The sequence below is a fragment of the Lagenorhynchus albirostris genome, chromosome 15, assembly GCF_949774975.1.
Source record: "Lagenorhynchus albirostris chromosome 15, mLagAlb1.1, whole genome shotgun sequence".
NCBI classification, from domain to species: Eukaryota; Metazoa; Chordata; class Mammalia; order Artiodactyla; family Delphinidae; genus Lagenorhynchus; species Lagenorhynchus albirostris.
In genome coordinates this window covers 43,371,897-43,608,460 of record NC_083109.1, presented here as the reverse complement: position 1 = coordinate 43,608,460, position 236,564 = coordinate 43,371,897, and the positions used below count along the sequence as shown (strand labels likewise).

Here is a 236,564-nt window from a genome sequence, read left to right as displayed (position 1 = left end):
ACCTGACAGCTGACAAGGGCGGCAGCTACCAGCCCCACGATCCCTTATGCTTCCTTATCTTCAGACGGTCAGACACCTGTAAAAACACTAACAGCTTGTATTTTTACTTTATAGCCTACCTTATTCCCCCCCGCCCAAAAAATCTGAGGCAACTTACATAGACAAAATTTTAAGAAAAACAAGATGCAGACTTGAGCCCAGGCAGAGCAGGCCGGGTCTAGACGGCCTCATTGGTCAAGACGAGCTGGGGATGTGGCTCTGAGCTGCAGGGCCTCCAGGAGCCTCAGTGACTGAGAAAAGCACGAAGGGGCTGCCCTGGCCAGGCGGGCACTTCGTGCTTTAGTTACATGAAGACGGTGTCAGGTGGGGATGGGTGTCCCAGCTCTGACGGAAATCCAAGGAGACATGAAGCTGGGGGACGGGGTGGGGCCCTGCAGGCTGTGCTCACACCTGAATTAGATACCAGGAGTGCAGAGCAAACCCGTCCAGTAGAAGATAACTGACAAACTGACCTCAGGAAGGTCTGTTCCGTTTCAAACCTGGTTTAAGAAAGACATGGGTTTTCCAGATACAAGAATCACGTTGGGCAGCTCTAAGGTGCTTCAGAAAGAGGGTGTGACCTGCTTCTGGGCTTCCAGCCAGGGCATAGCTGCTAACAGGCTACAAGGGGGGCAGGTAAACAAGCCCCTCCCCACCTTGGGGAATCTCTGCGCTGCTGAGACTGGGAAGTGCCAGAGCCTGACGATCTGGGGGAGGAAGGCCTGCCATCAGGAGAGACCCGGGTGGGCTGAAGTCCTCCGACCTGGGACAAACCCTGCGCTGCACAGCTCGAAGCCCCCTTATTAAGCCACACACCCTCTCCTGGGAGAGAGCGCACTTAGCGGGGAGGTGAGAAGTGGACAGCTGGCAGGCGCTGGCTGGGAGCGGCGCACGTGCAGGGGAGGCTGGTTTCGCAAAAAGCCAAACAACAGAAGCGCCACCACCAGTGAGTGAACAGGGCAATGCTCGCGGGCCAGAAGAGTCCCTGGACTCCGGGAGCCTAAACCCCACCACCTGTCCATCAACACGGCAACATTCAACGAGCTTGTTAACTATAAGGCTGGAAAGGTCACCTGCGTAGGCCTGGTTTTTAGAAAAATGCCATCTGCTCCGCCTGGAAAAGCCATCTCCACCTCCCCACCGTGAACGTTCCTTTCCCCAGAGGTAACGCCCCTCCGTGCTGGGCCCCAGTGTCTGGAAGGAAGCGGGAAAGAAGGGCCCATGATCCTTGGCCAATACCACCTCCCATATGGTCGGGTCCTGAGAGTGGCCTGGGACTGTGGGTAGGGCCTGGGCTGGAGGCGTCACTGAGAAATCAGACAGACCACCACCACGATTTTATTCTTAAATAAATGCTCCGTCTAAGGCCAGGTTAGGTAGACAGGTGGGTGGAAATCGGATGAAGGCAGACCACGGGCACCTCCCCCGCTGGGAGCAGTGGGGCCGCCCAGGGAGGCAGGGACACCAAGGAAGGCAAGCGGGGTGCACAGGGCAGGAGGGGCTGATGGAACCACTAGAGTCCGTTCTGGGAAGGGACAGAAAGAACCCAAGTTTCCCCACATTCTTGAGGGTGGTGCCAGAAAGCTCAACGTGGTCCCAAGACCCCACGCCTCCTGCCCCAGGCTCCTGGTGCCCAGCTCAGGAAGTGTGGGATCAACTAGCCGATGGCCAGAAAGTTCTGTCACTGTCTTCCCAACAAGACCTCAGGTTGAGTGGCAGCAAGAGGGAGAGAGGGCCACATGCCCGCCCCCGACGCTGTCCACAGAAACCTGTGCTCCCAGCCACCCGGGGCGGGCGCCTCAGGTCTGCCAGGGCCTCCTCTGCCTGGCCCGCTGGCATCCGAGTTCTCTCTCCAGGCACATCTCCAGGGTGCCGGGCTGGCCGGAGGAAGGGGGGGACAAGGGCAGACATCTTCATGCTCCTTCAGGTGGCGAGTAACACTCAGTGCTGGCGCCCTGGTTCCGACTTCCCCAGGAATTCCCTGGACCAGAGGAGGAAACCTGTCGGCCAAACCTCTTGAGACCAAACCTGAGACCCCACCTCCTGTGGTCCTCCTACAGCCCACCTGGGGAGGCCGCAAAGGAGCCTGGAGGACCACACTTCCGCTCAGAAAACCCCGTGAGTTAAACAAGCAGGGCGCCAAAGGCAGTGCCCAAGTTAAGTCCTGACACACAGGAGCAAGGATGGGGTCACTAACTGCACCCCGATGTTGGAGCCATTCTCTGGTCTACATTTTATGTAATGTATTCCTTTTATGGGGAAAAACCATAGTCCCAGAGCAAACCCATACTCATTACTGTCCCCTCGCAGCAGCCCACATCCGGGAGGCAAGAAACTGCAAAGGAACGCCCCTGGAACCTCAAGGGCAAAGTGTAACCACTCGGCACACACCTCACCGAGGGCCGATTCCAGCACCCCGGGCTCAGCAGAGGCCCCCCAGCCGGGACGTGCAGGCTGCCTGCACCCTCCAGCGGGAGGCAGGGAGTGCCTGGTCCATCCAAACCCTTTGCTTTGCCACCAGTGCACCCCTCATCCTCAGGCTCTGCGCCCAAGCTCGAGATGGGTGCCCGGGGTGGCAGCCCACGTCCTGGCCCAGGATTTCAGCCAGCGCAGTGCAGCCAGGGGCACAGCCTCCCTTCCAGAAGCAGCTGGGGCTTTTGAGGAGCTGGCCCAGACCTGCACCCCCTGTGCCCCACGCACAGGAGCAGCAACCTGACGGGCCTGTGGGAAGGGATGGAGGCCTGACCCAAAGCAGCTGTGGTGTCTGCGCTGCACGACCTGCATCACAGGGAGATCACAGCCCTACTGACGGTGGGGACGGCCCAGGAGGGAGGGGTGACACTCTTGACCCCTCACTGTGACTCGGCCCCGAAATGGCTTTTGCAGCTGCGGCCGCACACGCCTGAGCCATCGCCACGCAGGACGGCATCGCAGGTGAGAGGAGAGCGCCTCACCTCAGGATCCGTGGAAGCTCAGGGCTCTTGTAGATGTACTTGTGCCTGTAGCCAAGGTCCGAGTGGAAGGGGATGAATTGAACCTTGAAGTCTCGGAAGCTGCGTGACGGTGCAGCAATGTTGTAGAGCTGGGGGAGGGAGAGGCGGGTCAGCGCCCAGGGCCTGGGGGTGACCTGCCTACTGGCCTCCCCCTGCAACAGAGAGCAGCCCATGGCCACTGTCTCCAAAGAGCAGCCCAAGGCCCCCATGCACAGCACCCTGCAGCCTGCCTCGCCCACAGCAGGGACCCTCGGGGCCACCACTCAAGACGCTCTCCATCCTCACGCCTGTCTTGCAGACCGCCCTTCCTCAGGGGCCTGCAGCACCACAGAGAGCCACCTGCTACGGGATGCGGTGGTGGCCTGAGTGCCAGGAGCAGCCCCGAAGGCTCAGTCCCTGGGGCTGGGTGGGCTGTGTGCCTCAAACTTTGCCGTGTGCCTGGGTCAAGGCCCGCCAACAAGGTGGCTCAGGACCTATGCCACCTCAGCCCCCTCCTCACGTGCCCGAACCAGCTGGAGGGAAGGACCTGGCCCTCACACACCTGCCTCAGGCCTGGTCTGATGTGGCCTGGGCGTCGCGCCCTCTAGCAGGCCAGCGCCATGGCCAGACAGTGCTCTCTCCCACCCTACCCCCACCTACAAATTTAATCAGGCTTCCTGGCAGCAAAGGCAAAGCAAATACAGCAAAAGCAGACACAGAGGCAACGTGGCACCCTCTGTCGTCAGTCCCATCCCAGAGGCAAGAGAACAGGTGAGCGTTCTGTACCAATTCCAGCCACTGGGGGAGCCTCGTCATCAAGGGTGCTTTCCCTCCAGCCAGTAACTGGCAAGCCCTCCTGACTGCGTCTCCTGTACGGGGGACCCAGGAGATTTTCATTTGCTTATTTTCACGTTTCCTTCTGGGGCGGCATCAGCTGTCCAGCCCTGCCCCGACCCTGCTGCCAACCTCCTCTGCCCTCTCCCTCACAAGGGGCCCTGCCAGCAGCAGGACCCTCCACACCCGCCTGGCCTAGCCTGGACCGAACATGAGTTTGCCCGACGCCCGCTAGACACCCACCTTTCTGCCAAGCTGGAAGGGCACGACAGGGTCATCCTCGGCGTGCAGGATGAGCAGGGAGCAGGAGATATGCTTCACGCTGCAGGGAGGGAGAAAGGTGCTGGACCGGCCCCCAGGAGGAGCTGGGGTCTCCTGGGCTCCCAGCCCTGCCCACAGCAGGGACCTGACTTAGAGAGCACTTCACCGTGGTGTGGAACGCCTCAAACTGGGCATTTTAATAGAGAACTAGCAGTTGATTTCTTAGATGTTTCCAACAATATCTATTCTAGGTGACAGGTGTCAGTCAAATCTAGAGATCAATTCATTCACCAAATCGGGTCCCTGAATATTTCCTGGAAATTAAAAATTATTTTTTTTGCTAGTAGACTATTCTTAAAAAGTTACAAAACAACATTTACAAACGAAGTAATTTAGGTGGGCCAGGAAACTCACTCAGATGAACTTTACTGGACATCTGTTGGCAAAAGAGCCACCCTCTAATTCATCCTTCGTGTAAATGACATTTAAGGTCACTCCTGAGAGTTTCGAGTAAATGAACATTCTCAACAGGTTCACAGGATCCTGTTCTTCAGCAAACCACCTAACAGAAGGACTGGATGGGCCTGGGGTCTCCTAGGCGCCCCTCATTGAGGTCTCATGGGGAGCTGCTGGACGCAGCAGACACCTGTTGTTGGAGATCCCATGCTGATCTGGGGACTTCACGAGGGCAGCCCCGGGCAAGCCTGGCACCTGGCAGGACCAGGCCTGGGGGCGCACCGCCCCTCAGAGGCCCAACTCTGGCAGTCTGCAACTGCTGCTAGCGGCTCGCGCTAGTGGCTCGCAAGTTCACCCGCCCACCACGTTCCACTCCCAGGGTGGAGGGCTGCTGGTGTGCGAGTCACGCTTTGACGGGTGACATCTTTTCTGGACTTCCACCCACAAAGCTGCTTCGTAGCTTCTCTGACTCTGGAGGCCCCCCTCACATGCTGTCACCTTACCAAATATTTGGGAACAGACCTGCCCACCAAGCTGGGGCTCCTGACTTCCAGTGGGTGAGGGCCGGCCGGCCCACCAGCACTCACACAGGCTCAGTGGGGGGGCAGCCAAAGGTGGCTTTTCTCATCGTTGTCATTTTTAGAGGGAACCCAGTCTACTCAGATAACTCTTCTTTGAAAAATGTAGATTTTTAAATGTTAACTGCATATTCAGATAAGGATTTTTCCTTTTTCTTTTTTTTGAAGAAATTAAACCCCATGAAATTAAGATATCACAAAGATAATGTCAGCAGAATCTGAACATTGTTCAAAGAAACAGTCCTTAAATAGAACATGTAACTGCTGGTTTACCTCAGAGAAATACTTTTAATATTAAACTTCGTAACATCTTTCCATAACCAAACACAAAACCAGTGGCTGAGGCAAAGTCATTTTTTGAATAACAGTTACTATTACTGCTTTAATACCTGTTTAGGAGTTCTGGTTTTGACATAATTTTCAAATAAAACAGCTTTATGGACCAAAAATATGTTTTCTTCCTACTCTTTAATCTAATCCTACAGTCTTTCCACATTCCTGGTTCTCCTTCTCTGACATTCCCTTTACAGAGATGTGTTGCTTAGAAAAGATCCCTATGTATTCAGAGTCCTATCCTACTTGGTTAACGTGACTCAAGACACTTATTCTGGGGGTTCTTGGGGTTTTTCTAAATTCTCTTCCATGGTACTCACTTTTCATCATTTGCAAACTGAATTCCACTGCTTGTGATGGGATCAAGGAAGAACCAGTCAAACCCAGGGAAGTATCGATAGATCTGGAGGCAACATGTAGACAACAAGCAGAGGATCAATTAAAACACCCCCCGCAGGGCTGAGGGTCCAGACAGAGGTGCCGTGTGCCCGGGGGTCACTCCTGCTTCTGAGCAGGCTGACCTGTGGGCCCCCTGGAGCTGGGGGGGGGCGCCCCTGCCCTTTCTGACCCCCGCCCTCAGACTCCCTGCTCAAGAGGCCCCCAGACCAGCTGCAGGGGGGCTGCCCGCAAACAGGGCTCCCACACCTCAGACTAGGAGACCAGGCTTCCCACACACAACAGGCTGCCACCCCCAAGGAATGGGGTCCGTGCGACTCGGGAGAAGAGCAACATCAAAGGAGACCCAACAAAGGACTCTTCTGTCTGCAACGGAGCAGCATGAGGTCGGGTGGGGCCAACATGGCTCCCCTGGACACACGGAAGCAGTGGGAGGAGGAAGAGGAAGCAACAAGGTACAGAGGACCCTCCTCTGGGCCCGGCCTGTAAATGGAGGGTCCAAGGCCTCGAATCCGGCCAGTGACGGCCCAACAGCATGTAATCCCCACCAGGGCTTCCCTGGGGTGCCCACCAGCTCCACTCCTGGGGAGGCAGCCAGGACAGCGCCCTCAGCCTGCACTGAGCCCCATGGGCAAGCAATGCCAGGGAGGCAAACTGTGCCAGGGGGCAAGGCCTCCTATGGGTACAGCCACCCTCAGGCAACCTGGCTGTGACCCCATCCTTCTACCTGGCACGAAGTTATAAGCATCCTGAGCGGCTCTGTAGTCAGGCCAGTGACCAGAACTAAATGAGAATTAACTTTTAATAAAGTCTGTATTCATTAGACTATTTAAATAATTTTATGATATTTAAATTTATTTATTATATCTATTTACTTAGTCATTTTTATATTTTATAGCAATTATTTTCATTATAAAAATAAGTCCATTTTTAATAAGATCTGTACTTGCCACTGAGAATGGATGGCTCTTAGCTTCTTCGCGGATGTTAGTAAATGGAGATTCCAATATGAGGGCATCTGGAGGTGTCTCTAGATAAACAAACGGGGAACTGGGAGGTGAGCAAGAAACCCCAGTGAGACACAGTCCTCCACTCCCCATTCATGCACCCTCCACAGGACAGCGGAGCCCGGCCCCTGGTGAGGCCCCGCCAGCCGCTGGCGGATCGGGGGAATGGGGGTGGGCCCTCAAGGGTCTGCTCAGGCCCCCACCTCAGCGCCTTGCTCTCATCTCACTGCACGGCACGTCCACCACCACCCACTTCACGAGAAGCCCCAGGGCCTGGAGCACAGCCGGCTCCCCAACGCTCCACCCGCCCATGGGAGCCGGGCCATCCCCACGACATGTGACCCCACACGAGCCCCTACCTCGCTCACAGAGGCGCCGCACCAGGTTTGTGGCCACTCTGGAAAGAAAAAAAAAGTTCAGCTGAATTATGACAAAAATTGTTTCAGATGAGATCCTCCTAATACTCAAAGGTGACCGAGGAAGCCGGGATCTGCGAAGTGACCAGTGGGGTTTTGGGCCGGGGGAGCACAGATGCCCCAGCCGTCAGCCAGCCCCTCCGACAGGGCACCTCCATGTCCCCGAGGCATGCACCTCACCTGGAGCAGCCCCTTCAGGCCACACAGCGGCGCCCCAGTTCACACCCGGTCCGTATGGGTGCCGCCGGGACACGGAGGAGGACAGTAGGGCCCAGGGCCACCCCGCCATCAGGGAGAAGGCTGCAGTCTGCCTGCACAGCTCCTGGGGGCGGCAGCACTTGCAGTCTGCCAGGCCTGGGGGCCTCCTGCCTTCCCGGGACCAACCTGGGCGGGTCCCATGCAGACACCCAGGGCAGGATGGCCTGCTCTCCTGTCCAGGGTTCAGTCCCCCTGCGAGGGCAGGGCAGGAGGCCCTGTCCCGGGCACTGCCCAGCCTGCGGCCCCAACCCGCCTGCAGCCCCAACCCGCCTGCAGCCACCGCGTCCAAAGGAAAGGCAGCAGAAAAACAGCAGGTGCTGGTCTTGGGCTCCTTTAGAAACACTGGCCCCTATGCCCGTGGAAGCGATGCAGGCGGCTCACGTGGAACATCGAAGTGCTTCCTGTCTTGGCAGATGGAGGAAGGGAACCACCACTGCTGCCTGCCCAAGTTCTCCGGTGACGACGCCAAGCGTGGGCTAAGGGGCCCACTGTTTGCAAAGAGAATCAAGGCCCCGGCTCCTGGGCTTGCTGGGCAGCACATATGTCCTCAGCCAGGCCAAGGGAAGCCCGAGTGCCCTGTCCCGCTCTGCTCGGACCCACCTCCTCAGGGCACAGTCCCACCGAGGCGCGTCTGCATCCTCCCTGCGGAGGAGACGGCACCTCCACGACTGCTGTTGTGCCTCCCGTCACTTCCTGGGTTGAGGAGCTGAAGTATCTCAAGCCCCTCGTGGTCTCTATGGTGCTTCATCCCCTGCCCCCATCACAGCACTAATGGTGCTACAGGGTCCAGAGGACACCGGGGCCCCTAGGAGAGCCTGGGCTGGACAGTCGCCCGTGAAGACCTGCTCCTGCAAAGGCCACATGGGGAATTCTTACCCGGTGCCGAGGGAATGGCCCCAAATATACACAGGGTTGTCTCCACTTCGCGCTTTGATCCAGTCAAAAACATGGAGTGCGTCGTACGTCATGCCCCGCTCCGACGGCGTTCCCACTGAGTCACCCCAACCTGGGGAAGCAGCAGCAAGAGGAGGACATCACACGCAGCCCAGGGGACCTCGAGGGGCAAGCCCGCCCCCCCCGCTTCTCAGCAGGAGGCCCAGAACGTCTGGGGCCTCAAGGTCTCGGCCAAGCCAGCTCTTCTTCTCCCACCTCCTCAGCTGTCACAACCTCTGAACCCAAACGGCCATCCACCCGCCCTCATCTGAGTCTCGATGAGCAGATGGGGTGGTCAGACACGCAGACCCCTGCCGGCCCCAACATCTGGGGCTTGGCACCAGGATGAGGCACTGACAGGCTCAGCCAGTGAGAGTCCAGTCCACCCTGGGGCCCCTGAGCCCAGCCCTGACTCCATGGCCCAGCTGTGGCCCAGCTGTGGACAGGCGTGGAGAGGCCCCCAGACAGGCAGATTCCAGGCTCAGGGCAACTCTGACCCAGAAAGGAAGGGGCTTTTAGCATCCTGTTTGCTTAACAGAGGAAAGCCAACTGTCTCGGCCCCTAAACCTTGACCTCCCAAGGGACCTTCCCTCTAGATTCTCAGAAAAGTCAAGTTGTGACTGTCATTTCCAGCAGCTCAGCAGTGAGTCATCATCAAATGATCTGAAAGCACCACAAGGCTCAGAAAGAGCAAGTCCTGCTACACAAGCAAAACCCAGAGGCAGGGGCACCACAGGCCACCTCCCCGGGGCATCCCAGACCCAGATTAGGGAAGGAGCCAATGTCAGGGACAAGGCCAGTGTGAGGGCTTGGGGCACTGGTGGGGGCAGGGACAAAGAGACAGGGAGAGACACAGAGAGACAGAGACAGGGACAAACTCTCGTACGGCTTAGAAAGGCAGAGACTCAATGGGAAATGAAAAGAGGAAGTGATAGATGGGATCTTATTTCTGTTGCAAGAACCAGGAGGCGAACAAGGAAGAGGCCACCCCTCTCACTACCCTGAGGTTCCAGCAGCAGGAGCAGGAGGAAAGGATGGGCCTCATTTCAGAGTTTCTCCAACCCAACACCCTCCTCCTGATGGAACACTCTTCCACAAAAGAACCATCCCTCACCCTATGGTCGGCAGAATAATGGCCCCCAAAGATGTTCATGTCCAACCCCGAAACCTGTGCCTCTGGTACCTTACACGGCAAGGGGAATGAAGGGTGCAGAAGGAAAGAGGCTGCGAATCAGGAGACCCTGGGATGGGAGATTATCCTGATCAGCGTGAGCCCCAAGTAATCACAGGGTCTTTATGATCAGAAGAGAGACAGAAGTCAGAGCCAGAGTGATGCAGACTCAGGCCACAGGCAAGGAGTGAGGGCGGCCTGGAGAAGCTGGAAGAGGCCAGGAACCTGACTCTCCTCTGGAGCTTCCAGCCGTGCCCACACCTTGACTTATCCCAGTGGCTAAAGATTTTGAACTCCTGACCTCCAGAACTTCAAGATAATAAGTCTGTGCTGTTTCGAGACATTTACGTTTGTGGTAACCTGTTGCAGCAGCAAGAGGAAACTCTTCCAAAGTTCACATCCAGGGGATGTCAACCGGCTCCTGAGTCTGCGGATGTGGACCCCACCCCCTTACCCCCAATCAGGGTGAGCTGGACAAGAGGCCTTTAAGCCCTTTGACCTCTCCCGCCAAGGACTGTCCAAGGCACACACTTGCCACACAGCTGCTCCCTGACAACACAAAGCATTTTCCTCACGCATCAAACTGTGGGAGGCTAGAAAGAAGAAATACTGAGGGGCGAGAAGATGAGTCTCTCTCTTCCCTGTCTCCATAACATCAACAAAACCAGCTGTGCTGAGCATGAAACGTGTCCCAGCTATGGGGAAAGTCTGAGTCCAATAAAGAGAAGACAGTACTTTCTACTTATAAAATGTGGCTGACAGAGGGTGTGTGCTGGGGTTCCAGGCACCCTACAGGGGCGGATGCACGCAGGACACACCTCCGAAGACCCTGACCCTCCACCACCTCCACGTGCTCACAATTGCCACAGGTCACGGCAGAGCTGCCAACCGCACAGGAGCCTCTCAGAGCAACACCTGCATATCCCACACCGACCTGGAGGAAGCGGGGCAAGTACGGAGCCCTCACCTCTGTAGTCAAAGGTAACCACGTGGTAGCCAAGGGAACTCAGCACCTGGAAGTGAAAAACAAACACCTGGGCAACATGGCTCTGACTAAACCCACTAAACCCAAGAAATTCCAAGTGACTTTATGTAATTTGCCAATTTCTGGCATATGAGCTACAAAGTCCATTCATCCCGATCTTGGAAACTATCCCCAGAGGCAGCAAAATGGGAAGCATTCCATGGGGAGACGTCCATAACAGGCAGTGTTAAAAAGTCAACAATGAGTATTAACTCAAAATTATTAGGGGGACCCCCTTCTGTTCACGCGTCCTGGAAAGAACAGCCAGAAGCAGGAGGCAAGCAACGCTCCATCTGTCACAGACCGTGTGGGTCACACCCCATGGGCACTGCTCCATACAGCTGTCCACCGTGTGGCCCCTTCTGTCTGTCATAAGCTAAGGGCACCGCTCTGTCCATCATAAACTGTGTGCCGTCCTCACCTACCTTGTAAAGCTCCACCCGGTGGTCGCCTCCTCTAGATCATCAGGGAAAGGAAACAAGCATGGCTGTTAGTGCATCTTCTCAGAAAGGGGGCCCAGGATCAACACGGTAGCATCTGGGCCCTTAGTGCCTGGTCCCCAAATCTACACGGGAGGGTGATGGACAGGTCACCTCCTCCTCAGGGCACCTACATGGCTCCCAGCTTGCCTCCACAGTATGGTGCCAAACGAGGGACAGTCTGAGCATTTGGGGGATATTTCTTAACTATTACCTCACCTTTGGTTTGAGTAGGCCATACAAGCCTTCAGTGCAAACCCCAGAAGACACAAAGGGCCCCTCAGCTCCCCAGTGTCCAGGACCACCCATGAACACCACGGGGACAGGCCACAGGCACCTCCTGCCCCAGCCTTTTCACCTACAGAGCCACAGCCAACTCTCAGAACTCTCCTCCTCGGCCATTCACGCCCTCCCCTTGTGGTCACTTTGGTTCTTTCCCACCTGCTGCTAACTGAGGTTCTGCTGCTGCGGCCACCCCCTAACGTCCTTCCACACACGTGTGTCCGAGGGGGGATGCTGGGTCGAAGGTGCCATCGTGACCTGACAGCCACTGTGAGCCTCCTCGCCCCTCACCAGCAGGCTGCAGCTTCAGTGGCTCGGCCGCAGGCGCCACTGCTGACACCACCTCACGCCCGCACCTCTCTCCAAGGACTGTCCACCTCCTTCTCCCTTTCTGCCCAGATGCTGGCTGGCTGTTACTGTGCACAGACACCCAAGCGGGGATAGAGCTGCCTCGGGAGAGGGAAACACATCAGCAGGCGGGCTCACCCTCACCAGACTTCTCAGCTCTCTCCCTTCTTTATGAGGAGTATTTGGCCAATTTCCGGGGTGTGTGTTCACGGAGCGAGCGTCCTCAGGGGAGGCGAGAACACAACGAAGGAGAAAGCCAATATAACCCAGAAACAAACATTCAAAGGACTTCGCTTCAAGACCAAAAAGAAATACTGCAGCGTCTTCAGTTATCTTTGCAACCATTTGTCGTGGCTCTTTTCTAAACGTTCCCAATACCCTACCTTGAGCAAGAAGGGGGATTTAGAGCGTGATGGGGCTGGGGGCATCCTGGGGGTCCGAGTCTCAGGGAACCACGGCTGCTGCTGTCCTGCCCGGCCGGGTGGCCGCCAAGATCTGCAGCCTGAGTAGTCCTTGGGGATGGGGGGTGGGGGGTGGCAGCAAACCTTCAAAGTCACAAGATTCCTTCCATCCTGAAGTTACAGATAGACTTTGTCTTTACCATGTGATTGGCACTGCTCACAAAGAACTCCAAACTTCCCTCATTTATAGAAAGAGGCTACAGGAGCTGTTTGTATTCACTTGCTCTTTGAAAAGCGGAAGAGAAACCCGCTGTAGCTTGTCCCAGACGAAGGGAAAGCAGACTGCCAAGTGCGTGCTGAGTCAGTAGCTCAGCGCTCCGCTCTCCCGGCTCAGAGTGTCCTTGTGGGGCCCACTTCCTGGACATCCTGCTACATCCTCTGTGTAGCCCCTCTGCCCAGACGCCCACTGTGGCCTGCTTTGTCCTCCTCGCCGGTTCTGCCTGTGAAATGACTGACCCCAGCCCGGCCCCGCGGTGCCCGGCCTCCTGCTGCTTCTTGCTGGCTCTCTCTCACGAGACCCAAGAACAGGGACCCTCCCAGGGGTTTCAGGCAATGCTTGTTCAGAAAACGCCCCTCTTCCTCTCACCCCACCAGCTCTCCTGCAGACTCTTCTCAACAAGGCTGACCATGTGGGCTGGAAGGAGCCCTCTTTGAACAACGGCTCCAGTCCCCGCTTGTCTGAAAGACATCCATTAAACCTACTCTCGAACAGCACCTGGGCGAGGGCTTTATCTGCACAGACGCAGATGCTTCCTTGATGGCCCAGTGGGATGCGCTAGCACTGCCGGCTCAGGGCTGCGAGTACCCTGGCCTGAGAGCGTGGCATGGCAGCCCCCGAGGACAAGCTTGTCCCTGCATGCTCAGCTGGGTCTCTTCATGGGACTCCCCCACCTTCAACGTCACCCTCGCCCCCCCCCCCCGGAAGCATGCCTCCCCCTCCAGCAGGGCACATCTGCCAGCGAGAAAGTGTCCTCAGACCAGACAGCAGATGCTGGGTGAGCAGGGGCGACTTCCTGGGCACACAGTGGCTCTGCAGGGTCTCAACAAACCTCGGCTGAGGGACCACGCCTCCTGCCCACTGAGAAGCCTTGTTCCCTAACCCAGAAAGAAGGACACCCCTCCGGCTGAGGCTCTGGGCCGCTCTGACAGACGCAGCAACCTCCATCCCACCCCAGGCACGAGCTTCAGACCAGGGATTTATGGACACAGCTGCCCACATCTGCTCAGCCGGTGGCTTCCAAGCAAACAGGCCCGGTCCACCTTGCACACAGCCCTGCTCTGCTCTGGGCCTGTGGGAACACGACTTCATGCAAGCTTCTCCCAAACCCCAGACAAACCCTGCCTCTTCCTGTGTTCTCAGGATGCCCATGTCCCAGGTGCACCCACGCTCTCACTGAGATGGGCCCCTCCTCACCTGGTGCCCGCGTTCCCGTGCAGGTACAGGATGATCGGGTGGCTAGAAGCCAAGGCATCCTCATACCACATCTGGTCCTTCCCTTGGGCATTCTTCCACCAGACAGCGGGGACAGTGTGCCTGGAAGCAGAAGCAGAGGGGAGCGGCAGGTGACGCGCCTGCAGACGGGATGCCCACGGCTCAAGTCACAACTGAGCGGACAGCAGGAGGCCGGGTGCGCTGACTCCAAGCTGCGAGGGCAGCTTCTGGCAGCTGAGGCAGGTCGTTTCCTGACTCGCGGATGGGCCCTCTCTGGACCCCAGAAGCTTGCCCCGGCAGCAGTTACCAGGGGTGGGGTGACAGCCGCTCCTCCTGTATAACGGGGAAGCTATGCGAGCTCAGACCCCTTCCAGCTGGGTTCCAGCACAGAACGGGCACTGAATGGACACTGAGCAACGCCACGTCCCCTCAAACTCATCCATGTCTTTAAGTACGTGACTTAACTCACGATGCAAGACATATCATGCTGTTATATGTACTAATTCAGCAACGCGGGTCTACGGGCTGGACTGGAAGCCTGGCCATCCTTAATGCACCATTTCTAACACAGAGCCTGTCCACAAGCCATCTTGGCACAGACGCACCTCTGCAGGAGACGTCACAGGCCCACGTGAGCAGTCCTTCCATGCCCGGCCAGGCAGGTGGACACTTGTCTATGTGGCCAAACCCTCCTTTAGAGAGGTGCTCTGGTTCATCTTAACTCAGGACACATCAAAGTCACTGTTCATCACTGGGGAGGGTCTGATTTAACACCTTTTTTCTGTAAAACTTATTCAAATTCATTCTTGGGAAGTTTTAAAAACATTACATGGCCGATTTCTTCTTTTCTAAGTGTTAGCATCTCATTTCTAACGTAGTCTCTCTGACCCATTTCAGAGGATTGCATTTTGGGTGGTTCTGACCGCTGCAATTATCACTCTCCCACAATTACAAACCTATGAGAGGGAAAGGTACATTTGGAAGGTGCTGGGAGCTGATATGCCTCCAGTAGCCAGCCTACCCAAACTCGGAGCTCCTGACAAAGGCCCAGGCAAGCTCTCCATCCCTGGGCTCCTCCCCCTGCCTGGCAGAGGGGAGCTGCCCTCCCACCACCACCCGCCTCCAGCTCCTCTGCAGCAGGACATGGCGAGGTGCCAGTGAGGGCAGGTGGTGAACGGAGCTGCTGCCACCCAAAGGCCCGCACTGTGATCAAGACAGCGCAGGGTGCAGACCTGGGCGGGCAGTGGTGCCCACCAGCACACAGCGGCTGTCGCTTCCCAGAGACTCATGTGGTCATCACCAACACAACCTTCACAGGTAACTGTCCACAAATACCTGTCCTGTAACACGGCTGTTCTGCTCGAGGAAGAAGCCTGGCTGAGCCCACATCTTCAAAGCACAGACCCTCTTAACCATCAGGAGAGCCGCCAATTCCCCCAAACACCTCTGAGCAAAACATGTCAGGCTTCTGACTGAAAACGAAAAGGCACAGCGGCCTGCATGCACACACTGGTCGTAAATGCTCCGTTAAAACAAGCCAGAAATGACCAAAGACAGCCCCAGCCTCAGCCACTACGAACCAGAATCTCCCTCTCACTCTCTGGTCTTTACGCAGGAGCCCCTGCCCTCCGCACAGCACAGGGAAGCGATTCAGAGCACTTCACTCAGAAGCTTCTCACGTCCACAGCAGTTCTACTGAGACAAAGGCAGCAATTCAGAGCTGTTTCTGAGAGAAAGAGAAGACGCCACAGGAAAGCCGGTCCGCTCTGGTTCTGTTGTTTGTAAACACCAACTAGTCCACAGAAAAAGCATTAAATCATATTCCAAAGAAATGCCAAGAAGTCACAGAACTTAGGCCCAACCTAAATTTATGGCTAAAAAAGTAAACGCTAAGAAAAGAGCAAACGCCACCACTATCAAGAGCTGAGAGTGCTGTGTGTGAAAGAAATGCAGCTGTTTTCAACAGCTGGGTGGGCCCTTCTCTGAAGACAGGTGTGGCTCAAGCCTGCGCTCACGATTCTGTGACATACTCTGTTTCTGGCGTTCTTCTCTCCTGGAAACGAGGCTTTCTGCAAAAACCAATCTGGTTTGAAAACCTCAGAACAGAGCTGGTGCTGCCATCCCGTGCCCCATTATTCAAGGAATTTAGCTGAGATCTTTCCTTTGGAAACAGCAGGCAAAAGATAAAAATGGACAAGCAAGAGTTTCAGAGACCGCTCCGCTATCAAGAGGCGGTGCCCGGCCCTGCAGCCCTGAGGCTGCTCACTCACCAGACTCCAAGGGTCACGTCTTCCTCTGGCTGGAGGTAGTAATTACAGGTGTGATTCAAACCTTGATCCTGTGGTTTTTTCAAATCAATGAAATAGGGAACGCGCACTGTGGGGGACAAAGAGATGGAAACCAGGATTAGTGAGGGTGGACGGACACACGTACACAGCAGAGGTGAAGCTCTCAAAAAGTGCCAAGTACTTTCCCAACGCCATACTGCCTGGGGCACAGGGCCCTCCAGCCTCAGGCGGGGCTGGAGGTAGGTGTATCTACAGATCCTTCAGCAAGGACGAGGTCCAAGGAGAGACCCACTGAAGGCTGTTCAAGGTGTGAGAAGATGCAAGGAGGGAAGGAAAGATCCTTGGGAGACGGAGGGTCGGCCTGGCCATGAGAGAGGCTGGAGACAAGGAGGCTACGACTGAAGGCTGGAGCCAGGGTGCTGGGGGAGGGACTGTGGGAAAGGCGACAGATGGATGTGTGTTCTGGACCTGGGGCCACGGGCTTGATGACCACCTGAATGTGGGTGCGGGCCAGGTAAGTGGGATTCTGAGGTTCCTAGTGCTGTCATTTAACAGAGAGTGAGGCCGAAGATGAGGAGTGGGTGCCAGAGGTGGAGGAATACACAGAACCCACAAGCCACACAGAGTCGAGGGAAGGCATGGGAACATGACAGCAGCTACTCATTCAGCCCTGAATTTAACAGGTGACCTGTCGACAGGGCAACGGCTGATAAACTGCAGTGCACCCAACGATGGGAAGCCCTGGGCCTTCAGACAGAGGCAGCCGATATCGACAGACCTGGAGGAACCTCTGTGAATTACAGGCAGGTGAGAAGAGCAGGGAAGGAGGGTAAGATCACTGTGCTGCGGCTACGAAATCCCATGTCGCCACTGTACAAGCAAGCAACACCAATGCCAATACCAACACCAACACAGTGTGGCTTGGAAAGAAAGACAGAGAGACACACCAGGCTGTGAACATGGGTTTAAAGTGTGTGGGGGGTGGAGGCGAGTGTGCAATTTTCCCCTTGTATACCAGTGCACTTTTATTGCTTGAGATGAACACAATTTTTGAAGTTATATTTAGTTGAAAAATGAAAAACAAAAAACCAAACCCTGAGATGGGATTTACTCACATTATAAAATGGCAATTCCCAGAGTGGGTGGGGACAAAGTACAGTGTAGCCCTGACTTCCAGCCAGTCTTCAACAAGGAAGTCACGCAACTCTGGTTTTCTTTGGTGAAGAGAGTAGTTTCATTGTGTAACTCACACGGCCTCTCGGCACCAGAGCCCTGCATGCCCACTTCACGCCCCAGGGCCTTTGCACCTGCTGCGCCCCCAATACTCTGCGCCCACATACCTACATTCCAGCTCTTACTTCGTCAAATGTCCCCACAGCTCACTAAATGTTCACTGAAGAAATGAAACAGTCAACTCACGAGGACATAGAGATATGCACATGCTCCTTCCCCCCCAGGAATTCCCTGAGCATTTTAAACCACGGGGAAGACAAATCCTCCCACCAGGGCTGCTTTTGAACCTCCAGCTTCTTAATCCATCTCTTTTCCAAGCAGCAGGCTACATTTTAAAAACTTTAATTATTTTCTCTCAAAAGAAAACCGGCACTCAAAGGAGGTGGCATCCTATTTACTGGTGCACCTTCCCGGTACTCTGACCACCGTCCCTGAAACAGGCTGGTACGACTGTGACCACAGCACTTGCTCAACCATGGGTCACATGTGATGATGCTGGGATTTGCACCCAGGCAGCCCGACTCCATAGCCCACACTCTTGACTAATCGGATAGGAAGTGAAGAAGGTAAACTGGCTCTGATCCTGGTGGGCCCTGAATGTTCTTGAATTGGGTCCCCCCAAAAGATATATTGAAGTCCTAACCCCCAGCACATCAGAAGGTGACCTCATTTGGAAACAGGGTCTTTACAGAGATAATCAAGCTTAAGTAAGGTCATTTGGTGGACCTGATCTAATACGACTGGTGTCCTTATCAAAAGGGAATTTGGATACAGACAGACAGAAGGAAGCCAACATGAAGTCACAGGAGAAGGCAGCCGTGTGATGGAGGCAGGGGCAGCAGCTGTGCAGCTACAAGCCAAGGAACACCAGCCACCACCAGAGGCTGGGAAGAGGCAAGGAAGAGGGAGCCCAGGCCTGCCCACACAGGGATTTCGAAGCTCCAGAGCTGGGAGAGAATACATTTCTGTAGTTTTAAGCCACACCGTCTGTGGTGTCTGTTATGCTGTGGAGTCAGAGTTCACTCTGACAACATTCTCAGGGAGGGCTCCTGACCAGCAGGCCTAGAAAGGTCTCCCCTGGACGCGTCTCTTCCAGATGGAAGTGCCCACTCCTGCCATCCCTGGTGACAGCTCCGTGCTGGGGAAGCCGAGGCTGCAGCGTCAGGTGGCAGTTCATCATCTGACCACTGAGGGGAAACGACTTTGTCAGTAAAACTCTGAATATGTCCAACAAGTGCTGATTCAATCAACTCTGCTCCTGAGGCCAGAGTGCCCGTGCTAAAGGGAAGGTGGGCACCATCGAGGGCTGAGGGCACTGCTGTCAGGCCTCACGGGCTCTCTCCCAGAAAAGGCAGCCATGCAGCTTACACGCTGCCCCAGAGTTCCGAGAAGGCCCCTGCCAGTGAAAAGCATCTTCCGAAGATTAGCAGTTAATCTTAAAAGCTTCCAAGCCCGAGAAATCTAGAACCAAGAAACTCAATTCTGCTCTAGGACAGCTTGGCTCCCACCAAGTCCATCCTCCGGTTCACTTTCATTTCTGTTTTAGAAACCGTGGAAAAGGATGCAGTTAATGCACCAAGTGCAGCAGGTGCTGCCTGTGTGCCTCCCCTCCAGCTAGCGAGAGGTGCCTGGTCAGTCCCGGGGGCTGAGACAGCCCCAGAGGAACCACCTGGCCACTACTGGTAAAAGCAAGCAGAACTTCTGCAAGACAAAGGAACGGAGTCAAGGGGTGCAGGGCCCCAGGCTGGCCTGAGGAGGGTCCAGGATCTGCCTGGACCAGAACACGGCTCACTCCTGCTGGCCTTCGTGTGGCCACAGCCCTTGGCCCGTGACTCTGGGATGCAGGCTGGAGCCCACCCTCCTGGCCCCTGCTTCCACCGCAGGGCTGAAGCAAGGAGAGAGCACCCAGCCCGCCAGCAGTCCCCTGAGGTGGCAGGGGCAGGAGTCGGGAGCTCCTCATCGCTATCAATTACAAGCTCCGCCTCACACAGAAGTTGAGTGCACAGCCCAGGGACCCAGCACACAGGCCCATGCAGCTGTCAGGACCAGGCCTCTGGTTTCTCCTGCTTCCCCAGCTGTGTATCATCCACCCTCTGACCTCGTTGTCATTTATCAGCAACCACAAACATCATCGGGAGCGATTTAGAAAGGACCCTCAAGAGATGGTGCTCGGTAAGCAGTGAGTAAACACATGAATGAACAGAAAACTGAGTCTGCCATCCTTTCCTCAGCCAATCTAGAAGATACTGGTGGGGTGAGAGGCCAGAACTCCTGGGCTGCAGAGAACACGTCTGACTGCCTGAGAACTTTGAACATCGGGGCTATGCCCCATCCCAGGCACTGAGTAAAGACCACCCTGATATACGGGAAGAGGTGGGGCACCAACAAGGGAAGGGCCGGGAAGGCCCTCTGGGTTTTCTCAAACGCCAGTTCCCCGAAGGGCTCTGGGCTTCCACAAGAAGAAAGGGATAAGGAAAGAAAGCTATCAGGGATCACAGGGACTGCTAAGGGGAAGGAAAAAGAGGAGGCTGAAGGACTGCCATCCCGTGGAAGCTGTAGTGGACAGGCTGGCCTTCTGCTTGAACAACAAATGAGCAATTCATATATTAACCCTAATCTCCAAAAAAGGCCCAAGGCAGTGTGCAGACAAGAGCAGTTTTATACCAGCCTCTGAACTGAAACATTCCTTCCCACCAGGAGATGGTTCTAAATCCCAGGGCAAAGACTGTGACAAGGCGCTGCTATCAACACAACATCGCCGGGCTGGGGGCGGGGGTACCGACTTTTGAATGTGAGTATCGAAAAGCACATATATTTATGCTTACACGTACAGACACACACAAAAAGACCAGCAGGAAATCATAGATGCTATCCTTCATCTAATGCTTATTTATCTGAGTTATACATTTAGTTTCAGATAGAGTTGCTATGAACTTAAGACTATCTTAATCATGTTTTGGGGCCCAAAAGATTGTTACACTTCCTGCAATATCCAAATGGAAATCCACAGCTCACAATTCACATCTTGAGGAGACAAGAAGGAAGGTGCCCCCCGAACATGCAGGTCCTCCAGAAGCGTGAGATGAAACTGCCAAGTCACACCGCAAGACAGCCTGGAGATCCCCATCTCCTCCACGGGGAGGGGCACACACAACCATCCCACTTCCACACAGCAGGCATATGGAAACAAGGAGTTGGGGACGGGTGTCTCTCTGGGGGGTGCAGGGCGGCCCCACGGCCCAGCCTGGCCCTCCTCTTCTGTGCCATGGAGCCCAACCCAGAGAACCCAGGAACATCCTGCCATTTCATTAGGAAATCAACAGTGCAAAATTTGTGGGCTGTGTCTAAAGTTACCCCAATGATTGACCTAAAGAAAATCAACTCTATTCAAATATTTGCTGGGACCCCGCGGTGTGGCAGCCCAGAGGGCAGCAGGCCACCTGCTGCCAAGACACCTGCCCAAGGGGCCTGGAGTTGTCCGGAGGCCTGCCTTGTGGGAAAGCTGTGCAGGGCTGACTCTAAGGTCTGCTATTGGGAAATCTGCAGCCTGTGGCTTCGTGTTTGCGTGTAACTCAAACTCTCTTCTGTGCTAGACTGACTGTGGACATTTAAGGGACATTACAGTCAGAAAAAAACAAAACTTTCTTGATTTTAATAGGTTGTGAGTTCCTTCTAAGTTTGTGCTTCTCACAAGCGGTGAAAACTCAGGGATGATAAATTCCTGGAAGTTTAGCCACGTTTATGTTAGAAAAATCAAATGCTTCTTAGTGTACCTACATGTGTTTTACATTTACTTTACGACACCCAAATACAAAACGCATTTTAGGTTTATGAAGTATTAAATATCCACCTCACTATTTCTGTTCCTCCTCCTCCTGCGCCTCTTTAGAGCAGACATTCCCTTTCAGCGACATCCACTTTTCTGTGATCAAGTCTACTGCAGACTTAACACCCCAAACTCATGTGCCCCAATGCACACAGGCCTCTGCAGAGTCTGCAGCACTGGTGTTACTCCAGACGAGGGGCCACCCACCCCCTGCCTTGCAACACCTCCTGTCTGTCCTCTCCTCCCACCTCCTCTTCACCAGCTCCCCTGCTGCCTCCATAGCACCAGCCCAGCTTCCCAAGCCTCCAGCTCCGACACACACAAGTTCAAACCCACTCCTTGCAAACCAGCACAGCCAAGAGCGTGCAGAGCCTGCCTCACCTGCCCTGAGTGCTCCCCACACCTGACTGCAAGGCCATCTCTCATGAGGCACTTGCTGTGTGCCAAGCACCACGTTCTATCCGCCGACCTCGAAGGCCCGCAGGCGCAGTCCCTTCCCGCCTGGCCTCATCTTGAAGGTGTAAAAGGATGCTCCATAAAAGGATTATTCCTGGCAACCGTATACCTTCCACTTCATAAACCTGATACTTCTACCCTTTTTCCTCCCACTTGCCCAAAAGTAAACATATAGCATGAAAAAAAAAAAACTTTGGAACACACCAGGTCCAAGTTAACTGAAGGAGACTATAACACCTCGAAAGCCAGCATATAATTCCACAGAAACCAAAGTATGTCAGGTTTTTTGTTTTGTTTTTTATTTTAACATCTTTATTGGGGTATAATTGCTTTACAATGGTGTGTTAGTTTCTGCTTTATAACAAAGTGAATCAGTTATACATATACACATGTTCCCATATCTCTTCCCTCTTGCATCTCCCACCCTCCCTATCCCACCCCTCCAGGATGTCACAAAGCACCAAGCTGATCTCCCTGTGCTATGCGGCTGCTTCCCACTAGCTATCTACCTTACTTACGTTTGGTAGTGTATATACGTCCATGCCTCTCTCTCACTTTGTCACAGCTCACCCTTCCCCCTCCCCATATCCTCAAGTTGTCAGGGTTTTTTAAGGGGGAAAAAAAAAGATTTTTTTTTTTAATTTAAAGAAAAAAGGCCTAATTATTTTTAAGGCACTATTTTCAGTGGTCACCTTTTCCAAGGACAGTTAACCTCCTAGACTGCACAAAGGACAGAGCATCCCCAACATGACAGCTTCAGAAGACTCTCCATGTTATCAACATTTCTACCCACCTCAGCTGAAGAAAGAGCCCCCCAACATGCAGTAGTCACCTGTGCACACAAATGCCAACCCTGAAGAGCAATGCCCTTGTTACAAACATCTTTTAACTGGGAGGGGGCAAAGGGAACCTTCTGGACAATAAAAGGCTCTATTTCCTGATCTCAGTAGTGAATATATAAATACATAAATCACCATGAAAATGAACTCCTACTAAAATGAAAGGAAACATGGACACACAGCACTTACCGAAATTCAAGAAAATCAGTTTGGCCTGTATCCCAGGACACAGTTTGATGAGAAATGGAATGGCCACGTACAACCCCACGACACAGAGGAGTATCTTCCTCAGTCGGAAGCACAGGCCCTTTCGCCTGAAAGAGAAAAGCAGTGAGCAGGTCAAAGGCAGGAGTGAGTCTGCTGTGGTTTACTAACAGCATCACTGACCACGATCCACACCTATTGTTTCCAACAAGAGTATCACCAATGATAAGAGGAGCCTCCCACCTGCTTTTGCCTTTTAATTTGCACTTAGAACTCTACCAGAAGGGTAAAATTTGTTTCCCCGAAAGCCAAAGAAACAGTCCTGCTGATTTCCTTTGTATGCCCTGGAATCAGAACCCAGCACAGCCATCAGATCCTCAGAAAGTGCCCAACTTCATGTCAGACAGTAGCTGCAACTTCACCTCAGGAGAGTGGCTGCCTCTGAGCCTCTGACTGCCCTCCTGCAAGCAAGCGTGGGCTACCCATCAGAGGAAGCACGTATGCGACAGAACCTGCCACACCAGGTCCCGGGAGGCAGCTGGCCGGAAGGCTCTGGCCATCACTGCATGTTCTCATATTTCTGCCCGCATACCCTCCAGAGGCCCCTTTTCCGGGCACCTCGGGCCAGGTCATCACCCCAGGTCTCAAGACTCTTCTAATCCACAACCAGCTCCAAGACTTCCTCATCCTGTTCCTGATCCCCTGTTAAAAAATGTCCCTAGCCCAGAGAGTCTCAAACTTCTTGGACTAAGGGCCTCTCTACAGCTGAAAAATTGAGGGCCCAAAAGAGCTTCTGTTCATATGATTTGTGTGTATTACTCTTTGTTTTATGAGAAATTAAAGAAAAATTTTAAATATCTATTAAGTCATCTAATAACAATAAACAACAATAAATATAATTAACATGTTATAAAAAATGATTATATTTTCCAAAACGAAAAATTTTAGTGAGGAGATTTTTACAAATTTCTTTAAGTCAGACAGCTTAACAGAAGACAGATGGGTTCTCGTATCTGCTTCTGCATTCAATCTGCTGCAATCCCACACGTCACGCAGCATCTGGAAAGCTCCCGAAACCCCATGAGAGAATGAAAGTGAAAATGGCAAACAGCATCTCAGTGTTACCATGAAATCTCTCTGACCTCACGGACATGCTGAAGGGTTCTGGGGACCCCATGAGCCCCAAGCACACATGGAAACTGCTGCTTATCTGAGCATATCAAGTCTCAACCTCAATGGGTTTAGTTACTTATTTCTGGACTATTTCGAAAAAAAGTAAGGTGGTTTAAAAAAATATACCTTGAACTGCTGACACATGCAACAATACAACAGAAGGATCTAAATGCATTAGGCTAGGGGCTTCCTTGGTGGCACAGTGGTTTAGAATCCTCCTGCCAATGCAGGAGACACGGGTTCGAGCACTGGTCGGGGAAGATCTCACGTGCCACAGAGCAATTAAGCCCAGGCACCACAACTACTGAGCCTGCGCTCTAGAGCCCATGTGCCACAACTACTGAAGCCCGTGCACCTAGCCTGTGCTCCGCAACAAGAGAAGCCACCGCAATGAGAAGCCCACGTGCCGCAACTAGAGAAAGCCCGCGTACAGCAATGAAGAGCAAATGCAGCCAAAAATAAATAAATAAATTTATAAAAATAAATAAAATTTTTTAAAAAAAGCATTAGGCTAAGTTAAATAAGACAGACACAAAAGACTACATACTGTATAATCCCATTTGTCTGAAATTCCAGAAAAAGCAAAACTACAGAGACAGAAATGCAGAACAGTGACCTCAGAGGCTGGGAGTAGAGGAAAGAGATTGCAAGGGGCACGAGGCAACTTTTGCAGTGATAGAAATGTTCTTTATCTGGACTGTGGTTGTGGACACATGAATGTATATGTTGGTAAATTTTATCGCATGTAAATAATACTTCAACAAAGCTGATGTAAATAATACCTCAATAAAGCTGATGACAAATATGCATATCTGACGATGTAATCCTTTCACTCATTCACCTGGCTCAGCCACCAGTCGTTACTGAGCACTGGGCACTCCTGGGGCAGTGGACAATAAGGGCAGCAGAGGATGCTATCTGCGTCTCTGCTGTGCTCTCAGCTCAGCGGGGCGGACAAAGGGCTGTGAGAGAGGCATCTGGTGCAGGGTGACCTGACCTAGTCTGGGCTTCCAGGGAAAGGGCCACTGGTGGAAACATTAAGTCAGGAATACAGGAGTTAACTAGATGATGCAGGAGAAGTTTAAAAGGGCATCTTAAATTCCATGTACAGTCTACCCATTCACTGAGGAAAGGCATACGATGTAGTGGTTAAGGTGCCGGCTCTGAAGTCAAATGATCTGGTCCAGCATCCAAACTACCACTTACTAGCTGTCATATTCCTCTTGAACAAAAAATATATATATAAATAGAAATGAAAAAAATGTATCTACCTGTAGCAATAAGGATCTTCTACATTAAAATCATTTTCTTCCGGATTGAGTTATTATAATTATTATCATACACATTAATCAAAATGACAAATATGTTATATTTTCGGTAAATTATTATTAAGCATGAAAAGTAAACTTTTTTTTTTTTTTTTTTTTTAGCGGTACGCGGGCCTCTCACTGCTGTGGCCTCTCCTGTTGCGGAGCACAGGCTCCGGACACGCAGGCTCAGCGGCCCAGCCGCTCCGCGGCACGCGGGATCCTCCCGGACCGGGGCACGAACCCGCGTCCCCTGCATTAGCAGGCAGACCCTCAACCACTGCGCCACCAGGGAAGCCCCGAAAAGTAAACTTTTATTGAAAATACATCTTTAAATGAGATGGATTCCACTACTTTCCCAAATGCATCATGTCTCTCTCTATATATTACTTATTGATAGAAAAAAGTGGGGGGGTTAGCATTAATTCTATTTCTGTTTTTGGTTTTTAAACATATAAGTATTGAGAACTTGTTCACATCAGTAAAAGGGAGTGGAAGTTTACTAGTATCACCACTTCTTCAGGGTTACATGCTCAAAATCACACAGTAAAAAAACTCAAATAAGCCCTTTTTCATTTTTGTTGACAGCTAAGAATTTGACACCACCTGACTTGTAAAATTTTGATGCAGTCATTAGACATTCACTTTCTCAGCTTTTACCAAGAACTGAGCCCTGTTGCCTTGACCTTGACCTGCCTTTAGCAAGAATCCTGCTAAGCCATCCCCCACCTTGATATCTGATCAAGTCCCTCATCCCCCCACCTTTGATATCTAAACCCTTGACCTGCCTTTAGCAAGAGTCCCTCCACCCTTGATATCTCCTCAGTAATTTTTCATCCCCTGATCCCCTAACTCTACTTTCTGTCTGGAAATCCCAAGCCGTCTCCTCAGAAGGCATCCCAGAGAGGGCTGTACGCGTGCCTGACCTTTCTACCGGCTCCTTCTGTCCACCCTGCCAGGCCTTTTCCTTCCCACCCCAGCCCCACCTCCCTACAGCCACTAGAGCTTTAGGCCCCTGCCTACATGGGGGGCTGTTAAGGGACTCAGGGACTCCACACAGCCTCTACCTGAGGATGAAAAGGAAAAATGACATATTGGAAATAGGTCAGGTGTTTTACCCACGCAGCTGGGCTGTGGAAACACCCAGACTGCTGCTTGGTATTCTCAAAAAGTCCCTCACCTGAAATTCAGTCCATTGCCTCCACAGGATTATATATCATGGGAAATGAAAATCTTAAAAGTCAAATATAGTAAAAAAGCATTAGTCCTCATCTTAAGCAGGTACCTTAAATTGTTCCATTTCCCCAAAACTAAATTCAGATAAAAAGATAAATAAAGCAGGGCAAAGACGAGAACCAACTCTTACGTTACATAAGCTGCTGAGTTTTGTGTGACTGTGATTATGCTGACTGGTGGCTCAGCTGTCAGGACGAGTGCAGTAAGATCTCTCTTTGTATCTGACTGTTTACATATGTATGGACATATGTTTGTGTATGTATGTACATATGTAAGCTACAGCTGACCCTTGAACAGCGAAGGGGTTAGGGGTGCCAACCCTCCATGCAATTGAAAATCTGAGTATAACTTAAAGTTGGCCCTCCATTTTTGCAGTTCTGCTTCTGTGGATTCAACCAACCATGGATCATGTGGTACTGTGGTACGTCTTTGGTGAAAAAAAATCTGTTTATGAGTGGACCTGCCTGCATAGTTCAAACCCGTGTTGTTCAAGGGTCCACTGTATTTGTGATGTTTTCCTAGCCCTGGATGGTATTACCAAATTAATTTATAAAACCCCCTTAAGGAGCTCTGTTCCAATTGGCTTAAAGAGAAATAAGTGACAAGTTAAATATTCCTAAAACTCCCAGAAGTATAAGAACCCAAATATTTTTCAAGCTCATGTATAAATAAAACCAGTTTAGTGGTGTCAGTTTAATAAAAGAGTTGTCCTCTTGAAACAGGAGGGAAGGGGGCAGGGCACAACCTTTAAAAGAGTGACACAGCCAAAGAACAAGACAAAAACTGGTTAGAACCAACTAGATCCAAGATGGTGGAAGATTCGACTTCCAGTAGACCTCGAGCCTCATTATATGCTAATTGTAATGCATTCGCTAAATGACGTACCCACCAGTGCCATGACAGTTCTGAGGCCAACCAAAAAAGGCCAAAAGCAAGCGGTGGCCCAATTCCTAGAAATCCCTGCCCCTTCCCCCGAAATAGCTGGAATAATCCTGCTCATTAGCCTATGAAATTTACCCAGCCCATAAAAACTAACCACACCATATTTTGGGGACTCTCACCTTCTGAGATGGTCCACACTCTGTGGAGTGTGTTTCTCTCTAAATAAATCCACTTCTACCTATCACTGTGTCTCTCAGTCGACAAGACATAAAGAACCTGAGCTTCATGAGTCCTGAGACCAGCTGTGTGACCTCAATTAAAAGACAGTGGGGGGCTTCCCTGGTGGTGCAGTGGTTGAGAATCTGCCTGCTAATGCAGGGGACACGGTTCGAGCCCTGGTCTGGGAGGATCCCATATGCCACGGAGCAACTAGGCCCGTGAGCCACAACTACTGAGCCTGCGCGTCTGGAGCCTGTGCTCCGCAACAGGAGAGGCCGCGATAGTCAGAGGCCCGCGCACCGCGATGAAGAGTGGTCCCCGCTTGCCACAACTAGAGAAAGCCCTCGCACAGAAACGAAGACCTAACACAGCAAAAATAAATAAATAAATTATTAAACTCCTACCCCCAACATAAAAAAAAAAAAAAAAAAGACAGTGGGTTTTGACCAGGTTCAACTCCCAGCATGTGGGTTCAAGTCCCACCTGAAGTGCATGGTTTCACTCTGAGTTATCAGCGTTAAGTATAATATGAGCACACATTATTTGACTAATAAACCCAGGTAGAATAACAACCTAATATAATCTACTAGATTATTAAGATTATAAAAATTACAATCTCAACCTAAGAATAAAAGTACAAGTAGATATGCAGTAAAATTGCTTGAAATCCATTATTTCATGTATATCAAGTGCAGCAATAAAACAAAACCCACGTATTTAACTAAGGTTTTTATTCTGTGATTTTTTTTGAAACTTGCCTAACACACGTGTTATAAAAATAATAAACAGGGAAATAACTTGATGATGGCTAGCTTACAGCATTCATGAAACAATCCCAGTATAACTGTTAAGAACCAGTGTATCGGACTTCCCTGGTGGCGAAGTGGTTAAGAATCTGCCTGCTAGTGCAGGGGACATGGGTTCAATCCCTGGTCCAGGAAGATCCCACATGCCGCGGACCAACTAAGCCTGTGGGCCACAACTACTAAGCCTATGCTCTAGAGCCCGCAAGCAACAACTACTGAAGCCCGCGCGCCTAGAGCCCGTGCTCCACAGCAAGAGAAGCCATCGCAATGAGAAGCTCGTGCACCACAACGAAGAGTAGTCCCCACTCGCTGCAACCAGAGAAAGCCCACGAGCAAAAACGAAGACCCAACGTGGCAATCAATCAATCAGTCAATAAATAAATAAATATAAAAGAACCAGTGTATCAGGCTGACGTGATATAAAAGTTTTATGAATGGATTTTTCAACAATAGCTGAAACCAAGCAGGACTCTGTGGGACCCTCCTGGGCACAAAAGCCCTTCTGCAACCCCTGTTTCTAGGAGATAGGCTTCACTCAGCCTCCTTGACCTTCCCTGATCTCCAAAAGGCAGATTCAAACAGTTGCTAATTGGGGAAGGGAGGCAATGAGAAACAAGGGAGGGGCAGTCAAGAACAACAGTGCACACTTGGGGCAGGGTCCTGGTTCCTCCTCAAGGGATATACAAAACAATATCTTTGAGTGTCTTCTGCAGGAACTAAGGTCTCCATCCAGGCGGAGGATGGTAATTTCAGGCTGAGCACAAGATTCCCGTAGCACCATCGTAATACCTCACCACCAACCAATCAGAAGAAAGTTACACACCCTGCAGCCCTCACCCCAAATTTTGCCTATAAAAACTTTTCCACCAAAGCCATCAGGGGTCTTTGAGCATGAGCCACCGGTTCTCCTTGCGTGGCCCTGCAATAAACCTTTCTCTGCTCCAAACTCTGATGTGCTGGTTTGTTTGGCCTCACTGTGCATTGGGCACACTAACTTCGGTAACAAACATTTATCTTTTTCCCCCTGCCTGATCCCTCCAGAATTCAGAGACTCTGACTATTCTTATTTTCATGGCAATGTAGTTACTTGCATAACTTCAGCAAGAATCCGTCTTCCTTGTGCAGAACACAATTGGAAACACTGATTATATAACCAAGGCTTTGACTGGAATGGCATATTTTAAAATGGTTCATAGAATTGTATACGACCAGACAGCTTTAAGGAACTAAGGCTGACTTTATGGAACCAATGTTTACAAACACCTCTTAGAAAAATAGGCCTGGTACCTAATTTACATAGCTCCCAGCCTTACTTACAGGTCACTTCCTGGCAGGCCCCAAAACTGTAGGATATTTTAAGGACTTCAGGAAGATAGGAATTCATCCAAATCTGTAGGTACTGCAGTTCTTGACTTGGCTTCCTAGCTTCGAAAGACTTTTAAAAGTCTGAGATTCTTATAAAATGTTCCAGCAAAGCAAACTTTTAAGAGGCCTGTGTGGTCAACTGGCATGCTTGCTGCACTTATGTAAATGATTAGGCCAAATCTTTTTTTTTTAATAAAGAAAAATAATCTTACTTTGAGTATCTCTGATCAAAGAAGGACACGACTGTGGAGAGAAATTTTATGTTTCAACAGAAAACTGTAACACACCCTTGTGGGTTATTCAGATTTCTAGTCCTGTTCATTATCTTTGAGGTTTTATTATCTATCTGTAAACTGGTCTAGATCCTGCCCTCTTGTACATTTTATCAGTCTTCACCAAATTCTCAATTCTTTGGGTTTCCTTCAATGCCTGGTTACAACCCTCCAAGTTAACATTTCTAATTTTCTTCACACCCTCTGACTGCCCAGTTCCTCAATGGGACTCCAGGCTGTTGTGCAGTTTCCCCTTCCCTGAGGATCAGAAAAGTCCTTCCAGATGAAGCTGGTCAACTTGATGTAAACCTTTTCGAGGCTTCACCACAGCAGATCACGTGTGGGATGCCATTACCAAAGACATTCAAACTGCAAACCAGGAAATCCATCTTATTGCCATCCTCCCTCCACAACCTAAAAATGCTTCAAACTCAACGTTTAAATATCTTCTCAACTGACTGCCCTCTGGACTCAGAAAATGGGTTTAGAATCTGCTCCAACCATTAATCTTTGTTTTTCTTTTTGTTTGCTTGTTCTAACCCAAGGTCTTCTTTCCTACTGCAGATTGCCTACTTCTCACCTTCTCAGCTGAGTCTTCTCTCTGCAGCAATCAACCAGCTCCTTGCTTGTGAAACTTCTTGGGAAGTTTCAACTGGGGGAATGTGGGGACTGACAACCCAAAAGAAATGGTCAAAATTACTTCAAAATGAAAACATCTGATTTCTAATAGATGCAGAAAGAAATCTCATTGGAAATTCCCTCCTCTGCCTAAGGCAGAGCTCTAGAAGAGTAGCTGCCACAAACTGCCCTTGGGGAGGTCTCCAGTCAGGGAGGTGACTGACCTTGGGCACAGGACACCCAAAAACACTATATCAACAAGCCTCAGTCCTGCCCCTCCCCTTTATGAAACTGGCAATATAAACCCTTTCCCTCTGGCTGTTTGGGTAGCTGCTCTCCTTACAGAGCACTCCCACATGCCTAATAAACTTTTTTCCTGTTAATCTGTCTACTGTCAATTACTTCAGATGTAAATTTATGCTGGAAAAGTTTTTCTCTCAGCAGCACAATCATCGGGTCTGGCCATCTTTCTCCAACAGATGAAGTCCTTCCAGCAGGGACCCCGTCTTTCACCTTTGTCTCTGTGGTAGCTAAGTCAATGCCACGCCTACAGTTTGTGCTCAGTGAATGTTTGATCAAAGAATTACTGCCCCATGATCATTAATGCAGAAAATTATCAGAACCACCACCAATTTCTCTGGGCTCCAACTACACTTGAGTTCCACAGTTTTTTTCTATTTCATAGTTTGTGTCTTCAACCAAGCATCTACACTGAAAGTTACTCTGGTTGACAGTCACTTGGTTGTGTATTAGAATCTTTGGAGAAATTTACAAAATATCAATGCCTGGAACTTGCTTCAGAAATTCTAGTTTTGGAAATTCCCTGGCGGTCCACTGCAGGAGGCATGGGTTTGCTCCCTGGTCAGGAAACTAAGGTCCTGAATGCCGTGCAGCGTGGCCAAAAAAAGAAAAAGAAAAAATAATAATAAAACTAAAGAAAGAAAAAAAAGAAATTCTAGTTTTATTGGTCTGAAGTATGACTTGAGGAGACCACAGCTGCCTGCCCACCCAGCAGCCCCTGAGCACCTCAGCACTTGCTGAGACAGGAAGGGGGCAGGGCATAACCTTTAAAAGAATGACAGCCATCAAGGACACAACATAAACTGGTTAGAACCAACCAGCTCCAAGATGGTGGACGAGTTGACTTCCACTAGACCTTGAGCCTCAGTATAGGCTCACTGTAATACAACATGCTAAATAACACATCCACAGGCGCCATGACAGTTCCAAGGCCAACCATAAAGGTCACAAAGTGGACAGTGGCCCAATTCCTGGAAATTCCCATCCTTTCCCCAAAATAGTTGTAATACTCCTCCCACTCATTAGCCTATGAAATTACCCACCCCTATAAAAACTGACAACCCCGTACCCTGGTGCCTCTCACCTTCTGAGATGGCTTACACTCTGTCTATGGAGTGTGTATCTCCCTGAATAAACTTCCTTTTTTAAAAAATTAATTAATTTATTTATTTTTGGCTACATTGGATCTTCGTTGCTGCGCACGGATTTTTCTCTAGTTGCGGCGAGCAGGGGCTACTCTTTGTTGCGGTACATAGGCTTCTCATTGCGGTGGCTTCTCTTGTTGCGGAGCACAGGCTCTAGGTGCACGGGCTTCAGTAGTTGTGGCATGTGGGCTCAGTAGTTGTGGCCTGTGGGCTCTAGAGTGCAGGCTTAGTAGTTATGGCACACGGGCTTAGTTGCTCCGCGGCACGTGGGATCTTCCCAGACCAGGGCTCAAACCCATGTCCCCTGCATTGGCAGGCAGATTCTTAACCACTGCGCCACCAGGGAAGTCCCCGAATAAACTTTCTTATTACTTTACTATGGCTCACTCTTGAATTCTTTCCTGCGCAAAGCCAAGAACTCACACTCAGTGGCCATCCCCCGTCCCAGGAACTCACCTGAGACCTGGGACATGACCATCCTCTCTGGCCCCACTTTCTTTCCTGCGACACTGCCACTTACTTCACCTTCATGGCCTTTCCCTCTGTCCCTGCCGAGCCAGACTCAAAGCCCATGATCATTAAGGTGCCACCACCCGCACTTCAGAGTTTAGTATGGCATCTCCCTTCCCCTGGGGTTGGAACAGGCCAGTAAGGGTGCTGAGCACGCCTGAATCCTTCCTGAGAGTCTCTGCAGAAACCTAGGAGGGGGCTTCCCTAGTAGCGCAGTGGTTGAGAGTCCACCTGCCGATGCGGGGGACACGGGTTCGTGCCCCGGTCCGGGAAGATCCCACCTGCCGCGGAGTGGCTGGGCCCGTGAGCCATGGCCGCTGAGCTTGCGCGTCCGGAGCCTGTGCTCCGCAACAGGAGAGGCCACAACAGTGAGAGGTCCGCGTACCGCAAAAAAAAAAAACAAAAGAAAACAAACTAGGAGGGTCAGAGAACTGGGGACAAAGGAAGCCACCCTGGAGTGGCCAAAGGAGCCCTTCAGTCTCTCAGGACAAGACCTGAAGGTTCTAATTTTAAGACTTAAACCACTTTCATAAGCAAACAAACAAAAAGGAGTTTTTGGCCTCGACAGATCAAATAAGCTCAATGAAGCAGGAAACTATCTGGCAGTAAGCAAAAAACCAATAACCAGAATTTGGCCCTAAGGACTGCTCCTACCTGCAGTGCCAGTTCACCACTGTGGGAGGTGGAAGCCAGACACAGGGGTGCATGCTGTCCCAGAAGCAGGATGGGAGGCAGGAACGGCAGTGAAGGAGACACCTACTGGCTCCCACAGTGGGAGGACTCTCCTGCAACTGACCTCAGCTCTGGTGCCAAAACAGGTCCTTCCACAGAAGTTCATTCACACTTATGGCTGACTTCTTGGCATCAACTGCCAGGCCTCATGCCTTCTGGGCTAAAATGTTGTATGTAAGTCCCAGGTTCCAGATGAGAAACTGAGGCTCGTGTATGAGCACACGGTCCATGTGGAACTGAACGCAGGCCATCTTTCCTGATGTCCAAGACAAAGACGTTCTTGGGTCAGACCATTCACAGAGACACACAGGATCCCAAGCGACCTGGGGAACATGACGACACCAAACCAAATCCAGCAAGCCAAACTACTGAGTCCGCAAAATCCTATGCAAGACAGGACTGTACTGTCAGAAAAAATTAATAAAGGTTACACTAGAAGAAAAATGAACTTGTCTGGTCTGCTCAGCTCTTGGCCATCCATCCCATCTTCTCAGAACGACAGTCTTCACACCCCCTCCAGCAGTTCAGACCAAGAAACTGGCCCCATCGCTTCTCTGTCTGCTCGCTTATCTGACCTGGGCTTTCCCTTTCCTACCTCTCTTTTTCTTCTCCTTCCGTGCCTTCTAAAGAGATACTCAAACATAATTAAACTGCTTTGAACAATGGAAGCATTATTTCTTTGCAAGAGGTTTGAGCTGTCAAAGTCTCTCTTTGGAACAGGAAATGGGAAAAATAACAGGACCATCATTCCCAAAGGCCCCCACCTCATACAAACACTACCGTGTCCTCTGCGGGGCTAGAGCTGGAAATTCTGTATTATATGGAACCAGCAGGTGTTAAGAAGTGAACCCTGTCAATACTCTGTCAATCCGCAGCTGGAAAACAGTTCATGCAGGACATCAAGACTAACAGGGGTTCACTCTCGTTCTCTGCTAACAAAGGAAAACAGGCAGATAACAAATGAAGATTTTAAACAACAAAGCCCTGTCCCCATTTTAAGGTCAAGACAGAAAATAAGAATGAGGCTGCACTCATCATGTTTAATGAGAAAGGCTGTGTCTCTGAGCTCAGCCTAAGAAAACTTCCTGTGGATGGAGCTGTCATTAAAAAAAAATTTTTTTTAACCATTTCCTGCCAAAAGAGCAAAACCCTTTCTTTGAGCAAACTGAAAAGGTATATATTTTTAAAGATCTTTCATTGCATGCCACCAAATGAAAGTTGTCATTTATACTTTAAGGAGGCTGTCTTCTTTTTCCCCACTTTGAGCTGTGAAACTAGGGCAATAATATGAAGCACTGATGGGTAGATAAAGAGAGGCCTTTCTTGGGACTTCCCTGGTGGTGCAGTGGTTAATACTCTGCACTCCCAAAGCAGGGAGGTGGGTTCAATCCCTGGTCAGGGAACTAGATCCCACATGCACGCCGCAACCAAGAGTTTGCATGCCACAAACATGGAGCTGGCAAGTCACAACTAAGGAGCCCGCCTGCTGCAACTAAGACCCAGTGCAACCAAATAAATAAAATTAAATTTAAAAAAGAGAGAGAGAGAGAGAGACCTTTCTTGAAAGAACAGAAGCCAAATCTAGGAACCAAGGAAGCCCAAAAGATGTTCTTTACTGAGGAAAACTTCAGTGAATGAGCTTGTTTATATCAATGTAGTTCCTGCACTATGGAGATGAAAAACAAAAGTATACCTTAGTGTGTTCCAGTCAAACAGCACCTGCCAAACTGAACAGGAGAAATGATACCTAAGGCCAGGCCCCCACAGTAACTCCTGCTGGTCTGCCTGCTCCCAGCACCTGACGCTGTGGAGGCTTCATTCCCCACAGGCCCTCTGCAGGGCAGCTGGCACAAGCCCTCAGACTTCCCTTAGGCAATAAATGCTCAGTGCTTGCAAGATTCTCTATGCAACTAAGCCTATCAGCTTCCAAACAGCCATTTCCCATGAGCTGCTCCGACACCCAATGGTTTAAAACTGTTGGGAACTGGCCACCCTCTCTTTCCTGGACATGTGACCTCAGCCAGCATACCCACTGCTGCTGTGGACGTGTCCACCTCTCTAGCATCAGGACTGGAGCCCTTCAGGGACCAACCTGGGGACCGACTCCACCTCCACGAGCCCCGGTGAGCAACCCTCAGATGCGCCCAGACAGGCAGAAGGGCTGCAGTTCTGGGAAAATGTGTGAGAAGGCAGGTGCAGGAATGGCACCTGCTTCCCCTCCGATTTCCAAATTGATAGTGATTTGCTTTTCACCTTACTGTTCCCGAGTTAGAAGTTTCAATAACCTGCCTGATTCCTCTACCAGGGGAGGGAACAGAGTGCTGGGTGAAGACTCAGAGCAAGGCCCCCATCCAGTAAAACAGCCCCTCAGGCAGCTGGGGCCCTTGTGGTGTTTCCCTCCAGCGAGAGCACCTGTAAAGTGCGAGGCACCGTGCTCCCAAACCTGGGCTCTGCATAGCAGTGGAGACAGAGATGGCCTGTCACTCCTCACAGCCCAACTCTCTGAGCCTCGGTTCCCCCACTCTAATGGAATCTACCTGAAAGGTCCGTTGTGCAGAGTAAACGAACAAGGACATGAAATGCTCAGCATGGTCATGGTCTCGGTCTCGCACATGGAGAAGGAACACTGAGCTGAACTGAAAGAGCTTCTGTCCTGGGCTGGCTTTGTCCAGCCCTGCTTGGCCGAACCACCCAGCTGAGCTCTAATTTCCTGCTCTGGTATCCTAAATTACAATTACTCTTTAACCATGTTAGTGCTTAAAAGCAGTAGTTTCGTGCTTCAGAAATGACGCCAGTAACGTGGCATGCAACATCAGAAGGGAAGCTAAGCGGGAAGTGGGTGCAGGGCTGTGGTGGGGCTGCCAGCCTCCTCTGGGGTGGACCCCACCCGGCTCTGGCAGCTCACAGGCAGACCCACCTCACTTCTGTGGCCCTCGGTCCCCAGGACACTTGCGTTTTCTAGCAGAGTCACAGGACCTTCCTGTTCAGCTTGAGTGGTGTTCTGCCCTAGGCCCCCAGGACATGCCCTAAGGCAGCGAAGAGGGGAGCACAGTGCTCTGTGCTGTGGGCCCAGTGCTACTCAACTGTCATCTGCTAAAAATAGCCGAGCCCATCAGCTCTTGCACAGAATACATGGCAGTCGCCAGGGCCGCTCACCGTTCTCTCTGGCTCTGTGCCTCCCTGGGCCCAGGGCAGGATGGCACACCCCCCTTCCCCTTTAGAGTTAGGGGCGGCCAAGTGACTTGCTTTGGCTAAGGAAATGTGAGCAGAGAGACCATGTCCCTTCCGCCTCAGGAGCAGCAACGGCCCACAAGGTGGAGGGAGGGTGTGTGGAGCTGGAGGCCCTGCTGGCCTGGATCCTCAGTGACCACAACAAGCAGAGGCCACACCAGACACACAGTGGGGTAAGAAATACACCAGTGACCCAGGGGTTCTGCTGCATGACCTGGTCTGCCCTGACCAACACTCAGGTCAGATCAACAACGTGCAGGCCTCAAAGGACTGAGCTCCAGGTACAGCGCTGTATACCCAGCTATCTTCAGTGTCTCCATGTGGAGTCCCACAGGCAAATCAAAACTACCATGTCCAAAACCAAATGCTTGATCTTCCACCCTCTCCCCCTCTGCTTCCATCTGCTTCCCCTCCAGTTCTCCATCTCAGCAAATACCTGTGCCCGTGGAAGACCCCCAGCAGTCATTCCTGATACCCCTTCTTGCCCCACCTCCACTTCCAATGCACACCAAGACTCCAAAACATTTCAAACCCATACACCTCTAGTCACCTCGTTTGCTGCCTCTCTGCTCCAGGCCAGCCACATATCTTGCCTAGACCAGCAGCCCTAAACTTTCTTGATTACACATTCAATCAGTAACATTTTTGGAACATGCCCTCAATAAATACATTCGTTTTAAATTAAACACATGTATAACTGGGTGGTTAATATCTGAATATGAATATAATTAGAAGTCCCAATATTTCCTTCCCAGACCTTAATGACTGTGTCTCACCCACCTCCTGGGTGAACCCATCCCATTTTGGAGATCAATACCTTGGTCTTCTGAAGAGACTTCTTAAATGGAACCCCCAACCCCCGCCTGCCTGCTATACAGCCAGAGAGACCCTTTTCAAAGGCAAACTTGGTCATATCACTGTCTCACTTAAACCTTTACATGCAAGAGCATCTGAAACAGGTCCCAGGGAGACTGCCCACCTCTGACCCTCGAGCTATCAGTTACCTGCACGGGCCTAATGCTTCCCCACCTCTGAGACCAGTTCCTGTCCCCAGCCCTGTGCTTCCTCCAGGTTTCAGCATCAAGGCTGCTTGCTCCAAAGTCTCCCTGGCTGTTCAATCTAATTGTGCTCTCCTCTTACAATTACTTATATATTAAGGATATTGTCCCTCTGTCTGACATTTTATATATTTCTAAAATATTTCCCTCTGTCATTTGTCTTTTTATTTGGTAAAATTTGTAATTATAAGAGAATATTAAATTTTTTTCTGTTCTTATTGTATTAGTCTTTTTCTTTATGCCTTCTTCCTCTAAGGGTATACATTCTTCTCTGACCTTGACACTGAATAAGTATTCTTAAAAAAAAAGCGAAAAGATAACCTATGGAATGGGAGAAAATATTTGCAAATGATGCGACAGACAAGGGCTTAATCTCCAAAATATACAAACAGCTCATACAACTCAACAACAAAAAAACAAACAACCCAATCGAAAATGGGCAGAAGACCTTAAAAGATATTTCTCCAAAGAAGACATACAGATGGCCAGTAGGCACATGAAAAGATGCTCGACATCACTATGAGACAAATGCAAATCAAAACTACAATGAGGTAGCACCTCACACTGGTCACAATAACCATCATTAAAATATCTACAAATAACAAATGCTGGAGAGGGTGCGGAGAAAAGGGAACCCTCCTCCCACCTGTTGGTGGGAATGTAAGTTGGTACAGCCACTATAGAAAACCGTATGGAGGTTCCTAAGAAAAATAAAAATAGAATTACCATATGATCCAGCAATCCCACTCCTGGGAACATACCTGGACAAATCTATAATTCAAAAAGATACATGCAGGACTCCCCTGGTGGCACAGTGGTTAAGAATCCGCCTGCCAATGCGGGGGACACGGGTTCAAGCCCTGGTCTGGGAAGATCCCACATACTGTGGAGCAACTAAGCCCACGTGCCACAACTACTGAACCTGTGCTCTAGAGCCCGCGAGCCACAACTATTGAGCCCACATGCCACAACTACTGAAGCCCGTATACCTAGAGCCCGTGCTCCACAGCAAGAGAAGCCACTGCAATGAGAAGCCCACGCACCACAACGAAGAGTAGCCCCTGCTCACCGCAACTAGAGAAAGCCCGCGTGCAGCAACGAAGACCCAAGGCAGCCAAAAATAAAATAAATTTATTTTTTTAAAAAAAGATACATGCACACCTGTGTTCATAGCAGCACTATTCACAATAGCCAAAACATGGAAACAACCTAAATGTCCATTGACAGATGAATGGATAAAGATGTGGTACATATATACAATGGACTGCTACTCAACCACAAAAAAGAATGAAATAATGCCATTTGCAGCAACATGGATGAAACTAGAGATTATCATACTAAGTGAAGTCAGAAAGAGAAACACAAATACCATATGATATCACTTATATGTGGAATCTAAAATAGGGCACAAATGTACCTATCTAAAAAACGGAAACAGACTCATAGACATAGAGAACAGACTTGTGGTTGCCAGCGGTGGGGGGGGAGGGAGAGGGATGGACTGGGAGGCTGGGGTTAGTAGATGCAAACTATCACATTTAGAATGGATCAACAACGAAGTCCTAATATATAGCACAGGGAACTATATTCAATATCCTGTGATAAAACCATGATAGAAAAGATTATAAAAAAAAGAATGTCCGTACGTGTAAAGCTGAGTCACTTTGCTGCACAGCAGAGACTGGCACAACACTGCAAATCAACTATAGTTCAATTTAAAAAAAATCAAAAAAATTTCTTATTTTTCTTTTACAGCTTTACATTTTACATTTAATCCTGGAATATATTTTGGAATATGGTGGGAAGAAGGGTTGAGTTTATATATTCCTAAATAGTTACCCAAAAGGTTTTCTCCATCTGCAATGCTGCCTTGAAGAGACATTAAAATTTTATATACAAGGCTAAAGATGGTAGATTTAACTGTTCTTTCTCAAAACCCCACAAAAATGACAGTGATTTTTTTTTAAGCATAAAACCCTAGGGGCAAAGAATGAGAGGAGAGACACCCAAACTTTAGAAGCTGGAAAGCTTCCAAATTTAGTTGACACCCCCAGGAGAGTCCTAATCCAGCATGCAAAGAGATAAGGCACGTGACAGGTGGCTCCAGTGCCTGTGGAAGGGGCTCAGGCTGGGACCCAAATCAGGAGGACAATGTGAAAAATCCCTCCAGATCCTACTTCACTGATGGGGCCACTACCCCACCCCACCAAAAGACTGAAGGTTTATTCTCTACAAAAGGTAAACAGAAGGTTTCTGGACTACAGAGGGCCAGATACTCTAAAAAACAGAAGAAATACATGAAAGTTTAGAATGCAGAGAATCCCAGTCTTCTTCCTCAGTTTCCAGAGAGGTGGTGAGTTCAGGAGCAAAAAATACAGGGCAGCCTCCACACTCTGACTACCCTTCTGCTGACCTCCCAGTCCCTGGTCCCTGGCTTCCTGTTTGCAACCGTGGGAGACGTGTGTTGCTCAGAACTACTCATGACCTTGCGTCCTGCCTTCCCTAAAGGAAAACTGAGGCAGACTGATCCCAGGCAGAATTGCATTAAATCTATTTGGGAAAGAAACACCCACCATCTTTTCAATATAATGGATTCTCATCTAAAAACAAATGTATCTCTCCACTTAAACAAGTATTATTTTATGTTCTCAGTAAAGCTAAATAATTTTCTTCATAGAGATGCTATGTATTTCTTATATATTTATTCTTAGATATTATACAGTTCTTGTCTTTAATGTGAAATAGAGCTTATCCTGTTACATTTTTCTAGCTGGCTAGTTACTGGTATATAAGGAAGCTATTAATTGCTGTATATTTATTTTGCATTTGAAAATCTAACTGAGCTCCAATAGTTCTGAGAATTTTTTGGTTGATTTTTATTGGAGTTTTCCAGTTAAAAATTCATCATCTGCAAGCAAGCAATGAAACTTTTTGCTCCTCTTTATAGGTTTATCTTTTAACATTTTCTTAACTTCCCATAATATCTAGAGTATTCAGAATAATATTTTACAGTAGCAGTGAGTACAGATGAAAAGTCTTGCTTCTTCAATTGAATTTCCATTCATCTGACAAATATTTATCAGGCATCTACTATGTGCCAGGCAGTAAATAAAATGTTTGACATTTTACTTTTTATTACAATGTTGGTTGATGAGATAGATGTCTTTGATCAATATTTAATGTTAAGTGTAATAAATAGTAGACTTGTCAGTGAAACAGTAGAATATGAAGGTACAAAAGGCAGCTTTAGAAAAAACAAACGTAAGCATCTGCATTTCCATCCACTTGAGAATCTCTAAGCCTGGGGTTTCTTGTGCCGCGAATGGAGTAGAAAAGCCTCCTGCTGCACCACAGCAGGAAACAGGGTGACCAAATGCCCCAGGACCATGCCATCCTGCCCTCTGGGTCAAGGCCATTCTGAGACTCTACTGAAGTAGCTCTTGAATTCATTCTCCTTCCATTTTCATTTGACCAAAACAAAGACTCACAATGAGACAATACTGTGAGAATTTATCTTCAGTGCAAAGGGCTACAGAGCTACAGTATTTTGTGACATTTTCTGTTATTGAAACACGTAGCACATGTAGAAACACATATTAAACAATGAAGTTCCATCTTCACCTATGTTTTGGCAAAGAATAAGAATACTGACAGGGGGGACTTCCCCGGTGGCGCAGTGGTTAAGAACCGGCCTGCCAATGCAGGGGACATGGGTTCAATCCCTGGTCCGGGAAGATCCCACAATACCTCAGAGCAACTAAGCCCACGCACCACAACTACTGAGCCCGCATGTCACAACTACTGAAGCCTGCGCGCCTACAGCCCATGCTCCGCAACAAGAGCTCGCGCACCTCATCAGAGCAGTCCCCGCTTGCTGCAACTAGAGAAAGCCCGCGCGCGGCAACAAAGACCCAACGCAGCCGAAGATAAAAATAAATAAATTTATATGTATAAAAAAATACTGACAGGGAATTCCCTGGTGGTCCAGTGGTTAGGGCTCCTTGCTTCCACTGCAGGGGACACGGGTTTGATCCCTGGTCCAGGAAGTAAGACCCATCAAGCTGTGCAGTGGCAAAAAAAAGAATACTGACTATACCAAAACAGTAAGTATGAGCAAACACCCTGCCCACTGCCAGAGGGCCCTGCTCTCTGACCAAGCAATTCCATCCACTCTTAAGGACTGACCACAAAGGAGGAGAGCATCGTAGCATGTCAGGAAGGCTCTGCACAGATGTCCTCTCTGTAACACAGTCTGTGAGAGGAAAATGGAATATGCTCGCAATATGCAACAGGGATTACTTTTTCATAGCTTTATGCCCTCTCTGATAACAGATAAATGTAGAAAACTTGCAAACTGCATAAAAGCATTGAAAAGAGAATAAAAATAGCCCCAAATCATATGATCTTATAGGAGCCTCTGTTAATATACTAGCATAGTATATTCTTATAAACTTGATGCCATATAAAGTTAGGATCTGTGGTGGAGATGGCCAGCAGATCTCCAGAAGTCTGTACTCACCCTTCCCTAGGGCAGAGGTGATGATGGGAAATGTCTACATTTCCAGTCAGACTACATTTCCAGCCCACCTGGGGAGCAGGCGAAGCTGAGTGAGCAGGCTCACCAGAGCAATGTGATTCTGGCAGTGTGCGTGTAGTTGTCGGTACTAATTTGGTAAAGTAGCTGGTATCAATGCTGACATGAGCTTATATTCTACATGCTTATTTTTGTTTTTCGTTTACCAATAATTCTGTTAAAGGTCACATGTTTACATATTTCAAAAAGTAAAATATAGTCTCACTGACAACTCGCCTCCATGCATTCGGATAACCACTTTTATTACATACTTATTTATCCTCCCAGCATTTCCTTATGCAAATACATGTACATGTTCTCATCCTTCTCTTTCTCATACAAAAGGGGGACACTACACACTGTAAGCTGTTTCACACCTTGATTTTTCTCTATCAACAATATACCCGGGCAGTCCCTCCCTGTCAATTCACACCTATGTTGCAGCCCCACAATATTTCACTGGGTTGATACATCCTAGGGCATTAAACCAGTCTCCTACCACTGGACACTGAGGCTGTTTCCAGCAGTCAGTGCACCATGAATCATCTGTACAAGTGCAATTTTGTATGTGCAAGTGCACACTGGATAGTCCCAGAATGGAAACTGTTGGATCAAAGAGTAAATGCATCTGTGATTAAGAGATTACTCTCAAATTCCTGCTTCCCTCAAAGCCTCACTAGCAAAATCGTTGTCTAAGATGCATGTGTGCCAATCTGATAGGTGAGAAATGGCATCTTGGTGTAGTTTTGATCTGATTTCTCTAATTATGAATAAGTATGGTTGAGCACCCTTTCACATACTGAAGGGATATGGTATTTCTTTTTCTATTAATTATGCATGCCCTTTGCATATTTTCCATTGGGTTTTGATCTTTTTCTTTTCAATTCCCAGAAGCTCTTTATCTATTAAAGCAATTAGCCCCTTATCTAAATGAGTTGCAAATATTTTGTTCTTTTTTCATTAGTGATATCACGCAGATGTTCTTTGTATTCATGTTTCTGGAATTTCCGTCCTGTCTCAATGGCTTGTTACTCGGAGTTGCTGCCATCCTGCAGAACCTGAACACGGCAGCATGGTCCAGTCTCTACTCACACTCCCCTCCACAGGGCTCCTGGCACTCCTGTATGTTGTTTGTTCAGAATCAGCTCGTGTGGAACCCGAGAGAACCAGGTTGGCATTTTTACTTGGAATTTTGTTAAATGAATAATCAAACTTCGGGAGATTAGGCAGTTTATGATGCGAGCTTTCCAACTCAAGAACAAATAGGTCCTTACGTTTGTTCAAGTCTACTTCTGTGTCCTCCAAGAATGTCTGAAGTTTTCCTCTTACAGATTTTGTGTACTTCTTTCCAAGGCATTATTCCTTATAGGCATTTTTTGTTATTGACTTTATTTGGTCTTCTCTTCCATTATATCTCACAACCAATTTTTGTTGCTCTGCCTCCAGTGGCTGTGTGACCCTAGGCAAGCTACCTGTCTGTGCCTTGATTTCCTCATCTGTGAAATGGGGACTACAGTACCTTGTGAGGTAGTTGTAAACATTTAAAAGTTAATACAGGGGGGCTTCCCTAGTGGTGCGGTGGTTGAGAGTCCGCCTGCCGATGCAGGGGACGTGGGTTCGTGCCCTGGTCCAGGAGGATCCCACATGCCGCGGAGCGGCTGGGCCCGTGGGCCATAGCCGCTGAGCCTGCGCGTCCGGAGCCTGTGCTCCGCAACGGGAGAGGCCACAACAGTGAGAGGCCTGTGTACCGCAAAAAAGAAGAAAAAGTTAATACAGGGAATTCCCTGGTGGTCCAGTGGTTAGGACTAGTGCTTTCACTGTGGTGGCCCAGGTTTAATCCCTGGTCAGGGAATTAAGATCCTGAAAACCGCATGGTACAGCCAAAAATAATAATAAAAAATAAAAAATAATTTTTATTTTTTAAAAATTTGTTTATTTATTTTTGCCTGCGTTGGGTCTTCATTGATGCACATGGGCTTTTTCTAGTTGCGGCGAGTGGGGGCTGCTCTTCATTGCGGTGTACGGGCTTCTCGTTGTGGAGCACAGGCTCTAGGCATGCGGCCTTCAGTAGTTGTGGCATGCAGGCTCAGTAGTTGTGGCTCACGGGCTCTAGAGCGCACGTTCAGTAGTTGTGGCGCACAGGCTTAGTTGCTCCATGGCATGTGGGAGCTTCCCAGACCGTGTCCCCTGCATTGGCAGGTGGATCCTTAACCACTGCGCCACCAGGGAAGCCCCAAAATAAATTTTAAATAGATAAAAATAAAAGTTAAAACATGTAAAGTGCTTAAGAAAATGGTATCTGGTAAAAAGCACTCAATGTTATTTTTATTAACTCTTTCTGTGACTATCTTTATTGATTCTTTCCTTTTCTTTCTCTTCATTTCTTTTTGATTGTTCTGTCTCTACCACTCTCCTTCACTTTCCTTACCCCCATCTTCAGCAAACACCAACTTGCTTGATGCTATTTTTGAAAGACAGTGGGGCATCCAGGATACAAGACTACTGCTTTAAAAGTTCAGCAAACACAGCCTTCTTGCTCTTGAGGGACTGCAGACCAAGACCTTGAGTGTAGCCTTGGCTCTTAACAAAGGCCTCCTCAGCAACACAGACATTTAAACACAGTGAACGTGCTTAATGCTACTGAACTATACACTTAAAGGTTAAAGTGGTCAATTTTGCTTTGTATATTTTACCACAATAAATTTTTTAAAAGGCTGTCTCATTTGGGAAATTATTATAACTCCCTTTTCACTCAAGAAGCATTGTTTGCCTAGCACTAGAATTGTCAGTAAGAGACAATACAAGTCTCTAAGCAAAGTAGTAAGCACCCTACCAACTAGAAACTACTTACTCTCCAGTGTTATTTTCATAGCAAAAAAGTATCTGAGAAAGTTCTGAAACCTGTAGCAATACAAAGCAAAAAAATGACTTAACAATACAGGTAATTTAATTATCTCCAAAACAAAAGTATAAAAACAAGGAAAACAAATTCACATGTAAAACAGGTGTCTCTTGCGAACTTCTTTTAAATTAACAGAGAAAGTAGATGGGGTAAGTGGACAGGGAAACAGAAACATTATACCACTCACTTTATACTTGTATAATACTGATAAACCTTGTTGAGATATTACTACAACTCCATGAAGCAGGTAAAATAGGTAACACTCCCATTTTAGAGATATGAAAACTAAGCTCACAGTTATTAATTCACTTGCTCAAGGTAAGGCCTAAGCTGAGGATGAGCTTGTGTCCTGGGCCTCTCAGTCTGGCCCACCCTTTCCATTCCACCAAATCCTCATTGGGAATGAATTAAACATTGCTAGAAATCCCAAAAGTAACTTGACCCTCAGCTCACATGGGTTTCTCCTTGGTGTTTCAGCTCACCTGACAATGCCCATAATTTCAGAGGCTGGTGGCAATAAAACCAAAAGAAGTTCTACACTGAGCAGGTGGTGACAACAACGTGGACAAGAATGAAAGCTGGGGGAAAACTTTTTTCAAAATGCTCATGTAAAAGCTCAATAATATTTATTTTGTTTTCTAAACACATTTATTGAGGTATAATTGACATAAACTGCACATATTTAGTGTATAATATGATAAGTTTTAACCTATTAAACACTTGTGAAACCATCACCACATTCAAGATAATGAACATACCTATCACCCCAGAAGTTTCCTCTTGCCCCTTTTTATTCCTCCCTCCTGCCCCTCTCTGGTCCCCATTCCCCACCCCCAAGCAACCACAGACTTTCTATCACTACAGGTTAGTTTGAATTTGCTTGTTTTACCTAAATGAAATGGATTCTTTCACTCAGCACAATTATTTTGAGATTCATTTGTTCACTTACTCCTGTCTGTATCAATAGTTCACTCCTTTAAAAAAACTTTTTTAGAGCAGTTTTAGCTTTACAGCAGTACTGAACAGAAGGTGCATACAACACCTCCCCACTGCCAACCTCACCCACTTTTTTTTTTTTTTGGCCACACCATGTAGCATGCGGGATCTTAGTTCCCTGACAAAGGATCGAACCCATGCCCCTTGCATTGGGAGCATGGAGTCTTAACCACTGGGCCACCAGGGAAGTCCCGTCACCCACTATTACATCCCCCACCAGTGATACATTTATTACAACTGATGAACCTCCACTGGCACATCGTCACCCACAGTCCATAGCTTCCTTTAGGATTCACTCACAGTATACATTCTAAGAGTATGGACAAATGTATAATGATACGTATCCACCACTGTAGTACCATGCAGAGTAGTTTCATTGCCCAATATATCCTCTATGTCCCAAGTTCATTCCTTTTGATTGCTGAGTAATATTCCATTGTAGGGATATATATATATATAATTTGTTTTTACATTCACTTGTTGGACATTTGGGTTGTTTCCAGTACTTGCTTGTTATACATTAAACCTGCTATAAACATTGTTTTTCTGTTTTCTATTTTTCTGATTTGTTTGGTATTTATCATACGCTTCTTTCTGGTTTGGGTTTAATTTGCTCTTTTTTTCTAGTATCTTAAAACAAGCTAAAGTCATTGACTACAGACCTTTCTTCTTTTCTACTGTAAGTATTTATGTTATAAACTCCCCAAGGATGCTTTAGGGGCATACATGTTTATTTTCATTCAGTTCCAACTATTGTCTAATTTCCCCTTTGATTTCTTCCTTGACTGGTGGCTTATTCAAAAGTGTGTTATTCAGTACTCAAATGTTTGGGGATTTTTCCAGACATCTTTCTATTATTGATTTCTAATTTAAATCTTTGTGGTCAGAAAACAGACTTTGCATGACATAAATTCTCTTAAATTACTGAGACTTGTTTTATGGCCTAGAATGTGGTCTATCTGGTAAATGTTCCATGTGTACTTGAAGAGAATGTGTACCTGCTATTGTTGGGGGAACTGTCAACCAAGTTAAACTGGTGAACAATGTTGGTCAAGTGTACTATATCCTTACTGATTTTCTGCTTCCTGCTTCTATCAGTTATTGAAATCTCTGATTATAATTGTGGATGTGTCTATTTTCCTTGCAGTTCTATTTCTGCTTCATGTATTCTGAAGCCCTGTCAATTATGTATTTAAATGTTTAGGACTGTTATGTCCCCTTGATTATTTTATCCCTTTGTCATTATGAAATGATCTTCTTTATCTGGTAATATTCTTTGCTCTGAAGTCTACTTCATCTGATATTAATATAGACACCCCAGCTACCTTCTAACTAGTGTTACCATGGTATGTATATATTTTCATTCATATAATTTTAACCTTTTTGTTTTATATTTAAAATGCCTTTCTTTGGTAGGCATCACATAGTTGGATATTGCTTTTTTTAACCAATCTGAATCATCTCTGCCTTATAATTGGGTGTTTGGCCCATCTTGCTTTTTGTTTTCTATTTGTTCCATCTATCTTTGTTCCCCTTTTCCTCTTTTTCTGCCTTCCTTTGAATTAACCAAGCATTTTTTTTATGATTTCATTTTATTTCCTTTGTTGGGTTCCTATTAACTCTTAGTTTTGTTACTTTAGTGACTGCCTTAAGGTTTACAGTATCCATCATTATCATATTGACATCCAAGTGAGATTATACCATTTCACATATAACATAAAGATCTTATAATAGTTTACTTCCATTTCTTCTCTCCTGGGCTATATCCATTTGTTGTCATGAATTTTACTTTATAGATGTTATAAACTTCACAAAGCATTGTTACTACTTTTATATAAGCAATTTTAATATAAAGATATTTAAATAATAAAAAATATAGCTTACATATTTTCTCACATAATCATTTCCAGTGTTCTTCATTCATTTGTGTAGATTCAGGTTTTCATCTGGTATAATTTTTCTTCTGCCTGAAGGACATCCTTAAACGTTTCTTAGAGTGTGGGTCTGCTGGTGATTAATTCTTTCAGCTTTCATGTGTCTGAAAACTTCTTTGTTTTTGGAAGATGTGTTCACCTGGTAAAGAATTCTAGGTGAAGTGTGGCCAAGATGGTGGAGCAGGAGAACCCTGAGCTCACCTTTTCCCACAGGCACACCAAAATCACAACTATTTACAGAACACCTGTCTGTGAGAAGAACATAAAGACTAGCAGAAAAGACTTTCCAGAATTAACTGTATGAAGAAGGAACCACAATGAGACAGGTAGGAGAGGCAGACCCACACCCCAAGTAGGCAACACACTGACAGAAGGATAATCACAATTGCACATGTTTTCCCCAAGGAGTGAGGGGTCTGAGCCCCACATCAGGCACCCGAGTCCAGGGGTCCTGCACCGGGAAGATCAGCCCCCAGAACATCTCACTTTGAAGGCTAGTGGGGCTTCTATAAAGGAGAGCTAGAGAGCTACAGGAAACAGAGAGTGTGCTGTTAAAGGGTGCACACAAAATCTCACATGCTCCAAGTCCCAGCAGAGAGACAGTAATTTGAAAGTAGCCTGGGTCACACCAACTTACTAATCTTGGAGAGCATCCTGAAGAGGCAGGAGGCAACTGGGACTCCCCTTGGGGACACAGATACTGGTAGCAGCCATTTTGGGGAGCTCATTCTACCACAAGAACAGTGGCACTGGCAAGCACCATTCTGGAGTCTTCTCTCTAGCCTATTAGGGTCAGGGGCTTATCCGCCCACTAGCAGGCTGGCAACAACCCCAGGACACCGCAGGGCATGCAGCTAGATGTACCAGGACTTGGCCCCAACAACCAATGGGCCAACAGCCACTGCACGAGGCAGGACCTGGCAGTCAACCTGGCCTGGGTCCAGGCCCACCTCTCAGCATGCCCACAGTAGTAGACCCTGCCACAAAAGAAGGGCCCATGCAGCCAACATAGGGGGCACCCCTAGAGCATATAGCTCTGGTGGCCAGAGGGGAGTAGACTGCTAAGCCACACAGGACATCTCCTACATAGGGCCACTTTTCCAAGACCAGGAGACGTAACCAACCAACCTACCAAATACAGGGAAATAAACACAGAGAATTAGACAAAATGAAACAACAAAGGAATCTGTTTCAAATAAAGGAACAAGACAAAACCCTAGAAGAAGAACTGAGCAAGACGGATATAAGCAAACTACCCAACAAAGAGTTCAAGGTAATATTCATAAAGATACTTAAAGAACTTGGGGGAAGAATGGATGAACGCAGTGAGAATTTCAACAAGTTAGAGAATATAAAGAAGAATCAAACAGAGCTGACGAACATAATAGCTGAAATAAAACTACACTGGAAGGAATGAACAGTGAATGAGAACAAATCAGCAAACTGGAAGACAGAGTAGTGGAACCATCCAGCCTTAACAGAAAAAAGAATTTTTAAAAATGAGCATAGTTTAATAAGAGACATCTAGGACCACATCAAGCATACTAACATTCACATTATAGGTGTCCCAAAAGGAGAAGAGAGAAAGAGGCAGAGAACTTATTCAAACAAATAATAGCTGAAAACTTCCCTAACCTGGAAAAGGAAACAGACATCCAAGTCCAGGATGCACTAAGTCCCAAACAAGGTGAATCCAAAGAGATCTACACCAAGACAAATTATAATTAAAGTGGCAAAATTAAAGATAAAGAATCTTAAAAGTAGCAAAAAAAAAAAGGCAATTAGTTATGTGCAGGGGAACTCCCTAAGACTATCAGCTGACTTTTCAGCAGAAACTTCACAGGCCAGAAGGAAGTGGCATGATATATTCAAAGTAATGAAAGGAAAAAACTCTATATAGTAAGTCCCCTACATACAAACGAGTTCCATTGCAAGAGTCCATTCATTAAGTCCAATTTGTTCCTAAGTCCAACAAAGTTAGCCTAGGTACCCAAACACGATTGGCTATATAGTACTGTACTGCAATAGGTTTATAATAATTTTCACACAAGTAATACATAAAAAACAAACACAAAAAATAAAGAAAACACTTTTAATCTTACAGTACAGTACCTAGAAAAGTCCAGCTACATCATCACTGCTTTTATACTTCCTTCCAGATATCCTGGGCTTGAAATAAAGACACTGTACTACTGTACTCTATACACTACTGTAAAGTACACAAAAGGACAACCACTTGTAGAGGATGCATGCACGTGACAATGTATGCCAGACACATGAACTAACTTACATGACTGGACATGTGAGCACATGTTTCCATTTTTGAAAGTTCACAACTTCAAGGTTCATATATAGGGGACTTACTGCAACCAAAAATACTCTACCCAGCAGGGCTATCATTCATATTTGAAGAAGAAAGAAAATGTTCTACATATAAACAATAACTAAAAGAATTCAGCACCACTGCATTGGCATTATGAGAAATGTTAAAGGGACTTCTCTAAGCAGGATTTAAAAAAAAAAAAAGGAAAAAACCACACAACTAGAAATATGAAAATTATGAAAGGAAAAAATCTCATTGGTAAAGGCAAACATACAGTAAATGTAGTGCATCAACCACTTATAAAGCTAGTAGGAAGGGTAAAAGACAAAAGTGGTAAAATCATCTATATCCACGATAAGTAGTTAAGGTATACACAAAACAAAAAGATGTAAAACATGATGTCAAAAAAATTAAACATGGTGGGAGAATAAAAATGCAGGGTTGTTAGACTGAATTTCAACTTAAAAGATCATCAACTTAAAATAACACAAGTTATTACTAACATATATTACATATGTGTCTGTAATTGTTTTATATGAACATCATGGTAACCACAAACCAAAATCTTACAACTCTCTCTCTCACACACACACACACACAAAGAGAAAGCAACCCAAATATAACACTAAAGATATCATCAAATCACAAAAGAGCAAAAGAAGAAGGAACAAATGAGAACTATAAAAACAATCAGAAAACATTTAACAAAATGGAAATAAGTAGGGACTTCCCTGGTGGTACAGCGGTTAAGAATCCGCCTGCCAATGCAAGGGACACGGGTTTGAGCCTGGTCCAGGAAGATCCCACATGCCGTGGAGCAACTAAGCCCATGCACCACAACTACTGAGCCTGCGCTCTAGAGCCCGCGAGCCACAACTACTGAGCCTGCATGCCATGACTACTGAAGCCCATGTGCCTAGAGCCCATGCTCCACAACAAGAGAAGCCACCACAATGAGAAGCCCACACCAACGCAACAAAGAGTAGCCCCTGCTTGCCACCACTAGAGAAAGCCTGTGCACAGCAATGAGGACCCATCGCAACCAAAAATAAATAAATAAATTTATTTTAAAAAAATGGCAATAAGTACATACCTATCAATAATTACTTTAAAAGTAAATGGACTAAATGCTCCAATCAAAAGGCACAGAACGGCTTAACAGACTAAAAAAAAACATGACCCATCTATATGCTGACTACTATGCTGAAGAGACTCATTTCAGATCTAAAAACACAGAGACTGAAAGTGAGGTAATGGAAAACGGTATTCCAAGCAAATGGAAACAAAAAGAGAGCAGGGGCAGCAATACGTATATCAGACAAAATAGATTTTTGAACAGACTGTAACAAGAGACAAAGGACATTAAATAATGATCAAGGGATCAATCCAACAGGAAGATATAACAAATGTAAACACATATGCACCCAACATAGGAGCAACTAAATACATATAGCAAATATTAACAAACATGAAGGGAAAAACTGACAGTAACACAATAATAGTAGGGGACTTTAACACCCCACTTACATCAATGGACAGATCATCCAGAGAGGAAATCAATAAGGAAACACTGGCCTTAAGTGACACACTAGACCAGATGAACTTAAAAGATATATCAAGTCTCAATAAAGTTAAGATGGAAAGCATAGCAAGCATCCTTTCCAACCACAGTGGTATGAGAGTAGAAATCTACTACATGGAAAAAACGGCAAAAAACACAAACACACATGTGGAGGCTAAACAATATGCTTCTCAACAAACAATGGGTCACTGCAGAAATCAAAGAGGAAATTAAAAAATACCTGAAGACAAATGAAAATGGAAATACAATGATCCAAAACCTATGGGACACAGCAAGAGCAATTCTAAGAAAGAAGTTTATAGTAATACAAGCCTACCTCAGGAAACAAGAAAAATCTAAGGAACTAGAAATAGAAGAACAAACAAAACTCATAGTTAGTAGAAGGAAAGAAAAATAAAGATCTGAGCAGAAATAAATGGAGACTTAAAACAACAGCAGAAAAGATCAATGAAACTAAGAGCTAGTTCTTTGAAAAGATAAACAAAATTGACAAACCTTTAGCCAGACTCATCAATAAAAAAAAGAGTGGGACCAAATCAATAAAATCAGAAATGAAAGAGAAGTTATAAATGACACCACAGAAATACAAAGGATCATAAAAGATCACTACAATTAAACACCAATAAAATGGACAACCCAGAATAAATGGATAAATTCCTAAAAACGTACAATCTCCTAAAACTGAATCAGAAAAAAACAGAAGATATGAACAGAATGATTACCAGTCATGAAACTGAATCAGCAAAATAAACAAAAACAAAAAACAAAACAAAACAAACTCCCAACAAAGTCCAGGATCAGATGGATTTATAGATGAATTCTACCAAACATTTAAAGAAGAATTGATATCTATCTTTCTCCAACTACTGCAAAAAAGGAAGAGTCAGGAGTGCTTCCAAACTCATTCTACAAGGCCAGCATCACCTTGGTACCAAAACCAGATGAGGATACCACAAAATAAGGAAAACAGAGGCCAATATCCCTGATGAACACTGATGTAAAAATCTTCAATAAAATATTAGCAAAATGAATTCAACAATACATCAAAAAGATCATACACCATAATCAAGTGGGATTTATCCCATGGATGCAGGGTGTTTCAATATCCAGAAATCAATGTGATACACCACATAACAAATTGAAAAATAAAAATCATATGATCATCTTAATAGATGCAGAAAAAGCTTTTGACAAAATCCAATACCCATTTATGATAAAAACTTTCACCCAAGTTGGTATAGGGGGAACATACCTCAACATAACAAAGGCCATCTATGGTAAACCTATGCCAACATCATACAAAAAGGTGACAAGCGGAAAGCATTTCCCCTAAGATCAGGAACAAGACAAGGATGCCCACTCACCATTTTTATTCAAGATAGTATTGGAAGTCCTAGACACAGCAATCAGACAAGAAAAATGAAAAGAATCCAAATTGGAAAGGAAGCAGTAAAACTATCACTGTTTGCATATGACATGACATTATATATAAAAAAATCCTAAAGACACCACCAAAAAACCTATCAGAACTCACCAATGAATTCAGTAAAGCTTCAGGATGCAAAATAATACAAATCTGTTGCATTTCTGTACACTAATGAACTGTCAGAAAGAGAAATTAAGAAAACAACCCCATTTACAATTGCATCAAAAAGAATAAAATATCCAGGAGTAAATCTAACCAAGGAGGGAAAAGAGCTGTACCCAGAAAACTATAATACACTGATGAAAGAAACTAAAAAGAAACAAATGGAAAGATATACCATGTTCATGGATTAGAAGAATCCCAAGACAATCCACAGATTCAATGCAATCCCTACCAAATTCCAACGGAATTTTTCACAGAACTACAACAAATAATGCCCAAATTTGTATGGAAACACAAAAGAGTCCAAAATAGCCAAAATAATTTTAAGAAAGAACAAAGCTGGAGGTATCATGCTCCATTATTTCCAACTATACTACAAAGCTATAGTAATCAATACAGTATGACAACACTGTAAATCAACTATACTTCAATTTAAAAAAAAACAACAGTGGGACTTCCCTCGTGGTCCAGTGGGTAAGATTCCACAGTCCCAATGCAAGGTGCCTCAGTTCAATCCCTAGTCGGGGAAAAAGATCCCACATGCATGCCACAACTAAGAAGCCCACATGCCGCAACTAAAGATCCCGCATGCTGCAAGTAAACATGCTACAAGATCTCGCGTGCCGCAACTAAGACACAGTGCAGCCTAAACAAACAAACAAAAACAAAAAAACAGTATGATACTGGCACAAAAACAGACACATGGATCAACAGAACAGAACAGCGAGCCCAGAAATAAACCCACACTTATATGGTCAATTAATCTATGACAAAGGAGGCAAGAATATATGATGGGAAAAAGAAAGCCTCTTCAATAAACGGTGTTGGGAAAACTGGAGAGCTACATGCAAAAGAAGCGAACTGGACTACTTTCTCACACTATATACAAAAATAAATTCAAAATGCATTAATGACTTAAATGTAAGACCTGAAACCATAAACTCCTAGAAGAAAACATAGGCAGTATGCTCTCTGACATCAAATAGATATAGATATATAGATATCTCCTCAGGCAAGGGAAACAAAAGGAAAAATAAACGAATAGGACTACATCCAACTAAAAAGCTTTTGCACAGTGAAGGAAACTATCAGCAAAACAAAAAGGCACCCTACTGAATGAGAGAAGATATTTGCAAACAGTGTATTTGATAAGGGGTTAATAGCCAATATGTATAAGAACTCATACAACTAAACATTAAAAAACAAACAGCCCAATTAAAAAATGGGTCAGAGGACCCACACAGACGTTTTTCCAAAGAAGATACACAGATGGCCAACAGACACATGAAAAGATGCTTAGCATCACTAATCAACAAGTAAATGCAAATGAAAACCATGATATCACCTCACACCTGTCAGAATGACTATCATCAAAAAAGACAACAAATAACAGATGAATGGATAATGATGTGATACACACACACACACACACACACACACACACAAGACCATTATTCAGCCATTTAAAAAAAAAGAAATCTGGGAACTTCACTGGTGGCACAGTGGTTAAGAATCTGCCCACCAATGCAGGGGATATGGGTTTGAGCCCTAGTCTAGGAAGATCCCACATGCTGCGGAGCAACTAAGCCCAAGCACCACAACTACTGAAGCCCGTGTGCCTAGAGCCCATGCTCCGCAACAAAGAGTAGCCCCCATTTGCTGCAACTAGAAAAAGCCTGTGTGCAGCAACAAAGACCCAACACAGCCAAAAATAAACTTATTTTTTAAAAAAATGAAATCTGTCTTTTGCAACAACATGGAGGGACCTGAAGGTATTATGCTGAGATAAGTCAGACAGAGAAAGACAAATATCATATGATTTGTCTTGTATGTGGAATCTAAAGAAAAGAACAAACAAAACAGAAACAGACTGATAGAGAACAAATTGGTGGCTACCAGAGGGGAGGCATGTAGGGGGATAAGTGAAATAGGTTAGGGAGATTAAGAAGTACAAACTTCCAGTAAAATAAGTAAGTCACAGGGATGAAACGTACAGCACAGGGAATATAATCAATAATACTATAACTCTGTAGGGTGAGAGATGGTAGCGACTTATCATGGTGATCATTTTGTAATGTATAAAAATACTGAATCATTATGTTGTACACCTGAAACTAATATAGTAAGTCAATTATACTTCATTTATAAGGAAAGAAAGAAGGCAGGGAGGAAGGAGAAAAAAGAAAAGAGGAAAGAAAAAAGAAAAGAGAAGAGAAAAGAAAAGAGAAAAGAGAGAATAAATTCTAGGTGGACAGAGGTTTTTTGGTTTTCTTTTTTTTTTCAGTGTTTTAAATATGCTGTTCCATGGCCTTCTTTTTTTTTATCACAAGAAATCTGCTGTCACCTGCATATTTGCTTTTCTGTACATGTCTTTCTTCCTCTGGCTGCTTTTAAGATTTTTCTCTTCATCACTGGTTTTGAGTAATTTGATTATGATGTGCCTTGGTATAGTTTTCTTCCTGGTTTTTTTTTCTGTTTTGTTTTTTTTTTTTTTTGCGGTACGTGGGCCTCTCACTGTTGTGACCTCTCCCGTTGTGGAGCACAGGCTCTGGATGAGCAGGCTCAGTGGCCATGGCTCACGGGCCCAGCCGCTCCGCAGCATGTGGGATCTTCCCAGACCGGGGCACGAACCCGTGTCCCCTACATCGGCAGGCGGACTCTCAACCACTGCGCCACCAGGGAAGCCCCTTCTTCCTGTTTTTTGTGTGGGTGGTTCACTGAGTTGAGTTTACAGTTTCCATCAAGCTTGGAAAGTTTCTGGCCATTATTCTTTCACCTATTTTTTCTTTCTCTCCTGCTTCTGTGGGAACTCTAATTACCCATATATTAAGTTGCCTGAAGTTGTTCCACAGTTCAGTGCTACGTCTGAAAATTTTTTGATTCTTTTTTATGTTTCATGTTGGATAACTGAATCTTTCCTTCTACAACATCTAATCTGCCATTAATGCCCCTCAGTGTATCTTTCACTTAACACACTTGTAGTTTGTCATCTTTAGAAACTTGATTTGGGTAATCTTCATATCTTCCATGACCCTACTTAACTTTTTAAACACATGGAATATAGTTGTAATAACTGTTCTAATGTCCTTTGCTGACTGTACCATCTGTGTCAGTTCTGGATTGGTTTTCATTGATTGTTTATTCTCATTACAGGTTACATTTTCCTGTCTCCTTGCACTGTGCTCCCCAACTGTAATTCATACATTTAGATACTAACCCCAGGTGCTAAGAATGTGACTGTATTTGGAGATAGAGTCTTTAAGAGGTTAAATTAAGTTAAAATTCGGTCATTAGTGGGGACTTCCCTGGTGGTCAAGTGGGTAAGACTCTGTGTTCCCAATGCAGGGGACCTGGGTTTGATCCCTGTTCAGGAAACTAGATCCTGCATGCATACCACAACTATTAAAGAGTTCGCATGCTGCAACTAAGAGTCTGCGTGCTGCAACTAAGACCCAGCGCAGCCTAAATAAATGTATGTTAAAAAGAAAAATTGGTCATTATGGTAGGCTGTAATCCAATAAGACTGGTGTCCTTATAAGAAGAAACCTGGACAGACATGCAGAGGAAAGACCATGTAAGACACAGGGAGAACATGGACATCTACAAGCCAAGGAGAGAGGCCCCAGAAGAAACCAATGCTGCCAACACACTGATCTCCGACTTCTAGCGTCCAGAATTGTGAAAAAATAAATTTCTCTCGTTTCAGCCACCCAGTATGTAGTACTTTGTTACGGCTGCCCAAGCAAACTAATACATCTGGTAATATTTGATTAGATATGAGACATTGTGAATTTTACTTTGTTGGGTGCTGGATATTTTTATGTTCCTATAAATATTGAATCTTGTTTCAGGATGCAGTGAATTGGAAACAGTTTGATTCTTCTGGGTTTTGTTTTTATGATTTGTTAGGTGGGTCCAGAGCAGTACTCTGTCTAGGGCTAATTATTTCCCATTACTGAAGCATGACATTCCTGAGTGTTCTACCCAATGTTCAGTGAATTATGGTCTTGTTAGAGGGAACTGGAACTGTTTCATCTAAACCTTTCGGGAAGTTCTCTCCCCAGCCTCAGATAGTTTCCTCACACATGTGTGCTGAGCAGCACTATGTTGAATACTCAAGGTGTAGAGATCTCCAGATTCTCCTCTGCAGATCTCCAGAGTTCTCTCTGTACCGATGTCTCTCCCTGGTCCTCTGTCCTATAAAGTGTAGGCATGTTGGTGTCCCCAGACTCTCAGCACCTTATCCACAGCTCAGGAAGTCCACCAGGCTCCACATCAATTTCCTTGTCCCTGTGATACAGCGGGGACACTCTCACAGTAGTAAGCTGGAGTTGCTGTAGGGCTCACTTTGTTTGTCACCTCTCCAGAGACTACTGTCTCTCGTTGCCAGTGGCCAGTGTTTGGAAACCTTGTTTCATGCATTTTGTCTGGATTTTGTTGTTGTTTTAGTTATTTCAGGGTAAATTCAGTCCCTGTTACTCTATCTTCAGTGGCCAGAAGTGGAAGAACTGTATTCCTATTAAAAAGTATCTATATTTAGTTTTCACCAATTCCTCTATTACTGTAACCATCAAAATTATTAAGGAAGAGTTTTTCGCTTTATTCCATTATATTAATAGATATATTTCAAAATACATCTTATATTATATATTCCATCATATATATATGTGTACATACATACATATATATATATATATATATATTCTATTATCTCATTATATTCTCTCAGAAGGAACAAAAGAGTAAATCCAAAATTCACTCCCCAAGACTAATAGGTGGACTTCTACCTAGTTTATAGGTGGAAACCTTAAGAACAATCTTCAAACTCTTATTCAAACACAGTATTGGGAGTAATTTCACTAAACAGAATTAAAAGCTTTAAGGCCTTAATAAAATACACAAGTGCAATCCCATAAATGTCTTTGTTCCCAGAGAAGAAAACAAAAAGTCATGAGGATGTTGGCAGAGTTTAACAGCTGGGTGACCTACTGTGAAAAGGCCTTGTTCTCCTGACAGTGACGAGGATGTTTTATCACTATAGTATAGCTTGTTTTCAAGTGCTTCATACACAATTGTTTTACCTCCTGTTAAAAAACAAAATTCATCTGAGCAAACCTTAAAGATCTTATTGGCTTTATTCAACAATTCATCAATCGGGCAGCATCTCATGTAGCAAACAGAAAGGAACTCCAAGGAGCTGTACAAAATGAAAGACTTTCACAGGGAGAAGAGAGTGGGAACAAGGAAGTTTTATGAGACAACAGAAGCGAGTTATTTATTCCACGGTCACTTTCCTTTAGGAGACAACAGGGGTCTATCAGGCAGATAACCACATTAGTGCTGACCAGGTGATTCCTGATTGACTGGTTGAAGAACCCATTTCTAGGAGAGCCGAGTCTGTAATGAAGTTAAGTCTCCGTTTGGTGATGTGGGCTTATTTAGCATAAGCAACTCCATTTTGGGTCTGTTATCTTCTTCTTAAAGCTATCTTGCTTTATTTATTTAATTTGTTTTTGGCTGTGTTGGATCTTCATTGCTGCACATGGCCTTTCTCTAGTTGCGGCAAGTGGGGGCTACTCTTCGTTGCAGTGCACAGGCTTCTCATTGCAGTGGCTTCTCTTGTTGTGGAGCATGGGCTCTAGGCGCACAGGCTCAGTAATTGTGGCATGTGGGCTCAGTAGTTGTGGCTTGCGAGCTCTAGAGCGCAGGTTCAGTAGTTGTGGCTCACGGGCTTAGTTGCTCCACGGCATGTGGGATCTTGCCAGACCAGGGCTCAAACCCGTGTCTCTTGCATTGGCAGGCAGATTGTTAACCACTGCGCCACCAGGGAAGCCCTGTTTTTCTTTATAGCACTTTACCACCTCTTGAAATTTACTGTGTATTTACATGTACCTTTTTTGCTTTCCTTCTCCTTCACGAGGAGAATGTGAGCTCCACAAGGGTTGGGACCTGTCTGACTCTGTAACATTTTATCCACAGCCTCCAGCACACACTACGTCTTCAACAAGTATTTGTTAGATGAATAAAAGAATAAACATGCAAGCAATCTTCTCAATATATGTCACACTGTTAACAGTAATTATCCACGGGATAATTCCACTTTCTCAATTATATTCTGTGTTTTAAATCTGTATTAAGAAATCTTTTTTTACTTTTGTAATCAGGAAAAAAAACAAAATGAGAAGGGAACAGAGGGAAGAAGACAGGATCTCTCAAGGGCTGCCTTTCACCATGGCAGTTGCCCCCTTGCGGTGGCCTCATACCTGAAGATCCCTGCCTTGGTCCCTGCAGAATCTCCCTTGTGCTTTCTGTTGAGGCTCTGGGGCTATACTGGCAGGCTCCCAGCTGGCCTCCACTGGTGTAACAGTCCCTTCCTTCTGGAACCCAAAGCCAAGTATCCGATGTCCTAGAAGGGCAGTCTTATTTTCCTTCCCGTAGGTTCTGCCATGACATGCCTTGTCAAGGTGTGCCGTGTTCCTAAACTGTGAACATTTCTTTTCTTTTATCTACAGAAAGCTTGGTATGCCAGGGATGCATTGACAGGATGAGTTATATCCTGTCACTGAAGTGGGAGCCTAAAAGATGAGATACTGTGAAGATAAAACAGCACAAAAAATGTCAGAGCAACAAAGGATGAATGTGAGATCAGACTAATCATCTCCAGCCACACTTGCATTTTGTCTCTTCTATAGACATAATAAAAATGCTTGAAGAAACTAACACACCACTGCAAAGCAATTATACTCCAATAAAAATGTTAAAAAAAAGATACTGCCATCTTTCTTCTTTCCCAGTGCCTAGCTTGATATCAAACAAACAATAGAAGCAAGTTAACTGTTTGTTGAATACAATAATCTATGAGCACCCAACACTGACACGGCCACTTTCAGGTAGGAACCACATGATGTTCCAGGACTAGGAATGGCACAAGTCAAACATGAAAGAGTAAAGAGTCTGTGTTGTACACATTATTAGGAGAAAGAAACAGTTGAAAGTTAAAAGGCATATATCTCTTTTAGGACCCTGAACTATGGCATCCAAACGATCTGCTTCAACACTGAACATTCTTACCTTCCCATTACGAATAGTTCAGTCAATATATCTGAACCTTGGGACTTCCCTGGTGGCACAGTGGTAAAGAATGCGCCTGCCAATACAGGGGACATGGGTTCGAGCCCTGGTTCTGGAAGATACCACATGCCGTGGAGCAACTAAGCCCGTGCACCACAACTACTGACCCTGCGCTCTAGAGCCCGCGAGCCACAACTACTGAGCCCGCATGCCACAACTACTGAAGCCCACGCACCTAGAGCCCGTGCTCCGCCAGAAGAGAAGCCACCATAATGAGAAGCCCACGCACTGCAATGAAGAGTAGTCCCTGCTTGCCGCAACTAGAGCAAGTCCAAGCGCAGCAACAAAGACCCAACACAGCCAAAAATAAATAAATAAATTTATTTAAAAATATATATGTATATATATCTCTAAACCTTGTGTGGAGATCTGAAAGTGTGATAAGAACTGAAAATAACTGCAACTTTCTTTTCTTTACCCTAATGTTCAGGACAACTTTCAAGCTTTAAGGACAAACCCTAAATTGCAGCATTCCTGAGATATGCTTGTATTCCTTCATTGACACTCCTTCTCTGCCTTCATCTTTGCAAAATGAAATTCCTTCTGAAACGCCTCACACTGACACTCATCTACCCCCTTCTCTTTTTACCTTCTCAGGGAATTTCCATACCTGGTAAACAGATTACACATGATTAAGACAACTAAAGCCCATAAGTATCATCTCAAGACAAATTCTATTTAGAAACTTCTATTTGTGTATTAGCAAAACCTGAGAGGTAAGAATTCTGCCTACGCCCCACATACTCACTCTGTGTTGCCCTCCGTTCATGTTGATCTCTTCCCCACCTCCACCTCAAACCCAGCTTAACACCCCCGTCACTGGGCCATATGCAGGGCCCTCCGGGGGGCAGCTGCCCTCAGGTCCCCCAGGACCAGGCAGTACTCGGCTGTGCAGAACATACATGGCTTCTCAGACACACAAGTCACAGCTGAAACGACTTCCCATGAGAACCACTTCTGTCATCCATTTTTGCAACACCGCATGTCAAAAAGAAGAATTTCGGGCTTCCCTGGTGGCGCAGTGGTTGAGAATCTGCCTGCTAATGCAGGGGACACGGGTTCGAGCCCTGGTCTGGGAGGATCCCACATGCCGCAGAGCAACTAGGTCCGTGAGCCACAACTACTGAGCCTGCGCATCTGGAGCCTGTGCTCCACAACGAGAGGCCGCGATAGCGAGAGGCCCACGCACCGCGATGAAGAGTGGTCCCCACTTGCCACAACTAGAGATAGCCCTCGCACAGAAATGAAGACCCAACGCAGCAAAAATAAATTAATTAAGTAATAAACTCCTATCCCCAAAATCTTCTTTTTTTTTTTTTGTGGTACACGGGCCTCTCACTGTTGTGGCCTCTCCCGTTGAGGAGCACAGGCTCCAGACGTGCAGGCTCAGCGACCATGGCTCACGGGCCCAGCTGCTCCACGGCATGTGGGATCTTCCTGGACCGGGGCACAAACCCGTGTCCCCTGCATCGGCAGGCGGACTCTCAACCACTGCGCCACCAGGGAAGCCCCCCCAACATCTTCTTAAAAAGAAAAAAAAAGAAGAGTCTCTGCCAAGGAGCTTGACTGTCCGTGTTAATGAGACTTTAGCAAATAATGGTAGGAAACATCTGATTAGGTTAAGGATAGAGAGGTAAGACCAGGTCCAGGTTGAGAACTGAAAGGGAAATACCTGTAGTACCTCCTCTCCCCTTGGCACAGGGCTTTGCTCTTATTCCACAGAGAAAACAGAAGCACCCAGTAGAGAACCTCCAGTGCTCCCCACACACATCTAACCACCTCCCTGCAGCTTCACAGCACCCTTGGCCTACCTCCCTGTCTGAGGACTGCTGACTTGGCCTTGGGGTACTGGGTCCCAAAGACACCACGCCACCAGCACTCGGCATCACCAGTCTTTCCCCTCCTGGACTATCCTCAGGAGCACACCAAGGCACTCTACAGCACTGGTCAGAAACTTCCTCCTACTCCAGTTACCCACCCCCTCATTTCTGTTGCCTTTTATGGCAAAACTCCTTGGAAAAGCTATCTGCATTTCTTCTCCCTACTTCTCCCTTGAGCCACTCCATCAGGCTCTTGCCTCCACCACTCAAATTAACCACACTAACAACCACTGATCCTTATGTCTCCAAATCCAATGGCAGATCACACTCTCCTCTGCAACAGGCTTTCTTCCAATAGCTCCCTTGACCCCTTCCTCCCAGCTCTCCTCTCAGCTGCCTCCCTCCAGGTCTCCTTGGTTTGAGGCTCCCCTTCTCCAGCCCCTACCTGTCCAGGGCCCAGGCTCCAGCCCTGGGATCCTGTCGTGACTCTGAACACTACCTGCAGGCTAACGTCAGATGTTGGCCCCAGCTCTCCCCTGAACTCCAACTCCTACCTATTCCACTTGCATGTTTCATAGGCACCTCCATATGCCCCAAACCAAACTCATTTCCCACAACTGCCCCATCTCAGCACATGGCAGCTCCACTCTTCCACTGCTCAGAAGAGAACTGGTGAATCCTGTGACTCTCCTCGCTCTTTCTTACTAATCCATCAGCAAATCCTGTTGACACCTCCTTGGAAACAGATCCAGAATGCAACATTTCTCACCTCCACAGCTACCCCAGGCCCAAGTCCCCATCATCTGTTGCCTGGATGACTTCTAGCGGGTCCCCCTGCTCCTGCTGCCCTTCCAGTCTGTCTTCATCCCAGCGATCAGAGTGACATGTCAATGACATACATCATACCCAGGCACTCCTCCACTCTAAAGCAGCCAGTGGCTTCCATTCAAATGTCCCCTTATGAGAAAGGCCTCCTGTACACATGCCTCAGCTGCTCCTTACTGGCCCTACTTTCCTCCTCAAGCCCTGAGCACCTGACACAGCACATACTTGTTCGCTTGTCACCTGCCTCTGCCACCAGAAGGTAAAGTCCACAAGACATGACCCACATCCACTGCTGCAGCCTCAACACTTAGAAGAGTTACTGTACATACATCAAACTTTGCTAAATGAACAGGTGAAAAAAAAGTGCTGAATAACCAAAAAGTATTGCTTAAAAACGTTCTATTACCAACAGATGTGTTAACTGATCATGATGACAACTACATGCATGACAACTGGCTAAGAAGACATACTGTAATAGTTTGGGGGCAGGGACTTCCCCGGTGGTCCAGTGGGTAAGACTCCGTGCTCCCAATGCAGGGGGCCCAGGTTCCATCCCTGGTGGAGGAACTAGATCCCACATGCATGCCACAAATAAGAGTTCGCATGCCATAACTAAGAAGCCTGCATGCCACAACTAAAGGTCCTGTGTGCCACAATGAAGATTCAGCACAGCCAAAATAAATAAATAATAAGTTAATTAATTAACTAAAAAAATTGGGGGGCAGAAAGGGAGGGAGGGTACATTCTTCTTGACCTAAGTTAACAGAGCTTTCTCAATACTCCAACAAATAACACTAGCAATAATATTGGGGATGACCAAGATGCCACTGACTGAGTGCTCACTGTGTGCCTGGCTCTTTCATACACTGGACCCTCACCCCAATCCTATAAAGAAGATATTTTTATCCCCACATTATAGAGGAAGAAACAAACTCATAGTTAAGCAACTCACCCCAAGCCACAAACCTGAAAACACTCACTTGAGACTCAGTTTCCATTCAAGCTTTCCCCTAAAATATCAAACAATACTAAGATGGGCACCAAGCCTAAACAACGGGTCCTTCTACTAACTGGACACCTCAGGCTGGGTTTCCTGGCATCACACTTCCCTGTGTCAGCAGCCCGTGTCCTCACTGACACTCCAGACCCTGGCCCTCAGTTCAGGAAGAGACAAATGACCTACCCACTCTCCATGTGGACACCCAAGTTCTGTGGCATCATGTCCAGGTGAAAAGCATTGACTTAATCTGTCAGTTTTCAAGGTAACATTGCAGTTAAAGTTTTCCCATAGACTGCATTTGGAAGGATCCTCCTCCTCCTCCTAGTAGGAGGAGGAGGAGGATCATGAGTCTGGAAAGGCATCCTGTCTCCTCTGCTGTCAGCAGAACCCTGAGAAGATGACCCATCTTCTAAGCCTCTTTCCAAGGTTACCTCTGTGATACGTATCTTCTGGAGATTTTAATCTCCTGCATTTGAGCAGTGTATGCTCAACATTACTGTAGAAGACAGACACTCCCTTGAGAAGGGAGAGTATATGCTGGCTGAAAGGAACTGGGAAACAAGCAGAGATACAGGACACTAATCTCACCAAAAAGGTGTGAAATCCCAGGGTCCCGGGTCCAGGGCTGGAATGTGTCCCTGATAAGATAAACTACAACTGGGAAGAGAGGGACCAAGTTGGGGGCCCCATTTGAGGCACCATAACAAAGCCTGCCCCCCTGCTTGTCATGGTCCAGGCACAGACTCTACTCTGGGGAGTGGGAGGAGAAGGGGGATGGAGAAAAGCAGACTTTAAGGACAAAAGCTAGCTCCGAGACAGACATTCACCTTGGTCACCCGCCTTTCTAGGTTATGGTGAAGCCATCAGCAGCCCTGCATGAAGTTCCTTCTTTTGGATCAAGAAGGAACCAAGGGTGATGCCTGAGTTCTTCTGTATTTACAAAGGTCATCGGCTGTGAAATCTCCCAGGCGGTCCACTGATCTCCGTTATCTGGCAGACCGGGCCTGTGAGTTGACAGTCAAAGGACAGTCTAGTTGACTGAAACAGAGACCTATACATCTCATTACTGCCTCCTTAGGCCCAATTTAGACCACTTATGCCTTTATTGCATATTGCCAAGAACTCCAAGATTACAGAAAAGAAAATGAAAGGCCCACAGAATCCCTCACTTGCCTCCTTGTACCAGACATACGCAAAGCAAAAATAGTATCCAGTCCCTCCTCTTATGGAGTACACAGTTGACATGTAAGTCAGATAAACATTTACCTTCAAAAATAACCCTTTAGGGCTTCCCTGGTGGCACAGTGGTTGAGAGTCCGCCTGCCGATGCAGGGGACATGGGTTTGTGCCCCGGTCCGGGAAGATCCCACATGCCGCGGAGAAGCTGGGCCCGTGAGCCATGGCCGCTGAGCCCGCGCGTCTGGAGCCTGTGCTCCGCAACGGGAGAGGCCACAACAGTAAGAAGCCCGCGTACCGCAAAAAAAAAAAAAAAATAATAACCCTTTAGTCCAACAATTAAAACAAACCAAAAGGAAACTATACTCAGTATGTTGTAATAACCTATAAGGGAAAAGAATCTGAAAAAGAACATATATATATATATATATATATATATATATATATATGAATCACTTTGCTGTACAACTGAAACACAACATTGTAAATCAACTATACTTCAATTAAAACACACACACACACACACACACACACACACAGACTTCCCTGGTGGTCCAGGGGTTAAGAATCCGCCTTCCAATGCAGGGGACACGGGTTCGATCCCTGGTCAGGGAACTAAGATCCCACATGCCCTGGGGCAATTAAGCCCGCACACCACAACTACTGAGCCCACAAGCCGCAACTAGACAGAAGCCCATGTGCCCCAACTAAGACCCAAGGCAGCCAAATAAATAAATAAATAAAATTAAAAACACACACACAAACTGGTTTTGGTTTTGTTTTCCCTCCAAGGTTGTTGTTTTCATCTGAATTAGTTGCCAGCAACATTTAAAAAGTTAGAGATCACAGATGCAGGCTTACACCCAGCTTACTCTTCAGGAAAGACTGGAAGATCTGGCTGTCCTGGAACCACATTCCTGCTGGGGAGCAACAGGAGAGACTGCAGTAGCTGCTGCCCCCTTCAGATAGAACACGTTCTCTCCATCCTGGCCTCCCAGAATAATAAACAAAAAAAGGTTTACTTTGGGAAAAAATATTTTTTTATTTAAGACAAAATCCACTTTACTCTGTGTGTGTGTGTGTGTGTGTGTGTGTGTGTATTAGAGCAAGAAAAAAGGGGAAAAAAGTGTAAGTATATAAAATAGGAAACAAGACTAGAGAACAGCCCCAGGTACAGAGGAAAAAGCTAGATATAAAAGATGATTTACTATAAACATATAAATAACCAAAACCGAACCCAGGAAGAGAGAGCAAATCTAAGAAACTATAATAGTTATCAAAGTGCTATATTCTAAAAAAAGGCACCACACTTAGGTAGTTTTACAGGTGAATTCTACCAAAATTTAAAGAAAGAGATCATTTCAAAAGTGTTTAAACTGGCTAAAGAAGAGAAAGAGAAAACTTTTAATAAAGCTATAGAAAACACTAAAACAACTTGGTAAAGACGGCATTGAACAAGAAAATTACAGACTAGTCTCACAAATAATGGTGTAAAATATTAATAAATAGAATCTGTCTACACCATAAGAGTTATCATTGGGCTTCCCTGGTGGCGCAGTGATTGGGAGTCCGCCTGCCGATGCAGGGGACGCGGGTTCATGCCCCGGTCCAGGAAGATCCCACATGCCGCGGAGCGGCTGGGCCCGTGAGCCATGGCCGCTGAGCCTGCACGTCCAGAGCCTGTGCTCTACAGCGGGAGAGGCCACAACAGTGAGAGGCCCACGTGCCGCAAAAAAAAAAAAAAAAGAGTTATCATTGATGACTCAATAATGATGATTCAATAAGATAAAATGATGATTCAATATTATAAAATCTATTACTACAACTCAGCATACTAACAGGTCAAGAGACAAAATTTATATAATTTCACAGATGCTAAAACAGCATTTGATAAAATTCAACAACCATTTTTGACTTAAAAAATGACAAAACAGCAACACACCCCTTATTAAAATAACTAACATGGCACAAACACTAAAAGAACTCTCTTTAAAGTCAGGATACCCAGTATCATCCCTATTATTCAACCTCGTTCTGGAAATACAATGTAACCAAAAAAGAGAAAGAAACAAAAGACATAAGAAAGTAGAAACGAGACAAAATTCTTATTATTTGCAGCTGACATGATAGTATACCTGGAAAATTCGAGAAACAACTGCAAAAACTACTTGAAACTAAGATTATGTAAGTTGCTAGTTACAGAAGTAATAAATACAACCAGTTACAATATGTAATATAAGAAAATATTCTATTTTCAATAACAACAGAAAGATAAAATAACTAGGAATAAACTTAAGAAATGTACAGGATTTTAAAACTGACTTAAAAAGACATTTCTGAGACAGGGAAATGTATGTGTAGACTGGATATCAGATAATATTAAATTAATTACAGATTATAAATTGTTAATTTTGACACAATATGATAATAGCTTTGGGGTTAGATATATTTCAAAAAGTCCTTATTTGTTCATGATATACTGCGAAATATTTATGGATGAAATCATTTGCTTTAAAATAGCCTAGTCCCCCACCATACTAAAAATGGAGGGGAGGAGGAAGAGATGATTCAAGATTGGCAAAACATGGAAAACTATTGACTATTCATTATATTATATTATACTGTCTCCTCTACTTTTGTATATTTGAACACGTGCACAATAGAAAGTTAAAAGAAATGTGCAGGAGGACCCAAACAAAGGCGGATCATTAAAGACGTAAATAATCCCAAAGATGTATAACGAGCTTAGAAAAACACACAAAAATTGCCACCTAACCATTAAGAAATGCAAATTAAAGTTACAAATCAGATGTCATTTTCATCAATCAAGTAGAAAAAGATCAAAATATCTGGTAATGTTCACTATTGGGGGGCAGGCAACTGACACTACTGGAGGGCGTGTCAGTACAACTTCTTGGGAGTGCACTTTGGCCTTTGCTTTCAAAGTCATAAACACACATCCCTTGGCTCAGCAATTCCAATTCTAGGTATCTATTCTAGATATTCATTCACCAAGTATTTTCTCCCACCTACTATGTGCCAGGCCCTGGAGACAGACGCTGAGAGAAAAATTGTCCCTGCTCTCAGAGGGCTTCCGTTCTCGTGAAGGAGACTACCCACAAAGCAAGTCAAGTGTGCAGGCAATCACACCGTCAGCTAAGGCAGCGGTCCCCAACCTTTCTGGCACCAGGCACCAGTTTCATGGAAGACAGTTTTTCCACGGAAAGGAGGGGGATGGTTTCAGGCAGTAATGTGAGTGATGGGCGGGGATGGTTCAGGTGGTAATGCGAGTAATGGGGAGTGATGGGGAGTGGAAGATGAAGCTTCGCCTGGCCTCCCGCTGCTCTGCTCACCTGCTGTGTGGCCTGGGGACCACAGGGGACCCCTGAGCTAAGGGATAAGTGCGATGAAGAAACAAGTAAACAGAATAGGGGGGTTGGGGGCGGCAGGAAGGCTATTTTGGATATGCTGGTCTGGGAAGGCCTCTCTGAAGAGGTGACAGTAAAGCAGAGACCTGGTTGAAGGAGAAGACGCAGCAGGAGAACATCCAGGAGAGCATTTCAGGCAATAGGGAAGGAAGCCATGGGCTGACACACAAATTTGGCCTTCCCGCCCTCTGCTTTTCTTTTTATTCCCGTAACAGCCTTTTGTTTATCCAAAGGATATGGCACCACTTGAATGTCTCTCTTTGTCTTCAACTCAAAAATAAAAATAATCAGATCCTTTTAATACAGTACATCTTTCAAGGAAGGTGCCAGGCCAGCACTGTTTCCCCAAACATTGTGCATCACAACTTGATTTCTTCAGAGGAAGAGTTCCCAACCTATCTAAGTGCTATGTCAAGCTTGTTACTAAAAGTGCATTAAAGCCAGTTGTGAGTTTTTAATGCAGATAAACCTTTCCACAGAACAGCTTAGTTTCACAAAAGATACTCACCAGTTGCTAGATAATTTTACACAAAAACAAAAATATTGTCAGTCCCTGAACTTCTGGCAGGACTGGGAACCACTGACTTAGAGAGGTATATAGTTTAATTTCATGATCTTTCAGGCAATGCAGTTGATGTTTTTAGGGGCTATTTGGATAAATATTTTACACGGAAGTGGCCAGTGTCAATTAAGGGCATTCCAGTTGACCCCAAAATAAGTGACTCTGCTACAACACCTGAGAACATTACATACTAACTTCTTCAAACACCACTGAAACATCAAGACTTCAAAACTGCCATGAGTGATACGTTCTACAAACAGCCAGACTATGGGGAGAGACTTGCCCGCGTGAAATATGCCCCTATCCCAACTGTGAGATTAATTTAACATAAACGCATTCATCTCCCCAAAGGGAGACCGAAAATAACCAGGTGACTTCCGGACGGGACGGAGATTCCCAAGGAGACGACTCCTGCGGACACATTCCACGTACCACCAGTCAGGTGCTCGCGAACGCCGGGCTTCCCCCCACCCCCTCGACAGCCGAGGATGCGGTGCACTCCATGTCCCTGCACACGGCCGACCCCTCAACCGTCCCCGAGGGACCGGCAGCTTCGAGCAGAGGGTGCCGCGGAGACTCAGGCACCGGTGAGCTGCCCACCCGGCGAGAGGGACGATGGGTCGGAGTCGGACGCAGAGCAGGTCGGAGCGGAGTCGGCGCTCCCGGGCGTCCAGGAGCTCGCCACCCTCGTCGAGAGGCGCTCACCTGCCGGTCACTGGAGGGCCCCCCCAGGCCCGCCCGAGAAGGAAGGGGGCGCGGGGGCCAGAGGGGAACCACAGGGGAGGCACCCGGGGACGCCCGGAGAGGGTCGGGGGGCACGCGGGGTGGAGGGCAAGTAGCTCCGGAGGGTTGTGGGTCCCGGGCCGCCTCCGCCGCTCCTCACCTGCCCAGCGCCCGCTTCATGCCTGCGTCGGCGGCGCAGCGCGGCTCGGCCGGCCCGGGGCCCGCCAGGTACAGGTTCTGCTTCAGGCGACAGTCGGCGTCCAGCGCCGCGGCGGCCGAGCCGGCGGAGGACGAGCCCGAGGCGGCGTGGCGCTCATGCTCCAGGGCGACTGACTCGGTCCGCTTCCTCATCCCGTGGCCAGCACCGCCGGCCTCACCCTCGCCCCGGGCCTCGCCACCCGCCGCCGCTCAGGGGAGCAGCCGCTCAGGTGAGCCACCACCGCCGCCGCCGCTTGGAGCCCGCCGCCCTGACGTCCCTGCCGGCCGGGGTCGGGGCGGGGCCGGTGGCCTCCCTGCGCTGATTGGCCAGCGCTGAGTGGCTGTAGGCGGGTACGCCGGCCGGGGCCCCCTACCCGGCGCCCGGCGCGCCCAACATCCCCAGCGGCGATCGCAGCCATCTTGGACACGGGCAAACGAAGCCGCAAGGCGCGTCACCGTTCGGGCGCGGCTGACTGGCGGAGTAGCGCTGGGAAGGGGTCGGGCTAGGTCAGACACGAGGCCGCCTGGTGCCCACTGCAGCGGCCCAAAGGGTACTCCGCACATATCCCCGGCTCTCTGACTCCCCCAACAGTGGAAACCCCCGAAAAGGTTTTATAAGAATTTACACAACAAAAAGAAAAAGGTGACATGACAATTCTGTCCTAATAATGATTTATAACTATTTTCCCACAAGGACTTTTCTTTAAAAAATATGTGATCTGGTAGTTTTGTTTTTTAATTTGAAACAGAAATGTATAGATATTTCTTTTTTTTTTCTTTTGGGCCGAACGTTTGAAAACTGAGCTGCTTAAAATTTTTACTTTTTTAAAAAAACAGTATTAGATTTTAGATTTTTATAAAGCAGAACTAGCTGTTGGGGGAAGAATCCATTTCACAAATTCCCACTTGTGAAACACAAATTAAGTACTAATTCAACCCATCCTAAAAACAGAAAGGAAAGAGCAGTTTCACCTATTCAGTTTTATAGCTTTGGCTTTCTTTAATATGGCATTATTTTATTTTTTTTACAAATAATGTACAACCAAGAGATTCGCTTATTTATTCCAAAGACTTGTAATTTCAACATTTGTGCCAGTGAAAACTATTGGCAACTGATAACTTAAGATCAATTAGAAACGTCTTTAGAAATTCAATAGCTCCTTATATTAGCTTTGTAATGATACTTAGAAATTGCAAAAGAATTTCACTGACCATATTACTAAATATCACAACCAGCATTCATATTTGTCCAAATATACTTTTGGTGAATTCTTTAAAGTAATGTAGAAGCACATACTGGAGACTGGGAATCCAGAAAATAAAGTGTAAAACATTTTTTTACTCTATCACTCACTAAATCCTTTCCAATCAATAGAAAAACAAAAAAGCTAGGAAGGGAGGGCTGGAAAGAAGAGAGTAAGGGGTACTGAGTCTTTCTTGCTGGTATTAGGCCTTGCTCCAGTCCTCAACTCTTGGTCCACACTCACTCTATAAGTAATCTTATCCAGGCTCTAATCTTATCCAGGTCACCCTACAATGGGGACACCTACATTTGTATCTCCAGTCCACACCTCTTCCTTGAACTCCAGGCTCCTCTATCTAGTGGTCTACTCATCCACTCTGACATCCAACAGGCACCTAAAATCATGTTCAAAGCTGAGCTCTCAGCTCTTCTCCCACCCCAGCTCCATCCATAACCTTCCCCACCTCCAGAATGCTCCCAGCTCCATCCATAGCCTTCCCCACCTCCAGAATGCTAAGTCCATCCTTACAGTTCCTCAGGCCAAAGCCTTTGAGTCATCCTTGATTCCTCCCTTCTCATGACACAGAAGGTCTATCACCAAGCCTGGTCAGCTCTCCTTTCAAAATCTATCCAGGATCAACCACTTCTCACCACCTCCACCATGGGCCAAAGTGCCATAATCCCTCACTTGGATTCTTATAATAGCCTAAATGGTCTCCTGCCTCACTTCTGTCTACTTAATCCAGTGGCCACAAAGGTCTTTTTAAAAACTCTAGATCCAGTTCTGTCACTTATTTGCTCAAAACACTTCAATGGCTCCCCACCTCGTGGAAACTAAAACCGAAAGCTTATGAAATGGGCCAACGGGCCTACTTGACTTGGCCTCAGCCACTGCTCAGCCCTCACTCTGTTCTCAGCCACCAGCCTCTCTCTAGCTCACCCTGCTCCCGTAGCACTGCCTCCTTGCTGAGGCAGGGGCCCCAGGGTGTGGGTGGCATGTACATGAGTCATCATATCCACATGGCTAACTCCCTTCCACTTTAGGTCTGTGCCTTCTCTGAACACTAACTCGAAACCTTCAGGCCCTCTCACTGTCACAGTTCACCTTCCCTGACTTACACTCTTTTTTTTTTTTAATTTTTATTGGAGTATAGTTGCTTTACACCATTGTGTTAGTTTCTGCTGTACAGCAAGATGAATCAGTTAGTGGTATACATATATCCACTCTTTTTTAGATTTCCTTCCCATTTAGGTCACCACAGATCATTGAGCAGAGTTCCCCATGCTAAACAACAGGTTCTCATTAGTTATCTATTTTATACATATATGCCCTGACTATTTTATACATATATGCCCTGACTTACACTCTTCTTAGCACTTTTCACCAATATATTTGTCATCAGTATATCTGTATCTGCGTATTGCTGTTTCCCACACTAGAACTTAGACTCTGACGGCAGGGACTTTGCTGCTTTATCTTCAGTGTCTAGAACAATGCTGAATATGCACTTCATAAATATCTGCTGAAGGAATAATGAATCATCACAAACCCCCAGAAGTGGGTACTACTGCCCCCACTGTATAGGTAAGGAAGTGAGTCTCAGGCCTGAGGTCTGAAATTGAAAAGGTTTATGGCAAAGAAAGGTTGTGGATACTGGTGTTCCTTGGATTACACTATAGAATTGTGTATTTGATAAAAACACTTAGCTAAATTATCCATTACTGTAGAGCTGGGAAGGAAAGGTCACTCAACGTAAGGATAAGATTCAGAGGCTTTGTAGACCATTCCCAGGCTCATTTCTCAGACCACACATCTACTGTATCTATACTTGCAAAAGAGGAACAAAGCTTCTAGGGTTAGATAGAATGGATCCAAGTAACGTTGTTTGTTTATTTTATTTATTTATTGGCCGCTTGGCATGTGGGATCTTAGTTCCTGACCAGAGATGGAACCAGCGCCCCCTGCAGTGGAAGCGTGGATTCTTAACCACTGGACTTCCAGAGAAGTCCAAAGTAACACTGTTTTAAAAAAAAAAAAAAAGCCACGGGAATTCCCTGGTGGTCCAGTGGTTAGGACTCTGCGCACTTCCACTGCAGGGGGCATGGGTTTGAGAACTAAGACCCCCGCATGTCACATCGCGGGGCCAAAAAAAAAAAAAAAGCCAAATAAAACGAATTGTTTCCATAGCAGTAATTCCCACCTTTGATTCTATATGGTTATGAAAATTTCCGTCATCATCTCGGCGGGAATATGGCTATGTGTATTCATGTTAATCAAGGGCAATCCCCAACCACCACCTTGTGAGTTATTGTACACGTTTTTAAATGACTGATTTAATATCAAATGTAGTACGGTGGAGTTGAAGGCTTAAATACAGGGTCTGTCACTTTACGAACTGTGTGATCTTGGGCAAGTTCTCTAACTTCTGTTTTCTAATCAGTACCAAGAGTATTAATAACCACTTTAAGGATAATCGTGAGAACTAGGTGAAGTATGTCACAGTCCCTAGCACACAAGCGATACCCAATAAAAGTTGTTTTCCCTTTACCATCACACAAACAAACCCACACTGCAAAACCGAACAGACGCAACGCTGGGTGCTAACATCACTGCACACCTTTGCCGGGTCTGCCTTCTAGACCGCATCGTGCGCGTCCCCGTTAACCTAAACGAGAATGAATGAATCCAACGGAAAAGGGGACGTACGTCCATCCCGAGCTGTGCTGCGCGGGAGCTGTCCTGCGGCTCAGCCTGAGCTCAGACCAAGGCCTGGACAGGAGGGCTGGGCTGAAGCCACACCAAGGTTCGTAACCGCCCAGGTGTGGGGCTTCCTGTGGCACTGCGGCTGCAGAGCGGAGGCAAATGTCCCCTGGCCGCCGCCGTAGCCTGGAGGCCGGCAGTGCGCTCCTATTGGTTGCGCGTTTGGGCGCCAAAGCGGGGCGGAGGCGGGGTCGGCCCAGCGCGTCGCGGACCTGTAGGAGCTGAAACCGTAGGGCCTGGTTAGGCAGCCGTTTGAGTGAGAGCCGGTTGTCTGCAAGGGCCGGCGCGACCACCATGTTCTGCGAGAGGGCCATGGAGCTGGTCCGCGAGCTGCACCGCGCGGCCGAGGGAAGGCTGCCGGCCTTCAACGTGAGGGCGGCGGGCGGGCGGGCGCCTCCCAGGGGTGGCTTTTCTGGGGACTGCGCAGCCGGGACGGGACGGCGGGTGTGCCCGTGGTTCTTCGCGGTGGATGTGGCCGGGTTGGTTTCTGCGGCTTCCCGCGCGCGGTCTGGACGGTCGGCGCCTCGCCCCGGTGACGCGCCGGAGAGGCCCGGAGACGGGTGCTGGAGCGCAGGTGTGAGTTGCACTGGGGAGGTGTGGACCGGGGTAGCGAGGCGTTAGGGCCGCGCCTGGGAGGATGCGGTGAGCGCAGCCCCGCCGGGGAGCCGGCGGTGCGGACACCCTCTCCCCGCCGGCGAAGGGCGACCGGCGCTGGGTGCGCGGGCCGCACGGAGGCTCCGGGGCCGGGAGGTTTGCTGTTCACTCACAAGGCATTTCAGAGCAGCGATGGGGTAGCTCTTCGTGTTTTGAAGATAACTGTGGCGGCACTTTGGGGAATGGATCGAAGAGAAGAAAGAATGGCTCTGGGTGGTTACAGTAGACCACACGAAAGCTGTGTAATGGTCCGAACTGCCCGGTCAGCGGGTGCTGAAAGCCGTGTCCTGAGACAGCAGGACTTGTAGCTACGGCTGGAGATGGGATGGATAGTGGGAGAGGAGAGGGGTCGGCATCTCGGGAGGCTTCTTTCTCTGGTAGCGGAATAAACATCGGAGGTCAGCAGGAAGAGTGTTTGGGGAAGGTGAGTTTTGTTTTGAACATTAAAGAGCAGTTAGTTTGACACTTAGGTCATTTAACGGATGGGGAAACTGAGCCGCGGAAATTATGGATCCAGTTAAGCAACTTGCCTGAACTTGCAGCATATTGGAGCCAGAGCCTCAATCTGAATACAGGTTTCCTAGAGTCCAGTCTGTTGTTCTTGCAACTTCAGACAGTTACTTCATGTAAAAAGTTAGGAGACCACAGTGGGAGGTTCAGTAGAGACGCTGGAATGCAGAGCGGTGGAGGCTGTCAAATGTGGCCCCTCTGGAGTCGGAAGACTAGGTCCTTTGGGGGTCGTGGTACATGGGAGGAAACCAGCCCAAGGGCTCAGAGACTGCCCACGGTGCTGGCTATTCAGACCCTTAGTCCAGCTCTCTTTTTCACTCACATTTTAGGATAAGTGTTGGTTTCGCACTTCGGGGTGGGGAGCTCAGGGGCGGACTTAGAAGTTGTGAAATCACTCGCTTTTCTGGGTCTTAGTTGGCGGAGGTGCACCTTTTCTTGCAGTCGTGCCTGCCTTCGAGGCCGGCCACTGGCACAGCTGAGCTGAGACCAAGAATTGATCTGATTGACCCCACACACTCTTGACCACACAGACTTTCAAGAATTATTCCTTCCAGGCAGATGATGGCTGGTTTAGAGCAGGGACTCTGCCTTGTTCATTCCATAATCCCTCATGGTTAGGTGCTGTGTTCAGCCGATTGGAATGATTATGCACTTTCTACATGCAGAACTGGTAATCGTTTAAGTGAGTTTTTAGGAAAATTATTTTAGGTATCTTTAAAAAGTTATTTCACACTTGTCTTTTGTATACCTGCTGATCTACTAATTGTGCAAGAGTTTCAACTATTCCTTAAAACAATATTTGTAATAAATGGAATATTTAACTGAATTCTAATAAATCAGACTTTTCTATGATCTCTTTTAACCAGCTGATGAAAGAAAAGGTAGAAATCATGCTTTCATTTTTTCATCAAGAATCATTTCTTATATTCAAGCAGGGTTAAGTAAAGTGTAATTCTGTAATTATACCAGTAGTGCCAAAGCACTTTTGCTAATGCATATATTTTGGCTCTAAAAGTAGATGGGTTACTTATCTTTGTTTTGTTTTGGGTGGGTTTTTTTTGGTTGTTGTTATAGCATTAGTGGTTTTTTTCTCCTTTTTAAAAAGTTTTCAATTGAAGTATAGTTGGATTACAATGTTTCAGGTGTAGAGGTTGCTTGTTGACAGACTTATTGTGTGACATTTATGAATTTTATAATTCTAATGTTTTTATCCTTCCAAGGGAAAATTTTGTGTGCGTGTGTGTTTTATATCTTTATTGGATTGCAATTGCTTTACAATGTTGTGTTAGTTTCTGCTGTACAACAAAGTGAATCAGCTATATGTTTACATATATCTCCATATCCCCTCCCTCTTGAGCCTCCCTCCCACCCTCCCCATCCCACCCCTCTAGGTCATCACAAAGCACCGAGCTGATCTCCCTCTGCTATACCGCAGCTTCCCACTAGCTATCTATTTTATACATGGTAGTGTATATATGTCAGTGCTGCTCTCTCAATTCGTCTCACCCTCCCCTTCCCCCTCTGTGTCCACAAGTCTGTTCTCTATGTATGCATCTCTATTCCTGCCCTGCCACTAGGTTCATCAGTACCATTTTTCTAGATTCCATATATATGCGTTAAAATATGGTATTTGTTTTTCTCTTTCTGACTTACTTCACTCTGTATGACAGACTCTAGGTCTGTCCACATCCTTACAAATGACTCAATTTCGTTCCTTTTTATGGCTGAGTAATATTCCATTGTATTTATGTACCACATCTTCTTTATCCATTCATCAGTTGATGGACATTTAGGTTGCTTCCATGTCCTGGCTGTTGTAAATAGTGCTGCAATGAACATTGGGGTGCATGCATCTTTTTGAATTATGGTTTTCTCTGTGTATATGCCCAGTAGTCGGATTGCTGGGTCATATGGTAGTTCTATTTTTAGGTTTTTAAGGAACCTCCATACTGTTCTCCATAGTGGCTCTATCGATTTACATTCCCCTCAACAGTGCAGGAGGGTTCCCTTTTCTCCACACCCTCTTCAGCATTGATTGTAGTTTTTTGATGATGGCCATTCTGACTGGTGTGAGGTGATACCTCATTGTGGTTTTGATTTGCTTGTCTCTAATGATTTGCCTAATGATTTCTCTAATGATTTGCTCAAGTAGAAAAATTCCTTTGACCTTTCTATTTTCTATTCTAGCAGTGGGATTTTTTTTGGTAGTAACCTTTTAAGATCATTTTCCAGTAAATAATAAATTATTTATGTACTTTTGTCATGCATTATTGCTTCTGTAGGGCTATTGATTTTTTTTGTCAATAGTTTTATCGAGGTATAATTTATATACAACAAAATACACATTTTAATAGACATTTGAATTTTGACAAATGTATACAATCCTTATAACCAGCAACCCAATCAAGATTTCTGTCACCCCAAGGATTCCCTTTTCTCTTTTGTAGCTACTAGCTACCTCCCATCTGCAGCCTTAGGCAACCATGGATTTTCTTTCTGTGCTACAGATTATATTTGTCTTTTTAAATGTATTTCTGGAGTCAACATGCTCGGAGTTGCAAACTTTTCTGGACGGGGCCAGTTGGAAGCATACAGTGTGTACTCCTTTCTGTCTGACTTCTTTTCTCAGCACAGTATATTCAAGATTATCCTTAATCAGTATGTTAATTGTGTATTTTGTGTTAGTAATTCATTTCTTTTTATTTTTTTAAATTATGGTAAAATATACATAACTTAAAATTTGCCATTTTTAAGTATACACTTCAGTGGCATTAATTATATTCACATTGTTGTGCAACCATCACTCTTATTTCCAAAACTTTTCATAACGCCAAACAAACTCTATAACCTTTAAGCAGTAACTCCCCACTCCTCTTTCCCCTCAGCTCCTGGTAACCTCTAATCTACTTTGTCTCTGTGAATTTGCCTGTTTCAGATAAGTGGAATCATACAATATTTGTCCTTCTGTGTCTGGCTTATTTCACTAAGCGTAATGTTTTCAAGGTTCATCCATGTTGTTGCATGTATCAGTACTTCATTTCTTTTTTTGGCTGAATAATATTACATTGAATGGATATACAGTATTTGGTTTATCTGTTCATCAGTTGGACATTTGGGTTGTTTCCACTTTTTGGCTGTTATGAATAATGCTGCTCTGAACATTTGTGTACAAGTTTCTGTATGAACATAGGTTTTCAGTTCTCTTGAGTATATACCTGGGAGTGGAATTGCTGGTTAATATGGTAATTCTGTGTTTAACTTTTTGTGGACTCATCAGACTGTTTTCTACAGGGCTGTACCATTTTACATTCCTACCTGCATTGTACAAGGGTTCCAATTTCTCCCCATCCTCTCCAACACTTGTTATCATGGCCATCCTAGTAGGTGTGGAAGGACTATTGTGTTTTTTTTTTTTTTTTTTTTTGGCTGTGTTAGGTCTTCGTTGCTGTGCGTGGGCTTTCTCTAGTTGCGACGAGCAGGGGCTACCCTTTGTTGTGGTGCATGAACTTCTCATTGCAGTGGCTTCTCTTGTTGCAGAGCACAGGCTCTAGGCGCGAGGGCTTCAGTAGTTGTGGCACATGGGCTCAGTAGTTGTGGCTCGTGGGCTCTAGAGTGCAGGCTCAGTAGTTGTGGCGCATGGGCTTAGTTGCTCTGCGGCATGTGGGATCTTCCTGGACCAGGGCTTGAACCCGTGTCCCCTGCATTGGCAGGCGGATTCTTAACCACTGCGCCACCAGGGAAGTCCTGTACTATTGGTTTTTGATAACATACATAAATCAAAGATAAACATAGATAAAATATTGCTACAAACTTGGTGGGGGAATTAATGAGCATAATTTTATATGTTCTAGGAGGATGGACTCAGGCAAGTTCTGGAGGAGATGAAAGCTTTATATGAACAAAACCAATCTGATGTGTAAGTTGATAAGATTGATATTTTAAAACAATTTAAGAAATATTATATTGAAATCAGATAATCTTAACATTAGTTTTAATTTTTTTAATTTTTTATTATTTTTAAATTAATTTATTATTTATTTATTTATTTTTGGCTGCGTTGGGTCTTAATTGCTGTACCCGGGCTTTCTCTAGTTGCGGCGAGCGGGGGCTACTCTTCGTTGTGGTGCATGGGCTTCTCATTGAGGTTGCTTATCTTGTTGCAGAGCACAGGCTCTAGGCGCGCAGGCTTCAATAGTTGTGGCTTGCGGGCTCTAGAGTGCAGGCTCAGTAGTTGTGGCGTACAGGCTTAGTTGCTCTGCGGCATGTGGGATCTTCCTGGACCAGGGCTTGAACCCATGTCCCCTGCATTGGCAGGCGGATTCTTAACCACTGCGCCACCAGGGAAGTCCCAACATTAGATTTTAGATATGATTTGTTTTTTCTAATTCTCTGTGAGCCTGATCATACCCTAACTATACAGAACTAGAGGGATTTGTGTTAATCACTGCTATGTCCATGGGGATTCAAACAGTGCTTGGCATATGGTAGATGTTCAATAAATATTTGTTGTTTGACTGATATGACTTGAAATGAATCGGGGTGGACCTAAAAGAGATGAGACAGGAGTAAGTAACAACCTTAAGTGAAATGTATTGTTTCCACTGCTTGTTTTCATCAGTAGAAGACTTAGTGGGTTAAAAGGAGAACAGGCAGTTTGTAAACTTAGCAGGAGCAGCAATGACTTACAATATCTTGAATGGAGTTCACTGAGAACTAGTGCTACAGAAGGCTTGGTGGGTGAGAGGGTTCTTGAGTTACAGACTATTTAGAGCCAAGCATAGTAGTTGACCCAGTGGAGAATTTGGGCTGAATGACCAACTTCACAGGGTCCTGTGATTTGGTGAAGAGTAAGACACAGAGTACTAACTGCTGGATCAAAGGCGAGGTCTTCAGATCTCAACCTGTCTGCAACATGAGGTTTCATGTTTGGCCTTGTTAGGGAGTGTTTTCATCAGTTAGTTGGACATAGAAATCAGTACTATGCTGTTAAGATTTGTGGAGTACACAGAACAGTAGGCACGTTTTGCAGTTACTGTATTTAAGGATAGATACAGATGGAACAAGGAACTGAACTGCAACAGGTCTGCAGTAAATGTAAGGGAAATGTAAAGTCCTGAACTCAGGTTCCCAAACTGTTCATTTGTTCATTCAGCAGATATGTACTAAACAATTATGAGCTGATAAATGGCTCTGGTATTTCAATTGTGAACAACATAATCAAGATTTTTGCCCCCATGACCCTCACAGTGTAAGGCAGAAGGCAGATATTAAATACAGATACACCAAGTTGGAATACATGCTATGAAGGAAAACAACAGCACTAGGAGAGAGAATAATGAATTGAAAATATTAGTAGATTGAGGAATCAGGGAAGTTCTCTCCAAGGAAGAGACATTTCAGCTGGGGCCTGAAGGAGAAGCAGGTTTTAGCGAGGCAGTAATTGGGGCAGAGAGCATTCTAGGTGGAGGAAACAGCATATGCAAAGACCCTGAGTCATGAAAGAGGATGGGATGCTCAGGGAACTGATCATTAAAGAAAGCCAGTGTGGCTGAAACTTAGTGAGCAGGCAAAGGGTGACACCCGGTGAGATTTTTAAGCATGTGGGGCAGGTGGAGGCATGTTTGTGTTTTAAAAGACCACCCTGGCTGCTGCTGTGGTTAGTAAATGGAGGGGCTGAGAGGATAGGGAGGCATGCTGGTCATGCAGGTGGCAGGAGAGGTAAGCCAGACTAGGGAGAAAGTGAACAGTTTATAGACATATTTAGGAGGTGGCCTAACAGGCCTTGGTCCAGTAAGAGGATGATTTTCCTGTATTCATACCATCTGGAAATTCATGATCCAAAATTCTGTGCCCTGTCCTCCTAGTTTGGTTCTTGGGGGTCAGTCACTATTACCAGTTTCTGGTTAAAATTATTTGTCAGAAGAACTCTGTTCCTATTTAATTACTCATGTGTAAATGTGAGTTTTTTAAGGAAGTTCTTATGTACCTAATAAAGTACTCTGATGTTAGGTTGGCTGTATTTTATTTGTGCTATTTCTTTATAATCCAGAGCACATTGTAAACAGTGTGGAGAATAGGGAATTCCCTGGTGGTCCAGTGGTTGGGACTCTGCGTTTCCACTGCAGGGGGCACGGGTTCGATTCCCGGTTGGGGAACTCAGATCCTGCAAGCCTCTTGGTGTGGCCAAAAACAAAAAACAACAACAAAAAAATGTTGAGAATATATCTAACGTTTGTAGAGTGGCAGAAGTGTATAGAACAATCTGGAAGACATGGTAAAATGGGACATATATTTTACCTCTATTTTCAGGGCCTGGAGCAGGCACGTATATTTTGTATTTGTTTCCTTTTAAAACTCCAGAGTAGATTCTAATTAATTCTGTATACCTGGCTTTGTTTTGTTTTGTTTCTAGTTTTTTCTTTTTATTATGGTAAAATACACATCACATAAAATTTGCTATCTTAACTTTTTTTTTTTGGCCACACTGGGGGGCATATGGGATCCTAGTTCCCTGCCCCCTGCCCTGCAGTGGAAGTGTGGAGTCCCAATTACTGGACCACCAGAGAAGTCCCCCATCTTAACCATTTTAAAGCGTACAGTTCAGTGTATTCAGTACATTCATAATGTCATATAGCCATCACCATCATCTCCAGAACTCTTCATCTTGTAAAACTGAAACACTATACCCATTAAACAATTGTACATTTGGTTTTATTTTATTTTATTTATTTATTTATTGGCTGTGCCACAAGGCTTGTGGGATCTTAGTTCCCTGACTAGGGATTGAACCCGTGCCCTCAGCAGTGAAAGTGCAGAGTCCTAACCACTGGAGCACCAGGGAATTCCCAAACATCTGGTTTTAAAGTGCAATACTCGTCTAATAACCAAGGAGATATATATTTTATAGGGTAAAACCAAAATTTTCTCCCTTTCTGTGTGAAGGACCCTAAAGTACAGAACATGCACATAGTTGAAGATCAATAAATATTTGTTGGATGAGTGGAGGACCACCTGACTCCAGAATTCTTAGCTCACATTATTAGAATGAGGATTTGGAAGTACCACAAAAAGAGGACTCCATAGGATCAGAACATGATGTGAGGCCATAATCTTATGCACCGTGATATTCGATCTGTCTCTTATCCCACCATGAAAAAGGGATTCCAAAAAGTGAGGAAACACAATATTTGTCTTTTGGAGACAATGGAGATTAATCAGTGTGCAAAATGCAAAGTGCCACATGGCTAAACAAAACACTGGGAGTGTGATCCTAGGCAAATTAGTTAGCTTTTGGCTTTTTTAATCTTTTAACATGTTAGCAAAAGCTCTGATGAGACAGGTACTATTTGGGTAGGTTAACTGCTAACATAAATGGATAAAAACAAGCATGGAGTCACTTGTTAGTTGGCTTGGAAAATTCGACATATACTGAAATAGACATTCTTTTCCTCCTTAAATGTTTTACCAGGAATGAAGCGAAGTCAGGTGGACGAAGTGATTTGATACCAACCATCAAGTTTCGACACTGTTCTTTGTTAAGAAATCAGCGCTGCACTGTAGCATACCTGTGAGCTTCTCTGTGTTTGCTGGGGTGGCAGGGAGCAGTGGAGGGTTCCCATGTGGTTTCCTAATTAACCATTTTATATGGATAACAGGAATTCTTAGATTTGTCTCTCTTTTATGAGCGTTCTAAATTCTTCTCTTTTTTCTATTTAAACTTTTTTTATAATGAAAAATTGCAGTATTCATAAAATTAAGGAATAATATTACAAACCCCCATGGAGCCATCAGGTAGGCTTAACAATTCTTAACATTTTGCCATAATTGCTTCATCTTGTTTTATTTGTCTATGCTAAAACATTGTAGAACATTGGGCATTTTACTGCTGAATACCTTAGTATGCATCTCTAAGAAATAAGGACCTTATGGACTTTTTCTTACATGACCACTATGATTCTCATACCTAGAGGAATAAACCCGACTTCACAGCATCCATCCATACTGTATTCCTATTCTCCCTGTTTTCCCAAAGATGTCCTCTTACAATGGTTTGTTTGCCTCAGGAACCAAATAAAAGTCCACATGTTAAATTTTGGTGGTTGAGTCTGGAGTCTCTTTTGATGAAAACAACTTCTGATATCCCTCTGTTATGCCATCTAATACCTTATTAATGTCCTAGGTATGACCGATTGCTTCGGATTAGAGCACTCAGGTGGGAATGTGGCAGTGTCTTGCCAAGTGCTTTACGATTTCACATGTCTGCTGAAGAAGTAAGTCAGCATTGTTGTTCAAGTTTGTGAATTTGGAAAATAGCTGAGGTTATGGCAGTGTTCTGAAATAGTATTTATAGTGTTTCAAAAATCTTTTTTTGTTTTAACATTTGTTTTTGAGTAATCTTTGGTCTCTAGTATATACTGTGATGAGAATGATAGGAGTAATTCTAAATGCTATATGGAAAACTACTATTACTTAACAAAATAAAGGGTCCCATTATGTTACTTGTTAGTGATCCATCAGTAGGATGAAAAACCTGGCATTATTATTGGGAGATTTTCCATAAAATATGTGGGTATACATAATTTGCTTATCAATGTGAATACTTGAATTCTTGATTTATCCAGTCATTAAGGGACAATATTTAAGGACACAGGATTGGAGCCAAGCAAACCTGTGTACAAACCTTGGCTCTGCCACTGTCAGATCTTGGGCAAGTGACTCGACCTCTCCCTGTGCCTAAATTCCCTCATTTACAAAGTGAGGGTCACACTGCCTACAGTGTTGCAGTGACTTCGGACACTACCTAAAGTTAGACCAAACTTCATAGGTTAAGACTGCTCTCACTTCAGATACCAGCCGTAAAGTTTGAGGTTCCCAAGGCCACCCTCCCTTCTGACCAACTGGCTACAAATTCAGAGGTTCCCACCATCCCCTCAGGTTTGGGGCTTTTATCCTCTTGATATTAGTCCAACTTGGAGAGAGGAGAGGGGAGCTGGAAGTAGAGCTCAGTCACCTGTGATTCAATCAACCATGATTTGATCAATCGATCAAGCCTATGTAATGATACCCCAGAGCTGTGTGAGCTTCCCTGGTCGACAGTACTTTGTGTGTGTTGTTACATATCAGTGTGCCAGGAGGGTGGTGTGTCCTGATTCCTCAGGGAGAGGATACTCGAAGCTTCACATTTGGGACTCCCAGACCTCATCCTGGGTGTCTCTTCCTTTGGCTGGTTCTGATTTGTATCTGCAATAAAACTGTAATTGTCAGTGTAGTGCTTTCCTGGGTTCTGTCAGTCATTCTGGCAGATTATTGAACCTGAGGGAGAGGTGTGTGTATGTATGCGCACACACACACTTTACTAATGCAGGTTATGTGTATAGTCTTTTAGAAGTTATCTTGTTTTACCTTTCACAAAGAGATTTACAGTACTGGAATAGATTTTTGTGAATAATGTAAGAGCCTAGTTGCATTTTGAATATGGATATTGAGATGGCATCATTTATTGAAAAGGTCCTCTTTTCCCCTTGCTCTGTGCACAGTGCCACTTGTCATAAATTGAATGTCAATATATCTGTGGATTTTGTATGGGGGACTTTCTCTTCTTTCTTAGTCTATTTGTCCTTGTACCAATTTCATATTGTTTAAATTATTGGAATTTTATAATAAGTCTTGAGTAAGTGTTCCCATCTTGTTCTTCTTTTTCAATGTCTTCACTGCTTTTGGCCTTCTGCATTTCCTTGCAAATTTTAGACTCAATTTATCAAGTTCCATTTTTTAAAAAATTGGGGTTTTGATTGAGATTGAATTGGATCTATGGATCAGTTGATGTTATTACAATACTGAATCACCCAATCCTTGAAAGTGGTATATCCTTCCACATATTTTGGTTTTCTTTAACTTCTCTCAACAATTAAAAAAAAAACCAGATTTACTGAGATATAATTTACATCCCCTAAAGTTTATCCTTTTAAAGTGTACAATTCAGTGTATTTAGGATATTCACAGAGTTGTGCATCCGTCACCACCATCTTATCCAGAACATATTCTGTCCCCTCTTCCCAGGCCCTAGAGGCCACTACTCTGCTTTCTTCATGGATTGGCCTAGTATGGACTTTTCATATGAGTGGAATTGTACAATATGTGGCCTTTTGTGTTTTTCACTCAGCATGTTTTCAAGGTTCATGCATGTGGTAACACATATAAGAGCTCCACTCTGATTTACGACTGAATAATCCCATTGTAGGGATGTACACATCTTATCCATTCATCAGTTGATGGACATTTGGGTGTTTTTCTCAACAGCATTTTATAGCTTTCAGAAAACCTGTCAATACAGAGTTTGAAGTTTGAAGAGATCATAATTCTGAAATGGTGTATTTTTCATGGTTTGGTTTCTGGTGGAAAGTTCCTTAGGTCTGTGATTAAGTATGCTGGGATGTAAGTTCTGTGAGAACAGAGATGTTTGTTCACTTTGTTAAATGATCCTAAGTACCTAGACCAGTGCCTGGTTCATAACAGGCAGTCACTAATATTTGTGGTTTGAATGAATGGTCATAGTAATGATCCATGTGGGGATGTGTGCTGTTTTTGAAAGGATTAGTATATAATTTCTGCAAGTTTGTTTTCTTACAGCTTTGTCAAATGGCCATCTTTATGTTTGTAGATGGAATGGTTCAATCATTACAAAAAGTCCCTTGCTACCTACATGAGGTCGTTGGGAGGACATGAAGGTTTGGACATCACACAGGATATGAAACCTCCAAAAAACCTATACATAGAAGTAAGTATACCTTTTTAAAATGGATTTTTCTTTAATGCATAGACTGTGATGACTTTTGTTTAAGGGGTGATGTGGCACACATATATACAGTGGAATATTACTCAGCCATAAAAAGAAATGAAATTGAGTTACTCGTAGAGAGGTAAATGGACCTAGAGTCTGTCATACAGAGTGAAGTAAGTCAGAAAGAGAAAATCAAATACCGTATGCTATCACATATATATGGAATCTAAAAAAAAGGTTCTGAAGAACTTAGGGGCAGGACAGGAATAAAGATGCAGACGTAGAGGATGGACTTGAGGACACAGGAGGGGGAAGGGTAAGCTGGGACGAAGTGAGAGAGTGGCATGGACATGTATACACTACCAAATGTAAAATCGATAGCTAGTGGGAAGCAGCCACATAGCACAGGGAGATCAGCTCGGTTCTTTGTGACCACCTAGAGGGGTAGGATAGGGAGGGTGGGAGGGAGACGCAGGAGGGAGGAGATATGGGGATATATGTATATGTATAGCTGATTCATTTTGTTATACAGCAGAAACTAACACACCATTGTAAAGCAATTATACTCCAATAAAGATGTAAAAAAAAAAAAAAAGAGGGCTTCCCTGGTGGCACAGTGGTTGAGAGTCCGCCTGCCGATGCAGGGAACGCGGGGTCGTGCCCCGGTCCGGGAAGATCCCACATGCCGCGGAGCGGCTGAGTCCGTGAGCCATGGCCGCTGAGCCTGCACGTCCGGAGCCTGTGTTCCGCAACGGGAGAGGCCACAACAGTGAGAGGCCCGCGTACCGCAAAAAAAAGAAAAGAAAAGAAAAGAAAAGGGGTATATGAATATATATTAGTTTATACAGGCATACCTTGGAGATATCATGGGTTTGGTTTAAGACCCACAATAAAGTGCATATTCAATAAAATGAGTCATGAAATGTTTTGGTTTCCCAGTACATATAAAAGTTATGTTTGCACTATAGTGTAGTCTGTTGAATATGCATTAGCATTATAATGCTAACCATCATCTGACAATGCAGGGTTGCCACAAACCTTCAATTTGTAAAAAGGGCAATATCTGAGAAGCACAATAAAGCAAAGCACAAAAAAGAAAGGAAACAAACTCAAACCAAAAATTTTACCTGTAGGTGGTGGCAGGAATAGGATGGAACAGCTAAAATTTTCTGACTGTACCTGTTTTAAAATTTTAACTTTGGAACCATGTAAATATTTTACATATTGTTAAAACAAAATGAAATCAAAGTGGAAAACCAACTTATACATTTTGAAAACAAAATGAAACAAATGAACCTGTGTTTTCATGTTGGTAGATTAGTCAAACAGTGGTTATTTAAATTACTTTAAAACACATAGATTGTATTTCCCTAGTAGGTACATACGAAGGATGAAAAGAATTACAAAGAAATCTTAACCTGTTTTTAGTAATCATATTATTCGTAATAATGTTATTAGTAATAATATTCCTAAGAATAATATAATATTCTTTAATAAACAGTTTATATATTGAAGAATAGAGCAAAAAAATAATAGCATGGACTCATGTTGAATCATCTCTTCTAAAGAAGCATTTCTTAGCTCTGTCCACTGAAAAGGCCTAGAAACAAGGACCAACCCAGTAGCCATGAGCATCCACATTCTTGAGTCTACATGCCATTTCCTGTGAAAGGAAACCAGGACTCCTGGGGGGAAAATGGCCGATTCCAGGGCTCAAATAGATTAAAGATGTACAAGCGGAGCATGGAAAGAAAGAAAGTATCAAGGACTAGAAGGGGAGTGCTGAAAAGACTTGGGAGCTGATTCGAAGGAGCTCTCATTAGCCAAAGAAAGGACAGTTTGAGCATCAAAATGATAAACTGCAGTGAATTGCATCACATCAATCAAATCAATGACACCTAACAACAACAGTTTTAAAACTGAAACCTCTTTGGGTCTCCTTGGAGAATATGAAGGATGCAACTCATTTTGGAAAATGGTAAATGAAAGAATGGAGTCAAGCATCCATCTTCCGTTACTGCACAAATTCTATCTCAGGGTAGCCAAATTGTTTATGAGGGAAATCTCTTTTGTATAGAAGAATTCCAGCTAATAAATGCAGAAGGAATAAAAAAACTACATTAATGCCATTTTGTAGCCCTAATGCATGGAGGCAAGTAGCTGCTAAAGCATTAGGTGAAAAGCTTAAGAGAGACCTTAGTAGTGGATGGGTATGGATAGCACCTAGGCCCATTGATCAATCTTAACATCCAAAAAGGGACACCAGGATTTCCCTGGTGGCGCAATGGTTAAGAATCCGCCTGCCAATGCAGGCGACACAGGTTTGATCCCTGATGCAGGAAGATCCCACATGCTGTAGAGCGACTAAGTCTGCAGCTAAGCCTGTGCACCACAGCTACTGAGCCTGCCCTCTAGAGCCCACACGCCACAACTACTGAGACCACATGCTACAACTACTGAAGCCTGTGTGCTCTAGGGCCTGTGTGCCACAACTACTGAGCCCATGTGCTTCAACTACTGAAGCCCGCACTCCTAGAGCCTGTGCTCTGCAACAGGAGAAGCCAACCGCAATGAGAAGCCCATGCACTGCAACTAAGAGTAGCCCCCGCTCGCTGCAACTAGAGAAAGCCCGCGCGCAGCAATGAAGACCCAACACAGCCAAAAAAAACAAAACAAAAAAACCCAAAAAACAAAAAGGGACACCAGACATTTTGTGCTTCACAACATCATAACACCATTTGCCAGAAAACTAAACCTGATCTGATCCAGCCCCTACACCTAACTTGCAGTTTATAGGAAATTCAGGGATGGGGGAACATGTTAAATGACCCCACAGGAGTCCACAACAGAATCTATTTTTGGGAAACTACCAAACTGCCCAGTTTCTTTAACAAGTAAGTTGCCAAGGGAAAGGGGAAGGGGGAGAACCCTGTAGATTAAAGGAGACTTGGAGACGTATCAGAAGTGTGTAATGTGTAGCTCTTGTTTGACTCTCATTTGAGCATGGCAACTTAAAAAAAAAATTAATGCGACAAAATGGGGAAATTTGGATTCTAACTGGGTATTTCATAATATTAAAAATTTATTAATAAGGTGTGATAATGGTATTGGGATTTTTTTAAACAATCTTATTTTATAGAAATAAGCACTAAAATAATTATAGATTAAATGAAATGATGTCTAGGATTTGCTTCAAAATAACCCAGAAGTGGGCGAGGGAACAAGATTGGCCGCATGTTGATAGTAGTTGAAGCCAGTTGGTGGGACATTGAGTTTATTAGCCTTTTTACTTTTCAATGTGTTTGAGATTTTCCACAATAAAAGTCTATTTAAAGAAGCAAAATGCTGGTGGTGGGGGGGATTTTTCTTGTATTTCTCAAACCAACTTAAAATACTTTTGGGAGTCATGGTAGGATTGCAGAGGAATCACAGGACATGAAATTATCCAGGAAAAGTAGGAATCAGAGACTTGCCATTGGAGTTGGCTTTGCTAACACCAGTGCTAGTACTCTGGAGAATAAACTGAGGTCTGAACTCTCATAGGAGATGAAAATGCCCTCCCGCCTTTCCTGTGGCAGCACTTGAAGCTGAGCCAGGTCTGAGATTTCTGGGGCTACCTTTGAATGTTCCTTCTTTGCAATTGCAGAAGTGGTTATCAGGCTCCTTACCCCTCCCACCTTCCAACTAAGAGCCTCTCCTGATTCATGTAGCATGAGTCTATATCTTTTCTTTCCTAGTGTGCCTCTAAGTAATACTGGGAAAGAGTCTGAATCAATCAGTCAAAGGAGATTGGCAGAATCTGTAAAACAAATCTTATAGACTTATGTCCTGTTCTCAGATATTGATACTTTATGGGAGGAATCTGTAAGAGGCAGGTTGGGGTAGATCTAAAATGTTCTCTTTTCTTTGTAGATATGGGGTTTATTTTTGTTTTCTTTTTAATTTTATTTTTGTCTGTGTCAGGTCTTAGTTGTGGCACGTGGGATCTTCGTTGAGGCATGAGCGATCTTTCGTTGTGGTGTGCGGGCTTCTCTGTAGTTGTGGCGTGCGGGTTTTCTCTTCTCTGGTTGTGGTGCATGGGCTCTAGCGTATGTGGGCTCTGTAGTTGTGGCGCAGGGATCCAGGGCCTGTGGGCTCTGTAGTTTGCGGCTCGCGGGCTCTAGTTGAGGTGCGCAAGCTCAGTAGTTGTGGTGCGTGGGCTTAGTTACATGGGCTTAGTTGCTCTGTGGCATGTGGGATCTTAGTTCCCTGACCAGGGATTGAACCTGTGTCCCATGCATTGTAAGGCGGATTCTTTATCACTGGACCACCCTGGAAGTCCCTGTAGATGTGTTTTCAACTGCTTGATTTTTCATAATTTGCAGAGGGAAAACAATCCAGTGACATTGTCTCTTTTTGGCAGCTCCTTAGGTTTCCTTGCTGTCAGTGCTGACATACACATATTTTCGGAGATTTGCCATTTTTCTTCCTCCCCGTCAAAACAGGACCATTGGAACCACTAGAATACCACAGGAAGGAGTACTAGGCCTAAGTACACAGAGAAGAAATAAAGAGAAAGCCTAATACTTTTCATATGGGTATATATAAATCCCCATCTGCTTTATGGTTTCTACATATTAAAAAGTAATTTGGATAAAACATCAGTTTTTCTTTTCAGGTGCGGTGTCTAAAAGACTATGGAGAATTTGAAGTTGATGATGGTACTTCAGTCCTATTAAAAAAAAATAGCCAGGTATTTATTGTCTTAAGATACTTTAAATTTTGTAAGAGTGTTGAATGATGAAAATGTTGGAAACAGTAGCAAGGTAAGTATCACCTTTTGATGATCATTTGTATCGTAGGAATTATGTTTATTATAAAATACTCTTTTGTCCTTTTTCTAAATGTAAAGGCGTGAAGCAAACGTTGCATATAGTAAGAAAGGGTTAATTACAGTTGACCCTTGAACAATGCACAGGGATTAGGGGTGCCTACAGACTCCCCTCTCCCCACACAGTTGGAAATCTGAGTACTTCTCTCTGCCTCAAAAACAAAGGGATTGATAAATGACTCACCCAAAGGCTGGAAGCTAAAACAGTTTGAATAGAATTAGGACCCAAGCCCTAGTTCTTTTGATCCCACCTGTTGTGATCTCTAATTGAACACGAACTTTTCCCCATACTTAGTCAATTTAAAGATCTGTAAAATGAAAATACAGGTTTTATATATGTGTATGTGTGTGTGTGTGTGTGTATATATATATATATATATATATATACACGCATATTTGAGTGGAGTCATGCAGTTCAAACCCATGCTCAAGCATTAGCTATAATTTACTAGGGTATTGCTTGAATTTAATACTAAGCATTTCCCTGGGAAGTTGCCACAGTGGGTCTTACTCTAGTTAAGGGGCTACTATGTTGTTGCATTTAGCTCCTTTCTTCGAATTATTATTTATTAAAAAGGTGCTAAGCACTAGTTTTCAGCCTATACTTCTTCACCTTGTAAATCTTAGTTCTTTAGCTAACAAATAGTGATACATATCAAAAAATTTCTAAGTATTTAATATATAAACATAATAGAATTTAATAGGGAAAGACTGAAATTGTGAAATTGTAACTCACTAAATTTTTCCTTACGAAGAATCTCAATTTATTGTTTCCTTAGAAATCTTCAAGTTCACATTAGATGAATTCACAGTAGCTAAATTTATTTTATCCTATCTCTATTTTCTGTAGTCATATTAGCATAGGAGGAAAGGTGAACTAGTAAACACCACTCTTTCCTTTGTTGCCTGCCATCTTGTTATGAGACGGTGGGTATTTAATGACCCTAGTCACTTTTGTTGACTTCTGTTTGTTCTGTTGAGCCAAAGAATCGTTCTGGTTATGTGGTTCTTAGCTCATTTCCCTAAGGGAGGGTGAGTTGGTCTCTTATTTTACTAGTACCCTTGGAGTTTTAAATAGTTTCCTGAAACAAAAGTTGAAATTATTAAAGACAGATTTTCAGGGTACCCTAAAATCTTTGGTTGTTAAGGCAAAAGTTTCCCTTCCAAGGATACTAATGAATAGAAAATAGATGGTGAAGCTCTGGGTTCACAAGAACAAAGCTAGCCTCATAAAGCAAGATGTGAGAAAATGCACTTCACCCCAGTGTCCCATGGTTGAATTTCTTTCTCGAGCTTTGTGGCCAGTCTTCCCACCAGGTGTACTAAGACTCCTCCGCAGGGAGGGCCTGGGTGGGGCCAGGGCAGCCGAAACCCAGTCCCTCCTCCGTCTGCTGCTGTTAGACGATTGCTGTTTACTGTGTGGCGCATTCAGAAGCCTTCCTCTTAATGAGACTTTGTCTCTCGGTATCACCCTATAAAAATGGGGAAACTTAAAAGCAAAATCTACTCTAACTGATATTAAGGGGCTTCTAAGATGTCTGAGCACATCTGAAACCAGTTTTCTATAAAATCTATAGTGTAGATCACCCACATAATATACAATATTAATAGGGAAACATTTCCTACTGTACATTCCTTTATTATTGAGTCTATGGCAAGCATGCTGGTTGTCCAGAAATCAGAACTCCCTCTTTTTAGTAGATATTGGAATAATTGTTAAATGAGCAACTCTATAGTTTTTTCTCTCTCTCTTTATTTTTTTTTACATTTTATATTCTTAAGGCTTTTTAAAAATTCGGTTAAATTAGACAACAGTCCTTGGCCCATGGGTCTTCATGACTGGTTTGGAGGAGTTTCTTTGGTCATGGGTCTCACCTGAGGCCTTTCCACTTCCTTGAATACTTTGCATACTCTCTCCTTCAGTTACTTTCTAGGGTCACCTACACTGCACTTTCTAATGTACTGTTTCTTGTTTTTACCCAAGTATCTCTGTCTCGTCTTTGAGATTTCTTTGGTCACTTGTGAGCTTGGAAAGTCTTCCTGCCTCACTTCCAGCACCTCCCCGCTCCAGAGTTTACTAAATGTTCACTTTTGTTTTAAGCCCTGGTGTTTTGAGAGGGAATCAGACAAGGAGACTCCTTTCCACCTCAGAATGAGAGCAGTGTCCTCTCAGGAGACGTTGAGGATGAGCCTTAGCCAGGCACTGGCATCCTCCACACAGCGTGTGACCAGCACCCATGTCATAGGTTACAATGACTTTTAATCCTTGGAAAATATGGGAGAAGAGTTGCATTGTTAGTAGAAGAATGACTGTTCAGACTCAGATCCTAGAAAAGGTTTAATGGAGAAGACACTCCTTCCGTTTGCCTTCCTAATGAGCTGTTGCTGTACCACTGGTGATCCAGTGCCCCAAATCTCACCTACCTGGGTTTTCTGTGCATAAATTTTTTTTTTCTTTTTTTTTTTTTGCGTTACGCGGGCCTCTCACTGTTGTGGCCTCTCCCGTTGCGGAGCACAGGCTCCGTGGCCATGGCTCATGGGCCCAGCCGCTGCGCGGCACATGGGATCCCCCCGGACCGGGGCACGAACCCGTGCCCCCCGCATCAGCAGGCGGACTCCCAACCACTGTGCCACCAGGGAAGCCCCTGTGCATAAATTTTAAAATGCAAACATTAAGGAAAATACCTACTAGAATTCAAAACTCTTTAGTTAAATTTAACTTAAGCAAAATGTGAATTTGTTTATAAAATTCAGATTTCAGTACAGCTCTAGGTGACATCCATTTCATTTGATTAAAATAGCAAAAATACTTAAGTTTAGCTTTTAACTACTTAGCTGGTGGAGTTTGAAATATATGTATAATGCGTTGCTGCTTTTTAATGATGCATCGTGTAATTTAACATTCTTTTCATTCCTTTTTCTTCCTCCCCCTCTTCCCTCAGCACTTTCTACCTCGGTGGAAGTGTGAGCAGCTGATTAGACAGGGCATCCTGGAGCACGTGCTGTCGTGACCTCTCGCCAGATGGCTGCCAGGGCTTCCCCCGTTCGAGGCTGGACTCAACCAAGGACACTTCTCCATCTCCCTCTCCACCTCCCCCAGGCCCACCACTTTTTGGTTTTAAAATTTAGACTTACTTTAACCAGGAATGCTTGGCCGAGTATGGTTTGTTTTTCTTTTCTTTCATTTGAACCTTAGTTTCTCTTTTATTTAATTTCCAAATATAATTCTATAACCTTTTATGGTAAACATATTTCTGAATCTATGTTGTATGCTTGCCTTTTGAAGCATCAGTTCTCAATAGAGAGTTTGAATTCTTGCCATACAGAGACTCCACATATCCAATCTGCTGTCCACAGTTCTAGAGGGAAGTCCAGGATCAAGACTCTAGCAGATTCTGTGCCTAAAGAGAGTGCTTCCTAGTTCATACACTGCCATCTTCTCATTCTGTGCTTACAAGGTAGAAGTGGTTTATTTTTCTATTGTACAGGATTCTCCCCTTTGTGTGGTACGTTGTATCTGTAATCACAACATTCCTACAATTCCCAAAATACTATATACAGTTCCCAAAATACTATAGTGTGTTTTTGTTTAATGAAAGTAAATTATCAATATTACATTTTAATCTCTTTTAAACAATGAGGAAGTTTCACCTGGCTGTATAGGGAGATAGGAGGTCCTTGTGCATCTTGTGTTGCTGGAAGTGTGCATTGTGCAAGCCAGGGAGCTGAATTTCTGCAATTCCTGTTTCCAAATCACATGGGCAGGTGGAGCTGATGGCCTATAAAATTTTCAGCGTATTTAATGTTCAATAACATGTTAACTTATCACCTGGCTGTTAAGGAAGAAAGGAAGGACACAATGGATTTTGCCCATTTCCAGCAGTGGTGGCTGATCTAGGTCATGCGTGTCTGCGAGCTTGTGGGGTGAGCACCAGGATCTCCCCTTTGGAAAGGGAAATTGAAATTGGGGCTAGGAAAGGAACTTTGTGCAGTTTCCCCCCAACAGTCACAGTGACCAGAAAGTCACATGAAGAGCTGGTCAGCTAAGTGGAGCGCAGTTTCTGTTGCCTGATAAACTGAAAATGGTAGACATCGGAGAGGCACAGAGTGGTCTTGCCTGGTGGTCAGTGGCCTTTCCGCACCAGCCCCTCCATGACCAGTGACTAGAGCCAGTCAACATAAATCAATAAAACCTACAAAATTTTAACTTTTCAACTAGTATACATTCACTTCAAATAAGGAATATACTTATTATTTTATTCTGGGAATTAAACAGAAAAGTACAACATATATCAATAATTTACGTATAGGAATGATGCTGGGCTGTAATCTCAGGCATTCAAATTTAAAATCCAGATAAACACAGTACCTGACACTCTCTGTGCAGTTTATTTCTTAAACAGGCGAATGTTTCTGGCCAAAATTATACTCAAGAAATCAAGCTATAGAGAGGCTCTACCTAGGATGTGGATCTGCATATTTTCACAACACACGTACTTAGGTCAGTAGGCAGCCCTTGACAGACTGTTTGTTTTTGTTTATGTATTTTTATGGCCGTGCCACTCGGCTTGCGGGATCTTACTTTCCCGACCAGGGACTGAACCCATGCCCTCAGCAGTGAAAGCACAGAGTCCAAACCACTGTACTGCCAGGGAATTCCCTCATTTTTAGAAATAATTCCTCCCATCGGTTCGTAGCCACATCAGATTTTCATCTGAATCTCTGGCAATAAACAATATGGAATATTTCCCTAGTGAATGGGATGGATGACAGTTTTAACTGTCCATCAGTGGTCACTTCCTTCCCTTGCATTTTGCTCTTCCAAGCGTGTGGAACCATGTTCAGGTGATCCCAGAGTCCGTGTGAATCAGCCGTGAGGACAGACAGCAATGAAGGCCATTGCCCTGTTGCCAACCCAGCATCATTCCTGTATGTAAATTATTGATATATGTTGTACTTTTCTGTTTAATTCCCAGAATAAAATAATAAGTATATTCCTTATTTGAAGTGAATGTATGCTTGTTGAAAAGTTAAAATTTTGTAGGTTTTATTGATTTATGTTGACTGGCTCTAGAATTGTGGCTAGAATTTTTAAATATATGGTTTTTTTCTTATTATAGCGGTAATATATGCACAGTTAAAAAGGTAAAAAAAAAAATACAGTGTAAAAAATGAATACCACCATCCAGCGTGTCCACCGTTAACTGGTTACGGATATAAGTGCAATCCCATTTCTTTTTAGTGCTTGCCCAATTACTTTCTAGTTTTTGTTTCTAATATGAATGGAATCTTCTTTTCTATTATATTTTCTAATTGGTTTTGGCTGATACATATAAAAAACCTGTAAATTATGATGATTTGGCCACATTCCTATATAAACTCATTTCTTTTTCACATTGATATTGTTGTCTAGAACTGTCAGGAAAATGTTGACTACTGCTGGTAATAGCTAACAACTTATCTTTTTCCTGACTTGACTGGAATGCCACAGTCTTCTTAATCTCTCTATCCCATACTTCTCCAGGAAAACTACCAAAACTTGTGGCCAGTGCAACTTGAAACCTCAAAATAAATTTAATACCATAATAAAACAAAACAGTGGTAGTTAACAAACATGATTTTTCCAAGTACACTTGGGGAACTTAAGTCATGATCATATATGATTTCTCACTTAACTCCTTAAAGTTTATGAATTATATATATAGAATTTTATTGTTGAACTATCTTGCATTCCATTTTTAACATTCTTCTTGGCTGTGATGTGTTAACCAGTGAACTGCAGGATTTGATTTGGTGTTATTTTATTGTGGAATTTTGCAACTGTGAGTGATGCTGGTTTATAGTGTTTGGGAAGAGGGAAACGTGTGTGTCTTCACATATGTGTCTATACTTCGTCAGTGTTTTCAATAATCTGTTCCTATGAAACAGCCATCTGAACACAGTGGCTTTAAATGACACCATGTCATTAGTTCTCCCAGTTCTGTGGGTTGAGTGGGCTCAGCTGGGAGGTTCTGGAGATCTTGCTTTGTGTCCCTGATACAGTTGCATTCAGGTGGTGGCTTGGCCAGGATGGCTTGGCCTCTGGTCTCCATGTGGGCCTCTCCCGTGGTTCTCTCCAGCAAGCTGGCTGGGCTTCTCACCTGGCAGCTTAGGACACCTGCAGTGTTAAGAGGGTGGATGTGGGTGCTGCTAGTTTTCTTTCTTTCTTTTTTTTTTTAAATTTTTTACATTGTTTTTAAAAAAAATTTATTTTTTTGGCTGTGTTGGATCTTCGTTGCTGTGTGCGGGCTTTCTCTAGTTGCGGCGAGCAGAGGCTACCCTTTGTTGCGGTGTGCTGGCTTCTCATTGCGGTGGCTTCTCTTGTTGTGGAGCACGGGCTCTAGGCATGCGGGCTTCAGTAGTTGTGGCACGTGGGCTCAGTAGTTGTGGCTTGCGGGCTCTAGAGCGCAGGCTCAGTAGTTGTGGCACACAGGCTTATTTGCTCCACGGCATGTGGGATCTTCCTGGACCAGGGCTCAAACCTGTGTCCTCTGCTTTGGCAGGCAGATTCTTAACCACTGTGCTACGAGGGAAGTCCCGCTGCTAGTTTTCTGAAGGGCTAGTCCTAGTACTGAACTAGTACCATTTCTGCCAAATCCAGTCAATTAATACAGTCATAGGCGCCCAGATTCAGTGAAGAGGCCACGTGAACCACATGAAGGCAGAATGAGAGGCCCACAGTCAGATGGGGTGTCACTGTTCTGGTGTCTCTTTTTAGTGGTGCTTATTACTTTATTTCTAATAGAAATGTACCTTTTAAAATAGCATTAATACCTATAGAACCATCTCAGTATGAGTCTTCTTTGGAGAGAGATGTTGATCTTTGATGAATTTTTTATTTTCTTTAGTTTATGGTCAAGTTTTCTACTTTTTCTTAAGTAAATTTCAGTTAATCATGTTTTTCTAAATATTTTATTCTATATTTCGAAATGTTTTGAGGAATTGTTTTCTTTTCTCTACATATGGTCATTCCTAATATGTATCTGTCTTCCCTTTTTTGTCTTATGTAACTAAAAGAAGTATCTGTGATGATAATGCATTAATCTTTTAGGATTTAGAGGAGGAAGATGTAGGTTTCAGATGATTTCAGATGATCTTTTGCTTTTCACAATTGATAGTAGTTTTGGATGAGTTGAATTTATTCTATTTTGTAACTTTAGAAAAAATAATGTTTTCATATAGTACAACATGTAATAGCAAAGAAAGCAGCCATCTGCAAGTCAAGGACAGAGGCCTCAGGAAAAACAAACTTGCTAATAACCTTGGATTTCCTCCAGAACTGTAAGAAAATAAATTTCTTTTTTTTAAGACACCCAGTCTGTAATATTTTGTTTTGGCAACCCCTGCAAACTAATAGAGGTTGTTAAATACCTTTGAGAAAAAAATCTATTGCTTTATTGATGGACACTTGAACAGTTTCCATCCTTTTGCTATTATAGACAAACCTATGTGAGTAACCTTGTACATATATCATTCTATACATATACAGCTTTGTCTGTAGGACAGTTATAATTTTGATGGCTTTTGCCACAATATGTAGGAATTAAAGTTTGTCCTACCACCAGAAATAATGAGAGTCACTCCCCCCTACCCCCTTTGCTAATAGTGTGTTATTCCCAGTTTGGGGCTGTTACAAAAAAGGTGCCAGGAACATTTGCGTACAAGTCTTTTATGGACAAGTATTTCCTTTCCTCTGAGGGAAATAACTAGGAGTAAAATGGCTGGGTCATACTGTAGGTATAATTTTAACTTTTTAAGAAACTTCCAAATTCCTCCAGGGTTGTTGTGCATTTTGCATTCACACCAGCAGTGTATGAATTCCAGTTCTTCTACATCCTCTCCAACACTTGCTACGATTAGCCTTTTAAATTTTACCCACTCTAACAGGCGTGTAGTACTATCTTGTTAAGATTTTAATTTGCATTCCCCTAATGACTAATGATGTTGAGTATCTTTACATGTGATTATTTGGAATGTGTATATCTTTCGTTGGTGAGTTTGTCTAAATCTTTGTCCATTTGTTAAAAAACTAGGTTGTTTTCTTATTGAGTTTTGGGAGTTATTTATATATTCTGGATATAAGTCCTTTATGAGATATATGCTTTGCAAAGATTTTTCTCCCAGTTTGTGGCTTGTCTGTCTATTCTTTTTTTTTTTGTGGTACGTGGGCCTCTGACTGTTGTGGCCTCTCCCGCTGCGGAGCACAGGCCCCGGGCGCGCAAGCTCAGCAGCCATGGCTCACAGGCCCAGCCACTCCGCGGCATGTGGGATCCTCCCGGACCGGGGCACGAACCTGTGTCCCCTGCATCGGCAGGTGGACTCTCAACCACTGCGCCACCAGGGAAGCCCCGCCTTTTTTTTTTCTTTTTAAATTATTTATTTATTTAGTTTGGCTGCGCCAGGTCTTAATTGAAGCATGCTGGATCTTTGGTTGCAGCATGCGGACTTTTTCGTTGCGGCATGCATGCGGGATCTAATTCCCTGACCAGGGATCAAACCCAGGCCCCCTGCATTGGGAGCACAGAGTCTTACCCACTGGACCACCAGGGAAGTCCCTTAACAGAATCTTTTGAAAAGTAGACATTTTTGGTTTTGATAAAATCAAATTTATTCGTGTTTTTTAATGCTTTTGGAGTCATATCTAAGAAATTTTTTTCCAGCCCAAGGTTACAAAAATTTTTTTCCTTCATCTAGAAGGAAACTTTTAGGTTTTACACTTAACTTTATGGTCCATTTTGAGTTAATTTTTGTATATGGTGTAAGGTGTGGATTCCAAGGTCACGGCAGGGGTGTGGGGATGGTATATGGATATTCAACTGCTGTAGTACCTTTGTCCTCACAGTACACAAGTGAATGGTTTGCTGTGCCAAGCAGTCTATTCACAAAGCAGGCCCTGGGGCTGGGCTTCACCCACAGCATGGAGTTTGCCCACCCCTGTTCTATTCCTTGACCTCTGTAGTGATCTTCATGATTTCCTTCTGTCTGTTTACTTTGGGGTTAATTTCTTCTTTTTCTAGTTATTTAGGGTGGAAGCTGAGGTCGGTGATTAGAATAGTTCTAGAAATAGATAGTATCTAGTTTGCTCCAAATTTCTACTTTTTCTTATTTGTCTTGGCTGTGCTAAGTCCTTTGCTTTTCATATGAAATTTAGGGTCAGCTTGTCAGTTTCTGCCAAAAACAGACCTGGTAGCATTTTGTTTGGAACTGCATTGAATCTGTGTATCAATTTGGGAAGAATTGACATCTTAACAATATTGAACCTTTCAGCCCATAAACAGCCCAGCTATTTTTGTCTTCTTCCTTTTGTCTCAGCAATATTTTGTAGTTTTCAGTATACAGGTCTATCATATCTCTTGCCAGCATTTCATAGTTTTGATGCTGTTGTAAATGGTATTGTTGAATTTCAAATTCTAATTGTTTATAAATAGAAATACAATTGATATTGAACTTGTGTCCTGCATCCTTGCTAAACTCACTTTTTAGTTCTAATAGCTTTTTTGTAAATTATATCAAGTCTTCTACGCCATGGTCATGTTTTCTGTGAATCAAAAGTTTTATTCCTTCCTTTCTAATCTAGATGCCTTTTATTTCTTTTTCTTGCCTAACTGGACTAGTTAGAACCTTTAGGAGAGTACCGGATAAAAGTGGTTTGAACAGAAGTCCCTATCTTGTTCCTGATCTTAGGTGGAAAGCACTCAGTCTTTTACCATTAAGTATAACATAACTCTGAGTTTGTTGTAGATGCCCATTATCTGGTTAAGGAAGTTCCCTTCTATTCCTGGTTCACTGAGAGTTTTTATCAGGAATGGATGTTGGATTTTGTCATATCCTTTTCTGCATCTGTTGAGATGATCATAGAGTTTTTGTCTTTTAGTTTATTAGGGTCATCAAACTTTATTTTAGACTGCAGTCCACATAGTCTCTGTTACAGCTGCTCAGTGCTCAGTTGTAGCACAAAAGCAGGCCATGGAGCTAGCTTTCACATACAGCATGAAATTTGCCAACCCCTGTTCTTCTATTCCTTATTCCTAGTGATGTTTATTATTTCCTTTCTTCTGCTTACTTTGGGTTTAATTGTCTCTTTTTCTAAGGTGGTAGCTGAGGTCACTGATTTCAGACCTTTTTTTTATGATGCAGTTACTTAGTGCTATGAATATTCCCCTAAGTACCACTTTTACTCCACCCCCACAAATTTTAATGTTTTCATTTTCAGTTAATTCAAAATATGTTCTAATTTCTTCATTGCTTTGTGGGTAATTTCAGTTTCCAAATATTTGGGATATTCCAGATGTCATTCTGGTCTTAAATTCTAATTTAGAAGAACCTACATTTTTTTTTTTTTAATTTAGTGGAGTAGAGTTGATTTACAATGTTGTGTTAGTTTTAGGTGTACAGCAAAGTGATTCATTTATACATATACATATATTCATTCTTTTTCAGATTCTTTACCCATATAGGTTATTACAGAATATTGAATAGAGTTCCCTGTGCTATACAGTAGGTCCTTGTTCGTTATCTATTTTATGTATAGTAGTGTGTGTATGTTAATCCCAAGCTCCTAATTTATCTCTCCACCCCCCCCACATTTCCCCTTTGGTAACCATATGTTTGTTTTCAAAATCTGAGTCTGTTTCTGTTTTGTAAACAGAATTTGTATCATTTTTAAAATTAGATTCCACATATGAATGATATCATAATGTTTGTGTTTCTCTGTCTGACTTACTTCACTTTGTATGATAATCTCTAGGTCCATCCTTGTTGCTGCAAACGGCATTATTTGTTCTTCTTTATGGCTGAGTAATATACCATTGTATATATGTACCACGTCTTCTTTATCCATTCCTCTGTTGATGGACATTTAGGTTGCTTCCATGTCCTGGCTATTGTAAATAGTGCTGCGTTGGGGTGCGTGTATCTTTTCAAATTATGGTTTTCTCCGGATATATGCCCAGGAGTGTGATTGCTAGATCATATGGTAGTTCTATTTTCAGTTTTTTAAGGAACCTCCGTACTATTCTCCATAGGCTTGTACCAATTTACAGTCCTACCAACAGTGTGGGAAGGTTCCTTTTTTTCCACACCTTCACCAGCATTTATCATTTGTGGACTTTTTGATGATGGCCATTCTGACTGGTGTGAGGTGATAACTCACTGTAGTTTTGATTTGCATTTCTCTGATAATTAGTGATGTTAAACATCTTTTCATTTGCTTTTTGGCCATCTGTATATCTTCTTTGGAAAAATGTCTATTTAGATCTTTTGCCCATTTCTTGATTGGGTTGTGTTTTTTTTGACACAGAGCTGCATGAGCTGTTTGTGTATTTTGGAGATTATCCCTTGTTGGTCACTTTGTTTGCAAATATTTTCTCCCTTTCTGTGGGTTGTCTTTTTGTTTTAAAGTTTCTTTTGCTGTGCAAAAGGTTTTTAAGTTTCATTAGGTCCCATTTGTTTATTTTTGTTTTTATTTTCATTACTCTAGGAGGTGGATCAAAAAAGATATTGCTGCGATTTATGTCAAAGAGCGTTGTTTTGTTTTGCTTTTTTAATTTATTTTTTGGCTGTGCTGTGCTGCTTGTGGGATCTTAGTTCCCCGACCAGGGATCGAGCCCAGGGCCCATGGCAGTGAAAGAGCTAAGTCTTAACCACTGGACCACCAGGGAATTCCCTAAGAGTGTTCTGCCTATGTTTTCCTCTTAAGAGTTTTTTCTCTCTGGCCTTACATTTAGGTCTTTGATCCGTTTTGAGTTTATTTTTGTGTATGCTGTTAGAGAGTGTTCTAATTTCATTCTCTTACATGTAGCTGTCCAGTTTTCTCAGCACCACTTTTCCCCATTGTGTATCCTTGCCTCCTTTGTCATAGATTAATTGACCACAGGTGCGTGGATACAAGAACCCACTTTATAGTGTTGAGTCCTCCTATCCAGGATCTGATCTTTCCATCTATTCCAGTGGTTTAAGGTTTTTCGCATTCAAGCATGTACAATGACTGTACAGACAGAGAGTGGGGAGGTGCAGCAGCTTCAGGACAGCAGTTGCCTCCAGGAAGGTTGAATGCAGTAGAACAGGGACTGCGCTTTTATCCAAAATGTTGTAACAATGTTTTTAATACATCTGAATGTTTATGTAATACATATGAATGTTTCTTATGAAACTGTTTTTCTATATCTTTGAAATATTTTATAGTTTAAAAAATACTTAGGGGCTTCCCTGGTGGCGCACTGGTTAAGAATCCGCCTGCCAACGCAGAGGACACAGGTTCGAGCCCTGGTCTGGGAAGATCCCACATGCTGTGGAGCAACTAAGCCTGCGCGCCACAACTACTGAGCCTGTACTCTAGAGCCCGCAAACCACAACTACTGAGCCCGTGCGCCACCACTACTGAAGCCCAAGAGCCTAGAGCCTGTGCTCCGCAACAAGAGAAGCCACCGCAATGAGAAGCCCACTCACCACAGTGAAGAGTAGCCCCTGCTCGACACAACTAGAGAAAGCCCAAGCGCAGCAATGAAGACCCAATGCAGCCAAAAATAAATAACAACAAAAAAACACTTAGAAATCAATTTTAATAGAAAAGAACTTTTATTGCAAATACAGTGACTCTTCATACTACAGTAGTTTACTCTGATAAACCAAATGGCCATAATTTATGTATATTTTGGATATAAAACTATACTTTTTTTTTTTTTTACATATAATATACTTTCCAGTGTGATGACACTTCAATGAGGAAAAGATTGCATTCACAATAGAAACCATCCTCCCTGAGTCCACAGCCCTAAAATAACAAGCACTGTCCAAACATCCCTGCAGTGGAGCTGACCCCAACAAAGGGGCTTCCCCTCCTCTACCCCTCATCGCCAGTTGACAGTCACAGGAAGTGAAGCATTTCTGGAGTGTCTGTATCCACCCACTATGGAGAATGCCAGTGACTCAACCAGAGCAGCAACAGTGAAATGGCAGAACTGCAGAGCCCTGACTTTGCATTTTAGTCTCTGTAGCCAAGGTCAGAAGTCAAACATTAAAACTATTTTACCATTTACCTTGCTGAGAGCCCCCATAACCTGTTCCACTAGTAAGCAGCAAATTTAGGAATTTTACATAGGGACCACTAAAAAATATATAGTCTTTTCCAACATGTCTGTTTCCCCAGCATCTGGCACATAGTCGACCTTCATTAAATGCTTGTGGGGCGAACAGAGAGTCATAATCCTCATCTGTCCAGGGGTGTGCGGCCAATGAGCCATAGAAGTTACGGCATCACAGTGGTTTACTTTTAAAAGATGTTCTTTGAAAATGAACTCCAGGAAGAAAAGCAGTCTACACAGAGAGAGATGCTGAAGCGATCTTACTGAGTAGTTTGTTGAGAGCTCTAACTCTTTCTTCCAAGAATCGGGATTTTTTCTCAGCACCTCGTTGCTTCTCTTCAGTGACCTGAAGCGCTTTCGTTAGGTGAGCATTTTCCACATAGAGCTCCTTGAGCAGCAAATCAGATCGTGTATTCTTTTCAAACTGGACAGGGGAGAAAGCCACACTGCACTGTGAATCTAATGCAGAAATGCCACGCTACCAGCTTGCCCCTCCCAGTCTTCCACGTTGTTCAAACCACAGTTTGGGGATTCTTAACAAATTGGAAGCAAATATTGGATGTAATGACAATTTTTGTTATCCTGGCAGGAGAGAGGAAATTGAGAATCTCATGAACTACGTGGTAGAGAAAACTTAAGCCAATTTTGCACAAATTGATTTTTACCATAAAATGAAGACAAAAAGACCAAAATCTGTAGGCCTCAAAAAGGAAGGAAATTGTCAAGAGTACCCAAAATGTTAGGCTCATCTCAGTGTGCTCTGCAGGCCCATCCCGTCACCCAGGACACAATGAGGCACTGTGGTCACTACACACACAGCAGCTGTAGAGGCAGCTACAGAGAGGGGGAGAGGAGAGGCCATTGCTGCCCTAAAAGTTCTACTTGGAGCTACAGGCCACACTAGTCAGGATGCTAAGACACAGGGGTCCCAGATTTGCGCTTCGTGAGTCAGCACTACATACATTCACTCAAGTAGTTAACTGAGCAGCTCCGTTGGCCAGGTGCTGCCCTAGCAACAGCCCTGCTCTCACAGGGCATGTATTCCAATGGAAGGAGACCAGAACCAAGCTCGCAGTTTTGGATGGTGGGACTGGTGGTGGACCAGTGTTGGGTGGTGGGACCTGCTAACAGAAAACCCAGGAGGGCACGCACAGCTGAGACTGAGGTGAACAGAGAGGGCTTCTCTGTACGTTGACATTTGGACAGAGAGCTGAATAAAGCACCGGGTAAGTCAGCGAGGCTGTCCAGCATGGACATTGCACGCAGAGCTAGCACATGTGGGGATGACAGGAATGGCCAGGAGGCCTGTGAGGAAGTCAGAGCTGCCATGCTGGCTGGGCAGGGGGCCAAGGGGAGGGGAATAGGTCCTGCAGAACCTTGAAGACCACTGTAAAAACTGCCTTTTACTCTGAGGGATGTGGAAAGACTGGAGGTTTCTGAGCGGAGGAGGGCCAACACCTCCGTCACATTTGAAGGTGACTGTTGCCGCTGAAAGCACATCAAAGGAAACAAGGACACCAGCTGTTAGGACCCAAGAGATGGGGGCTCTGTATCCCACGCTGAAGGCCTAGCTGAAGGATGAGATGGGAAGGGGTCCATCAGGACTCCAAGGTTTTGGACTTGGGCGGGCAGGTGAGGGCACAGACAGCTCTGAAGGACTCCTGTAAAGAGGAGCAGAGAGCTGGTAGGACCAGGGCTCTGGAAGGTGGTACTGAGACAAGGCTCCAGAGGAGGGAAGGGCTGGGGCAGCGGGGATGGGACACAGGCACATGCATTTCTTTGGGCACTTCTGGTCTTCCAGTGAAACAAGCACACAGCACAGCTGAGGGGAGAGGTGCTGGAGGTCAGAGACAGGAGGGAAAGGGCCCACCGCAGAGGGCAGTGGGGGCGAGGGTGTAGTTGGGACAGCTCCCCGGCCACCCTGGCACCTCCACGTGCAGGAAGGAGCCTCAGGATTCACCTGGGGTTTGGGTTGAGGTTTTGCCAGGAGTGACTGCGGGAGTCACCGAGTCTGACTGCTGGGAAGGAACGTGAGGACCAGGGACAGAGAGGGTGGGAGGATGGCAGTGCCGGCAGGGGAGGGGCTGCAGAGATGCGGGGGTGGTCAGGAGCCGGTGGCCTGCACAGAGTGACGCTGCCCGGGGACCTGCAGCTCCGGATGCCGCAGATGAACCATACTTGACTGCTATGTAAGAAAAGTATTTCTACAGATTCTCATGTTTCATTTCCTGTAGCTCCAAGTAGAACTTTTAGGGCAGCAATGGCCTCTCCTCTCCCCCTCTCAGCGATTCCACAGGACATGGGGTTCTCTTGGGTTATGTCTCCCTGATCAGCTACTTGAATGCCCAAACGAGGCGTCATCACTCACCTGCTCTTTCAGCTCACGCACTTTCTCTTGGAGGAGCGCTTCCACGTTCTTCAAAATCATTTCCACCTCCTCCACCCGCTCTTCTGCGGCTTTCAGCTGTTTTTCATGTGCTTCCTGCACAAAAGGAGGTTAGAGACGAACACTGTACATTTTAAAAAGAATCATCACGGGTTTATTTACTTTAGAATGGAAATTAGCTGAAGTGTGCAAATCTGAGTGTGTGGATAACCTTTCATCCCTAGAGGGACGGTTAGAAATGTCTCACAAGCCACAAAGCTGCATTTCTCATTGCAGTCTAAGCAGATCAGCAGACTGCTTTGTGCTAGGATTTGTCCTTTGAGTCCTAAATGACTCAAAGGTGAGTTTCCCCAAACACGTTAGTCTTTCTAAAGGATTTGACTAAATTTCTTTGTTTTGTCAATAATCTCTCACAGCTTAACTGTCTCTCCAGCATAACGTTTTTGCACAATGCTGAAAGGCTAGTCTTCATTAGAATTTGTTTTACAAACGTCGAATTTCACCCACCTTTGCAGGCTTGCGCCAGTTCCTCCCTCGTGAAGGTGCCTCACCCTCTGGCCCCACCCCCACCCCCACCTCACGAACTCTGAGGACCAAGATGTGCCCCGCAGGCTTACACTTTAAGGTGCTCACTCACTGGTGCCTGAGAGGGTGCTTTGAGGTGGGAACCACTGCCACCAGAAGTTGACAGAAACGGAAGCACAGAGAGGTTAACTGGCCTGAGGTAGCTCGGCTGGGGTAGTGCAGCCAGGATCCAGATCCCTGCAGTGCGTGCTCTGAGCCACTGTCCTGCTGCCCTTTGAGGCTGAGACTCTGCTTCTATGTGCCTAGATGCCTAGGGCAGCACCTGGCACACAGCCGGGCTCCCCAAGTCTGTGCTGTCACTGCGCTGACCTCTTGTCCAACCGCCCCCCACTCCCTGGCTACCTTTAAACATGCCGAGCACAGCCCACCTCAGGACCTTTGCATCTGCCTGTACTCTCACAGGGCTACACAGGCAGGGACCCTGCCCATCACCTCCCTCACGGCCCCTCTAGCACCATCTTTCAGGCCTGGAAGCGGGGACAGTGTGTGTGGCTGTGTGGCTGGCTGCAGACACATGCAGCCCGGAAGACAGACTGGGGGCTTTGGGGTGCCTTCTGGGTCAGCTGCTCAACGCCCCCCAGTTCTCAGGGAAAGTTGGGTCCCATAGCTTCCATAAACCAGTCCTCACGTAGTGGGACATCTGCGGGGCCATCTTCCCCTGGGCACCTGGGCAGCTTTTGGCTACGTCACCAGAGAGCCAACCTTACCCTCCCCGTCACCCTCAGCCGGCCCTCGGGCCCCTGTCCTCACTTACCCGTTCCTCCACCTGGAGCTGCCGAGCCGCCTGCCGCTCCCCTTCCAGCAGCTGCTGCAGCTCAGCCACGCGGCCCCGAGGCACCAGCTGCTCCATCTGCTCCTGCAGCTGCTGGACCGCGTGGGCGTGCTGGGACTGGGCCAGCCTCAGCCTCGTGGTGGCCCCGTACAGCTGCCCGGGGAGAAGGCACCCAGTGTTGGGGTGACTGCCCAGAGCTGCCGGGTCACTACCAGGCACAGAAGACTGCATCCCTACCTTTAAGGTCACCCCACAAGGAAAGTGTCTGCAGCAAAACCCACGATTCCTAAAGAGCCCGTTTAGCTGAATCCTGACGCCCAGACTCCACGCAGCTGGCGCTTCTGCACAGTGAGAGCCAGGAAGGCCGGCCTGTAATCCTCCACGTGACCTCCCGCCGGGTTACGTAACCTTCTGTCATGTTTACCTTCCGGGTACATTACTGGGGTGTAATTCCTTTAATACTGTGACCCACGCCAGCTGTGTACGGCAACCTTCCTCTAAGTGAAGAGTTCACGCTCCTGACACCTGGCTGCGGCCGGGGTCCCAGAGGTGGGTTACACAGTGATCAGCGAGGGGCTGGGAGCAGGTGTGGATGGACCTCAGCACCCGCTCCCTGGGCACAGAACCCACTGGGGCGTTGGTACCAAGCTGTCCAGAGCCTGGCCACTTCCCCTGACGGACCACCTGGGAGGCCGGATCTCAACACCACTTCTATCACTTGGACTCTGGCAGCTTCGTCTGGAACACACAGAACTTCCCTGAGACCCCACAGACAGGAGAGGCAACAGCTCTGCCAGGGGTCCTGCCGAGGGCAGGCTGGAGAGGAGGGCGCTGGCCATGCCAGGCAAGGGCGAGGCTGTGAGCCCGCAGCCCCACTTCCCTCACCGTCCCGTGTCACTGCGTGTCTGACGGGTCCCCCCAGAGACACACCCATACACACGGGTCCAGCAGGGCAGCTACCGTGCTCTTTGGGATGAAGAGAGGGGAGGATAGTTCCCACACACCCTCCACCAGATGTAGCCTCCTCCCGACTTTCGAGATTCAGATGGTCACTCTGCAGTCACTCTGGCCCATGTCTGCGCCCCCACCCACCCGAAAGTGCTCTTCACACCCCCTGCCCAGGTTCCTCGCCACCCGCTCTCCACTTGGCTGGGTGGTACATCAGCACCGCCCGACTGAGTGCCCTGAGCCCCCTCCTTGTGAAGTGAGGTGCGGGTGCAGGCTGGGCTGCCTCCGGAGAGCCCTGCTCAACTGCCACGTGAGGAGGGGGATGTCCCCAGAAGAGCAGTGGGGCCACTGCAGCCGGGAAGCCAGGGCCTTCGCGTTCTGGATGCCCTCAGACAGCAGCCCCTCCTGCCCTGAATCCAAGCTGGACTGGCAGAATGTGGGGAAGTGATATTCAGAACTCCTGGGCACCGGCCTCAGAAGCCTAGCCACCTGTATGCTCTTCTGGGGGCACCTGGTTGCTGTACCTCGAGAACCCCATGCCGTGGAGAGGCCGGTGCGGGTGCCCCAGTCCATGGCACCCCTGTAAGTGCCCTCTTGGACGCCTGGCTCCCCTGCTGGACCTGTGACCTTGGAACCACTCATGGCGCACCGGTGACCACTCCCTCCCTCCCCCATGGCTCTGTGTGCACCTCACCTCCACACACCCAGAGGGTCCCTAGGTGCCCTGGAAGCTCCTTACTTCCCTTCTCCACTTTCATACAGGTGTGTTTCACGGGGGTCCTCGTCTAAAGCACAAAAGGGGACGCCAGCTCATGTCACAGCAGCCTGCCTAAGTGCAGTATCTCCTGCCGTGACGGCGGCTGAATGTTGGGCAGCCCAGCGGGCACGGAGACCTCCGGCAGCCCAGCCCTCCTGCCAGCAGATGGGTCTGACTCCTTAGCCTCAAAGGCTCAATCTAGCCCAGGCAATTTCTCAAGGTTCCTTTGGCACTAAAAGTAGAGAAGGGAGCCCCCAGTACGTGGCGGCACCTCGGGGAAAGTGCCTGCTTACGGCGGGGGGCTGAGCCCACAGGAGCCTGACAGCACCTCATAAGGCCCCGGTGGGGGGTCCCGCACCCAGACCGACCCCTCTGCAGCCCCGGGCCATCTGAGAAGTGACTGTTCACACCAGGTGACCACAGCCAAGTCCAGGAGTCAGGCCAGGGGCCAGTTGGGGAACCTGGTCCAAAGGCTGGGCAGAGGCATGCGGCTTAGAGACCCTCTCCCACGGCCCTTTTCCCGCTGCTGTACCCTGGCCCTCCAAGCACACCCCAGGTCTGAGTCCACACTGGGCCCGTGGCCCTTAGGGCACCTCACCCTGTCACCTCCCTTCTCCTGTTCAAACTCCTCAGAAGAACCAGCCCTGTGTCCCTGAACCTCACGCTGTCAGGCACCCGCCGTCCCTCCTGGGCCCACTCTGCTCACATATGTTTGTTTGTACCAGACCACGAACTCCCTGCCTCCCCTGAGCCTGATGCGCGCTGGACAAATGCTGCGGCAGGAGAGCAGGTGGAACAGCCACAGGTATGTGACACCTGGGCTCCACTGGGGGCGCGGAGCGGGGTCACCTCGGGGGCTGCTCTGCCCTGTTGGCCTGGACCTCAGAGGCCACCTGCCGCGTTCCCTGGCCCCTCCATCTGTAGAGGGCACACCTGGAGGCACTGCTATGGCCTCCTCCCCTCGTGAGGAACAGGCGCAGCTCTTCACTTGAGTTCAACCCGACCCTGGACTGAGCCTGACTCAGTTGGGCCTGGCGGATGCCCAACTAGCCGGGTGACCTGAGGCAGACCAACGATGCCCCTGGCTGGACTAGTCCCGGCCAGGCTGTCAGAGGCAAGGCTGACCCCTCCCGGGCTGGGACCACCGCACACACCCACCTGGTCCCGACTCTCTTCAAGGGCCTCTCTCAGCTGTGACTGTGCCAGTCTCAGGCTCTGACGTTCCTGAGTCACGTGTTCAAGTTCAAGTTCAAGTTTTTGGATTTGGTTATCCTGTTTTTTAAAAATCAATTTCACAAGTATAAGAAGTATCTTAGCAATGTGATACACGTTTAATGCAGAAACTTCAGAAAAGCAAAAATTACAAAATTCAACTCATCCATGATCCCAGCAGCCCGAGGACCCCACCCGACATTCTGCTGTATCTCCTGGCCCTCCCTCCACACGCACGGACTTCTGTCACTAAGACGTTGTATGCTGTGCTTTCCCCCTCTTATTATATCTTGAGTGTTAAATACTTTTCAGAAACATGGTTTTTAATGGCTGCACCATCATTTACTGACTAATTCAATACTGTCGATGATTTAAAGCTGATTCCAATTCTGTTTTGCTATTATAAATACCACAGCAATGAAAATACTTCCAGCTAAGTCCGTACACAATTTTCAGTAAAGTTCCCACTAGCAGAACCATGAAGCCAGAGCGCACGGACGTTCTTGATGCTCTTGACGTATATTTTGCCATACTGTCCTCCGGAGAGGTTGTACCAACTTACTCTCCTATCATCAAGGTTTAATTCCTCTCTACTACTTTTTCTAGATACCAGGCTTTGTAAAAGCTGCTTAAGTCCACATATTTTCAGGGCTTGCTTGTTAAGTCCCTCCCTTTACCTCTAGGCACATCAGGGCTGTTCCTCATCTGTTTTAGGCCAGCCTGTCTGCCCCTCCCTGCCGCGCCGGCCACTCACCTGCAGCTCCTCCCGGCATGCCGCCTCCTCCAGTCTCTGTGTCAGCAGCTGAACAGTGATGTGATTCTTCTTGCTCTGGGCCTGGTGGGTGGAGGCCTCCTCTCCCAGCTGCAGGACCCTGTGGTTGAGCTGGGACAATTCATCCTTGCATTTCTGACTCTAGAACAAAAAGGAATAAAACACAGATGAAAAAGTTTTTTTTGTTTTTTGTTTTTTTGCTGTACGCGGGCCTCTCACTGTTGTGGCCTCTCCCGTTGTGGAGCACAGGCTCCGGATGCGCAGGCTCAGCGGCCATGGCTCACGGGCCCAGCCACTCCGCGGCCTGTGGGATCCTCCCAAACCGGGGCGCGAACCCGTGTCCCCTGCATCAGCAGGCGGACTCTCAACAAAAAGTTATTTTTTTAAACCAACAGCATTCCAGGGTTCTCAACCAGGGACACTCTTGCTCCCCGAGGGACGCTTGGCAATGTCTGGAGACCATTTTGGTCATCACAGCTAGCAGGGTGGGGTTACTACTAGAAACTAGTGGGTGAGGAGCTCAGCGTCCCCAGAGTGATGGGCTCTCTGGCCACGGGGCAGAGGATGAACTCTGGTCCATCCAAGAAGCAGCAGGCTGGGCACCAGGGGTGCTCACAGCGCATCAACATCCAACCACTGCTCTGGAGAACTGGCATGGTTTTCTTGTTTCTCCCACGGTTATTTCTAACATTATCTTAAGCAATTTGAAGGGAAAAAAAAACCCTCGTTATACTTGAGGCACGTGATTCTCTTCAAATCACTGTCATTAAACACAAAATCCGAGGCTCTCGGTGGGGGGAGCACACTGATAAAATCTCCCACTTTGCGGGCAGCGGATGCTGGACCCTGGACGGTGTTGCCTGGGATGAAACAGCAGCCAGCAGGTGACACACGGAAGTGCGTTATTTCCAACCGGCTGTCACACACCTTCACACAAACCACGTTTCGCTCATCTGCTTTTCCTCAGCAGCCGCTCTGGAGGCCGAGGGTCTGCAGCCCTCCGTGCCTCAGAGCGGCGTCCACACACAGCTGTTGGGCGCGTCACTGTCGCCCCAGGGCCGGATGTTCCCACCACATCAGCCAGGCGCAGGAAGAAGCCGGCTGGGGCGAGAGCTATGGGTCTCTCCAGGGGACAGCAGAGGTCTGAGAAGCCAGAGGTGACAAAAACACTCCCAGAGGACTTCGCTGGTGGTGCGGTGGTTAAGAATCTGCCTGCCAGGCTGCACTGAATCCATCTGGTTGTGCCTTCCACACACACACACACACACACACACACACACACACACACACAGAGGCATAATGATTGATTACTTAGAACGAGTTCCTCTAGGATGACCTTTTCTTCTCTAAATTAGTGTTTTCTTTAAATTTAACCTTCAGTTTTGAGTCACTCAGTTGGCTGTTTCATCATATGATTCTTTGGTTGTCTCCCAGTGATGCCAGATGGGATCAGCACAGCCCCAGGTGCTAGTTGCTAATGCCTATAAAATACCACCCACCCCCACAAAGGAGAATCATTTAAGAGTTCTTCGGACTTCATCTTCAAAAGTAGCCAAAGAATTCATGTGACAGGTTATCCCAGAAAATCTTTTGCAGTTAGTGAAATTAGGGTATAACTAAGAACATTCGGAATACTACACACACAGTTTAGGTGATCTTGGTATAGTGGTGGGACAGCAGTAAAGTAATTAACATGTACATGCTCTGCTGGGGGAGACTAAAGGGAAAGAGGTGTTCAGCCTAGAAAAACATTTCTCAGTGGATTTCCTATGAAGTCAATGTGTCTTGGGTTTAACTTTGAAACAAATTAAAACATTTAAAAACTGACTTACTAGCATTTGTGGATTTCAGATTGAGACCCATGTAAAAGCAGTGCTTTATTCTGTGGAAAAAAAAGAATCCACCAGCTGATGCAGGGGACATGGGTTCGATCCCCAGTCCGGGAAGATCCCACATGCCAAGGAGCAACCAAGCCCGTGCACAACAACTAATGAGCCTGTGCTCTAGAGCCCGTGAGCCACAACTACTGAAGCCCGCGCGCTCTAGAGTCCACGTGCCGCAACTACTGAAGCCCGTGTACTCAAGGGCCCGCGTGCCGCAACTACGGAGCCCGCGGGCTGCAACTACTGAAGCCTGTGCACCTACAGCCCGTGTTCTGCAACAAGAGAAGCCACCGCAATGTGAAGCCCACACATGCAACGAAGAGGAGTCCCCGCTCGCCACAACTAAAGAAGGCCCACGCATAGCAACGAAGACCCAACGCAGCCAAAATAATAACAATAATAATAAAAATTAAAAATAAATAAAAACACTCCCAGAAAGAGTAAGAGCTCAGCAAGGTGTCAGGACACAAGGTTGGCAGGTGAAAATCCACTGTACTTCTATGTCCTGACAGTGAACACGCAGAATCCCATTTCTGGCTTCTGGTCTGGCCTGTAAAGAGCTTGGAAGTCGTCACTCCCATCCTCCCAACAAGAAAAAGCTGAGTAACTGAAAACTCAACCACTCTTCTGAGACCCATCAGAGAACTGAGGTCACAGGGCAAATCAATGCCCTGAAAACTGGAGAGACGGGCAAAGAGAGTCACAGCTCACCAGGAGCTGACGGCTGGAGCCCGAAACAAAGTGGCTACTGTGGGCGGAACTGTGTCCACAAACTCTCGGCTGTGTCTGGAGACGGGGCTTGCAGCAGGTAATTAAGGTTAAATGTGCTCAAGAGGCGGGGTCCTAATCTGATAGGACAGTGACTTTATGAGAAGACACAGTGAGAGGGCATCGTCTGCAAACCCGGAAGAGCCTCGCCAGAACCAAGTCAGCCTCGCCTTGATCTTGGACTTCCGGCCTCGAGAACCGTGAGGCAATAAACTTCCGTGGTTTAAGCCACCTGTCTGTGGCATTCTGTATGGAGCCTGAGCGGACTAAGACAGTGACCATTCTGAAGTACACAGAGCGCTCTGTCCTCCTGCCCTCAAGGGAAATGTCCTTTTTACCAGATCAGAACCAGCGTGGGGAAGGGGATACCCAACTGCAGCCCCCTCTGAACTTTCTGACTCAGTACACACCCATCAGAGTGGCTAAAATAAAAGAGTGACAACACAAGCGTGGGCAAGGATGTAGGGAAACGATCAAGCACACATTGCTGGCAGGAACGGAAACTGTTACAGCCACTCTGGATAAGCGTTGGGCAATTTCTTATAAAACTAAACATGTAACTACCATACAACTCAGCCACTGCTCTCCCGGGCATTTATCCCATGAAATGAAAACCTATAACCACACAAAGACCTGCCTGAGAATGTTCACGGCACCTCTGTGACAGCCCCAAACTGGAATCAGCCCAGCCATCCTTTAAAAGGTGAGCGTTAAAACAAGCTGTGGGTGACTTCCCTGGTGGTCCAGCGGTTAAGACTCCGTGCTCCCAAGGGCCCGGGTTCGATCCCTGGTCAGGGAACTAGATCCCGCAGGCCACAACGAAGATCCCACGTGCCGCAGCTAAGACCAGGCGCAGCCAAATAAAGAAATAAATATTAAGAAACAGAACAAAACAAGCTGTGGGACATCAATGCCTTGGAAAAGTGTCCAGCGACAGGAAGAAGCTAACCGGGGACACACAGCCGGGAATTATGGTATGTGAGAAAAGGCAACCCCAAAGTTCGTATTCTGTATTCCTTTTGTACCACATTTTGAAATGACACAATTTTGGAAATGAAGGGCAGTTAGTGGTTTTCAGGGGTTAGGGGCTGGGGTAGGTGGGCAGGAAGGCGGTGGGTGTGGTCATGAAAGAACAACGTGAAGGATCTTTGTGGAGCTGGAGCTGTTCAGTATCTTGACTGTGGTCATGGAGACACGAACCTACACAGGGGATAAAATTGTATAGAACATGACACACACACGAGTACACAAGTAAAACTGGGGAAACCCGAGTAAGGCGCGTGGATTGTATCAATGTCGACATCTTGGTCGTTGATATTCATTATGGACTGATCCCTGCCAATTCACATGTTGAAGCCCAAACCCCCAATACCTCAGAGTGACTGTATTTGGAGATGGGGTCTTGAAAGAGGTGATTAAGGTAAAATGAGGTCATATGAGTCCAATATGATGGTGTCCTAATACGAGATGAGGACACAGACACATCCGAGGGATGACCACGTGAGGACACAGGGAGAGGACAGCTGTATACAAGCTGAGGAGAGAGGCCGCAGAAGAAACCAGTCCTGCCCTGATCCTGGACTTCTAACCTCGAGAACTATGAGGAAATAAACTTCTGTCGTATAAGCCACTCACTCTGTGGTACTTTGTTATGGCAGCCCTAGCAAACTAACACAGATAATATTATACTATAGTTCCATATAATGTTACAACTGGAAGAAACTGGACAAAGTGTATTTCTCTGTAATATACTTCTCATAACCACCTGGGAGTCTGCAATCATCAATACTAATTTCAATTTTAAAAAGAATTAAAAAACAAAAACAAGAATGACACATCCCAGCTTCTGTGCTTCAGTCCAAAAGCCAGTAAGTGAGACCAAATACAGAAGGCATTTACTTATGGGGCAAAGGGAGACCAGTGTGGAGGTCAGTGCTGAGTGAGACAAGGCATTTACCTGCAGGGTAAAGGGATTAATCAAATAGTTAAGTAAATCTATTGAAGATGAGGAAACCAGGTTTTTCATTGCTAGAGGCAAGAGTTACAAATATGGAAAGGGAGAAAACTAGAATTATCCCTGTGATGTTGGAATTGCAGATAAGAGTTTGAATTCATGGTTTTCAGTAGGGAGATATATAAATAAGTATACCTGAAACCATGTGCATGTGAGCATAATAAATATATGTATACACTCCCTAGCTCTATGCACTGACTGCACCTGGACATAGCGATGCCAGGAGCCGTGAGCACTCCTAGTGCCCAGATCTTGGTCTCAAAATACCATTCGGAACTAAAAGTCACCAAGGGCTCCTTGGAGAAATGACTGCTTCCAGGACTGGGGCAGGGAAGTACTAGATGAACCTGGAATATCGTGAGGCACCAGAAAGTGAGGAAGTGTGCAAAGAATGACCAGGACCTGTCAGGAGGACCCAGAACTCCCCCTGAGGGGGTTCTTATTGGCCAAATCTGGGACAATCTGAGCATGAAAATAAATACTGATGGTAACATATTAATAACCCATTGAATAAAACAGGAATCTATGATAGTAACATAATGATGAATAAATAAATGGAGGGCTTCCCTGGTGGTGCAGTGGTTAAGAATCCGCCTGCCAATGCAGGGGACACAGGTTCGAGCCCTGGTCCGGGAAGATCCCACATGCCATGGAGCAACTAAGCCCGTGCGCCACAACTACTGAGCCTGCACTCTAGAGCCCGTGAGCCACAACTACTGAGCCCATGTGCCACAGCTACTGAGCCTGTGCTCTAGAGCCCATGCTCCTCAACAAGAGAAGCCACCGCAATGAGAAGCCCGTGCACCACGACGAAGAGTAGCCCCCGCTCACCGCAGCTGGGGAGAGCCCGTGCGCAGCAACGAATACCCAATGCAGCCAAGAATAAATAAATAAAATAAATAAATTAAAATAAATAAATAAATGGAGAGAAGAAAAAGCTCTTCCTTACACTAGAACACCAATTAACAAATATAAAAGGAAGCTGGGATTAGTCACCAACTGGCCACCATCACAGTAATAACTGACTCCACCAAGAAACAGAGGATGCTAAAACAAGGGGGTGAGAGTTTGATGAAGAACAAGATATTCACATCATGTCAAAGCATTTCCCCATAAAATATTCAGTAATTACCAAGGGGAAAGCACCTTTGTGGAGAAGCCTGACCAACACCACCTGACCAAGAATCTAAGTTGACGTCACTAATACTTGTGTCCCTGGACTGGATGGGATGAGAAGGACACAGCATCACTTTGGGGATATTCACACATAATCTGAATCCAATCACAGGGAAGCACCAGATACACCGAAACGGCCACTTGTAGTCTTCAGAAGCACCAGGTCCTAACAACAAGGACAGGTGGACTGAAGCCACACGAGGTCCTGGGCTGGCTGATCGGGCAGTTTCACAGTCACACTGATTTCCTAATCTGGGGTGGGAGAGGGCTGATGGGTCAGCAACTCACTCTCAAATCTTTTATAACGAAGTTCTGTGCTTCCTTCTTGTAAGCTTGAAATTATTTCAAAATAATGGAAAAGGGAGGGTGGCATCAGCTTCATGCCAGGTGTCAATACTTCACCTGTGTGCAGAGCTCTTCCATCTCAGAGCAGGCCTTTTCCTTCTCTCTCTTTAAAAACTCAACTTCCTCCCTGTTGAAGAAGCAAAGTTAATAGTATCACTGACCACTCATCGCTCACGGTCACCTCGGCGGCTTGGATTCGTACACCTGCTCCTGGGACCCTACAGCCACTGCTCTGTCACTGTCCTACGCTATTGCTGCTGCTGGTCCAATCGGATCCCAGCTTTGGAACCAGAGGAACCCTGACAGCACTGTAAGAACAAACCCTCCAGGACGTTCCTCAATCACACACGTTAATCTCTCTAGCACATGTGACTGCTCTTCACACCCAGCAGCATAAACACCAACACAGGCTTACATTCACTGACATCTGAGGTCATAGGGGGTCCCAGCACCAAACTTAGGGAAAAATGGTTCCTGGAGGGAAAAATCTTTCAGATTTCAGAACTGCTGTAACGTAACAGAGATCGCTTATTGACCATCCACTTTGGATCCCAGGCTTTCACCATCAGGAACTTTAATCAAACCAACACCGCATTCTCGGCAGTTTAGAGCCGAGCTCATCTTGAATGTCATTAAAAAAAAGCCAAACAAACCGTCCTTGGATGAGGCTCTGATGGTGAAAGCAGAAATCCACTGACAGGCAACCCCGAGCCTCCGCCGCAACACACACACACACACACACACACACACACACACACACACACACACACACACACACACACACACACACACACACACACCCCTCCTGCCTCAGTGCTCAGGCCCCCGACCCCTGACTCACACACACACACACACACACACACACACACCCCTCCTGCCTCAGTGCTCAGGCCCCCGACCCCGACTCACACACACACACAGACACACACACACACACCCCTCCTGCCTCAGTGCTCAGGCCCCCGACCCCTGACTCACACACACACACAGACACACACACACACCCCTCCTGCCTCAGTGCTCAGGCCCCCGACCCCTGACTCACACACACACACACACACACACACACACACACACCCCTCCTGCCTCAGTGCTCAGGCCCCCGACCCCTGACTCTCACACACACACACACACACACACACACACACACCTGCCTCAGTGCTCAGGCCCCCGACCCCTGACTCTGACACACACACACACACACACCCCTCCTGCCTCAGTGCTCAGGCCCCCGACCCCGACTCACACACACACACAGACACACACACACACACCCCTCCTGCCTCAGTGCTCAGTCCCCCGACCCAACTCGGACACACACACACACAGACACACACACAGACACACACAGACACACACACACCTCCTGCCTCAGTGCTCAGGCCCCCGACCCCTGACTCTGACACACACACACACACACACCCCTCCTGCCTCAGTGCTCAGGCCCCCGACCCAACTCTGACACACACACACACAGACACCCACACAGACACACACACACACACCCCTCCTGCCTCAGTGCTCAGTCCCCCGACCCAACTCGGACACACACACACACAGACACACACACAGACACACACAGACACACACACACCTCCTGCCTCAGTGCTCAGGCCCCTGACCCCTGACTCTGACACACACACACAAACACACACACACACACACACACACACCTCCTGCCTCAGTGCTCAGGTCCCCGACCCCTGACTCTCTCTCACTCATACACACACACACACACACACACACACACACACACACACCTCCTGCCTCAGTGCTCAGGTCCCCGACCCCTGACTTTGACACACACACACAAACACACACACACACACACACACAGCTCCTGCCTCAGTGTTCAGACCCCCGACCCCTGACTCTGACTCACTGAAATCGACAGACCAGGAATGAACCTCGGAGAAAAGCACAGCTGAAACCCTTATCGGAACAAGAACAAACAGATTCTACTCGCCCAGAAAGGCTGCAAGAGTATCTCTCGCCCCTACGAGAACGCTCGATGCCTCCCCCGAGCCTGAGCACGATGAGCACTTCTGCAGGGTGACCAGTGTCTGCGGAGCAGCGTCAGAGGCACGCGGGCCTGCGCTGGAGCTGGCGGTGCTGACCCGGTACCTCCTACTTCTGCGAGCGAGGAGCTCAGGAAGGAAGGTGGCTGCTGGCATCTGCAAGGAGGCCCGAGCCCCGCTGTGCCTGGCAAGGCTGGTCAGAGGGCAGCACGGCTCTCCTGGAACGCGGGTTATCTGTGAACACGTCCCACTTTCTACAGCAATGCCTTCTACGCTTACTCTGCGAAGAGCGAGCCCTGTCAGGGACCGGGGTCGGGGTGGGACCGTGGAGACGGCCCTTACCTCTGTGCAGCCTCTGTCCTCCCTGCAGCTTCAAGCTCTTGCTGGATCCTCGTCAGCTCATTTTTCAAAAACGTGTTTTCTTCAGAGAGCCCATCCAACTTGATCCTGCATGAGAAATTCAAGAAAGGATCAAGAGTGGGAACTCCAGAAGCTGGTCACCCCCACGCACTCCAGCCTTGCAGTGACCCTGCAGCCGCACTTCCCCTTCCCTCGATGAGGGCGCAGGACACCACTTCCTTCGCTCTCCTGTATCCCGTGTTAAGCTGCTCTGGTTTGCATCTCCCTAGAGATAAGCTATAGAAGACAAAGCTTTCTTAGCTTCTAAAACGGCCACACAATCAACAACTCCCTGGTGTATTCAGCACCTTGGATCTTTGTGTTCACAGCTGGCCTGTTCCTGCATCTTATAACCTCCACTGAAACGTGAGTGCGCCCATGGCTGGCACCAGTGCAAGATGCTGGGTGAGTCCTCGCGAGGTCACTGCAAGGAGAGTGGCCACCTCCTCCACCCAGGGGACTCCAGCACAAAGCTGAGGAACACAAGGACTGGGGAGGCCGGATCCCAAGGGAAGAGTGCCGCCATCCTACACCCTGAGGTCAGTACCAGGAGGAGCCTGGGACGATGCCCGGCTCAGTGGACAGAGGGTAACCTGATGCAACATGGAGCCTTCAGGGGGAAAAGCAAGTACCGACAGTGGCTGCCGGGACCAAGTCTGCCCGGAGCCCCCCTGGCTTCCGATGCTCTTAGAGTCTCCCTGGGAAGGTAACCCCATCGATGTGTGACACACGAGCAACTGACAAGTAAAGATCACGGGGAGGCAGCCTGAAACCCACGCCTGCTGCCCAGAGAGTCTATCCTTAACGCATGTTGGTCTTGCGGACATTTATTCCCCTAAACAGGTCTCTACCTGGCATTAGCTTCTTTTCAATCTAAAAGTACTCAAAGCCACATGACCTCATATGTTTATGTATTATTCTTATAATGTCAAGCATAAGTATCTCCTTCATAAGCATAAGTACCATTTCACTTTTCCTCATGAGGAACTAGAGAGAAAAATAAAGACATAGAAGTCAACGGAATTTTCAAAGCAGCAAAGGATTTCAAGCAGGGGAGTGACACAAATGAGGTCTGTGTTTTGAACTGTCATTCCGGCTCCACGATGGAAAACAAATTGATTCAAGGCAGGTGTGTGTGTGTATGTGGTTGGCAGGAGATTCTGCCTCCAGCTTCGGGGACCTCAAATAAGATGGCGTTGCTCCACCCCAGCTGCCCACACTCACCAAATAACCAGAGCAGAGCTGATCATCTAGTGTGTGATGTCCTCACAGAAGGTAATGGAAACCTCCAGGGGTCCCCAAACAAAAAAAAACCCGGAAGCTGAAACCAAAGCCATGAGCATTAAGCAACACAAAAATGGGGTTACCCTGAGGCCAGCACCTACACCAGTGTGGAGAAACCACACCGTGGATACATGCACTGGGCCAGTGCCCTGGAAGAGGTTAAAGTGGTCTCAGATTAAGAGGCTTCCAACTCTTGGCAAAAGCAAAGCACATCCTTTCTGCAGGGAGCACCCTCTACTACAGCTCCCAGGATTCCCAGAGATAAACGTCACGTAAGCATGAGCTCACAATCAAAGATCACCACAATATATGTGGAAAAGGACCCCCTATGAGAGTCAGAAGAAGCCAGAACAACAGAATTAGATCCTGTAGGAACCTCAGATACTGGAATTATCAGACACAAACTAAGGATAAATATTATGAAATGTTTACTTAACTAAAAGATGGAAATTTTAAAAGGGACAAGCAACAAGAAGCTGTCAAAAATGATCAGACAGGACTAACTAAACAGAATTTTGGAAAATAAGAAGTCAGTGTCAAAAGAAAAGCTCACTGGCAGGATGTGCCATAGACAGAAAAGAAGTCGGAGGTAATGAAAGAGAGGCTAAGAAATGGAGGAGGAAGGATGCTCAGCATCACTGAGCATTAGAGACAAGCAAATCCAAACGACAATGAGGTACCACCTCACACCAGTCAGAATGGCCATCATCAAAACATCTACAAACAGTAAATGCTGGAGAGGGCGTGGAGAAAAGGGAGCCCCCTTGCACTGTTGGTGGGAAATGTAAACTGATACAGCCACTATGGAGGACAGTACGGAGGTTCCTTAAAAAACTAAAAATAGAACTACCATACGACCCAGCAATTCCACTACTGGGCATATACCCTGAGAAAACCATAATTCAAAAAGAGTCATGTACCAAAATGTTCATTGAAGCTCTATTTACAACAGCCAGGACACGGAAGCAACCTAAGTGTCCATTGACAGATGAATGGATAAAGAAGATGTGGCACATACATACAATGGAATATTACTCAGCCATAAAAGAAATGAAATTGAGTTATCTGTAGTGAGGTGGATGGACCTAGAGTCTGTCATACAGAGTGAAGTAAGTCAGAAAGAGAAAAACAAATACTATATGCTAACACATATATATGGAATCTAAAAAAAAATGGTTATGAAGAACCTAGGGGCAGGATGGGAAAAAAGACATAGACCTTCTAGAGAATGGACTTGAGGACATGGGGAGGGGGAAGTGTAAGCTGGGACAAAGTGACAGAGTGGCATGGACATATATACACTACCAAATGTAAAATAGATAGCTAGTGGGAAGCAGCCGCATAGCACAGGGAGATCAGCTCGGCGCTTTGTGACCACCTAGAGGGGTGGGATAGGGAGGGTGGGAGGGAGGGAGATGCAAGAGGGAAGAGATGTGGGGATATATGTATATGTATAACTGATTCACTTTGTTATAAAGCAGAAACTAACACACCATTGTAAAGCAATTATACTCCAATAAAGATGTTAAATAAACAGATAGATAGATAGATAGTTAGAAAGAAATGGAGGAAAAGTGAAAAGACCTAACATCATACATCCAGTTGTAGAGGACAGTGAGGGGAGAAGCAATAGTTTACGAATAACGGCTGAGAGTTTTTCATAGGACACAAATCTATACATTCAATAGACAATGTTTTCTAAGTAGGATAAGTAAAAAGAAAACCACACCTATGTTCTACGACCCAACAATTCCATTCTTATGTATACCAGCACCCAGAACAAAAAATGGGGCTCCCCAAAGCCCCCAGGGGTTGCCACTATCCTGACTTGGAAAAGTGACCCCTGGGGGACTTGTGCTGGGGACACAGATATGTCCAATTCATCAACAATTCTTCCAACTGCACACACGTGTGTATTTTTCTTGTGCGTATAACACTTTAATAAAAAGTTAAAGAATACACACCTAAACATACCAAAGAAAACCCACAGAAGATGGAGAAGTTAATAGAAGCCAGAGGATACAACTCAGATCACCATTCTCAGGTTCTAGGGTTCAGTCCCACTGACCCAGACTAATGGCCTTTCCTGTTATTTTGGGGCTTTTAGGCCTTTTATCCACCTCCCCAAGGACCATGAGATGACAGACGATGGAGACCGTGTTGCCCTTGCTACCAGGCGAGTCAGAGGCAGGAGGTAAACTGAGTCAAAATTCTACAAAGCAAAGGGCTTCAGGGCCTAAGCCCTAGTTAATACGTATTTTTGAAGTCAGAATCTTTGGGAATTCCCTGGTGGTCCAGTGATTAAGACTCCATGCTTCCACTGGAGGGGCATGGGTTTGATCCCTGGTCGGGGAACTAAGATCCTGCATGCCGCATGTGCAAAAAACCGAAAAGTCAGACTCTTTGTAAAATAGCCTGTCCTTTCAGGGCTCACGTGTCTGCACCAACAAGAACCCCTCAGGTAACAGCCATTGTGATGCTCAGCCGTTTGCCCAAATCCAATTTCAAATTCGGGTTCTGAGCAAGAAACCCTGGACGCGAAATCCCAAAAGGACGTGGTGCCGGACCTGACCCGCTGCAGCGCCTCCTCCAGCTGGTCCCTCTCCTGGGCCAGCTGCCGCGCGTGGCCCCGCTCCAGCTCCACGGCCCGCTGCAGCCGGTCCCGCAGGCCTCGGACAGCCTCCTGCGACTCCTGGTGCAGGGTCGCCAGCTCGGCCTTCTGACCCTGCAGCACGCCAACCTCGAGCTTGAAGGCCCGCTCCAGCTCCTTTCTCTCCTCCGCAAAGGCCCTTTTCATCACCTCCATCTCCCTTTCATAGTAATTCACCTGGGAAAAGAAGCGTGAGTGATGTCAGCCAGGGGCCCCTAAACATGATCTGCCTGACGATACAAGGCTGCCCGGCACAGCATCCAAAGAGCGGGGGGCCCGGCCTCAACGAGGTGCTGGGGCCTGTGAAAGGCTCCCCAGGGCCCGTGTGGCCGCCTGCTTCTGTCACGTCCCGTAACCTTCACTGCGGCCTAGGGGGGCAGGCCTGGCAGGTGCAGAAAGGCTGCTGGGGGCCGAGCTGGGCTGGGGGCCTGGCAGCAGCAGCAGCAGGAGGGCAGAGGGGGGACAATGCCTACCGCGAGGCCGCAGTGGCTCTGAACCCCCTGGAGACCTGGCGGGCAAGGCCACAGCAGGAGCCCAGGGGCAGGACCACAAGGAAGAGGTGGCCCCATCTCGCTGGCAGTGACACCTGACGAGACGTGGGTACCGTCCCTCAACAAAACCCACCACAGTTGGGTCATGGAGCTGGAGGCATGTTCACCCAAGAAGACAGGCCTGGCCAGGGTGGCCGGGGAGCCCCCCACGCAGGGCAGTCCCAGGGTGCTTCAGCTGGAACAGAGCTGGGAGCTGTGACTCCCCAGCACAGAGTAAGCAGGGAGGTCTGGCCTCAGCGCAGCCCTCGTGACGCTGGGATACCACGACCCTGCTCCTTCCCATTAGTAGCTATACCTTCTGTCCTGCCTGCTTCCGAAGCGGGCGTGAGGCAGAACATCAATGTCATGCACATTTCCCTGCAAACCTCCGTCCCCCTGAGCGCGCTCACTATGGGGCAGACGTGTGCGCAGAAGCGTCCCAGCAGCAGGAAGCTCCCTGACCCCTCCGGCCTCCCTCAGCCCCCCTGACCTTGGTCTCCAGCTGGATCTCGAGGTCTTTGTAACGTTCCTTCACCTGCTCCAACATTATCTCCGTCTCTAGACTCACTGGGACGGAATCACCCACAAACGTGACAATGCCTGCAACAAGAAGACACTTCCGTTTTTGTCTTGCCCAGGACGCTGCGGGGTCTGATCCAACCTCCAAGCCGACATCTGGACGAAGCACAGCCTTCCGCGGGCACTTTCCGCAAGAGGAATGCAATGCTGGCAGTAAGAGGACATGGGCCATGGACCATCCGTTGCGCCGAGTTCTCAAAGCTGGCATCTTTACAAACCGGCATTTCGAGTCTTTGCCAGAACGCAGATCACTCAAAGGTATGAATGGCGAGGAGGCTCCCTGCCAGATTTGTCAGGCCCTTGAATTCCCTGAAAGATGCCACATGGGGTACACGTCCTGCCCCCTTGACCGTGGCAGGCACACACAGGGATGGGGACAACGGGAAAAAGTGACCACAGCACAGACAGTGCTTTAGGATGAGCCATGACGAAGCTCTGTCTTCATTCTTTATTTCGCCTTCCGCCTTTTCTCAGAGGCCCTCCCTACTTTCTATTACATCACACAAATCATGGGGGTGGGGGTCTTAACAAAAAGTCAGGCAAACTCAGCACCTGTGGAGGCTCTGACAGACTGTAGGAAGAGGGTGTGAGCTACACCTGGCCCAGAAGACCCTCCCCACCGGCAACATCACCCGTCCTTACAGCTCGCCCCCAAAGGGCGCCTGTGAACCCACAAGCGCGGCCAGCCCTCCTGGGCCCAGCGGCCCCCCACGTTGTGCGTGTTGGGGGGCACACCCAGGGCTTGACTCAGAATGTGCATGTGACCGCCGCTGCTGGTCCACGGGCCAGAAAGTGAAGGGAGCAGACACACCCTGACCTCTCGCCCAAGCTGTTTTCCACGAAAAAGAGTGACAGGCTCAATGACATCCTGAGAGAACTCAGCGTACGTGTCTCAGGAAAGAGAGCATCCCGCTGCCCTGACACCTGGAAGCCGCCCCCGGGTCTGGCCAAGTGGCGCCCGTCAGGAGTGGCCCCAGCTGGATGCACTGCCGGCCCAGACTCCACAACCCACACGGCCCCCGCCACCACAACTCTGCTGTCCTGACTGTCCCTCCTCCTCTGAAAGGGCCAAGAGAAGCTCTATGGTCAGACGAGGGGGGAAAGTGTAAGAGAAAATGCTCCAGCTGGGAGAGCGCTCTGGTCGTATCAGTGCCAACACGAAGCCTGGGGCTGCCTTCGGTGCCACACCTCAGAGGCTTCTGGACACTGCACCCTGGGCACAGACCCCGTCTCTCTGCTCCCTGCGTTACGGATCGTGGCTCTCGACAAGGGTCACATGCTCTGTGCAGCTCAGTCCCCTCCAGGGACAGAGGAGGTGACAATAACCCCCTTCCCCATGGCCACACTGGCACCACTCATCTGGGGATCAGATGATACCAGCTCGCCAGCCACATGCCAACACCTCCTGGCTGAGGGCAGCGGGGCTGTGGGTCTCCACAGCCATCAGCTCCACTAATGCAGCTGCAGGTGAGGGGCTCCCTTCGGGCCCAGGTGCACAGAAGACCCCACTCGGTTTCCCTTGGAGGCTCCCATGTTGACTTTCCTGTTTTAAGTAACAGCTTTAGGACGATACGGGAGCCCAATGCTCTCAGGGTTACAGACGAGAGCGACACGTCCTCTGGGGCTGCGTCTGTGTGACATGTGACCACAGAGGCGGTCGGGCTGCTGGGCCGGGGCTGTCGTGGTGGTTCCCACGGCAGCAAGGGGCGTGGAGCCTGGAGCACGTGAACCTGTAGTGCCCGCCCCGCCCAGCTGCCAGGGTGGGCGCAAACCCCGTCCTCCCCAAGGACAGCTGTGGCCTCAGAACCTCCAGCGCCGTCTCTAGGAGGAGCCGAGAACATTAACCTCGCGGTGCTTGCAGCCTGTCGAGACCTCCCGCCTGGGAGGCAGGAGCCTGGTTTTTCCGAGTGACGCCTTTGGCGTCGGCTCTGCACGCAGCAGGTGGAAGGGCCCTTCCCAGGCGCCATGGCCCCGCCCCATCTCAGACCCCTTCCACAGCGGCCCGCCGGCCTCGGTCCACACCTCGGTCCACACGGTTTAGCACCTGCCTTGTACGAGCCGTCACAGACCCGAGACCAGCCTGTCTGTCCCCTGTCCCCCCAGCCTCCTCTCTCCTCCCCTCCCCCAGAGGACCGTCTGTGTGGAGCATCTCCTTTGATCACCAACTCCGGCCCCCTCCCCGGGACCCAGGAGGCTCCCTGGGACATGCCTGCCCTGAGGTCATGGCAACGTCCTCATAACCTTCACCACTTGCTTCTACCCAAATGGTAGACCCCTCATCCTCCTCCATCTCCCTTGGGGCTCTGGGGGTCACACAGAACCCTGGCCTCAGGTAGGCCCCTTCTCCCACACAAGAGGTTGGAAGGGCTTGTGACCACCTGTGCAGCTGGCCAGCCCCACGCCCCCCACCCCCCCCCCGGCCCGGGGAAGGAGCACACGACCCACCACCTCAAAACACCGGGCTCCTACCTGCCGGGCCGTGTCCCGGGGGCAGCTGGCCGTGCCGACTCGGGGGCAGCTGTGCCCGCAGGCCTTCCAGTGCGGCCTGCAGCTCGTCGTTGCAGTCCTGCAGGTCCTGTGGGCAGAGCCAGACCCTTCCTCCAGCCACTGTGGCCACTGGGCCCAGGAGTCAGCCCCAGCTCAGCAGGGCGGACGGGGCACCGAAGCTGCGCCCAGGCACCTAACTGCTCCGTGAGCGACACGGGAGCAGGGGTCACTTCGCGACATCTTATGCCCGGTACCACCTTCCATCACGGGATACAAGGAAGGGACTCAGGGGAAAAAAGTGCAGTGAAAGTGAGAAATGGAGAAAATACAGAGAAACCACAGGTGGTTGGGTAAGCACGCACATAAGGGGAAGAGGGCACTTGGGGGCGTGAAGGCTTAAGAGGAAGAGTCTCTGGGAATTCCCTGGAGGTCCAGCGGTTAGGACTCGGCGCTTTCACTGCCGGGGCCCGGGTTCGATCCCTGGTCGGGGAACTAAGGTCCCGCAAGCTACACAGCGCAGAGGAAAAAAAAAAAAGAAGAAGGGTCTCGTTTGTGACAAGCGTAATTTGTCCACCCACGAATGAAATACACCTGAACAAGCACATTTGGTCACCTGACTTTCAAAAGGCCAGAAAGGGTAGCGTTCACATCCCACCTTCCCAGGTGGCCCCAAAGCCGGCACCGTGGCCACATGGCTTTGGGTCCACGTACTCTTCCCCCCAACCCCGGGTGGGCTGTGGCCGCCCCACCTGGAGGACAGCACGAGTGATGCAGGTTCCACCCGGCTTCTCCTCCCAGGAAACTGGCTCTGGGGGAAGCCAGACCAGCCAAGGCCATGGCATGCCCTCAAGGCCCCACCTCCCTCCCTGATTTTTTTTCTTTTTTTTTTTTTTTGGCCGCGCCCCATGGCATGCAGGATCTTAGTTCCCCGACCAGGGACTGAACCCCTGCCCACTGCATTGGGAGCACAGAGTCCTAACCACTGGACTGCCAGGGAAGTCCGCTCCTCTCTGATTTTTTAATCTATTTGAGTTTCTTCTCCAGGCAGCTCTTGTCAAATAAAACTCATCTTCCTGAACTCCCCGGTGGCCAGTGCCTGGTTTGTCTCTGCATCCGCCCTTGGAGAAGGAGCCTTTCATCGGCAGTTCTAGGCGTGTGGGAGAAGGGACAGGCCCTGCAGATCTCAGAAGAAGCACAGAAGCACAGATTTACTAGGATCACTCCTTCAGAAACTCCTGGGCAAATACACAGTTTCCCCACGGAGGGAGCAGCTCCTTCCTGGGGGAAAGGGCAGGGCCGGGATGTGAGAGCCGTCGGGTAGACCTGCGGGGCAGCAGGTGTGGGCACCCCCGGCCCCTCTACCCCATGATGTCGCCACGCCAGCTACTGAGCATGTCAGGTGTGGTCAGTCTGGATTGAGGTGTGTGTAGCATAAACTCTACACCGATCTTAAACACCAGATTCCCAAAAAGGGATGTAAAATCTCTCATTTAAAATGTGTTTATATTGATTATATGTTGAAATAATGACACTGTGGATGTAATACAGGGAATAAAATGTAATTAAAATGATGAATGTCACCTATTCCTTTTTCCCTTTTTTAACGTGACTACTGGAAAACTTGAAATTACACGTGACTGGTGTTTTTACTGACAGTGCTGACCTGGCAGGAAACACTGACAGAAGCATTTCTACCCAATGTCCTCCCCCCTCGGTGGTTCTTTCTGCCCCTCAGATGGGTTTTTAAGAGCATATGCACGTCCCACAAATTCAGCAGCGCCAGAAAACAGGTCCTTAGGTGCCATGCTGGGCACAGACTTCTCTGCTCTCAGGCATCACTGTCGGTCTAACCCATGAGGGTGACATGTGCCGTCCTGGGTCCCAGACAGTCTACACAGCGGGTGTCCCAGGGCTGGGAGCCAGGGTGCCTGTTTTCATGTGGGCTGCATGTGAACTTGGGGGTGCCTGTGGATGCCCAGGGTGGTCACATAGGGTGTTACTGTGCTAGGCCAGGAAAGGCAGCACGTCTACTGCACACACTGTAGCGCTAAGGCTCTGAGGGCTCTGGACCTGTTGAGGCTTCTCTTCTCGTTAGCGGGAGAAGCGAGCTCAGCAAGGAAGCAGGGGAGGGTGGGATTTCAACAGCAGCTTGGAAAGCATAGAAAGCATCGGAGAGGAAGGCGGAGGCGGCAGACCAGCTGGGGAGCCGGGCCGTGCTGAGTCAGCACACACAGAGGGGCTGACCACCCAGGCACAGGCAGTGGAGGGGACGTCTGTCAGGGCTGGTGTCTCAGTCCATCCAGGCTATTGTAACAAAATTCCACAGATGGAGAGTTTATAAACAACAGAAATTTACTTCTCACAATTCTGGAGGCTAGAAGTCCATGACTGAGGTGCCTGCAGATTCAGTGTCTGGTGGGAGCTTCCCGGTTCATAGACGGCCATCTGTTCCCATGTCCTCACTCAGTGGAGGGGATGGGGGAGCTCTCTGGGGTCCCTTTATAAGGGCACTAATCCCCTTCATGGAGCTCCACCCTCATGACCTAATTGCCTCCCAAAGGCCCCACCTTTGAACACCACCACAACTGAGGGAACAGGCTTCAACATATGGATTTATGGGGACACACACATGCAGCATGCAACAGGGTGGAAATGGGTAAAGAGAAAATCTGCATCTGGCACTTCTGACCAAGGACAAGCTACTCCATTACGGTGTCCACCCGAGGGAGCAGTGAAAATATGAAACCACAGAGAACCCCTAAGGAGGAAGCGATTAACATTTTACACTTCCCCCAACTTTTTTAAATCTTTTTTTTTTTGGCTGTGCCTCGTGGCATGTATCGTAGTTCCCCAGCCAGGGATGGAACCCATGCCCCTGCATTGGAAGTGTGGAGTCTTAATCACCAGACCACCAGGGAAGTCCTTACGCTCCCCTTTACCAAAGTCAGCCTTGCCCCAGAAAACTGAGGCTGACAGCTGAAAGAAAGAAAGAAAAAAAAAAAAAAAAGCTGAGACAGTAGTTGAATAGGAAGGGAACTCGGCAACAAGGGAAAACATGGTTTCTGTCCTAGCAAATATCCTGCTTACAAGCACGGGGAAATGTCCAACAGTGACTTTGGAAAGATGGGTGACACACAGCAGGGAGGTTCAAGGTCGTCTCTACTCTGGAGACTGATGATAAGAAACACCCTAGGCCCGAGGCAGCGCCCCCAGGAGGCTGAGCACACGCAGCACGCAGATCTTGGTCTCTAAAGCCATTCTCTCCAGTTAGGAGCCAGGACTCATTGGAGAAATAGCTGATTCCAGCGCAAGGGCAGGGGAAGCATAAGAGGAGTCTGGAGCATCTCACTGTGCTAGAAAGTATGGAACAACTTAACAAAACATGACAGTCACAAGTCACAAGGTCACGGCTGCCGGCCGGAAGACACTCCCACTGGCCAAATCTCACATGACTTGAGCACCAAAGTAATTCGACATAGTAACGAATTATCAATACAAACCACTGATGAGAATGGCGATTCCTGAGCCCATACCAACCAGATACACAGATAGATAGGCAGGACTTCTCTGCCTGATGGCAGATGCCAAGTGCCAACTGACAGATGTGGAGTGGATGATGGAAAACCATCCTTTTGCAACAACCATTGTGGCAAAGACGGGAGTTGGCAGGAATCACTCACTGATCCTAAATCCAGTGAAACTTCTGATGAAGAGCAGGACATCTGCGTGGTCTTAAAGTGTCACCCCACACTGAGACAGGTGATCAAAATTAACATCACCTACATTGTGCAGCTGAGAAGGCATAACCTCAATTTAATCCAAAGGAAGTATCATGAAAACACAAAACGAGAACGTTTCTATTGAAAAGGAAGGAGAGACTGTATTCTTCAAAAATCTCCACGTGAAGGACAAAGAAAGGCTGTGGGAATGTGCTACAGACAGTGTGTCTCCCCAGATTCATATGTTAAATCCTGATCCCCAGTGTGATGGTATTTGGAGGTGAGGCTGTTTTTTTTTTTTTTTTTTGTGGTACGCGGGCCTCTCACTGTTGTGGCCTCTCCCGTTGCGGAGCACAGGCTCCGGACGCGCAGGCTCAGCGGCCATGGCTCACGGGCCCAGCCGCTCCGCGGCATGTGGGATCTTCCCGGACCAGGGCACGAACCCGTGTCCCCTGCATCGGCAGGCGGACTCTCAACCACTGCGCCACCAGGGAAGCCCCCTGGAGGTGAGGCTTTTGGGAGATCAGGTCAGGAGGATGGAGCCCCATGACGGGGTTTGTGCTCTAATAAAACAGCCCCCAGAGAACTCCCTCGCCCCTTCACAGAAGGACACAGTGAGAAGACAGCCGGCCACCTGCAACCCAGAACAGAGGCCTCACCAGACACCGAATCTGTCAGCACCTCGGTCTCAGACCTACCAGCCTCCAGAACAAAGGAACTAAATCTCTGTGGCTTATAAGCTCCCCAGTCTATGGTATCTTTGTTACAGCCACCTGAATGGACTAAGAATGTTCCAGATTAGAGGACATCAGACTCTGGCCCTGGCCCTAGACTGGGTCCTGCACTGGAGGAAGATGCTCTAAAGTACATTGTTAGGGGAATTCCCTGGCGGTCCAGTGGTTAGGTCTCTGAGCTTCCACTGCTGGGGACCCAGGTTTGATCCCTGGCCAGGGAACTAAGGTCCCGCAAGCCAAGCAGCACAGCTAAAAACAAAAAAGAACATTGTGAGGTTGACTAACAAAACTGAAACACAACAAGCAGGTTAAAGGACTGTATTGGTGGAAACTGTGAAGTTACTAAGTAACCTCAGCTACCTAGGAGGTGTTGGGAAGCTGGCTCTCTAGGAAGAGAAGCCCAGCTTGTAGCTTCTGCACATTTCTTGGTGTAAATAACTCCCCCGTCAAAGGTTTAACAAGAAGCCAGCAAAATTCCTGAACATGTAACATCAACGTTGGGCACCTGAACAGCACTTTGAGGTTGAAGGGTCAGCCTGCTCTCAGGAAGTGCATGGACCAGTTCGGGGTGGAGGGTCGTGATCGCCTGACTCACCTCCGATGTACACGTGCGCGTCCACATGCACACGGTGAAACGTACACAGCCGGTGGACTGGGGCAGAGGCATCCAGGTGTTCCCCAGACTAGTTTCACTTTTGTAACTTCATGTATTAGAAATTACTTTCAAATAAAACGCTTTTTTAATGCTCTGTTAGTTTGAAACAGCCAAAAATATCCCGCAAAATAGAGAGGGCAAATTTCTAAATAAGTAGCTTAGCACTAAAATGTAAAATATTCCTGCTGATATTTGAAAAAGTAAAATTTTGAGAACCAAAAGTGAAATCAGCAGCAGCTGTTAAGTGACAGAGTCATGTGAAAAAATGAAGGCAGTTACATTTGTTTGAAACAATTCAGGTGCACTAAAGCAACGTATTAATGGATGGTTAGTTACAGGTGCTCAAAGTGAGAGAGAAAACACAGCAGGAAAGAGAGTTCCTTTCAGAAAGTCAAGTGGCACATTCCAGCTGCACCACATCCCCTAACCACAAACCACACACACCACTCGGGCACCCGAGGAGGGTAAGAGCTGACCACACGCAGGCGCACACGGGATTCAGGATGTGGAGGGCAGGAGGTAAGGGTCACGTCACACTGCAGACCAGCACAGGCTCACCTTTATCCTCTGGTGTGGCCAAAGCATCGTGTGCAGAAAGACAGTTCTTAACATTAATTGGGAGGGAAATCATTAAGAGGCAAATGGATACTAGACCCCTAACTCCAGATAATAATGTTCTATCTGCTGGAGTCCCCGGTAATCTCGAGAGAGTAATGGGTTATGATCTGTTTCCCCAGCACTGACATTGTTCACCACCTACGCCCTCTTCTGCATAGCGGCAGCGCCAGCCAAGTGGGCTCACGTTGGTAGATTTGGCCCAGGAAATGCAAACACTCAACCACAGGAGACAAGATGAAGCCCTACATGGTGCCGGGACACACAGAGGGGGACTTAGGACAGGGGCTGTCTCGCCACCTGGGCAGCCCGTGGGGGGCTGGGCACACGTGCTGAGCAGGCAAGTCCCACCCGTCTCCTTTCAGAACACGAGGCTCGGAGGACCCCACTGGTGGAAGGCAGGCCGAGATCAGAGGCTCTGCCTGCTCTGCTCATACAGGGATGCTCCTGTGGACCCGGGCTGGACCACCCTCCACGTGGAGGCCAGGGGGTGGGAGGGCCCACCCGGGTCTGAGCGGACAGACCCTGACGACCCCGCAGGTAGGGGGCCACATACCCGGCACTTGAGCTTGTACTCCTTCAGGACCTCTGAGAACCGCTCCTCCTGGGTCAGGAGCTCCGTGCTCTGTGGCTCGAGCTGAAAGCCAGACGCAGGCAGGAAAATGAGGGCTGGGACCTGAGGCCAGGTAGAGGGTGTGTTGTCACCCCCAGACGCTGTCCCCACCAGGCTTATTAGCATCTGCAGGTACAGCTGCCCATCCCTCCTCTTCCTCCCCTCCCCTTGTCTAAAAGGTCTCAGGGCAGAAGGATGTTTGGAATTTATGGAAGGCGGCCATGCTCCCACCTGGAGCCTGGGCTGCCTTCCTGCCTTGGCCACCTGGGAGGCCCCCTGCCTGGACCCTGCACCTCCCCTCCCCTCCTCCTCTGAAGGTGATGGTAAGGGCCAGCTGGGGTGCCTCTAACCTCTCCTCCGTGCCCACCACCACCAAGACCCTGTCACTGGGGTCTGTGCAGAGGGTGCTGACTGCTCCAGGCTTTGTCACTAAAAGGCCAACGTGCAGGGCATCACCCGGCATCACCAGCACCCCTGCACTGCATGAAGTGGAGGAAAACACAGGGAAAGTAGCCGTGATAATTTTCTCTCCATTATAGAATTTTAGGAGAAAAAACCTAAATTCCATCGCCTGTGTATTCTTTGTCAAGACCCTGACGCCCTTTACCCGGCGCCCAGGGGCACCTCTCTGGAGACTCAGAATCAGCAAGAGGACCCACCTTGTCCTTCAACACAAACTCCAGATCATTCTGCAGCTTCAGGACCAGCTTCTCCGACTCTGCGAGCTTCTCCACGACCTCAATCATCTCCTTCTGCAGTCGACTGTTTTCCTACAAGACACAGGCCAGCGGTTGGCCGGCTTTGGGGACGGAGGAGGGAGCTGTGTGGAAGGGCTGCCCCCTCCGAGCGAGAGGCAGGGCTCATGAGCAGGGAAGGTGGACCCCACGGAGCCCTTGGGGATACTCCCCCTTTCCCACTGCCTCGTCTTCTCCCAGCCACCCAAGCTCTCCGGCAACCCTTCCCGAGCCGTCTTCTAAAAAACAAATTGAAAGCTGTACCACGACGGCCCAGGTGTCCACCAGGAGCAAGGCAGTGTCCTCAGACACGGGGACCAAAAAGAAGGCATATGTCCAGCCTGTCCTCCAGGGGGACGGAGGCGAGGGAGGCAGGGCAGGTGCGGACAGAGTCCACAGCCCCAAGTTAGGGAAGGAGGAGGAAGGGGGGCCGGGGACACCTCACTGGAAGCAAATGCAGGGTGGGTGCCAGTCGTGGGGCACTCTCCACGGCCCAGAAGACTGCGTCTGCTCCAGGGCTGGGGGCGCAGACTGATGCTTTTGTCTTTTGCTGACCCCACTGGTGCTCTGGTCCCAGGGGTGCAGCAGAGGTGGCTGCAGCCGCTGACCCAGAGGCCCTCGGGTCCCCCATCCTGCTGCCCACACGGCTGGAGATGAGGGACCATGTGTCTCCCAGAAAAGCCAGGACGCTTTCTGCTTTGGCTGAGAAATGGGCTCTTTCTATGGCTGCAGGAAATGTTCTTTAGTGTGAAACCCCCAGCACCACGGGGAGGGTTTAATCCTGGACCAGGGAGGTGTGGGTGTGGAGGATGGACCCTTAGGCAAACTCGCCTCCGTCTTTCCGGGCGGGAGGCACCCCTCCGACCCCCGAACACCCCTACCTTCAGGGCCAGGCTCAGCTTCTGGCGGAGGCTGGCCTCCTCAGCCCGAAGGCGCTGCAGGTCCTCCTCCAGCGCAGCCCTCTGCCGCCGGGCCTGCTCCCAGAACACCTCGCGCTCCACCTCCACCTCGGACCGCAGGAGACTCAGCCTCTCCCTGTACCCCTGCTCCAGGCGTCTGCAAGGCACATGGCACATGGTTCGTCGGGCTCCTGAGGGGCGCCACCTGGGCCTCTCCCTCCCCGGGGTCTCTCGCCGGAGCACTCGGCCACAGCGTCTGGGACTCGTTTGTCCACCCTGGCAGATGAGAGAGCTGCAGATGCTGTACCATTTAAGGACGCGGGGCCTCCTTAAATCCCTCCTCGGGGCTGGTGGAGGTGACCCCACACAGACAAGGTGAGCCAGCGGGTCCCTTGGCCTCTGGTGTGAGCTAGCGGGTGACCTCTGGGTAGGTCTCTGACGCTCCTCGGCCATTCAACCTCCTCCACATCATGAAAAACTGAATCAATAAATAAAGGCGGCACCAAAGCCTTCGGTGACCAAACGCGCACAGAGGCCAGCCTCTGTCACGAGGACACAGGCATCAGAAAACCAGTACGTGGCGAATCCCAAAGCAGCCAGAGAAAGGTGCGGAGGCCCTTCCCCTCAGACTCCGCTGTGGTCGTTTGCAATAACCATTTCTTTGCAGCATGCAGGACTTTAGTTCCCCAACCAGGGATCGAACCTGTGCCCCCTGCAGTGGAAGCACGGAGTCGTAACCACTGGACCGCCAGGGAAGTCCCTGCAATAACCATTTCTATCAGCAGGGAAAACAGTGCTAGATCTTAGCTTTATCACTAAAACAGCTGCTTAACAGGATTCTCAGACCCAGTCTATCTAGATTGAAGACGAATGAAACTCTTCGGCAGAGCTTGGCCACGTCAACAGTCGAGCATGAGAAATACTGGGCTCGGCCTCCCTCAATCTCACCCCAGAGCTTCGAGGCGGGGGCATGAGGGGAAGGGGGGCAGCCATCATTTAGGGAAAAGGTTTGACGAGTGGGATTAATCTAACAGCCCACAAATCTCGGGGCTAATTTTACAAATACAAATTTGATCATATCACTCCACTCTTTAAAGGGGAAAGGTGCAGTAAAATACGGCAGAACAGACCCACATCACGGGTGCTCTGTGGCCGTCAGAAAGTATATGCAACACAACACCATTCTGTAAGTAACCACGTGCACGGAAAAGCGAGGGACTCACAAAAAATGTTAGGAGTGATAACCTCTGTGGACGTGAGACTTTTGCTTTTATTTTTCCTTTTACTTGGTATTTTCTTTCTTTTTAATTATTTATTTATTTATGGCTGCACTGGGTCTTAGTTGCCGCATGCGGGCTCTTCGTTGCGGCACGAGGGCTTAGTTGCCCTGCGGCACGTGGGATCTTAGTTCCCCGACTAGGGATCGAACCTGCATCCCCTGCATTAGAAGGCGGATTCTTAACCCCTGGACCACTGGGGAAGTCCCTACTTGTATTTTTTAAGTTTTCTACAATGAACATGTATCATTTATTACTTTTGTAATAAAAACAACCTAACACAACCACAAAAACTATTTCTAAAAACGTACCAATGATGCCCCATTGCTCACTGGGCAAAATCCAAACACTCGCGTGGCCCTCGAGGCTTCGTGTGTTCCCCCACCAGATTCTTGGACTGAGATACGGCCCTGGAGTCTCTGGTTCTCTGACCCAGAGAGAACTTCCCTGAGTCCCTTCTGGGTGGTTGGGAGAGTCAGGCCGCCCGGGCCAAGACCAACGCAAATCAGTTCTCAGCTCCCTGACCGATCGTCTAAAATCGTCCACACTTAAGCTTGTGGGCGCTGGGGTGGGGGGCAGCACAGGCCACAGAGGAAGGACGTGTGCGGGTCAGGCTGCTCCAGAGCAGGGAGCCCCAAGGACCCCGCGTCCCCAGGCCTCGCCTCAGGACACAGCCCCACGTCCGCCCACGTCAGGGATGCAGCAGAGCCCAGCCGCGGTAGAGAGCTACCGGGAGGCGGGTGGCGCCTCAGAAGAGGGGGAAAGCCTTTCACAAAGGTCAGGAATTCTTTCCTCTGGTTTGTCCACCACCATCCCGGCCAGCTCACCAGGAGTCCGCTCAGGCCACCCGATGGGCGATGCCCGGTGTGCAGATTTGGGCCCCGGCCTCCCTCCTGCAGAACCAACAGGCTGCAAAGCCATTCTCTGGTCCTCTCAAAACGTCCACCCGTCTTGCTGATCACAGGCACGGACAGAAGACTCAGCTTGAGTGGGACAGACCCCAACAGATGGAGCAGAGAGTGAGGCCAGCAGAGCACTTTCCCCTGCAGATGGTCGTCACAGGCACTCGGCCAGATGCCACGCTCCCAAGCAAAGGGCAAGACTGCTTCTTAAAATGCACCGTCTTCCCTCAAGGAAGGACGTCAGCAGAGTGCTGGGTTCAGGTGAGACAGCAGGGCCTCAGCTGGTGGCCGCCCGCGTCCACTGCCCACCCTCGGCCGGGGACCCCGGCGGGACCTACCTGACCTTCTCCTCTGCGAGCTGCTCCAGGGCAGAGTGGAGGTCATCCGTCTCCTTCACAAACTCCAGGTGCCTCTGCTCTGCCTTCTCCAGGTCCTGCCTCGCCTTGTCTCGCTCCCTGGCCATCTGCTCCACCTGCCCCCTGCGTGAAGGAGGCGGGGTCAAAGGGGACACCGCTCTGGGCCCAGCAAGCCCGTCTGCAGGAACAAACACAGCTGGGCTAACGGCGCCGAGCAGCGGCCAGCGCTGGGCTCTGACCCACCTCCTCCCAGGGCTGTGTCTACAGTTACTGTGCCCGGTTTACAGAAGCACATACAGTGACAGGCCAACTGCCTGGCAAAGGGGTTTCTAGCAGGTTTCTGAACCAGGAGGTCTGAGCCTAGAACGTGCAGCGTGCCACCCCTCCAGATGGCCTCAGGACAGGCAGGAATTTATCTACGCTCCCTCTTGCCTGCAGCTGGGCCTCAGGCCCCAGGGGTCCCTAGCACCTAACCTGGGACTGGATGCATGAAGGGGAGGAGGCTGGCCACCCATTATCCTGCCTGGCCACAGCCCTGCCACCTGCAGCCTGGCATCAGAGTGACTGTGCAGGGAGTTGCCCAGAACAGAGGAGACTCCTGTATGTGGCCCTGTCCCTGTCTGGTCACCCTGGGTCCCGCCCAAGGCTCTGTGCAAACCATCTCTGGCACCAGCTATCCTGGTGCCCGTTTCTCCCACTGAAGAGGCATCCCTGTCCCAAAGCACAGTCTTTCTCTGGTCCCCTTTGCCAAACTGCCTGACAGAAGGCTCATCTGTTGGTACCTAATGAGATGCAAAGTCTTGAGGATCGAGGTTGGGATTTCTGCCAGCCTTTTCTGTAGCTTCAGAAAATCAATAAACACACGAAAACCAATCTTTGTGCCAAACTGCTCAGCAGATGGACGGCCTGAAAAGCCAGCCAAACCCAGAGCCAAACCCAATTACAATGGTTTGTGTTCTTGGCCCAACTGCCGTGCTGCGCTTTGTGACTGTGTTCGAAGCATCCTTCTTTCTCCTCCTGCCGGGTGCCCGAATCCGGGGGCAAGGAGGCCGGTCTAGCCAGTGGCACCCACACACCCTCCCCATCGGGGCTCTTACTGGCGGAAGCTCAGCTCCTGGCGGTAGCAGGCCAAGGCTGCCTGCTGAGTGGCACCGCCCACCATCATGAGCTCGTTCTCAAGGGCCCAGGCCAGCTCCAGAAGGTTCACCTTCTCGTCCACACTGAAGTCGAGGCTCTGAAAATGGCAAGGCCCATCAGCCAGGTGGGATGAGTGGGTCTCCAGACGCTTCCGGGCTCCCTCAGGACAGTCAGGCCCAGACCACGCTGTCCCTGCACCTTCCTTTGCTCTCTGCAAAGTCTCTGCCTCTTGGGTGGAGCCCTTCCCCTGCCCCAACCCCGCTGACGGTCTCCCCATCCTTGTCAACCCCAGTGTCCCCCCATCCCCACTACAGTCCCCCCAACCCTGTCAACCCCAGTGTCCCCCCATCCCCACTACAGTCCCCCCAACCCTGTCAACCCCAGTGTCCCCCATCCCCACTACGGTCCCCCCATCCCTGTCAACCCCAGTGTCCCCCCATCCCCACTACGGTCCCCCATCCCTGTCAACCCCAGTGTCCCCCCCATCCCCACTACGGTCCCCCATCCCTCTCAACCCCAGTGTCCCCCCATCCCCACTACAGTCCCCCCAACCCTGTCAACCCCAGTGTCCCCCATCCCCACTACGGTCCCCCAACCCTGTCAACCCCAGTGTCCCCCCACGCCTCGAGGGTGGGCATGACCCAGGCTGGACAGAGTCCCCCTCCCTGGACAAAGTGACAGACACAGAAGGGGGCATGTCCCAAGCAGAGGACTTTGGGGATTGATAGGGAGGCCAGAGAAGGGCTTTTTCCCTGTGAAATCAGGTGTTGTATAAACCACGTGGGCCCTGGGGAGCTGCACAAGGGGACTGGACCTGAGGCCAAGGCCCCCACCAGCAGAGTCCAGACAACACCCGGAGCTGGGACCCCCGAGCCTAACGTCCTTCTCCGACTGACCACGAAGGTCCCTAACCTCCTCCTGCCCAAGCTAGTTTGACTTGGGTTTTTGCCATTTCAGACTCAAAGAATCCTGACTAATATGTCTCTGAACCACACAAACAGATACAGGAACAGATGGGGGTTCTGTTGGTGGACACAGGACCTATCAGAGAGAGATGAGCCACAGCCCAGCATTCCAGACAGTCACACTCATTCGCCCTCGGGATTCTTGGAAAAGTACAGTTAAAAGAATGGAAAAATTTTGTTTTACGTATTTTACCATAATAAGAGAAAGAGACAGTAGGACAGGAACGCCTGTCCATCCTGCTGGCTGCCCAGTAAGAGCACTTTTGCCACGTCTGCTCCTGCAGCGATGGGCACACTTGGCTACAAGGCCCAGACACACGGGCGGGGCAGGCACATGGCAGGGCCCACGGGGAGGCCCTTCCTTTAACTTATGAGGCGGAGACTTGAATCTCCGTCCTTCCCCACGGCCGCGAGTGCTTCTGGAGAGAAATGACACTCAGTGAAGCGTGTGCAGCAACTGGGAAGCTGAAGGTCTGACACAAGCGCACACTTCCCAGCAACGAATCCACGGGTGGGGGCAGAGGACAGAAAGTGGTCCCAGCGGCAGCTTCCCAATTAGAAAAACCACGTGGCACAACGTGGGCGCCTGCCTCCTGGCGTTCATGCCCACGTACTCCTTCTGTGCTGACCGGGACGGACCTACGTAACCCCCAGGATGGTGCCAGGGTAGCAATGTGTGGTTTCCCAGGCCAGGGCGTGGGAGGCTGAGGCCCCTCTCCGCTCTCCTGGACGGGGCTCTGGGGAAGCCAGAGCCATGCTGGGAGGAGGCTCAGGCTGCCCTGGGGAGGAGCCCAGGTGGCAGGGAGGGGAGGCCTCCAGCCTCCGACGAGGTCCACTCTCCATCCTGCTGGGCCTCGGGAAGACCGCAGAGCAGTCTCCTGGAGACCCCAGGCTAGGAACACCCGGCTGTGCGGCTCCCGATTCCTGAGGAGGTCAGGGATCCGCACAGAGCAGCCCTGGCGGTGGTCCCACAGACATTTGCGTGAGGTCCTGAGAAGCTGGGTGTGGGAGGCCAGCACATCCAGGCCAGGGCTCGCCTAGCGGCTTCCTCCCCCGGGGAACACACCTCTCTCAGGCAGGTGTGCTCAGGGGCAGCTGGCGGTCCCGCCCAGTGTCACAGGTGACCAGTTATGGACCTGCTGCACCAGGACACCCCGACTGCGTGCAGCTCGCCCGAGAGCCACCCTGCGTCGGGGGACAGATACACCTGGGGGGCCACGTGGAGGGTCCTGCTGAGGGGAGTTCAGTAACGTCACTGCCTCTCAATTCAATGGAATCAAACCCTGAGCAACTGGAAAATCATAAGTTGCTAAAGGAATGGAAACTTGCTGTGACAGCAAGAGAGCAGTGATAAGAGTAAGTCCTGAAGTGTCCGGGGGCAAGCGTGAGACTCGTCACTGGCCGGATCCTGACGGCAGCCAGCCCACCTCCAAGCGCAGGGAATCAGGAGCAGCGTCTTAGGGAGAATCTCCAAACCATGAGCCTCTGGGACTTCCCTGGTGGTCCAGTGGTTAAGGGCTCCATGCTTCCACTGCAGGGGGCACAGGTTCGATCTCTGGTTGGGGAACTAAGATCCTACATGCTGTGTGGCACAGCCAAAACCCAAAAAACAAAAAACCATGAGCCCCTCTGCTCTTGGCCCTCCCCGGGGGCCAATTTCAGTGGTCCGGCCTCAGCCTCTGGTTCTCAGAATAGTCCTGTGGGCCAGCTGTCCAGGGATGGCCTTGTGTCAGGCTCTGCCCGGGCTGCTGGGCAGCGGGACTCGGCAACGGTGAAGCTTAGGTCCAGGAGAGTCTGGCCTGAGGAGTCGGGCAGATTGTCTTAAAGTCTGTTTTTTTCCTCCTTCCTGTTCTATTGGTTTGTGCCAACATGGACATTTTTGGAGGCAATACAACAGAAGCTATCAAGAGGTAAAATGCGTACCTTCAGGAATCCGCCCTACCGAGAAATACCAGCATAGGGGCAGAAGGGTATACATGCATTACAGGTGACGACATTCATAACAGGAAAATAACATACGTGTCCCACGACAGGGAAAGGGTAATGTAAATTAGCAAGGTATACGGTATGACACCAATTTTGCAAAAGAAAATTTTTAAATGGGAATGTCTAAATATTCATTTCTTTCTTGTGCCAGGGAAGAGCTCGCAGAATGCCCACCAGACCTTTACGTGTCGCCATCCCTGGAGACCAGGAGCAGAGGGGGGCAGGCTTTATTATTCTATAGATTTCTGTAGAGCTGAAGCTTTTTTTCACAATGGAAAGTGAAATTTGGAAATGAAACTAACTCATCTAGTTCGCCACACCTGCCCCAGCACTCTTCCCTTGCTGTGCCCGCCCTGTGTGCACCTGACTTGCCACCCAGGGCAGAACTCCCTCCAAAGCCCCAGGGCTGCCCTGTGTCCCCACAGAGGGGACTTGACTGACCAGGGAGAGCACAGGCCTCCTCGTGTGTGACCACTGGAGGGAGGTCGGAGGGCGGGTACGGGGAGAAGAACTCCCCACAGAGCTCGTCCGGGGAGAGTAGAAACGCTCGGACGTCTGTGACAGTGGTGTCCACTAAGACGTCCCTCCTCCAGGTCAGCAGATCAGCTCCGGGGCTGACACGCACTGAGGGGGAGAGTCTAAGATGCTGAAACCTACCTTCAAACGGATTTGTTTCAGGCTGTGGTTTTCTCTGCTTTTTACTTATTATGTTTTTAACACTTCCTATATCTTAATATCAAAAAATAAAGAAAAAAGTATTATGATGGGCCTTCCCTACACAGGGCCTGTGTCTGCGGTGGGGGGGACGGGGGGAGCTCTGTCCAGCCTCCCCTGTAGGCAGTGGCCCTGCCCGCCTAGACGCCTCTGCTGGGGCAGCCGTGCGCGACCGGTCCAAACCTGCAAGACCTCCCTGCCGTTGTGCACCCCCTCCTGGGCCCATAGGGTGACGATCTGCTCCGGGAAGGCGAAGCCGGCGCCGTCGTCCACGCTGCACAAGAGGCGCGGGCCCGAGCTCACGGACACAAGGGATGACGTGGTGGTCTGGCCACCACCCTCCTCTGGGACCTGCACGTCGGGACAAGCTCTGTGAGCCCCCGTGGCCTCCTCATGCACCCTCCCCGACCTCCCCGCCTGTGTGGCCTCCCCGAGGCCTGAGAACAGCGCTGATTCCTGCTCCAGGGAATGGGGCGCCCACAGGATCTGACTCGAGCCCAGGGCTCAGCGCTGTCCACGCCAGGCCATGCAGGGGACGCCCAGCGCCTGCCAGGCCCTGAGGTAATTTCTCCCCAAACCACTAATGGCTTCCTGCTGAGGGAAACCTGGTCTGTGCAGAGAAACCCAAGACGGGCTTCAGAAGGAGGGCGGGGTGGCCCAAGCGGAGGACGCGTGTCCTCAGGATTCAGGGTCAGAGAGTTTTAAGACAAGGGCAAAAAAATCCCTCAGCCAGAAAGCTGACCGGTGAGCCGAGGTACTGCAAGAATCCAGCTGTGGGGCTTCCCTGGTGGCGCAGTGGTTGAGAATTTGCCTGCTAATGCAGGGGACACGGGTTCGAGCCCTGGTCTGGGAGGATCCCACATGCCACGGAGCAACTAGGCCCGTGAGCCACAACTACTGAGCCTGTGCGTCTGGAGCCTGTGCTCCGCAACAAGAGAGGCCACGATAGCGAGAGGCCCGTGCACCGCGATGAAGAGTGGCCCCCTCTTGCCACAACTAGAGAAAGCCCTCGCACAGAAACAAAGACCCAGCACAGCAAAAATTAATTAATTAATTAATAAACTCCTACCCCCCAACATCTAAAAAAAAAAAGAATCCAGCTGTGCTTCCTGCCCCTTGGAGGGCAAGGCCCTTCAGACACGCGTCTGCAGTTGGGGCCAGAACAAGGAGCAGCTGCTGGGGCCCCCAGACCACCAGGCCCACCTGCTCCCCTGATGGAGCAGGAGAATCTCCGTCTGAGCCCAGGTGCGAGGCCCCATGTCACCACTCCAGCCACGCTGGCATCCACATGCACAGGACACAACCCCATGGCCATGTCAGCACTTCCCCGGTAGGAACAGGGGCCGCTGTACCTCAGAGGAGGCCCTCCCTCCCACAGGCTCTGGGCACGACTGCACTGTGGTCTCTGCCCTCAGGTGGCCTGGCACCATCCCTCATCTCTCCTGGTTCCTTCCCTGTCTCAGTGGCTTCAGGTGCAGAAACCTGATTCTCAGACGCGCCTGGCCTAGCAGAGAACAAGGTCACTGTTCCTGCATCGCTGCCCACAAACTGCGGGATCAGCCACGTCGCCAAAGAAGCCTCAGCAAGACTCCCCAGGACAACCGTGCCCTGTGGCGGGAGACGGAGGCTGACCGTCCCGGGATTGAGAAAAACCAGATGCACCGAACATCACAATTTAAATAACCACCTAAAATCTGCTCTCCTCCAGCTGGCCTTGTACAGGATAAAATTCAGGTATGCAGTATGGGGAGAGCACAGCTCCAGGAATCCTTGTTAAGGCTAATCCTGGGGAAGACACGGACCCGTCAGTGACTCTGCCCTCCAGGGCGGAGGGAAAGGGGGTGCTCTTGTTGGAACACAGTGTACCCCACATTGAGGCATAACAAGGAACTGTCAGGGAATCCTCATAAGACCCCTATGAGGTAGGTGTGTCCATTTTACAGACAAGGAACCTGAGGCTCAGAGAAGGTGAGTAGCTCACCAGTGACACACAGCTTGGCAGGAGCAATGCCAGATCAGCCCAAGGTTGCACAGCCTCCCACAGCACACGTGTGTGTACACATCCCGACCCACTGCTGGGCACCCTCTGTGGGGACCAGGCAGAGAGGTCAGGCCTGCAGAAGATGCTGAAGGCCAGAGAATGATGGCAGTCGCTCTGGGGTTCAAGAGTTAATCGTCCCATTTTACCTGGTAATGAGACCAGGACCCGCTCGGTTTGACAAGTGTGGAAGATTCCAGAAGTTGAGGGGATCCATGATTGAACAGGCCAAGCTGGAATTCCTCTAGACTCACTCTGCCGTCGCCGTCTTGGTCCAGCTTGTTGAACAGGTCTTCAAGTTCCTAAATAAAGGCCCCCAGGCATCTTTACAGAGGCTCTCCCACCGCAGCTGTGCCCACCCCACCCAGGCCTGGCCCCCACCCTCCCCAAGCAGGCGGCTCACTGTCCTATCCAAACAGTGGTCTCCCCGCTCTGGCTTGTGAAATCCACACACCTGGTCAGTTTCCATCCTGCTGTGAACGGCCACTTGCGCTTCCCAAAACCCACAAACACCCATCCCGTGTCTGCCGTGCCAGGAGCTTGCTGGATGGCGGGACACGTACGTATGGAACGTGGCCCGGGCCCCCAGCAGCTCAGGGTCGGCAAGGGCAGGGCTGAGAGCACTTCAGTAAGGAGGGGCCTGTCCCATCACACTGCCCTCCACTTCCCCTGGCCCCGCAGGAGGGAGGGGTGAGTACAGCTGCTGGGAGCATAGCAGACGCTGCGGGCACCGCACTTGGGCTGGGTGGCAGATCTGGGCCACTGAGGAGGGGTGGGGGAGGAGTGCCCCCGGCAGGGGAGGATCCTGCGTGAAGGCGGCCAGAGACGGACCTTCGACACAAGCCCTGGGAGTCAGCACGGGACGTGAGACCAGAAGGTGACAACTGAGTCAGTGTCTGGCGGTGAAGGGGTTTTCGAGGCCCAACACCAACCATGACCACCATAAAGACCCAGCCCATCAGGGAGGTCCACCCCGCCCGCTCTCACCTCCTTCTCCAGGCCCTGGAGCCCGACGCTCTGGCAGAGCAGGGCCAGCTCCTGTCCGGTGAGGTGGCCGCTGCTGCCCACACCCAGCTCTTCCCAGAGGCCTCGGACCCGGCTCTCGGGGGTGTCGAAGGAGGAGCTGCAGGGCTTCCGGAGGCTCCCGAAGACCTCAGAACCCCAGGTTGGCAGCTGGCCTGAAGCAGGGGACACATACCAAGGCTGTCATTTACTCTGAAATGGGATGGACTGATGAATGGTCAGAGGGACGGGCACATGGACACATGTGAGAGACAAGCTTCAAAGGAGGAATCTAGGTGGTGGGTACGCAGTGCTCACAGTACAACTCTTCCACTTGCATTCTATGCAAGTTTTCACAATCAAATGGAGGGATCTGCTGCATGTGGGGAAAGCATTTTCTTTTTTCAAAAAAATATTTATTTATTTAGGTTGCTCCGGGTCTTAGGTGCAGCATGCAGGATCTAGTTCCCTGACCAGGGATCGAACCTGGGCCCTCTGCATGGGGGCCACGGAGTCTTGCCTACTGGACCACCAGGGAAATCCCAGAAAGCATTTTCTGAAGGGAACCTGCGAAGCCACAGCACTGAGAGCACAGCTGCAAGGTTTGTACTTAGAACAAAAAGGTCAGGTTTAAAAAACTAATTTTTAGAAACTCTTCAAACCTACCCAAAGTAAAGAGCACAGTCCAGCAAAGACCAGTGGTCCTGTTCCTTGGGCAGACGGCCACCCCGGCTTCATCTACCCCCGTTTACTCTTGCCCAAGTATTTGAAAGCAAAATCCAGCTGCTGTGTTCCCACCCCTGTGTGTTTTGTGTGTACTGCTGACCCCAATGCCACCATCACCCTACAAACCAACAATGGTTTACCCAGCTCTCTCAAGAGTCTCCCGACAGTTGATTTCTTTGAATCAGTATCAACACAGAATCCTCCCTGTGCGTGTGGTTATCCCTCTCGAGTCCTGGGAACACGAGCACCTCACTGCCTGCCCCACTCTGCTTCCTCGCATGCCTCCATCACTAACATCGCCTATAAACCGGAAGTTAGCATCAAAGCCTAGCTTGGATTCAGGCTCAGTTTTATCTTTTTTCTTTTTCTTCCCGGCAAAAACGTCCCAAGGTGGGCTGTGTTCTCCACGCCACCTCACAGCAGGAGGCACAGGTGTCTTTGAGATGCAAAGACACCTCAGTGAGTTTGGAGGACAGATGGCCAGGTTTCATAACTTTTCTACTTTAGGCAGGTGGCTTACTGAGGTTTCTGCAGCTTTGCCAGAGAAACACCCTCTGGAAGAGGAAAGACCTTGGGGGTGCCCACGAGGAGCTCTCCTCGGATGAGCGAGGCTTCAAAGCAGAGTTCCCTCCACGCCCAGGCCACACCACCCAGCCCAACACAGGAAGAGGGCTGCCTGCACCTGATCAGACCTGGGCTCTCGGCCAGTGGTCTAGAGTTTTCAGGAGAAGAGCCACCTTGGCGTTACTTTGATAACGCAACTAACCATCAGAAAGCCACTTTGCCAAGGAAAGCTAGGGCCTGTGTGCTCACGAATGATGCTGTGGGTTGAGCTGAGGAAAACACAAGGAAAGGGCCACCTCTGAGATCCCTTCCAGCTTAAAACATCTGAAAGTTCTACGTAACAATAGAAAAGCAATTCTGACACCGGGGTGTATTCTCATGGCTGGCAGAGGAGCAAATAAGTCCTCTGAGGTCTGACATGACTGTTCACACACCAGTGTCAGTTCTAACCTGGAGGGAAAGAAGAACTCCAACATGTCTCTGGACAGAGTCCGAAATGACTTGGTGAATAACCTTCCCAGGAGCCCTTCCTCTCGTCCCCTAGATTTACAGAGTCCGGGGAATTTAGGGCATGGGTTGGCTGCTCTTCCGGACACAAAGGGGTCCATCTGCTTCGTCCAGTAGCACAGGCACTCCGGTCATTCCCCTGACGTCACCAAGCTCAACACTGAGCCAAGAGCCTCAGCCCCCCAGGACCACAGTCTGGATAATGCTCAGTGCCAGTGCAGACCTCTCACTCAGGAGAAGCTCAAGGTCAGCTCGGGTCTCGCCCTCGAGCCGTGTTCCTGCACGTTCTGCCCTGTGACACACTCCAGCGGGAGGTGTCCTGAAGGCACCTGCAGACCTACGTGCTGATGCACCCAGATTTGCTAAGCACGCCTGCGGCTGCCTTTCGGGTGCTCCGTCAGGCTCTCCAGGACCAGAACCACGTCTTACCCTCGACTCGGGGCAGACAGGGCCCCAGGCGGCAGGGAGGCTGCTGGCCCAGGCCGGGTGCTTCAGGAAGGAGTCCCCAGGCCCATGCCTGCCGGCTGGGGTCATGCTGGTCCTCCCAGACCGTGAAGCTGCTCCCTTAGCCAGTGGTCCCCGCTCGAGGGTCTGACCTCAGGGGTCTCCCAGAGCTGGGACCCTGCCCCCAGGAAAAGGGCCCCCCAGGGACACCACCCACACCGGGCACTTCTCAGGAAACTGTCCTTGGCTGGTGGCCCACTGCCTGGCAGCCTAGCACTGGCCAAAGGTGGCACCGACCACAAGGCCGGGCTTTACCTTTTGCTTCAAACAACTCATTCTGAGGATCCTTTGCACTTTCAGCTTCTTCATCGGACTTGAGACTCTGGAAAAACAGAAGGAAAAGGACGTGTGAGTCCCCAGAGGAAAGGGCAGTGGATGGAGCACCAGGAACAGTCTGGTGGGGCTGGTGGGGGGGACACCTGAGGAAGGGGAGCCCCAGCCCACAGGGCAGCCCTGGTGGTCAGCCACGAGGCCCCGTGCACACCAGCTCCCTCTCTCAGACCGCACGCTGCGGCCTGCACCCGGCACCCCCAGCATCCCGCCCCTCATGACCCATGTCTGTTGGCAACAGTCAGGGAAGAGCAGGTCTCTGACCCCCAGGTGCTCCGGAGACAGCAGGTGATCTGCTGAGACCTCAGTGCCCAAGGGGCTGGGCCACCAAGAAGTCCAGTAAAACCTCATGCTTCTGTGACCGAGTCTGCGGACCACAAAGTCAAAGTCTGCTTCTGATTTTGGAAGGAACACTGGCTTGACCAGGACTCAGCACTTAGAAATGGCGCTGAACTGAGGCTGGAGCTCTGGGGGCAGGTGGTATATCTCATTTTTCTAATGCATTCAACCTGCTGACAACCCTAAAGGCAGCAACCCTAGGGTCCTAGTTCTGGGGATCAAAGATGGTTTTAAGAAGCAGAACGGCACCACAGAGATGGCGCGGACCCATGAAGCCTCCCATCCCTGGGGCCAAATTTAAGAGAGAAAATAAAGCAGCAAAGGCCTAGGGTTTATTGGTGCCGCCCAAGTGCAGCACATCCCTGAGAGAAGCGACTCTAGGATCTAAATACATGTTTATTTGCTTTTCCTATTGGCCTCAACAAATGTTGAAACTATAAACAAATTAATATGGGGGCCCAGAGCTGTCTTATTAAAGGGAAGCCCCCCTAGAGCCTCATCAGACAGAGGTGGACATCATGGGGTGGAGGCAGGAACCTTCTGGAACCCCGAAAACAGGTCCAGCGGGCCACGATTAACTCGTGGGGTGCGGATCTGCCCCGTGGACGTCCTTCCTGACACAAAGCCCTCGAGGCTCCTGCAGTGACAGCTCAGGGAGCCTGGGGTCCCCGGAGGCATCTGGCATGACATGCCGCCAAGCTGTGGAGGGTGAGCCTCAGTCGTGCCCAGTGCTGCTTTCTCTATCCTCGGCTGTAAACTTTCTCTCCTTCTGGCAGTGCCAGGGGAGGGGGCTAGTGGTGAGCAGGGCATTCTCCACAGCCCCCGTGTCTGAAGAAGGACGCTCTGTGGCCCGAGTTTCCATGCAGACAGCGAGACCCAGAGACACCTTAAAACTAAATGTCACTCCCCAAAGTGCTCTGGTGATGAGATAGATGCCCCCTCCCATCTTCCCGTATCGTGTCACATGAGCAGTGACTATGGCGGGGGGCATGCGTACTTGGGCGAGGGCAAAGCGGGGGTCGACCCACCTCCACACTTTCCAGAGACGCAGAGCGTCGGAGCTGGCTTCTCACACTGGGCCTGGCAGGCTGCTCCGGTAAACACGGGGCTCCACCCGCAGCGTCACAGGGCTCGGGCCAGCTCCGACGGCCATACCACTTAGAGCCGCTCACGTACTTTGGGGGGACGGCCCGGGGGGCACCTGGAATAAAAACGGGAGGTGTTCTCTCAGACAGCCTCTGGGCCCACACGTGCTGCCAAGATGCCCTTTACGAAGGTGCAGGTTCAGGTGCAAAGCGTGGCTCTCAGGGACACACATGGAAAACACCTGGAAGAACACAGGGAACGGTCGACAGTGGGGCTGGGGCTGAGGCTGCCAGGCCGGGAGGCAGGGACTTTCCATCCTAAACTCTAGGTGCTGTTTAAATGTTTCCAACCAAAATACGCTTTTGTTATGCAATAAAAGACTAATACAAAAATCTAGCTTTTTACACAAGGAAAAAAGCCTCCAATAATCCAGCAACATACTGCTCTAGAGACCAGAAGGTCACGTCCCACCCACCCCCCTCACTACAGGACCCCCCTGCCCCCCGGACGGGATGCGGTAGGCAAGGACCTCAGCATAGCTGGGGAGCCTCAGACTCCACGTGGGTCTGAAGTCTGGGACAGAGGCAGGAGTGCATTTTAGTTTGGGATTCATGAGAATCCCATAAGCCCTAATAAACCCCTGGCACCTTTCTTCCCTCCTTACCTGCCCATGTCTGCAGAGCAGTGGGGACCCCGCAGGCAGAGAAGAAATGATGCTGACTCTGTAGGGAATCTGGGCAGCCGGAGAGAGATGGGGGAGGGCGACGTGGGCCACGGCCAGGAGAGGACACAGGTTCAGAAGGAAGCAACCAGAACGTGCAGGTTGGGGGAGAGGATCCAAGGAAGTAAGGCCAGGTCAGGAAAACAGGACCGTTTCACACGGATGCATCACGCTTCCTAAGGCCAAGTACCACCTCCCTTGTCTCCTCCACACCAACTCTGCAGCCCCTGACCGTGGGACCATCAGAGGAGGAGGCTGGGTCCAACCTGGCCAGTGATGCCAGTGACCAACAGAAACTAGGAACAAGGGAGGAGTTTGGGGAGGAAGCTGCTGAGTTCCACTTGAGAGCGGACATTAAAGGCAGGCTGACCATGTCCCCGGGACACTCGGAGGTTATCACGGGCCCTGCCCGGCCCTGTAATCTCTCCCGTGTGGGAACTCCTGGGGCTGCTGGAGAGCAGGGAGCTGACGCCCTGGCAGGGAGGAAACAGGAGGCTCTGAGTGCCCCACGCAGTGGGGAGGGGCCAGCACACAGGCTCCGTACCTTTACTGAGGGGGGGAGGTGCGGGAAGAGGAAAGCCATGAGAGGTGGGAGTGGGCAGCTGCAGCACATTTGGGAAACCAGCTGCAGAAGACGAGGAGGGGCCTGACGCACGTGGGCCCTCCCCGGCCCGGCCCGCTCGCGGCTCACCTGGAGGTCGTGACCCAGCACCACGTCTGCACCCTGTGGCTTGACCTTGCTCCTGCCCTTCCCCTCCTGAGTTCCCCCCCGCCCCGAGCCAACCCGTCCTTGTCGGAGTCCCACCCGCCCTGGATGTGGCCCCATTTCTTCATCATTTCAGCAGGTCAGCAATTTCCTCAGAGGAATGAGATGCCTAGAAAACACACAGCTGTTTCATAATTTTCCCCAAACGTGTCACCCGCCTCCCTCCAACAGAGAGAAACGCTTCTCTAGAAAAGAGTGTCCACGTGGCAAATCACGACAGGAAGGGGGCAGCTTCCCACCACCCACAGAACACAGAGCCGCGGCCTCTTGGCGGGAAGCGCTGGGGGTCACAGCCAGTCCCCACCCGCTGCCCAGACGGCCCGCAGAGCACAAGGCCAACGGTGCCCTGTGCTGGACACCTGGCTGTGCCTCCTGTGTGTGCGTATTTATTTATAGGAGCAGAATACCAAGGTCTACAAGTGAAAAGACATTGGTTATATGTTCTGTAACGGCCTTTACTGAAAGGAGCAGAATGACGGGGAAGCGGGATGTTCCTCAAAACCCCGGGGCGTTTGGCCCCCTGATGACATGCTCATCCCTGGAGCATCAAAGCTCCAATCATTTTTCCAGTCACGGTGGGAGATGGTGGGAAGGACCGGCGGACAGATTAGAAAGCAGGAGAGAGCGACACTGTGGACAGGGCCAGGGAAGGAGGGATGAAGCCCCTGGATGAGGGAGGCTGGGAAGGTGGCTGCGGTGAGAAGCTGAAATGCGCACGGCCCTGGAGGACGGGGCAGGGCTCGCCCCGGCTCTCACAACCCGTGGCTGCAGGGCCACCCGGCGCCCTGCCACTGTGCACAAGCCCCGTCCGAGCCGCCTCAGGTGGGCTTACAACCGTGTAACTGAGGAAAGCACTGAAAATCGAAAGAAGAGAAAAACAACACAAAACAAAACCGGGGGGCTTCCCTGGTGGCTCAGTGGTTAAGAATCCACCTGCCAATGCAGGGGTCATGGGTTCGATCCCTGGTCCAGGAAGATCCCACATGCTGCAGAGCGACTAAGCCCGTGCGCCACAACTACTGAGCCTGCGAGCCACAACTACTGAGCCCACGTGCCACAAGTACTGAAGCCTGTGTGCCTAGAGCCCGTGCTCTGCAACATGAGAAGCCACCGCAATGAGAAGCCTGAGCACCACAATGAAGAGTAGCCCCTGCTTGCCACAACTACAGAAAGCCCGAGAGCAGCAACAAAGACCCAATGCAGCCAAAAATTAAATACATAAAAAAACTAAAACAAACAAACCAAAAAAACGGAACTGGTGTGGAAAAGTGCCAGTCCTGAAACAGCTTCTCCCGTCTTTGGAGGAAGTGAGGACACACCCCACAGACGCACACATGTTCCAGCATGGAGAGGGGGGCAGTGACAGAGGCGCGGCCTTTCTTGGGCACATCCACGTTCACGGTCACACTCCAAAACCCTGAGTCGGGAAAGGCAAGCGGGCTTCTTCCCATCTCAAGGAAGACAAGTGTGAGACAAAGCAGCCAATGACCTGAGCTGCAGGGCGATGGGGCTGCTGGCGGGCTGACTCCTCCCCCCCACCCCCACCCCCACCCCCCCATCAGGGCTCTGGCTTGGCTCCAGCAGGAGGAGGTGGGCAGCTGACTTCAGCCCCAGGGGCGCGGGCAGGGCCTGGCTCCAGGCTGGAAAACCCCGCCTGCATAACAGGCAGGAGTAGCCACAGGACTTCTAGGACGCTTCACTGGAATCTACATAAAACGTCCATTAGCCCCAAGCCTGGCACACAAAGCCTCCCTCACGGTACCCCTGGTGCCCAGATCATCGTGCACCTGCTCCCAACCAAGGACCTGCCCGGGGTCCAGGAGCAGACCAGGGGGCTGCTGCGGGGCAGACTCCTCAAACGCCTGCCCCGCGTGGGAGGGAGGGACTGGCTACCACTTCACTCTCCTTCCCGACACTCGTCAAACGCAGCCGTGACCAGCCGGGGCGCATCAGGTGCTGCCCGCCGCAGCCGAGCCCGAGGGTCCAGCACGGCTTCGAATGAGCATGTCCGCCATCACCTTCCGACTGCAGCCCGTGGTCCACACATCGAGCGGGCCTCCCTCCAAAACCCTCCCTCCACCTCCTGACCAAAGCCACCACTTCCGTTTGTTCTGAAATATTACCTTTGTCCCACTGGCCCTGCTCGAAACCAAGATTCTCACAAGTCCTAGGAGCACAGAGCGCTACTGTCTGAGACAGAAGACAGGCTGAGGGCTGCCTCGGCTGGTGGCATCCTGCCTGCTCCGCCAGCCTCCAAGCCCTGGCTAACACCTCACACCTGCCCTGCGCTTTTGATTCTCCAATGCTTCCACCCCCGACACCCACCTTATCTTGTCAACACCCTATGCTGTAAGGACAGCACGCGGTATTAACTTGACATCTGTGATACTGTGATTTATAATAAATATGTATTTGGTCTTCCATCCCTGGCACAGCTCCTAAAACCCTTGGAATTTCCTAAGTGATGAGAGAAACCACACCTGAGTTTATGTTGATGCGGTGACTTTTGGAACCACACCTTGGGATGGGCTGGTTGCCAGGGAAACCAACTTTCAGCCCCACCCCCTGACCTCCAGGGATGTTGAGTTCAATCCCTGATGCCCAATCATTTGATCAGTCATGTCTGTAATGAAGCCTCCATAACACCCCAAAGGATGGGGTTCTGAGAGCTTCCGAGTTGAACATGTGGAGACTGGGGAAGAGTGAGGCCTGAAGGGGGCATGGGCGCTCCGAGCCCCTTCCCACAAGCCCTTCCCACAAACCTCTTATCCTGAGTCATATCCTTTTGTAATAAACGGTGATCCAGTAAGTAAATGGGTTTCCCCGGGTTCTGCTCTAGCAAATTAATTGAACCTGAGGAGGTCGTGGGAGCCTCTGATCTATAACAGGTGGGTCAGAAGCACAGGTGACAACCTGGATTTGAGATGGCTGTCCGAAGAGGGTGCAGTCTTGGGGGACTGAGCCCTTCCCCTGTGGGGTCTGATGCCGTGTCCAGGTAGACGGTGTCAGAACAGAGTTGAATTGTAGGACACCCAGCTGGGGTTGCAAAACGGCCTGGTGTGGGAAAAACCACATATATCTAGTGACCAGAAGTGCCAGTATATTCAGAGGATTGTGTGTATTGTAGAGGAAAACAAAAGAGTCTTCCCCTTACAACACCATTTTACAAATAAGGAAGCAAAAGAAGAAAAAACCCAAACGTCAGTTCCAGTCTACGCAGCTTGGCAGAGACAGACCTGCTGCGTCGTTTGGTGAGAACATTACTCCAGAGGTCACGGAATCAGGAGAAGAGACGTAACAGAGACCAGGAAGGCCTCTTACCTGGCTCCAAAGACCCGCTGTCTTCATCTGAGGAGCCGACACCAGCCTGTGATGACAAGACGGCCACGAAACCGTCCTTAAATTCCTCAAAGTTAACCTGTGGATTTGAGAAGAGAGGTCAACGCTACTTTCTGCAGGTCACATACGTAACACCCTGGCCTTTTGGTTTTTCTCAGATGGAAGATCTTATGAGGACATTCATTTTTTCAAATATTTACTTAAGATTTAAAAGAATTGAAGATGTAATAAGGCAAGTAAAAGTGAACCATAACCCCATCACCAAAAAACACTATTAACAACTCCATAAAAGTAAATCAGACCACAAAATTAGAAAGCAGTGTAGAAAAGAGGTGTCTGATGACCACAAACATTAACACAAAAAGAAAAAGAAAAATCTGGGCTTCCCTGGTGGCGCAGTGGTTGAGAGTACGCCTGCTGATGCAGGGGACGCGGGTTCGTGCCCCGGTCCGGGAAGATCCCACATGCCACGGAGCGGCTGGGCCCGTGAGCCATGGCCGCTGAGCCTGCGCGTCCGGAGTGTGCTCCGCAACAGGAGAGGCCACAACAGTGAGAGGCCCACGTACCGAAAAAAAAAAAAGAAAGAAAAATCCACGTTCTCACCACCCACCAAGAAAGAGAAAACGGCAGCACCTGGGCGAGCCCTCCACCATGGTTCCTTTCCTGATTAAATCCCCCGGCCCCTACTCTGACTCTAATAACATCCTTGCTTTTATACCTCATTTGCATGCACCCCTAAACAATAGTTTAATTCTGCCTCTTTTTGAAATTTGATCTAAATGGAATCATGTGTAGATACCATTTTGTGTCTTAGACTCAACATTACTTCTGTAATATTCATGTAACTTGCTGCGCATGATCCACCCATTTTCTCTGCTCTGCGGTGTAACTGAGCAACAATTTATTAATCTACCCTCCTGGGCTTCCCTGGTGGCGCAGTGGTTGAGAGTCTGCCTGCCGATGCAGGGGACGCGGGTTCGTGCCCCGGTCCGGGAGGATCCCACATGCCGCGGAGCGGCTGGGCCCGTGAGCCACGGCCGCTGAGCCTGCGCATCCGGAGCCTGTGCTCCGCAACGGGAGAGGCCACAACAGTGAGAGGCCCACGTACCGCAAAAACAAAAAACAAAACTACCCTCCTGCTGGTGGATATTCCCATTGTTTCCAGGGTTTAGTTATTTTTAAAAAACCAACAAAAACCCCCAGCTTTGAACAGTTACACTCTTTGGAGTATACGCCTAACAATGGGATTGCTGGGTCACAGAACATACATTTAAATCCTCTTGGTGAATTGAGTCTTTTATTACCATAAAATTCTGACCCTCTTTAGTTCAGTAATGCTTTTACCACAGAGACTAGCTTTCTTATGGAGTATTTACGTGTTATATCTTTTTACCAAACTTTGTTTTTTTAACCAAACTTTTAATAATGTCAATTTTTTATATCCTTATGTTTTAGACATGTCTCTTATAGACAGTATATAGTTGGATTTTTTCCCCCAATCTGAAAATCTTTATCTTTTAACTGCAACATTTTACATTTAATGTCGTTACTGATATATTGGGTTGGCCAAAAAGTTCGCTTTTTCCCATAATATTTAGATTTATATCTACTATTTTATTTGTGCTTTCAATTTGACCTGCCTGTGTTTTCTCCTTTCTTTCCTCTCTTTCTTTTAGGACTTCATTTTTCCCCTTATTAATTCAGAAGTTATACAGTCTATTTCCATTCTCTTATTGTTTATCCTAAAAATGACAGTACACATCCTTAGCTTGAAAGTTTACTATCAATCAATGCTTTTTGTTTCAGCAAAAACATAATTTATTAAAAGACTAGTGGAAATGATCCAGATGTCCAAAAAGAGAATGGGTAAATAAACTGTGATTCAGTCAGACAACAAAAGATGACAATAGGGGAAAAAAAAACAAACCACTGACGGAGACAATATATCTGCATTGTGTGACTATAGCTCACAGACATAATACAGAGTAAAAGAACCAGAGAGTATACACTGAGCATATGCTGTGTATTTTCCCTTGTATAAAGTTCAGAAATAGGCAAACAAGTCTATGCTGTTGGCATCAGGACAGTGGTAACTGTTGGAGGCAGAGGGACCACAAGGGCACCTGAGGAGGGATGCAGGATGCTGGCGGCCCAGGTGTGTTCAGGGTGGATGTTCACAGAGATGCACTCTTCAGCTCTTTTCTCTACCTGTGCTTCTACTGAAGTCCCACAGAAAGAAATCAACACGAGAGCTTACTGTCACCAGTAAGTGCAGAAAAAGCAGGCCTGGGCTGTAGGTCCAAGCATGCTTCCCACATCTGGCACAGAACTTGAATGAGCACATTCTGTTGCCGCCGATGGGCACTAAACGCAGCTGTTGGCTTGGGGGCACCTCTGCCTCAGTCACACACGTATCAGATCTGACACTGGATTACTTGTTTGTTTATTTTCTGTCTCCCCAACTAGCATGTGATATCACAGTGACACACTGTAAATACTCAACAAATACCTAATGGATGTGTTTGCCTCTATATCCTCTCAAAACTGAGCAGAATTCACCTTCTCACAGGTGCATTCTTTCACCTTTGTTCTTAAAGAGTATTCTTTTTTTTCTTTTTTGGCCACTCCTCGCGGCATGCGAAATCTTAGTTCCCTGACCAGGGATTGAACCCTCACCCCCTGCAGTGGAAGCTCAGAGGCATAACCACTGGACCGCCAGGGAAGTCCCCTTAAAGGGTATTCTTGCTGAGTATGGGATTCGGGTTGGCACCAGTCCTCTTTTAGTACATTGGAGACACCTTTCCATTGGCTTCTGGCTTCTACTGTCACATCTGAGAAGGCAATTGTCAATCTAACTATGGCTGACTTTCAGGATATGTCTTTTTTCCTCTGGCTGCTTTTAAAAAAATTATTAAATGTTTCATTTTGAGATAATTATAGATTCACATGCAGTTGTAGGGAAAAAATACAGAGAGATCATGTGTACCCATCTCTGGCTGCTTTTAAGATGTCTTTGTTTCCCTTCAGTTTCACAATAATATGGCCAGATGTGGATTTCTTTTTATTTATGCTACTCAGAATTCCATGGGTTTTTGGAATCTTAAATCTGTTTTGGAAACTTTTTAGCTATTATCTGTTCACGAAATCCCTCCTCACTCACTCCTTTCCTCCTGGGATTCCAAACAAAGGGATGTCCCCCGGTCTTCACCTTCTCTTTATAACATCATGCTGCATCCTGGATGAGTGCTCTTTTCAGCTGTGTCTAATCTGCTGTTAAACTCTTAAAAGTTGTATTTGGTTCTTTGTTCAGATTTGTTATGTCACTTTTTAGAGTTACCTCTTTCCTGTGGATATTTTCAAGCTTGTTTTTTTTTAAATTAAAATGTTTTATTTTTATTTTTGGCTGCATTGGGTCTTTGTTGCTGCACGCGGGCTTTCTCTAGTTGCGGTGAGCAGGGGCTAGTCTTCGTTGCGGTGCACGGGTTTCTCATAGCAGTGGCTTCTCATGGCAGTGGCTTCTCTTGTTGCAGAGCATGGGCTCTAGGTCTGCGGGCTCAGTAGTTGCAGCACACGGACTCAGTAGTTGTGGCTTATGGGCTCTAGGGAGCTTTGGGCTTCAGTAGTTGTGGTGCACGGGCTTAGTTGCTCTGGGGCATGTGGGATCTTCCCGGACCAGGGATCGAACCCATGACCCCTGCATTGGCAGGCAGATTCTTAACCACTGCACCATCAGGAAAGTCCCTCAAGCTTGTTTTTTTTAAACCTCTCCTAACATAGTAACCATAATTGGCTTATACATTTTTTTGTTTTGTTTTGTTTTGTTTTGTTTTGATTTTGCGGTACGCGGGCCTCTCACTGTTGTGGCCTCTCCCGTTGCGGAGCACAGGCTCCGGATGTGCAGGCTCAGCGGCCATGGCTCATGGGCCCAGCCGCTCCACGGCCTGTGGGATCTTCCCGGACCGGGGCACGAACCCATGTCCCCAGCATCGGCAGGCGGACTCTCAGCCACTGCGCCACCAGGGAAGCCCAGCTTATACTTTGTGCCCAGTAATTCCAATACTTCACATCTTTGTGCTCTGCTTCTGTGGCCTGTTGTTTCTCTGGCTCTCACTCATCTTTATTTTGTGCCTAGTTATCCTTGACTATATGCTGGTTATTGTATATGACTATTACTTAGGAAGAACTACAGACCCAGGATGAGGGAACTTTCTCAAGAGAGGACTTCTGTTTGCTTTTGCTACGTGCCTGAGGGCACCGCCTGTGCAGGACCACCTGATTTAAGTGCAAGGCCTGAGGTCACCTAGACCCCTGAGCGCACGCAAGCCCAGACAGCAAAGAGCACAACGGCTGATTCACTTACCCTATATCTTTACCCTACAGGTGCACCCTCAGGATCCTCCCTTAAACTGGGGGCTGGTTCATCAGTTTCTCCTTGGGTGAGCCTGTGTTTAGACATGCATTTCCCTGGCCCTTTAAAACCCCCAAATGACATATCAATTTCACATTTGCTATTTAAGACCAGAAAATATTCTCAGGGCAAATGGGGTTTTGTGTGCTGAGCTGAACTTCTCTCGATACGTGACTTAGCATAGATTTTTAGGTTGTAATTCCCCCTGACTTGTTTGTTCTTTACCATTTTCAAGATCTTTTGTTTTTTCTATTTTGTTCAGCCTTTTTAGGAGCACTAACTGGAAGGTAGGCCTGAGTTTGCTAACCTGCCACTAGGACAATGTCTGAAGTCTCTTCCCTCTTTTATAGGGATGAGGCATAAATTTCATCATTTGGATCTACAAGAATGTATTGAACTAATCTCATATTCAAAAGGCTGTTTCCAGTCTTTTGCCATGTGAATCAATACTAGAATGAATAACCTTGCATAGAGTTCATTTCACAAAGAGAGACGTTGTATTGCTTTCATTTTTACATTCCTAGCTTCTAGATTTGCCTCGCACATAATAAGAGCTCAAAAGTACTTGTTGACTACATGGGAGCAGAATGAAATGGCCATTTTGCTTGATCCAATCTCAGATTTCTTTTGCATCTTTGATAATATTGATACTTATCAGCTGAATTTCTTCTGATCCATCAAACAGGAGGCAATCTGATTGCTGTTTTATCTGATACCATTTTGACTGTGCTTGTGCTTGCTTCTGTGCCCTCTCCCTTCACAGCTCATAAAAGAAGGAAGGGCCAGCCCATGGCATCAGGGGTTTGACCCAACAGGATACACCATCATCCCTGCTCGATCACGGACTCTCCTCACAAATGAAGAGGCTGGACCCTGTGATCAAGAATCACTCTCAACCTTAAAATTATTTTCAGTAACACTATGTTATCAATTATTTTTTGAGAGGAAAATTCTCTTTCTACCCAAATTTAAAATACTCAAGATAAGATCCTCACCACCGGTAAAGAAACATGAGAAATAACAAAACGCATATGGAAATTTCCCAAGTCACAGGACTCTTAGGCCACGTCAACTTTCTGGCTTGAAATTAGACCTGATAATGTTTCTTTAACGGGAAAAAGGAATTAAAAACAAGCATATTGGGACTTCCCTGGTGGTCCAGTGGTTAAGACTCTGTGCTCCCAATGCAGGGGCCTGGGTTTGATCCCTAGTCAGGGAACTAGATCCCGCATACCGCAACTAAGACCGGATGCAGCCAAATTAATTAATTAATTAAAAAAAAACACTCATAGCACTAAAAATTATCTTATTAATTCAGATATTATAATATTGTTTCTTCATTGTTATAACTGGATTACTGTATCAATGACTAACATTTCTGTGGTGTCATATATGTCAGTTCCTGCAAGAAAACTGAATATGTGATATTTGAATTGAAAAGCCGATCCATTCTCCTGGACAAAGGATTTATCTTGTTTTTCTTCAAAACTTCCTGAAATCTCCACCATTTGGTTTCTGTCACAGAAAATGGTGACAATTACCTGGATACTTCTGGCTTGACACTAGTGTCCCTAAAACCTCTACAGAATGTTCCACCTAAATGCTGGCTGTGTGCGCTCCCCCGCCTGTGGATGAAGCAGGGGAACAGTAACAGCCCTTTTCCCTTTGCAGCTACTCCAACACTGACCTTCCTCCAAGTGTAACTCAGGGTTTCGAGGTCACGCTCCCCTTCTCACAGACAAAGCACAAAGTAGAGAAAGGCCGGGAATGATACATCCTACAATGAATCTGGGCCCCAAAGTGATTCTTTTGGTTTTGAATTTTCCAAACTGTCAAAAATCATCAAAGGGGGCTTCCCTGGTGGCGCAGTGGTTGAGAGTCTGCCTGCCGATGCAGGGGACGCGGGTTCGTGCCCCGGTCCGGGAAGATCCCACGTGCCGCGGAGCGGCTGGGCCCGTGAGCCATGGCCACTGAGCCTGTGCGCCTGGAGCCTGTGCTCTGCAGTGGGAGAGGCCACAGCAGTGAGAGGCCTGCGTACCGCAAAAAAATCATCAAGGAAACCATCTGTTCATGCTGTTTTTTGTTTTGTTTTGTTTTGTTTTTGCCACACACGGCATGCAGAATCTTAGTTCCCCGACCAGGGATTGAACCTGTGTCCCCTGTGGTGGAAGCGCAGAGTCCTCACCACTAGACCGCCAGGGAAGTCCCTGTTTGTGCTGTTTTAACCAGAGTGTTGATTTTCACAAATGTGCCTTTTGCTTATCTAGCCTCCAAATACAATTCCAGGTGATATCAAGAGGGGCTAGGACATTTTCTATCAAGAACACACCTGATTCTTAAGTCCAGAAAGAAAAAGCAGGAACAGAGTAAAGAGACAGAAAAGGGTGCAGTGGGTTTGTGAGGCTGAGTCCTCCACGCAGGGGGTGCAGCACTGCTGACAGCTCTGGCCACACGGCCTCGGGGGAAGTAACAGGAGGTCAGATCCGCCTGGACCCTCCCCCAGGGCCAGCAGGGAGGGGTTTTTGGTTGTTCTTCTTCATTTGTTTTTGCCCAAAAGTCAACTCAGAATATTTGCAGCTAGATTTTTTTCTCATTCAAAATGAAAAGAGTTTTACTGAGTTCTGTGGGAAAAATGCCCTTCCTTCAAAGGTAAGATTATAGCCACTGGGTTTTTTTCTTTTTTGGGCTGCGCCATGTGGCCTGTGGGATCTTAGTTCCCTGACCGGGGATCGAACACAGGCCCCTGGCAGTGAAACCCCGGAGTCCTAATCGCTGGACCGACAGGGAATTCCAGGCACTCTTTTTAAAACGAATGTGTTAACATCTGGACACATTTAAGAAGCAGGAACACTAAGAAGCTTCTTAATGTTTCAATCAGGAAAGCAAGTTGTGGTCCAGGCTCCAGATTACCATTCTAGATGACCTTGAATTTCCTAGAGAAAAGAACTCTCTGAGTGCCTACTTCCTATCTGGGATAGATACACTCATAGAGATACACTCTGAACACAGGGAGCCTTGGTTCCTGCAACAGCAGTGGGCAATGTTCTGTCCAGCTGCTGGACGAATTTCACGCTGGGTAATTTTACGAGACAATGTGCCTTCGAGGTACTTTGCAGCTGCCTCTGAATGACCCAGTGTGTGAGCTGCGCACAGATCACTGTGTTTTGTGAACCACATGCACCACCCATACCAACCTTCCACTCCCTGGACGACTCACCCAAGCATCTTTCTGGAAAAAACAGAACAAAAACAAATCTCTGGAAGTTACTATGCTTTAAAAAAGCAATCTTAAGGAACTTCTTTCTACAACATAGATGTTGCACAGAAGGAAAAACAGCACCCCATTTCCTCCTAACTTTCCTTTGATGAGTGTCTCCAGTCAGTTGGTATTTCTCAGATGCCAGCAGCTACAACCACACACTCTCTGTGCTTTTCTTTGTGAGAATGAAGTCAATGAAGTTACCCACCCTGGCAAAGTGGTCGTTTCCGAGAAGTGTTTGCAGAAGGACAGGCAGCTGCTTTTCCAGATGAAGCTTCAGGCAGAGTTGGGTCAGCTCCTCCCGGTCCAAGAAGCCTGTCCCCGTGGTGTCACAGCTGCTGTAGACATCCCTGAGCTGCGAGACATAGTGGCTCTCTTCCTCTTCGTCCATCCCATCGCAGGCTGCATGCAGGGAGAAGACAACGGTGCCCTCTGACTGCCACTCCCACCTCCCTCCACGGCAATGCACCAGGCAGTGTGGCCCAGGGCAGGGGAGGAGCTGGCATGTGGGAAGGGGCACCAGGGTCGTCTCAGGACACGTGAGGCTGAAGGAAATCAGGAGAGGCCAGAAACGTGTTCCCACGGGACTCGTTCTCCCTCACTGGCTCAAAGAACCAGAATTACTTTGTTCTGTAAAAAAGTATCTATTACAGAATAATCAGAAAAAAAGAGATAAAGAGAAAGAAAATCATGCAAAATTTCACCACCTGAAAAAAAAATCATTTTACTACTTTGGCAAATATACATTCTACTTTTTCTCTAAACGTATACACACAGGGCCGGCTGGACGCCTGGCACACTTGCCCGAACTTCTGCCCCAGGATTCCAGTCTTGGGCAGAACTCAGGCTGGAGGTCAGAGGGCACCGAGGGCCCTCCCAGGAGCAATGACAGGCCATCCCCCTCCTGAGAGAACTTGCTGGTCTGCCGCCTCCCCCCGACCCCTGCCTCCATGCAAGGGCTGATTCAGGGGCGAGGACCCTGCACACTCAGCCCACATCCCCTCGGTCATGCCAGCTTTGCCCAACACACAGGTCAGCTCCTGACCACTCAGAAACACTTCTTTTTCTCTCCTTTCCCTCATCCCCAGAAATCTGAGACACTGTCCCAAGACAGCAGGTGATTCGACTCTGGCCATCCAGGCACAGGCTAGTGGTGTGACTCAGGCCCAGCATTCTACAGGTCAGGCAAAAAGATCTTTCAGCCGCCATTTGCTATGACACTTCCTAACCCCCACCCAAGATAAGGTCCATGCTTTGCTTTCAAAGTCCTGGGAAAAACACTGGGAGAAAGGAGGCACTGCTTCTGGTCATGTGTGCCCTATGGAATTCGCCCTCCTCTCGCCCCAACGATTGGCGGGGGATGGGGGGGTCTTTCTGTAGCTGAGATACCACATGACAAACCTCAGTGCTGAGATGGGCCAGGAAGGCTTGGAAAAACTCCAAGGGCACCTTCATCTGGGAAATACAGTCCGGGCTCAGGTCTGTACCACAACCACCGCATTGAAGTCACACTGATGCACGCGGATTCCCCGGGACTCCAGAGTCCCAGAAAAGGGCTCAAGTGACAAGTCACTGGACACTCTAAATACCTTGGAACTATGGAAGGTCTCAGGGGTCATGTAGAAGTCTGAGTGGGGCTCAGAATCCTGCTGTTCACACACCCCCATTTGCTGGAAGCTGAAGGCATTGATTTGGAGGGGGATACATGTGGGAGGGGAGAGGCGAGTAACCCAAGACACGCACGCAAGCACACACACACACGCAGAGAGAGAGAGAGAGAGAGAGAAACTAATATCCCCAGAGAGATGAAGGAAAAACATTAAACTCATGCAACAAGATAGACTACTGGACAATAGGGATGATTAGACACCAAGGGAGGTTTCCTGACATTGACGTATGATAATCACAATAAAAAATTCAGTGGCAACACTGGAAGACAAGGACAAAATACATCTTCTATTAAGTGTACCCGAATAAAGAGACCAAAAATGAGACAGAGAAGAAAAGGAAATTAGAAATCAATAAAGTAACCAAAAAACATAAAGACAGACATAGACCAATGGAACACACTTGAGAGCCCAGAAAAAAACCCTTGCATACGTGGTCAAATGATTTTCCAAATGGCCAAGACCACACAATGAGGAAAAGACAATCTCTTCAATAAACGGTGCTGGGAAAACTAGATATCCACATGCAAAAGAATGAAGTTCAACCCTTACTTTACACCATAATCAAAAATGAACTCACAATGGATTCAAGATCTACACATAAGATCTAAACTATAAAATTCTTAAAACAATAAAACAGAGGAAAAGTTTCATGATGTTAGATTTGGCAACGATGTCTTAGATATGACACCAAAAGCACAGGCAACAAAAGTAAAAATAGACAAGTGGTACTATATCAAACTTAAGAATCTGCACATCAAAGAAAACAATCAACAGGGTAAAAAGGCAACCTACATACAGAATGGGAGGAACTAATTTGCAAATCATACATCTGCTAAGAGGTTAATGATCAGAACAAGTAAAGAACTCCTATAACTCAACAACAGAAACCAGTAACCTGATTAAAAAAATGGGCAAAGGACTTGAGTAGACAATTCTCCAAAGAAGATACACAAACGGCCACCACATGGCCAAGCACATGAAAAGTGCTCAACATCTCTAATTAGGTCCACACAAAACAAAACCACAGTGAGATATTATCTCGCACCCACTAGGATGGCCACTATAAAAAAAAACAAGCAAACAAAAAACAGAAAACAAAAAAAAATAAAAATAAAAAAAAATAATAAAAAACAGAAAACAACAGGTGTTGGTGACGATGTTGAGAAATTGGAGCCCTTGGGCACTCTTGGTAGGAATGTAAAATGGTGTAGCTGCTGTGGAAAACACTATGGAGGTTCCTCAAAAACCTAAAAATAGAATTACCATATGATCCAGCAAATTCCACTTGCAGGTATACACCCCAGAGAACTGAAAGCAGGATCTCAGAGTTATCTGCACTCCTATGTTCCCTGCAACATTATTCACAACAGCCAAGAGGTGGAAGCAACCCAAACGTCCATTGACAAAAGAATGGATAGAGAAAATATCAATAAAATGGAATATTATTCAGCCTTAAAAGGAAGGAAATCCTGTCACCTCCCACAACATGGATGAACCTTATGTTGAGTGGAATATGCCAGTCACAAAATGACAAATGCTGTATGACTTCACTTCCGTAAGATAACTAGTCAAAATCAAGGAGACGAAGTAGAGTGGTGGGTGCCAGGGGCTTGGGTAGGGGGATAGGAAGGGTTGCTCAGCAGGTACGGAGTTTCAGTTTTGCAAGATGAAAAAGTTCTAGAGATCTGTTACACAGTAATGTGGATACCAGTTAACACTACCGAACTGTATATTTAAAAATGATTAAGAGGGTAAATTTGTTTAAATTTTATTTTATTATTTATTTATTTTATTTTATTTTATTTTTGGCTGTGTTGGGTCTTAGCTGCGGCATGCAGGATCTTCATTGAGGCATGCAGGGTATTAGTTCCCTGACCAGGGATCAAACCCACGTCCCCTGCATTGGAAGGCGGATTCTTTCCCACTGGACCACCAGGGAAGTCCCAAGAGGGTAAATTTTATATCATCGTGTTTTTTACAATTAAAAATTTAAAAATAAGAAAAAGCTTTTTTTAAGGAAAAAAAGTTCCATATTTGGTGGCTTGCTTTCTGAAATTGCCTGGTTCTGTTCTGTGGCACTTTTACCTGGATTTTCTTTCCTTAAAAAAAAAATTCAATATCAACACCCGAAGTCCAGGCATCCTCTAAAAGCCCAGGGAAGGCAACCAGCTGATGGGAAGGGGGGTTCTGGAAAAATACAAGACTTTTCCAAGCAGAGAGACTGCAAAGTCCCACCGTGAGGGCCAACAAATAAAAACATCCAGACTGAGTAAATCCTCAAGAAACTTCAGAGCAAACAAACAAGTCCTAAAAATGTCTAGAGAGAAAAGCCATTCTGCACTCAGCGCCAGGCGCGACTCCTGCAGCAAAAATGGGATTGGAGGCTGAAAGACATCCTGAGGAAAGCGCACTTTCCACCAGTCTGGAAGCTAGCGGACGGGTACTTCAGCCAAGGAGGAGGAAGACGCAGGTTGTAGATCTGGGTCCCCTGCAAGCAGTGGACACCGTTCTAGGAGGGTGGCCTGGGGCAGGGCCACAGTGCAATCCACACAAACTGGCCACTAGGGACCCTACGGTCCCGTATCGTGGGACCATGTGGAAAACAACATGGGTGGTTTCTTCTTCTTTTTTAAAAAATATTTATTTATTTACTTATATGGCTCTGCCAGGTCTTCACTGTGGCATGTGAGATCTTCGTTGCCACGTGAGGGATCTTTAGTTGCGGCACACAGGCTCTTTTAGTTGCAGCGGGATCTAGTTCCCCGACCAGGGATCAAACCTGGGCCCCCTGCATTGGCAGCTCAGAGTCTTAACCACTGGACCACCAGGGAAGTCCCCAACATGGGTGGTTTCTGACAGAACTGATGGACCATTTGGAAAAGAATAAGGATGTTAAAAAGTAATTATGGAAAAACCAAGAAAGCCTCCGTAAAGCCAAGCTGGGCACAAGAATGGAACTGTGACTGTGCCCCAGACAGCGTCCCTGTGGTAGGTGGACAGTGCGTCTTCCGTGGGGGGTGGGAGAGACAGGGAAGCCTCGAGGTGAGGGCGATCCGAGGTAGCAGCCTGCCCGCTTATGGCCCAGGGGATGTTTCTCAGGCCTCCATAAAGCAGCTCCAGACAGGAGTCCAACGGCATTTAGCACCTCCACAGCTGCTGTGCGCCCTCCTCACCTGGGGAACTGGCTCTACCTCCCGCCGGCCCCCCACAGTGAGACCCTGAAGCCAGCACAGAGCCCGAGTTGAGAGACTTGCCCTGGTCAGCGGTCGGGGTTGCTGACTTGAGCTCTGGCCCATCCAAACCCTCTCTACTGGGAGCACCACGTCATCAACCAAAATGGGAGTGAAGGGCAGGGCGGGGACGGTGCCGCCTCCCAGATGGTCTGCTCAGCGGGATGATCTCGCTAAGCAAGGGACCACTGTGTCCTCACTTGGGCTCTTCCTCGAAAGAAGACACTAACCCTTGTGCAGCCCCCCCACCCCACCCCACCCTGCGTCTGCTCTTGCCTTGGGTTCTGAAGGCCTCCCTCCAGCAGGCCTCCCTCCTCGGCCCGTCCACCTGCTGCTGGTCCACTGGGTGGGCATGGGGCGGGCAGGGATGGGGGCTCAGCAGGCACCGCATCTCAGACACAGCAGGAGGTGACGGAGGATGCTCTCAGGACACGCAGCTGCACAACCCTCCACACTGGTTTGCAAAGTTGGCTCTTGGTGTCCGGTGGGTACTTAAGACAAGTGCTCAAACAGACACTGAAATGGACTGGATTGAGGTCAACCCCCTTCAGCTCCCAGGATCTGACCCCTCGAGCCTCCAGGTACCAGATCCCCCCTTAAACCCTGCTGTCTGCACGTTAGTGGCATCACTGCAGCATGGGGAGCCCAGAGGCCACCTTCCTGCTGCCGAGGTCAAAGGAGACCGGCCAAGGGCTCCCTGAGAACATTTTAAAGCATAAGAATCTTCCTGAACCGTGCAAAGGCCACCCTAAAAGACCCCAGACATGGGCAACACTGCCTTCACAGCTGAGGTGATCCCATCCATCCCCACAGCAGAGAGGTGATCCAGCCTCTCTGCAAGGCTGCAGGGCCCTGGCCAGGCTCAGCTCTGGGCCAGTCAGAGCTTCTGTCAAATTGGGTCTAAAACACCGCCTTTGCTGGGCTGCTGAGGGGAGGGGCAGGTTCCAGGCCCTGGTACTCATCACACCACGAAGGACAGCAGAATCGCCATCCCGCACACCGGTCCCCAGGCTCCTAGCCTTCCTGCTGCTCAAATCCTATTTCCAGAAATGTGTCACTGGGAAACCCCGCTCCTCCCGACTGGGAAAAGCAATCAACCTAAACCACAGAACACAACAGTGAGAAGGACAAGGACCTTAACCATGCCCCTCCCAGCAGGGAAACTGTAGCTCTGTTCAGACGCCCTGAGGCCTGTGTGTGAGGGCAGAGAACGCCGTCCCCTAGACGACCCCTAGGTTCTGCTTCTTGCACAGAACCCCGGGAAGGAGAAGAGAAACAGGGGACCTCTCAGGCGGGGCCCTGCCTCCTGCGCCACCCATCCTCGGCGCCCAGGACTACTCACACGCGAAGTGCGGGCCGCACGGCCAAGTGGTCGTTATAAATAATAAACACCCAAGGGCCTCTTCAGTTTCTTCTTCACCCAAACTGAATTATTTAATCCTCTCTGGATTCCACAAATGCATAAATGTCCACACAGCGCAACTATCAGAAAAGCCAGCTGCGTTCAGTGCTGACTGCAGACAGGGGACAATGTTCCGGATAAAGAGGAGCCTTTGGCTTATTACGGTTTGATTCTTGTGAAACTGGAATCAGTAGACTCTCAACAGTTCTAATGCTCTAAAGCTTAATTAAATATATGAGCATAAACTTTGCTACCAGGTGAAGCAAAACACTGTTTTCATCCTGGGGAGAAAAACCTGCCCTCAAACAAACTGGATACGGGCCAAGAAACAGCTGCTGACCAGCACCCTGCAGGACCACGCAGCCCTCTGGAGGGAAGGTGTAGGTTTGCATTTAACTGATGCACAGCGATGAGGGAATTTAATCTGTGGCCCTGGAAACCCGCTGGGTATCAAGGACAGGGAACCACAGAGAACTGTGGTCTCTCACAAGCAGCTGGGTGTGCCGATGTCTGTGGACCCAGAGCATCGCACCCAGAAACAACTCCAAACAAGGCCCTCCATAAAAACCTGTAAAAGCCTGCTGACCCAGAATGAACAGCACCAAGGTAGCATTCTAGATGGGACGTTCTGTATCTGGAAAGATGTTACGACCCAGATAAAACACTGAAGCCCAGCCTTGGGTTCCAGAAGAGCAGGTCTTGGCACCATGTCAAATAGCCTTGGGGTTTGTAATCAACCTCCATACTTCAGCAGTTCTGAGCTTGTAGGATTAATTTCTGCATTAACTGTTTTCATGTCTTCTTTCTTGTTTTTCAAAACTTATACTGTTTATTGGGCTTCCCTGGTGGCTCAGTGGTTGAGAGTCTGCCTGCTGATACAGGGGACATGGGTTTGTGCCTGGGTCCGGGAAGATCCCACATGCCGTAGAGCGGCTGGGCCCATGAGCCATGGCCGCTGAGCCTGCACGTCCAGAGCCTGTGCTCCGCAACAGGAGAGGCCACAACAGTGAGACGCCCGCGTACAGCAAAAAACAAAAAAACTTATACTATTTATTTACTTTGCCAACATCGGCCCTAACTATCTCAGCAATAAGGCTTGAGAAGCTATCATTTATATTAAAGGGATTTTCCAATCCCAACAATATAAAAATAAGCTGATGCGTCATTTAATTGGCAATTAATATAGTATTTGCTCTTCCTACAAAGTAGATATTTAGACTAAAAACTATAAGGATATCAAACTCTAAAATTGTCCTAGAAAACCTGCTTTCTAGGGTCTCCTCAAGAAAACATTGTGGGACCCACTCACCTAACATAACCTAACATAAAAACTTTGTACCCTTTGGTTCCTAAAGATTTTTATAACCACATGTACTTCTATTTGTGCTAGGACTATAGCTATAGACCCAATGGTTATAAAACATCTACATAACTGTAGTTATACATATTATACATACATAATTAGTTATACATATACAAGGTTATCCACATAAGGTTCTACATACAAAAAAATGAGCTTTCTCTATATGTATCATTACATATATGCAAATGTAGAAAACCTACTCTCAGTATCAATATCAACTTCTAACTTAAATTCAACTAGAAAATTCTACCATAAAGAAAGCAATAGTTTCTCTTCTTTACTAAAAATAGCCAATAACAGTGTAGAAGAAATGACAGAACTGGAAAATTACAATTTTGAATCCCCGTTGTAATAGGTGATAGGGTAAGGATCATTAATGTATGATTAAAAACAGTGGGGAGGGAAAAAAAAAACAGTGGGGAGGGAATTCCCTGTGGTTAGGACTCTGTGCTTTCACTGCCGAGGGCCTGGGTTCAATTCCCTAGTCAGGGAACTAAGATTCCCACAAGCCACACGGTGCAGCCTAAAAAATAAATAGATAAAAATAAAAACACTGGGGAGAGATGACGTCATGCAAAGTGGCAGGGGACGACACTCCACCAAAGCAAAACTGAGCCATAAAGAGTGACTGGAAGGAACTATATTGAAACTCTGGAACCAGATCAGACACTTAGAGCAAGGTGATGAAAACAGGGGGCTGATGTTTGTAAGAGAGCAGCGATCAGAACCCCAAAGAGCGCCATTCAATCACCCATTTCACAGATGAGGACCTGATATCCTATAAGTAAGCACAGAGGTGGATTTCCTCAGTCAGCTGAAGAACGTGGACGGAGCATACACGGGCACAGGCAGGGTGCAAAGGGAACGTTTCCCTGCCATTCCAAGTGTGTGGTGCTTCCCTTAAGCTCCAGGTGAGACCTTCTATCCATGTAAATGCCTGCTGATGCTTATAACTGTACACACTGTATACAGCTCAGTGACCAAAGAGCATCCCCCATGGGTTCCCCGCTGGCCTCTTCTCCTGTCTTAGACTTTGATGGCTTTCAAGAGGTACCAGATGGGTAAAACCAAGAGGCTGGAGCTGCTCACACTCACTGTTCACAGCTCCATCCAATTCTGTCTCAATGGCATCACGTTGGTAGCTTAAAATCTTCTCTGGGGGGACTATTTACACACAGTCATTGGAAGATGCTACAGTTCAGGGCTTTGGGGGGTAGTTGTGTAAAGCTTTATCAGTATACTACACCATGGCTAGAATATAAAAGACTGATCATATCAAGTATTGGTAGAGACATGGAGCAACTGGAACTCTCAGATCTTGTTAGTGGGGGTATCAATGGCACAAGAGCTCTAAAAACCTGCTCAGTTTTATCCACCAAAGTTAAATACATACCCACTCTACAACATGGCAATCCAACTCCTAGGTACCTACTCAACAGAAACCATGGATTTGTGTACCAAAAGACACACTTTCTTAGGCAGCATTATTCATAGCACCCCAAACTAGAAGCAATCCAAATATCCATCAGTAGTAAAAATAAGTAATTGGTGGCATATTCTGGGAAACTGTAAAGCTATGGAGAGGAATGAACTACATGACAACCTCAATTTTACAAACATGATGGAAGAAGCAGATATTGCATGATTCCACTTGCATTAAGTTCAGAAGCAGGAAGAATCAATCCATAGTGTTAGAAGTTAAGATAGTGGATGGCAGGGAGGGAAAAATAAATAGGAGAACATATGAGGGGCTGTTCTGGGGTTCCTGAGATACTCTGCTTTTGACTAGGATGGCAGTTGCATGGATGTGTTCACTGTGACAGTTCATCATTATCTGTGCACTTTTCTCTGTGTGTGTGTGTGTGTGTGTGTGTGTGTGTATACAACTATATATATACATATCTATATATACACACACACATATATATATACACATATATATATACATATACATATATATATATATATATATTTACTTATTTTTGTATGCATGCATGCCGCGCCTCAGGGTATGTAGGATCTTACTTCCCTGACCAGGGATCTAACCTGCGTCCTCTGCAGCGGAGTCCTAACCACTGGACTGCCAGGGAAGCCCCTCTGCATTTTTCTTCCATACGTTACACTCCAACTTCAAACAGTGAAGAGGGAGAGTATTAGAAACGCTGATGGCACGTCCCTGGTGGTCCAGCAGGTAAGATTCCTCGCTCCCAATTGCAGGGGGCCCGGGTTCGATTTCTGGTCAGGGAACTAGATCTCACCTGCCACAACTAAGACCCGCCACAGCCAAATAAATAAATAAATATTTGAAAAAAACAAAACGCTGACCTTCCACACCCACCTCCTGGAGCAGTGGCAGGTACGTGTTTTACGACGGACTCCTGTTGTTTTGTCACGGCTAGAAGACGGATGTTTTAGGAAAACAAAGCAAACCTGCCAACTGTTTCCCCAAAGCCACTCCTGTTGCCCCTCCCCCAAGGTGATTTCTAAAACTGTATGAGTATTTTCTGTAAGACTCTTCATAAGACCTGGCAGCTCTGGCTCCTTCACTCCACTGGTGTGACGGAACCAAAAACATGCAAAGCCATGGAGTCCATGCTGGGTAAACAGTCGCACATCATGTGGCCTAAACTGCTTCTCACAGATGCTACAAAGTCAGACACTGTCCAAGACAGGAAAAATAGAACACACTTGACAAACTGTCTAAAAGTGAATCGTACTTTAGCTGTACTCTTCATGGAGCAATAAAAAGAATAAATAAAAAGAAAAGTGACTCTGACATACCCTAATTAAAGTCAACAAAATGCTATGGGCTTGTCCTTAAGAATCTTGGGGATATTAAAATAGCCTGCATGTAAGGAAGGAACAGTGTATGGGGGACCATATCTCTCTTAGTCTGTTATGGCTACTATAACAAAATACCATAGATGGTAGTTTATAAACAACAGAAACTTACGGCTCACAGTTCTGCGGGCTGGAAGTCCAAGATCAAGGCGCCAGCCTGGTCACGTTCTGGTGGGGCCACTTCCTGAGTCTTATGCTGGCACCTTCTTGCTGTGTCCTCACCTGGTGGAAGGGATGAGGGAACTCTGTGGGGCCTCCATATAAGGGCACTAATCTCATTCCACCCTACTGACCTACGTCAGCACCTCCCAAAGACCCCACCTCCTGACACCACCACGTTCGGGGGTTAAGATTCCATACATGAACCTAGGGAACACACACACTCAGACCACAGGAGTATCTTCCAAGCTCAATTCTAGAACTTCCTAAACACTCCAAAGCTAACTTCTTCAGCCATCACCATATGTGAATTACACCATGCACTTTTATTTAAGGGAAAAGAAAGCTTACAAGGTAAAGTGGCTAAGATATTATTATGAACCAAATGTTTGTGTCCCCTGAAATTCATATATTGAAGGCCCAACCCCTCAGTGTGGCTGTATTTGGAGATGGGGCCTCTAAGGAAGTAATTAAGGTAAAATAAAGTCACAAGGGTGGGGCCCTGATCCAGTAAGATTCATGTCCTTATAAGGAGAGACACCAGAGAGCTCTCTCCCCACAGGTGAGCTAAGATGTGAGCAGACAACAAGAAGGCAGTCGTCTGCAAACAAGGGGAGAGTCCTCACCAGAACCAACCCTGCTGACACCTGCATCTCCGACTTGCAGGGTCCACAGCAATGAGAAATGAACTTGTATTGTTTCAGCCATCCAGTCCGTGGTATTTGTTATGGCAGCCCAAACAGAATCATACAGATTTAATAGCTTTTGAGAAAATGTGTTTCATCTTTCACATATGGAAGTAAATAAAGTAAAAGACTTCTTATTTTTTTAATATTTATTTATTTATTTGGCTGTGCTGGGTCTTAGCGGTGGCACTCGGGATCTAGTTCCCTGACCAGGGATTGAACCCAGGCCCCCGGCATTGGGAGCACAGAGTCTTAACCAATGGACCACCAGGGAAGTCCAAATGACTCATTAAGAAAGATTCACGAACAAACATTTCCTAAGCCCCTTCTACATGCTAGGCTCCAGATGCTGCTCTCATGAACTAATGTTAGTAGCAAGGATTTTGCTGCCATGATTCCAAGGCAGAAATCGATGGAAATGAAGAGACCACTGGAAAGGCCTCTAACTTGACAGAGGACTTGGCTAGAGATACCGCCACCAGCAGAGGGAGGTTCAACCATGTCTGGGTAGGAACTGGTCATGCAGAGACGTCCAGTTTGTGCAGCATGTGAAATGGGCTGGTTGGGTATGAAAACACAGCCAACCAAGAGGAAAACTGGCTCGTGAACACACGGATGCTTGATTAGTCCAGGTGAATCATTAATTTTAGAAATCCATGAAGATCCAAAGATAGAAACTATCAGATGAGCAGAAACTCATGGAGGCTGCAGGGTCTACGCCGTGCAGGCTGGGTGGCAACCTGTCAGCAGAGGGAGGGGAGGCCCTGCTCGGCACTGCCTGTGATGGGACCTCCTGTGGGACTGGGAGACATCGAGTCTACACTGGGGCAGGAGGAACAACACAGACCCCTGCCTGCCCCACAGATTTCGCCTTAAATTTCTGAAAGTCTCCAAAATCAGACAAGGACCTGCACTGCTAGATTCCCCAGAGCTTTGCAATTCATTGCTACATTTGTCACAAAGATTTTTTTAAAGATTCAAATTTATTAGTAAATGCTTTATTATCTGAATGAAAACTATTCACTAATCTGACTAGTTACAAAGTTAATAACAAAAAAATTAGTAACCTTCACTCCTATAGTCAAATAACAAGCAGTTAGTAGATATAATGAAGAAAAAGGCCTATTTACATTAAAATAAATACACAGGATGGGCTTCCCTGGTGGCACAGTGGTTAAGAATCCACCTGCCAATGCAGGGGACACTGGTTTGAGCCCTGGACTGGGAAGATCCCATGCCACGGAGCAACTAAGCCCGTGCGCCACAACTACTGAGCCTGCACTCTAGAACCCACAAGCCACAACTACTGAGCCCGCGTGCCACAACTACTGAAGCCCACAGACCTAGAGCCCATGCTCCACAACAAGAGAAGCCACTGGAATGAGAAGCCTGCACACCACAACGAAGGGTAAGCTCCGCTCCCTGCAACTAGAGAAAGCCCGCATGCAGCAACAAAGCCCCAACAAAAATAAATAAGTAAATAAATAAAATACACAGGAATAAGCTTAAGGAATGTTCAAGATCTGTATGAAGAAACGTTTTAATGTTCCTGAAAGGCACAGAGAAAAGACTTTAACAAATGCAAAGAGATACCACGTTCTTGCAGAAGGAGGCACAAGTCTCCTTCATCTATACATTTAACGTGTCTGCAGTAAAAATATAATGGGGGGGCTTCCCTGGTGGCACAGTGGTTGAGAGTCCGTCTGCCAATGCAAGGGACACGGGTTCGTGCACCGGTCCGGGAAGATGCCACATGCCGCAGAGCGGCTGGGCCCGTGAGCCATGGCTGCTGAGCCTGCGCATCCGGAGCCTGTGCTCCTCAACGGGAGAGGCCACAACAGTGAGAGGCCCGCGTACTGCGAAACAACAACAACAACAACAACAACAACTATCTATCTATCTATATATATATATATATAAAATGGGGTATTTTGGGGATATAGACAAATTGTTTCCAAGGTTTGAATAAATAAGCAGAAAAGTCAGGATTTTCTGAAAAGGAAGAAGAATAAGAGAGGACCAACCCTATGAAGTGTTAAAACAATTACAAAGCTGCAATAATTTAAAGAAGGTAGTATTTATTAGTGTAAGTCCAGAGAAAAAGAGCCACTGAACAGAAACAGAAAACGTCTAAAAAAAATAGATGAAGACGTACACAGGAATCTAGCATATGATCCAGGTGACACTGCATAGCAAAGTAGAAAATAATTCATCAAGGAAACGCTACCCAAAAAACTGATTAGCCATATGTCAAAAAAAAATTTTTTTTGGATACCTATCTCATTCTTTTCAGCAAAGTAAATTCCAGAAGAATCAGAAATTTAAACAAACAAAAAATTAATCTATAAAAGAACTAGAATGAAATGCAGCTTTTGCATCATCCTTAAAAGAGTGGGAAGTGGGCTTCCCTGGTGGCGCAGTGGTTGGGAGTCCGCCTGCCGATGCAGGGGACACGGGTTCGTGCCCCGGTCCGGGAGGATCCCACATGCCGCAGAGCGGCTGGGCCCGTGAACCATGGCCGCTGGACCTGCCCGTCCGGAGCCTGTGCTCCGCAGCGGGAGAGGCCACGGCAGTGAGAGGCCCGCGTACCGCAAAAAAAAAAAAGAGTGGGAAGTTTGACTTAAAAGTCAAAATTTCTATGAACAAAAGAATAACATCAGAAGATAAATAGCAAAGAAAAAAACTTCTAATATAAATCACAACAAAAGGCTAATTTACTTAATAAAGAGCCCCTAAAATCAATAATGAAAAAGATTTACACCTTAAGTGATCTAGCAAAGGAACTAGATCGCATACAAGGAAACACAAACGGCTCTTAAACATGTGAAGAGATGCTTACCTGTACTTACTCATCAGAAGAGAAATACAAACGAAGCACAATGACATATGACTTTCCACTTATCAGATTGTGGATTGGTTTGCCGGGGCTCCATAACAAGGTACTATACACTGGGTGACTTAAAACAACAGAAATGTATTTTCTCACAGTTCTGGAAGCTAGAAATCCAAGACCAAGGTGCTGGCAGAGTTGGTTTCTTCTGGAGTATCTCTCCTTCCTGCTGTGTCCTCACATGGTCGTCCCTCTGCGTCTGCCTGGATCCTAATCTCTTTTTCTTGTAAGGACACCAGTCACACTGGACTATGGCCACCTGTTGGGCTGCCCCCCTGAAGGGCCTGCAAGCCTTGTAGTTGCCCTGCTGCGAGACCGAAGAAAGACCCCAGATACAGCGACAGAGACGTCCACAGTTTATTGAACAGAGAATCTTACAAGTCTGAAGTAGAAGGTCCTCAAGAATTTTGCTGCAGCTCCTGGGATGGCCCGGCTGGTAGGTGTGGTCAGGAAGCAGCTGTGTGCCTCCGTCAAGGTGCTTCAGCTCACAGGGCCTGGGCTTCCTGAGACACCAAATGAGGCCAACCCTCATGGCCCAAGGCACCTTCCACGCTCTGACATCCTAGTTCTCTCTGGTCCAGCATGATGATATCTTTGGGCTCCACTCACTACTGAGCTCCGCAGGTGTCCAGGGGTGAGGCCGCAGAGACACCAGGCCTTTGGGTCCACGCCTCCCACACCCGGAACCCCCAGAACCAACTTTTTCCCAGACACTGTCTCCTGTCTCCCTCTGGCCTTTGCATGGACTCTGGATCAACGTCTGCTGAGTCTCACTTTCTCTCTCCCTCTCCTGCTCTGGGCTGGGGAAAAGGTGACATGAATTTTTCTTTGACATCCATGCAAAGACTGGCAGAAACTCATTATGCATCATTAGCAGAACACTAATTATGTAACCAGAGGTACTGGAGCACAGTGCATGGTGGTTAAACAGACCCCGTCTTAAACATCAACAGGGAAACGCCCTGATACTTTGGAATGACACTCAGACACTCAGAACGACAACTACATTTGTCATTCTTTCCAACAAACTCCACAATGTCCTGAACACACTGAAATGTTTTTAAAATGTGTCTACACGGAAAAACTTGATCAGGTCAGTCTCAGAACACGAAAGACAGTATTTACAAGGCTCTAGCCCAACGCGCTGTACACGTGGCCATCCACAAATATGCAGCCAAAGATGAAAATAACATGGATCAGAAATGGACTCAAAGCTGACAGGACAGTGAAAAAGAACATATAAACAAAACATCCAACATAACATAACGGAGGGCACTTGTCTCTCTTTTCCAGACACTTTGGATCACATCACATTTACTCAAAGGAAAAGGGACTGCCCAACAGACATAGAAAAGTGAATGTATTACAAAGCTATTTCCCTTAAGCCTTCTCTCATTTTCTCCCTCCTCCACTCAAGTAAAAGATCTATTAAAAGAACTGTAATACGTAATCCTCTGGGCTTGTGAGGCCAACTGCACCTTTACCCTATTAATCAAACACTGAAGTGGATTCCAGAGGTTTTGTTCCAAGCCAGGCTGACACAACGCAGACAGACACCACCTCCCAACGATCTTCTGTGGGAATCAGGGTGGGCTCCACGCCTGGCCAAGGCCTTCGGGTGGAGTCAACTCAGCCAGGTCTAGAAACGCCCCCTCGGGAGGCTGGAAAGATCCAGGTGCCAGGCTAAGCCCAGGAGAGAGCAACAGAGGGATGGAGCAGGTCCTGGGAAAAGGAAGGAGACACAGAGGAATTCAAACAAGCTCTCTGGTCAGTTCTCACAGCTTCGATGACAGGTTCTGGGTGGGCCCCCCTGGTGTGCCATTAGCTCGGGGACCCAATAAATGAGCAACTTCACCTCTGATGAGAGCCCCCCTGAACCAGAGCAGCTGTACACTGACTTACCTCCCCACGGCTGCACGTGAGGACACAGGCCTCAGGGACCTGCAGTCTCTCCACCCCTCTGCTGCCAGAAGTTCTCTCTCATCCTTGCTTTATGCTAGAATCTTAACTGAAGCACTTTGGGAAAAGAAGAGTGTGATCTAAGGCAAAGGCTGGAGAAATGGCACTTTAAATGGAGCCGTGCGCTGATGGGTCCTGGGTGTCCCGACTCCTCTGAGCAACTGCGTCCCTAACCGGTGGCCTGTGGGCAACATCAGGAAAGGCTTTTTCTCATTTCCTTTATGGTTAGAGACAACTTTGAGAAAAAGAATCATCATTCCACAGCGAAGATACGTTCCTCTGGTTCAAAGGCGGTGCAAACTGGCCTGAAGAAATTCCAGCTGGGTTAGTGGGGAAACACGGGTCACGAGGAAAGCCTGAATAATACCTCATTCCCTTAATGAAAAATACACACCATGCACCCCGGATTGTGTGTGCCTGGGTCGAGAAGGACTGTCCTTCCCACGCCTTTCCCCACGGGGAAGACAGTGGAGAAGGAAAGAGCATCCCAGTGACATACCTGCAATAGGTGAATGTGGGCTCGTAAAAGAAACCATGGTGCATCATAGACAGAACGACACTCCCTACACACCTGAATTTAAGGTTTGTAATTTATATGCAGTACCAAACTTGTGATCAACTCTGCAGCAGCATGGAAGGGAGACCAGTGGGGGAGGGGACAGCTGGGGGAGCAGCTGGCAGGATGGGGGTGTGGACGCCGATAATCCATTAGGTGGCATGGGCAGGAGGTCCTTCCTTGTTTTACAGCTTGTGGACGGAGGTCATGTGATATTAACATTTCAGGTCACATTACTGTTACACTGTTTGAAACTCTTTAAATACTAAAACAACCCTATTCCATTTTGCAGGTGAGAAACGACAGGTTTCACTATATTTGCAGGTATATATTCCTTTGAGGCTCATAGGATTTGATCATGATTTGAGATCTTTTGCCAGTTTTGGAAAATCCTCAGCCATTATATCTTCAGATATTGCTTCTGCCCCATTCCCTCTCCTCTCCTTCCAGGACTCCAAGGACAGGGGTGCCAGACCCTTTCACGCCATCCTCTGTGTCCCTAACACTCCTCTCTCGTCCACATTTTTGCTCCTTTTGTCTACATGCTTCCTTCTGGATGTTTTCTGTAAGATCCTAACGTTTTCTTCATTGGTGCATATTCTAAACACATCCACTAAGTTAACGTTAGTTAGTTATTACAATTTTTAATTTCTCTAATTAATTCTTTTATAAACTATTATGCCCTTTGGAATAGTTCAGCACTCTGATAACATCCTAAGTCAAGATCACAGGTTGAGGGCTTCCCTGGTGGCACAGTGGTTGAGAATCTGCCTGCTAATGCAGGGGACATGGGTTCGAGCCCTGGTCTGGGAAGATCCCACATGCCGCGGAGCAACTAGGCCCGTGAGCCACAACTACTGAGCCCGCGCGTCTGGAGCCTGTGCTCTACAACAAAAGAGACCGCGATAGTGAGAGGCCCGCGCACCGCGATGAAGAGTGGCCCCCGCTTGCCACAACTAGAGAAAGCCCTCGCACAGAAACGAAGACCCAAGACAGCCAAAAAAATAAATATATAAACAAATGTGGGGTTTAAAAAAAAAGAAAAGAATTTAAAAAAAAAATCACAGGTTGAGATGAATAAAAATGAGGTTTGGTTTCTGAGAAGGCCAATCTGTTCCAGTTCACTCCTGCTCCTGGGAATGATCTTCCAGGTCCTAACCTAAATGCAAGCAGTTTGCCAGGTGCTCTACCTTGCTGAGGTCTGGACACCAGTTTCTGTCCACCTGACCCTGTGAGGCTGTCAAAAGTGCTGCTTAGCCTTCTCGCATCCTTCAGAGTGTATGACGGTCCCACAACAATGCAGCCCCAAAGGCCAGACTCCCCTTCCTGGGTTTTCACCCCCTCCAGGGCTTGACCTGTTCATGTTTTACTGCCTCCTAGTTCTCCAGGGTCTTCGAGTGATGGTTAAAAACAGTCTGCCCAAATGTTTCCACTTGACTACAGCAGGAAATCTAAATGACCCAGCCCGACATGATTACATTCTAAGGTAGTTCCCAACCCTACTTATAGTCAAGGCTCACTGCTTTACCCACATACTCACTAGGTTTTTTTTGTTTTCCCATTCTTCTTGCATTTTTTTTCATTTTCTTCCCTTTATTTTAATTAATTAATTAATTTATTTTTGGCTGCGTTGGGTCTTCATTGCCGCGAGCAGGCTTTCTCTAGTTGCAGTGAGTGGGGGCTCCTCTTCATTGGGGTGCACGGGCTTCTCACTGAGGTGGCTTCTCTTGCTGCGGAGCACGGGCTCTAGGTGGGAGAGCTTCAGTAGTTGTGGCATGCGGGCTCAGTAGTTGTGGCTCACGGACTCTAGAGCGTAGGCTCAGTAGTTGTGGCGCATGGGCTGAGTTGCTCCGCGGCATGTGGGTTCTTCCCAGACCAGGGCTTGAACCCATGTCCCCTTCATTGGCAGGCGGATTCTTAACCACTGCGCCACCATGGAAGTCCCTCTTCTTGCATTTCTGACTTTCCATCTAGAACTATCTTTCTTTTGCCTAGAGTACAGCACTTAGAACTTCATTTTGGGTCTGTGGGTGGCAAACTTTTTGTCTGTTTAAACTTTCTTCCTTTCATCTTCATTCTTTTTTCCCTAATTAATTAATTTATGGCTGAGTTGGGTTTTTGTTGCTGCGTGCGGGCTTTCTCTAGTTGTAGTGAGCGGGGGCTACTCTATGTTGCAGTGTGTGGGCTTCTCATTGTGGTGGCTTCTCTTGTTGTGGAGCACAGGCTCTAGGTGCATGGGCTTCAGTAGTTCTGGCGCGCAGGCTCAGTAGTTGTGGCACACAGACTTAGTTGCTCCATGGCATGTGGAATCTTCCCAGACGAGGGCTCAAACCCATGTTCCCTGCATTGACAGGTGGATTCTTAACCACTGTGCCACCAGGGAAGTCCCTCACCTTCATTCTTTTTTTTTTTTTGTGGTACACGGGCCTCTCACTGTTGTGACCTCTTCCGTTGCGGAGCACAGGCTCCGGATGCGCAGGCTCAGTGGCCATGGCTCACGGGCCCAGCCACTCCGTGGCATGTGGGATCTTCCTGGACTGGGGCACAAACCCGTGTCCCCTGCATCGGCAGGTGGACTCTCAAACACTGCACCACCAGGGAAGCCCCCTCACCTTCATTCTTGAAGGATGTTTCCACTGGGCATAGATTTCCTTTATCATGTTGAAAATCATCCATCTTCTGTTCATTGTTACTGTTGAAAAGGCAGTTGTGGGCTATTTGCTGCCCCTAAAGTAATCTGTCTTTCTTCTCTGGCTGCTTTCAATAATCTCTATTTTAGTTTGTTTTCTCTCATTTCTATTAATACATTTACACTATGATGTACTTTTTAATTTATCCTGCCTGGGATTCACTAATTTCTTGACTCTGTGGGCTGATGTACCATTAGTTCTGGAAAATTCTCATATATTATTTCTTCAATTATTGCCTCTGCACTGTTGTCCCTTTCCTGCTAAGACTCAAATCACAATGTGTTAGAACTTTTCCAACAAGCCACTCTGTCACTTATTCCCATCACTTCTTTAGTTCTACATGCTGCATTCTGTATAATTTTCACTTACCCACCTTCCAGTTTACTAATTCTTTCTCCAGCTCCATCTAATCTACTGTGAAGCATGTCCATATCGATGGCTTAATTTTAGTCACCATATCTTTAAGTTGTAGGATTTCAATTGTGTTCTTTTCTAATTTGCTGTGTAACTTTTTATTATTTTTTACTGAATAATTCCATGCTGAAATTTCCAAGCTTGGCTTTTATTTCTTTTGTTATGATTAGGATATTTGTTTTAAAGTCTCTGTCTGATCATTCTAATATCTCATGTCTTTGTGGCTCTGTTTCTGTTGTCTTTTATTCCTGCTGGTCCTGGTTCATAGTATCTTGTTTCTTTGTGTGTCTGGTTATAATTGACTATCTGTGAACATTGTACATGAAAAATTACTTGGGGTATTATTTTTTGATGCATGGGATAATTAAATCTTCCTCTGGAGAAAATGTTCAATTTGCTTCTGCCAATAGTTTTCTGTGGGCAATAACAATCTGAGACAAATCCTTTTTTAATAAATTTATTTATTTATTTACTTTTGGCTGTGTTGGGTCTTCTGAGACAAATCTTAAACTACATTCAAGATTTCAAATTCTTTGAACCACAGAAGTTGTATTATACTACAAGCCACTGCAGGTAAATGGAATACTTCTACTACTTTCCCCAGTCAAAAGGAGGGATGGTTTGGTTAGTTAAATAACCTAGAAACAGAAGTTTTACCTGAAATTCTCTTTACTGAATAACCTATCTTGGATATTATTCCGTATGTGTATGCACAAATACATTAAGATGTAAATGTAAATATCACTCAGTTATAGAAAGAGCTTCCTCATTCTTTGCTACACCTACATGTACCACATTTGCTTAACCAATTTCCTATCAATGAGCATACATTGATCATATATATATATATATATATATAATACATATATTTCTTTTTCATGTTCTTTTCTATTATGGTTTATTACAGGATATTGAATATAGTTCCCTGTGCTATACAGTAGGTCCTTGTTGTTTATCTATTTCATATATAGTAATTTGTATCTGCTAATCCCAAACTCCTAATTTATCCCTCCCCCCATCTTTCCCCTTTGGTAAACATAAGGTTGTTTTCTATGTCTGAGAGTCTTTCTGTTTTGTAAATAAGTTCATTTGTATCACGTTTTAGATTCCACATATAAGTAATATCATATAATATTTGTCTTTCTCTGACTTAACTTCACTTAGTATGATGATCTCTAGGTCCATCCATTTTGCTGCAAATGGCATTATTTCATTTTTTATGGCTGAACAGTATTCCATTGTATATATATATATATATATATATATATATACCATGTCTTCTTTATTCATTCATCTATCGATGGACATTTAGGTTGCTTCCATGTTTTGGCAGTTGTAAATAGTGCTGCTAGCGTTGCTATGAACGTTGGGGTGCATGTATCTTTTCAAAATAGAGTTTTCTCCAGATATATGCCCAGGAGTGGGATTTCTGAATCATATGGCAACTCTAGTTTTAGTTTTTTAAGGAACCTCCATACTGTTTTCCATAGTGGCTGCACCAATTTACATCCTGACCAATAGTGTAGGAGGGTTCCCTTTTCTCCACACCCTCTCCAGCATTTGTTATATGTAGACTTTTTAATGATGGCCATTCTGACCAGTGTGAGGTGATACCTCATTGTAGTTTTGATTTGCATTTGTCTGATAATTAGCAATGTTGAGCATCCTTTCATGTGCCTATTGGTCATCTGTATGTCTTCTTTGGAGAAATGTCTATTTAGGTTTTCTGCCCATTTCTTTTTTTGCTTGTTTTTTTATTATTGAGTTGTATGAGCTATTTGTATATTTTGGAAATTAAGTCCTTGTCAGTCGCAGTATTTGCAAATATTTTCTCCCAGTCCATAGGTTGTCTTTTTGCTTTGTTTATGGTTTCCTTTGCTGTGCAAAAGCTTATAACTTTGATTAGGTCCCATTAGTTAATTTTTACTTTTACTTCTATTGCCTTGGGAGACTGACCTAAGAAAATATTGGTACAATTTATGTCAGAGAATATTTTACCCATGTTCTCTTCCAGGAGTTTTATGGTGTCATGTCTTATATTTAAGTCTAAGTCATTTTGAGATTATTTTTGTGTACGGTATGAAGGAGTGTTCTAACTTCATTAATTTACATGCAGCTGTCAAACTTTCCCAACACCACTTGCTGAAGAGACTGTCTTTTCTCCATTGTGTATTATTGCCTCCTTTGTCAAAGGTTAATTGACTGTAGCTGTGTGAGTTTATTTCTCAGTTCTCTATTCTGTTCTATTGATTTATATGTCTGTTTTTGTGCCAATACCAAGTTGTTTTGATTACTGTAGCTTTGTAGTATTGTCTGAAGTCTGGAATGGTTATGCCTCCAGCTTTGTTGTTTTTCCTCAGGATTGCTTCGGCAATTCTAAGTCTTTTGTGATTCCATATAAATTTTAGGATTACTTGTTCTACTTCTGTGAAAAATGTCATGGGTAGTTTGATAGGGACTACATTAAATCTGTAGATTGCTTTGGGTAGTATGGTCACTTTAACATTATTAATTCTTCCAATCCAAGAGCAAAGCATAGATTATTTCTAATATTTTGCTGTTATAAACAATACTACAGTAAATAATCTTATATATAGGTCATTGAGCACATGCATTAGCACATCTGAAAGATGTATTACTACAAATGATGGAAATACTGGGACAAAGGATCTGCACACTTACGATTTTGATAGATATGGCCAAATGCTCTGCATCAAATTTAAATGGAACACACCAGTAGTTTGTATCCTCATACCCTCATCAACACAGTGTCACAAATATTTTTATTTATACTTTTGGGTTTTTTTTTTTTTAGTATTTTTAAAATTATAAGACAGGGCAATATAATATATATTACTGCAACATTTTTTTTTTCAATTAACAATATATCATGAATAATTTTCCAGGTAGATAAACAGAACACTAACACACTTTTTCTAAGTAAAATTTATACTGAAGTATAAATATTCAGGACTTCCCTGGTGGTCCAGTGGTTAAGACTCCACGCTTCCACTGCAGGGGGCACACGTTCGATCCCTGGTTGGGAAAGATCCCACCTGCCATGTAGTGTGGCCAAAAAAAAAAAAAAAAAAAAGAATAAATATTCAAAGATAAAAGTACACAAATCATAAAAGTATGGCTCAAGGAATACTTACAAAGAGAACACACTCATGTAACTACCATCCAGAATAAGAAGAAGATACTGACAGAAGGACCCCATTAGTCATTATCCACAAAAGTAATAAAATGATTCTAACACCCAGTTCCAACGTGTGTGTGTGTGTGTGTGTGTGTGTGTTTTCCCACACCACCAAGCAATTCTCTGATACCAGCTGGGTGTCCTATAATTCTACTCAAATTTTTAAAAATTAATTAATTAATTTTATTTTTGGCTGCATTGGGTCTTCGTTGCTGCGTGCTGGCTTTCTCTAGTTGTGGCGAGCGGGGGCTACTCTGTTGTGGTGCATGGGCTTCTCATTGCGGTGGCTTCTCTTGTTGCGGAGCACAGGATCTAGGCGTGCAGGCTTCAGTAGTTGTGGCATGAAGGCTTCAGTAGTTGTGGCATGCAGGCTTAGTAGTTGTGGCTCCTGGGCTCTAGAGCGCAGGCTCAGTTGTTGTGGTGCACGGGCTTAGTTGCTCTGAGGCATGTGGGATCTTCCTGGACCAGGGCTCAAACCCATGTCCCCTGCAATGGCAGGTGGATTCTTAACCACTGCGCCACCAACGAAGTCCCTCTACTCAATTTTGACAGTATCCACCCAGAGACAGCATCAGACCCCACAGGTTAAGGGCTCAGTCCTACAAGACTGCCCCCCACCCCGACCTTCTTCAAGCACCAAATGCAAGTCCAGGTCATCATCTGTGCTTCAGACTGAGAGGTTATAGAATGGAGGTTTTAATGACACTTTCCTTGGGTTTATTTAATTTGCTAGAGCAACAAAGAGCAGGGAGATTCAGGAAAGGAGTGATAGACACTGCGTCCATTTCCCATTTTCACAGCTCCTAGGCTGAGGGAAGCTCCAGCCCACGCCATGTGAAGTAGCTAAAACTTTGATAGAAAAACACAGTTTTGATAGCTTACAGAGTTTGAGGCAACCACAGCAACTGAAAAATGAGCGAGGAATCCTGAAAAGGAGAACACCAAAGAGAGAAAGCTCTGAATTCTGCAAATGTTACCTAACTCTCCAGAAAACCCATGGACTATGCATGTGTGGAGCAGCCTCCAAGCCGCTCAGACATGAATAAAAGAACTGAAATGAAATTTGAGCTGCTTCAAGAGGCAGAGTTTTCAGTCTGAGTCCAATCTCACTGCCTACTAAAACAAACACAAATGAACACTCTTCAGAGAAATATAACAGAACCTTCATTCTCCACAACACAACTTCACAATGTCCAGGATACAAACCAAAAGTATTCACAAAAATGAAGAACCAGGAAAGAGTAAGCCATTCTCAAGAGAAACCACAACCAGAGATTAACCTCAAGATGAATGAGATGTTGGAATTAGCTGCTTTAAAATCCTCTGCCAGCATAATTATACTCAAGGATGTGAAAGAAAAGATTCTCTTAATGAATGCACATATCGAAAACCTCACCAGAGAAACAGAAACTATAAGACAGAGCTAAATGGAAATCTGAGAACTAAAAAACACAACACCTGAAATCTGAAAATTCCAATGAAGGGCTTAACAGCAGGATGGATATGACAGAGGAAAAAGTCAACAAACTTAAAGATAGATGAATAGAAATCATCTAATCTTAAGAAAAGAGAAAAGGGAATTTTTAAAAGATTAGCCTCAGGGATTAAAGAGACAATTGTCAAATGTCTAGCATACATCCTAGAAGGAGAAGAGAGAGAATTAGGCAGAAAAACAGACTGAAGGACAAATGGCATAGATTATCCTAAATTAGGTGAAAAACAAAAATTTACAGATTCAGGAAACTCAGTAAACTCCATTTAGGATGAATGTTAATAAAGTTATACCCAGGCACATCAGAGTCAAACTGATAAAAACCAGTATAAGGAGAAAATCCTTGAAAACAGCCAAAGAAAAACAACACATCACATATAAGGACACAACAATTCAAAATGACTGCTGACTCCTCATCAGAAACAATGGGCTCCAGAAGACAGTGCAACTTCATCTTTAACATGCTTAAAAACAAAACAAAAGGAAAACTCTGTCCAACTATAATTTCATACACAAAAAAATATCCATCAAGAGTGAAGATAAAATAATTTTTGATTTAAAAAAAGCAACTAAGAGAAATGCCAGCAGGCCTGTTCTAAAATAAATGGTAAAGGAAGCTCTTTAGCTGAAGAGAAATTATACCAGATGGAAACATATTTTTGGAAAGGAATAAACAGCATCCAGAAAAGTAAATATTGGAGTAAAATAAGAGAAAAAAGTCTTAAACTTGGAAAAAATACAAACAACTAAAGTAAAATAATCATAACGTTGTCTTGTCAAATTTATAACATATGCAGATGTAATATCTAAAACCTAAACTATCATGAAATGGGTGAGATGGATGTATACATTTGCAGGATGTCTATATTACATGTGAAAGTGGTAGAATATTAACTCCAAATAAATTATGAAAAGTTAAGTCCACAAAAAAACCTGCACACAAATGTTTACAGCAGCTTTATTCATAATTGCCAATACTTGTTAATAACCAAAATGTCCTTCAATAGGTAAACAGATAAACTGTGGTACATCCATACAATGGAATATCATTCGCCACTTTTAATTAATTAATTAATTAATTTTTGGCTGTGTTGAGTCTTTAACTGGGGAAGTCCCTATTCACCACTTTTAAAAAATGAACCATCAAACCACGAAAATGCATGGAGGAACCTTAGATGCACACTACTAAGTGAAAGAAGACAATCTAAAATGGCCGCATGCTGGGGCTTCCCTGGTGGCTCAGTGGTTAAGAATCCGCCTGCCAATGCAGGGCACACGGGTTCAAGCCTTGGTCCAGGAAGATCTCACATGCCATGGAGCAACTAAGCCCATGCGCCACAACTACTGAGACTGCGCTCTAGAGCCTGCGAGCCACAACTACTAAGCCCATGTGCTACAACTACTGAAGCCCACACGCCTAGAGCCCGTGCTCTGCAACAAGAGAAGCCACTGCAATAAGAAGCCCGTGCACCGCAACAAAGAGTAGCCCCCACTCGCCGCAACTAGAGAAAGCCTGCATGCAGCAACGAAGACCCAATGCAGCCAAAAATAAATAAATAAAATAAATTTATTTTAAAAATAAATAAATAAGTAATAAAATAAAAAGGCCACGTGCTATATAATTCCAGGTATATGACATTCTGGAGAAAGTAAAACTGTGGAGACAGTAAAAAGATCAGTGGTTGCCAGGGGTGATGATGGAGCATGGCTGAACAGACAGAGCACAGGGAATTTAGGGCAATGAAACTTCTCAGTATGACACTGTAAAGGTGGAAACGTTATTATGCGCTTAAAAAACCCACAGGATGTAAAACACAGAGAGTGAACCATAATGTAAACTATGGACTCTGGGTGATAATGATGTCAAGCAATGTAGGTTCGGTGAGGGATGTTGATGGTGGAGGAGGCTATGGGGTGGGAGAAGTATATGGGAACTCTCTGTACTGTCTATTCAATTTTGCCGTGAACCTAAGAATGCTCTAAAAAAATAATGTCTATTAAAATTTTTTTAAGAAAACAGAAAAACTGGTTGGATAAAATACTGATTATGCTACAACATTTATGACCCTTGAGAACATTATGCCTAATGAAAGAAGCCAGTCATAAAAGACCACATATAGTATGACTTCATGCATATGAAACGTTCAGAATAGGCAAATCTATAGAGATAGAAAATAAATTAGTGGTTGCCCTGGGCTAGTGGGGGCGGGGTGTCAGAAAGAAATGGGGAGTGACTGCTAATGTGGAATTCTTTAGAAATGATGAAACTGTTCTAAAATTTGTTGTGGTCATGGTTGCACAACCCTGTGAATATACTAAAAACCACTGAATTATACATATTAAATGGGTGAATTGATGGTATGTGAATTATATCTCATTAAAGCCTGTCATTTTTTTTAGAGTAAAGCTGCAATTTTTAAAAAGTAACTGGTTAGAACCCATACCACGCATACTTTAAACATTAGAATGCTGAAGAGGCCATATTAATAGACTTCTAGAGACAGGGTTTTATCAAAGATAGACTTTTCATAGTGATAATTCAGCAGGAAGGCACGTCATAAATATCCACATGCTTAACAATAGAGTCTCAAAATAAACAAAGCAAAAACTGAAAGAACCAAAGATAGAAATAGACAATTCCACAATTATAGTTGGAAATTTTAACACCAGTTTCTCAGCAGGTGATAGAACTAGATTTCCCACCCCCCCGAAAAAAAAAATCAGTAACGATACAGATGATCTACACAACACCATCGACTACCTTGCCTAAAAATAAATATGCTGGGACCTCCCTGGTGGTGCAGTGGTTAAGAATCTGCCTGCCAATGCAGGGGACACGGGTTCGAGCCCTGGTCTGGGAAGATCCCACATGCCGCGGAGCACCTAAGCCTGTGTGCCACAACTACTGAGCCTGCACTCTAGAGCCCATGAGCCACAACTACTGGGTCCATGTCCCACAACTACTGAAGCCCTCGCGCCTAGAGCCTGTGCTCTGCAACAAGAGAAGCCACCACAATGAGAGGCGCACACACCGCAACAAAGACCCAATGTAGCCAAAAATACATACATACATACATACATAAAATAAATATGCTGAGTACAGTGAGCAGTGGTTAAGCATTCATTTCATAATAATTTTTTGTCTCCTCAGAAAGTATAAGGATCTTTCAGCGGTCTGAAATCTTTCTTTAAGTCTTCGTAAAGAAGCTGACCAAGGTAATTTGCACTGATGCCTTCTTCCTTCTTAACATCCTTTTCCAAACACGAAGATTCATTCAAAACCATTCCATTTCCCCCAAGGCACAGTCCCCTTATTCTTTCCTCTTAGACTTTTTTTTTTTCTTTTGCGGTACGCAGGCCTCTCACTGTTGTGGCCTCTCCCGTTGCGGAGCACAGGCTCCAGACGCACAGGCTCAGCGGCCATGGCCCACGGGTCTAGCCGCTCAGCAGCATGTGGGATCTTCCCGGACCGGGTCACGAACCCGTGTCCCCTGCATTGGCAGGCGGACTCTCAACCACTGCGCCACCAGGGAAGCCCTCCTCTTAGACTTTTAAATTCTCTACTCCCCAGAACCCAGGTGGTTTTGATAAGAAGCCCTGCTTCCCTTCAGGAATGTGTTGAGGGCCAATCACAGTGGTCAGTCAGAGGTAGGGTGTATCCAGGCGGGTGGTTTTTGAGTGCTGCAAACACCACGCAGCAAAAAATGGACCTGGCCTGTATCCCCATTTCATCACACGGCAGCGGACCCCTGGAAGGCATTTGTTCATTTCCTAACAGCAAGCAGCAGAGTCAAGGCACAAGCTGGAGTCTCCTGCTTTTCCCAGGAGGTTGTTTCACCGCCAACGCCTTGTGATGTTCTCCAGAGTCTTAGGTTCCATAACACTGTTACTTTTCAGCGGCTACCCGCCAGGTTCTGCCTCAAGAGACCCGTACAACCGCCTTCAACATAAGTGACTATCATGTAACGACCTGCATATGGCCTGAAAAGACAGCCCCGTGTCCAGAGCATCTGCACACCAGAGAGCCTCCATCACACGGACGAGGCCACACTGGGGGCTCACGTGCCTCCATCCTAAGGATCAAGGGCCCCAGGGCACGTCCTCTCCCTCAAACCACTCGCAGGTAATACAAGTTGCTCTGCATCTGTGGGACCAGGCTAGGACAGCAGGGAGGACATTAAAGAGGAGGCACCCGTTGGGGCTATGTACACCATGGGAGGATGCCAGGGACAGCTTATTTTTAAAAAGGAAGAAAGAAAAGCAAGTTGCAAAACTGTATTCTTTCATTCAAGAAATATTTACTGAGGGAATTCCCTGGCAGTCCAAGGGTTAGGACTCCGTGCTTTCACTGCTCAGGGCCCGGGTTCAACGCCTGATCAGGGAATCAGGGTCCCACAAGCTGCACGGCGAAGCCAGAAAAGAAAAAGAAAAAGAAGAAATATTTACTGAGCGTGGGCCATTCTAGGCACTTGGGACACTGCAACTAACGAAACAGACAAACGCTCTCAACCCGGCAAATAAGCTAATCCTATCTTAGATGGTGCTAAGTGGTACAAGAGAAACAAAGCAGGAGCGGGTGGGGAAGTTGGCTCACAGTTTTAAATGGGTAGACTGGGAAGGCCTCCCTGTAAGGTGGCCTTTCTGCACACCTGAAGGTTCCCTCCCTTGTTCTGCATACATATGCTTCACAACCAGCCAGGCTGGCCTCAAATGATTTCAGGAGGTCCCTGAACCCCTGAGTACTCCCCTGCCTTCTTCTGAAACCTGAAATTCCTTTAATGAGGGTATAAAAAAACCTGTTTAATTACATACTCTCAAAGAGGAATATCTGATGGTTTTGGAAAAGCTGGCAGGCAGTGCTCCCATGTCACCAGGTGACCATGGAAGCATATGGCTGATGGCTTGGCTTTGCTCTGTCTTGGGAGAAGGCAGGCACCAATTCCAAGAAGACAGGGGATCACTGAGTCAGGAGGAGCAAAGGGGGATATCAGACGGCACTCATCCAGGCTCAGCTACCTCTGCCTGGTTGGTGCAGGACAGAGCAGCTGTCTGCTGCGTGGTGCTTAGGTTGTGCGGCTGACACCAGGCAATTCCAGTACACTAACCATGATGTTTACACAAGACAATTTAGCAGTCGCTGAGCACCCTGGAGACTCACCGATCACCAGCACTAAGCTGAATCCTTACCTTCTGCACCATCCACACTAAGGGGAGAGGAGAGCTCTCTAGCAGACCTGCTCTGAAAGAAACGTTAAAGAAAATTCTTCAAATGGGAAGGAAATAATACCAGAGGGAAAACTGAAATTTCAGGAATAATGGAGGAGCAACAGAAATGGCAAATAACTATGTAAATATGAGACTTTTTTGTATGTACATGTGATGGATGGATGTATGACACCAAAAGCAAAACTTCTAACACTGAAGCAGTTTCTGATGCATGAAGATGTAACACAAAGTGGTGGTGTGGTTTCTATGTTCCCCTTGAAGTGGCACAATCTTATTTTCAAGTAGACAGAGAAAAGCTAAATATGAGTACTGTAATCTCTAGAGCAACCACTATACAAAGATATATGGTTAAAAAATTCAAGAGTAAAACAAAAAACTTCAAGAGTGATTAAAATGGGACACTAAAAATATAGTCAATAATAATGTAGGGGAATATAGTCAATAATAACGTAATATCTTTTATGGTGACAGATGGTAACTAGACTTATGGTGATCATTTTGAAATGTACAGAAATATCAAATCACTATGTTGTACACCAGGAACTAACATAGTGTTGTAGGTCAATTATACTTCAAAAACAAACAAACAAGCTCATAGAAAAAGATATCAGATTTGTGGTTATTGGAGGAGTGTGGGGAGGGGGAATTGGATGAAGGTGGCCAAAAGGTACAAACTTCCAGTTATAAGATAAATAAATACTAGGGATGTAATGTACAACATGATAAACACAATTAACAAACACTGCTGTATTTTTTTTTAAATAATTTTTTATTTTATTTATTTTTGGCTGCGTTGGCTCATTTGCTGCGCACGGGCTTTCTCTAGTTGTGGCAAGCGGGGGCTACTCTGATGCGGTGCAGGAGCTTCTCTTGTGGAGTACAGGTTCTAAGCGCACGGGCTTCAGTAGTTGCAGCATGTGGGCTTCAGTAGTCGTGGCTCGCAGGCTCTAGAGCGCAGGCTCAGTAGTTGTGGCTCACGGGCTTAGTTGCTCTGCGGCATGTGGGATCTTCCCAAACCAGGGCTTGAACCTGTGTCCCCTGCATTGGCAGGAGGATTCTTAACCACTGCACCACCAGGGAAGCCCCACTGCTGTATGTTATATATGAAAATTGTTAAGAGAGTAAATCCTAACAGGTCTTATCACAAGGAAAAAATATTATTTTTTCATTTTCTTTTATTTTGTATCTATATGAAATGATAGGTGTTCACTAAACTTATTGTGATAACTATTTCATGATGTATGTAAGTCAAATCATTCTGTACATCTTAAACTTACACAGTTTTGTATGTCAATTATATCTCAATAAAACTGGAAGAAAAAAATGAAATAATAAAAAAAGAAGGAATACTAAGAAACATTCAAGTAATCCAGGAAAGGAAAAGAGAGAAATAAAAATATAGACGACAGTTATATGTCAACTGTACCTCAAAAAGCATACATACACACACACCGGAGACAAACAGAAAACAAATAATAAAATGATAGACCTATATCCAAACATATTAATGGTTACATTAAGTGTAAATGGTCTAAACACAGCGACTAAAAGAGAGGGACTATGAGACCCAAATACATGCTCCCTACAAGAAATCTACTTCATTTTTTAGTAGAAGGATGGGTAAAATAAGCCATACAAACAATATTTCTTTATGTGAAGTGGCTATATTAACACCAGAAGTAGACTTTGGAGCAAGGAAATTACCAGAGATATAGAGGGGCATTAAATGACTTCAAAATGTCCACTCACCAAGAAGACATAATAATCCTAAATGTAGATACACCCAAAAATAGACCAACAAAATACATGAAGCAAAAATGGACAGAACAAACTTCTTTTTCAGTTCCACAGCTTTCCTGGGGCAAAATTCTCTGGAGCCAGCAACACATAAACAGTATGTGACAACTGGAGGCTGGAGATGGAGAGATGGAGTTTAAAACTCCTGGGCTGGGGGAAGGGAGAAGAGATGACACACATTCATGTGTTTTACTTCCAGGATCCCCACCAGGTCTTCATGGTAAAGACTGGAGAAAAAAAAAATCTCTCATGATTTGGACAGGGAGGAGAGGAAAACTTACAGTTTTGAAATGCACCCAGAAAAAAGTAACCATTTTGAAAAACCACCCATAGCAAATGCCTTGCCTCAAAAGAAAACTATTTTATCAGAGTCTTATCAGACCTGTGGGGAAGGGCAACTTGACAACTGGAGAGTCTTCTAGCCTTCCTGTCTTATAACAGGGAGGAAAAACAACAACAAAAAAAAAAAAAGAAAAAAAAGGAAAAACTAAGAAACTTCTGAAGGGCACAGTCCAGGACCTCAGGCCCACAGAAACAGTCTGACTCACAGGATTACAGAATGCTTTCCTTGCCTAGCAACTCACCACCACATGCACAGGGCTCCAGTAGAAAAGCAGTTCATTACACCAAGAGAGCTGCAAGACACAGATTCCATTTCAGATAGAGTTTCTGGGGAAACCTATAGACAGTAGGGAGACAACAAAGGACACTTGAAGAATCTGAAGCCTCTACCACTTCAGCAAACGTCAAACACAGTAGGAGTTAGGATTCCTAGCCAGAAAAACATAAAACCTCACACTACACATCTACTTATTTCAGTTCCTATTATCCGATATGTCAAGTCCAGTTTTCAACAAATAGTTACAAGGTGAGCTAAAGGCAAGAAAAAGCAGAATTTGAGGAGATAAAGCAGGCATGAGAACCTGACTCAGATATGGCAAAGATTTTGCAATTATCAGACTGGGAGTTTAACTATGATTACTATGCTAGGACCTGTAATGGAAAAAAAGTGGACAACCTACAAAAACAGATGGATAATATAAGCAGAGAGATGGAAATTCTAAGAAAGAATCAAAAGGAAATGCTAGAAATCAAAAAGACAGTAACAGAAATGAAGAATGCCTTTGATAGGCTCATCAGTAGACTGGACACGGCTGAGGAAAAATCACTGAGCTTTAATTTACGTCACTAGAAACTTCTCAAACTGAAAAACAAAGAGAAAAAATAATGGAGGGGGGGAAAAGGAACAGAATATGCAAGAATTGTGAGACAATTACAAAAGGTGTAACATAATTAAAATATGAGAAGGGACTTCCCTGGCGGTCCAGTGGTTAAGACTCCACACTTCCACTGCGGGGGGCATGGGTTCTATCCCTGGTCGGGGAAGTAAGATCCCACATGCTGTGCAGCACAGCCAAGAAATAAAAAATAAGAATAAAGATAGGGGCTTCCCTGGAGGCGCAATGGTTAAGAATCTGCCTGCCAAAGCAGGGGACACGCGTTCAAGCCCTGGTCTGGGAAGAACCCACATGCCGCGGAGCAACTAAGCCCGTGCGCCACAACTACTGAGCCTGCGCTCTAGAGCCCGTGAGCCACAACTACTGAGCCCGCATGCCACAACTACTGAAGCCCGCATGCCTAGAGCCCGTGCTCCGCAACAAGAGAAGCCACTGCAATGAGAAGCCTGCACACCACAATGAAAGAGTAGCCCCCGCTCACCGCAACTAGAGAAAGCCCACGTGCAGCAACGAAGACCCAATGCAGCCAAAAATAAATAAATAAATTTATAAAAAAATAAAAATAATTTTTTTTAAACAATGAGAAGGAGAAGAAACACAGAAATGAGCAGAAGAAACATTTGAAGTAATAATGGCTGAGAATTTTCCAAAATTAATGATAGATCCCAAAGTACACATCCAGGAAGTTTGGAGAACACCAACAAGGATAAATATCCAAAAAACTACACCTAGGCATATCATATTCAAACTGCAGAAAACCAAAGACAAATCCTCAAAGAAGCCAGAGGGGAAAAAAAATCTCACCTGTAGAGGAGTAAAGAATTACATCCGACTTCTCAGAAGCCATGAGCAAGAGAATGGAGTAATACATCTGAAGCATTGAACGAATAAACCACCAACCTATAGTTGTATATCCAGAGAAATTATCCTTCAAAAGTGAAGAAGAAATAAAGACTTTCTCAGACAAACAAAAACTGAAGGAATGCATTGCCAGGAGACCTGCCTTGCAAAAACCGTTAAAAGTTCTTCCGAGAAAAGGAAAATATATATAGGTCAGAAACTCAGATCAACATTTAAAAAGGGAAAGCATAAGAGAAAGAATAAATGAAGGTGAAATAAAGTGTTTCACTTTTCTTTTTCTTTTTTTTTTTTGGCCACACTGCATGGCTTGCGGGATCTTAGCTCCCCAACCAGGGATTGAACCTGCACCCTCGGCAGTGAAAGCACGGAGTCCTAACCATCAGGCTGCCAGGGAATTCGCTCATTTTTCTTATTGACTTAATAGATAACTGTTCAAAATAAAAATAGCAACAATGTGCTGGGTAATCATAGCTTATGGATACGTGGAATGAATGACTGCAATGTTATGAGGAACGGGAAGGAGGACTCGGGAATACTCTGTTATGAGGTACCTGCACTATCTGTAAAGTGGTACAGAGTTATTTGAAAGGGTACATAGGGACTTTCCTGGTAGTCCAGTGGCTAAGACTATGTGCTCCCAATGCAGGGGGCCCGGATTCGATCTCTGGTCAGGGAACTAGATCCCACATGCTGCAACTAAGAATTCAAATGTCATAACTGAAGATCCCACAGGCTGCAACTAAAGATCCTGCATGCCGCAACCACGTGCCACAAAGAAGAGCCCGCATGCGGCAATGACGATCCTGCGTGCCCCAACTAAGACCCAACGCAGCCAAATAAATAAGTAAATAATTATTTTAAAAAAATTGGACATAGATTAGTTGCAAATGTACATTACAAACTCCAGGGCAACCATTAAAATTCTTTTTCAAAAGAAGAATTGATATGCTAAGAGAAGAGGGAAAATGAAATCATATAAAATGCTCAATTAAAGCCAGAGAAGACAGGAAAAAGGGGGAATATATTTTAAAAAGGAAACAAAGAATGGTGCAATGAATGGAAAACAGTTACAAATATAGTAGATATTAATCCAACTATATCAATAATCACTTTCAGTGTGAATGGTCTGAATACACCAATCAAAAGACAGAGCCTGGGGGCTTCCCTGGTGGTGCAGTGGTTAAGAATCTGCCTGCCAATGCAGGAGACACGGGCTGGAGCCTTGGTCTGGGAAGATCCCACATGCTGTGGAGCAAGTAAGCCTGTGTGCCACAACTACTGAGCCTGCGCTCTAGAGCCCGCGAGTCACAACTACTGAGGCTGCACGCCACAACTACTGAAGCCTGTGTTCCTGGAGCCCATGCTCCGCACAAGAGAAGCCACCACAATGAGAACCCCGCACACTGCAACAAAGAGTAGCCCCTGTTCGCCACAACTAGAAAAAGCCTGCATGCAGCAATGAAGACCCAACGCAGCCAAAAATAAATAAATAAATAAATAAATTTTAAAAAGAAGACAGAGCCTGTTAGAGTGGATAAAAAAACAAGACCCAACCATATGCAGTCTACAAGAAACCCATTTTAAATATAAAGACACACATAGATTGAAAGTAAAGGGATAGGGACTTCCCTGGTAGCGAAGTGGTTAAGAATCCACCTGCCAATGCAGGGGACATGGGTTCGATCCCTGGTCCGGAAAGATCCTACATGCTGTGGTGCAACTAAGCCCATGCACCACAACTACTGAGTCCGTGTGCCACAACTACTGAAACCCAAGCACCTAGAGCCCATGCTCCACAACAAGAGAAGCCACCACAATGAGAAGACCGTGCACCGTCACAGAGTGGCCCCCGCTCTCCGCAACTACAGAAAGCCCGTGAGCAGCAACAAAGACCCAGCACAGCCAAAATTAAATTTATTAAAAAAAAAAGTAAAGGGATAGAGAAAGATTTACCATGCTAACACTAATCGAAAGAAAGCTGGAGTAGCTATGTGGATCTCAGACAAAGCAGACTCAAAACAAGGAAAATTATCAGGGATAAAGAGGGACATTACAGGGGCTTCCCTGGTGGCGCAGTGGTTGTGAGTCCGCCTGCCGATGCAGGGAACGTGGGTTCGTGCCCCGGTCCGGGAAGATCCCACATGCCGCGGAGCGGCTGGGCCCACGAGCCATGGACGCTGAGCCTGCGCATCCGGAGCCTGTGCTCCGCAACGGGAGAGGCCACAACAGTGAGAGGCCTGCGTACCGCAAAAAAAAACCAAAAAACACCTAAAAACAAATATATATATATATTTGATAGAGTAAGAATAGTGTTTGCAGCAAACTCTGTTGGAACAATGGAATATCCATATGCAGGAAAAAGAAACAACGAAAACCTCACACCTTATACAAAAATTAACTCAAAGTTTATAATTAATCTATACATAAAACATAATAGTACAACACTTTCAGAAGAAAACTTGGGAGGAAATCTTTATCACTTGGAGTTAGATGAGTTCTTAAAAAGGACACAAAAAGTAAAATCCATTTAAGACATCGATAAATTGGATTTCAGCAAAATTAAAACTTTTTGATGTTAAAGGTACTGCTCAGATAATGAAAAGGCAAGCCACAGACTGGGAGAAAATCTCTGCAAATTACATATTCAACAAAGGACTAGCATAAATAATATAAAAAGAACTATTAAGGGGAATTCCCAGGCAGTCCAGTGGTTAGAACTTGGCGCTTTCACTGCCAAGTTCGATCCCTGGTGAGGAACTAAGATCCTGCAAGCCGCACGGCAAGGTCAGAAAAAAAAAAACAAAAAAACCCCTAGTAAAACTGAACATTTAGAATACAACCCTTAAGAAAAACTTGCAAGGCACTGGAATGGGCACACTTCCAAAGGAGATACATGGATGGCAGATAAGCACATGAAAAGATGCTCAAGGGACTTCCCTGGCAGTCCAATGGTTAAGACTCCTTGCTTCCACTACAGGGGGCATGGGTTCGATCCCTGGTCGGGGAACTAAGATCCCACATGCGGGGGATCTGCACCACAAGGTGCAGCGAAAAAAATTTTTCAAAAAACAGAAAAGAAAAGATGCTCAACATCTTTCCCCAATAGGGAAATTCAAATTAAACTACCATGAGATACCACCACACACACCTATTAGGATGGCTAAAATTAAAATGTTTAAGAAATTCCAATACCCAGAGCTGGCAAGGACAGCAAATGAAACTCACACATTGGTGCTGAAAATGCAAAATGTGTAGCCACTCTGGGAAAGCAGTTTCTTATGAAATTAAACAAAGATTTACCATGGGACCCAGCAATCCCATACCTCAGTATTTACCCTAGGAAAATGAAATGTTTACAAATGTTTACAATAGTTGCATTCGTAACTGTCAAAAAGTGGAGACTATCCTAACGTCCTCCATCAGGTGAATGGATGGACCGGGTGTGGTAACCCTCACCTGAACGCTGCTCTTAGTGAAAGGACAAGCAGCCACACCGACGCTGAGAGAAACAGCCAGCTTAGAAAGGCCACGTGCTGTAAGATTTCATTTATGTGACATTTTGGAAAAGGCAAGACTATGGGGTCAGCAAACACGGGCAGGGTTAGGACTACCCAAGGGCAGCACGTGTTTTTGGTGATGCAACTGTTGTGTTCTCATAGTGGTGACAGTTACACAAATCTGCATGTGTTAAAACTCTTGGAACTATACACACGCATGCACATATAAGTCAATTTTTGTGTAAGCAATTATTTTTTTAAAGGGAGAGAGAGGTCATTTTCCAGAAACTTCTGCCTTCAGCCCTGTAACATAAGAGCCCTGGAGGCAAGGGAACACCAAGGTCTGGTACCATCTTGGAATGGGAAAAACAGATAAAACACATATTGTGGGGTTTTTGTTTGTTTGTTTTGGCCACACGGCATGCAGGATCTTAGTTCCCCGACCACCAGGGATCGAACCCACACCCCCTGCAGCAGAAGTGCGGAGTCTTAACCACTGGACAGCCAGGGAAGTCCCTAAAACACATATTGAATTTCAATAAATTATCCTGCTGCAGGCTTACAAACGCTAAGCACGTATAGCTAGCTTGACCAAACAAAATCACTTCCGTTTTCCTCTGAGGGTCTGTTATTAACTTCCCAGCGGGTTTCAACCTCACTCCCGTTTGAGCAGCAAAGGTGTGGAATGTGAAGCTGCAATTCCCTCTCATCCCTCACCCAGTCTCAAACCCTGGGAACAGGACCAGCCCCAGTAAATGGAGGTGGTCAGGTCACCTTCTCCCTGGAGGCCACTGTGGAGGAGAGATGTGGGTACAGATGCATTCCGAGAGACAAACGAGTAACCTACATTTCTCTGCTTGAAGTGAGAGGCGAGGGCGCGCTGGAGCCAGCAGGAAGGCGGGCAGAGCAGAGACTTTCCCAAATGGGATGGACAACTCACACCCAAGGCTGTGAGCCCCATGACCCTTATCATTAGAGAAATGTTATTAGTGGTCACAGAACCACCTAGAGCTTTATCAGCAAGCCAGCTGGAGCATTTGATTCTCTATCGCAGCTAGAAATTCCAGAAGAGAATTCACATAAACACTAATTTTTTTTTCTTTTCCAAAATATTTGAGATCCAAACTTTGAGGTGAGTGGATGTTACTGTGAAGGCTCCTTGTTCACGCATTAGTCAGAGAACAGACCAGAAGGTCAGCGCAAGGGGCACCTGCTGGCTTCAGGGTCCCACACCTGCGAGAACAATGCTGTCAAGATACCCAAGAACACAGGCTGAGTCCTGCATGATCTTGCTTTTCTTTATCAAAAATAAGCAAACCTTTAATAGGCACAATCTTGCTAATCACTAAAGAAACCAAATTAAAACAACACAAGCAAGAGGTTTCCACCACAGGGTGCATGTGAGCTGACTCCACCTGGCCGGCCCTGTGGGGTCAAGGGCTGACTCTCCCACACCCCTCGCAGGGAGGAGCTGTTGAGGATGTTCTGGTCAGAGACCCCACTGCACACTCATCCCACCAGCCACATAAAGGAGCAGTGGCGGGGCTGGAGGAAAGAGGCGAGGGGTGTGCTTTCATGTCCAAAGAGAGAGAAAATAGGAAGCCTGAAATTTTTCATTGAATGCTATCTGAAAGTCCCTAACTGCTCAGAAAAAACAAGAAGCCTAACCAGAGGGAATAGCTCAGCATACCAGGTGAATGTTTTCAACAGCAGTGAAAATGGACAGACTTGCAAACTGCATGAACACACAAAGCTCATCTTTTACAAAACTACAGGGACTTCCCTGGAGGCCCAGTGGGTAACACTCCACGCTCCCAACGCAGGTGGCCTGGGTTAGATCCCTGGTCAGGGAACTAGATCCTGCATGCATACTGCAACTGAGTCCACATGCTGAAACTAAAGATCCCACATGCTGCAACTAAAGATCCCACAGGCCGCAACGAAGATCCTGTGTGCCGCGCAACTAAGACTGGGGCAGCCAAAATAAATTAAAAATAAAACACTAGAGAAATTAGCAGAAAAAAACAGAAGTCTAGCACACATTTCAACTCCACACAATACATTCATCCACACTGGAGGAAATGAGGACAGAACCTGCCGGGTAATGATAACGTCTTGGTGAATATATTCTTTTCCTTTAAGTTACCCGTGTTTATCAATTTTTGAAATGTTTGTATATTTTGTTCGCCATTCTGAGTAGTTTCTTTTTGTGGGATAATTGTTGCAATTTATTTTTATTTCAGTCAAGTGACCTTAAAGGTTGAGAGAGAAAAATTAAAAGGGCTCTAGGAGTTTTTCTCAATGCCCCACTCCCAGCTGTGCAAGCCCTGGAGTCTACTTTCTGTGGACAGTCAGAACCACTGGATATATGTCTCGACCTTTGACACCTCCATAGGATGCTTGCTTTTGCTAAATAATCTTGTGACAATATAAAACTAGTATTTCTTAAGCACTCACCCTGTAATGGGCACATTCCTAAACACTGAGGAATTTAGCTTTGTGAGGGAGGCACTATTATCAACTTTCTATTAAAAGCAAGGAAAATGAGGTGCAGAGAGGTTAGGTAATTTGCCCAAAGTCACAGAGCTAGTAAGTGAACACACACTGAGGTCTAACCACACAGTTAGAGCTACCAACCTTAACATACTACCTCATGCCTACTAATAACATGCAAACCCACAAAGCAGTTTTGAATAGTAAAAAAAAAAAAAAAAAAGTTTTTCCATGAATAAGTGCAGGAATCTGAAACCCAGGACAGGAAAATGTCTCTTCTAGCTCTAAACCAAACTAGAAAGTCCTAATGTTATGCAAGAATTTTGTCTTAGGAAACCTAACTATAAGGAGAGAACATTAACTTGGATAGTCTCCCAAATTAAAAAGCAGTACTTCAACCAAACATTCCATGCCCCAGTCCATTTCTATTCATCTGTTAGGAAACTTTCTCTGTGCCAGAACCTTTCTTGTGTTGTGTTGATAATAAAGAAAACAAGAGAATAAAGTAACACGTCCCGCAAAATCAATTCAGAAAACCCTGCACACAAATTACCCCCTGCTCACCGTTATCCTACCTTTCTTATCTTAAATTCCAGCCATGAAGTTAGGAGCGTAAAGGCACATCACACAAAACTGTTGATCTTGTTTGTTCTCTACACATATTTAAAAGTCCACAGAATCCAGCAGTGGCCTGAACACCCTGGGTTTCTCCTTCGAAAGAATGAGCCTGCTGTGAAGGTCACTGTCAACACCAACAACTCAGTGGTCCCCAAAGCAGATTCAGAATCACCAAGAAGTAATCACCCAAAATGCAAATGAAACGTGGTAGCGGAGAAACTAGGCCACAGGGAAATCACAGTATTTTGCTACTGCAGTTGCTATGCCAAACAAAATAAAGGAAAATGTTACCATCCTGGGCTGATTCAAAGTTTCCCAAGTCAAATGGCGCTACAAAGACTCAGATGGAGCCATTCCCACATCTGACACACAGGGGTTCAAGAACTAGTGAGACAATGTGGTGCTACAGTAGTTCCAACCACACTCACAGTGGCCCTGGCGTGGAGATGAGCCCAGAAGCACCAGGCACGGCCAGTTTATAAAACGCACCTGCTCCTGATGGAGCCTGCCAGCATCCGGTGTACAACCAGCTCCACCCGACTCACCCATGAACTGAACACGGTACCGGAAAGAAACCTGGGAGGAATTGCTAGGAGTCAGTGAGCAGCAGGGTCGGCCATCCACTTGCAGGAGCTCGGAGCAGGGTCTACCTAGGGGGAACTGGCCACTTGACTGATTCTAATTTAAAGTCTTCCTAAAATGCTCTCATATTTTAAGTCACAGAATTCCAGAGTTTTACGGTAACTTAACTTGCCTTGTACATTATCTTGACAGACTTGGGGAAAATATCCTCATTTGACAAATGGGGAAAATGAGGCACAGACGTTTGGAGCCCAAAGACACTTCAAGAAATAGGCAGTCTAGGACTTCCCTGGTGGCGCAGTGGTGAAGAATCCACCTGTCAATTCAGGGGACACGGGTTCAATCCCTGGTCCAGAAAGATCCCACATGCCATGGAGCAACTAAGCCCGCGTGCCACAACTACTGGGCCTGTGCTCTAGAGCCCACGTGCCACAACTACTGAAGCCCGCGTGCCTAGAGCCCGTGCTCTTCAACGAGAGAAGCCACAGCAATGAGAAGCCCGGGCACCACAATGAAGAGTAGCCCCCGCTCAACGCAGCTAGAGAAAGCCCACGCACAGGAAGACCCAACACAGCCAAAAAAGAAAAAAAAAAAAAAAAAGCAGCCTCTGTTCCAGGTGAGACTGGAACACACACACCCCATCTCCATAAGCACTGACAGGTCCCTGTGCTCCTCCCATGGGGCCGTTCTGGAGCCAACTCTGGTTAAAAATCAGGTTTACACTCCCTGAGATAGGGAACCCAGAGGAAGAGCAGTTTGGGGTGGTGGAGGTGAAGACAGAAATCCAGCCTGGAATGTGTTGAGTTTGAAATATCTAGCAGGCACAGAGGTGGAAATGAGCAAATGTAGCCAGATATCTGGCCTGGAACAAAGACTCGAGCTGAGAGACTGAAAAAACTTTACACATGAAGCTACTCGAAGCACTGTCTTCTTTTTCCCACTTCTCAGATAAAGCCAGAGAGAATACCATATTTCATCAAATCCACGATGCCATTGATTCTAAGACAAATCACTAAGAGAGAAAAACTGATGTCAAAACCTGACACAATGAATTCTAAGAAAGCATTGATTATAAGATGCACCCAAAATTCGGAGATGTTATAAGATGAAAAAAAATGCATCTTAGAAAAGATGAAATATGGGACTTCCCTGGTGGTGCAGTGGTTAAAACTTCACCTTCCAACGCAGGGGGTGTGGGTTCATTCCCTGGTCGGGGAGCTAAGATCTCACGTGCATCCCGGCCAGGAGACCAAAACATAAAAACAGAGGCAATATTGTAACAGATTCAATAAAGACTTAAAAAAAAAACCAAAAGAAAAGATGAAATACCACAAACTTTTATTGGTGGAAGGTATTTAGATTGCAGTGAATCCAGGGTGGACACTTGTCTTTGTAACTTTTTATTCTGATATCATTTCAAATGTATAGAGAAGTTCCAAAAACAGTACAAAGAATTCTTGAATACTCTTTACCCAGCTAGCTTCACCAATTAATTGTTTTCACTTTGCCCCATTTATCATGTCCATGTGATCATTTTCTTTCCCACCCTCTCTCTCCTTCCCCCATGGAGTTTCAGACTTTGTGCCCTCTTATCCCTAAAGACTTCCATATGTATTTAAAGACTCAAGGACATGGTCAGAGCATGAGGATCAAACTCGGGAAATGTGACATTGCTAACATACTATTGGCCAATCTACCTTTACACTCACATTTTGTCCACTGTCCCAATAATGTCCTTTATAGTCACTCCCCGCCCCCAAATCCAGTCTATGGTGAAACATTGTATACAGGACTTCCTTGGCAGTCCAGTGGTTAAGACTCTGTGCTTCCAATTCAGGGGGTGTGGGTTCAATCCCTGATGAGGGAATAAAGATCCCACATGCCGCACGGTGCAGCCAAAAAAAAAAAAAGAAAAAAAAGCGCTGTATACGGTTGTCAGATCCCTTTAGCACTTTTTCTTCAGTCTTTCTTTGTGTTTCTTGACCCTGAAACCATGAAAGTTTTGAAGAGTACAGAGGCCACTTACTTTATAGAATGTGGCTCAAATGTAGTTTGTCTCAGGTCTCCGCACAGTGAGATTCAGGTTACGGCGGGAATACCCCAGGCAAGGTGGTGTCCTTCTCTGTACCTCTTTTTTTTTTTTTTTTTTTTTGCGGTACGCTGGCCTCTCCCTGTTGTGGCCTCTCCCGTTGCGGAGCACAGGCTCCGGACACACAGGCTCAGCGGCCATGGCTCATGGGCCCAGCCGCTCCGCGGCATGTGGGATCTTCCCGGACCGGGGCACGAACCTGTATGCCCTGCGTCGGCAGGTGGACTCTCAACCACTGCGCCACCAGGGAAGCCCTCTCTGTACCTCTTATCAGGAGGTTAACTGGGACCTTAACGTTGATTGCTTAGCTAAGGGGCGTCCACAGCAGGGCAGTCAAAGTCTTATTTTATTTGTACAATTTGAAATAATGAAAATTCAAAAAGAATCTAAAATGTATCAAGAACTGCTTAATTTTAAAGCCACATTGCTGCATGAACTATCAGCTATTTTTTTAACTCCTTTGCTACAGAGCAGGGCCGGCTAAGTCTGAATTACACAGGATCCTGCAAACATCCTATTTGAAGAGGTTTTCTGAGGAGTGCTACCAGCAGCGAGAACAGGCCATTAATGTAGATTATGAGGTTTAGAAATTGGGCATTCATATTTCTGACCCAGTCAGGGGGCAAACTCGCCCTGTCACTTTCTTCGTCTAGATCCTTGGAGAGCGGTGACTTCACTGGAGCCAGACCACAGAATTGGTCACCTGGGCCCAGGGAGCTAACCAGTGGGGCTGCAGCCAGCACAGAGGAATCACCCCCCTGGGACAGAAGGCACCACCCTCCCTGTTATCACGGGGTCACACATTCCCCAGTGTGAGGGGAAGAGTCTTGTCTGTCCAAAGCTCGGTCGTCCCTCCCCAGCTACACAACTGATGATTCTGCCTACTTTCGCCTGGTTTTGTCCACTTCCATGAAGGCAGCCGGAAGCCGGGAGGCCATGTGGATGGACAGTACCAGCACCTCCCTCCTCGAACCACCCGAGCGCAGGGCAGGTGGACATACTCTAGATCCGGTGAGCTCTCCCTGGGGTGTGACAGCCTGCTTGTCAAACTCTCCACTGAGCAGACTGCCTTGTTGGTTTTGAAAGAATTTACAACCATTTACAAAATTCCTGTGCCCTGAAACTAAACTCCAAGTCTGTGAATGTTTCATTACATTACTTGATGTTGGCTCTTATGTTCATGCCGTCTTGTAACCCTGAGAGCGACCCCACGGCCCCGTGTGAACCGCGCTCCGACGGATCTGCCCTGGCAGGACCAGTCCACTGCCCTCCGCGGGGGGGCTGGCAGAGGCTCAGCCCGACCCCAGCATCAGACTCTTTTGTTGTTGTTAGTTGTCGTTGTTACTTCCGAGGGCACACACAGCCACGAGGCCCACAGGAGGCAAAGCCCAACTTATTAAGCCATCCACACTCTTGCCCACAGGCAGAATTTGGGTGGACGGTTCCTCTCTTGCCCTGCACTTCACGTGTCTAGATAGATCATGCAAGTCACAGGTTTGTATCAACACTGAAAACTCCTCATTTTCTTTCTAATGTAAAGAAATGATGCTGTCCCTGAGGCGGTGAGGTGGTACAGTCTTCGAGATGGGAATGACAGCGCGCCCCAGCTCAGCGGACTGCTTGCTGTGAGCACCTCCCAAAGGAATTTACCCAAAGCACTGAGAACAGAGCCTGGCACACAGTGTGCTCGGCCAAAATTTAAACACAGATCGAGAGACGGGGGCTCCACTTCCGCCAGTAGCTTGGCCAGTGCACGAGCTCAGGTACTGGGGACATGCCACCTGTGTGGCGAGCCACACAAGCCCTCCGGTGACCAGGCACCCAAAGCCTGTCCCCCGCAGTCCCCACACACCCCGCTCCCAGGGAGTAGCGGCAGGGAAGTGGGGGGACCTGACGCAGACTGGGGAGGGGGTCCTCTCCCAGCCAGTGACCGGTTCAAATGGCCCAGAGGCCAACAGGCGTTTTACTCCTCATTCTTTTTATTTTATTTTATTTTTATTTATTTACGCTGCGCCGGGTTTTAGTTGTGGCATACGGGATCTTCATTGCGGCATGTGGACTCTTAGTTGCAGCATACATGCAGGATCTAGTTCCCCGACCAGGGATCGAACCCGGGCCCCCTGCATTGGAAGCGCAGAGTCTTACCCATTGGACCACCAGGGAAGTCCCCACTCCTCATTCTTAAAGCGAGCCATGAAAGCCAAACTCCCTCTCCCTCCTGATGTGAGGGAGACAGCCACCACCAACATGACACTGTGATGAAGAGGGGCAACCTGGCCCCAGAGGCTGCTTCAGCCACTGGAACAACCCATCCTGAAGCCTGTACTTTCCTCTTGGGACCTCTGTTTGTTTAAACCAAGACTGAGTCAGGCTGTCTATCACAGGCAGCTAAAAACATAACTGATGTATACCTACAAATGTAACATTCTTCACTGGAAACTTAAAAACCTAGAGATTGTGAAGACTGATTTCCCTTCAGATCTTTAACAATCACAGTAAATGATGACCATTTTGAGAAACTCCAACATACCAAAATCTTAACTTATTAAGCAAAGCAGATCCCCAAACAAGGTAACTGGGTTATAAGAGCATGTGTCACATCACAAGGATTTGCCAGTTTCCTCTTATGAAATACAAAATAAATGTCAACACACAAAAGCTGGTATGTGCTAGCACCTTCAGGGCTTTGGTTCATTTGAGACTATGCACCAGTCTTGAGAAATGAAAAGGCATCATCCCCTGAAGTCTAATGAAGGACAATCCAGGGTCGAGAGAGACAGAAAAGTGCACCCACCAGCAGCAGATGCAAACTCCAACTTCCATCAAGAGGTTAAAAACACAGAATGCTCCAAAGGACTCCTTTGTCCCACGGTTCACAAACCAAAAGATGGCGACAGTCAGGATCCTTTGGTAGAGAGGTTTCGCCAGGGGCTCAAGGTTACCTCAAGGATGGGGGAAGGAAAGCCTTCTGCTGTCACCTCCCTCCAAATAGCTCCAGGTAGGGTCTGACCCAAAGTTTTGGCCTCCTGCTTGTGATTAACCAAACTGCTGGCCTTGAGCCTGAATTCCTAATTCGTACTTGAAGCCAAGGACTAAGCTAAGCCCAAATCTAAAGTCCAGTTACAGCCACTGCTACTCAACTTTTTAGGGAATGACCACGGAATCGGAGAGCAAAGCGGCCACAGCACTGGAAACACCCTTCCAGGCCGGAAGGCACTACTCCTTCCAGTCAGGAGCCACACCACAGCCCTGACTCCCCCTCTGAAACGTCCACTTCAAGGCCACGCCAGACACTGTTTCTTCTAGATCTGTCTTGAGTCAGGGAAGGAGAGAGATGTTTAGCAACCGCCTGTTTGTGGCAAGATCCAAAGCTAAGCGTCCAAGGTGAAAAGAATGTGGTCAGAGGGCTCTCTCACATGCCCCAAGTCCCAAACGCCATGTGTGTCATCTTCCAAAAAAACACGAAACGAACTATCCAGTAACCAGCACCTAAAGCTACTCATAATAAAGGGGCAGGATCTGAACACCCTGAATACTTACAGTTAGAACTTTGCAACTCTTTTGTTACTCTATTTCCCACCACCAGATGTTCACAAGGGCTAAGGACACAGAACCCAAGATGCACTAATGTTAAGGGATTCACAGCATGGCATCAGCAACGGCACAGCTCGCCCACCTCCGAGCAGCCCTGCAAACCGCAATGTCTGGGGTAAACATGAGCTAGAGAAAAACAGCTTTCCATCAAAGTTTATATAAACTCCTCAGTTGAAGGGAACTCCCTGGCGGTCCAGTGGTTAGGACTCTGCGCTTCCATTGCAGGGGGCACATGTTCGATCCCTGGTCAGAGAACTAAGATCCCGACAAGCCCCGCGGCATGGCCAAAATAAAAAATAAAAACATAAACTCCTCAATTGAAAAAATGTTAAAACCCTAACTTTTCCATAAAATGTTCTCTTTCTAATTTGATGATGTAACGTTATCTGAAGTTCAGGTTCTTTGGAGATGGCTTGTTATTTTACCATTTGTTATTTTACCATTCTGCAAAAACGATTATCCTCTATTTTTTATTGAACCTGAGCTGTATATTTGTTATTTGCCATATAGACCAGTTCAATCTGTAATAGCTTAAACCACTATGGATGATGTGTAAATCAAACAGAAAAGGGACAGCGCGGTGGTAGCCGCTTCCTTAACCGCCTTAGCGTTTTTTAATATACACTTACTCCTGCACTCGGTTCATAAAACTGAGAGGCTGCTGACTTAGCCTTCTGTTTAACCGACCAGTTTTAACTATTTTTTTTTTAATTTTCTGGTTTTAAAAGTATCCTAAGTCCGATGTGGAAAACCTGGAAATCACAGCAGCTGCCTCTAAGGAGCAGATCACCGTCACTCAAGAGTCGCTCCGTCCTATCGACGGTGTTGGCGGTGGGAGCGCGAGCGTCACTCGACCCTCCCGGCGCTCCAGCTCCACAGTTCTTGCCCCGACCCCTCCCTGTTCCACAGCGTGGCCTAAGTCTCCAGTTGCAGAAGGGAACCCCGCGACCTTCTTCACTTCCATCCTGTGCAAATACACGGAGCTCCCTACGCGGAGCTCCCAGTAATCAGCACGATTTATGGGTTCTGCGACTAAGCGCACTGGCGGGAGGAAAGCTGCGCTTCTGCAAACAACTCACGACAGACAAAACTCGCAGCAGACTTTTCCGCCCCAGAGCGTGAGTCCCTATTTCTAACAATTTTTCCATGTGCAAACTCCTGATACACCAAAACAAGCAGGTAGGTCCTACAGCTTCGGCATAGTGGGGGGATGTTATTCAGAGCTCACCCCGTGCAGCAACTGGACGCCAGCAGCCGCCCAGAGGACGGGCCCGGCAGCCCCGCGACCCCAGCCGATCGCCCGCCGGCCACCTGAGCCAAGGTCCCGGAGCGCCAAACTAGACGCGGCCCGCCGGAGGGCCTGGCTCTACCGGACCCGCCCCACGCTCCAGGGTCTCAGGAGAAGCGGGGTCCCGCCGGACTTCCCGAGGGGCCCCCAGGCCCGGAGGCGGAGCGAGGCGCGGGCCCCTGGCACTTGGTCCCTACCAACCCACCCTTGTGCGCCCCCTGATGCACCATCACGCCCCGCGGCCGGCTCACCTGGGCGTGAGGGCGTCTCCGGTTCCGCCTGCGCGCGTACAGGCCAAGGGGGCGGGCGGGCGCTCTTCTTCCACCAGCGTCCTGCAGCCGCTCTTTGTGTCTGGAGGGCCCCGCGCCGCGCTCCTCCCGGCCTTCAGGCGCCGAGGCTGCTGCAGGCGCGGGACGCGGAGCGCCGAGCCCGGGGCGGGGCCGAAGGGCGGGGCCAGAGGAGGCGGGGCCTGAACCAGGCGCGGGGCCGAACTCAGGGGCGGGGCCGAAGAGGAGAGGCGGTAGAGTGGGCGGGGCAAAGACGACGTGGGTACCCTCCGTTGCAGGGACAAAACCGGGGGCTAGGCAGGAGGGGCTGGGGCCAACAGAGGAGGGGCCATCTTAAGGGCGTCGGAGGGGCGTGGTCTGTGCTGAGTGGGTGGGGCCTGGTGGGCGGGTCCGGAGTGGTGGGGCCTCTTCGGAAGTGTGATGGGTAGGGATGCGAACGCTGGCTGGGGCTGCCCCGCCGCCCCGGGGGCATCTCGGAAAAGTTTAGAGCCTCTGGGAATGAACCCAGGGGCGTTAGTGATCTCTGTGAGCGATGCACCATTGTTCACAGGTCTCGGTCTAGCATCCTCTTTTGGAAACAAGCCGAGGAGGCCAGCCAGGCAACACCCCAAATCGCAGTTGAGGAAACCAGAAGACATAAAACTTTCGGTTATTGTTTTTCCATCATGTATTCAATCAGTTAATGTTTATTGAGCACCTACTAGTGCCAGGCAGTGTCCTAGGGGCTGAGAATACAGCAGTGACGATGGGGGGAGGACGTTGGCAAAAACAATCCCTGCTCCTCGTGGAGTTTACACGCTAGAAGACAATTGAAAAACTTTAGGGAAATATACAAAAACGTTAGATAGTTGTAAATGCTAAGAAGCAAAGTAGGAGAGGAGCTTAAGGAGTGCAGGAGGTTGGCCAGCAAAGGTCAGCGGGAAGGTCAAAAGGCCAGAAGAAGTGAGGGAAGGAGACAACTCTGGGGGACCAGCCGATTACACCTTCCTGGGTCTTTATAGTCTGTTACTCTGGTTTTCTCTTTTAAAGCCCCAAACATCCAACTGCCAACTGGATGTTCTACTTCCGTGCCCCACACACAGTTTAAACGCAACCAGTCAACAGGTCTCAAACTGAAATATTTATCTTTGCCCTAAACATGCTTCTTCTTATGGGTTCCCCATGTTGATGAAGGTCACAGCCATTCCATCACCTCCTCACATTTACTCAGCTGCCGGGTCCTATAGATTTCTGTGTCCTCTCTCTCAAATCCCAGCCACACCACCCCCTGTGTCAGGCCCTTGGGTCCCCTCCCAGGACCACCGCAGGAGGATTGCTAAAGCTTTTAAGACCACTGTCTGCACTTTGTGCGTGCCACCTCCGTGCAGTGGCCAGATGTACTTTCTAAAACTTACACCTGTGTTGGCCCTCTCCTGCCTAAAGCCCTGCAAGTTCTCCTGCTGAAATTATTCTTCTAGACCTGGCCCTGTCACCTTTCCAGCATTACCGCCCAGCTCACACAGCCTTCAGGCAGCGGGGCCTTCCTGGTTCTCTGTAATGAGGCAGACCCTGGGCGTTGCAGACGCCCTGGTAACCTCTTGGCCAGTTTTCAGCATTCAACCCAGAAATTCCCCCACCTGTGTTTGCCCCTTTCCTCTGTCCTCCCAGGACACCCATGCTCACTTCCAGACTTGTATCATCTTCACTTTGATAATCTCTACATCAGTTTGCTCTTTTGGCAGTTTCTGAGCTCTTGCGGGCAAAAGTCATCTTTTTTCTCTGCCTGCGCCGCTGCCTAGAATCCAGCAAGCGTTGTTTGCTTTGCTAAGTGATAGCGTGGGCTATGCTGACACCGTCCCTCTTTGACCTTGTTAGTGATGCTCCTCCGACTCTTTGCTCTTTCCTCCCCCTGCTGATGTGGAAGGGGAAGACTTAGTAGCATAATAATACATCAGTATGATGAAATAAGCTGTAATCTAGCATGGGGAAGGTGTATATACTTTGTAGGGACTCCACTTTAAAAGACGTGAAGATATAGGGCAAAATGGTTTGGGAAGAAGGTAGGAAGAAAGCTAGACTCTGGGGGAAAAGGGTAGGAAACTGTGGGCAAGGGACTGAGGGGAAGTAGCAAACTTCACACAGAGTGAATGGCAACCAGAGGGGGTTAGTGAAGATGTGCTCACACCATGCTCTGCTGCTCTGAGTGAGGCTGGAGCCCTTCTGCTGTGCCTGCGAACTTCCTCAGCCAGGGAGGGGCACAGCAGCAGGCCACACCACGCAGATGTGGTCAAGCTGCCAAGACCCTGATTGATTCCAGTTGATGGTATTAAATTCCCAGGGGTGCATGCTGCCAGAGGGAAGAATGTCTTTTCACTAATGTTCCTTACTCTCTGCTTGGATTTTTTTTTTTTTTTTTTTTTTGCGGTACGCGGGCCTTTCACTGTTGTGGCCTCTCCCGTTGCGGAGCACAGGCTCCGGACGCGCAGGCTCAGCGGCCATGGCTCACGGGCCCAGCCGCTCCGCGGCATGTGGGATCTTCGTGGACCGGGGCACGAACCCGCGTCCCCTGCATCGGCAGGCGGACTCTCAACCACTGCGCCACCAGGGAAGCCCTCTGCTTGGATTTTCACTCACCAAATGGAGAATGAATTTGGGATCAGATGATGCAAATCATAGTGCCATTTTACTGGCTGTTTGACTGTGGACCACCCAGTCATTTAACCTCTAGTATCTTCAGTTTCCTCATCTGTAAAATGAAAATCTATCGATAAAAAATAACCACTGCAAGGGGACTTCCCTGGTGGTCCAGTGGTTAAGACTCCATGCTTCCACTGCAGGGGGCATAGGTTCGATCCCTGCTGGGGGAACTAAGATCCCACAAGCCGAGCAGTGCAGCCAAAAACAAACAAACCACTGCACAAGCGTGTACTAAGTTTAAAGGAGCTAATCAAAAATATAAATGCCAGTGGATAGGTCCTACCCGCCAGAAATTCTGATTTCATTTGCTCAGGAAAGAAAATTTGAGTCACTCTTGACTACCTCTCTTCTACCCTACATTCAATACATCATCACATCCATGTGGCTCTCCTACTTTAAAACTTTTTTTTAAATTTTGAATTAGCATTAAATTTATAGAAAACTTGCAGAAGTAGTATAGAGAGTTTCCATATACTTCTCACCCAGGTTCCCCTACTGTTAACATCTTACATAATCATGGTATAGTTATCAGAACCAGGAATTTAACATGAGTACATTACTATTAACTGAAGACCTTATTCAAAAAATCAGAAATGGACTTCCCTCGTGGTGCAGTGGTTAAGAATCCGCCTGCCAATGCAGGGGACATGGGTTCGAGCCCTGGTCCGGGAAGATTCCACATGCCGCGGAGCAACTAAGCCTGTGTGCCACAACTATTGAGCCTGTGCTCTAGAGCCTGTGAGCCACAACTACTGAGCCTGCGTGCCACAACTACTGAAGCCCGCGCACCTAGAACCAGTGCTATGCAGCGAGAACCTACCTCAATGAGAGGCCTGTTTACTGCAATAAAGATTAGCCCCTGCTTGCTGCAACTAGAAGAAGCCCGCGTGCAGCAACGAAGACCCAATGCAGCCAAATAAATAAATAAATACATTAAAAAAATCAGAAATGTCTCCAAGGTATCTTGCTTAGGTGGAAGATGAAGTTGCAGTGTTGCCCAACACTTTAGGGAGAAATTAGGTGCTCTGTTCTCACCATGACTTGCTAGTGGAACACTGACTGTAATTGTTTTATAAACTGAGTATTGTTTAAATTTAACCAGAGAGGAGGCTCAGGGGTAGAATCCGGTGCCTTCATTTAGAAGCATATTATCTTGCCCATGGCCTGCATTTAGAAGGAAAACTGATGGCAGTAGGTCAGTAAATGAAGTTGGGAAAATTCTGTTGGGTAGTTTGTAAATCTTGTCCTATGAGAAATACTTTTAGTCCGTCTCTAGAGCATACTTGATGTCTGGAGAGACTAACGATGCAAGGGCAAGAACATTCAAGACATGGGGTGTGGGTGTCACCCCCCACTTGAGATGTGAAAGAGAGAAGCCAGGCTCTAGAGTTCTGAAGACCACTCACAACATAAGATATGCCTGGGGACTTCCCTGGTGGTCCAGTAGTTAAGAATCCACCTTCCAACGCAGGGGCCGCAGGTTTGATCCCCAGTCGGAGAACTGGGATCCCACACGCCGCAGGGCAAATAAGCCCACGCGCTGCAAAAAAGAGCCCGCGTGCCGCAACTAACACCCGATGCAGCCAAAAATAAATAAATAAATATGTGTTTTAAATATTAAAAAAAAACATAAGATATGCCTTACCAGGTTACACCCAAAGCCCCCACCTCCCAAATGTTTCTCCTCCCATCTCTCGATGTGCTGTGACAAAATGACTTTCGTCTTCCCCCAAACATCCCGTAACCATGTATTCCTTTCCTCAAGGCCTTTGGTGACTCCACATTTACTAGATAGGGAATCCAGGTTCATGTCCCTTGTCCAGGATAATACAGACATCCCAGCCCACCGTTCCAACTTCTATCTCTTGCCTCATGAACCCCTGGCTCCAGCAAAGCCATGTACTGACTGCCTACTGAGAGTGCCCTTGGCACTACTGCCTTCATGTTGGTGACATGCAAGTCTCCCTTCTATCTGCTTGAGTCTATTCATTGGTCAAGGTTGTGCTCCAGCCTGGCCACTTCAGAGAAAATCCCCCAGCCATTGAGTAATAGTCCTATTCTGCTTTGTGCCAATTGTTCTGGTGTCCTATCTATGTCACTATCTGAAGTTCCACTGGTAGGGCTTTCTTATTTGAGTCCCACCATATACATATATATATATATATATATATATATATATGGTTTTTATTTTATTTTTGGCCACACTATGCGGCTTGCAGGATCTTAGTTCACAGACCAGGATCAAACCCGTGCCCCTTGCAGTGGAAGCACAGAGTCCTAACCACTGGACCACCAGGGAATTCCGAATCCCAGCTAGATTATAAACTTCTACAGTCAGACACGATGATTTTTATGTCTTTACATCTCCCACAACACATTACTAGAAAGCCTGGTAAGTGGTAGGGTTTATTACTTTATTGGATTCTCAGGTTGATTTTATGTTTCTGGCAATTGTCTCAATTAATGTTGAGTGGAAAAGCATAGTTTTTCTCTGTGATATAGATATCCTAATTTTTCTTAGATAACCTACCATGAAATTGCTATCTATGAATTCCAGTGTCATGCAGAAAGTTGAGAATGGCCAGCAAACCCTCGAATGGCTATGCTTTGCCAAACAGCCACAAGACACTGCCTTTGTTTTTATAGCATTAACTCACATAGATTTTTCATAGTCAGTTCAACTTAAAACAACAACAATCAGATGACTTAACAGAGAACTTTATCCTTTAATCCTTTTAAAGGATTTATCCTTGTAAAGGAAAGATTTGCTATATTCAGGTTCTTAGAACGTTCCCTGGGCGTCATGGCTAAGCGCTGACCTCAGCACGTTTGGAAAATATATTCATTTATGGATATTGTTGCTTCATTACCCTTTGATGAGCCTTGATAACTCACATACGCCCAGATTAACTCAATCTGATTATATCTAACCCTTGCAGTAAATTACACTTTCTTTTTCTTTTAATAAGAACTTATTATTTTGGAATAATTTTAGATTTATAGGGTAATTGCAGAGACGGTACAGAGAGTTCCCATATACTTCTCACGCAGTTTCCCTTAATATTAAGATCTTACATAACCATGGTACAATGATGAGAATTAGGAAATTAACTACTAATGACATGACTGTTAGCTAAACTCCAGACTTCATTGGGATTTCAGCAGCGTTTCCACTAATGTACGTTTTCTCTTCCAAGCTCCCATTCAGGATCTCAGATGGCATTTAGTCATCATGTGTCCTTATAGTTTCTTCAGTTTCTCACATTTTCCTTGTTTTTCATGACAGTTGTGAGAAGCTCTGGTCAGGCATTTCATAGAATATCCCTCAATTTAGTTGTGTCTGCTGTTTTCTCATGATTATACTGGTGATATAGGCTTTTGGGAGAACACACAGAGGTGAAGTACCCTTCTCACAGCATCATATCAGGGGTACCTGACATCCTCCGAACATTATTGGTATTGTTAATCTTGATCATTTTGTTCAATCGGTGTCTGCCAGATCTTTCCACTGCAAAGTTTCAATTTTTCCTTTCCATACTCCGTTCTTTGGAAGCAAGTTACTAAGTCAATCCTACACTCAAGAAGGGGAGGATCAAACTCTACCTCCTGGAGAGGGAAGTATTTACGTATTTTATTTAGAATTCTTTATAAGGAAGATCTGTTATTTATTTATTTATTTGATCATTTCTTTATATCAGTATGGGTTCATGTGTTATTTATTTTATACTCTTGGTTATAATCCAATGCTATGTTATTTATTTCATTGCTCAAAGTTTTCCAGCTTTGGCCATTGGGAGCTCTTTCAGATTAACTTCTGTGTCCCTTTGACAGGCCCCCATCCTTTTGCTTTTGGAGCACTTCCTTAGGTTTTGGCACCTTAATATGTTCCAGATTCAGTTTATACTTTGCCTGCCCCAGTCCTAGTAACAGCCATGTCCCCGAGGAGCCCTGGTTCTTTGCACTGAAAAATGGTATTTAGAAACCAAAATCTGGATGAGGGTATGCTCACTGCTATTGGAGCTGTCACTGCTTCTAGGCACTCTCAGGACACAGCTTCAGGTAATATATGTATGTATAATGACCCGTGCATACTAATATAATTACAAATTATCTATCTATATCTATCTATCTATCATCTATCGATCTCAATTTACCTATTAAACTGAATATGAGTTCATACTGATGTCTCCTACTTAAAGGAAATTAAGGGACTTCCCTGGTGGTCCAGTGAGTAAGACTCTGCAATTCCAGTGCAGGCGGCCAAGGTTTGATCCCTGTTCAGGGAACTAGATTCCAAATGCCACAACTAAGAAGTCCACATGCTGCAACTAAGAAGTCTGAAAGCTGCAACTAAGAAGTCCACATGCCACAACTAAAGATCCCGCATGACACAATGGAGATCCCACATGCTGCAGCTAAGACCCAGCGCATCCAAAATAAATAAATAAATAATTTTTAAAAAGTAAATTAAATTTAAATTAAATAAAAGTAAATAAACTGAGGTGGTTCTAATGCCTTAGCAGCCTATGTAAACAAACCAAAACCTAAGCCTGAAATGCCTCAAGGTTAAGAAATAAACACCTAAGGACAACCAATCACAAAGAGCCAACCAGGCTTTCCCAAATAAGGCAATCACTTAGCACTATAGCCAATCAAATAATTTTCTTGCTTTGCTTCCACATCTTCTCTATAAAAGCATTTCCCCAGCTCTTGTCAGTGGAGCGCTCCTACCACTTCCAGTTTGGTGATGCCTGATTTGAATCAATTTTTGCTCAAATCAACTTAAATTTTTAAATATACCTCAGTTTATCATTTAACAACAGTAAGTCAAAGTATAGATACACTTATCTTGAATCAAAATGCTGTTGACAGAAGAACATGTTTTAGAAATTACTCCAGTTTGAAGGTGTTAAAGTAACCAGATTAGGCCCAAGATGGAGTCACTCATGCTAAGCCCCACATCAGCAAACCAAAACTTAACTAAGGCTCAGCTCTCCCAGAAAAGGAAGGCCTGGGTCCACCAATCACACTTCCCTGCCCGGCACAAGTTACCTGAGCTGCTCCAAGACTGCCCTTTGCTCCACAGAAGGAAGGAACCCTACTTAGCGAATCAGCAAATGCCCAGGATAACTTCCTTGTTCCCACTCACTTTGGTCTATAAAAATCTCCCACTTTGTACAACCCTTGGCAGCCCCTTTCTATCTGCTGGATTGGATGCTGCCCGATTTATGAATCACTTTAAAGCCAATAAAATCATTAAATTTACTCAGTTGAATTTTAAAGATCTCTAATTTCTAGAGAAAAAGGTAAAGGAAGTAATTGAGAAATGAGGGAATCTAAGATGTTCTTGCTATGGGATTTTTTTCTTTTATTCCTGGAATTTTCTCATTTAGAATAAAGTTTCCCTTTAAAGGCATGTATGATTGCCTACAGTCAAGGCTCTTGAGGGCCCAGAACCCCGGGTTGGTTCTGGCTCCTGAAGAGTTTAGATTGCACCCCAGTGGAGTACAGTCCCAAGCCCCAAGGGTCCACTGGACAGAACACCCTGAAGTGGTCCAGGGCCTCTGGCTCCTTTGTTTCCCTGCTGTGGACTCAGTGCCCAGGGCACCCCACTGCACGCACACACACACCTGGTATGTGTGTATGGGTGTGCACTGCTCAAATGTTCGCTGGCTGAATGATACAATAACCAAGTCTTGCAAGTCTAACAGCTATTACCTCCTGTATTAATCTGTCCAGGCTGCCGTTAACAAAATATCACAGACTGGGTGACTTAAATAACAGGAATTTATTGTCTCACAATTATGGGAGGCTGCAAGTACAAGATCAAGATGTTGGCAAGGTTGGTGTCTCCTGAGGCCTCTCTCCTTGGCTTGTAGATGGCTGTCCTCTCCCTGTGTCCTCATGTGGCCTTTCCTCTGAGGGCATGCATGTCCCTGCCTCTTCTTATAGAGATACCAGTCCTATCGGATTAAGGGTGCACTCTTATGACCTCATTTAACCTGAATCACCTCTGTTTTATTTTTAATATTTATTTATTTGGCTGTGCTGGGTCTTAGTTGCAGCATGTGGGATCTTTGTTGCTGTGGGCAACAGGATCTTTAGTTGCAGCATGTGGGAGCCAGTTCCCTGACCAGGGACCGAACCTGGGCCCCTGCATCGGGAGCACAGAGTCTTAGCCTCTGCAGCACCAGGGAAGTCCCCTGAATCACCTCTTTAAAGACCCTGTCTCACATAGTCACATTAGGGGTTAGGGCTTCAACATATGAAATTTGGGGAACCACAATGCAGTGCAGACACCTCTCCTCACCTGCAGGTCCCTCACCCTCCTTCTCCTTACATACGTAATTCCTTCTCTTCTCTCTCCATGGACCCACCTTCTCTTTTTCTGTGGTTTTGCTTCATTCGCTCTTTTAAGCATTCACTCAAGAGAGTGGAATGTGCTGAGTTCACAATTCTGGGGCCCGTGGTTTCGCCTCAGACCTGTTTTGCTTGGCTTGACGATCAGGGCCCTCCTGCGGGTCACCCCCTCTGGGTTTGCTACAGTCCACACCACCTCTGTGCCCTCGCCCTGGGCCCCCTGGCTCCTGCTCAGGCTGGTCTGGCCCCCATGGGCATTCATGAGTGGAACCCCCAAACTAGACCCTCTCAGTCCCAAATTGTAAGAAGAATCTGACCTGCACAGTTGGGCTCACTTGGTGGCTGCCGACCCCCACCCCTCCCCAGCCAGAGAAGTTCAGAGAAGAGGCCAAGGACAGGAGTCCCTGTAAGAAGGAGCTTTGGTGGTTCAGAGGCAAAGACTGGCAAAGAAATAATTGGCACCCCTGGTCCACATCTTAAAGGAGATTCCCAGCCTTTCTCTCTCTGCGTCTGTCTCTCTCACTCAGGCATGTTTTAACCCGGTAAAGGAACCATTTCTCACGTTGTTCTTATTCGGCCACCACACACACACTGTTAACAATACGGCACGACACACACACGCACCCCACTAGTGATACCCCACACCACCTACACACCCCACTACACACAAGCCCACTACACAGATACCCCACTAGGCAAACGCATACTCACTACTCACACCCCCACTTGCAACCTCTCCTCACACAACCCCAAAACATATACACCCCACCACTCACATGATTCCACCAAGAACCTCCCACTACACGTACCTCACTACTCACACAACCGACTGATAAGCACTCCACTGCACATACGACTCACACACATATACTGCAGTACTCAGCACACACAGCACTCACACACACTCCTACCCCAGTTACCAATGCTTACACACAGCCTACTACATACACACACAAAACCCCCTGCACACACACCCCGCTACTCACATATACACATGAACACAGCCCACTGCACCCATATGCCTCAAACACACACCCATGCACACTCACCCACACACTATATTCACTCCCCACCACTCACACACACCCCACTACACACAGACCTCACTATGCACACAATCTACACCCCTTCTACATATATGTACATACACTACATATATGCAACCCACTTCACATATATGCACCTCTACACACAGACACATACACTTTCACTCCACTAGTCATACCCCCATATCCACACACACTCATCTGTCCCATTACACACATGCACACAGACCCATAAACTCATACACACAAGTTTTACCCCTCCTTTTCTAAAATGTTGCTGACAGTGCTCTCCCCACCCCTGAGCCTCATATCCAGGACTGTCCTTCCTACCTGTCCAAATTTCATTTGTAACCATTCCCTACTGAGATCCCTTTCTTCAGCCAGGCTGATCACCTTCCTTCTTTGGAGACTGTGAACTCCTCCTGATTGCCTGGCACTCAGAAGGGGTCCAATAACTTTGTGTTGAACTGAATTCTCTCTGTAAATGTTCTCTCCTTTCTTTGCCCCAATCAAATATTTACATCCTTCAAGGGGACTTCCCTGGCGGCCCAGTGGTTAAGACTCCATGCTTCCAATGCAGGGGGGGTGGGTTCGATCCTTGGTCAGGGAACTAAGATCCCACATGTTGCACAGCACAGCCAAATATTTTACATCCTTCAATACCCAGCTCACATCCTCAATGAAGCCACCACACGGTAGCTCCCTTATTTGATATTCTGTTAGGAAGTGCTCATCTGGGAATTCCCTGGTGGTTAGGATGCTCCGCTTTCACTGCTGAGGGCCCGGGTTCAATCCCTGGTCAGGGAACTAAGATCCTGCAAGCTGCTCGGCCAAAAATATAAAAAACAAAGGAAGTGTTCATCTATTTTGCACTATACTGCTTCTTCCTTATGTACCAGGATATTAAAATTGAAACTGTGATCTAAGTCAGTAGATATTAGACACCAAAGTGAGTGTAAGACTTCCTGAAGAGTTTTCAAGGTAATTAGTCAAGAACTTGTTTCCTGACTTTTGAGCTCCCTCACCCATTTCACAAACGTAAGAGTTGAGAAAGTAGAGATGGAGGTGGAAGGGAATTTATGGGGTTTCTTTGGAGAGAGCTACTGCAGCCCGTCCCATCACCTTGGGGAGTGGCAGAGGAACTATCTCCTTGACCTCAAACTTAAAGAGCGGGATCCAACGATAAAACTCAGAGACAGGTTGACATGCACTTGCTGCAGAAAGCATGCAAGTTCAAGGGTCCTAGCAGGGTAGTCAGCACAGTGGAGGGATGTGGGTGGGAGTATAACTCCACTCTCATTAGTGGTGGGGCAAGGACATGGGAAAGAGGCTGATGTGGACCCACGTAAAGCCCTTCTCATCCCAGGAGGGCTGCCTGGGAGAGGAAGGGGATCCCACTGGTGAGAGTCAGTGGTGAAAAGGCCTGCCAGATAACCAGGGCCAGGGGGGCAGCCCGCTGGCGAAGGGGCCCAGGAGCAGCAGTTGGAGGAGCCCAGCGGGGGCCTCCAGAGGCCCTGGCAGTGCCCACAAAGTAGTCACTTGAGAAAATCTGTTGGGCCTGCAGGCCTCAGAGCCAACTCAGGACGGTAGCAGGCTCCAGCTAAGCGACAACCACCCTTTCCGCACACCATCCTCCTCCACCACCCTGCAGCCCCCAGCCTGCTCTTGACCAAACATGACAGTGTGGATTAATCTGTTAGGCTGCACATTCTTCATGTCTGAGTTTCCATCTGGTCTTTTGCCCACTGGCAGGGAGAAAGCTTCACCCCTGAGTCGAGGCTAAAGGAACAATAGGTGACAGGGAAGTTTCATTATGATTACATCCCAGTGTCCTCCTTGCTCAGCATGCTGGTTACATGCATGTTTCCTACTAAGTTCTTTAGTTTTTATGTCTGACCACCTGGTGTTTCAAACGTGGCGCCTGCATCTTCTTTCACCTGCCACACTATCTGACGCTTGACTGGGGAGTTAACACTGGGCAAGCAGGGAATCTGGCAGAGCTGGGGGCGGGGCACTGGATGTGGCCCCCCTCTCCTGCTGTGGTAGACGGGCTGTCTCACCAGCTGCAGTGTGTACCCAGTGTACCGACTGTTCTTACTTTGGGTCCATGTTGTTTATCATTCTTTAAGGGAGGAGTCAACCCACTGAATTACCACAAACTTTGTTCATTCCAAGGAGTTAAATGTAACAACAGTGCTGTTTTCAGAGGAGCACTGTAAATATCTTATTTCAATGACATCTGCTGGACACTCAGTGAAGCACCATATGTGTGATTTTCAAAGTGTATTTTGCCAACTATTATTTTATTTACTTTATTATGTTTTCAAGCACAGATTTCAAACTTGGGAGATGTACAAAAAGATTAAACACACATCTCTAATTATTAGGAACTCAGCAAGTATAATATGGGTGATATAAACCAACAAATAAACCGTCATAAAATTTAACTTTTAAATCATTTAAAATTGTACAATTTAGGGGCATTAGTACATTCACAATGCTGTGAAACCATCACCACTATCTAGTTCTAGAAAATTTTCATCACCCCAGAAACTCTGTAACCATAATGCAGTCGCTCTTCATTCCCGTTTCAGTAAATTAAGTCATTTATCATCTGTCACTTTAAAAAAGCCTGGGTTGAGGATCTTTTCCATAGGTCAGGCTGATACCCAGGGAAAAAAAATCATAACATCTTCCAAGAAATCCACGGAAATAACTGTATTGTCAATGTCACATATGTGAAGACTGCTTAAAAAAGTATGCTTTGACCCATCAAGGTCATGTGACTTTTCTGTACTTTTTTTTTTGGCCACATTGTGAGGCTTGCAGGATCTTTGTTCCCTGACCAGGGATTGAACCCAGGCCCCAGCGGTGAAAGCACCAAGCCCTAACCACTGGACCACCAGGGAATCCCCTATACTGTTAAACTTCATTGTAAAAGTATAAATTGAATGTACTGCACTCAAAAGGATTTTATTATAAAGAAATCTGAGTTTATGTCTTAGAAGTGATCAAAGGAACAGAGTTGCCAAACAAAATAAATATCTATGTACAAGCAATGTTGAAAATTCAGAAACACAGAACATAAGGAGACCCACCATGATGATGAAAGTCAGAGAAGGAATGCTGTATACAAGAATACAGAGAATAAGGAAGTTGGGGAAAAGATCTTAAGAAATAAGCTGCATATATAATTTAAACAAAAAAGCTGTGGGCATGCTGTAAATCTCCACTTCAAATGAGCAGCCTTTCTCAAGCTGTGGGTAGTGACTATGAGGCACAGGCACTTGACCTACATTGAACACAGACTAGAAGAGAACAGCTTCCACAATAAAGGCAAAAGAAGGAAGTACCCATCTAATATTGCTTCTACCCCAAACCCAATGGAAACTGTCATAAAGGAATTTAAACACACACACCAGGAAAACAGGCGCTGACAACAAAACTGTGGAAGCCAGAAAGCATATGGACGAGTGGCAAAGGAGTTAGTAGATTCAAGAAAGCTGAGTCTAGACCAGCTTTTCTAAACGCTGAGAAATCATGAGGTGCACAGTGACTCCTCCAAAGATTCAGGCACTGATACCACCAGATGCCTCAGTCATGAAGGAGAAGAGGGAGCTGAGATAAGGAGGATGGGGTAAAAGGTGTTCCAAATACAAACGGAGGGAATTCCCTGGCGGTCCAGCAGTTAGGACTCGGTGCTCTCACTGCCGGGGCCTCAGGTTCGATCCCTGGTTGGGGAACTAAGATCCCGAAAGCCGCACGGCGTGGCCAAAAGAAAAAAGAAAAAGAAAGAAAACATGCAAATACAAATAGATCCCTTGACCCCTGCCCCCTCCAACCTGAAGTCCTCATTCAACAGAAGTCACAATGCTTCTATGGAAAGAGTAAAACAGAGGGTCTCTAGACCGGGAGAGAGCACACACAACTGAGCTCAGGTACAAGAGGAACAGGGATTAAGTGACCACATGCCTCTCCCCCCACCACACCCCTCCTTCCCACTCAGCTCCCAGGTGCTGACATCAGACCTCTACCCTCAGTCAGGAGTCAGAGATTCTTTGCTAGGGAGCTAGACCAAGAGGAAAGACCTTCAGACACTGACCCCAGAGGTTCTTCATATAACTGCCTACCCAGATACCCTATAGAAAAGGAACTTCTGAGTTTACAAGACCCAGCCACTCTTGCAGAGCTTCCAATCAGCATTTCCATCCTTTCTCTTGTGATAAACACGGTTTACTGGGCATTTAAGGAAAGCCTCTAAGGTGAACAAATAGACCCAAATAAACAGATCAGAGCAACATGGAAGATACAGTGGATTCCGTGGATTCTTCAAAAACTTTAAAAAAATTTGAGAGGTAATATTCCACTCAAAACAAAAATGAATGTTAATCAGGGTCCGCATGCCACAGCTACTGAGCCCACGTGCTGCAACTACTGAAGCCCTCACGCCTAGAGCCCGTGCTCCACAACAAGAAGTCGCCACAATGAGAAGCCTGCGCACTGCAACGAAGAGTATGCCCTCTCGCCACAACTAGAGAAAGCCCGCACGCAACGAAGACCCAACACAGCCAAAAAAAAAAGAGACCATTAAGAAGGAACATTTATGTAAATCAACTATACTCCAATAAAATTTTTTAGGGCATCCCTGGTGGCGCAGTGGTTGAGAGTCCGCCTCCCGATGCAGCGGACACGGGTTCGTGCCCCGGTCTGGGAAGATCCCACATGCCGCGGAGCGGCGGGGCCCGTGAGCCATGGCCGCCGAGCCTGCGCGTCCGGAGCCTGTGCTCCGCAACGGGAGAGGCCACAACAGTGAGAGGCCCGTGTATCGAAAAAAAAAAAAAATTTTTTTTTTTTAAAAGGGAAGGAACACTTAGAAAATCGAAGAAACTTGGATATTGAAATACATGATGCCAGGCAGGAAAGAAAATTCAATAGGATTGAAAGGTAAAGTTGAAGAAACCTTCCAAAAAGCATTATAGAACAAAATAAGAGATGGAAAAATAGGAGAGAAAAGAAAAGAAAGTAGGTCAGTAGAGGAGGTCCAACATCCGAATAGTAGGAGTTCCAGAAAAAGGAAGCGGGAAACACAGTGGTGAAGCAATTATCAATTAAGTAATTACATTTTTCCAGGACATAAGGTTTTGTTTGGAAAGGTTCAAGAGTGCCAAGAGTAGAGGATGAAAGCATAACAAGATACATCATTATGGACCACAGGGGAAAAACCAAAGTTCTAAGAGCTTCAAGAGAAAAAGAAAATTGTCACTTAAATGGCTGCTAGACCACAGAGCAATGCCTTTGAAATTCTGAATGACATCCAACTACATGCTGTTAAACTATCAATGATGGGAGAAGAGAATAAAGGCATTTTCAGACACTTAAGATCTGAATATTTTTCTCGCTCACATTTATAGGGAAACTACTCAGGATGCATGCCACCAAAGGGGGAACAAATCAAAAAAGGGAATACACAGGGCACAGGACATCCAACCTAAGAGGCAAAGGGAAACTCCAGGATGGTGATATGTACCAGAAGAGGGCAATCAGACTGGGGCAGAAGCAAGGGCTTCACAACTGTACTGACCTCAAAGTAAACAACTGGCCCAGTGAAAGCCAATGGAACCATCACCTTTATCAACAACAGTGGATGGCTGAGATCAAAGATGTATGCTCCTAACATGAACGACTCACAGAAGCTTCATAACTTTTTAAATCAGTTTCTTAGCAAGATCATTGCCTCCTAAAACTGAAAAGCAGGAATAAAAACCTGCCTGAATCAGAGGAATTTTATATACTCATACCTACCTATATATGCAGATACACAGGAACTGCTGACAGCAGAGGCCTTTAGGGCAGGCGGGTTGCTGGAAAAGAGATGAGACGGACTTTTTGCTATTCACGTTTTCATTCTTTGACTTGTGTACCACAAATACTTGTACAAGTACCACAAGTACTTGTTCAAAAATGAAAAAAATATATTCCCCAATTTAAAAAATGATGGAATGAAAACAACCTGAGCATCATGCATAGCAAGGAAGTAGTTTTGTTTGTTAAATATATATTTAATATACACACGCTGATATTAACTAAATGTTCACTATAAATGTGTTTAATGGGTTGTGACAGAAAATGTTTCCTATTGTGGGTTGCCAAGAAATCTGAAAGTGCTAAACCAAGTCCCTCTGTAACTAAGAAAACTGTCTTTCCTACAATATTCACACTTGCTGGGTCCAGGGCACCACCATATCTAAGATGTTCATGCACCAGTGGGTGGACATGTGTATGGAACCAGAAAACATCCATCATTGTGTCAGTGTTCCAGGGGCAGCATCCACTCGTGTCTACTCTAGGCCTTCCTCTGTAATGAGTGCTTGGGAGAGCCTCTGGACAATTGAGAATTTATGGCTTTCTAGGAGTATGGGAAACTATGAAAAACAAAATATTATTCTAAAACAAAAACATTATTAATAAAATAGGTCTATTCCAAGATTTCTTAATATCTTCTGTAACATTCCACTCAGAAGGCAGAAAACCACAAAGTTATTCCCTAAGGAAAAGTGCAAATGGAATGTAATATTACATTACAAAAAACTCAATTATTTCATTCCCCGCCACATCACTTTTGCTGACGAACTGCTCATATAACATCCTAGGATGTCTGCTGCCGTGATCTGGGAGCAATGAGCCTTCTCAGTGAGCACAGTGAACGTGCCATGTCTAGACCCATCCTGTGGGTGAGCTGAAAGGACAAGCTCTCAGCACCACACTCAGCCCACTGGAGAAATCATGCACACAACTATTTTCCTGTCAACATCCTCCAACTTAACAATTTTCAAATAGCTACAATTATAATTGAGGTCACATGGACACCGTACCTGGAAGAGCTATACACAAACATTCCCTGTCCACAAACGTTCAGCTTCAGAGCGAACAGTCAAGGGCACAATCACATTTTTAAAAATTAAGAGTGAGAAGCGCAACAGGCACATGCACAATGGCAGAGGATCCTGTTCTTCGCAGAATACTTGAAGGAGCCCTAGCTAAATACACCCCAACTACCGAACATCTTACACTAGTAGTTTCCTATACAAAAGTTAAAAAAAAACACCCTACCAAAAAACAACCCTAATCATTATTTCTTTTTTCCTTAATTAACCATTTTACTCTAAGTTTGGCTGGTGAAATCATGAGACTTTCTAGCCTAATGGTCTTGAGACATTTTTCTAGTTGCAAGATGCCTCCCTATGGAGTTTTAATTACTAAGCTCAAAGCAAACTCTGAAATGGATACAGAAATCTGTGAAACAATGACATAGTTCCCAAAATTTTAAAAACAGGAGACTTAAGGCAGATGGTGACACCAAAAAGAGCCAGTCAAGTATTAAAATGGCACTCTGGAAATGGTTCATAGCAAAACCTAATTTTCTACTAGTTTTCATCATATGGGTGAAACTATCCAGTCAGCAGACAACAGATGCGGGCAGCACGATTAGGCCACACCAAGGCAACTTCCAGGAAAGTGACTTCTGGGGCCATGTGGCTTGCACTCATCCACAGCAAGACAGACTGGTCCCTCAACCTCACTGCGTACCTGGGAAAAGATAGTAAAAGTACTTCCATAAGAGGTAAAGACTAACAGGAACCTATAAGCTCACCCTGGAAAGATGTGAAAATGTAACGGAAAGGAGCACCATGTGCTGATTTTAACAGCTTTTTTACTGGAGGAATTTATTGGTCATGTACACACCATAGGAAAATTATCCCCCCCCACCCCAAAGGTAATGCAGAAAAATTAGATTCATAAGAGAAGTATACGTACAAAGTAGGCAAAAATATGGTGCATGTTTTTGAAACAGAAAATATGAAAATAATTTCACTGTGAAATGCCTTGATTTGCGAGTTGGTACTTAGATTAACCAGATCCAACTGCTCTAATAAATCTCTAGTATATATGTTTTAGAATAACTATTTTTAAAAAAATACCTATTTTTAAGCCAAAACATAAAATCTGTATTTGTGCACCCATGTATAAGTTATCCTCCTTGGTATCTTCATAGATCCAAGATGCTAAGAGATTAACAAAGTAATTTTTAAAAAATATCTCAAGCCACAGATTAACAAATATACTTCCTCAAGTTTTCTGGGTTACCCTACTAAAAATAACTTATAATAATGTACTCTGGATTTTCAGATATAAATACCAGTCAATGGTTGGTTGGCCATTACATGACAAGTATAATTATCCTTAGAACTAGGTCATAGTATATAGAATGCCTTAACTTTTCTTAGTTCAAACCCTGTAATTTGACCCTAAAATTCGTAAGCATACCCTTTTCTGTGCTTTAAGCAGACACACTGACTTTGCAGTCTATACTTTGTAAGAGAGCAGGTAACTCTAGCACGGAAGAAACTATATAATGCGGCCTGGGGGATGACTTCAACGGCACCATTCCATTTTTATTTATCCAGACTGTTGCCTTCAGCCCTGCATTGAGGCCTCCTTGTATATCGGTTTCTAGTGTGTCACCAACCATCACACAGTCCCCAGGCTGTACTCCAAGGAGATCACAGGAGTAATAAAATATGGAAGGTGCCGGTTTCTCCTCTTTCTGCTCTCCACCTACAACAATAGCGTCAAAATAGGACTGACAGGCACAAGCCTTGATCTTCTCCCTCTGGGTCTGTTGTTCTCCATTTGTTAATAAAAGTAGGCGGACCTCCTTTCGAAGTTCAGTGAGCATGGCTTTGACATCTTCTGCTAGTGTCATATGCTGTAAACGTGTAGATTTCCACAGGAAATAACATTCTTCAGCTAATTTCCTATTGGCCGCACCACCTTTTGTTTCCTGGATTGCTTCTTCCCAGTGTGAAGTCCTGAGGTCAGTAATGCAGCTTTTAGAAGGATGAAAACATTCCTTGCTGAGCTTAATTTGAACTTTGTTACAGATGATTTCAGCCTCTTCTTTGTAATGGTATTTTGATTGTAAGAGCTTTATCACCTAAATAAAGGAAAATAACTCCATCAACATACTTCATGTCTTTAATACTTATCCTGTGAGCCTATAAACCCAGAGCACAGACAGATTCTAACTCCACTCCTCTGTCTTAAGGAAGCTCTATTACCACACCATTTCTGTTGGGAATTGGTCTTATTTTTAAAGAACACAAGAGTGAAGATTTCCCAACCTTTCTAGACAACTCATTCATATTTTTTTACCAATTTTTTCTAAGAAGATTCTTTATATATATACATATATATATATATATATATATATATATAAAATAAGAATCCCTCATTTGTCAGTTTAAGTCTACCACCTTTCATTCTGGTCATGAAGACATGAAAATAAAACTGTGCTTATATTTAGTAAAACATAAAATTTCTAACAACTGATATTTAGACTCTTCCCAGAAATAACGCTAGTTCACCTAACCTTTCCTCATCTTATCCATTTTACGTTCTGAAGGCCTAAATTAGGTCCTAAAGGGGACCTAATTCTGTACTTTTAAAAACAGGTATATGTAGCTCTAATGGAATCAGGCACGTTCTGTGACCTCAGCAGTTTAATGATGGTGCTTCTTCCAAACTTAGGATTCCAGATAAAAAACTTCAAGTAGTTCTGAGTCTCCCTCTTTGTCACACTGGTTCTGAATCCCTTATCATAATCTTTCTTATGTTCCCACAGCTCTTTATCTTGACTTTTTATGAGATTAGGTTCTTATCCCTTTGGCCTATCTTCTTACCAAGATGCTAATGTGGCAAAGCATTATGCCCAGTACTCACATATATTATTTCGAATCTTTCCTGCAACTCTGCAAGGGAATTTCCTTTCTGAGATGAGGGAATGGAAGTTTAGACCTGATAAATAACTTGCCCTAGCTGAGATTTAAGCCCATACTTGCCTAACTCCACAGGCCACATGCTTGCGTTTATACTATGTATTCGGCACTGGAGACTGGACCCTTTGTCCTCATGAACTTATCTGGTGCGGAAAATAACCACCACAAATGCTGGGTTGAGTGCCTTGACAGTCACACAAAAAACTGGAAATAAAATGTAAGGAGCAACCCCAGGGTTGTTGGGTAAGGAGGGCAGAGGAAGGAACATTTAAACCAAGGCGTTACCAAGCCCAAAGGTGGGGATGGGAGGAGGATAAAATCATTCTAGACAGAAGGAACAGCACAAAGACACAGTACTTGAAATTCTGTGAACTGGGAAAGGCAAGAAGCTGAGCTCAGCCACAGTGGAAGGCAAGTGAGGGCGAGTGCTAGAGATGAGGCTGGGTAGGCTGTAGCTACCGAAATTCCCTTGGCACACCTTATGTCCATACACGCCAAAGGCTTCATACTGCAAGTGCTTGGGCTTCTCTGCCTGGGAGCTTTATCTCGCCATAGGGGCACCCATGCACATAGGCTGGAGCCAGAGTATAGCCCAAGAAGCAGGTCTCAACCAATAAGAAGCAGATATTGGTGGGTTGCCCCTTGGAAGGGACAAGTAAAGTATGTCTACATGTGTCTCCCAGAGTCCCCAACCGTTCACACAGTTCCCTGCTCATGAACACAGACTGTATTAGATTCCTTCCCTTCCCTGTCTGACTCCACCACTCCCTACAGTGCTTCCTAGGGTCACCTTCCAAGTGAACTGCTTGCAGTTGAAGCCGCCTGTCCCAGGGACATCTGGGAAAGTCGATCATGCCAAGGCAATTTTGGATCTTTGAGGATGAGGGCAATGCACACAGCTGGGGCTAAAGATTTTCTGTTGTTGAAGTGAAGCAGTCAAAGTCAAGTTAAATTGTTACCCTAAACTCTATAGGGAATAAATGATCTGCTACTCACACCAGACACTCAATTCACCTACTGAAAAGGGGAAAGAGCTGAAGAGACACATTCTTCCTCAAGCTATTTGTGTTAATCACAAAACATAATAGTTAAGAAAAGTCTTACTAGTCAGAGAAAAATAAACCAGCCCTAAGAATTTTAGGTGAAGGGAAAACTTTGAAATTTCTTGCTTTATAAAGTTAAAATTCAATGAACAAATCAAGCCTTTTCAATCTCCATAGTTATGTCACCATCTTTTCTAGCAATATCAACTAAATTACTCCTGAGCTATGATTGAAGGTCACTATACAGTTTTAGCAACGCTACTGCTACACAATAAAAGGACACAGGCCTCTAGGACTCCACAGTACTTGCGATTCAACAGGAACTGGCTCACAGTTCATAAATGAAAGCTCCCAATAAAGATCCAGTTTCCTATAAACTGCAATTGGCAGTTTGTTAAGCACATTCTTGGGATCTGAAAAAGCAGATTAGCTCACCTTAAAGGGGAGATTCTTGTAGAAATATATTGCTCCCAAGTTTCAAAACTGCCTCCCATTACATTCCCTGAATTAACTTTGCCATTTCGTCACACAGAAACTAATTACATATTCATTGGGAACAACAAGTGGCATTTTAATAATATTAACAGCTTTGGGAAAGATGTTTATCAGTCGTTCACATATTAATATTAGTTCAAACAGAAATAATACCTCAGGTGAATTAGTCCACATTACTGGTGCAAACTCTCCTAACACCTGCACTGAGAGAATGGGAGTCTAAATTTAATTGGGGATGGAGGGAAAAGATCTCTAATTTAGAGGTGTGATGACATTCTGCATAAGGGTAAGTCAGGCCTGAAAAGGATTCTGAGTAGAATGAGCCCACTAGGCACGTACAGGCCTGAAGAAGGGAGAGCTAAGACAGTGAGAGAGGGGAGATCAATTTCTAGACACAATATAAACTCAAATTCCATCTACTTCAAAACTCTATTTAAGGCTCTATCGCAACACATACAAAAAGGAAACTCTGTCCTACTTCCTACTTTCTGGACCCAGACTTAAATACCATTAGTACTAGTGTTTAGCTGTGATTTAAAAAGACTTTTTGAGGGCCAGTGTGGGAACCATATAACACATATGATAAAGATATGAAGTGGCTGAATTCTAAATAAAACTATTTTAAAAAATACATGCTCACAAAACATGATGGCTGCATACAGACTAACAATTCAAGCAGCCCTCCTGTTATTTATTTTTTTTGTGGTACGCGGGCCTCTCACTGCTGTGGTCTCTCCCATTGCGGAGCACAGGCTCCGGACGCGCAGGCTCAGCAGCCATGGCTCACAGGCCCAGCCGCTCCGCGGCATGATCTTCCCGGACCGGGGCACGAACCCGTGTCCCCTGCATCGGCAGGTGGACTCTCAACCACTGTGCCACCAGGGAAGTCCCCTCCTGTTATTTTTAGTTCAAGTCTTTGTTCAAATATCATCTACTCTATGTGGCCTAATCTAACCAACCTATTTTAAAAATGCAATTCTTTCTCCCCTCCACTTTTTCTGACACACTTATAAATAAAAGCACATTTATTACGTTCACTGTCATACCCATTAGAAAGCAAACTCAAAAATGCAGAAATCTTTTTTGCTTTGTTCTCTGAGAAACCCCAATTTTCTGGAGAAGCCTTCTTCTTGAGTAGTGACACTGAAAGAGGGTGGAAATAGCTTTCCCAGATGATTTAAAAGTAAATTAAAAAAAAAAAGTAAATTAAAGCTGATAGCCAATATTTTGTAATAACTATAAATGGAAAGTAACCTTTAAAAATTGTATATATATAAAAAAAGAGGCTGAAAAAAGAAAAAAATTAAAGTGATATATAGTCATTATGACTCCTTTTCCTCAAGCCCAAGGCAATGGCTGGACCTTTCCCCCTCCCTCCTTTCATAAATCATTCAGTGATTCAGAAAGCTGGCATGTTACTTTTGAATAGGCTAACATTTGTGGGTGTTGTATTCTTATGTGATAAAGCGATCCTAGATCCTCGTATAGTTAATTCTGCACATTTCATAGGATATTTATAAAGCAAATGGTAAGAGAACCAAGTCTGGAGAACTGGACTTTTATCCATCCATTCAACATTCATCCTGTGTCAAACACAGGGTGATGAATAAGACAGTTTGTTCCCTCTTAAGAAGCTCACCATTTAGCTGTGGGCATGTGAGTTGGAATGTGGAGGATGAACTGGACATGGTAAGCCTGGCATCAAGACCATAGTAACAGTCTTGGTGAGAGACAAGTCCAGCTTTAACTAAGACAAGGGCAGAGGGGATGTGCAGGAGAGGACACACTTGGTGACAGAGTGGACGGTGGTATAATTCTGGAACACTGGACTGTATGTACTTCCCATGCATTACATTAAACCTAGCTGATAGGGTTTTTGAGAACTAATTTCACTATTCAAATATCACTATTTAAAGATTTGAGGCTTAGAGCAGTTAACTAACTTGTTCGGGTGCTTTCACCTAGGTATTGGGAGAGCTGTGATTCAATCTCAACTGTCTAATTTTAAAGCCTAAACTCTTGGCCTATAGCAAGGATTGGAATAAAACAAGAACTTAATGACAACACACTGGACTTGGCCTGCCAAAAACACACAGGTAAATATGTACAGTTTGCAGCTAGAGATACTGGAGACAATATAGCAGGGGATGGTGCCCCTGAGGTCAAGATCAAAGGCATGAAGGGACAGTCAACAGTGTATAATACTTCGGTAAAGTCATTAAGACAGACTTAAAATGTCCAGGATTCTGGCAATTTGGGAGGTGCCTATAGATGGTGAGTTTATTTCATTCTAGTGGCAAAAACAAAAAAACCACACTACAGTGGTTTTGGGAATACACAGGAAGTAGAAACATGGAGATAATGATATAGATTTCTCTCGAAAAACATGGCTGTCAAGAGAGGTAATATCTTGTGGAGAAATAAGGGTCCAAGGGAAGCGTTCTTTTTAAAGTACTGGGCATTTTAAAAGATTCTGCATGAATTATTCACATTTGCTTATTTTTTTTTAGGCTCAAAAATTGACATAGGTTTGTTGGCCTTTTTTTATTTTTTGAAATAATTGTATAAAATAATCGTTAACATTTTTCCAATGCATATTTTGGAGAATCATTCTGCTAAATTGTTATACACAGTATCTCAATTAATTCCCCAAAACAGCCTTTTAAAGTTGGCCCTAGTGTCGTATTGTAATACAGATGAGAAACTGAGGCACTGAGTTGAATTATTTGCCCGAGATCTCAGAGAAAATTGTGGAGCCAAGATTCAAACCCAAGAAATGTGCAAGCTGACTATTTATGATTAAACACTGATTATATTGCTTATGGAGTATCATAAGAGAGTGTAAAGACATCTTTATCAAACAAATAAAAACAGAGTATTGGACGGGCTTCCCTGGTGGCGCAGTGGTTGAGAGTCCGCCTGCCGATGCAGGGGACATGGGTTCATGCCCCGGTCCGGGAGGATCCCACATGCCGCGGAGCGGCTGGGCCCGCGAGCCATGGCCGCTGAGCCTGTGCGTCCAAAGCCTGTGCTCCACAACGGGAGAGGCCACGACAGTGAGAGGCCCGCGTACCGCAAAAAAAAAAAAAATAGAGTATTGGACAGATCCGAAAACGCAGCAGGTGTGGAATGCACCGAGAAAGAGGACGAAGAGGCTGAAGATCCAGGGAGACACAACCTAACTAATGAAGCATGAAGAGAACGGGGCACTCAGGGCTGAAAGGATTTAGCTTCTGAAAGTGGGTTTTTCAGATATGGTAATCCTTAGTTTTCTCTTTAAAGCTGAATGCAGACGAAAGAAAGCAGGGGTGGCTTCGGGTCTTGAACAGCACGGGAAAGGTCTGAAAGAGCATCAGTAGGTACAGAAAGGGGAGGATGCGGCGGAGCAAGGCCTCGTGAAGGTAAACCTACTGAGGGTCACACCCACGGCAGGAACACCTGCGGAGAAAACTCCCTCGAGTCGATAAAGTCCAGGCTCAAAGGTCCAACGAAGAGCACGCGGTGGGAGACCAGCCTCCCGCGGTCAGTCCCGGAGAGCCGGGTGCCCGCTCGTCCCGGCGGGTCCAAACCTGTCCCGGCAGAAAGCCAGGCGCCTGGCGCGCGCCCGCCTTTCTGTGCGGAGGCGACTCTGCCCTTGTGGCAGTTTGGCGACATCCTTCCGGAAGCCCGAGCGCTGGGAGCGCCCTCAGGTCGCAGACTCCCCGCTCTCTGAGCGAGGCCGCCGCCGCGGGCCGGCACGAAGGGCCTCCGGGACCAGGGGCGCCGCCGCGGAGGGAGCCGACAGGACAGTGGGCCGGCGGCCCAAGGGAGCGAGAGAGCGCGCGGGGCGGGGCGCCGGGCTCGCCAGAGGGAAGCAGTAGCCGGAACGTTACCTCCAACATGCCCTTCCGACTCGCCCCGGCCGTGTCGATGAGCGTGTTGTCCAAGTCGAAGAAGACAGCCCGCACCCGGCTCAGCCCCATGCCGCCGCCGCCTGCGCGACGCGCCAACTCGTAGCCGCCGCGCGCGCCTGCGCGAAACGGGCCGGCGGACGGGAAATACCGGGGCGCAGCCGCGAGGCCGCCCGACCCTTGCCCACCGGCGGGGAACTCCCGCGAGATATCCCCATACCTGAGTGGCGCGGAACAGCGACGTCCCGCGAGACTCCGGAATCGTGGTCCTAGGGAGGGCCCGGGACTCGCCGCCGTCATGATGCTAGCGGTTGTCTGAGTCGCTGACGTGTAGGGGGTGGTCGGAAGCGCGGCTTCGTTCTTGGTGCTTCTCTGTGCTTATCTCTTTTCTCATTTTGCCCTCCTTGCGTGAGGAGGACGTCGTGACTGCCCCCGGGAGGTTTTCTGCGCCTTGTGGCGACAGGGAGGAGACAGAACAAGGGGCTTTTCCGGTCGGACCGGGTGTCCTGGCCCACGCAGCTCAGGCGGCTTCCGAGCGTGGCCGGGTCGGGTGTGTG

At 47.0% G+C, this 236,564-nt stretch overlaps 4 protein-coding genes and 1 non-coding gene across 14 annotated transcripts; 1 reads left to right on the top strand and 4 right to left on the bottom strand.

The window, feature by feature from the left end:
• Positions 1-1,361: 1,361 nt before the first annotated feature.
• On the bottom strand, positions 1,362-70,449 carry ABHD12 (abhydrolase domain containing 12, lysophospholipase). 6 transcript variants are annotated; one of them, XM_060122369.1, is made up of 15 exons: positions 70,104-70,242; positions 47,736-47,924; positions 22,512-22,636; positions 22,002-22,091; positions 15,951-16,056; positions 13,663-13,782; positions 11,104-11,134; positions 10,622-10,667; positions 8,427-8,556; positions 7,236-7,273; positions 6,820-6,899; positions 5,794-5,876; positions 4,089-4,167; positions 2,994-3,121; positions 1,362-2,039 (listed from the first exon to the last, which is right to left on the bottom strand). In XM_060122369.1, coding segments are annotated over exons 2-15 (1,377 nt in total). In that variant the 5' UTR covers positions 47,738-47,924; positions 70,104-70,242; the 3' UTR covers positions 1,362-1,720. The 6 variants fall into 6 exon arrangements, with proteins under 6 accessions (XP_059978352.1, XP_059978350.1, XP_059978354.1 ...); XM_060122367.1 differs by lacking the exon at positions 47,736-47,924 and having other exon boundaries at positions 70,104-70,447; XM_060122371.1 differs by lacking the exon at positions 22,002-22,091.
• Positions 70,450-74,338: 3,889 nt separating this feature from the next.
• On the top strand, positions 74,339-98,308 carry GINS1 (GINS complex subunit 1). 4 transcript variants are annotated; one of them, XR_009535613.1, is made up of 8 exons: positions 74,559-74,719; positions 79,161-79,225; positions 82,778-82,876; positions 83,489-83,579; positions 85,970-86,086; positions 90,747-90,821; positions 93,902-94,883; positions 95,750-98,308. XR_009535613.1 is itself a non-coding variant. In XM_060124201.1 (7 exons), exons 1-7 carry the CDS (start codon positions 74,440-74,442, stop codon positions 93,968-93,970), a joined length of 591 nt encoding a protein of 196 aa, XP_059980184.1. In that variant the 5' UTR covers positions 74,339-74,439; the 3' UTR covers positions 93,971-98,308. The 4 variants fall into 4 exon arrangements, 3 of the variants coding, with proteins under 3 accessions (XP_059980184.1, XP_059980182.1, XP_059980183.1); XM_060124201.1 differs by lacking the exon at positions 74,559-74,719 and adding an exon at positions 74,339-74,514 and having other exon boundaries at positions 93,902-98,308; XM_060124199.1 differs by having other exon boundaries at positions 93,902-98,308.
• A 5,290-nt stretch (positions 98,309-103,598) lies between these two features.
• On the bottom strand, positions 103,599-210,750 carry NINL (ninein like). Its single transcript, XM_060122365.1, has 23 exons — positions 210,626-210,750; positions 162,749-162,942; positions 154,856-154,952; positions 149,990-150,162; positions 148,548-148,614; positions 145,977-146,167; positions 145,139-145,291; positions 143,135-143,302; positions 139,247-139,383; positions 138,132-138,272; positions 135,597-135,771; positions 134,641-134,751; positions 133,925-134,005; positions 127,628-127,733; positions 125,070-125,179; positions 123,967-124,226; positions 120,059-120,163; positions 117,756-117,825; positions 111,495-111,653; positions 110,687-110,800; positions 107,806-107,976; positions 106,449-106,562; positions 103,599-104,504 (listed from the first exon to the last, which is right to left on the bottom strand). The coding sequence occupies exons 2-23, from the start codon at positions 162,929-162,931 to the stop codon at positions 104,313-104,315; spliced, it is 3,078 nt and encodes a 1,025-aa protein (XP_059978348.1). The 5' UTR covers positions 162,932-162,942; positions 210,626-210,750; the 3' UTR covers positions 103,599-104,312.
• Positions 166,969-167,041, bottom strand: TRNAG-GCC (transfer RNA glycine (anticodon GCC)). The gene has a single exon. It is a non-coding gene; the product is annotated as a tRNA-Gly (tRNA).
• Positions 210,751-228,273: 17,523 nt separating the features above from the next.
• NANP (N-acetylneuraminic acid phosphatase) lies at positions 228,274-236,190 on the bottom strand. Of its 2 annotated transcripts, XM_060122378.1 has the most exons (3): positions 235,990-236,190; positions 229,390-229,738; positions 228,274-228,330 (listed from the first exon to the last, which is right to left on the bottom strand). In XM_060122378.1, the coding sequence occupies exons 1-3, from the start codon at positions 236,077-236,079 to the stop codon at positions 228,320-228,322; spliced, it is 450 nt and encodes a 149-aa protein (XP_059978361.1). In that variant the 5' UTR covers positions 236,080-236,190; the 3' UTR covers positions 228,274-228,319. The 2 variants fall into 2 exon arrangements, with proteins under 2 accessions (XP_059978361.1, XP_059978360.1); XM_060122377.1 differs by lacking the exon at positions 228,274-228,330 and having other exon boundaries at positions 228,453-229,738.
• Positions 236,191-236,564: the final 374 nt, after the last annotated feature.

Bases quoted from the DNA above. Each gene is read 5' to 3' on its own strand.
- ABHD12 (XM_060122367.1), bottom strand. From the start codon at position 70,294: ATGAGGAAGCGGACCGAGTCAGTCGCCCTGGAGCATGAGCGCCACGCC. The intron at 7,274-8,426 runs GTAAGAATTCCC...TTTTCTTTCCAG, and splicing joins GGCCATTCCCTCGGCACCGG to AGTGGCCACAAACCTGGTGC. The intron at 4,168-5,793 runs GTGAGTACCATG...CCCTCCCTGCAG, and splicing joins CAGTTTGCAAATGATGAAAA to CGTGAAGCATATCTCCTGCT.
- GINS1 (XM_060124199.1), top strand. From the start codon at position 74,615: ATGTGGCCGGGTTGGTTTCTGCGGCTTCCCGCGCGCGGTCTGGACGGT. The intron at 74,720-79,160 runs GTGTGAGTTGCA...TATATGTTCTAG, and splicing joins AGACGGGTGCTGGAGCGCAG to GAGGATGGACTCAGGCAAGT. The intron at 79,226-82,777 runs GTAAGTTGATAA...ATGTTTTACCAG, and splicing joins GAACAAAACCAATCTGATGT to GAATGAAGCGAAGTCAGGTG.
- NINL (XM_060122365.1), bottom strand. From the start codon at position 162,931: ATGGACGAAGAGGAAGAGAGCCACTATGTCTCGCAGCTCAGGGATGTC. The intron at 145,292-145,976 runs GTGAGAGCGGGC...GCCTTTATTTAG, and splicing joins TCCAGGGCCTGGAGAAGGAG to GAACTTGAAGACCTGTTCAA. The intron at 117,826-120,058 runs GTAAGGGCCGTC...CTTCTTCAACAG, and splicing joins AGGACAGAGGCTGCACAGAG to GGAGGAAGTTGAGTTTTTAA.
- NANP (XM_060122377.1), bottom strand. From the start codon at position 236,079: ATGGGGCTGAGCCGGGTGCGGGCTGTCTTCTTCGACTTGGACAACACG. The intron at 229,739-235,989 runs GTAACGTTCCGG...TCCTTTATTTAG, and splicing joins GTCGGAAGGGCATGTTGGAG to GTGATAAAGCTCTTACAATC.